Raw genomic sequence first — 242,088 nt, 5'->3', positions numbered from 1 at the left:
AAAATACGGCTGGTGCTTGTATCTCTCATCTGGAGAAGTATTCACCATTATGTCACTTTGCCTTTTGCTATACATAACACAGCAGTCAGGGTTTGCTTCTCCCATCAAGCAAGAAGCTTCAGAGGGAAGTGTGAATTTTTCAAGCAGCTTCGCTAGTCTTTGTGTTTGAAAAAATGATTAAATGCGACATTGGAGACGAGGGCGTTGACACCCACAGCTTTAATATCTGTGTTTGTAACCTGCACAGCTAGGTATCAAAATAATATACCTCGTGTCCCAGTCACACTCGTCTCTGGTATTCAAATCTCAGAAAAGAAATCTGACATAAGCCGTCCTTTTCAGTTATTCCGACCTGTGAGGGTTTTGTTCCTTGCGTCAAGCAATCAAAAGACAGGAATGGCGGACGGCCAGAAGTACGAAAAGGTAATCTGCTGTCTGGGGTAGCAGTGACACCTGTGCTATAGATCGCAGGCGGTAAAGACATGTTCAACCAGGAAGTAGAAATAATTCTAACGGTTCTCTTGATTCAAGACATAAACATGTCTGAAGAGTTGCGAAGGGAGATAACAAAAAAAAAAAAAAAAAAAAAAACTTGACAAATTCTATTTTGAATGAAGTCGTTTAGAGAGAAAAATATATTTCAGACAAGAAAAGCCCTATAGTCATCTGTACGCCTCTTTGTCTTTAGCAACAATGGCAATATCTAACAGTTGGATACGATTTGAAACAGCTCATCAGTTGCTCAAGTATTTGTAGTTGTGTGAAAGCCGATCAAAAACTACAGAAAGATGAAGCTGATAAAATGTCTTGTAAGAGTGTTTCTCCAGAAATATTTTCTGCACATAAAAGTTGTTTCTATCGCTTAAACAGTTTTTTTTCGTCAGATCTGACTCCCTCCATCCTCAAAAGATACCAGACTACTTTAATTCTTCGATAATGAGTTAGATACCTATTTTGGTGTGTGTGCTCGTGTACGTCTGTGTGTGTGTGAGTGAGTGTCTTTGTGTGTTTATTTGTGTGTTGCGTGCGTGTGTGTGATGAGAGATAAAATGTGTACGATTATATGCCCTGTAATGCTATTTCTAACCAAATGCAGTAACTTATTTTTAAGTTCCTGGATAAAATGATACAGCGACTTGCAAGGCAAAGGGAAGCAATCTAGTTAACAAACGCGCTATGAGATAAAAGTAGTTTCCCTTTGACCACAGCGCCTAAATATTTTTGCCCTCTTGTTTCCTAACACGATGTATAAATATTATAAAATTTACCTCATCAAGAAATAACGGTAACTTCAAACTCTGCATGCTCCACTTTGTAGCACAAACAAACAGTCAATTTTATTTTTCACTTTAAATTGTAGGGAAAAAACACACACGGACTGACACAGCTCGGTGATTGATGACAGTGTGGTACTGAAGACTTGCCTCGTCAGCGGGTCCACCTTTGTGACTAGCAGGTGAGAATCATCATGTTCAAACGTTTGTCGGTTGTGCAGATCTTGAGTAACGGTATCTCTCAATGGATGACCTGAAGCCCCTAATATCCCTTGGCAAGGTTTTTCAGACCAGCAGCCAGTCACTGAGGGAAGAGAGGCATTTACGGAAAGAAAAATGCACATAAATCTATATTTATTCAACTGTAATTTATGCCAATACAAAATATTGCGTTTGGCTAGAATTTGCACCTTTGTTTGCTCAGAACTGTGTTTAGAGGCTTACAGCAAACTTAACGCGTGTGTTGTTAATAGACATCTCCCAGTTTACAGTGCCCGGTACCCACTTTGATCGAATCTTATTTAATAGTTTGAATGATCAATGGCTTTAATATTTCAGAAGGCCTCACTTCTAAAGTGATTGAAGTTCTTTTTCACCTTTGACAAGGGATCTTTTGAAGTATTTATATCCATAGCTTGAAATATGCCGACAGTGAGGCAAAAAAAAAAAAAAGAAAAACTTTTACAAGTTACTCGTCCATCTGGTCATTAACGGACTGACTCTTCTGTGTGTGGATGTGTGCGTGAAGAACATCGGAACCACATGGAGCCAACTGAGGGGAGAGGAGGGGTTGCTGCCCAAAATCGGGTCCGCTGACGGTGTTGTCAGAGCGGGTAGATACAGAGAGGCTGCACTCCGGTAGCATCACGTTTCGAAGGGACGCAACTGCGTCACTACTTCTCTTCACAAGTAAGGACAAAGAAGGAGTGCAGACTTTCTATATCTACCCTCTCTTATGTAGTTATCCTGCATGATTATGAAAGCGATGATTTTATTCATTTATTTCACTGTGTCCTTGAAATAGGGTTTGCAAATAGGCAAACTTCTCTGGTAGCATCACGTTTCGAAGGGACGGAACTGCGTCACGACTTCTCTTCACAAGTAAGAAAACAAAGGAGGAGTGCAGCCTCTCTATATCTATCCTCTCTGGTGTTGTTTCGGCCCTGTGCTCCTCGAGGAGTAATAAGGACTAAACTAAAATCCTCCACTGATCGTCACTCGAAGCCTATTTTCTATTCGTGGGGAACATTTGTTGTGCTTTTACTTTCGTTTTCTGTTTCACACACACAATCAGCCGGGTGCACGGAAAGGCCGCTGACTGCTAACTTTAGGGCTAACCCCTAGCTGTTAACACTTTCAAAACATTTTAAGCTTCCACGCGTTAGCTCCGCATTGTACACCCCAGTCCCAGGTTTCAAATATATTCAATCGGTTGTACTAATATTTTTCCAAAAGAAAACACCCACCCTAACAATAAACAGAAATATTTAATTCTTGAATGTATATATTTGTGATGAGGATTGTTCATGCGCTCGACTCTATTGATGACCTGAGTGTGTAGTGGGGAGGGGACATATAATGAGTTCACTTTTCTGTGAGTCAGTCTCTCTGGATCCTGTTATTTCACACAGTTCAAACACTTAGTCTGTGCTGCCACCTGTCTCTGCTCCGCTCTCACCCCTCACCCTCCCCGAACTATTTTTAACCATGATCTGTTTGAGGTACCCAGTGACGGAAATACCTGTGACCTCCGTGTACCCCAAACTTTGTGACCCTAATACCACCTGGAAATATCGTCAACAGGTTTTCATGCCGCACTCCGATATCTAGGTTAGTAGGCCACAGGATTACTTAGCCCTGTTAACAATATTTCACAGCCTAAAAAGTAATTATTAATGTAGTAAGGTTAAATACTAATTATAAATATTAACCAATGTGACGTATTCATCTCCTTACTTTCATATAAATAAATCGAGAAGGCTTGCCTTTGGAAGTCTATATTTCTGGACAAATTTATTGTTAATTAATAATTAATTGTTTACTCATCACATGACTTTGAACAGAAAAGGAACTAGGAGGAGAAGGAACAGTCAGAGAAGAGGTACAAAATGATGATGATGATGATGATGACGACGACGACGATGACGATGATGATGACGACGATGATGATAATGTCCTAACGGTGAATCATTTGAAAGAACTTTTAACGTACTTTTTCCGATAATTAAGCCTGGCTTGAAAATAAACTGACCTGTTTTGGCATGAATTTACTTTTAAAGAAATTTTGTGAGCGCAGTGAAAAGGAAACCTTTGTCTTGGATATGCAAATTAGCCACTTCAAAATTTTCCTCAGCTGCACATGTTTTCCGCTTAAAGCATCTCTCTGTCTATCTTTGTGACAGTTTATAAATCATTCTTTTAAGACTTTATCTCCGATAAAGTATGAAAATTATCTCTTCATACCTTTCAGACTTTTAGATGTAATTTTCTAGACATAGATGCTCGCTAATTGTGCAAAGGTCAACTTTTTTTTTGGAGGGGGGGGTTTTTATTTTCGGGACTGTGCCATTACCTGGAAATTGTACCGACCACCCAAAGAACGACGCACAGACAGTTCTAGTCATGCAATAAACTTCCTCGTTTCCACGTCGGGTGGATATATAATTGAAGGGACGGCTTCCCACCCTGTACAAAACTCTTGCACAAGATGGTGGCTACAAGGGCTGTGTCGTTTCTTTTTGCCTGCCTTTCTTTTACTCTAGTGCAATCGTGGTCTGGGTAAGTTGTTTTTCTTTCACACTTTCTTCTTTTTATTCTCCCTTGAGATGATAATAGAAGCTTTATTAATTTTTATTTATGTTTTAACTGTCTGCCATTCATTCATTTCTTCTTTCTGTCTTCTTAGTTTTCTCACTCAAACTCATACTCATCGTCTGTCTTCTTAATTATGTATAATACCCTGTTTCCTGTCTTTTCTGAAAATACATGATGACCTGCTTAGAATGGTTTTTCTGACTTTTATAAGTAATATTTTACAATGGTATGGGATAGTCAAAGTATGGCTTTGATTCTGCCTTGGTGACTTGTTTTTTTTTTCATTGCGTTTTGAATGGTTAAGTCCTAGCTGACTGATATCAGCTGACAACGAGTGTGTTGTATAGATGTGGTTAAAACAAAGTGGGTAGACACAACGGGTGGCAAGACCATCTACCTGTCAAGGCCTGTCTTGAGCAGTGTTAATGAGGTCCTGTACGGTATGTAGAGTCAGTCTTTTATGTTCACCGACAGGTGTTTTGGCTCTCATCTCTTGTCCTTCTCAGTTCCTCTATGCTACGGCATTGTTTCTCCATCTTATTCTCCACTGCTGCTGTCACGATTTGTTTTTTTCTCTTTCGGAGCTGGTTGTACTCTCTTCTTTCAAGGCTCTACTTTGGTCACAGAGATTTAGAATGTAGTTCAGTCCACTGGATGTTTCTTATTTCTTATTTCTCCCTAACACTGTTGCAGCTGCTAAAAAAATTATCTGATATTTTCAACAAGGGTGTTTATATTGCAGTTTACCATAATTATGGCGGCACATTTATTGTCGACCAGGGCTTTGTAGCTGTCTACTCTATTAGAATCTCTCAGCGTCTCCAGGCAAAAGTAAATTCGGTTTCTAGAGACAAGATTATGGCCGTTGCCTACGTCTGCGCCTTGATAAGACTTTTTTTGGACTTGTTAATGCTGAATTTTATATTCCTTATCATGCTTTTTCCCTGTACCAAAGCTTGTGATCTTTGTGTCTGTTGGCGTTTCCTCCAATTCTGGCCAGTACTACGATGTCCCACTGGTATCATTCTCTATCATGTGTAAGTTATCTTGCCAAACTGTTTAACAAGTAAATGTTCTACGGTCCATTGGATGTTCTTTCTGGAGTGGATGGTTGGTTTGGCTCCGGTAGTAGACTTTCTATTGTATTCACACCCCCATCATGGAGCTGACCGCCGGTATTTTTGGTCACGTGATAAATAAGGATAAATCACTCTCCTTTCCTTTTTCTTGTCCTCTCTCACCAGTGTACGTCTTATTTCAAAATAAAGTACGTTGACTTCAATTTAGACAGTGTTTCATTGGAAGTTTCTTGTCGAGAGAATTTGTGGCAACATTATAAATCAGAAAAAACATCAAAAAGTATTCTATTCTCTATACAAAATATATATTTTTTGTGCTAAGACATAACATAAAATGAACATGAACACCTCCAGCTGACATTCCTATTTCTTACAGCTTATTTGTGTTAAAAATTATATTAAGTTGGCTTCTTTTCTTTAGATACAAATGACTGATTTTGAACCATGAAGAGAGTGGAAGCAAGGACAAACTTTATATCAAAGAGATGACAAGTGACTGAATGTGTGAGCCAAGAGCAGAAATCGTAAACTTGTCAAGAGTCTCATGTGAAACAAGCTTTCAAGAGGCTGTACTCTCTGCCTTGGGGAAGTCTGTATTGTTCCCATGAAACAGTTCCTTCTTTACATTTCCTGTCATTCTCTCCTTGTAAAAATATTCAGTACATGCTATTCGCGAACTTGTTGAGCTTGATGTCTTTCTGTGAATGTCCTTGTGAATTTTTATTCTTTCCTCTGCGCCTTGGGTCACAGGTTTTTTTAAAAAATTATGTTCATTACTTTATGGACTTTTATTGTTGACGTTGACGATGTTCTTGGTGTTGGTTTTTCAGCCAACTGGATTTTATCGTCCATTTTTTAAATGTCTAACTTCTTATTTTTTTTACACTAGCAGCAAACAGATACACCAATCCTTCAAACTGTTTCCTTCTCTAGCACGGAAATTTCCTCACATTTAATCCTAATTAGCATCCTCTGTGGTTAACAAGACACCACCTATTTTATTCCGCTTTTATAATGATATTGTAATAACGAATGCTCCACCTCCTCCACACAAAAAAGTGTGAAAGAAGTGATCAGCTATCAGGAACAAAATTATACTCCCCACAAAGCTACATTTGTCAACAATTATTTTCCTAAAGAAAGCGCCTTCTAACGGTTGTTCACCCGCCTTAATCATCGTGATTTAAACTTCCTCTTCTCAAGTGTTAAGAGGAAAAAAAACAAGAAAGTTCTCCAGCTGTGTGCGGAAAAAAATCTTGAGAAACCCGTTTGCGAGAACCCATACTCCTACTTTTCTTTTCTACTCAGTCCTTTACTCGGGTTTTCCCATAGGCGCGTGTAAAGCTATTTAGGTGATATATAAATTCATATTATTTAGTTTATTTATTTCGACGAGATACACATTTAAAAAGTAAACACTTTGCATTGCTAACTGGAAACAAGATGAGTTTCATGGTGTTAAATGCAGCAGGACAAAATAACTAAATGCTATAAGGCAAACTTTCATAAAAATTCAAAGCTTAATGCATTCGAGATATACAAAGTAGATGTTTTCTCGTCCTCCTAAATAAATCATGGATTGTTAGTTTTTAGTTTTCTAGAATGTACAAGGAAATAAAACACGTGTCACAAAATTCATTTCTTTCTAAATTCACAAGTTTTAGGTTTTTTTTAAATTCTCATGTCATGAATTAAAACAATTTTGTTGTTGCTGGTTTGTGTTCTCAACAGGCACGTTTGCAACACCGTGAAAGTTCGTTATGAGACCAGAAGTACCTGTCGGTCGTTTTTCTTATGGTATTCCGATTTTATCCATCTATATATATATATATTTATTTTTTGCGCATGTCTATGTAAGTACGAATATATGCATGTATGTGTGTTTGTATATGAATTAATATGTGTCTATATATCTACAGGTGTGTATGTGTGTATATGTACATTTGCATTGATTTCTGTGAATGTATGAGTACACAGATATACATGTGTGTATAGGCGTGTGTGTGTGTGTAAACATGTAAACATATCTGCCCCCTACTTCACCACTAAATGACTCAATCTATTTTGATAAGGTGCTGGAGCAGAGCAACGGTTACCTACCCCGTGTACTACTCAGAAAATATCTGCTGTCTCGGGTGGCGGGACAACTCAGGAGACCAGAACTGTAACATCCGTAAGTACTCTAGATACATTGTATTCCATCCCATAATCCCTCATCAATTACTCACCGCGGAGAACTACTCACGTGACTCAAATGTGTGCATATTACCATGCTTACCTGTACGCATACTCACACGTGTAAACAGACAAACACAGAGATTCAGCGTACAAACGGGAATAAAACCACTTGCTGGTGGGGACCATGAAATGCAGGATGGTGTGATCGTACCCCAAGCTGTCAGTCGTACCATGGACGTGTATAGGTGGACTGCTGTCTGTCATACTACGGACGTGTATAGGTGGACTGCTGTCTGTCTGCCGAGACCAATGCTTAGCCTCTTGCGAAGTTCTCCGCTGTTAGTCTCGGCGAGCCATAGCAAAGAATGTGAATAAACCGGAAGCCTTGTCGTCTCATGCCTCGTTTTAGCAGTTAACTGGAAAAGATTTCTGCCAGCAGTCCAATAATACAAGTTCGTGCTCATATTTCATCGACTACGGTTCATAACTTTGCCTGGGTTTCATGTCAGTGTTCACGACGACAACTTTTGTCCTGAGTACCGCCATGGATCTTTACCATCATCCGGGCCCATACAACCTCTCATGTCCACGATGGGCGCACGTTTTACGGTACAGAGGACACAGTTAAGTTTCTACTTAAGAAGACTCTCAATGTACCCTGTCTTGTGCTGTGTTCCAGCAATTTGCACCCCATCATGCCAGAACGGCGGCACCTGCATCGCTCCTAATACGTGCCAGTGTACAACACAGAACTTGGTCAGTTCTGCGACCGCAGTAAGTTTGACCCTCAGAAGTCAGGTGTATTTTATTAATGTGGTTGGCTGCTCGAGCTGCTAACGTATCCTGTCTGTCAATAAAAATAGATTGATACATTTCAAGAGTGAGTTTTGGCTCTCTTATCCTGCTGCGATGTTTGTTTCTCTTTATCACTGTATACACCGTTGTTTGTATGTCCGCATTTTCTCTGGCTTCTCAATAGAACTTTAAATCTTCAATCTTTTCTCTAGCATGAACTAGCTCTTTGACCCAGCCCATGTGTACATCCGGGGTACTATCACTAACACGTAGGTGTTCGTTGTGATACAGGTACCTGCTCACATCAAACTCCTTGTTACCCTGGAACATGTAGGTGGGGTCCTCGGACTGTGACTGCACCAGCGGCTTCACGTCCACTTCAACTGCCTCTGAAAACTGCCTGACAAGTAAGCGACGACGACGACGATGATGACGACCATGATGATGATGATGACGATTTTTTAAAATTGATTTTGATGGTGTTATTTGATTGTGATATTGATTTCCTTGGTCATTCAGATTAACCCTAACCCTTTCAAATAATTTTAAACGTCTGTTTAAAGGAAATGACAAAACGCATCGAACTCTCTGTTCTATCTCTCTTATTCTCTCCTTTTTTCTTTTTCTTTCTTCTCTTTTTCTCTCTTCTTGCTCTCTTTCTCCTCTGTAGTAACAAAAGACAACAGTTATGGTGCAACGTGTATCTGCCTATGTATGGCATTTCTGTAAAACTATAGGACACATTTTAGGGGATGTTTTAGTCTTTTTCTTTAGATGCTGTCTACATTTTTTCTGGAAACTGCCAAGTGACTAACAATTTTTAACCTATAAAGTAAATGTTAAAAAAATTATAAGCTTCCTTCTCCATGTATTGTAACGGTTATGTGAATTAACCCTTTCTGTCAATGTCTATTTGACATCGTTTATGTAGTTGAGGACAACAGGAACACGGACATCAAGATCTACCAGATGCAAGTGCGCATGTCCAATTGGCCGCGCGGCACGACGTCCCCCAATGAGTCCTACTACATCATGGCCGACTCAACCCAGAAGACCGACATGGATTTCTTCTGGTCCAATAAGAAGTAAGATTATCTTCCCAAGTCACCCATTTCATTTCTCCCTCTTTCCATTGCCTTCCTGTAGGAATTTCCACCATGCTCATTCGTCCTTGTAATTCTTCTGGATTATTTTTTTCATACGAGAAATTTTCGTTAAAAGTGTGTCTTGCGAGTATTTCTGACATTTTAATGGCAGAAATGTGTGCATTTTATTGTATTCGTTGAAAATATCAAACGAATAGGACGAATTCCTTCCAGGGACTTTAACCGTCTGGAGACGAGCTGCAGCAGTCAGTTCTTGATGCCAGACCTGCCTCTAAAGCCCAACTACATCGGTAACGCAGGCTTCGGGGTGGTCAGCGGCCGGGTGGAGGTCTGGCTGTCCAAGTTACCCGTTAGTCGTGAGTTGTTCACTTCAGCCGCTTTTATAAAGCCTTATAATTTTTTTTTTTTTTGGCAATACGGTGAGAGTACATATAGACATCAACAGAAGTAGAAATTAGTAGTCACAATGTGGTGTAGAAGTTTTCAATTTGTTGAGAGTATTGTAATACAATTATAAAATAATAATGAGAAATATCACTACGCACAGAAAGAGGTCAAAATCGTGACGTCACGTTTGTACACAGATAATTAACACATGGTCCAAGTTTCCCTTCTGGCTGAAGCCCTCTCAGCATCAGCGCATACAAGTGCACTCTTCACGTCATTGTTGTTATTTACCCAGTATTAAAAAAATGTTTTTAGTGGATTTTTAGAAATGATCTGCAGTCATCTAGTCGTTCCAGACCTGTATATAATCAAATAAACATACATCTATGTGCATGTGAAGGCGGATGCTGTTGGTGACTGAATGTTTATCAGCGTGGCGCTAGTTGTCTCCCTCAGGAACTCTTACACCTCTTGCCATCGTGAGCATAATTCAGCAAAGCTCCCTTCCACTTTGTCTAATGTATTTCAGCATGGGAGCAGAGGTTCTCGTCTTTGAACAACACGTTTCCATGCCAACAACAGGCCTCTAACACACAGCCTGTGAGCGGCTTGTATGAGTGCAACCTGAATATCAAAAACTTTGATAGGCTGCTGGAGCATGGAGACTTGTGAGTAATGTTTGGAGTAGCTAGATGGTTCACTACTGTGAACTTCTCCACCACCACCACCACAACTATATCAGCCATCAGTTAAAATTTTAAAAATTGTTTGTATTGTTTGATAATTTTCTATCAACATTTATAATTTTCTTATGATGGTATTTAGAACTAAATTTTTCGTTTTTCCAGCGAAGATTTATTTGTAATTCAAACCAACCTTTTTTTCTCGTGCAGTCTCAGGCTCACATTTCGCACAGAAGGAGGAGGATACCGAGAACTGTTGGACAGGAACTACGACCCCCCGAGGAGCTACGCCATTCAGACTTACCGCCCCATCAACAACAGTCTGTCTGTGGAATTTCGTTTTGACTTCAGGCCGCCACACCACTGTGACGAAACTAACAGATGCCAGTCAGGGGAAAAAATTCTTGAAGTGCCAGACATTACAAGAGTATGAATAATCTCCTCATACATCATTTTCTTTTTAACTTTTTTCTCTTTCTCTCACCTTCCTTTTTTTTTTTTTTTTTTTTTTTTTTTGTTTGTTTGTTTTTTGTGCGTTTGTTTACCCTTTGCTTTTATTCTTTCTTTCTAACCTTTTCTTCCTGATAATAAGACTGTAGCAGGTTTGGTTTAGTAGCATAAACAATACATCAACAACAAATATGAAAATGCTATGTATAAAATTTGAAAATATATATTTTCACTGAGTTTAATAAGCTATTAATTTATGGTTTGACCTGTACATAAACACACTGTTGAATATTTATTTAATAGTTTTAAAGTGTTTGAAATTATTTGACTAAAGAGTATTTCATCTTTATGAATGAATGTGACATTGGAACGTGCAGGTGGCGCCACTCACGATATCCTGGTTAGGGTGGGTGGATGATGACTCCAAGACGTACCGGTATTCCATGGAGGTCTTCAAGATGACCCGCACAACCGACGACAAGCTGGAAATCCGGGTGGACAGAGCGCTGAGACCTCTCATCAACCGTGAGGTGCTGCTGACAGTCGGCGTTCAAACAAATATTGACTGACTCACTCGCTCATAGACTGACTGATTCGCTGACCACCATTGGACAAGCATGACAGACTAGCAACGAATTTCCATGAGGCTTAAATTCTCAAATCATTGTATAGCTACGCATTACTTCACAACATCTTTGCTTTATTATAGTTAAGCTTAATTTTTCCTTTAATGGTTATGGTTACAGGTAAAAGGCACCTGTTTGCGAAAGTTTGCAAAGCATTGAGACAGGTAGATAATCGTCGAACTGCATTAAATAAATCTCTTTGCATGATGTGCACTAGGTCTTATTTGTCAGTGAAGCAACCAGTGTTATTATGGCAGGTGTTCGAAGCCAACTACACCACCCAGGAATACACTCCGCCCGAGCCGGGTATGTACTCCATTATCCTGGAAGTAGGCGACAGGGCCAACAACACCAAGTACGTCCGACGGCTTTGTCTGTACGACCCCAGCTCGCAAATAACCTCTGACCCCAGGTATCGCCTCTACGTGACCTCTGCCAGTGATGCGGCTAACTACAGTTACCAGAGTGACCTCAGTACGCCTGTCAGCATCAACTGGACCAACTACTTCCGGAATGCTCTTCACGAAGACAATGCGCTGCTAGGTAAGCACGTTCTCCTCTATCGTTTCTCGTCAGCAGCATCTGTTAGTATCTGTTTTGTGTTGGCACTAAAGGCTAGAAAAAATTTAAGTTGTTATCAAATGTCCCTCAGAAAAAAAATTATTTCGTAAAAGTTTTCATTTGGAATTCACAGTCATCTGTTTGGTCAACAGAAGGACATCCTACCCGTATCTTATGAATCGTATCATACACTATTATATCGGAGCAGTATGGGAAATATGCATTATCAGTTTTTTGAAAGTGACTTATTTATATTTGGCACAAAACACAAATACTTCTTCAATAGGGGCATTGTAGTGACTAGCGTACTCGGAGGTCAGTGGTTCGAGGCTTGCTCGAACCTGTTGCTAATAAGCTCCCTTTACCCATCTAAAGAAGTCGACAAAAGGAGAATATTGTATCCACCTTCCTTATGGGACGCGTTAGACACAGTGAAGCACTCACTTTCACTGCCTGCACGAACTCATAGGCAATGGTAATCTTGATTTCTAGATTATAGAAACTTAGATAACAGCAGCATTTTAGGCTGAAAAGACATACAGACGAGACGTAGGTTGACGAGTACATAGAAGTACAGCGTTTATTACTGTGGGATTAATGTGCACTAACAACACCATGTCGACAATAATGACACCGTGTACACACAGGTGAAGTTCTCGTGTACCCCACGCAACTGGAAAACGGAAAGAAAAACATTCCTCGTGACGGACCTTTAGATGATCACCAAGGGAGTCGAACAGTGGACGCCATTCCGAACGAAAGAGGAATAAGTACGTTTTTTTAAATGCTGCCTATTATCAGTCCTAAGTCACTGAAGTGATAATTGATAATCCAAAAATACTTTACTGACATGTTAAAAATGTTTTTATAAATTTTAAAAATGTTATTATAAATGATAAAAATGTTATTATAAATGTACATGTTATTTTTATTTGGAGGTTTGGGGTAGTCCTGTTTCACAAAAACATTTGTCTCTTCGATTTCCCATTGTGCTCGCACATCGTGACGTTCTGAATTATTATTTATTATTTCACTCCACTATTTTGTTTTCCGTTTTATGTGCTTTGTCGTGACCATTAAGAGGCCATCAGCTCAAAGTTGGGTATCATCAACAGTTTGATTGTACTTATGGCCACGGAAAAGGTTGATCATATTGATATGATAATAGAAACCCGATGAAACTGAAGATTAAATTAAGACAACAACTCAACAGCTCACCAAAATAACATATGCTAAAACTTGTTTGTTTGTTTTCTTGTTTTAGTCAATTTTCAAGTAGCATTTGCGAAAGATCATAATGGTGGACGATTCCAACCGTTGGCACCAGCCTTTCCTCTCTCTGGTTGGGCCAACCTTGGCCTTAATACATCTTACACACTACCTCTGGATCTCAGTCCTAGTGAGGCCGACACGGTGACCTTGTGGGTCAAGGCCACAGACGCCATGAACAACGTGAAGATCGAACGTACTCAAGTGACCTTTGACTCCACGCCCCCTTCTGTACAAAATTTAAAATTTTACATGAACGTGCCTGTACCAGGGGTGGACTTCAGCTCTGTGTAAGTCACGGAATGACTTTTACAAAGTATTTGTTGTCAGTAGCATTAACCACTTCTATAAATCTTAAGTCTATAAATTTTCAGTAAGTTTGGATGTTTTAAAGAGAGGCGAGCTAGTGAACTTGTTTAATTCTTTTTTCAGTTTTGACCTGACGGTGCGAGACCCAGAATCTGGCGTCGCCTACGTGCTGTGGACGTTTAGACGTAGTAATGGAGTCATTCTGTACCAGGAGAAAGTACCCGGGAAACGTGCAGAAACACAGGTACTGAACTGTCAAGATAAGGTGGACCAAAGGACGGATTGTGGTGACAATGAATTTTTGAAATGCTATGAGCATACAAAGGACATTTGGACTTGTTCTAAAAACCTCGAAATTCCTTCAAGTCCTATTTTTACTCTATGAGAAACCTGTACATCTTTATGTATCAATACATTTTATATATTATATGCCCACATTTTCTTTTAGTAGGAGTGTTACCCTTTTTACCATTCCCTTTTGATAAAATGCATGTTAAACGGGGTTGTCAGCTATTAGTAACGTTTAGACCCCACTTCTCAGTCTGGTTTTGTCCCTTTGCATGTGTGTATTTTTTTTTTACTTGCATGCCTTCTTTGTGTCCTAATTAACTGATCATCAGACTTCTGCTAACTACCTGTGCTATTTTAAGACTCTTGGAAGTGAATGTCGGAATTTATTTTTATTTCTGTCGTCATTAGACTTGTTCTCAGGATTTCACCAAGTGCGAATGCACCACAGCAGGACATTGCTTCTACTTTAACCAATCGTACGCCGTCAGCAACTGTCACATGATGGTGGAGAAGGAGAGCCTTCAGCACGAGACCATCACCGTCACAGCTAACGTGACAAACATGGCGGGACTTGTTAATGTACTTACCTGGATGGTATGTAGATAAATGTTTCTCTCTACAGATAAGGATGTGTAAAACTGAGCAAATTAAATCATAGATCCCTGAGATCATGACGACACTATTATAAATAACTTGCTCATCGTTGTCATGATCATCACTGTCTTCTCATCATTCTAATCATCAACATCGTCATCGTAGTCGATTCGTCATTATTATCGTCACTGTCTCGCTATCATCGTCCTCCTCAACCTCATCCTCATCATCAACAACAGCAACAATAATAATCATTTTTTTCTTTTCTCGCTCACAGCAAAGGGATATTACAGAGCTGAATGGAACAAAAGCATGTAAGATTTCCTGTTTTCTATTTTTGCAACTGGTTGAGGTTATTTACTTCTATAGTTACTTACTCGACGATGCTGGCTAATGTTTCAAAACTGATAAAGAAAGTGCGTGGACTTATAGAACAACTGGATTTTTCTCTAATTTTTTCCTCCTTTTTCCATAGTCTATCGAAGCTGATGGACTGTTTTTCTGTTTATTTTTCTCTGCCTGTCTGTGTCTTTTTTTTTTTTTTTTTTTTTTTTGCTCTTCCCTCTTTTTAGCCAGCCTAATATCTTCTTTTTTTTCTTCTCTGCTTAGTATATTTATTAAAATCGCATTTGTATATCTCTCGTTTGTCTTTTTATTATATTTCTCTTGAATAATATATACACTTTTTATACTTGATGTAGATGAAACAAAATTGCTACAGATATTCCAAATAAAAACAGACTAATTACTTTTAACTAATTTTTAAACTAATTTTTAGATTTATTTTCTTTCCAACATCCGATGTAGATTTTCCACCTCAGAATGTGAACGTTTCCCTCATTACGAGCGACAGCGTGATGGTAACTTGGACCTTTCCGCCATCTTGTTTCAACCGCACTGCATTGTGGGTAATTGCTAACGACAAAAAGGTCCAGTGCACAGGGATGCGACTGAGTTCTCCCTGACCGGTCTTGACTCAGATACAGTCTACACCATCCACATGGTTACAGTGTATGAGGGCGACCAGCTGAGCGACAGTGAATCCGTGACTTTTAAGACAGGTAACTCTATCGACTTTGTCAGGTTACTCAGATGAAGATAAACATACAATAGAGTCCACAATAAGCGATACATCTTTACATCAATGTGTTTAACCATCTCAGTGACTAACATTGGTATATCTTCAGCTGGTAGCTACCCTGCACTTAACAACGTATCAGCAATTCTTTCAGGGTACACACCGACCACTAGGTTTTACTTACTTTCATTTTAATTTTACCTGGGCTGCTAGATGACCATCCCATCCACTCATCCTTTTGTGTACCCACCAAACTCCCGCTACCTTTCTTCTTGTCTGTCTAGCTAGCTATAAAGTCCAGCCAGCCCCAAAAGTCGAATGAAAGCTTAAGAAAATCAAGCAACAATGATGTCAGCTGGAAAACAAAGAAGAGAGAAAATTTTATTCCTAAAGCGTTCAATTATGTTATTGACTGGACAATTATAAGCAATATAGATAAGAGGAATTAATGTATTGCTATATTTGTTTCATGTTTGAATGCAATACCTCGTCACATGTTGGCTACGTTTGTCTGACTTCCGGTCGTGTCATGGACGTTATATTGACTTCCTGGCATATCCTAAACACATCAAAAAGAAGAAAGCAATGGTGTGTATTCTTCTTTCCATAGTTTACTTATAATAAATCGATTTAGAATGATTTCAAGATACATTTATGGCACGCACTAACTCTATTATAGTCATACAGACCATGAGATTAAATTTCCAATGTTTTCCAATGTGTGTTTTAATGTCCGACTAAAAATCTGCATTAATATTTTAAATACATCTCTTTTTTCTTCAAAAATCATGAATTCCAGCAAAGCAAGATCCTTTTAGTAAATAGTAAATGACATTATTTATTAATTGCAACCTGTATCGCGACAGCACAAAAATAAAACATTTATCAGAAAAAATTGAGATAGAAAACTGTTACAAAACAAACTCAAAATTTCAATGTCTGCAGGATTTACGACTGCGTCCATTATTGGAATCGTCATTGGTAAGTAGGAGGGATCTCTTATAAACAGATGGACATGAATTTGCTTTAAAGAGGAGGGCTATTTTCCAAAATGCGTAGTTTATGTTCCTGAGGAATGAAGTAGAAAACCTACATAAGGCTAATATGTCGCTGATTGACCCTCGTGCATCGAAGAGTATTGCAGATAATTATACATGGGTGACAACCAACTCATGCTAGTGTCGTTTCTGTTCTAGGGCTGCTGATCCTGGCGACCTTGGTGACCTTCATCGTACTGTTTGTACTGTGGCGAAAGGGGAAGGTGCTGCAGCAAGGGGTGGCCAACGAGAGAATGCGGCAAGTGTCAAACGCCTTCGACAACGTGCGCCGAATGACCGTGAGCGCTGTTCGCCGCAGCGCGTTCTTCGTAAGTGTGTGCGTGCTGCTTACGTATAGGGCTGGGCGGGGGTGTGTGATTAGCTTACAAGTGGTCAGCTGACTGTTCACCTTTGTTTGTCAATCGGTCTAGAACGCCGTGCTTTATTGCCTATCAAGCAACTTGTCATGTAAGGAAACTTTTATTAAAGGTAGATAATGCAAGTAAAATTGTTCAAAGGTGACTGTACATGCAGTTGCTTCCCTTTGACCATAAATTTAACATGCTTGTCAGGAGGGAGTGTGAGTTTTATTTTAATTTTTTTTTTTAAAAAGCAGGAATGACTTTTTTTTTAAGTATACTGCTTCGACAATGGAGAGATGGTACTAGCGTATTAAAAAAAAGTAAAATAATGTTAGTTTTTGGTGTGGTGTGTAATTTCAGAACAACGCCTACACCACCGACGGTGACGAGATCTATCAATATGCGGGCATGGCCTTCAACTCAAGACAGAAGTGGCAGTACGACAAAAGCACCTTGACACTCATAGACCAGCTAACCGAGGGCAAGTTTGCCAGCATCTACGAAGCCAGCATCAGCGGTCTTAAGGGCACCGCCGTCGTCAAGATGCTTAGGTGTAAGTCGGAGTTATCTGCCCTTGCTCGAGATGCACTTAATTGCACGGTTTCTGTGACAAGCTTATCAAAGGAGTTGTGTGCGAGATTTATACTTAAGATGACAGTTTATTATATTATTGAAATATATAATATATATTGAAATACATGTATTATAGCATCGGTTTAAAAAAGAAGCACTTTACCTTCAGCGGAATCAGGTATCCATTCCACAAGGCTCACACTGGTCGGTTGGACCAGAATGGACTCAGCTACTTAACCTTTTAGTCCATTTTCTTCCCAAAGTAGATCGGTTACACGTGGCCTGTTTCTTTTTAAATAACAAGCTCCCCCTTTATTGCGTTTACATCTTAGAATTCTTGTAGGAGGTCCCTCAAAAATAGTCAGGTGGGTGCTCCTGCCATATTACATGTTTTTGAAAATCATCCTTTTCACAAGAAATGTATGTGCGTGTGTGTGTACTGAATATGGTGACAGGCGGCTTCACTGAAGACGACGCTCGCAAGATGATGGGGAAAATTAACTTCTTCGCCACGCGCCTGGAAGATCACGAGCACGTCCTCAAGTTTCTCGGAGCCGTCATCGATCATCCCGCATGTACGTGAACACGCACGTGCCAAGGCACAAGTCTTTTTTCTCTTTTAGCCGCATCGACAGAAGAGCAATCTTACACTAAAGCCTGTATTCACTCTGGAACCGCTTGAGGTCCCTGTCTCAGCTTCTTCTTATTCTATCCTCCTATCTTATATAAAGCTTGCACATACGGTGCATTGTATGTGGTTTTTCCGAAGTCTAACAAGTCAAAAACTTTGAATAAAGGAAACTTCGTTAACTATACTTTAGAAGACGTTTTTTAAATCCCTAAACTCATCTAAGAACTTGATGATTTTGTTTTTGGTTTATTTTCATTTTCATTAAGTCAAGTGAATTGAAAAGCATTCCATTATCTCCCATCATCTCACAGGGGGGCCCGTGATGGTCCTAGAGTACTGCCAAGGTGGTCAGCTGGACCAGTGGCTCACTTGCAACAGACAGAACGTCAACGACGACGTCATGGAGAACCTCTTCCGGTTCTCGCGAGACATCGCGAGCGGCATGCGACACTTGGCATCCAAACAGGTACGGGGACAGCTTTAACGCAAAAATGTAATACAAGAAGTATAAATATATCAAATCACATGCCTTAATTAGCATGCAAACAGGTACAGTCTTCAAAAGATTGAGACATGAATTCGCCTTTCTTGCCGACCACTGACTCAGGTCACGTGACCCAGCAAAAACCCGATAGTATCGCATTAACAAGTGAGAAGGGAGGGGAATGCTATGATGCCCGAGGTTCATTTGTGTTTTGGGGTCAGTTTTTTGTTCTGCAAACTCATGTTAATTTTTGTATTATTCAATCCTCACCTGTTACGACTGTGACAACGACTAACCCACCACGGTGGTCTCGTTCTCAGATCGTGCACAAGCGACTGGCGGCCAGGAACGTCCTGCTGACCGCTACCTGCGAGGTCAAGGTCGCTGGCTTTGGGCCTCAGTGCTGCGAAGGAGATGGCGATGCAGAAGCGGAGGTAGGTGATATCGGATACCTTTGCTCTACCCCCAACTTTGTGTTGAAGCCTCGAGTTCTCTAATCATGCTTCTAATCTATTTCTCCAACCTTTTCTCGTTCGTCGCGAGAACACAATTGGCTGACACGGGTTCGTGCATGCGTGTTTTAATGAGAGAATTTACAGCCTTTGTTATTTATTCTCAGAATAATAGCTTTATTCTAATCACATATCTTTATTTCTTTATAAAATAAACTAGCAGCAATAGGGACTTCCCTTGACAAAAAGGTCGTAACTCAAGACCACATTTCACCTTTTGTTTTTGGAAGAACACAAGAATTCCAATCAAATGGTCAGCACCGGAAGTACTAATGAAAAAACCGGGCACAGAGAAGAGTGACGTCTGGTCGTACGGAATTGTTCTCTGGGAAATCTTCAGCATGGGTACGTCAAACTAGTTTCTGTATGGATGACGTCATATTTACAGGACAGACGACGTCATGATGTATGGATGACGCCATAATTACAGGACAGATGACGTCATTATGTTTCTGCTTTCTAAGTCAGCACTGAAAAAAAAAGCGAAATAGTAGACAAGAAAGTGTCCATCCATTTCCTACTTCTAATATCACTGGCTAATTTGGAAGGCTGAACCACTTCTTGATCCTTCCCATTTTTTTTTTTTTTTTTTTTTACATTTTCTTAAAAACAACCAAAATTTCTGTTGTAAGAATTCTTCATTTGTTGTTAATCTTTCAGGCCAAGTGCCTTACCCAAGTCTACATTCGAGTGACCTCGGGCGAAGGCTCCAGGGAGGCTACCGCATGGACAAGCCAGAGTTGGCTGACGACATGTGAGTAGCCTGTACCTTTCCCCCATTTGTTGAAGTAACTGATACATGCAATGAAACAAAATAATTTTTTTCTATAATTACTCAGGAGCACATTGTAAAACAGTTTATGGGCAAGCTTTACCGTGAACTTCTTTCTTTATTTTCTGTTCCTCTTCTTGATATCGTTGTCATAATTATGATTGTCTTTAATAGTCGTCTTTCTTCTAATGATTGATTGATTGATTGATTGATTGATTGATTGATTGATTGATTGATTGATTGATTGATTGATCCAGTCACCACGAGGTGATGAGGGACTGCTGGCAGTATAAACCGAACAGACGGCCAACTTTCAACACGATCCACTCCACGTTGTCCAAGCAGTTCACGAACAGAACCAGCGTCGGCTTCTACTACGACACCAACGAGATCAGCAGCGGGTTGTCTACGTATTGATGAATTTCATCAAGCCGAAATTTGTCAGTATGCCTGGCGGAGATCTCACAATGAATGTCAGAAAACGCTGACTAGCATGCAAGTTCAAAGAGGATCGGGTGCTTTCATCATCATTAACTGGATTTACCATTGACTGTACATAAGCTGCACTGCTAAAAGTCTACCAAAGTGAACTCTCAGCCGCGAGAAGCTGTAAACGCTCAGGAATCGGCAAGCCCTTTACAAAACCAACATCCGGAACGAACTGAGGACTGGCAGCATCATATTTTAAATGTTAGCTTTGTTTGTCAAATTTAATTTGAAAACTATTGCTTATATCTAATGATGCATATTTTAGTTGGTTTGATATAGCATAGTTTATTCTTACTTTGATTTCCATTTTATTGTCTGCAGAATGCAAATAATTATATCTGCTTTTTTGAGAGCATTGCAGTGTTTCTGATATGTAATCGAATTGTCATTTTATTAAGAAAGATGTCCTGCACTCTACAAACTTCTCTATCTACCCGTTCGCGTGCAAGTACGAGAGTGAAAGAGATTAGTTCTTTGGTTTTGTTGTTGTTGTTTTTTTTTTTCTTGGCGTGAAGTTGTGATATGTGCTGTGTAAATCCACAAATTTTACTACGTATTATGATTATGATTATGATTATGGGGGCATTTTACGATATCAATTGTAAATTTTGATAATCCTACAGATTTAATTCTATGGTGCAATGTCGAGAAAAATAAAATGCCTAATAAAGAATCACAACTCTCTTGCGTCTCTGGTTCATTATGAGGTCAGCGGAATCAATGAAGAGTTCGTCAATCGTCGTCCTTTTTTTTCTTTGTTTTTCTTTTCTTTTCCCGAGCGTAAGAGTTCGCCTGTGTTTGAAGAATGTCACCTGTTTTTGAAGACGGTTATATGTGTTTGTAATTCATGAATCGTCGTCTTGTGTAAATGAAGGGCAAGAGTCTAGTTATGAGGCGGTGTCCAGACTTCGCGGATGTTAAATTACTCCTGGGACCGTAGTTCTCAAGCAGTGACAAACATTCTCTAGGGTAAAATAACATAAAGTAATATCCGCGGGGACTAGACAACCCGTCATTGCTACGGCGACGAGGTTGTTCCCCAATTTGCCCTTTGGAAACGATCCACTCACCTTTTGCTTCGTGAATACGGCATCAGATTAAGTTTTGCAAAGGGCGATGTTTCTGTCTGACATCTCAATGTCAACTGGAGATAAGCGTTTTTCGCATGAGGTAAGGTGAATTTAATTTAGAATTTATTACAGTGGGATATATGTCAAGCTAAGCCGTCAATCAAAAACAAAAAAGAGTGCACCTTGTCTCAGTCCCACCTGAGAAAAATTGCCGTCCTTTCCATCTTAAGCAATCAGTGATTACTGTATCAGTAACCCTATGCTTCCTCCACCTTGAAAATTACCTTTCTTTGAGAAAGAAAGTTTACTATTGGCAGTCATCTTTATTCAGTGATAATTTGTTACAAGCCTTTGCTTGACAAGGCGCCAGTGATGCTAGAATGCATGAAGTATACACCCTGTCTATGACAGTTTCTGGTGCGGGTCTGGATGGACAAATGATCTGTAAGTTGTCTTGCTAAATAAGGACACACCCCTCCTCAATGAAGTTTCCTAGGTGTTGCTGTGAGGCTTTGGAAACCCTTTTTCATGAAGAAACCTTGATGATCAGCGCAGATTTTAAACATGGTGCAGTTTCTTGGCAATAAAAATACTCTTGCGTGTTTTAAGCAGACATCTATTTTATTTTTGACTCACTTTGGCTTTTGACATGCCAGCAAATTCCATAATAATAAAACATAATAAAATAGAGATTAACATCATAATTACAATTTCACTATGCAAAAACAGCACGTAAAATTTTTTTTTAACTATTGTCCAAACTATTTAGCGAATAGCCCAAGCGTGGCCATAGGTTTCACAACAAATAACTTTGCTAACTAATTAAGAATCTCTTGTCAACTAAGCACAAATTTACGGCTCCGAAATCATTCTGTTTTAATTAATTTAACAGTACTGGAGTCATTTTTCAACTTAGGGCAAATAATGGATGGAAGATAAGCACTAAATAATTTCGAACATGCGAAAACTTCTGAAGGAACATTAAAGCTAAGGCTGTACAATACAATGTGTGATTGATTGATTGATTGATTGATTGATTGATTGATTGATTGATTGATCGATTCATTGATTCATTGATTCCACACTATTCTGCCTTTTGTGGCAATGTGGCCAAGTGAGGCATGGTACAAGCAAGTTTTATATAGCAGCATGAGAAGCAGAGACGCGTTCGGTTCCCAGCTCGTTGATCAGGTTCGTTATTGCCTTTTAAGACCTACGAAAACAAATTTGATAAATATCAAATATCTATGCAGCAAAATATAACAAGTAAAACTGCGGAGACATCGTTGATAAAACCACGTGGTTATTCAAATCTATTAACTATGCAGAACTGAGCTGGACTGATCATGTGACTAGAACACGTGGAATAAAAAGTTTCAACAGTGCAACGTCTCAACAAACTTAAACGTTCTGTGCTCAGCATCATGTAGATATTGAACCATGACAGAGAAGAGAGATCTCCTAATCAACAAATCACCAAATCAAAATGGTTGTAACAGCTAAATCAAATACATAAACAAACCAAGCAGCTAAAAAAAAAAATAAAACAAAAAAAAAACCAACAAAAAACGAAAAATCAGATTTGCAACCAAATCGTTGTTATCACTGTCAGTAATCATCCTAGCAATAAATGGTTCACACTGCAGATGTAGCAAGAGAGACTGCATGACTAGATGACTGGTCACATGATCCAGTAAGTCACAATCGTTATAAACAAAGAACTTACTGTCACTGACAGGTGTTAGGAGCAGTGCACTTAAAGCCTTGCTGACAAAGTGGGGAGCAGATTGCTGGAATCGGTCCAAAAAAAAAAATAAATAAAAAAGAGACTGCAGTCATGACTCTAAGTGATACCTAAAGTTAATTTATACTGAGTTCGCTTTTTTGAGAATTCTGTCATCGCCAAACATAGTTAAATTCAACAAAATATCCTTTACATGTCATAGATTATTCTCTGTGATAAGATCCTCAATTCTCTCAAATTTATTTTTAAGTTTCAAGCTGAAAATGTTTGTTCCAGATAGTGGAGTGTACTCACGAATGTTACAGTTCTGGTCGCCTCCATTGTCTCGCCATCCGGCACAGCAAATGTTATCCGTGTAGTACACCGGGTACGTAATTGTTGTGGAGGACGAACACCACCTATACAAGTTTGAGTTAGTGAGTAAGTGGCAGGCATTTAATAAAACAACAGCAAATGAGCTGTAGTCACTTAAGCAAATATTTGTTTTGTGGAGGGTTTTGTGAAAGGCAACTTTGTTTACTAACCTTATCGTTTGTGTGTACATTTTTACGTTCTTTCCTGCACATATGCATAAATACAAACTTCATATGATAAATGCACACTTTTATTCATACATTAGATATATGTGCAAGATTCGTGCACTTACCACAAGAATTTTGATTGGCATGTTGTTCGGGTCTCATAATGGACTTTTACAATGCTGCAAACGTGTCTGCCGAATAAACAAACCAGCTAAGGATAAACACAAATAAACACTTGTATTTATATATGCGTATGTCTGGTTAGGTGTTTCCCTTGTACATTATTTACATTATTTAGAAAAATAAGCTAACTTTCCCGTGACTTTTGAATATTCCAAATGTTTTGTTTGACAAAAAAAAAAACCCAAAACAAAACAAAAAAACAACAAAAAACCAAAAACAAACCACAATAACTGCAAATCATAAGAAGAGTTGTTTTGCTGAAACATCATGACGCTTGTTTAGAAATTTCACCGATTTCAGACCATTCTATGAGGTAGCAACCTTTTCACTTACAAGGAAGTTGAAATGTGTGACAGGTGCACATCTACTCTTAGTTTGTAATTATGAAATTCTGCTTTAGTGTTTATAATAAATTATATGCGCTGCGATGAAGCTGATGTTCCCGAGGACTGCGTGTTTCCACCAGGGAACAATGCCTTTTCATGGCTTCGGAGAAGACGGTTGCTGATACGAAGGCTCGTACTCATTGCCATTATTTATGATCCCCTGGGTATCTTGTCTTGTTTGGATAGGGAAGCAGCGGTTGATCTCCAGAACTAGACCAACCTTTGATTTATAAGCCACATAGAGATGACATGCAATGACTCACCAGGAAGTAGATATGTTTCCAATAAGAGCTAGGTAAATACATTTTTTACTAAGCTTATTCGACGGTTAGATGCATTGCTTCTAGCAAGTTTTGACCCATGAATGATCAAAGCACATAATCTCGTTGCTTCTAGTTAAAAAAAAAAAAATCCGCTTCATCCAGTGTACATTCGCTGAGAATAGTCCCCTAGCATCATTTAGCATTTTTATTATAAAATGTTGCTACCTCAAGATTAAGGTCAGTTTTTCTATAGAGACGAAAGAGTACAGAAACATACCCACAGATACGGTCACTAACAGGCATCCATGAACACACTCTGAATGAACTAATGAATAAATGAAACAAGAACGGAGAAATTAAGACAGAAATACAGAAATGAATGAACAAGGAAAGAAAAAAAAAAGGAATGAGAACAGAAAATTAATTTTAAAACAAAAAGAAGCAAAGTTGGAAGCAAAGTTTTCAAAAAGCAAATATGGTTTTCTTACAAACTTAATGCGTGAATGAATCTTTAAGGGATAGAAACACCCTCCAAAGCAAAATAAACTTACCCACTCCACAACTGCACCACGCTAACTGAAACGCAGACGAGGAGCAAAGCTAAATAAACCTTTGGAGCAGCCATTATGTTGTTCCAATGCCTTCTGTCCAACAACTTGTGCAGTCACATTATATACGGGTGTAAAGGAGGAAGTGCAGTTACCTTATATATAATTATGACAAGAGGACCTTTGGCGACATCCAATCAAAACAGTAGCAATCATTTGCAATCAAAATCGGGGGTTTTTTGTGTTTTTTTTTTTTTTTTTTTTTTTTTTTTTTGTGTGCGAAGTAAGGTATATTCGAAAGTCGTTTGCTGAATATGTTGATATGACGTAATGCGAAGTATTTTGTGTTTTGATTTATGCATGGCTTGCAGTCATTTCTGAAAGAATCTCTACACCATGATTATATGACCCAACGAGCAGGTCATGACAGCGAAGTTGTTGACGCTCAAATAGTATTTTGTGATACACTTCCATGTACAGTTCACAAATTAAATGGTATAAGTTGAGACATCGTGCAAGAGGATCCGTTGCCATGTAGGACACAATTTAAGGCTATATAAGCTTAAGTCTCACTGGACTCTGTGAATAGTTCTTTGTGTACTCACAGTAAAGTGTTTGATTTCTTAGGGAAGGTAAGTAAAGGGCTTCTTGATATCAGTAGATGTTTGTTTTATTTACCAAAAATTAGACAAGGTAAGGCGTTTAGTTTTAACGACTTAAACATGTTTACAAATAAATTAACAGATCTTTTTGATTACATCTCGTCCCCCCAAAGCATAACAGTCCATAACTGAATGTACAAAATGTTATCTAAACTCTGTGAAACATATTTCCCCAAAACAATTTATTAAAAACATGTCACGGTATATTTTTGTAAACAGCTCGTGACAGAACCAGACTGCATTTATTTTATATGCATAGTCAGCTTTTATATCAAGTCAGTAAAGGGCTTCTCATGGGAGATAAAAGCTAGCAATTGCAACAGAATAATTCTTTTTGGAGAGAGTCTTATCCTGGGGGCTATAATGCCTTGACTGTGTCGCAAAAGCACATGTGTGGGCGGTGTGGAAAGGAATCTTACTTGCTCTATACCTATACCTATAGCAGCTGCTAACAAACATGAAGCACTTGACTGGTCATTCCGTTCAGGATCAGTTCACAATCATGACGGACCCGATCAGTAGCTATCCGTGATTTCCCCGGCGACACCTACAGGCGAACCAACATAATGGAACCCACCCTAAGATAAATGAATGAAGTAGATTACATGAGGAAAGTGAAGGACAGCGGATCGAAGTTTAGGGGTGGAATCCGCTTTCAACATGCTGTATACTATCTACTTTTTTTTCCCAAATATGGACTAATATATATATAATAGCTCGATCGTGACATCACGATACGTCTGCCCACAGAAACGCTTACGTTAACATGTGGCCCAAGCTCTCCGATAAGTTCTATCTCTCACAACGTAAATGAATCCTTGTGCAGTCATCATATTGTTCTGTTTCAGTGTACAAGTGTAGCAAATGTGTGGGTATATGTCGAATTAAAGTGGGTTGGGGTAAACCGACTTATAATTCTTTGATGCCCCAGTGTTATAAAAACCCAACAAACGTAACCATTAGGATCGCAACGGTAGCACCGAAGTGCACATTCAATAAATAACAACTGATAAATTTTTATTTACGAGGGTAACAGATCGCGAATAAGCATAAATTATGCTTTTTTACAAACGTAAACATAAAAAGAAGGCAATAAAAACATAGAGAGACATTATAAGTAGTAACGGCGATCGAGCGATCGGAGACTGTCATCCACGCATGGTTTGATGACATCCCATGCAGCTCAATATTTCAGTCAGAAGGCTGCAGTAATGTACTCGATGTACGGCCATGATGGCACGTAACTCTGCCTGTCATTGCACGCATTCCTTGTCGCTTACTTCCCTTGTGGCGCCATTTCCGCAGTGACGGCGAACAGCAGGAATTACGTTCGACGTCCGCAATGTGTGGTAGAACAGCTTGGTAGAGAACAACATCTGTTGTTTCTTGACATAAAATAATCCTTCCTCTTGGATATTGTTTGTCGCTTAGTCACCCATCGGTTTTTCAATGCCCTAATAACACACAACTCATTATTAATAAAATCGCCAAAGTCCATTAAAATATTTCGTCCTTCAATTAATCATAATTAAATGGAACAGTTTTTGTGTGTCATGAAGGTGTGCGGTCATTTGATTCTGCTTAATTTTGTTCTACTGTAAACATGGAAAGTAGAATTATTAAAATAAACTGTATAATGTTAGCTAATGTTTTGCTCTGCGTTCAGTACTCTTAATCAAGACGACGTAGTCAAGGCCTGTCGGTTCAGGAGGAGGCAAGGCGACAGGCAGCAGCCAGTTTGGAGAGATGCACCAGGCGGTCAGAAATACTACCCATCATATAATGTGGCCCCTGGCGCACATACGTAAGACAACCTGTATTAGGAAAATTATAAAATGCGTTAATGATAAACATATTCTAAAGCATTGTAGAATTTATCACAATCATTTCGCTTTGCTTTCTATGATTGGTGCTCAGCTATCTTGCACCCTAGGTGAAAGGCACAGTATACACATACCCATTCCCTCATCTTTTCCCAACCAGCCATAATAACATAGTCAACAATTGCTCTTTTGTTTGGGTCATCAGATTTAAGCATAAAATCTTTTGGTTAAGCATTAGCACAAACCCATGTAATGAAAAACTGCATCCCCCTTTTTCAGTACCCATCCTAACAGTTGTCTTGAGATAGACCTTGCTGTGATAGTACCATAGACCTAAATAGGGAAAATTTAAAGTCCTTAGGTGTTTCTAGGATAATTTATGTCATACAGAAGAGGGTTGTACTACAAAGTTGCTGTCACTTGGACAGAATGTATGAACTGTGAAATCAGTCTGTATTTGAGGCTGTGTTTACAGGTTTGTATTCATATATATGTATGTGAATGTGTGTATACATTTGTTACAAAGTGTGGAAAAGAAAGTTATTCAAATCCTTTTTACCATTGGCATTCCACAAGTATTTTTAGTCACTCTCTTTTTTTGTAATGTTCTTTAAAGGCCGGTGCTGCTATCCAGTCACCATTACAGTGGAGAATTTGAAGGAATATGTGAGCGAATAGTGCAGCCTATGAAGTGGGGCCTCGTTCCATCCTGGCACAAAGGAGACCCATACAAGCTGGCATATGAGACCAACAACTGCCGAGCAGATGGGATGTTGATGAGAAAAACCTACAAAGTTCCTTTGGAAAAGGGACAAAGATGTGTCATACTAGCTGATGGGTAATCTAAATATAAAAATTTCATTTTTATTTCCACCAGTTTGTGCTGAGTAATACATTACCTTTTTTATGTGGGTGTGGAAGAGTATGCATGTATGGGTGTGGGATAGTGGGTATGCATGTGTATGAGGGAGCATTGGAAAGAGGGAGAAAGTGTAATTATTCTGAAGATCGGTTAGAAACAGGACTCACTGAACAAATATGTCAATAGGGCAACTAAAAAAGAAAAGATCTTATTTTTAAAAAAAAATTGACTATAATTTTGGACAAATAGTTTTGTTTGCTAATTGCTTTGGCATATGAAGATGATTTCAGCTTTACGGAAAATCTTAAGTCTTAAATCTCTTTTTATGCAGTTTTTATGAATGGAAACGAAACAAAGAGGGAAAGCAGCCATATTTTATATACTTCCCACAAAGATCTGAAATCTCTGACAGTTGTAGAGATGTCAAACCGTCTATCATAAAAGAAACTGAAGATTTAGGGCCTGATGATTTTCTTGAAAATGAGACAGAGAAAGAATGCAAATTGCTACAGACATCAGTGAAAGAAAGAGGTTGAGGTCAATTTGCCTGACACACTGATCAAATCAGAACCTTTAAATGATAGTAACAGCAGTAGCTGTCCACTGGCTACAAACCATTTGGTGAAGAAGGAAGAATCTCTCAGTACCAAAAATGCCTCTAGCATGCATCTTGAAACAGATTTACTGGCAAAAGGGAACCCTGCAATTGATGCAAACAGGGATGGTGACAATGCTGGTAAGAGTATTTACAATACGTTGTCTTCTTATTCTTTTTTACCCCCAGTGGGCTGCAGCTAAATAACCCTATCAGATCTGGTTCTATGTGTCCCTTTCCAGTTGGGACCATGTCATGCCAGCTTCCTTCACCTCGCTGTGGACCGATCTCCATGTCTGTCTGGATCTTCCAACCTTGTGCCTCCTCTGGGATCACTAATAATTTCAGTGTTTTTATTTGATTCATTCCATTTACTGTCCATGGTACCAGCTGGCTGTACTGCCAGCAAAAGAGGGTGGAGAAAGTATATTGGTTGTTTCATGTTTGATCATGAGTCTTTGACATAGAGAAAATGGTAAAAGTAGTCCTGCAGCTGTTTGGTTGTTGGGGAGGGAGATGTTAGATATGTAACTTTTCTCAGGCCTTTCTTGTGAGGCTATTGCCAGTATCCTTCTCTCTCGCCACTTTTCCTTCCTCATCCATTTATTTGTAAGTGACCATTGAACAGCTGTGTCAAAGAGGGCATGTGTGCTGCACCACACAATATCACACTGGCTATAGTTATCACCTCAGGCTTTGAATGCCAGTGCACTAAACACTTAGTTATCCATTTTTGATGAATGATTGATCTTAATAGATGACAGGAGCCTAACTTTTTTTGTATTTTTAAGCCTGTCACTCAATGCATGCATAGACAGAAAGAGAGACTTAGCTGCACTTTGCCTTTAAAACCCAAGATTAGCAATGCTATGTGAATTAGCTTACTACAGTTGAACTGGAAAGTTTTATTATACAATTTACATTTTATTTCTGTGAAATCAAATGTGTTTTATTGGTCTTAAATACATCTTTTCTGCAATTTGCTTAGCAAGTTTATGGTGTCATTCCACAGACTAGAATAGACCTTACCAGAATAGATCTGTTCATGTTTGATGTACCACCTTTGTTCTTATCTTCAACTTGTTACTTGGTTAAATCTATTAACTATTTAAGAAATACAATAATTTAAATTTTTTTAAAGTATTGAATATCATTTCAGAGTGGCAAGGAAAGCGTCTTCTCACCATGGCTGGAGTATTTGAGATCTGTAATTCACCAGTATGTATATTACAGTTGTAATAGAGCCTAGCAAACAAGCAGGTGCAAAATTATTACAGATCTGATGTAGAAATGCATGAAATAAAATAAATATCACATGGAATAGAATCTTAACTGACAGTTATGCTATAAACTTTAAATTTTTGCAAAGTTTTAATTCATGTTGTGCATTAATCTCTCCTGACACTTGTATTGCTCACTGTTTTCTCCCCCCATCAGGGTTCTCCTCCCCTGTATTCATACAGCGTTATCACTGTGGATGCCTCACCAGGAATTTCCAGCATTCATGATAGAATGCCTGTAAGGATTCTTTGTTGGCCTTTTCCATTATATTTCTTAGCCATTTTTTTCTGGAATTTATGTCTGCTTGGAATGAGTAATAGAACTAAGTAATAGAAGTGCTGCCTATCAATATTGTGCTTTTTTTGAGATGCCTGTACAGAATTTAAAACATGAAAATTAAAACTGGCTTGTCAACTATAGTCACCATGTGATATGTGGTCACTTGTCTGTTTATATGATAGCATTTGGTAAATAACCTGGGTGTATACTAGAAAATAGATTTTTTAGGATATAGTATGTTTGGAAGAATAGATTTTTTATCTATAGCATGTTAATGGAAGAAGAAATTCTTTTTATTTACAATGGGCTTAGTTTACCTACATGAGACCTTTAAATACTTGTTTTTTTCGGTATTTTGTTCTCATCACATATCCTTTACTTACCTAAATCTTTTAGGTAATGGAAACAAATAAAATACAAAATTAAATTATTAACATCCACCAAAAAAATTGATGTCAAGAGTACAGGCCACTTTTTAAGGTACCTGTCTTTTTATAATCTGCTTATCACAAACTGCTTTGCCAAAAGTCACCAAGAACACTTGTAAGATCATTTTGAGGTATCAGCTCATCTTTAGCATAGAGCACAGACCATTCTAAATACTAGTTATTTATGTTTTCAAAATAAATTGCTCATTAAGGTCTTTAATTCACAGGCAATCTTGACCAGCGATGAAGAGATTGATGACTGGCTGAATTCTGCTGAAGTGCCACTTAACAAGGTTGGTGTCTTCTCCACAAACTCAGGTCATCCATTAGAGTCAATGGTGCATTGGGGGGGGTCACTAACCTTGTTTTGCTGTTTATTCTTGAAAGTGTTTTCATTGCTGATCCAAGTTACTGTAAGAGATATCTGTATCTGTATCTGTAAGAGATCCAAGCTGTTTTTTTTTTTTTTTAAACATATCTTTTAGTATATTTTCAATGAGTCATTTCTTCTTTAACGTCCCTATTTTTCCACTCTTTGTGTGTGCCAATTCTTAATTTTCTAACTGTATAACCCTATGCGCACGTAAAAATTGTGTTCTGGTCAAAATTGCTCTGCTATATAGCTGTATTAATCTTCTTAAAATTCAAAAATATGTTTATTGCTGTGCTGTGCAGGCTGTGAAGGTGATAAGATCAGTAGAGTGCCTGCAGATGCATATGGTGTCATCAGAAGTAAACAATTCACGGAACAATTCTTCAAAATGTATGGAGCCCTATGAACCCAAGTAAGTGTTTCCAGGTTTGCATTAAAAAAATGTGCATTTGTAATAGTACTCCTACTTTATATCTTGGTTTTATATCTTGGAACAAAAATATTTTTCATGCCCAGATATTAATTTGTCTTCATTAATATTTTAGTTATAGCACAAGCAAGCTTGGGTATGTGCTAAAAGCACTTAGTGGTTTCATGCTGTAGATGGGTGGAGATTTAAATCGGCCTGCTTGGGAAATACAAAAAAAACCTCCGCTCTCCTGGAAAAAAGGAAGAAATAGAAATGTGATGAGTACGTTTATTTCTTTCTGCTTGTTTTATATTTTTTCAGACCAGAGAAAAGGTCTGGAAGCAGTGTCTTCATGAAGAACTGGTTGAACAAAGGTCATTCTGAAGCGAAAAAACCAAAGCAAAACTGAACATTTGAGCCTGCGGGTGATCTATTAGCATACTTTAATGGAATGAATTTAGCCATCTACACCTATACGAGGGAGATAAAAGTGAGCCATGAACACCCAACAATGTGATTCCGATCAGCTGATGAACGGCCTTGTTTTTCAGGTTTCTTTTATAGATTACTTTCCCACTGTATGTGGATCAGGAAATATGTTTCTGAGCATGATCTATTGTTGCATCAAGTATGGTTCATTCACACATGACATTTTTATAACAAAGAACACAGAGTTGTAGAGTTAGCTGCATTTATTCTGTGATGACCAAAATAGAATGTTTAATTCACTACATTGAAAATGGCGCTAAAGATGTTGGAGCCCCAGAACTAAAGGAATGTGCACTTTAGCATGGGATTTCAGATGGTTTCTTAGGTGTAACAATGACTGCCTGCTTGCCATTCTGAGAAATTTAGCCACAAAGTGGTAGGGATGGGGTAAAAAAGATCACTGGGGAAATTTTCAAGGGTAAAACATAGAAAATCGTTTCATTATTGCCAGAACTGCATTACCTAATATTGTTAACCACATCCAGTCATATGCTTCTATAACTATTTGTTCCACATTTCATTAAAATTAATTTCTGTGTTTTAACAGTGTTCTATGAAAATGCAATACCCTTGCATTGAAACCATGTAACTGTGCGTCCATGTAAAAGTATTCACACCTGTTCATGCATTTCTCGACCTGGTTACCATGGTAACCAGGCAAGAGTATTTTTAGTTCAAACTGTGTATTCCTTTGTCAAGTATCAGTGACAAAAATCTGTTATTCCCCATCACATTCCCAAGACTAAATCTAAATGACTGCTTGCAAGACTCAAATGGAGAACCCTGAATTCAAAAATATTTTTTGAGGGTAACTTTCTCGCTTTATAAGCATGCTGGCCACTTTAAAACTACAGAAAATATGCCAGAACTGTAAGGGTAACAAGTCTAATAGCATTACCATATAAATTCTTAGATTTCTGCCATCCATGCTTGCACCTTTCAAAATAAAGTCTAAATACCCTGGCACCATCCGTTCCTGGCTAACGGGTAACATCTGTAAGCTCATATCCTTTAGTTCCTTTAAGGCTTAAAACAATGAACACAAAGGAATAAACATAAAATTTAAATGCAGCAAAATGTACATGCAGATAGTAGAGGGCAAACACTGAAAGAAAAACATGCGTCGGTCGAAGTATACGCAAACAAACACAGCTGGTCAAAAAAAACTAAAATGTTAGTCATGATGTGTGATCGAGCCAAAAAAACCAATACTGTTTTGACAACCAATTCTAAATCAGTTCAAAAGAAAATAAAGACCCTGTTTATAATTTAAAGATTATCGACTAGAATGAACATGATCACAAGGGAGGCAACTTAAAAATTATGCCAAAGGACCAACAGGAACAAGCTGTACCTAGCTCTTACAGGTGCATATTTTGACAATATTCCATGAGTGGATGAATTTAACATGTTAGTACTAGCTACTAGTGAGTGACCTTTGGTCACCAATTTCTCATTACTAGTAGTCAGTCTATGAAGTAAATACCCTGGGTAGATGGGTGGAGTATCAATTAGAGCGGCTAAAAATTCATCTTGACTATTAAAAGTACAGCACATGAAGTGGCCACTTGAATCTTTGTGCCTTGTCAGCTACAATATTGACATCATGCTTAGTAGAAGCCATGTATGTTTCATGATTTCTGTTCAGGTTGTGAATTATGGGTGAAAATGTTGATAATGCTGTTCTATTTTCAAAACATAACATTACTATTTATATCTTGCCCTTGTGCTGTTAACACTAAAAAGAAATCTGGAATGTAACTTGAACTTTACAGCATGCCAACAGATGCATGAAAAAGTATGGGAAAACAATTTAAATGGTAATAGTTTGTGTTGTCAACCCTTGACTCTCCACGGAATATTACTACTGCAAAATCAGTTAAAGACAAAAGGACCTCTAGGTGAGTAGGAATGACCTTGGATCAAAGGGACTCAGCTTTGGAAATGGTCTTAGCAAATGATACAATAACCTGGCCTGCACACCAACTTGCAGAACATGCATGGAATGTGTTAGTACAATAAATAATGTATTAGTACAATAAACTATAAAATAAAACAAGGGTACATAGATACATGCAATGTGAGTGCATAAGTGCCATTCCAAGATATAAAACAAAACAAAAAAATATAACATTTTCAGACACCTTGGCACCAGTCTTCTGGCACCAAAGGGTCATCTTGAGACCAAATTGAAGGCTGGTAATCTAATGACTGTAAGTTTATCAGAATTAATAGCTTTATACCCTGCATCCCTAATCTCATAATGACATGTATATGTATAAGACCAAAACAATAAACCATTGTAAGCTTACAACTCATCTGTTAAAATACACCTTCAAATGAGCCCTATAACTTAAAAGCATAACCAAAGATTTGTAAGTAAAATTCTAAAACAAACCGCAGCATTTCAAATGCATTAAAACCATAGATTTAGTCTTGAGGAATCGAGTAAAAGCTGAGACCAAAAGTTAACATACAATATAAGCACTGGCACAATATAACTTTATTATTATGCTACTGTCAATATGTGTGACAGAAATATGGTCACACAAGCCATCTAATCAGAAATACCTAACCCTGAAAATCTCAGATGACAAATTTTGAGACATTTTTTTAGAGACAGGGTATTGACTGTGCAAAGCCAAACTGAGATTGCATGATTTCCATACCCTGTCCCCAACCCCACCATTTTGTCATACAACTATACTAAGTCAGCTGACACCATTGCCAAGCAGGGACTTGACTGGAATCCTCAGGGAAAGAAGAGAGTTGGGAGACTAAAGCAGACAGTAAAGAACAATAGAAAGCGAGGCAAAGGACCTCAGAACCACATGGGTCCAACTGAAGGGGGCTGCCCAAAACTGGGTCCGCTTTCGAGGCATTGTTGTGGACCTATGCTCCTCGAGGAGTAACAAGGACTAAACTACACTCTATGCTAAAATTGTCCTGAAATATTTATGAAAACAAAACTTTCTTTCATGCATAGCATGTAGCATTCCAGAATTTTTTTTAACATTTTTGAAAGATGAAAAATATTCCTCTGTCACAAGGGAAAAGGTCATCAACAGCTGACATACCTATTTAGAATGAACGCATACTAAAATTTTCCTCATTGTAATAAATATCTGAGTAAAAACTAAAATAGATTTCAAAATAGATTTGTTGTTGCTGTTGCCATGAAACTAAGTAAGCTGGATTAAAATGTCATAACTGTAAATCTACAAGCCTAATCACCAACACTGTCAAAAACATTGCTAGACATAAAATCACTTGCTTATAAAGCCATATAGATGTTAAGGAAAAGTTAACAGTGAAAATATTACAGTGTTACAATTTTACACTGCTGGGTAAATCATCCCCCAACCTTTCCTGGAGTGCAGCCACCTGTGAATTGTGAACAATAATGATGCACGATTCCTTGTGTGCAAATTGATTTTTTTCTTTTTTTTTGCTTGCAAGCCAAATATAAAAATAGCCCTTGATTTATGCTAGTGGTGTGTGAAAGAGTGAGGGACAGGAAAAGAAGGAACAGAGAGTACAATGTAATAAGTAGACAAGAAGCTGGATGACATCTTGCGACAAAAGCTCACATGAAGCAGAATCTTATTATGGCGGTCTGAGCTCTCTGGCATGATCAGTGAAGACTACAGATTCAAAGGCACAACAAGTTGACAAATTTTCCAACCAGAAAATGTATGTGATGAAAAAAATTCACATTCTGCTGACAAAAACCAGTATCTAAACACAACATATAATCCACATTAACACAGTCTAAAATGTGGTGCCTATTAGGAATTGTGTGTGATAAGCCTAACTTTATCATATCAACAGAACAGGCAGCACAAGAGATTCATAAATTGTCATCATTTTAAACTGCACCTATCATGTAAATGTCATTTGCGCAGTTTATAAGAAAAAAAAAAGCATTCCATTTCCTCTCTTCTGAAAATGTTTGGAATTTTAAAAAAATATAATTTTCACTGCTCATTGCCTTTAATTTTATTTTCAGTAAGTTGTTAATTAAAGATGTGAGAATGTATATGAGAACAGACAAAATATACCAAATAAAACATCAATGGAGCTTTATTAAAAATGTTATTATGACTCATCCTCTACATCTCCATTTTCACCATTGTGTTATCCTCAACATCTATAATGAATTGAGGCATGAGAAACATCTTTGCCTTTACATTATAGCATACACCCATACATTCACAACAAAGCTGACACTCATGCTTAAATACTGTTACCAGAGCATGAACTTAAAAATAAACTGCTTAGCATTCATCACCATTGAAGAAAGTCCATCACTCTTTGCATGCCATATTTCCCAGAACACATTCTAACCTGTATGCTTTCATCCGTGAATGCACACACAAGGAGAGAGAGAGAGGATATTTAAGCCTCTGACATGCTTTGGCCAGAATTTGTAAATGCTCGCAGCCAGCAAGCTGGCCACATCTTCCAAGTCTTGGCAGTTGCTGATGTCCAAAGTTAAAGTGATTGCTGAGAAAGTGACCGATTTTCAAACCAGGATCATACCCTTGACCACAGCAGGATCAAATCTATATTCAAGTTGACAGAGCTTAAGAAAGGAAAGGTTGTAGTGAAGTCTTGTGAGGACAGCCTACTTGTATGCATCACAAAACAAATCTGGTTAACACAACTCAGATTTATCCTCTTTTCAAGGCTTGGATTTTACACTCCAATCAACACATTCCCACTCAAAAATATAAAAAAAACCCAAAAACATGAAGAAAACAAGGACTTCATCATAAAGGTAAATCTCATTAGTTATCCTTTTCTAAGCCAAAAATGTCAAAGACTGATTCTATAAACACTGCCAATGTCTGCATGTAAGGCTGTCTTAAGCCATAAATATTATGCAAACTTTTGTGAAGTCTGGCAGGAAAGAGAGAGCAAAAAGAAAAAATGCTTTTCTTTTACTTCTCCCTTCTGAGTTAAAGCTACAACATAAAGTAAATAAGTAAAAGGATGTTGAGGTTGTCAGAACCAAATGGTGTGTGACAGAGGACCTAGAGCCAGTTATCGAGAAGCTGCAGCCATTTTGTAAGAAGGCAGCAAGCTCTACAGTTCATTTAGAGACCACACAGGAAATTTGAACCAGAGGACTATCAGCTAGCAAGTTACAAGATTTACTGAGACAATTCTACAATCAGCAAACAGATGTGAAATCCAGCTCCTAGTAAAAGATATGCACAGACTTAGAAAGAGTCTGCATCTAGGAACCACCAAAAGCCAGGTACTGGCAGAACCAACAATAAGATTAAAAAAAGAAGTGAAATGACTTGGGTCCTTAAACACCTGATAGAACTGCAAATAAGTTAATTGCCTAGACTAACAGCTGATGACAGCAGTGTGTAAAAATACTGCATTCTTAAAATAAGACTTCTGGGTCACAATACACCTACTAGATGGAAACATGGTACCTACTGTACCTGGAAACTGGAAGATATCGCTCACACATGCATCTTTTAAACATAGACACCAACACAGGCCATATATACAAATTTAAAAAACCAAAGATGGGATCAGTTTTTCTACTAAACATCTACCCACTTTGGCTCTGAATAAATATGGGAGTCAGTCCCTATTGCAGAATCTAATTTCCAAAAGTGTATTGAATGCCTTGACATGATCACCACATTAGTCTGGAATATCCCAAAATTCCTGAGATTTACAGATCCAAAATGTGAAAAATTAGTGCCTTCAAATGTATCTTTTTTGCTTTTTTTCCCCAGTGTTGCATTCACCTAGATCTGCTTAATGTTGCATTCCCTCTAACATTCTGGCAACTTCATTTTCGTTGCTTAGAAGCACACACTATTTTTAACACCACATCCAAACATATGTGCATACTTCAAATAGAGTTCAGTCAAATAGCTGATACTCCACACACACCCCATATTTCAGTCAAATAACTAATACCCTGTGTACACAACATATTCAAGTCACCCAACACTCCATGTACACACTGTATTCCAGTCAAATAACACTCCATGTACATACAAATGTAAGAATAATTCAAAAATTTATGAACTCAAACTATCAGATGTACAACTCGCTTGCAAAGAGTCTTGCAATTAATTTTTGTGTCAATGCCGTCACAAACCTGTTAGCCTTTTAAGACCCAGTTTACTATGACCGCTGATGTAAACAAAAACAAAAACAAAAAACAAAAAAAAAAAAAAAGGACAAAAAAAAAAAAAACCGAACCAGAAGTGAAAACAAGCAAACCCCACTGACATGCTTCCTATGACAAAAGAGCACAACCACACGTTGACATTGCTGTCCGGCAGCTCACTTATCCGTCATCGGTCTGGGGAATAGTCTCTGAATGCAGGTGGCTTCTTTTCTCGACAAAACCGTTTGTGCATGGGCCAGTCTCTCTCCTGACAAAATGTGCCACAATACCTGCACAAAATAATTAAATCTTCAAAAGCCTTGATGAACAGGAAGAAGGAAACAAAAACAGCAAAAATAGAGAAGAAAAGAAGGCAAAAAAAAAAAATGAAAGAATAAAATCATGTAGAACTGACTGAGTACAGCTCATTAAAAAAACAAATCTACTTCCCCTGGGACCTACCTGACCTGCTGGCACCGGCCACATATACTAAACTCTCGAAGCTCCTTCTCCATCTTGGTACAGGGTGGGTAATGGCACTCGTAGTAGATACAGCTGTCTTCTGTCACAGACACACCTAGGCTATAGACCTTAACTTAGATGTTTCATACACATCGACAAGTTTTTTATTTTATGTAAGTACTCGTATGTATGCAATGATGAAAGCTGACATGAAAAAGGTGCCATGTTAGTAATAATAATGAAATTTTTTTAGCGTTTTTCCAATGATTTGCTTAGAGGGCTTTACGGAAGTGATAGACCAATAAACAGAAACGGAATCACTAACAGCATGCACCCATATTTAAATGTAACAGACACACAGACCAATCTACTCATACACAAGTTAAATAGAGACATGTTATGCATGCTTAGCATTAGGACAGTGAAGTCTGTTCAGAAAAGAAGTGTCTTTTTGGACTTAAAGGGGTAAGAGAATCAGAGTGACAAAAGCTGACGGGTAATCTGTTACAAGATGATGGGGCCTGTTAGAAAAAAGACTTCTGACCATATGTCTTGGTTTTAGTGGGACTTGAAAAAGCTTGGTGTCAAAAGATAAGTGAAGAAGTTGTGTGGGCATACAGATGGGAGTTCAGAGAGGTACTGAGGACCAGTGCCAGAAACAGTGGAATAAGTCAGAGTGGAAAGTTTATTTAATCCACCACTGCCAGTCTGCCAGTCAGTGAGGGGGGGGGGAATTGGTGTTTTACGCCGTGTCAGCAGCTAAGGCTATATTACGGCAAGCAGCCAGCCATGTAAACAGATGCCACGTGCAGAGAAAGATCAGCGTGCCCGAGACGAGAAATGAACTCAGGGCAGCCAACCTCCAGTCAGTGAAGAGAGCGAATGAGGGATGATATATGTTCACAATGAGATGGTCTGCTGATGAGGTGAACAGCATTATTCTGATCCTTTGAAGTCTGTCATGTTACAGGTAAATAAAGTTTCTACACCACCCCTAACTGAAGCAGCGTTTCACACTATTTATTGGAGGTTAGAGAGTTATGACATGCATAAATGTGCCATATTATCGGCATATAAACACATGCTTCATTCCATACCTCCAGATCCATGCTCCACCACTTCCCCATTGGAGTTGTAGTATCGCACACAGAGTGGTTCAGGAAAATGCTGAAACATCAAAATACAATACTGTGACAATGACAAAATAATACTTTTAAACATAACCTGCCAGTCTGCATGTCTGTTTTCACTTTATATAGTATGCGATAAAATGTTATCTTTGCAATAACTCCTTTTAGCTATTCTATAGAATGTGATGATATCTTACTGAAATACTTGTTACGTATTATGTATAAATTCACAAAAGTTTATTTACAATTAACTAACTCAGATAAGTGCACCCGCCCATACAGCCTCTATACTTCATTAACTCACTGAACACTGGCAATTTACTGTGTAATTCTGACCACTGCTGCAATAACCAAAAGTCTCATGATGACAATTGTCATCCCAGTGTGTCAGAAGAAAACCAGAAGACTAGACATCTCTTCAATCTTCAAACATTTTCTTTTATCTTGATCCAAATGCGATTTTCTAGCTCCCAATGCTGTAGTCACTCTGTGAGATTGCTTGCATGCCTAATTGTGCAACAGATGTATGGAAGATGGTAGGGTGTAATTTAGCATACAGGTGCACACATAAGTGCAAGCTAGGTTTCATCTTCTATTTACATGTAGATCAGCTGCCCACCCTTTGTGAGCACCCCTGCACCTCCTACCAAGGTGTGCACACCAGATTCCAGCATACACCCATGCACCATAGCACCTACCCTCCACCTGCTGCTCACCTGTTCCATGGGGTCCCCCAACAGCTGCTGCACAGTGATCCAGTAAAGGCTGGCCTCCATGTTCTTGCCAGTGGCTTCCGTTCGGTGTGGTGCAGGCCGGTGCTCACCTACCCGTGCTAGGCACAGGTTGTCAAGGCGATTGTCTACAGTCACCTGGTTTTTATGTACCACATGCCAGCCTGGTGCAACACCCCCTCTGTGCTTTTCCCTTAAGGAGTGGAAAAGTGACAATGAACTGCTCAGCAAACAGATGGCATTCATTTGTGTACAATGTCAAACACATTAATAAGCCACAGTGATTCTGCTGCATTTCATTTTAAAAGTTATCATACATGTTTAAAATTAGATTTATGAGTTAACATTGTAAATTTTGAAAAAAAATTAGACAGTAGAATCAGGGTCACTTAGATATCCTTTTAGACTAGGCTGGACTTCAGAAAGTTTGCAAATATTCATTAATGTTTCAATCTGTTTCACGTGGGTTTATTTTCCAACTTGTGAGCTGTGGATTGCAAACTACTCCATACACTTACCACAGCATGTTGTGAAGGTACTGTCCATGCTGCCTGCCGCGGTTGATGTCGTAAGCATAGGCGTAGATGGTGGCGCCGTTTCCGTCCTTATCCACCTCCACCCGTGCCTGTAGATATGCTGCACTTCTTATCACATGCCTCATGACTGTACGTACTAGTCTCCATTGCTATCACACCTTGGAGTTAACTTCCAGCTTAGCCACATACGAAACTTTACATATTACATGATATATTACATATTATACATATATATATAAGAAAGTATATCCTCTAAGTTTGAGTTTAGACGATGGGTTCCACAAGCTCCTACTGGCCGTAACCCCAACGACCTGTTAGTAGTTCATCCTGTCTATGGGAAGGCACATGGAAGTCCCCAACCCTCTTCTTCTGCCCATTTCAACTTCTCCAATCAACATTTGAAGTCGTTGTTACATCACATTGTGCACATTGATCGGGTGTTTTAATCTATTGATTTACACTATTAACCTGAAGCCTAATGACTGAACTGGTACAATGGCCAAAGTCTGGGAGTAAGTGTTGCTTCAGTCATGAAAAATCGTAAAACATAAACTGTATGGCACGGGTAAGTGGTTCACTGTGAGTAAGGCAGAGTTGGAGGAGAGACAGAACTGTCCTAAGTCAATTCACTTACTTTTCTGAATTTTATTTTAGGTTCTGTTAGTAACTGGGTATCAGTTCTGTGGTAAACAGCAGACTCCCGTTTAAATTTTGCACATCATTTATTAGGTTATTTGTGAAACATAAATTATTACTAGGCTCTAGCAGACAATCACGTGAGCCAGCGCACTAACCAGGAAACCAAGAAATTACCGAGCCGCTGGGCGTGAAAAATGAACATCTAAAGAAACAGCATGAGGAAGCTGAAAATGAAATCGGTAGACTGGAGGCAGTGTTGCGTTGTAATAACCTGAAACTATTTGGCATTATAGTCAGGAGGACTATGTCACTGTGTCCAAAAAATAGTGACCAGACGTTTGAATGAAATTTTGTGTAGATAATGAGTTGCCAACCGTCTCGGGACATGGAAATCAGATGACTCATGCCCAAGACCAATGGCTGTAAAGTTTCAAAGACAATCTAGAAAAATGCGCCTAATCGACTGCAAACTTCTAAAAAGAAGCTGGAAGCAGTGAGAATCAGATTATACAGATGGCAGGCAGCTGACACACATAAAAATTCGTAACGAGGGCAAGTTCGCTGTTGACGACAATAGCAAACTGCATGTAGAGATTGGCCTCTTTATGCAACTGCCCCACAATGTCAGCGAGGTCGGCGATGAGAAAGATGACGCAGTCTTCGCGGCCAAACGACGTCTCACCCGCTGTCCTCTACACCTGAAGGGAGCAGGACAGGAGGGTCTCGCCGTCTGCAGGCTGCCAGCTGTTGTAAACCGATGGTGTCAGCAGGTCAAGAACTAGTCGCAAGCAACACACCGGGGAGCAGCATCCAGGTACATCTGTCGCAAGCAGAAACAGTCAAAGCACCACTGACAGTACCTCACCTACAAGCAGTCCATGCATGTCGCCAATCATCATGCGTGAACTAGGCACACCGGGCAATAGCTCTTGTGAACAAAGCGAGAGCAGGTAGACACAACACCAAAGCGGCCAGGTACTCTTAGTGTCAGAGGTCACACTGCACGAAGTCATCTAAGGGAAAGCAGGGACAGCTGGCAGCCACCTGGGTTGGAAGGGCGGTGCCACAGACTTAGAAGTCTGAGGGCGGTGCAGCGAGCAGCAGGTGGTCATAATGGTGGAGCGGAAGGGAAGACGGGATCCAGCGAGCAAGGTGTCGGCTAAAACCCGTGTCACTTTTTGGTGAGTGGTTTAAAAAGAATGTAAAGTTAAGAAAAAAGACAGAAGTTTAGAGGAAGCAAACAAAGGAAGATCGAAAATCGCCTACAGTAGACAACTATATAAAAGCGTATAAACGTTTACTGTGAGTAAAGGAACAATTAAAAGTTAAGTTTCGTCCAAATAACGATTGAGGTAAAAAACATAATTAAAGTGTTTAGGGATGGGATTGAGATGCAGAAGGCAGCTTCAAGTTGGAAAATGAGTGAACAAGATTGTATAAATCATTTAAAACTAATATTAAATGAAGGGGTGTTGGACATTGATGGTGAAGGCATTACTTTTGATATCATAGGTAGTGTACCAGTCGATTCGCCCACAGCACTAAGTCGATTCGATCACTGTTTATAATCGATTTGACCAAATTATTATCTATGCGATAATTCGGTCACGAAATAAGTGAATTTTTATGTACTGTCTTTTTTTTTTTTTTCGTTATGTCTTTTTTTCCATGTCAATATAAATAAGTTTTCCTAATATTCTGACATCTTGAATTGCACTTGTGGATAGATAAAGTTGTTTTATATTGAATATTTCAACGCTTTATGCCTTTATTTAAAAAAAAAAAACATGGTCATGAGCCGTACGACTGCGTTCTGCTGTTGCGTAAATTACTCAGCAGCGAATTTTTTTTTCTTTCCTCGCTCATTCATAGATGTATTCATGCGCCACATTACTTCGAAAAGCATCTAATTTTCATTTGCTAAAATTTACGACTGGCCCACGTATATCACGTGACTAAATTGTATAGAGAAAAATTCGTTTTATTTCCTTCACATACAACGAGCAAGGAGTGTGTCATCACTTTGAATACTGTAGTAACTTCTATACTCGTTGATCCCATCAAATGAGGCCAGTGGTCGAATGGACTATGGCTTTGGCCGAATGGACGCGGGGCTACGGTCGATTCACGGACGTATATAGGATATTAGTTCGTGGTCGATTCGACTTCAGGATGTGGACGAATCGACTTGTTCGTGGTCGAATCGGTAAATGGTTGAATCGACCGGTGGCCATGTTTCCGGTCTGTACAGCTTACCCTCAAGCAGCCTTACATCTACCTCGTAAATATACAGCCTCTGAAGCCTAAAGAAAACAAAGCTGGAAAAAAATGATAGAAAGTGTAAGCATACTTAAAGCTAGAAGAGTAAGCAGTAGACTAGCAAAAGCACTCAAATGTAGAGTTTCTTTCAAGGTTATTTCAAGGGGTTGTTGGGGGGAGGTTGTTGTTTATCAGTTGTTTATTCAGGAAGGGCATGAGCCTTGGTCACAGCCACAGAAGACTGGTAACCAAAATGGCTAAGGTACAAGGAGGAGGGGGAGGCAACGGTGTCTTTCCAGATGCTTGTATTGAAAGAAACTAGGACAGAAAAGTTAGCCTCCAATTAAGCACTAAAACGTGTCAAAACACAACGAGTGCCAGCCTGTGTGCAAACAATCAGGCCCCGTTCGGCACCATACGAGGCTTGTAATCAAACTTGTGTGCCGCTGTGGCGGTCGACAAGGGGCTAACGGAGGGCCACGCTTACCGCGGCTCAAGAGTTACAACTCGAGGAGCCCAGACAAACACGCGCTGCTGCTCCAACCCAGTGTTCAGGGGGTGGGGGACGGGGAAAGGTCACCAGCGCAATAGTGAGGTTAGTCATTAACAGTCCTCACCTCCCTTTCTCCTTCCATCCATCTCTCCCTCCAACCCTACCTCTCGTAGACAGTGTGCTTCTGTACTGGCACAGCTGGGAATGTACACAGATATATGTCGGTACGTAGGTCAGGATGTTGGTCTTTTTCATCCCGAAAAAGATCGATAACCTATACTACGTTTTACCTTGAATTATGTTTTATATCGAATTACTTGATATTCATGGTGAAAGGATGAACAACTGGTTTGTTGTCTCTTGTCGTTTTGAGTGAATATGTGATTCACATGATTTTGCTTTTTTTTTTTTTTTTTTTGCTGACGAACTCTGGTGGCGTACAACTTATGCAAGGATCATTTTAGTGTTATCAATATAATTAATGCTTGTTGCTGTGATAACCTACGTCCAACACAAAAGAGAGAGAGAAAAGCGATAAAACTGCAATGCTATTAAAAAGATGAACAGGTGAAGACATACGTACGCGCGCACTGTTTATGTGTGAATTATTGTCGGAAAAGGACAGATGGACAGACAGAGAGAAAAAGAAAAAAAAAAGATTTCACTGCACTCACTTCTACTGCATGCTGCTCAACGATCCCAATGTCTGCTTCATCTATGAGGGCGTACTTTGTCTGCAACGATAAAGAAACAAGTAACATAACCACATGTACACCAAAGAACGTACATCCGCGATGTTTATTTACCGTATCAACACATGCAAATCCCCACAGAGTGAAACTATCCGACAGTCTGTCAGCTAGTGCAGTTTGTCCGTCAGTCCTGCCGTCAGGCAGTAATGTCGCCAGGACAAAGCTGCTACGTCTTGGCGAGGACCACCTGCAGTGGACGTCAATACGGAGTGGAACTTGAACCGCAATCTGATGACAGCCACCACCCTGCATGTGCAGTGGATGACGTTAGCACTGCGCGTGATTCTGTTTGGCATTGTCTCACCTGATACATGGTCAACGTCACTTCTCAAGATCATGATTGAACACTTATTATTCGCAAGATTATTGGTTAAAAAAAAAAAGAAGAGGAGGAGGACACTGGATGTTATGATGGAGGAGTGTGTCGAGTAGCCGGCAGGTGCAGAGATTGAACAGCTTGCAACCGACGAGACCAGAACCCAAGACTCCCAGTCCTGATTGGACTGGTGACAAGTGCTCGACATACATAACCTGGACCTGAGTATATCAAGAAGATGCTAGCTATTATATTTGATTTAAATTATTTACTTCAGATCCCCAATGAAGAGTGTTTTTATCACTATATTTATGATATAAAACTCTCTGCACGTCGCCAGCTGAACCATAAAATTTCGCCAGTGCGTGCAACTAAGGATTTCGTCTTTCTATTAGATCACTGTTTTTAACAAGATTCTGGTGATTTACTGTTCTAATATACAGAAGCATCCCACTGAATAAAGTATGATCAAATATGATTCTAGAATTGAAGGTGAAATGACTAAATGCACAAGGCCTTGAAAGCAATGGAAAAAAAGACAAAGCAGTGTATCTAGGTCTGAAGAAGGCTGACATTGAGAAGTGAGGGTGTTTGCAGCTGTCTCTAAACGCTAAACATTGACCACAAACTCGTCTCATTTGTATGTCCCTTTTTTAAAGTACGAATAGGCGATATGAAAGCTTCTGCAATTATGCAAGCAAGCCCTAAAGCAGATGATCTGAATGTAGTCCGGTGCCATTCTCAATGAACCAATAGCTGTTAATAGATGCTCTACCTGTGATTCCGCCACGTCCACTGACAAGAACCAAGCTATGAGAGCCTTGCTAATAGTGCAATGGGGGTTTGGGGTGGATATGGTGTGTGTGAAAGAAAGAGACACACATAGAGACAGAAACCGGGAAAGGGATAATTGTATTGACATTTAGCATCGAGAGAAAGAAAGAGGTGAATACTAATTGCATACACGGGACTATCGTGCACGCCAATCTTACGTTATCTCAGATCCCCCGACGCTCTGTGTGTGTGTGTGCGCCGCTCCTCTAGGTGTTTAACGGAAATTCCACATTTTCAAGAAGCCACCATTCTTTGGTCGCAAGAAACATTTCCCCACCTGAGGTTTGTGGTCGAAGTAAATGACAATTTGCAGCTACAGTCGTGCAAAAGTCTGCAAGCGCACTGCGTACACCAACAAACCTCAACTTCGAAACAACTCGACCAGCTTGACCCCTGAATCTGAGACGCTGGTGTAGCGACCAGGACAAACCAAGCTTCATTAACGTGATTAACATATAATGTAAGTCAAGCTAATTACGGCCGGGATTGCATGTCGTTTAACTTTAGTATGCTATAGTCCTATTTTCGTATCCTGTCGACCAGGCTTTGAGACAGTCTGACGGACCACCGCCAACAGATAACTCGACCACCAACAACGAACACAAGGAAACAAACAACAAAATCTGTTTTTAACGAAAATTCAATACCTCCACAGAGAGATTGACAGCGAAAGAGAAAAAGAGTGAGCATGATTATCTTTTGATGATTTTTCTGTTAGGCTTATCACACGCCAGGTTCCCCTAAAGTAGCCTTGCACTCCCCTGCATTTCAACCTGCGTCAATGTTCGTCTGATAAGATGGCGCCCGACCTAAGTGTATCACTTACAACTGACAAATCTCTCTTGCTTAGGCTACCCGACTCGAACAAAGCATAGCTGCACTGGTACAAACCGATCTAACCAGCGAAATCTTTCGTCAGTTTGGCGAGTCGGCCTTTCTGGAGTCGCCCTTGGTGGAATCAGTCTGTCTAGAGTCGGCCATTCTACCACCACTACTTTCCTCATCTACTTGGTCCCCATCGTCGCACCTTCTGTTGACGCACTCCCCGTAAAGGAGAACTGAGGACGATCTTACCGTCGGTGGCCCCGTGTTGGCGACAACACAAACAATTTAAGCACGTGGGGTTGTCTACCCATTCCCTACACCCTTTCCTCCCGACTCCGACAAACCACATAAACACACCTTCCTCACAAACACAGCTGTTGCTCGGTGGCGGGGAAGCACGCGCGTGTTGAGGTGAAGTGTAGGGCCCTTTCCCTGCTGTTTTGCTGCCTTCTGTCGCCATGGCAACCCATCTTCACGCCATGCGACAACCACCACCGACGGACGACGTTGACAAGCTAGGCGTTGTAGCTCGCGCGTGCTCCGCATAGCTCTGTTTCTATGGTAACACTTATTTATAAATTTTTCATTCTATTCCATTACTATTAGTATCCTTACTCGTCTCCCTTTTCTTTTCTTTTTCATTGTTGTACCGAATTAAAAACTATTTTAAAGCGTAGTGAAAAGTACCGTTAATAGGGATAAAACTAAGACGGCCAAGTTCGGAGGATGACGAAACAAAACTGCGACCCACATTGATAATCTCTGGTCGTCATCAATTCCCCATGCACGACTCGTGCTCGGGTGCTCGAGGAAACGGCAACTGAGAGTCTCTGCGTCGGGAGGTATAGTAAAGGCTTTGACGGCGGTGATAAGACTGTGGCGTGCTGTTGGACGTCGGCGAGGGAGAGGAAGTTTCGGTTATTGTTAGGATTTGAACTCAAGTGATCGGCGGTGTGTCGTTAGTTGGATTAGTGATATATATATATTTAGTGATAACAATCAAGATAGCTATGAGCAATGTCCAACCATATATCATTGCATAAGCTCACCCTGGGATGGAGGTGACATCATCGGAGGACGAGACTTTGGTGAAGCAAACGAAAGAATCCCGGGTAATTTCCCTCATTAAACACAGCATCCTATAAAACATTCAACTTTTCCAACATGAACAGACACGAGATTTAAGCATTTTTAGTTTGCCTTTACAATCCCTTTATACTGATATGTGCACATGCGTATATCAGTAGCTATTCTATTCTACGTATCTGCTCTCACATGCTCTCTGTTGCGTTGTATTCCTGCTTGGTATTAATGGATTAATGCTTAGACCATGACCCGCAGTGTTGTGACTGAGCCCTACATAATTATGCACTATAAATGTACTCCATTATGGTTATTATTGCTTTTAAGCTTGTTTCCGAGTGCAGGGTAATTTTCTGGCACACTGACATCCGTGGTTTACAGAAAGCGTTTCCTTGGCCACTCATCGCATTCCACGTCGGGGACACAAGAAAACTGGTGTGACCACGCCTCATCTGGGAGGATGTTTTCGCTGCAAGGGATGGAAGAAGGTGGAAGGGAGAGGGGTGGGTGTAAGTGAGCTGAGTAACAACTTTGCCGCGCGGATGACGCGCGTCGCACCGCGCTCGCTAGTATAAACCATGGCGGAGCCGTGCCATATACACGTGCGCACGTGTGTGTGTACAAGAGACTGGTCTCTCTTTTAGCTGCCGCTGCCAAAGCGTTCGTTTCAGAAGGGTTAGTGCCGGGTGTAGGAGAGGTAATCAGATCCTGCTCGGATCTCCTGCTCGGATCTTGCACTTTCCGAGACGGAACGCTTGTCCGAAGGACAGGGTCGAGGTCAAACGTAACACGCAAGACACAGATAACAAGGATGTGTGCAGACTGGCGAGGGTTTTACACGGAGACGATCCACATCCTGACCACAAAGGATTTACTTCCTTCCATCTCTCTCTCACACTCACACACAACCACCACCACTACAGCCGCTGCCGCCGCAAACGATAACATCGTCTCTTTCTTTTCGTCTGACCGGGCAAAAATCGATTTGGAACAAATTTGATATATGAGATGGAGGGAGGGGACAGCAGCCCCATCTCCATTCAACAACCACCGTGCCTCGTCTAAACTGGCATAGTTTTAAATTTAGTAACGGGACTTTACAAAGTCCGGCCCTAATTAGAACTGATGTTAAATATATATATATCCTTATCACACGGATTATTCCAGGCTGTTCATTAATAGTACAACTCGATCATGCCTCTGTTCAGTCTGCTTAGCCGAGTTCAGTCTACTCCGCTCAGCTGGATCATACCGTGTACCTCTGTTCAAGCACCTGATTTCTATGGTCAACTTTCTGGCAGTTATCTCTATACCACACAAATCACACGAAAACGGAGCTAGAAAAATAGATCAGAATGTTCGATAACGGCCAGAACAAATGATCTCGTCGCATTTTTCATTAAGAAAAAAAAATATTTCAGTAGGTAACACTACTTAACGAATTCGCTTTGCTTTTTCCTTGAGATATACAACAGTTTCATCTTCAAGAGCAGATGACTTTGCATTATATGCACACAAACAAAAAAAGTTAAGAAATAAACCACCACCATTGGACAGGGACTTAACCTGCGCAAGACAAACACCACCACACTAATTTCTTTAGCTCAGCCAAGCATTGATAGTACGGTGTAGGCCGGCCTTCCATTGCTGGCACTCCTCAATCAAATTTCAGCCATCAATTATTTAAATCTTTAGTCCAATTCTACAAACAGCACCGCTTTTCTGACCATCCCAGTCAACATGCACGCAGACCCGCACGCGCGCGCGCACACACACATATATTACTGTAAGCGTAGTAAAAGTATCAACGCTACAACCACAGATAATTCTCTGAGGCTGTAGCTGTGAACATCTGTACCACCGAAGGTTACCTCGGGTCAATAAACAGCCCTAGAAGGCCAGAGCTGTGGACCTCTAGATTGTCAGCAGAGGGTCGAATCGACTCCGCAAAGATCTCCATCAGTTTCCAATCACCTAGCCCCGCAGTACCTACAGTCCATCACAATCCAGTGTCGCCGATGTGCAGCACAGGAAGGTTACTGTGACCTCGCAAACCCTGGGGTTAGCGTCAATCTACTTTATAACCGCGATGTGAATGATGAGAGTGCTGCTCTCGCTCCCACCTCATCCTCCATTAGTACTACCTCTACTGTTTGCCCTTTACTACGATCCTTACCCTTACAAAAGTATCCCGCAATTACTACGATACTACTGAAATACTTCGCAATACCAGCAATGATCTGCCAGTCATGGTTCGACCTTTCGTGCTTGCCGTTTACAGCGGCCAATCAAACTTTCATTAATGAACCTGTCTTGTATCTCTCTGTGGTCCAAGCGGAGACCTCCGTCTAGCGTGCTGGGTGCAGGTGGGTTCTAGTGACCTCCCTCTCCCCTTGTCATTTGCACTCACTGTTTGTGGTCGGACATCCGAAGAGATCACCTCACGCCTGTACCACGGTTCGCCCTTTTGGATGTTTCGCTCGCTCGTCTAACTCCAGATGCGCTGCACGCAAGGTGCTAACGACTTTCTGTGTACAGTTAGGTTGTTGGGGGGAGAGGAAGGGGGACGGATCTCTCCACTCCCTTCTAAACGTAGTTGTAATCTCAAAGATTAGAAGGTTGTCAGTAGAACTGCATCTACATCTAGGTAAATATTCCGTCCCTTTAAATCCTCCGAGATCATCTAAAGCTCCTTGAAACAGGGAAAGGGGATGTGCGCCAGGGGTGGAGAAAAGACAGAAGAATAATCTCTCCAGGTAATGCCAGGTAACATTCAATAGATTCAGATCCACAGGGACGAACTGATACTCGTTGGGGCCTACATATCCTACTACCTCCTCTGCAAGAAAGTTTTTGTCGCAAGACAGACATGACTTCCTTTTCACGTTCATCTTCTCTCTCACTCACTCCTTTATGTGCGCACACGCAAGCAGCCATTCCATGAGAAAATGTTAGGCGGAAGCAGATGCCTCCGTAAGTGGTTCCATGACCTTCACATCTTTGTGTAAAGGAATGATGCGGCAACACTAAAAACACGGAGCGTTCCCGCTGTTCCTCTTGTTTATAAGCAGACAGAGATAACATGTATAACACGCGATCGTGCACGCGCGCGCATACCCACACAGACGCACGCGAGCGCATATGCTATCTCTCACTCAAAAAATGGCATGCTTCTGTCTGATGCCACATAGAAACCCTAGCATTTTATTGCGGGTGAGAGTGGAAATACGGTTCTCTCTCTCTCGTTCTTTGAAATATGACGGCAGTATAACCTGCACTGAAGGCAGACGTTTCACGGATACCGTTGTCCAGTGCTGTAAACCAACACCACCCGACACAGACCAGCCTACCCTGTCTCTGAGTGGAGCAATTGACTTCAACCGTTAAACCCAGATCGCTTTGAGAGCATTTGGCTTGTTTTCTGGTTCAAAGACTAACCTGCCTCGACCTGACTAGGCCAGGTGTGCATGTTAGGTATGTAAGCATCTCTAGCTACGCCAACACGAGCCCGTTGCGGTCTCAGGTATTACGGGTCGTACCTCAGTATATTCATCGGATTTGAGAAAGCGGTGGACGAAGCAATCTTGTGAACGTATTGTGTGGACTAAGAACGGGGCTAGACGCCAAATGCAAGTAGCAATGGAGCAGTCTTGCTAATATACAATGCGGAATTAAGACGGGGGCTTGGCAAACTACATGATTATAACCGAAGCATGCTTATAAACGGAGATGCTTGTAGGCGATATACAAACCATTCTTATGAGCGAGGTGTTTTATGCGAAGTAACCAGGTTTTGTTATCTCTCTTTAGACCAAAATGGCTGTCTTAAACAAACACATTTTTGTCTAATATGTGTCTATGACCAAAAAAAAAAAAATGTTATGTGACGCACACACATAAGCTCAATTTATTTTTTGAAGGAGTTGGAAGGGGTTGTCTCGGACGGAAAAGGGAGATGCGAGAGTGAGTATATGTGACACTGTGAAACTGGAGTACGTAATATCGTGGCTATACGTGTCCACAATTTTTCGCAGGGTAATACATGGGAAAGATGATCTGAGCTTCAGCCAGAAGTCCCGGTGTGATTTCTCCCCAGTCTTTCCCTTCTGCCAAGATTCGCAGGCGAGTAAAACCCATAGGCTAGGAGGCAAAAGTGCACGACACAATGAAACCCCCATTAGTTAACTTCGCAAAATGTGCATCAACAGAACGATTGTGATGGATTGGATACCACGCAGCAAGCGCTGTCGGAAGAGAAAGAGAACTTTACTAATTAAACCGTTGGCCGATTTCCCCATGAGGCAGTTTTGCAACCATGTCCAACACAAAGTCTTCGTAATAAGCTAAGCCAGTCAGAGGCGGTCTGCTGACGCCATGATCAAGAGCTGGTCGTCAACCAGTATGAGGTTCGAATGTCTAGGTTTCAGATCTCGTGTCGGACATACTGCAGTTTCTTCGTACGTGGCACCTGTTTATAGAGCCGATTGCTTGGTTTGCTATGAAATTATCTCTGTCGCGGACAGCGTGAAACTCCAATCTCTAACATGCACACAACACGTCAGCAGGAGACAAAATGTATTCTCTATCATTGCTGGTACAAGATGTCGGCCGGACAACGGAGACCATTAACAGCATCAAGCCTGTTATTTACTATGTCGCGAATTCTGCAAGAAGTGCCATCTGCGGAGATAATGTGCAGTTAAGATGGAAATGTACTTGTTGGCGGTGGGGACGCGAAAAGCGAGAGAAGCGAGACAAAGTAGAAAAGATTTCGATTGCGCTATCGATTTCTGTCCAGGGTGAGAACGGGTGGGGTGGGGTAGCGTAAAAGAGATCGAGAGAATGAGAGGAAAAAATGAGTGAAAGAGGAAGATGTGATCGAGAGTGTTTGTGCGCGTGTGTGCACGAGAGAGTGAGCTACAACTAAACCATGTGCATGCAGGTGGGTATGATTTTCGTCCAGACCCATTATAGGAAAGTAAAAAAACACACACAAAAAAAACAACCGAGCGTGCTCCACCCAAAAGGCTCTTATCAGTGGCATGCTGCTGAAAGCCCCGGGTACACGCACACGTGTTGATGAGGGTGGTGACCCGCACGACGCTCTAATGCCGCCTCCCTTTGATATTACTCCCTCCACCCCCTCACTGCAGATCTTCAGTCCGCCACATGGCACCTCTTTCTCCTTATGCCGTTCAGAGGTCTGGGGTGGGGAAGGATTAGCGGTCTAGAATTTTCTTCACACGATTTTGCCTGATTACCTATGCTTAGTTAAGCGCAAACACTAACGTTATGTGAAATGTCTACGGATGCCACTCCGTAGCTACCCTGTGACAACACTGACACAGCCAGGCACATTCTATTCACGCTTATGTACCGACTTCACCCATCTCGTGGTCGCAATATGTCGGCTTCATAGACTCACAGAAAACGAGGGCCGTTCCTCCCGCGATGTGACAGCAGGCGTCTGTCGCCCCCTGGCCGCCGCCATAATCGTGTAGCCAACTGCCACAATTGAAACGGTCGCAGCCTGGCCCGTGCCAGCGAAATTACTTCAGGATATATCTCGTCTCAGATCCCCCTCCCACTATCCTCCCACACACAACACACGTGCAGCAAAAGGAGACAGCTTTCCCAGCCTCCTCCCGGTGGGGGTATTTCGCACCAGGGATGGAAAGGGTTCGATCCCGGGCCGATGGCGACAGTAGCTCCCCTTCTACCCCACCATCCCCTGATGTACCCCAAAATCGATTCCAGTTCATAGCGTCGTAGTATTCGGGGATTCTGCCCACCACGATCACACGCGCTGGTAATACCTGTGTCCGTGCGTACGGGCGTGCATGGGGTCCATCTAGTGATGTACGTACTAGGACGCCCTACTCGATCACTATAGAAGTATTAGCAATGAAAGTAGATTAGACGTTGACCCGTCTCCGGAATCAGCACTTGCGATTTCCTGTAGCTAAAGCTGCTCGGGACTGCGACAGCCGCAAGCTCTGTATGTGTGGGTGTGTGTGCTGCCGAGGTCAAACCTCTAGACGTGTTATCCCTGGCACCGGTGTCCGGGGATCAAACCTTATCAGTCGGCCCCAACGCCGTCCGTCATGCGACGCAGGAACGCGGTGGCCACGACGTTCAGGAACCAACAACTCTCGCGAAAAAAAAAGGCGCGATAACGACATGTTCAGGTCAGAGCATCTGTGCGGGTTTTGTACAAGTCGGGTGAGTGCACCCAGCATGCACTCTCGGACCTGTCACCCATTCCACCCGATTCTGCCCCAATGTTCAAGGAATGGGTTGAGGTTCGCGTGTGTCTAGATGAGCTGATCACGAATGAAAGAGTGGTCAGTTGTGGAGAGCGAGTTGAGAGCGATGTTAATAAATTTGAGAAAAATGTTATTATCCTGGTTAATTTTAATTATGCTAAAGATTTCTATCATATTTTATTATACCCGAAAAACATTGTGTTCATTTCTTCATCAGAAGGCAACAGAGAAAAAAATTAAAGGTTGAAAGGTTGCCCATCTGTCGGGATCAACACCCCAACACTGTTAAACAAAATTAGGTTACTTCTTTGCTCTTATTGCATGAGGTCAGGGAAAATAACTAATCTTAGTAAAGCTGCTTCGTCTTTGTTGAAAGAAAAGAGTTGCCAAGCTTATCAAACTATGCCTTCCCACTTAGAAACATCAGTGTAGATAATGATTAAACAAACTCTGCTGACATTTTAAAAAACCTCTAACAGTATGCAAAGATAACCATACCTTGTAAAATAAATGTTATGGATAAGAAGACTTTATCCTTCAGAATAGTGATACTTTGAAGCAGGTATTATTGAACACATTTATTTTCCCTAACCCTGTATGCAGAGCACCAAAAGCATCTGGCACCCTGGTCAATACGATATCCAAGCACACACACAAGTTCAAAGCTCAAATGTGCTTGGATAACACCATCTCTATTCTTGATCTGACATACCTTCTGACCATCATCTCATATTTATGCTTCCTTTTTGTAAACTTTGTAAAGGATTGTGCTTTTAAAGTGCATCAAGTCCATGATACTGCACACCCACACAACCAAGAATGAAGGGATCATACTGATCCACCATGGCACTGCAAAGTAGCTGGAAGGCTGCTTATCTTAAGTGCACATGTTCACAAACGTCTGTGCTATGCAGCAGTTACTACTCTCTAGAGCACACTTTTCAAAATTTCAACTTCAAACATAATATAAAAATCAATAAAGCTTTCCACAACTTTTACTCAACCATTTGTCTTCCTTTCTCCAATCTATCCCCCCACACCAGTTAAAATGATTTATGAAGCAGTTTATCTTACACATTTTCTGGATCATGTTCAACTTTTATCACAAATATGGCATACACAATATATATGACATAAATGACTATGGCCTCTAGTTTGATGAGGGCAGAATTATCTATACTCACTGTAGCTATATGCTATACTTCTTGTTGGAAAAGTTATTTATGTGAGATATTGTCACCAGCTCTTTGAGCATTTCCATGTCTGAAATGTCTAATTTTTTTACTACAAAACATTCTTGAGGAGCATACTTCAACCATTTGCTACACTGTCACTTGTGACAGTATGATCAACAAGAATAAATGCTATTCTACAACCAATTACAAAAGATTACTTTATTATATAATCTTTAAAAATTGATTTGGAAAGAACCTCAAATGGATATATTTTATCTTATTTTAGGACCAGCAGTAAACCTGGTTTGAATGTATCATTTCTGCACCTGAACTAGCCTATCTGTGTCATTGATCAGCCCTGGGAAAATGCCTCATGAACAAAGCAATCTATCTATGTCTTTGTCTTTCTTTCTGAGCATGGTCTTTCAGAACAAAGGAATTCCTCTTCTGCCTAACATACCTCTAATTAGCCTCTCTTCAGAGAGGATGAGACTGAATTGTGACTTAAAGAGAGTACATGACTATTACAATTAAGCATTTCATGAAATCACAGTGAACAGATGCAAACAATTCCTTTAATCTGACATTTGAGTTTTATTGGTATAGATAGATATGCCTCTTTTTTTTTTTTTTAGTGAAAATATAATCTGAAACATCATGGACTTGCATAACTAAGTCACCTGATTTTAAGCTTTCATTAATAGAGCAGGAAATTATTTTTTCCTCTATAATGAAAAGAAATGCTTATCACAAAAATATTTTTTAAAGAGAAATTTTTTTTTAAAATATACTCTGAAAATGTCCAGATCAAAGTGAGAGATGATGTGTGAGAATAAGAGTCTTGCTCTGTTTGGAGAGAAGATGGGGTAGTGCACATGTAGGTATGCCTGTTTCTGACTGTAATTTATCAACCCAAATAATTATTTAAAATAGCAGCACCTACATATAATTTTGACAATTTTCATCTAGAATAATTACTTTTGATGTGCTTCTCATGTTTCCAGCAACAAGTACCAGTTATCCTCAGTTATTATGTTACAATGATAGGTAAGTTGGTTGGTTAGATAGTTTGGTGGGAAAGTGCTTTCACTAAGAGATAATTTCATACTATGAGGGGAGTGAGGGGAGAGGGATGGGAGAAGACTAGAGAAAACCAAAGATGACCAGCCCTGTAAACAGATGTCAAGTATCCGGAGACAAGATCTAATCCCCAGTCCTCTAGCTACAGTGGTGATAAGCGAGTGTTTTTTGAACCACAATACCAGTGCCCCACAATAAAGCTAGACACTTGTCTAATAGTATATAGTACACAATAGCCACTAAATTGGAAAGTAAACCAAGATAGTTTCCAAAATAACACAATAACTTTGTTTTGATTTATTTATGTCAATGCCATTCAAATCATACACATTACAAAGTGGATGGATTATTAATTGCTGATTGCAACAATATTCTCTAACACTTGTATGAACTAAACACATGATAGACTGCAAATGTATTTCTTCATTCTGCAGAATGTTGCCTGTTTGAAAATTATTATATAAAATTAAGAGACTAAGATACTATTCTAAGGGCATAACCTTACTAACAAGCAGGATATGCTAGGCGTCCCCCACCCCACCCTGTTAAAATTTTTTATTCACTTTCAAGAATAAATTGTAGTTTGAGAATTTTCTTTAGATAAGTCATACTCCTGCTTATTATTATTGTCAAGAAAATTATGGAGATGATTAAGGAAATTAAGATCATGGAGAGGTCTGAATGAAGGCAATCAACAAAATTGTGTTCTTGCTCTGGCACTAGGTCAGTAATGCATCCTTACACTACAGTCCATATCAACTGACCTTTCAAAGAAGCAACAATGCAAACCTTCTCTTTAACTACAAACAAGGACTGTACTGGGAATGAACAACGGGAAGTACTAAGTTTTACTAAACTGTGAGATACCCCGGCAACAATCAATTAAGTACATTATTATTATTTATAGCTACTGAAACCGAAACTCAGCGAAAGCAAAACCTCTCACATTGTGCAAAATCTCAATACTCTGAAACAAATATGCTTGCTACAAAACAAGCAAATGGGTAGTGCCTCTTTCGAATCGATCAACATGCTTGCAGAACTACCCAGAAATAGACAGAAACAAAGGAAACAATAGTTTTCTGCTGTTATAAGCTCCATTCTAAACACGCATCGATCTCTTTTATTATTATTATACAATAAAATCCAACGGTTGATCTATTACCAGCAGCATCTATATTTGATCAGTTGGAATCCAAATCTACATGCAACAAATCATAACATTTTAATTGTTTAGGGATATAACTGTAAAACCTTTTCAAGTGCACGTATTTCGCTGTTTGTAACGGTCTGCTTTGTATGCGGTAAATGATAATGGACATGGACTGGATTTGTTATTTCTTCCTATCATTTACTGGATATCTTAATCAATCATATGGACCACCGACTAAGATTATTGTGAAATACATGGTAAAGAAAGCAGCTATTATCAAATGTGTGCAGGCTCTGGTACAGGAAGGTGGCACAAGCCACAACTGCTTCTTGAGCGTCGACAGTGGTCATATCGATCGCTTCCCTCTATTCCTTCCAACATAATTTGATCAAAAACAAAATTCGTTACCTTTCCTGCGACTCTCCCGAGCCGTAATATGCCCACTTTGAATCCCGACATGAATATGTGGACGAAATTATCCTTCCACTCGCCGGCGAAGGCACAAATCTCGAACTCAAACCGGCGTCTGCTCTCCTCTGCTTTGTTATCAAATGTTCGCCGCACGTGGGAAATGAGGCAAAGCATCAGCCAATCGTTAATGCCGACACAAAGAATTCCACGAAAGGTCAAAGGTTATATTTACATCGCTTTCATTTTTGTCGCCGGGCAAGCCAGTTCGTTGTGTAGTTGCAGTTGTGTCTGTGCTGCACGTATAAGCGAAAATATGGACAGATTTCGTGCAAACGCAGCTTGTTGTGTTCGCTGAAAGATTCAGAAAAGTGAAAGTAATCCGAGATCGAAAACGAGATGTAAATGACATAAGCCGATCGAGCGAGTAACTGCAGATCGAAGACTAAATAAAATAGTTTCAACATAGCTACACCAGGTTAACCATCCACTCATCAATGATAGAATCATTTATTATAATCTATGGATGTAAATGTGCGCAGTCTGCTAATACTAGGTGGCAGTTACAGTAATTGCAATCGCTGGGACAAAAGCGTAATATAATATGACCATTGCATTGTATTGGACTGTATACGTGCCATGCGAGGTCTGTGTTACGAGTTTTATCGTCTGAATGTTTATATATATCTGTCCTGTGCTATATTTTTTATTTGTAATAATGTATTCAACCTCATATATTTTACAAGGATCAATTACATTCAATGTGAGTCTTTGTCACATTCTGCATAAATCTCATTTACAGTTTTATGGTGTTTGATAATTGAAATGCTGATTAAATAAAGAACCCTTTAATTTGTCCCACTTAAAAATAAGCGGATAAGCCTGAGGTTTATGATTTTGGGCTCACATGTTGCATTGCCTATATGTAAATTAATTTGTGTTTACTTAACTTACAAGGTCTTTTAAGCCTATAGAGCAAATGTTAGCCTTTCCAATCAAAAACAGTAGTTAATGGCTTTATTGACAAAGGAGGTTCCATAGTCTTGCTTCTCAGCCAACATTATCTTTAATGCTAGGCTCTTGGTTATCTGTACTATTCTCTTCCATCACCCTACCTCCACAAAAAATAAACTCAATTAAGCATGCAAAGGCAAAGCTGAGAGAAACTTCTCATACTTCCTTTTTTTCCTTCTTCTATAGGTTTTATAAATAATGCAATCACTGTCATGTTGAGGAAATCGAACAGTTTCAGTTGATCATTGTCTGTTGCTTTAATTATTAAAGGTTCAACATGCTTAACAAAAAATAAAAACACACAGACATAATAATGGACGCTGGTTTAAAAAACAAAGAGATTATTGCGTACCATGTATAGTGTAGCACTCATGAAACAGCAGCATAGATGTGATCTTCACATTTCATATTAGAGCGACAGATGTAGGCCAAGTTTGATAGTAATACATTAACACTTTCAAATCCATCGGAAGTATGAGGAGTGACCATGTTTGAATCAACTGGGTTTTGAGAAAAACTGGTAGATACCATCCTACAACAAAATGTTCTGCAGTATCTAGATATTAATCACATCTCAAAATGTTGTATTCATGCATGAAAGTGGCTGGCAAAACACTAAGGAATATGATGACCATATTGTGAAGCACTTGCTCATACCTGCTCAAAACAGGTTTCTTTGGCAGGTCTTGTCTATCCTATCTAACCGTACCCCCTCTCCTCCAAACAACGAGCACTAGGCGACCAGCATAGGCCAGCTAGTCCTGGTTAAGGGAAAGAATCAACAAAAGTAATTATAGTATGCTTTGAATTTATTACCTGCCTGAGTCGAAGAACAATGCATCCAAGATCAGTACAATTTGTTGACATTAAAAAACTGAATCCCTTCTGACTTAATATATAATTCATGTAGAAAAATGATATTTATCAATATGAATATCGTTTGCTGTAGAAGTCATGGTGATGTGACCTTAGAGCTATGGCACTCGATGTTTTTCACTACCAGGTGCATGCTACCATCAAAACTATCAGCAGTGATATTTTGTCTAAATCAACATACTTTTGATTGCCAGATATACAATGTGTAAACAAATTTTATTTACAAGTGAGAAGTCTTTATTTAAGCTGTTGAAACAAAATCAAAAAATATCTGTATCATATTTCACCAGATCTCGTGTGTCTTTGTCTTTGCGTGATGGGCCTTTCTGCGAGTTATTTGCAGCTGGAATAAAAGTACCAAAAAATAAATAAATGACCTGATGCAGTGAACAGAAAAAAGCCAACATAATATAAATACACGAAATAAATCCTAAAAATTTGTGTCGATCTTCAAATTTCTGTTACAAAATAAGGAACAATTTTTTTTTTAAACCAGTGACAGAAATTTCCTACTCTTAACATTACAAATAAGATTTGCTTTCTCTACCAAGGTAAAGAAGAGTCAATTGTCTTCCTCAGACAGTGGGAAGGTAACAGATGCAGATGCCACTGTATACCAGTGACAAGCCATGGAGTTTGATTTCTGGTTGATTACTAGAAATGAGTAAGTTTTCCTCCCTTCTGAGGCTTGATTAATGTCCCTTGGCAAACTATGTAATATGATGCAGAAAGAAAAAGACAAAAGTGCCAACAAGGACTCTGCCTCCAAAATCAGACATGACTGCATCATGATGCAATAGGAAACAGCATGACTGTCTTTTTTAAAACCATGGTTTTACAGTGAATATAAGTGAAGATAAAGATAAAGCAAAGTTTGTCAGCTCACCCATGGAAGCCCATGAAGCAGCTGAGTCATCCTGCAAATTTTCAAATGTTGGCTTGCCTTATCGCCATGGATACTCTTAGCAGTATGTCTGACATCATGGATCCATTTGCCTGCAACCAGTTCATAGGATATACAAAGACCACTGTAATCTTTCATGTAAGTTGTAGCTTGTGCTGAAAAGGTTTGTCTCGCTCTTTGGCATTGACAGAGTGCCATTCATTCACATTCACTGGCTCAAATAGCAGTGTTTATACACTTCTATGCATGCATTCATGACTGCACATACACCTATAGATGAATGCATCCACCACACCACCTTCTACCTCCTCTGAACTCAAGTAGACTTTTACACTTACGTTTGCTATTGCTTGGTCAGCAGACTCCATTTTTTCAAATGTTACAAAGGCATTGCTGCAAATGAATTTTTAAATATTGAAAGATTTAGGCAAAATAAAATGTGGTTTTAAATATAAAACTGTTCATAATTATACAGAGTTAAAGTTACCTCAAAACTAGCATAGACTGCTCACCACAACTTCCATCTCTACACGCAAACCACTCCTGATTCAGAATAAGGTTAGTGTATGTTCATCTATTACAGTAAAAGTACTGCAGAATGGTAAGTGTGGTTTTCCAACCTCCTATAAGAATTTAGGTATGACAACTAGTTAACAGATACAAATCCATCACTGTAAACTGGGTTTATTCGCGACTTATAGTATTTAGGGTGTACAAGTGAACCTAAAACAAGTGTCAGAATGAGCTTTAATTATTTCGCTGACTTTTTGGTTAAACAGGAGAATATTCATTATATTGTGTATTATAATAATAATAAAGCAAAATTTATAAAGCAAAATTTGTAAAGCGCATACTCATGCTCCTAAAAAGCATGCTCTTAGCGGCTAAGAACAAGAACGAGACATGGACAGCAAACAAGGGACAGGAAAACAAACGAATAACATAAGAACTATGAAAGAATAAACAACAGTACTTATGATACATAAAAACAAGTACAGAAAATGCACATAGGAACTGAATGTTAGTATTATAACCAGTGGTAAAAAGGTCAGCTTTGAAAGAAGAAACAAAGCAGCATGGGCATTAATAGTAAAGAAATGAGAAGCCCATTGACAGATCGCTGTCTCTTGTTGTTGAAAGAATGAGTGTGGACATGGGGTGTGTATTAATACTGTGACAAAACATCAGTTACAGTAGAAAACAAATAAACTGTCTTGAAAAATTGTAGCAAAACCACTTACTTTTTTTCCCGCTCAATGCTCACATTGACTATATTTCCAAAGTTTGAGAAATGTTTCCTGATAATATCCTCTGTCACACCATGTCCATGTACAAAAACTGTATGACCCTTTGCTGGTGGCTCACGATCCCGCCTACTGGGGCCACTACGTCGGCTCTCTCCATCATAATCTGCAAAATTTATTTAAAGAAGTTAACAAAATTTGTTGCCTATTTAATAAATAATTTATTGAAAAAAAAAATTAGCATTCTATGGCTACAAGAAGATTCAAACCACATGGGCCAAAGTCATTCTTCATAGTTAGGGGTAAACCCTAGACGTTGTAAAAGTTGGAAATACAGCAGGAAGTCATATACATTTGCAGGAATACAAAGAAAGACATTAAGGCTACCAAAAACAGGACTTTTCTCTTGACTGCTATTAGAATGCCACTTCTTTCTTACCTGAACTTCCTGCAGGTGTAAAACTTTCATACAGCCCTTTCATCTTTGGTTTGATTGACTAGGAAGAATAGAAAGGGAGTAGAAACATGTCACATCACCATCAGAACAAATGTTCACAAGCTAGAAAAATGCTTCTTTATACATTCACTAACCTCTGGCAAACAAAAAAATATCTGTGTACTTTTTTATTCATCATGTCTACTAGAAATGTCTTATTTTTATCATATTCTAGCAAAAACTCAATAATGAAAAAAGAAGATAAAAAAATGAAAGAAAATAAGACAACAATGTGAATGATGCATAAAAATAAGTAAATTGGTTCCATTAAGACTCAAGAAAGATGATTCAAACCAAGCTACAAATTTGCATACATGACAGCACAGGCAAAATATGGGTAACACAAGAGTGAGCGGAAAAGTAAACTACATAAGGTATTTCTGAAAGAGACAGTTTCGTATCTAGTAGGTGGCAGAGAGAGAAGACTACTAAAGTAAAGAGACTCAAGTGATAAAACATTTAAAAAAAGGCTGTGATAATTCGTGACACAATAATTCTATGTTTCAATAAGCTAAATCAAGATCTTTCATTTTTCATTCTCCATTTATTACTTCTGTTTTCTCATCCTCTTCCCCACTGTGAGATGAGTCAAATGGTAAAAATCCTACACTCTTGTCTGTTTCCTGCATTTAAAAAAAAAAAAGCATTTTAATGTTGAAGAAAAACAAAATCAGTTATTTTATTTTAAATTTGTGCATCAGACAAATATCTTAAATGCATGTATTTTTTTTTTTTAACTTAAGCGAGTTTAATCTTCAAATACAAAGCCAAAGCAAGTAAAATAATTTGGAAAAAAATAGACATAACAGCTTTGAAAAATATGAAACATTAAAGGACATTAGGGAAAAATTATGTTTTCCACACAGAGAAAACCAAAGTCTCCAGATTTCCATTAAATTTAGACTATTAATTCTGGGATAGATCTGCTGTTTAAAGTACTTCAGTTTACCTCAAGAAATGAAAATATTTGTTCTTATTATTGTTAACATTTTTCATTATGACTGTCCTCCAAAACCATGATTTTTGCAACTGTGGCACTTACCCTTAATTTTTTTTCCAGATTCTTTGATCGTTTAAATCCTTTCTTTTCTCTGGAACCTGATCCAACCTTAATGGCCTTGAGATAAAAGAAATTTTATTAAGGTACATAAAAAAATTCCATCTTACTCTCACAAAATAACTTTATTGTATAACTCGATTGCCATATAAACTAAACACTAGAATGTAAGAATCAAAACCATGCAATACCCCAGACTGGACCAGTTTTTTGGCCTGTTCTGTTGCCTCTTCTGCTGACTCTGCAGCTGTAAATAGAAATACCATTGCAGGTTGGACTTTTATTTTATGACCATTAAACATCTCCACTACACTATAGTGTTTCTTTAATATAATAGAAACCAATTTAATTTTCTCATATTCTCATTTCTGTAACTAATTTAAGAGTATTTATTTATCCATAACAAAAATAAAAACTGAAATGCAGATAAGAGAAACTAACAAGTACATTTGAATATCTATAATGTGGAGAGAGATTGAGGGTAAGGTACGAGGAAAATAAAAAGGCAGAATACATCTTTTTGCACTCTGCTCTGCATTCTTTTGCAGTGATTCTGGTTTTGCAGTCTTCAGTGCTTGTAAAGCTTTTCGCTGAAACACAAGCAAATACGTATTTCCGTTTTGATAAACTACAACAAAAAGATGAATGTTACAAATTTATGAAATGTTCTCCTTTCTCAACAAAACAAGCATCATAATTTTCTTTTAAATAACGCATTTTTTTTTAATTAAAAAAATACATTATTCATTTTCTTTCAACTTGAGATTCGTGCACAATTTATAGATTCCTGTTGTCCATACTTTTATTTCCTTTTGCATCTTTTGACAATATACTAAACACGACCTTAACAGTTACAGTAAACAAGTTATTGAATGCACACAAGCCTGTGTCAGCGGATGGACATTTCAGATTGAAAGATCTTGAGAAAAGAGATATTACCTTTTTGCGGAGTTTAGCATATTTCTGTTTTAGTGTTTCTTCTTCTTCTGTAAGAGTACTCGGAAAAGTAATGTACACCATTGTGTGAAATATATCTCTCTGTCTTCTCACGTACAAGTTCATTCAGCAAGCAAAAATATTGTCACAGAAAGGATCTGTTTGTAACTGAAACACATATCAACGCTATTACTGATCATTAGTCAGCAGAAAGTAATCTATGAATAAGCCACGCATTATCAAACTTTCTAAAAACTATTTATTTACGATAAATGCACAAGAAAAGTAATAAAAATACAAAAAATGCATTCGCGAAAATTTAAAATGCACATGCCTCCCTCTCACGAAGGGAAATCACTCATCTCTACTATTGAAACCACGGTGTGTTTGTTGCGACAGTACTGTATAGTCATATAATATAGTAAAATAAATCAAACTGATTTACGCTAAACCTATAACACGGTTACCAGAGATCTATACACATATCATCACATTTTTATGATGAAATTTTCGGTGGAGAAACTCGTTCATGGCAGTTGCAGACTGGGTCTTATCCGTGAAGCTGGGAAAAATAAGTCAGTCACCATTGAAACTCCTTTCTGCTTGTTATACACGAGAGCAGGTAATGAATAGGAAATGATTTAAGTTTTGTGGACAAGTTGTGAGATATTCCCCATACATTGTTTGTTATCTCCTGTCGATGTTTATTTACCTTGTGGTTATAAAAATAAAGCCGTGCATTATTCTTAATTATCTTTCCATTTATGATGCAGTAATGAACACATGTGATCATGTTTATGTCAAATATTCTTTTACAGGCAGTGTACCCAACCTGAGTATTGATACTCTATCCTATGTTCAGGGACTACCTCCGATAGCAATGATGCCACTCAACCTATTGTAAGATACATTTTATTATGTACCTATTTATTGTTGTTCTGTATACTATGAGCTCCTGAAGATCAGCTCTATTCGCCATACTCTGTCCATATTAACCACCAATTCTCATATGCTCATTTGTTCTGTTTAAACTGGAAAGTCCAGAACTCAGCTGCTTGTCTCATTTTACAGACTATCAAATCCGAACACGTCACACACTTCTTCACTCTCTTCATTGGCTACCAATTAAAGCTAGAATAGACAACAAGCTCTCAACTCTTTGCTATAGATTCTTTGCAGGTTACTCCCCCTCCCCACTACTTTACTGAAATCTTGTCTGTCCACACTCTTGCCCAAAACCTTCCCTCCTCATCAGATTCATGCTTTCTATCCATCCTCCCTCCCACAAAGACAGTCACATACAGACAACGGGCATTCTCCCTCTGTGCTGCTATCAGTGGAACTCTCTTCAGCATCACATCTGCCACTCTGACTCAAAGACTACATTCAAATGCTCTCTGAAAAATATATCTTTTCACAAAGTACTATCCCTGAATTATTCTTCTAACTCTCTGGCAATACTGTCTGTCATGCTAACAATCATGTAACAACTCCATCTTAAACTTTTTATAGCCCTTCATACCTTCATCCATTGCTTTACATTCTACTCTTGTACCTCATCTTTATGTTGTTCAGTGTGCCTATATGTAACTCACTGTCCACTCTTGGTTGTGATGCTTCGCGGTATAAGTTCACATTATTATTATTATTTTTCACATTACAATTAATTAACAACACCTACACAGACCACCACCAACACTGTATTGTGTTCATAGTAGAATAGATAAAAGTAGTCAGCATCCACTTTTGGAGGGTTTTTTTGGTTACACAGAGCAGAACATCATGAATCTGTAGAGGAATACCAGAAAGGACTTGCAGGCTTCACAGCAATGAAAGTAAGAATATGATGTGATTGAGATCTTTGTTTTCTTCTGGACTACTTAGTAAACATTTTGAATGAATAGTTAGTCCTATATAGATCCTCTTATGTAGAAAAGTGAGTTCTTTATGGTTTTAAGTAGAAAATGAAAGATGAGAAGCTTCAGTTGAGGACAAGACTTAAGAAACATCAGTAAAGAGATAAAGAAACTCTAGAAAATGTGTATATTTTGTTAATATTCTGTATGTCTACAAAAATCGTACTTTTGCAATTAATTCTAAAATATTTTTTGTGCTAAGGAATGGATGCTACTATTTATATAAAATCATTGGGTAGGAGAGCGTGGGAAATTAAAAACAAATGAAATTGTTTTCTTGCTTCTGGGAAATGCCAGGATTTTCTTGTCTACTGCTCACTTCAAGACCCAAGCACACCTGTGCCCAGTGGCTATAATGAAAAGTCAAATATAGCTCTGTGGACAAGGGGAGGAAAAACAAAGGTAAGCATGCTTATACAGGTTTTAAGTTGTAAGTAAAATTTTAATTAAATTTGCACAGTGGTGGATAATTACTCAAATGTCATGGCTCTTGAAGGTGGAGATAGACCTTTCCTCAGACTAACAAGAAAGGACAAAAAGAAAGCTCATCTCTTTTTTTAAAGAAAATCTTGATACAAATGTGGAAGCTAATTCATATCATTCTTTTTATTGGTTCATGCATTAAATAATAATAATAATTCCTTGGTTTTCCAGTCTTACTAAAACCTTTAGATCCCTCCCATTTCCCCATCATTTGGTTTTGTCTTGGTGTTTTTTTTTGGGTGGAGGGGTGGAGGGAGAGCTGGGTTAATTTTGGTTTTGCACTTTATTTGTACAGTCACAACTATTAATCTAAAATGCTTAGACTCGAGTTGTAATGAAACTCATAGTGTGGTTACAAACTTTGCATCTGCAGTGTGCGGTTCCAGGTTGATCCTGAATTGTTCATCAAAGTCCAGGAAGCATTTAAGGCAGACTGGATTCAGTGCATGGGGGATGCAGACACAAGCAAACAGTCATCTAAAAAGAGGAGTAGGAAGGCTGTGGACAGTTCTCTAATTTTTCTTGATGAGCTTCTTCAGAAACGGAAGACATCTAAGGTAAAGGGCAGTAGCAAGCCTTGATTGAAGAGTTCAGAACATCTCCTAACCATTATCCTTTCTCTATCTGTTTAAGTACAGGTGTGATTGTGTGTGTGTGTGTGTGAGAGAACATATATTTATTGTCAATTAAGTATACATTATAGTACTATAAATGGTCCCATCAAGAGGGAAGTAACTGTCAGACACAGTGTTGTAGCATCAAAAAAAGAAATATGAAGAATATGCCTCCTATAAATTTATGGTGTCAGATGTTACAAAAGCTGTTTGAAGGACTGTTTTGTCAAATTTGTCCACAGATTTTACAGAATGCTGCAATATTTGGCTCTGTTGAAGGTGGATTCAGTGTGTTTGACAGAAACCGTTCAGCAAGGGAAACGGCAGCACGAGGAGTAGATGGTCTGTTATTTGAGATAATAATAATAATGAAGATTTATATACCACCTTTCCAAAGATTTGCTCATAACACTTAACATAAATCATACAGAGACTAAATCATCAACAACCATGCACCCATTCGCATATAACAAACTCTCACTTCTACAACACACACTCCTACACAAAGTAAATTATAGACACACATTGTGCACCCTTATGGTCAGGACATGGTCACAGGAAAGTCATCGTTCTGAAAAGTGTTTTGTAAAGATTGGCATTATTGTCTGCATAAGAGATATTAAGATTGCAACCACTTTTGTCCCTTTATTTGAAACTTGACTATTTGTAGTTTCATTGTTAATGTACATGTTTGAACTTAAATTTTCTAAATCAGCATACAAACTTCTGATTGTTACTTCTGCCTTAAATCACCATTTTAGCAAACTTTTCACCTGTGAGTACAGCCAGAAACTCGTCACTAAATATGTTACAGGGTTTGTTATAGAAGGCTTTCAAAACGATGGCAAAGATTTCTGTCAATTTGAGGATGAAAGTTTTACAGATGTCCTCAGTTCTACCTTGGTAAGTCACTTTGTGATAGACATGCAAAGTAAAGGATTCATTTGAAATGTTTTTGTTGTGACATGTCTGGAAATGGCTTGCTTTCCACAGCATCAAGTTGTGGTGTAGGAACTATTTGTTATGCTTAGAACTAATATCATGAATATTTGTCGTGAAAATAATGAAAGTGAGTTTTTGATTTTTTATTTGTGAGCTGAGTAGAGGAGTGTGTTATACGTGTGTGTATAGGGGTATGGAGAGGGAGGAGGGTATCTGAAAGGTAGGTTGTTGGAAAATGCAGAAACTTACAGCTTAACCTCCATATTTTAGTTAAGCAAGAGCTGGAGCTCAGGACAAGCAAGCGTTGATCATGATGAGAAAAACATCAAGTATCAGGCACAAACTATTCTTAAAATTTTACATTGCATTTATTATTGTAATTATTTTTTCTGCCAGTTTATGTTATTACCAGTGCTGCTGGTGCATTCAGAACCCACCAAACCCCATCTCAGATTCCTCCTTTCCAGTTATATATGCTGTCATTTTTGCATTTGTTTTCTTTATTTCTCCTTGACCTGTTCCTGTTCCATTGTTGTTTCCCATTGTACTGTACTTGAATCTTCCAGGACATATATGCTATTATTATAATTTATAAGACAGAAGACAGAGAATATCCAGTGGAAATAAGATTTGAATGGAGATACCCTGTGTACATGTGACTGAATGCTTTTTTTTTGTAGAAACATCTTCCAGAAGACAAGCCAAGGCTGATGAATGCAGTTTGGAGACCAGATGCAATCATGCAAGCAATCAGAGCTGGCATTGACATCTTTGACACTTCGTATCTTTGCTGGAATTAAGTTTAGTTTTTGTGTAGTCCTTGTTACTCCTCGAAGAGCATAGGGCCACAACATTGCTGGAATTAAACTGTGAACTATTCCTCTGTCCTAATCATTTTATTCAACTTCTGCCATGCTTTTTTTTTAAGTCATCTGTGAACTCTGATATTTAATGGTTAGGTTGCAAGAGAGTCCTTAACTAATTAATTTTAGTAATTAAGTATACCATGCATACTGAAGGAAAGGCTGGCTAGGGTATCAACCTCAGCATGACAAGAACTAACCAGCTTTTGAAATCATTAATTTTTAAACTGAAGTGTCTAGCAGAAGCATTACCCACAGCTTGTTGATAGTCACCCCAGAGGCAAGATTATAGTCCTGTTTAATATGTATAACAAAGCCACAGGCATTATTCTTATTTCAAATGGATGCTATCTATTTTGCAAATGTTTGTAAATTCAAAATTATTTTACAATGTGCTGGTTAACAGTTAATATATTAAACCCCAAATCTCCAAATAGTAATAGGTGTTACCTTCAGCAAAAGCTTGCTAGCAGTCAAACGTTCAAGAGTGCCTGGCTGTTTAAAATCTGGACATTACATGCTTTCCTTAACAGCTTCCAGCTATGCATTTGTGACAACTGGAAAAGGCAATGCTCTTGTATTCAGCTATGACTATGAAAAACTGAGTGTGAAGCCATCTGATGATGGGGATCTCTGTTTACAAGCTTCATCTCTAACCTCAGAATGTGGCTACAGCATCAACTTGAATGATTCCAGGTCAGCCTCATAAAAATCTTTTTTTTTTAAGATAGATCATTTGCATCAGAGTAAACAGCCCAATTCTGGCCAAGAGTTGAGGTAAATTCATGCAGTACAGTAAGGCAGATAAGTGTCAATGAATTGTACTAAACTGAGGAATAGACAGATATTTTCAGTTACCCTAACAGAGGAAGAGAGATATTGATCAGGAATTTCAATGATTAGGGAAATATTCTGTTATCATTGGACACTGACTACAATTTTTTTTTACCTAAAGGTTTCGAGAAGACTTTAGTCCAATTCTTGAAGGCTGTTTATGCTACACTTGCAAGACTTACAGTCGGGCATATGTCAACCACTTGTTAAACACCACAGAGCTTCAGGCTGGAGTTCTTCTCATGATGTGAGTTCATTCTTAACATGGCATATCTAGTAAAACCTGTGTTTGCCTTGAGCGGGCTAATTAAAGGGCAACATTAATGACAAACGGGGACAAGTAATGTTTTAAAAAACTGTTGGGAGGTAGCAGGGGAGACAGAATAAAATTGCAGGTAAAAGCGATTAGGCAGTTATGGAAAACTGGATCAAAGTTCAGTGCCAGACCAGAGATGAGAATGGTTTGAGGGGACAACAAAAAAGAAAACAAAATAAAAAAAAAAACCTTTTGGGTACCTTGGTGATCAGGAAGGGCTGGCTTGCAGAGTCTTTAAAGGTTGTCTTCATTTTGATTTTGTTTCAGCCACAACCTTCAGCACTACCTGGGTTTTTTTTCAGCTGTGAGGCAAGCACTTCGAGAGGAGAAGTTTCATCTTTTAGAGTCACTCATAAACAGACAAAGGGCTGTATCCCTAGAGAGGTGAAAATAGTTTTCCATTAGTCTGGCTCTGTTTTTAATCGTTGGATCTTATTTTCTTTTGTCTACAATTTGGAAAAATTTGTTGCAGAAACTGAGTTGGACTTGGATGGTAAAGTTTAAAAGTTGTGGTCACTGCCACAAAGGACATGTCAGAAAGGAATGCTAATAAAGTCTATGTTTAAAATATTTTATCAATATTTTATCATTTTTTAAAGGGATGTCATTGTACAAAATACTCATTTGTTCATCTATACTTTTTTTAAAATCACAATAGCTCTCTTGCATGCATTGTGGAAGCAAAAAATCTCCATAGCAAGCAAAAAGCAATTAACAAGCAATTAAGTCACAACAGGTTTCCATGGCGACTGAAAGGATAACAGATAAGCTTCTAGCAACTCGAACAACTTTCACACCGCAGAGAAACCCTAGCTGAGAGGTCTTTGAAGTATCCATATTAAATATATTTACTTATGTGCATTATGTGTGTGCAGCTCCAAAGGATAGCTGTATTGATATGAAAGAGAAATGTTTGGTGAATTATGTGAATGTTGGTTTTCGTGTTCACAAGTGTGGATTTGTGAAATAAATGATGAAAATGTCAACTAGATCCCCATCAAGCAGTTAATATTGGCAACAGAATTAAAATGATATGAACTCACCTTTTATTTCACCAAACTTTTCTACAGCTGCATGATATTTCATCAATGGTCAGAAAAAGACAAAACCATGAATGCCAGAGAAAAATTCACACATTACCAGCGTGAAATGACAAAAGTACCAAGTGAATATGTGCAGTAATATATACTATGAAATGCATGGTAACGAAAATTATGCATGCACATGCTATATCCAGCACCCACTTTGGAAGCCAAGCATTTAATCCACACATCTGATTTTTCATTGTAATTCAACATATAGGACTGGTAACAGTGCTCTCAGATAACATTCTTCCTGCAGAATAAGTGTTAAATGTGTTTAAAAGAACATTTATTTTAACTAAAAAATTATGGCTGTTTTTCATGGTTTTATATTTTATACCCAATGATATTTCTAACTAGTGTGGATATGAACGAATGAAAGTTTTATACAGATACACATTAACATAAATATTTGCTCTTCCTATGCTCATATTCTGTAAGCTGACTTGGGAAAAGATTGTTTTAAATTTGTAGCAGAACTTGGTATCACTTGTGGGCTAGAACAATTCTTGTACAAAATCTGCCTAGTGGCCAAATAGACCTGCCTAACAATGTAGTCTTAAGCTCTGCTGCCTGCAGCATCCAATGTGGGTTATATGATACTTAAGAATAAAATAAATTTGGGAAATTGTAAACAGAATCCCTCAAGGCCACTTTAATGTCAGGCGGTCATGCCTATAGAGATCAAAGAGAATAGATTATCAAATTAATCAAGGTGCACTTTAAGACATTCATTACAACCACGCATTCTCAAGAACATTTGTTTTTCCTCCTTTTTCTTTGCCATTCCACACTGCCATTCTTACAAACTGTCCTCAGTTTTGTGATTTGTAAGACAGAGCAGTGTTGACAATTGCCAAATAGATTGTATGATCTTTGATGCTGTTTATCTACAGACACCCCAGCTGACATAACAATGCTTCTAAATAAGCACATCTATGTGAACCATTTCTCATTAAATGCTTTAAGTATATTACAGTTCAAACATACCACCTTTCCTTTTATACTGGCAAGTACCATCTTCCATTTGTGTATTCTCTTCCCTTCCCCTTTTGGTTCCTTTTCCCAGCAACTTTTTTCACAACCTTATTTAACCTAAAAAAAATTAAGTCTTGCTGAACTAGTAACTATTTAACTTTACGACGATTTTTTAATAAGTTTCTTTTTTTTATTTTGGTATGTGCCATTGTGTCAATTATTGGTGTTGATAATTCTGTGGTTTGATCTCATGTTAAGGACTACATTCATAGCTCATGCAGGAAGGAGTGTGACATCAGCATAGATGCCTGAAGTAGTAAACCTAAACACAATTTCATCATCAGCTTTGTATATCTGGACACAAATCAAAAGACTGTTGTGAAAGCAACAGCCATCCTTCATTTTCTCCTAAAGAGAATGGCTAAGACTATGGCACCATGAGATTTGCAGTTCCTCCCTTCCGTTCACAATGTTTATATAACCATATTGTTTTCTACTGACCCCTTACGATCGCTGTTTGCACAACCATCCATCTAGCAGCAGAATGCCTTTCTATATTTTATTTGTTGCATTCTCAAAATCTTATCCTCTTCAAGACTTTTACCCTTTACCTCTCCCTTTCCACAACTGAAGAACCTTTCTGCTATTCCTTCTCACTCTTCTCTTTTTTTTTTTTTTTATCTTTCCTGATCAGTCATCATTAAAAAATACATTCTGCAATGCATATCTGTTTCGATTTCTATATGAAAAGTTGTTCTCAAAATAGTTTTCAAGAAAACAGCAATTCATGTCCCAACGAAAATGAAGATCAATGAAATGTTCAATAAAGAACATATGAAAATGGTTAAAGAAATATTCTGCAAGCATGACTTTGGTGCTGTTGTTGGGCTGATAGTTTAATCATACCATTTATTAGAAAACATTTGAAATCTTTTCTGCATGATGAAAGTATATATGTACAAGAGTTACAGTCATTAAGACTTTGGATTTCTGAAAATGAGATATGACAAATAACATTCACTTTACATGAGAATCACACAGATGTCATGCTTCTAATGGGACAAAAACCAACATAAATGAGATTTGAGCACATAAATAATGCTGTAATAATGACATTTCTGGAACCGATGCTAGAATATCCTTTGCAATGCCAGGTGAATGCTCTCAAGTGATTAACATTATTAAACAAATTGATGGAAATATGCAGGTTTCTAAAAAGAAAATTACTGAGTTCTCAGATATATATAATGGAAAAAAATGGATATGGGTACTAATATCAAACATTTTTGACAGCATTTTAGGATTGTTTATACAACAAAGTTTAGTGTTTTATTTAAACAGAAACTGAATGGGCCTTCACATTTTAAAACTAGCATGGTCTGCACATAAGCACACATACACACTTGTATGCTCTCACACACAGATTCACATTCCATAAACAACAGCAATATCACAAAATCTCCATGATAAGGATAGCTTTTGCTCATCTTGTAACAGTAAGGAGCAATACCTGTAATAAAAGGCAATCTGTGAAATCTATATAGGTGTCAGTTATTTTTTAAACTTAACCATGGCTTTTCTGTTTTTGCTGATAGAACTTTGTAACCATCATCAAGTTTCATTTTCCAGCTTTTTCTGCACAGGCATAAGAACTTTGTGATATCCTTCGTACAAAACTATTCCAAAGATACAATGCTCATGTTGTTGCTGCCATTACAAAATGTTTTCATAAAACTTGTTTTTCAAAATTCGTGAGAATTAAACTATCCTTCAGACGTCCTGCAGATAAGATCATGTTTTTAAAGGCTTTTCCTTACCAAACATAATTTCTCTTAAACGAACAAAAAGGAATGTGTGGCACATCGCCTGACTCCATCTTGAAGGATGCCTTGATTGCTGCTTACCTGACTCAAATCAAAGGCAACTTAGGTATCTTGCAATATACACTATTATTGTATCTGTTTCTTATAATAGTCTACATATGTAAAAATTTTTTAAAAAAAAATTTAGAGCGCATAATGGCAATGCATGATAAAAGACACAACCAATTTTTGTGGTGGTGGAGGTGGGGGGAACATTTCATTTAAAATCTTGATCTTCACGCAATGAGTACATGGTATAAGTCACTTCCCGAAGCGAACACACCATGACCCTTAATGTTTTCAATTTAGGGTCCATTCCCTGCATCCCCAAAAATATTCCAGATGGACAAACCACAGTTGTGATTTGACTAACCCCCTGAAAAAAGTGCTGCCACACAATTCTTAAAACTTGATCAAGTTTGCTTGCAGCCAGATGAATGCATCAGTGGCTGGATTGAACAGGCTGTGTAGTCAGAAAACTAAATCCATGCTTTTTCTCAGAAAATTCTTCACTACACCACAGAATATCCAGAAATCATCTCTCATTTACTCCATGACCACACACCATTTCCACACACAAAAATAAACTTACATGGTGTCGCTATAATCCATCCTTTATCACATTGAAAATGGAAGATTTACAACCATCATAATAATCATCTCTATTTGATGGACGTTTCAAAGACACTATGCTTTTAGTAGTAGAGATTGACAGTTTTGACACAACATTACTTTTTCACGTCTGATTTTAAACTGATATCACAGAAAAAAAAGTATATGAAAAATGGATGCAAAAAAGCTTTCATCCCACCTGTAAAATATTTTACAGAAAGAAGCACAGCCATAGCAAATCTATATAAAAACATACTATTATATGCACAAACATACATGCTGTATCCCCCCAACACCACAGCAGGAATTAACTGACCCACAACTAAACTACAGAGGGGCTACCCAGGAAAATCTGTGGGTAACCTCACTCCCAAGCACATACCGTACATCCAACACTTTATGTGTACATATAAGTTCAATCAACTGTTAGCAATGCCTAGATCCCCAGGCACATCTGTTTCTCCAGTCCAGCTCAGCTATAGATGGTTTAGCAGAGCTATTGCACTGCCATCAAAGTTTGTTGGCAACCAATACAAATGCAAAATAGTTTACATGATTGTTCATGAATGCAGGTAAGCTACACATAGCATGAATGCAGGCTTAACTGAAATTTTACATTGAGAAGTGATTCTGAAGAATAAAAATCACACAACCACAGGCCAGTTTGGGTCTACTCCCAAATGCATTCTGAAAGAGGGTAGCATAGATCACACTCCACTTTGGGGGTTTATTCCGTACAATGTTTCTGCACTCTCAAATGGTTCTGCAATGGTGCTCCTTTCACAAGGGCATCAGAGTAAGGCGTGTCTGGAAGAAAAACAAATGTAAAGAAATTCTTACTTTTCTTGCAGATGAACAGTAAAACATAGATGCAAAAATGTGAACTGTCCTGCTATAAATTCCCATCAACATTAACACTCTATTACTAGTTATCCACAGAAGTGGACCTGATGTGATTATACCTGCTTCCACCATGCTGTTTACCCAGGTTCTGAGCATTAACCTAGCAGTAAACAAGAAGTCTGCAATTTACACTTTTAACAATTCCAATGTTCCAATGACAAGCATCTCTACATCCTGCTCACAGGGCTGTTCATAGCCTCAGACTGCTTCATCAGTAGACTGCTCAGCATTTCCCAAGGACTAAACCCAATAGATGGATGCACATAAATGTGCATCAACACTTGCATCAGTGCCTGCCACCCCAACGTGTATGCACACATGTACACACACACACGTGCACAGACTGAAAAAATTTGGATAGAAATAAAAACTTTTTAAAATAAGCACTGACCCCATCTGACTGGTCAAACTGGAGCATCAAGTCATCATCATCGTCACTCAGCTCGAGACCATCTGAGATCCGATTTGAGCCCAGCAAGGGCTGCACATCCTCGGTCCCAGCACTGTCATCAAAAATTGGCTGGCACCGTGCTCGAGAGCGACCCAGCAGCCATGGTCTCCGAACCTGCTGTATGGGCTCCTCTTCATCCCGAACAATTTCAACTTGTTTCTTGACAAAGTTGATAAACACCTGACCATAGACATGAACACACAGAGTTAAGCTTCATCATAAAATATCACTTCAAATACTTCTTTGAGCATAATTTTCTGGTATTTTAATCCTGTACCTGTTCTGTCCACTTATTACTTTCTTCTTTTCATCAATTTTCCATGACAAATATTTCATGATTGTCAGCTTTTGTATTGAGCCCCTGGTAATTTGGAAGCTTTGGTGGGTTTTTAAGACTTGCTAATTTTATTGCAGGTAGTGTTCCTTTCTCCCTTCACCCCTTTTCATCTTCCCCTTTTAGTTCACAGCTTAGTTTAAATGGGAGCATGTGAATTAAGCAGTTACCTCCAATATGGCATCAGGAAGATATTTTCAATGTACCGAATAAGTTGCAACTTTCACTGCTTCACACACACAGAACTGAAATAGGAGTAACTCACATTATCCAGTGTGTTCTGGCTAACAGAGTAGTCCTCTACATGCAAGTCTTGCTGAGCTTGCTCTAGTTTCTCAAACAAGTCTCCAAGAGAGACAGGTCTTGCCTTCAGCTCATACTGCACAAGGTTGTAGTGCTGCTCCTGAAAAAAAAAATAGAAGAAAATAGGAAAGATGAATCAGCATGGTACGGTAACAATAATCCAGGTATTAACACACTCCAATGTGATTTAAATTGAAATTGTAATTTGTGACACAAGAACCACAGAAAACTGCCACCAGCACATGAAGAATAATTAATTCTGTAATTGATAAAACTTTCTTGTTTTTAATAGGTGGCTAATTACTTTTATAAATCTGAAGACTTTTGTATATATTTCAAACACACCTACTTTCTTTTCACAGAATACAGAAAAAATCTAAGCAAACAATGAAAGGATCTGTTACTAAAAAACTCATACCATTTACTGGACGATACGATACACAGGGAAGTAGAACACCTGCAATCCTGCATATATATATATATTTCACATGCATTATTAAATTGCTCTTTCATGCTTAACTGTCTATAGAAACAAGAACTCACTTTCAGCGATGCTGATGGAATGTTTCTCTCAATAAAGCGGATGATCTCACGCTGGTTGTGTTCATAGTCAGGGCCAGCCACCCTAATACTAAACGTGTAACCTTCACCAAATTTATTTTTTAGGTGCTGGGTGCTGCCCAGGCACTGGAAGCGTCCATTTACCATGATGGCCAGCCTTGTGCACAGAATCTCACACTCCTCCATGCTGAAACAGTTTGCAGTTTGCTTTTAAAAAGAAAAAGATAAATCAACTGATCAACTGAACATTTTTAGTGGGAATTTTACTGAATATAGGTAATGCAGTAATGAATTTAAAATAGGGTAAAACTTTTAGCTTTGGGGGGAAAAAAGTGGAAGTCTACATCAGTTGCTAAAATTTTAAAAATAGCATTTTTGATGGTAAAATTCCTTTATTTGAGTACTTATCAGATGACATAATTCCATTATTCCAATCCCGACTAGCTGAAATTGAGGTAGCTAATCGAGATATACTCCATATGGTCATGTCATCTGGTACAGCATGAAGAAAAAATGTTATGACATGAATATGCCTTAAACCAGTGGTTCTTAAAGTATTTCAGACCACTTTACTAAATTAAGTACACATACAAATTAAAAATAAGTGCACTCCATTACTGAGAGTAATGGATGACATGGTTAAATGACACAATGCTTCTGCTGTGACATAAAGACTTAGTTGGTAAATGAGCAATTTATGCAAACAAGCAATTAAAACTTGTGTGAAATTAATACTGGACAAATTAGAGTATCTGTCGATTTAAACATCACTTTGCTGACAAACGATGACTATCAGCCGAGGACCACTTGACTTAATTATGCCTGCGGCCCAAAGTGGACCGCAGACCACTCTTTGAGAACCATTGCCTTAAACCACCTGGATGTAGCATTTTGATGTACAACCTTATAAATACTTTTTGCATAAAATAAAATATAAATCAGGTCCACAAAATTAAAAATTGAAACAAAATAATTTCAGACAACAAAATGCTGTAAATTACCAATCCTTATTAATATGCACTGTTTTCAAAAGTTTCTGAAATGAATTACACCTCTGTCCCTCACCTGTGTGAAGTCAGAATGACAGACCGGCCATCTTGGATGAGGCTTAGTATGAGGTTCCAGAGGAAGCGGCGTGAGTGTGGATCCATTCCTGTTGTCGGTTCATCCTGTAATACACCAAAGAAGTTACTACATTGTATTCTGAGATCTCAAAGGCTTAGAATATAGCAGCAGTAGCTATGACTTAACTCTTCTTAGACAGTTCGCACCTGCAAATGCAAGCAGCTTCATAGGTTGGCAGATATTCTAAAAATACGTTTATATTATGTTTTTGCACTGAAATGGCTGTCCTGTTTTTTGCCTGGAATTTATATTCTTGGTTATGGTGGGAATGACACAATGACCTTGCCACATTCTACCGGGAATTTCCTGAACACTTTAAAGCCTATATAACCAATATTTCATCTTAAATCTCTGCAAACACATGTGTAAAATCAACACTGCAGCACAAAACAAGTTTCACTTGCCATGAAGATGACCGGAGGATGGCCAATGAGTGCAATAGCAGTGGACAGCTTGCGCTTGCAGCCACCACTGTAGGTGCCACTGAGCTTGTCCGCATACTTTGCCAGCCCTAGTTTGTTCAGTGCCCATTCCACCACCTGTACAAAGCCACATAAAGTAACCATGTCTGTACATCAAGCTTAAACAGACAAGTGCTCTGTTGGGTGAGAGAAAAGTAAAAGCAGCCGTCAGTTTCTGTCAGGAGATTACCTCATTATTTTCAATTTTATATTACTTCATGCTCACGAATGTGTGCACACACACACACATGGGTGCATAGGAGACAGGTGTGTGCGTACATGTACTCATGTATATACATAGATAACACAGAATACACATAGTCACACACATATATATATATGTAGCAGGGTAAGATGCATGTGATCTCCCAATCTTTCCACAAGAACCAAACACAACACTTTCGTGGGTTCTGAATCGTTTTACTCCAATGCCAGTCGATAGTGCTGGCTATGGCAAAACTCCTACACTACACACTCGCGCTCTCGGTGAAACGTGCTCCCACTTCTGAGCTGTCTCTTCACATTCTGACCACTGGCCTCTTCACCCGACCTTCACGCTCCACTTCCCTCCAAACACACCCGTGCACCTACATCCTGTCGCTAGTCGACGCCCTCCCACTCTCCTTTGGTCACGGGGTTGTCACCTGGCCAGTAATTACCGCCAATCGCCAGCCTGTACCTGCCCTGTGTGCGTGTGTGTATGCTTTGTTCCATACAACTACACATGCACACATACATCCCTCCTTCCACCCCAACACACACATCCTGGGGTATTTGGCTTTGCAGGGATTGATTTCTGCACTTAACTCTTCAGCTCTGAGTTTAATGTCAACTACAATGTCACTTATTCTGTAGGATTTAGATATATCTTAATTTCTTCCACACAGTACTTTTCCAGTTTGGACTCAGTCACCAGAAGCATCTTAAAATGGAGAAAATACACATGCTCCAGAGCAAGATACACTAACCAAACATAGCCTGTGACTGAGTCATGATAGGAATATTCCTGCCAAACGAAGAGAATTGGATGGACTGTATGGATTTGATCAGTAACTGCCACCATAAACACACACCTACCCACACAAGCACACACACTTACACACATGTGTGCCATCCATGACCTTCTTACCTGTTTCTCATCTTTAGGAGGTACACCTCTCAGCCTACAGTACAGCTGCAGGTGTTCACGAGCTGTCAGCTCATCATACAGGCAGTCAAACTGTGGGCAGTAGCCTATATTGTGTTGAACTTTCTTGATGTCCTTGACAATACTGTCATCATAAAATTTCACAACATTTATGAATCAGCACAAGGAGATGTGATATATAGCAACTAAGATGTCTCAATATCTTCTAGACTAATGATATTGAGTGTCTCACCAAATGTTCACCTTGTTCAGCCTATAATTAATTTCTTTTCTGGTATGTAGTCATACCTTAGCACTCATTCTTGATCAAAATAACCTTTTTTCTTAAATGGCATTTAGAGATGACCAATATTCTGATACCCCTGTCTCAATGAGGACACAAATTGGTTAACACCAGCTGCAAAAACTAAAGCAATGGAAAATGGATGTAAATCAACAAAGACTGCTGGAATCTTAGTAAATACTTGCGTATCGAAAAATAAATGGCAGGAGCACAGAGATTCAAATAGCATTCTCAATGGCCTTCAACCACATTTAAACCACACATTCACTCTTTTTCTTATCAGCCCTAATCACCACCATTTTAAAATCTTTTGAGTTCACCAAGATTTTAAAAAATGTTCAAGGAATGAAAGATTCAGAAGAACGCCAGTCTCTGAGTATGTTACCTGTGACCATTAAGATAAGCGCCGCCAGCTGTAGGTGGTATGTCTCCAGTCAACATTTTGAATGTTGTTGTCTTCCCAGCACCATTTACACCCAGAAGACCAAAGCACTGGGAAAAGTAAGAATCCGACAAACATCTAGTTCAAGCTTTTAATTACTGATACTACCAGATTCATATCAAGCCAAAGTTGTATTGGCCACAAACAAAATGCTGGCTCGCTTTTGTGATAATGAACTAAATAATAGTAGGTGTACCACAGGAAATCATGGTGCACCACACCAAAACATAGCATACATAACTACAGCATCAGTTTCACTAGTATCTGAGAAATCATAAAAAAAACATGCATGAATCAACTGAAACTACTCAAATCAGTCATAAGTGATGCAAACACAGGAAAATGATCACAGATAGGTAAGAATACAAAAAAGTAGAAAATATGTCAAAATACTTGGCAAGAGTAATCTACTTAAGTTTACCTCGCCAGGTGGCACTCCCAGGCAAAGTTTATTCACTGCCAGATGTCTGCCAAGCTTGCGTGTTTTATAGACCTGTTAAGATGGAGATGTATATCTAGAAAACATAATTATAATACATCATAATTACTGTTGCTTTTTACACTGCACGGGTCCTTGTACAGACTAAAATAAAATGTATTCAAACAACCAGAACTGGCCAAGGCAGAACACTTACCTTAGTGAGATTTTCGAGGCGAAGTACATCGTACTTTCCACTGCCTCTCAACACACGTTTCCGCTCCATGGCTACATCATAGTCTTCGTTTTCCACAGTGGCCTGCTGGGATGTTGTTCGCCTGCAAAATGTTCCACATATATTCCTTTCAATAAAGTTTTAGGCAAGGAGCATTCTCCACCACCACCATGTTCTCTACAATCGGTGTGCTTCTCAGTACAAGGGATGTTTAGAAAGTTTTGCATTCTTTAGTCTTTATTCAGCTTTTCTGGTATTTACAGACTCCTCACTACTCTCCTGATTTGGCCTCATAAATTTTGAAGCAGAATTAAAGAACCTTTAACTAGAAAAGTTTGTGGTGATCCAAAGAGTTCATTTCCTTCTCTATGGGTTGGCTCATCTGTTTGGATGAGACGCTTGCCAGAATGGAATTATTTCTATATCTGTCAATAATGGTACAACACTTCAGATGCCTGCCTCCGGAAACTGGAGAGCTTCGACCATTGCAGGGCCTAATGAGATTTTTCTATTCTCCTGAACATTTCAAGGTTCAAGATGTGCCTAGGATTGTTTCACAAAAGGAACATCTGAATAATAACAGTAGTGGAGCTGATGTTACCATCTCAGAGGGCACCAAAACACATCCACAGCGACTCTACAACAGTTTTTTTCATTCTTATTATGTTTGTGTGTTTTTCTTTTCTTTTTCGTTTTAGTATGCGCTTTGAGCCTGCCTATAATGGTGTGGAAAAAAGCGCTATAAAAATTCAACATATTATTATTATTATTAATTTCTGGAGAACAGCTAACACTGTGAATCACCTTGAAATGTCGACTGCTGATGTCTGCTTTGAGAAAAGGATTGTGTCTCAAGAAATGTACTGAGCTTGAGGGTAACTATGGCAAAAAGGATCAAGTAAATGCAGTCAGACAATCCAAACGATTTTTCATTTTCAAAACTATTTTAATTTTTTTCTGAACATCCCTCATATGACCTATAACTTTTAATGAGGACTCCAAAACTTTCATGACTCCAAAACTTTTCACCCAGACCACAACTTACTGACGACCTGGGAGGAAGAACCGGTATTCACACAAAAGAGTGATGAAAAAGAATGCCAAGCCAATGGAAGCCATGGCAACCAGAAGTCTGGGGATGAGCTCCCACTGCATGGGTGATGTCATCAAGTCATTCTGACCTGTAACAGGGACAGCTGGAAATGATTGCTCTCAGATTTTCTCTTAATAAAATAATTATTATAGTACTGATTCATATGCATGTATATGCATACATGTGCACTTATTTGAACATTGATTACTAGAATGTGTCTGATTCAATGCTTTACTCCCCGTTTTTGGTAGGTTGCTTGTATCCTCAAACCTCAAAAAAAATCATTTTACAAAATTATAACTGTCATCTTTTAAATATTATAAAACCACTGCTGGTACAAAAAAATTTGAGGAAACAAATTAAAGGAGATGATACTTAAAAACTCCCCCCCCCAACCACCACCACCACCCAAAAAAAAGGCAGACCTGTTTTGAAGTAATACTCATTCTTGTACTCGTTGAAAGCCAGATCTATCAGGCCACGACCCAAACAGTAGTTAGGGAAGAGCATGAAGACAATCTTCAGCACATTGTGCACTCGCTCCAGATCCTGAAAAACAAGATATTTTGTGTAGAACATCATCATCAAAGCCTTCGTCAGCACCTTAAGATTTCTGATTTTCCAGTTCTGCCAAAATTGCTTAAGTTTGTGTCTCAGGGTAGGAAAGAGCGGTCCAGAATAGACATAAATTCAAAAAAATATACCCTTTAAATAAAATTACATTCATCAAGTTGTTCCCAAACCTTGTCATATGAGAAAATCTCCAGAAGAAAGCTGGACACAATACAAGTGATGCCAGTAAAGAGATTGATAACGATGAGGCAGATGTAGGCTGTGCTGGGCTCGTTAAACCAAAAGGAGGCTGGATACATGACTGGTGTGATTGACCAGCTGCACAAAAAGGAAGCCAAACATGACTGACATGACTGACTGCAACTACAGGAGATTGGATACAGGACTGTGACCATTGAACAACTGCAGGAAAGTGTTTAGAAAGTAGAATTAAAATATGGCCTCCCATTAGATGGGTTACCTGTCTCTTGGGCACTATCAATTAATTCAGATTTCTTATGACAGTGAACTACTAGTGCAATAATTCTCTAAAATTCATAATACAGATATGATTGAATAAAAGAAGGTTAAAGTTTTTTTACATTCCCTTACCCATACATGAGGAAGAGGGCAATAACTGCTGGCAAATTGTCTGTGGAGACATATGCTGGGATTTGGAATATGAGTAGAATCATGACACACATGAACGCTGGAATTACATAGTTGGCCTGCACACATCAACAGCATACAAGCATATATCTATGTACAGGAAAACAAAATGTCCACTAAACAACTTATTCAGAGTATAACCTCTATTTGAGGTACGACCCATTTTATTTTTGGTAGGTCTTGCTGTAGCCATTAAAAGAAATTAACAAGCCATGCTATTTTGCAATGTTAATTCTAAATACATGACATATATAATGCAGCAGCGCTGACTGACAAAGTAAAATGTAAAATTGTTATCTACATAAATGCATCATAAGTAGATGAACATGTTCAAAGTTTAGTTTCTAGTCAACTCTGAGCGGTATATTTCCTAGAATTTAAGGTAAACGTCTCTGCAAAAAAAGATAAACTGACCATGTCCCAGGTGTAGTTGCCAATCCAGTACATGACAGGATTAATGCCTGTGACAAACTGCAGGTGCTTGGCTTTGGTTGATCGTTCATATACAAGGAAAACAACAAAGCTGGCTGGTACAAATGACATGGCCACAATGATGAAGATGGAGATAAGCACATCAGATCCCTCCAGCCTGCAAAACAATAAATATTACTATACTTCTGTGGGTAAGAAGATATTAGGTACAAGAATTACTGCTCTTACTGCTGAGATAATCAAGGTATATATGAGTTAAAACCTAACACTTTACACAAAACATTCCATTAAAGGATTGCAAGAAAATATGATAATTAGAAGTAGATTTATAACCCAAAGAACATTTTTTGCATATCTTATGTAACATGTAGCTTTCTCACTAAAGTGGAACAAAATAAAATAAAATTGCATCTGCCACATAGTGATGAGAGGACTGACGCCCTCACTGCCGACTTGAAGGAAAGAAAGACTGTGTTCAACAGTCCAGAAATGGTGGTGCTTTTCTGACTGACTGTAGTTCTAAAAACTATGGTTTGATTACATTTTGAAAAGGGTGGAAGCAGAAAAAGAACCAGTGTGCAGAAAAGAGACTCACAATACCTGCACCTCATTTACATCTGCTTAGAGAAAAGCACACAATATTTCTTTTTATGTTCTTAACACAAGTTTACAAATTCTTATGAAATCCTGGATATAAATTCAAGCTACATCTAAAAATTAAAAAAAAAAAACAACACTGTTAGTGAAGCACTGCATAATCTGAACTTTCTGGTACCACAGTATCACAAAAGTAACACACAAAACACTGAGAATGGTCACAAGTGTAGAAATGCCTGAGGTGTTTAGTATGTGATCATTGATTGCCATGCTCTCATCCTGAAAACTTGCAAATGCATCACTCCCACTTTTCAAAGCCTTGTTTAGGGCTCTTAAGTTGCTTAAGTGGCTGTCACTACATCTGATGTAGATGTGGGAGATGCCGTTTTCTTCTCAACTTTGGGAAGGGGGGAACTGGTGATTTATGTCAAATCAATAACTAAGGCTACATAATGGCAAAGCAACCATCCCATAAACAGATGTCACATGCAAAGAACAGCATGCCCGAAGTGAGATCTGAACCCAGGACATCTAGTCCTTACTTCTGCATTGGTAACAAAGCGTTATCCACTGCACATATCGTTTGACTTTACTTAATTAAAGTACTTAATTACTTGATTAATTCTAGGCATATGACATCCTTAAATCTCATGCAAAGGAGATGGGCATCTAGCAGAAGGCAAAAGGTAAACAAATAAGAAGATTGTGTTCCTTTATATGTCATGCTCTAGACACAGGAACTACTTAATTGGGATCACTATAGGCTTTAGGGCGCTTATTATTTTATGATTAGCACCAGAAGAAATCATGGTTGAATGAATTTTGGAGTGAACTTTTTCTTCTTCCATTTGCATTTCCTTCATCCAATGTTACCAGTCCATGTACAAGCAGAGTAAAAGACGTGCCACACAACTCTTAAACATTCCATGGTGTTTATAAAGATCCAAAAACTTGAACACACAGGCTTTATGCAACACAGGCTTTATGCTTGTGTCATAACTTGTTCACACTGCCACAAGATCAAACATTTTCAAACAGCAGATCTGTAATATCAGAGTAAAAAAGCACAAGATTTTGCAAACACATTTGAATACAGAGTTAAACACTCTACCGCTTTTGCTGTGCTCTGAAAAGAAAACGAGTAAAATTTATTTTAGAATAAATTTAAAAATGGATGCTAGCAAGAAATGTATGTCATCACATTAATAAACCTGGCATCTAGCCATAATATTTTTGTGTCCTCAATAAAAGACTGATTACAGATGGAATGGAATTCTCCTAACTTCACAAACCAATACAGCTTAAAATACAGCTTCTTTGTCCTGCATTTTTAAAAGTTCTATGGATAAAAATTATGTCCTCACACTACTGTTTCAGTGCACATTTCCTTTTGAAAAAAAAAAATTTTTACAACTGGCTATCATTATTAGTTTTATTAGCTTTTTATCCAAATTCAGGAAGAATTTCGATTTTTTTTCCTTTTTTATGAACCATCAGACCTGTTAAGCAAAACGAGTATTCTATTAGATAACCCAAATAACTTGCTACAAAACGAAGTAAATAAACACAAAAAAACAAAATAACTAGACACAACATGGATTGAACTAGAAGTGAAGCTGACAGAGGTGACAAATTCAACTTATTGAGTGCATGTTGAGTCCACCCTAAAAAAAAAATAAAATAAAATAATTATTTCAGGAACAGCGCACTACATGCATTCACATGCCTCAATGGAAAAAGTGCAGGGATGTGGGTCGCACAAAAAACCCTGCATGGAACGTGAAAGCAACATTTCTGATGACAATATGAGAAGCAGATTATTACTCACACGAAGTTCATTGTGTTGAGAACATTGTTGGTATCATTCCATGGATGGTTTACAGCAGTGATCCCTATAAATGGCAAAGAGGATTGACACTGTACCATTTTAATCATATAATGGCAGGGGAGGAGAACCTTATGTTATGCATTGTTTGCACAGTACACACCACTAATTGCTATAAAGGACAGAAAATATTCAAACTGCTCTAAAACATGGTACCTTGCCTATCACCTCATGTCTTAGCTTTGCAGGTCAAGGGACTAAGCAAGCTAAACCTTATCAGGACAAACACAAGACCCATACAATTAACACTGCCCAGGAAGTCTTCATTGTTAAATATGAACTTATTGCACAGCTAATTAATCTACTAAAATGAGACTTAAGTACAACAGGGGCTGGGTACACTACTAACACTACTAGATATTTAAGACCTAGCTCTTTCGTTTAGCCACTGATATTTAACAGTTTAGATGATTGTTATGTGTTAACTAAGTAGATCAGTATAATCTGCACACAACACCCATTTCCTAAAATTACAACCTCTGGTGACACACTTTCATGTAAGTATGCATCATCTGTTTCAATCACAATAATAGTCATTAGTCAATACTGCCACAGTTATGTTTTAGCGTAATCACCAATCAACCTTGCATCGGCATTAGAAGGGGAAACTAGAAGGGAATCAATCAGTGAAACACACCATAAGCTGCAGGATTGCCTTTCTTGCTGGGTAAGTTTGCCCGCAAAATAGCATTGTTGATGGCATTGAGAAAGACTGGCATGGAGTGGTATCCTTTGTGGTTAAACCAGACCTAGTAACATAAAAAATGCAGGAGTACAGAAATAAAAAATGTTTTCTATTCATTGCATTCATTGATGGTGGGTTTTATTTTCAATATCAAATTCCCCTCCCTATTCACACAGACTAAACATCCAAATAGAAATACCTTTGCAACATTCCGTACAGCAAGCTTCTTGTACAACGTAGGAGCAGATTCACCAAAGTTTTCTGGTATGTCTTTCCGCAAAAGACCAAAGGAAACTGCTCCATACCTATGATAAAGGATATCAGCATCAATGCAGGGTACATGCATATGCAACTGTGGGTATATATATGGACATGCATGATGTTGTGTTATATGTACATAAATGCATGTGTATACATAACACAGAAAGGAACTAAATATTGTTAGAAGGGATGCATGTTGTCCTGTCCAAAGTCTTTCCTCAAGGCATATTTTTGTTGTTGAAATAATGTGCTTGTGTCTGAAGCAAGTGGGATTTTGCAACACTCATTCATGACATTTTTTTATGATGCAAGCACATCTTTTTATTTCTGCATGGTATTTTCTAGAGAAAAAATAAATACATAATTCAATATAAGGCCTGATTATAGGCTCTACAAACCTGTGAAGGCGCTTATCATAGGTTGTGTACAAAAGATAATCTTCTGCCTTCTGGCCAGTTATGTTGACAAGCCAATCTTGTGTTATCACACGAAAGCTAGGTGGTTTTTCGTGATTGTTGTTGACACACTCATATTGAGAACCATCACTGGCACAATGGCATGATGGGTAATAATGCTTTTGCGAAAAACTTGGCTCTGGTGGAAATAATTGTGATAAAGGAAAGTAAGTTAAATTTTAAATCTCAATAATACATGTATTTCAAGAGGTGATAAACATTTGGTTCAAAATCTGTACAGGTATAACGAACACACAAGAATCAAAAGCAACAAAATTACTTAGATTTTCAAGTATCTGAAAAGTCAAATGTCAAGCTGAAAATATCTGCTTGTGTACAATGACACTGCATTCCACCTACATTAGACCCTATTATCTGATGATATATATACATGTACATGAATTTTTCATCATTTGCCAATTGCATTTGATATCAAAACAAGTTCAGAGTTTAGTGATAGCCAATAGCAAATGAAGAAACATAAGGTCTACAGCTGCTTTCAAGACAGCATTAGCCCCAGTTCATAGCCATGCCCCAATCTTAGCAAAGTGAACTCCAGACTCCACCATCCCTTTCAACAGATTTCCAGAAGGCGAACAGTTTTAAGCCCTGCACATTGAAAGTAACATGCTGTCCACTCACCTAGGGGAGTGAAGTCTGTCTGATTGCTCTCTTCTGTCAGTATTGGGATGGTCTCCACCTTTTGCTGCAAGTCAATCAGCCACTGGCAAGATGGGTCATAGGCAGGGTCTTGCCAGCTGTTGAGGTCCGTAAGCAAGCCAGGAGTGGACTGAGGCAACTGAAGAACACAGCTGGCACCAATCCCAGAGGCCAGTTTAAAAGTCTCCATCAGACGAGAAGCTACAGCATCATCAGGGTTTACCTATAGACAGAGGAAACTCCTTTTTTTTTTGTTTGCTTTTAGGGATTTTATCCTTATCTAGTCATGTCATATAGATTAAGTTAAGAAAGATATTTCACAGCACTGCCAACAAACTGCTTTCTCAGCCAACAGCCAGGCTGAGAACTTTGCATAAAGTTTGCTTAAAGTGTACCTTACAAGATAGTGGAAGTAAAGTTGCTGCAGCAGCCACCAATGCCTTAATAACGATACAACCAAACCTATAGTTACACACTAAACATTCTCTTCGTAAAGTGTGTGCAAGTGTGGGCTATGTCGTACATGTCCCAGTTACATATTCCTGATTGCATAAAGAGACAGGTTTTGAGGCCCAATTTTAAGGTTTTGGATGTGGACATAGCTTGATATAAAGGAGAATTCCAAACAGTGGGGCCTGTGAAAGAAAAGGTGCACCTGCAAAATTTCACCATCTGATGCATGGTATAGAGAGGTAAAGACAATACAAGTAGCACTATTTTGGGCCCTTCAAAGTTTTCCAGAAAGCAGTTAGGTAAATTGATGAATAGAGAGTTGCAGCAAGGACAATCCAGCAAGGACAACAAAACTGCAGGCATGAATTCTGCGGCAGAAACTGACAGGGAGGATCGAATGCGACTGATCCTGTGAAGTTCAAATTATGAGCAGCATTGATGTGAGATTCAAGAGATAATGTTGTATCTATGTTAATACCATGAATTAAGACTTAATTAAGAAAGAGAAATACATCCCATACATGGCAGATACCCAACATTGGCATGCCTTTCAAAGATGGACAGAAATGGAGACCAAGACAAAATCAGGGAAAACTTAAAACATCGAAAATTTACAAAGCTACATCAGGGTGGATGGGTAAAGATTAAAATAGCCACCTCACTCTGTTGAGAATGAGACAGTAACTGAACCATAGGGAGACTTAAAAACGTCTGCCATGACATTTCTCACTAAACCATCAACCATGACATTTCTCTCGGTCAGCCATTCGCTATGACATTTGTCTCAGTAAAACATCTGCTGACCTTGGAACGTGAACTCATTCTCTCGTTGGTGATGGGAACAAAATTCCCCCCAAGATGCGTTACATTGTAGTACTGCAGGGTGCTGAGTTCAATGGGAGGCAAGTCATCAACAGAGGGGGCAGCCAGGGCGACAGTCATTGCGATGGCAACAAAGATGGCTGGCAGGATGATCTGGGAGAAGAGAGAGCGCCAGTTGCGGGTGATGTAGTGGAAGCGCTTGATAATGACAGCCTTGAAGTGGCTAAGCAGCAGGAGGTGTGGCTTCAGCATGTGACTGCCGCGTCCCTCCAACAGGATGCGTGGACTGTTTGCTGAATCTATGGATAACAGAAGCATCACATTAAATAAATATATGAAAGGTTTTCAAGTCATAAAGAAGTGTAGCTTTATTAGATACTTTTCATAGATGGTAAAAAATATATCATTAAACTACGATTGATTTTAGTGGCTCAGAAAATTGCATCCATACACAACAATTCGATCACTTGCAAACAATGAGGATCATATGAATGGCTATATGCAATGATGCAAATACAAAATGCCTTTCTAAACTAGACAAAATACTATACTCACCATGGATATAGTTGAAGGAGGTCACAACAGGCCTCTGCTGAGAAAAAGAGGGCAGTTGGGACTGAGTTCTTTGGGACAAATGTTGATTACTTGAAATGGCCTCCTGAAAGGAAGAGTTTGACTGTGCTCCTTGTTCATTCAGTCTCTCATTTCCAAGTACAGGAGATGCCTTAGCATTCAAGTCAGCAATCCTTCTTTCTCCACTTTGATGGCCTACAGGCCCACCAGTCACAGAACCTCCTGAACTTGACTGCAGATCACCCATGAACCCTCCCTCCATTAGTAAACCTTGTTCTTCCACAGTGGCTGGCTCAATGAGGCTGTTCAGAGGGTCATCATATGAATCAGGGGAACTTGAGTCAGAAACTGAGGATGCTGGTGTGACCTGAGTGGAGTTGTTTGTGAGAGCATCAGCAGCTTTGCTTCCCTCATCTTGTGCTGCAAATATTTCCATAGACAAAAAAAAACCCCAGAAGATGTGATGCCTCCAAAATTCCCTAAGAAAAGCAAGAAGTTATTAAAGAAAAATATTACAAGAAGATAAAGAATCAGAAAGAAGGGGTAGAGAAGAGGAACATCTAATAGATCACCAGTTATGAGAAAAACTGGTAGAGAAAAAAAATGCATCATGAGCCAGTTTCAGTAAATCGTCTTCAAGCTGCATCTCTAAGCAGTAACACAAGCATTCCCACATTTCAAGTGACATTTCTACCTTCCTCTTCTTGACAGGCAGCCTCTGTGATCTTCAGGAAAATCTCTTCCAAAGTGGTGTCCATAATGCCATAGCTGTTGACATGCAGATCTACCAAAGATGAATCCAGTGCCTCAAAAAGCTTTCTGAAGTTTCCTTTCTTAGCTTCTTCAAATGGCAGGATGTAGTGGAGTTCTCTCGGACTCTCAGACATCAAGTAGGCTGATGGCATATATTTCTGTATAAAACTCCCCACACTGTCTGAATTACAGGGTGAGATGTGCTGAGACCGCACATGATCCTCATCAAGTAGTTTGTCATCTGGAACACAATGTTTAGACATCGATAGGATGATTTCGTTTGTAAATTACAACAGTTATTTTTTATAGAATACTTAGGATCAATCATGGTCAAAACACAGTTTTCCATCTTTTTATTTCATTTATACAATGTGTTTTTAAGGACATAAACATGTTTCCATGTCAACTCAAATATGTTCCACTTTAATAATTGTTATAATCAGGTCGACACTGCTAGTTAAGAAGAGAAAACTGATCAGATCAAGACTAATCTAACTTGCCATCATCTTCTGCTTCCTCAAGGTGAATCTCTCCTCCCTCTGCTTTGACAAGGATGAGGTGGTATCCATCACCAATATTATTTTTCAAGAACATGGAGGAGCCACAGCACTTAAGTTGACCATTTGAGATGATGGCTATACGATCACCAAGGATATCTGCTTCATCCATGTAGTGTGTGGAAAGGAGGATGGTTCTGCCTTTAGGGAGAACACACATTTATCTTAATATAAGGCTAGACCCATAGTAAACTGTATAACAAAACTGTCAACTGCTTACTCTCGTTCAGAGCACACATTGCTTCAAGGTAAGCATGGTATTTTAGTGTTACAGTCTCCAGAGATAAAAAGAGAATTTTGAAGATTTCCTTAAAAGTCAAATAAGTTAAATATATGCAACCAAAATAAATAATAAAAATAACATGTAAAACAAATCTTGCAGAAAAGTATAATCAATAACATTAATCACCTTGTTTATATTTTACCAGCAGATCCCAAATCGCTCGCCTGGCATAGGGATCCACGCCAGCTGTGGGCTCATCAAGAATGACAGTTTGTGAGCCACCTATAAACGCTATGGCTACAGACAGCTTACGCTGCATACCTCCAGACAAGCAGTCTACACGACTATGTTTTCGGTCTGGCAGCCCTAAGTCTTCAATTATCCTGCAAAATATTTCACATTTTCTTTATAACAGTTTTGGAAAAAAAAAATCAAATCTACTTCAAGAAATGATCAAATGAACATCTCATAACTGCTGAATCTTTAAATGAAGCCCATCCAATGTTACCCAAAGTAAAGAACTAGGGACATATTTGTAGACCAGGGGTGGGAAAAGTACAGCCTGTTGGATGCATCCAACCCGTGGACATCTTTGGATTGGCCTGTCTTCCAAAATGTGAAGTGCACTTGTTTTCATTTTTTCAGTCAGCCTAGTTAATTTGATTGAAATTTATCAAGTACAACAGCTTTAGAAATTGGTTGTCTATAACATTCTAACACAAAGTACAAAGATAACAAATAACCTGTCAGTTAATCGGGGGAGGCTGCCTAATGCTAATCCTATCCTTACCCTGCCTTTAAAGGAAAGGTTGGCTTAAAAGTTTTACTATGTACAAATTGAAACAGCTTTACTTTACACAATTCAGTGAATGAATGCCCTTATGTACTCATTAGCTGTCCATTCCATTACCAATGTGTTGTGCAGTCACATGGCATGGGTTTTTGGCATTTTACTAGCCTGCCGCATAGCTTAGAATTTTGAGACAAGCCCACAAAAAGAAAACTTTGTCCACTCTTGTTGTAAATGATGAAGATCTTAAATTACCTGAACAAATTGTGAGACTTTTTGTTGTACAACAGAAAGTCAAGCAGGGAAAGGACACCAAAAACTACCTTTTGCCTACCTGTCTGTCTCTTGCTGAATATCTTTGTTGTTCATTCCTTTCAAGTGAGCATAGAACCACAAGTGTTCCTCCACAGTAAACCTGGCCACAAACACAGGGATTCTTTCATTTCATGGGCAATAGGCAATACCCATTGGGATACATAAATTTGGTCATTTGTCATCATACCAATTCACAACAAAGGACATAACTTGTGGTGTAATTTTTCTGTCCCATTAGTAGGCAAATGACTTATAAAGATATTACAATCTTGCCAGATCTTAGCAAAGTTTCTCTCACTCTCTTTCACTAACACCATAAGCATTAACAGTATCCAAATTTTTAACAGGGATGATATCAAATAAGTACAACAATATTTACAATGTAAATGCATGTTACAGCTTCCTGATAAGCCCAATGCAAAACTCTAATACTGACTTGTCAAAGAGGACATTGTGCTGGGGACACATGCCCAGGCTCTGCCGAATGACGTCCATATCTGTGCGGATGTCCATGCCATAGATTGTTGCATAACCTTGAGTTGGTGGGATAAGACCTGACAACATGGACCTGTAACAGAATAAGACTAGTACTTTTCAGATGCTTTTGATGCCAGTTCAAAATTTCAGAAACTTTAGCAAATCTCAAAAACTACATCATAAATATTTGTGTAAGTACCAGCAAGGAGATATTTTCTTCATATATCTCTAATATTTTGTCCAGTAGTGTAGGTGATTGGCAACTTTGTTTCACAGAATACAAAGGAACATAGAAACAGCTCTGGCACTGTCTTTATTCACAGAAAAAAAATACACACATGGTAGTAGTTTTGCCAGCACCATTATGGCCCAGAAAGGATGTAATGTGTCCCTCATACAGGTTAAGACTGAGCTGCTTGACTGCCACCTTACGGCCCAGCTTGTACACCTTAGTTAGGTTGTCAATGCAAACACCCAAAGGCAAATGCACAGGCTCTGGCTCAAATCTTCTGGCATGTTCTGCACAGCAACAAAAAAATAATAATAATCTGTAAGTCAGTGCTTTCAAAGGTTCCTAGAATCCCCCTTTCATCTACTTTTTAATCAATCAAACCTGCAAAAGGGATTGTCTCTATCTTGTCTATCAAGCTCGTCAACAAAATTAATTTTCCGTAACTGGTCAACTAAGCCTGCCAATGGGATTGGCTCTCTCTCCCTCCTTCGTGCTTTTCATTTATAACATAACCTGTTCTCTTTCTAGCTCACCTGGGTCTTGTTGTGCCATTGCACATGCCTGGTCTTCTTCCATGACAGAAAGGTACCCCCTGTTTCTCCTATGACAGAGAGAGAAGGGGTTGGAACACTCCTCTACTATACGCATAGTGCCTCCACACCAGTATGACTTCGTGAAAGGAAAATACCAAGGCTTTGGGAGACCATATGACCCTGTTGAATAGATAACATTTACATGTCTCTGATGCAAAGTTTCACGGACATTAAATAACCGTCATGCTCACTCAAACACTTGCGCTACACACACTGTCCCCATAGTTAAAGAGACATTTCACATTCGGTCCTAACTCATGCTCCAGCGGAGCTCAGCAAGGTTACTGCTTTTGCATAAAACTTTCTTAGGCAGGATGTTCTGGCCTGGACATGTCTGTATCTGATCTCAATAAAGCAGGAGGCAAAATAAGCTATAGGCTGGGTGTGACTCACTAGCCACAACTGTGTGCACCCTGCACAAAATGTGCCTAAAAAGGGTAGGTCAAAGCCAAGTGATTTCATGTTTCTGGGTCATGTTGCTGTACCAGACCAGACGGTGACTGAGAATGCCAGCAAACTCTTGATCCCCACCCAGTTAAACATACTAGAATGTCTATAAGGCCAAATTTTTTCAGCTGGCACAAAAAGTAAAGTTGTTGCTGGGTCTTGTTGATGATAGACATAAAAGAAACTCACAAACATTATATGCCTGAAGTCATTGTAGGATGGATCTTATGTTTATGCTGAACACTTCTGCTTTACGAGATGAAAATGTATATATCAATCTTCTATCTTTCTAAGAAAGATTAGTTGTGATGAATAGTGCCTTGCAGATTGAAAATTGAGCTCACCTGGATGAACATGTTCTATGTACCATACAAGTACGGCATAGATAAGCGAGTCAAGGACCATCATCAAGGTCACCATCAGGAGGTTGTACTGGTCATCTTCTACAGGTGAGATCCCTATGTTGTCCCATCGTACTCCCACACCCATCTCCTCATAGAAGGCAAAATACTTGGCACCAACTCCAAAGGCAGTAGTGGAGAACAGTGACTGAAATGGAAATATACTTCTATAATGATTTCTACTTGCTCCCCACAAAAAAGACAGGTTTGCTATGCAAAGCAATTGTTCAGTTCCAACACCAGCTTATATGGCTGCTCCTATTTCTTAAATACCTATCTCCAAGCATGTCACCCTATTCAAAAACAAGGTTGCTTTGTTCTCCAGTGATTTCTGTTTTCTTATGCAACATTTCTGTTTCAGGGTATCAACAGGTTTCTTTTAGTTGCATGTTGCATTCTTGTTTCTCTTAAGCTTTTTTTGTTTGATTTGCTATTCATAATTGTCTATTTTCTGTCTGCTGCCGATTTTAATTTAATGGTTGCCATTTTTTTCCATTAGATAAAATTCATATCTAATTCTTGCTGTGGAGAAATGTGCTATACTATCCTAGTATTATTATTTATGACGATGTCCAGACAAGAAGATACTTTGTATCTTATTTTTTAAGATAACAAATAACATGCAAATCCATGCAAGATAACTAAAACTTGTACCAGACATAGAAAAGGGTTGCTTACAGCAACAGTTTTGTACACAGCTGGGATCTTATCACCAGCGTGTCCTCTTTTATGGCCAGGTACATGTAGGGGACATATGACAGGAAGTAAATGATGCCAGCACACGCGGCTGCCACTTTAGCCTTCGAATATAGGACACTGATTAAAAACCTGAAAGCACAACATAGCATTCAGAAATGCAGCACAGACATAAAGGATGCTGGCAGGGAAGAAAAAAGATACAATCAGAAATGATAAATATATAGATAAGTTTTATCTCAATAAATATCTCTTCCATTAATGTTACAATTCCTGATGGCTTATTGAAACGTCACACAAATCCCTGCAAGAACTCACGAGAAGGAGATGATGGCAATAGCATACACCTCCAGCACAATGAAGATTATGGCAACCTCGCTGTGAGGCAGAACCTTGCCAAGCTTCAACATGGCTGTCAGGATGGCAACAGTAGCAGTCATCTGTATCCATGTGGTCAGGAACCATGCACACCAGTGGACAGCATTGCTGAGACCCATCATCTTCATCACCTAAAGATAAAAGATAGGAAAATGGTTATAATGACAATCACAACGATGTGATTTATACAGTGCATTTTCTATCGTGGAAATGAGCTTAATGCATTGAACATGTGTGTGGGGAAGGGGTGTGAAAAACAAGGCATATACATACACACTTATATGCACCCCCCACACACACAGAAACCGCTGAAAGATTCTTCCATCACACAAGGTATTTTCAAGAGCTCTTTTCAATGCTGATTGGAATGCCTGCAGTGTCACTGCTATACAGAAAGACAGGGTTCGGGCCATTTGTTAGGACCAGAAAAAAAAAAGAGTAATTTAAATTGCAGGTTGAACTAAGTAGAATGATACTAATGAGCTATGCATAATTTCTTTAAAACAAACCCCTCCCACCACTGTCATTATTTGCCAGTGAACACACACTACACCACAGTAAACACATACCCACACCCCAGATACCTCTCACTCTACCCACCTCTTTAAGACGGTGCTCTTTCTCATATACAATGCTCTGCACCAGCATGGCGACAGAGTAGACCCATGAAATGGTCAGACAGAGAGGCATCACATGTTCTATCATGAAGACAAACCTGTCCACAAAAGCCAGGTCAAAATGACTTGCAAGCCTAAGGTAAGCTCCTTAGCAACTTCTCTGAAAGTGACTGTGTGGCAGAGACATTATTTAGAGCAACCACCCTTTTAGAATTGCCACAGAACACCAAAAATCTGTTGACACCCTGAGAACACACAGCCCTCTATGACATGCAGCCCTGATCATGAACACCCAAGTTAAACTTTGAACAGAATAAACATCTCTGTGATGTGTTGTAGCATGCACTTATGCTACAATATGAAAATCTCATACATTAAACAACTTGAGTAATAATTTCTGTATGTGCTTTTGGAGAGTCAAAGTACAAAATTATGAGTCTCTAGATCTTCAAACTTAGCACACTACTCACTGGTCATACACATAGCAAGGATATGGAAACTGCTGTGTGTAGGTTCCTGGTTCTATTACTTCTCGTCCCACTTGCAGATCCACAATTGCTCGCTCTATCAGGTCCTGTCAGCAAAAGCAAGGCAATAAGTTTCTTAGTAAAAGGAAAAAAAAAAACTTCAAAGTTTGATTTTACCATAGTTACTTTTTTAAATAATCTGGTTATTTGTCCGAAACTAAACAGAACAATTTTGGCTACTCTCCATGTGATTATTTTTCCATTGATTACGCAGAAAGGCAGAAAAGTTTACCTGAACCCAAACAAAGCCAAACTGGTAGTAAGGGTATGTCCCAGGGCCAGGTCCCGGGTACCAGGTCTGTTTACGGACGTATTTGGTGGTCGGTGTGAAGGTCGCATTCTGTCGTATCTTATAACGTACATGTGGCGGCAGGCTAGTGCCAGGCAACATGTTTTCAAACACCACACCTAGGAAGAACATCCAACACCTTTCAAGCACAAAACAAGAAGTGTTTCATGTTCATTCAGTTAAAAAAGAAAAATAAGCTAAGACTGAAAGAATCAAAGCCCACTCGTTGCAACCTTAACATTCACTATACCACTTATCATACTAAACTGCTGATTTTATCATTGTGTATACATACTGTCCTAATATTGCTAGCAATCTACTCTGTTGGAAAAGCTAAGGGGTAGAGACAATGGATTGGTGTTAATGTAGAGCCAGCAGCTAAGGCAAAGCATATGGCCCTGTAAACAAGTGCTTCATCAGAGAAAAAAGAAACAAGATGTCCTTGACAAGATCTGAACCCAGGACAACCAATCCTCATTGTATTGGTCACAGGCACTAACTGTTGAGCCCCTGGACAACCCTGCTGGGGAGGAGGATAGCCGAGTGGTTAGACATATATCCTCTAACCACTCCAAGGTTGGAGGCATGTACCAATCACAGTGGACCTGGCTTTAAAATATAAAACTTCATACCTCACAGTAATACTTAAGAAGGGAAGGTTAGGATACAAGATAGAGGAAATGGGCATCCCCTCACAAGAAAATATGGTTTCTAGGAAAGTGCAATCTCTAACACTTCACTCCAAAAACTGAAAGGTTAGTGGTTCTAGAATAAATACTCCATAAAGCGATTTCTAATTGCTGGTGGCAGTCATATTTTATCATCCAGTGACAATTTAAAATATCCTTTATAATTTAAAAAAAAAAAAAAACACTCCCAATAGACTCACCTGCAATCACACTGACATTTTCAGCATATGCTTGAGTGAGGAAATAGTTGACCATATCTTCTTCAGACTCGAAGCCTTCAAAGACATTGAGAGAGATGCCCTCAATAAGGTTCAGCCAGCCCTGAGCTGCTTTGTCGATCATGTCCACCATGTGTATATACTGGCTAGAATTATGAACTGGTTCTGACAAGAAAGGTGACAACTGTGGAAGTTTGAAGAGCCACCAGATGACTCCATTATGTTTTCGAAGGTCGTCTTGCATCTACAGGAAAAAAAATCAGACTTAGAGACAAAACCTGATGGTGTCCAGGATTCACTTTCTTCAAACAAACCAAAAACGATTAGTATTAACAACCATAAATGAAGATGGATCATACTTCTTTGATGGCTTGAAGGTTATGCTCTGTCTTAGGCATGTGCAGAAATTCACGAAGCTCTTGGGAGATATTTAACCATTCTCTGGCGTAGTCCCCAATTGCACCAACAAACTGGAATGTGGCATTTGCCTACAAAAGAAACAGTGAACCCCATCAATCAAAAAAAGTCTGCTTTTAGCTGTTATTTTTTCATGCACCAAAAACATCCCCTTCTTATCCTATACTATCCCATGTATCTATCACAAAGATTTTAATCTCATTAAAAAAATAACCTTTAATGTTTACTTAGTAAGGGTATACATTTCGAGAAATGTTCAGAAATTGTTATTGGTGCTGTTAAAAACAGTTGTTTAATGAACTGGCAGTAACAAAAAAGTAAGATATCACTCTAGTAAGCCAGTATGTTAGGGGCTCACTAAATCAAGGGGCTAAACAGTGGTGCATAGCCAAACATGGTGAAATGCATCAAGTAGTGTGGGTCATGGTAGCAGGGTGATAAGACATTGGTTAGAAACTCACCTTGCTTATAATGCTGTCAGCTGCAGTGTTATTGGGAGCATATATGATTTTTGGATTGCTGTACAGGTAATGGATGATTATGCCTAGCATATCTTTCTGTCGTGATGACAGAGCCAAGGCATCTGTGCATGAAAGGAAAAATATTTTGCAGGAATAAAATTATCTAAAAACAGAGAAAACTCAAAGGAAAGACAATTAGTGCCAATAAAAATATCAAACATATGTTCATGTTCATGGCCTGTTTCTGTTATACTTCAAAATCTATTCAAAGATAACCACTGTTAACAAAATCAGTGGAGATGCATCGACTGCAAAAGAATACAATGAAAATACCTACAGATCAATACTCTGAGCAAAAATAAATTGTGTGATATATCTCATATTTTAAATCAAAATTTTACTGTAAATTGAGGAAAAAGTTTCTTTGGTCTGCATAAACTAACCTATGTCCTCGTCATCTGTATTAGAGCCCTGGGACTGAGCAGGTGCAAGAGCTTTGGGTTTTTTGCCACAGACTGCTATCTGCATGAAGTTCCATATCCTCATTAAGCTTGGTTTCCAATTCTTTTTTGAGGGATGACCATTTTCAGAATCCTGTTATTGAAAATTGGTGGTGAAAAGTTGTAAAGCAACACAAAACATTTAAAAGCTCCTCAGCAGCCAACCTGATAACCATTGAAAAGGTTGTGTCTGGAATGTGCATCCCTCCAACCCCCACCATACATTTTTCATTTATAATACACTTGATAAAAAAAAATAATTTATCAACAGCACCTCATAATGAATTATCTGGAACAATCCACAATCAAAGAAGTTCATGCCAAAATAAGCTGTCACAGGACAGCAGCAAATTTCTGAAACATAGACGTAGGTTAATCTACAGAATTATCCAGATCAAGTTTATCCCAAGCAAAAACACACCATAGCAGGACAATTTAGAAACAGACCTAGCCAGACACATACTGGAGATGATACCTTGGAATCTGTTGGTGTAACATTGTTGGTAATGTTGAAAGACTGGTCTGTAGCTGTCTGATTGCCTGTGAGCGAATCTGTCAAGTTATCACCAAAAGGAAGCATCTCCACAAATGTGCCAAGTTCTTCCAGCTCACGTTGGAATAGTATGAATTTCTCCACCTGAAATTTTAACAGAGGGAATTCATATAGAAACTCAACCACCATACATTTATCTGCATTAGTTGTAAGTTCAAACAGGTTCAAACCTGATTCAAGGCAAACTTCATATTTTCTTTAAACTTTTTTTTTTCACTTTCTACTTTTTCCTTTTTTTTGCAGGTGAATTCAGCCATACCTTATCCAAAAATCGGTGAACTTTTAAAGCAGTTGCTGACAGATTGACAGCATGAAGATTCAGCTGAAGCAAAAATAAAAGATTAAAAATTTACTAGGATTTTTTCCAATCACGGTAGCATGGAATCACATTTCAGAATCTGAGAAAATTATCTTAGCCACTAGAAAGGCAAACAAAGTAATTAGATACTTTTACAGATGCAAACATATATATTTAGTACATTTCATACATCTAAAGCACTGCCCAAATGAATGCAGGTTAAGATAAATAGAAACTTATAAGTGTGTGTATGTGAAAGCATGTTTGAATGCAGGAGTAAGTGTATTTTAAGTGCACATCTAACTGATTGTATCAATAACATATATATATATGTTCTGAAAACTTACTATCTGCACAATCTTTTCATCTGTGATCTCTGAACTGAACACATTAGACATTTGCAGCAGCTGAGAGGCATTCAGTGAGCAAAGAAGATGTTGAATATTGGCCTGTAAACCAGTCATACAGAAGTTAGTACTTTCCACTAGATATCACATCAATTGGTCTAACAACAAACCACTTACTTGATACTAGCCATAAATGGGGAAGATGTAAACAGAAATAAAAGATGGAGAGGATGAGGCTGAAATGAAGTATGCTATGCTACATTTATGAAATCTGGAATGGGCAGATAATAAACTTATGAATGGAATAAACAAGATGGATATATAGATAGACATACCATAATAAATATAATTTATAGGATAACCTGCTAAATAGAAGAAACAGAAAGAAAGATGAAACATACAAGGCAGAGGATAAAACGGATGGACAAATTAATCATTTTTATTAAATAAGATGATGTAGAACACAGTATCTGGCGATCAAACAATGCAAGTAAAACTCTGTTGTGTGTCTGCCAAACAGTTGGTATCACCTGCTCACCTGTTCAGCCACAGTAATATTGTATGATACAGATGGCTGCAGGAGTTGTGTGAAGACAGCATCATTACAGGCAATGGAATGAAGAACAAATGGAGAGAGGATAAACATCTGCAGAAAATAAGCCACAAAATCATGTCATCTGAGGCCACAGGTACAATTAAAGCAGAGATAATTTTACCTCAGCTACAGACTGTGGGGTCATGTAATTAAAAACATGGCACAGCTCTAGAAGGGTAGCTGATAACCTAGTGGGTTCCTGTCCCACCTTTACTGAAAGATGAAAGAGGGATTTTTAGTGCTGTGGATGCTGAGTGGAAATTAAGCAAACCCTGGATGTACTTCTGGTTCACAACTAAGGTCTAGAGCAGTATTTTAAACAGCTCATAATGAAACAGTTTAAAACATTCTGCAAATAATCAGGGCAAAGTTCAGATCGCTGTATGTCAAGCATAAGTCAGGTCAACATGCACAGATATAATCCACAGCTGCTCTGGCAAACCAAAAGATATTCTAGTCTGGCAAAAGTAAGAGAACTATCTTCTAAGACATCTTTTTTTTCTTCTACTTTAGAAAACACAACATGAAAACATTTACTGTCTCATTTTAATATAAGCACAACAATTCTCCTCTTGACAGTTAAAGACCATTGGAGTTCTCATTCATTCTCTCTTGATCTCACCTTGAGAAGCCTTGCTATGTGGTCTGGCTGCAGCACCAGAGAGAGTCCCTGAGATTCCACTGTTTTCAGCAGCAGCTCCAGCACCGTTAGCATGTTTCCCCGGCTCAGGAGTTCCTGATGCTCTAGCAATGTTTTCACCAGGGACTCCATCAGCACAGATGACTGCAACTGTGCCAGAGCTTGAGCCTGCAGTACCTTCAGGATGCCGGCAAACTCTGCTGCTGTTATTGCACCAAATCCACTTCCAGAATTATTCAACAAGCTGGACACGATGGACGGAGGCAAGAGAGCACTGGCTCCCTTCTGAAGATCGTCTAGGCTGACTGGGCTTCGACGCATCCGTATGAGAGGAATGATGGATGAGTTGAGATCACCTCCAAATAAATATTTATAAATCTGAAAACCACAGCAAGACCATTTTGATTAGAGACTTAAAGTATGTCTCATCGGCATAATAGTAAAGGCTGCAAAGAAACTATAGTTCCCTTGAAAATCCAGGTCAGCAAAACTTGCTGATCACAATACTTGACCTGGTGCAAAAATGCTATTACTGCTTCTGAAAATTTCTTTCCTTGCAGAGAAATCACAGTCATCTTAGATCCTTGGCACATATGTTTTAAGAAGCAACACAGTGCACATAATGTCCTTCACACTCTTGAAAGCAAAGTTTTCTTTGTCTTTTTTGCATAATATCCTTTATAATCCCCATTCATTATCTTTCTGCCATCAAACATAAATACCAGGCATGAGCTAAGTGTGGTGACAAAGAGGGTATATGATCCATAATTCTGTCATAAAGTGTGGCAAGAGGTATAGTTTTCAAGAAAATGGGTAAGCAAGAAAAGGAGCCATGACAGTACAAAAGACTCCATGGCTGTCAATATGTTTGACTGCATGAAGCAAGGTTTGAAATGCGTAATGTGGTCCACAGAAACACCACATATTAAAAAAGAAATAACAACCCCATGCAACATGCAAGTAAACTTGTTATTTTCAACCACCTAAGGCTCATCTTTTTTTCCTCTTCAGGTGCTCCACCTAAATAAGTACTTGTCGATTGAAAACTTACCATTTGGACATTGACAGTGGAGTGTACAAGTGCTTCTACTTCCTTAGAGGGCAAGGAAAGGTCAAGCGTCATGAATTTTGCTACGGTGGATGCATTACTAAGAACATCATCCAGTCCTATATCTGCAGTAGAAAACAATGTTTGCATGAATTGCTTTCATGGTAATGGTGATAATGGTGGTAAAAGATAGACAGGAAGATAAAGATAATGAAGGTCATCATGATTAAAATGTTTGTGGTTTGATGAACTGACCATGATAAAGGTCATTTTTAATTAGGCAAAGTGGCAAAGCATCCAACTTCCAAAGAGCCCAACTGTCCTATTGTATAAATAAATGAACTGGTTAACAAATTTAGTTTAAACTGGTTAACATGCTGACTGAAATTTCTATATCTCAAGTTTTTGCCTCAAAATTGCTGGCTTCCTGCATCATTCACACAGAACTCTGCCAAATCTGGTCAGATGTTTAATACTATTTTTCTGGTTGAGAATGACCTTTACAAAAACTCCTGTTGCAGTCTCATTCAAATGAACCATTACAAAGTACTCTGAATGTTTTCTGACTAGACGTGTTTCTTTAAATGTTCAATTTCTGACAATCAAATTATTTATAAATCAATCCCATTTCCCAGTTTTTCTTCAGCAATAGGAAAATGGCCTGAATTGCATTGACTAGGCAGGGCTAAATCAAATGATTTCGCATGCATTATATGGCCCACAGGCTGGACAACCCTGACCCCTGCCTTGTAGTAACTTGATCCAGCAATAAGTAAATGGCAGCTACAATGACAACATCTCACAGGGGAAAAACTGACACATTTGGCAAAACAGACTTACTTTTGGCACTGATGAATTGATCATGTAGAAATGCAGGGTCATTGATAACAGATCGGTACAGATCTGGGAGCTCATCCATTTCTTGAGCAGTGAAGCCAGGAATGAAGAAGTTGTGATGCAAAGCTACTGCTTGAAGCTGGTTCAAGAATTTCTCAGTTGATCTGCAAAAAGTAACAAGTATTAAAACCAGCTAAAATAATCTTGTGTTTTGGCTGTGAATGACACAGAGCAGACCTCATCATGAAAATGAACCCCATTCATAGAAAAATGTTTCCAGTCTGTATTAGGTAAGGGCACAGAACTCTGTTAAAACACTGAAGAATACAAAATGTTCTGTCTGGTTCCCCATTTTTATATAACAGATATGTCTCCCATTTGCTGACCATACAAAACTTCCAGTCAAATAGTAGCCTTCAACCATCATTCTCTTTTCTGTGGGTTTGCAACATCAGCAGACAGCTTGATAATGTGCTATTTTCATAGTACATAAGTTTCAGAACTATTGATGAACCAGTCTTTAGTCATGTAAATTCATAATCTGTTCTCATACAGAGCATCTATATAACTTTCACACTTATAAGTGGAATGCACTGGATGCAAAGACAAAAATTCTGCAAAAACAAAGAAAATCAACACACTTGGAATTTGAGAAGTTCATGAAGCCATGCTCATCTCGCTGCCCTCCCTCACAAAACATCTGTAACAATGACACCAGGCCTGCTGATGGAAGAGGTTTCGCAGTGTAGCGACCTGCCAGAGAAAAAAAAACCATAACACACTGAACCCATGCTGAAAACTGAAACAGCGAAGAAGAAACAAAACTAAAAAAATAATAATAAAAATCTTGCAGTTCTCAGCAAACCACTCTCAGACCACACTCAAATGTATAATAACCTTTCAAAATAACTTTCAATTGCAGTTTCCAAACTTTATGAACTGATAACAGATTATAAACAAGCTATCAGTTAATACTATGCTGGCAATATATTTGCCAATAGACAACAAATTCAACTTAGATGAGTTTAAATTTACATGGTATTTTTTTTTATGTTTGTTCCTAGGATGACAGAACATTATTAAGCAAACTTTCAAAACACCTGCAGCTAAGAAAGAGCATCGACAAGCTGCATTTTAAGTCAGCATACATAAACAGCACATCATTTAATGTTTGACCTGCACTCATGAGAGAGATGGCGCCTATTGTTAGCCATGTCTCAGAGTAAGGTCATAGTTGAACCAAAGTGCTAGAACTGCTTTTACATGCAGTCTGATGTAAAGAGCAAGAAATTAGAAGTACCATTATAAGTACAGAATATAATAGATGGTACCACAGATTTTCTCCATTTATATTGTGTGCTCAGTTGAAATACAGTGGAAAGTGTGGCACAAATTCCTCAAATGAGGTGTGTGTGTGTGGGGAGATTGGTGTTTTACCTCGAGCCAGCAACTAAGGCTATATCACGGCAAGGCAGCCAGCCCTGTAAACAGATGCAATGAGCAGAGAAAGAACAACACCGGACCCCCCAATCCCTTAAATGACCTGGTGCATGAACCAAAGATCATGTAAAGACAAGAATGACAATAAAAAGCAAGATAATGATGGTGTCAGTGATAATACAATGATGACGTCAGTGACAACAATCATGTTAACAAAGACAAGATAAGATGATGATAATGGCAAGTGCATGCTGAAATAATTTATGAGGGTTTTTTGTGGTTTTCATAATTTGTGGAGGTTGGAAGAAGAAGAAGTCAAGCACTTTATAGTTCTTAGGTCTAAAAAAGGGAGACTAAACCTTGCTCCTCCCTTAACGCTCCCAACCCTTATTGGCTGCCTTCCAAAGGCGAGGGGACAAAAATGAGGCACCCTTCCTGGGGCAGAGAGTGCTACAGCTGCGGTCTTGTAACTTAATTTGAAGAGGTCGAAGGTTGGAGGTAGTATGGTGGGCGGGGGTGTTTGTGTCCTTATAGAGAGAGGCCACAGCCCTCTTTCTCCTTTCGTGGCCGCTGATCGCGGTGGGGGGAAAAGGAAGCAAGAACAAAATTTAAAAAAAAAAGAAAGACGTAAACAAATTAAAAATACAAACGAAGAGGTCGAGACGCCCGCTACTTAGGCGACGCCGGGAAAATCAATGAGACCTTTGGTTTCAACAGCCATACCCGCCAGCGCTGGACGTGCGCTGCACAAGCAAGCGGCGCGAACCCCAGGGGCAGGTAGCCACGTCGTCAAGGTGCCTAATGAGCGGTTACGCAAGTGACGGCGGTGCTTGTATCCCCCGCGGCTGCATTATAGCAGGTCAAACACTTTACAGGCTTGAGAAGCCGGTGTTTGCATTGGTATTTGCAAGTTGTGTAAATCAGGATGGCAGGTGTCTGCACCTTGCGCTAAGGTATTAGACGAGCAACCCAGCGAAGACAAGTTGGAAAACAAGATTTTTTTTTTAAATGGAAAGATAAATACAGTTGTCGGTTAAGATGGACGAACCACATTCCCTAAACTATTCCCCCCTCCTTTCACCAACCTCAACACACCCTCTCATATTTTAATATATCGTACAGTTTATGCATCACTATACTCCCCCCACCACCCAGGTTTTCTGGCTTGCTGTAGGCATTACAAAGGTAATTTGGGGGGCAAACGTCAACTCACCATCGTCTTGTATAGCATCGTGGACAACCTGCAACTGCGGATTCGATTTTTAACACTCGAGGCACAGTAGCAATAAGTTAAAATGTGTCAACCGTTGTCCGGCTCTTCTACCCCCTCCGACATAACCCATTCACTCACTTTCTACAATATTTTGCCCGCAAACAGCACGTGGTCTGTAACCCTGCGCTTGATCCACTACTGTTGTCTTCAGTCAGGACACACACAAGAATCCAGAAAAAAGACCTCCGTTCAGCGTGGTGGGGTGGGGATAAAAATAAATCTGAATACGGACCGTCTATTTACTACATATTAAAAAAAAAAGCCAAGATCGAAACCTGCGTGGCTTCTTCACTTCGTTCCAATTTTTTTAAAGCATGCACCCAAGAAAAGAGTAAAAACGGGCGAGGGGACAGTTCGGAGGGTTCTTGTGTCATGCTCCATAACGTGCAAGCTCGGACCTGCGCCTGAACACCCAACCTACTCTGCTTTTTCGCCTGCTTTCATTTCTCTGTTCACACGTTGGCAATCTCGATACCCTCCTGTACCCAGCTTGCCCCCCAGTCACAGGCTTCCTGTCTCGCCCCCCCCTACCCTTTCACTCCCACCCCACCCCGCGAGACGGTGCCGAAAGCCACGTGGCCTATGCTGTCATCGATCTGTGGACTGCGGGTTGCCCAGGGGCTGGCACCATGCAGGCCAGCAGGCTCCCTCGTCCGTTGGAGCAAAGACTGGTGTGGGACTACAGACAGCTGCTGCTGTACGCCTGCCTCATACTACGGTCACGACGCCCACCAACTGCCATCTCAACGACCGTGTTAACGTTGTCACGCAAGGACAGTCCCTCTGCTTTGTTAGGAGATCGCTTCCGTCGATCTTTCTAGATCAATCTACCTTAATGGTTTGGGACACACAAGAAATGCTGAAGCTAAAGCCTGCAATTTTTTTTTTTTTTTTTTTTTTAATTTGTTTGTATTCTGAATATCCTGCCTGCACGAGGAGAACTGGATTTTGTGTGCCTCTGCCTTAGAAAACATTGCACAGCAACATCAGGCCGACCGAGATTAACAGCACCCGGTGATACTCGCCATTTTGGCTTTCGCCTAATCTTATTTCTCCAGTTTCCACTGTAAGAGAAAAGAAGATGCCTTACCGCGACCAAGCTGACAGCCCTGTCAACAAAAATAACTGCTATAGCGTATTCGAATCGAGATACAAACCTTGGACAAGTGAATCTTTCTGTTATAAGTGTTTCATAACCCCTCAGTGAAGGAGTGGGGAACGTGTCTGGTCCGTGAAATCATTTGGTCTTGCCCTGCCAAGGCAGCTGCAGGCTGGACTCCAATTTTAGTAAATCTAGGAACTTTTTTTTCATAGCAACATAAATTTATATTAAATGATCGTAATAATAACTTAAATTTTGAGTGAAGGAAGAAATTTGTGTTTTACGTTGAGCCTTGTAAACAAATGTCACATGCAGAGAAATAACAGTATGCCCGAGACGAGATTTGAACACCACACACCTAATCCTCACTTAGTTGGCGACAGGCGCTAACCGTTGCGCCACCGGGCCGCCATATAAATTTTGAGGAAGGAACTTCCACTACGGGATAGACAGAACACATACAAGTAGGTGACCGGTCAGACACGTGTGCTTCTCGTCAACTGTCAACGGACTGGTATCCTGGTGACCCAGAAGACAGTGCCAGGTATGCTGGGATTGTGCACGATGCAAAACTGTTCACCCAGTGTGGCGAAACTACGGCTTGACCAGGCTAATTTTTATGATTATAATTTTGTATAGTTCGCAAATGATAAATATCCAAATGGTTCTGGGTAGAAAAGGGGAAATGTTCCCACCCCCACCTTAGAGCAAAAGACGAAAAATACACAAAAGCATTTCATTACTAGTTTACACACATCAAAGGCTGATCATCGTTGGATGCAAATAAACCGACCAAACTATGGAAAGTATTTTGCTCTGTTCAATCTGACTCAGGAACACCAGTGTCTGCTCCCTGCTGGCATCAATTACAACAAAGCTTGTTAAGCCAAAATTAGTTTTTAAAAACCCGTTGGCGAATGACGTCATTTCCGCGAAACTCAGTAAGCTGATGTCGATCACAGAGAGACTAAAACATTTTTGGCTGCATCACCTGAGCCTTTTTTTAAAAATGTGCAAACTCTTTCAGCAGGCCAAACCTGTTTAAACTGCTAGTGGACGTGTAGAAACTCGTCGTGTTTGGTCTCGCAACCACGGGCGACGAGCTAGTTTCACGTGTTTCTGAAACCGAAAACTGTTCTAAAGAAGCACACTTAGAGACATTTTTCAAAAGATCCTCCTAAGCCATTTCCATGTTTTAAGAAGCGCATACGAAAAATATGCTGGAGGCAACGAAAGTCTGGTCAAACAGTTTTATCTTATTTAAAACCATTTTAGTATTTTTTTTTAAGTTCTAAAACTGTGTTGTGCACTGTGTCTAAAAGTCTAAACGTGTCTAGAACTTAAAATGTGCAACTGGGTCCAGGTTTACAAAATGTCCCTAAGCATCACACTTTATAATTTTAGCTGACTGCTTCGCGTAAAATATTCAGTTAGCGCTTAGCAATGTACACCTGGCATCAGAAGTATGATGAAGTGAGGAAGGTTAAGTGAGAAAGTTCTCTTTAGTCGAGCAGAAAACTTTACTGTTTGCTCTTCAAAAAGATTAATAAACAGCTGTTTAATGTCCATACGAAGCACCATAAGCTATGCAAGCTCCCCCAGCCGCCACGTTCTACTATTTGCACAGGCCATCCTGACCTCACGTGTGCTCTGATGTCATCCGCACGGTCACTTTGCTTTGTACCCGCCACACCGCTCTCAAAGCTCGACAACTCTTGAACCCGAGCTCACTTGCAGGTGAGAAAAGGACGAATGCATTTATCATATCACTAAATTATTGCCCCAACCTTCTCTGCAAAACAGAGAGAGGAGTCGGGGTTGGGTAGAAGGTGTGAGAACGAGGACATGACCTAGGCGTTGTACTCAAGTAGAACACTGTTCTGTGGGCGAGTCATTGCCTGACTTTTCTTCCTCGATACCACAGCTCTGTCTCTCTCCCCTTGTAAATAAAGAACCACAATGTCATTCTTTGTGTATGAGTGTGTGTGCGCGCGCGCGTGTATTGCGGGTACATTGACAAGAACAAGTAATTTCGAAGCTGATCTCCATGACCCAGCTTTTGAAGGGATTAGCACTGCGCACAGCATACAGCTACTGCGCTCCAAACTGAAGCTGATAGCCGCCAGCTACCCGAGCTTGTACATAGTTTACTACAAAGAGAAAAAGGGCGAGAACATGACAGGTGCTTTATTCCCATACCAGCACACGGCCCATCTTCCACTTAGCAGATTAATTTCCAGGTACCATCGCCCAGCCCCGTGCACAGCCAACTCCTGTAGCTGTTAATGTTGATGAGGTTGCTGTTGCTCTATTTACGTATCTGATCGCAAATAACCAGCTCCCTCGTAGCACCCCATAAAAAATGTAAAACATGGCTGAAAGAGCGCGTGTGCGGATGGAGAATTCATAGTTAATGCATGTAGCACGTTCAAATGTGACGTGTAATGCAGTTTCGATCCAACTATTCATCAAGTTTTTACTATTATTATTGTTGCTGAACCCTTGCCATCAATTTGCACTTCCCACCTGCAACATCCATACGTTTCGCTGATTTAACTGGAATAAAATGAGATGTGACAGAGAGGAAATGTGAACAAAAGTGACTTTTTTCTTGTTCCGACGAAAGCGAGCGCTTCTGAGTAGTGAACGCTCTGAAGCAGAAGTGGTTCAGTGTGTCTAAGGTACGGGATGAAGAAGATGAAATATAAACCTCTCCTTTCGCAATCACCTCATAAATCAGGCACTCGTTCTAACCAGACTACTGCTGGATGAAGAGGGTGAAGATTTTTCTATCCACAAGCTTCAAGCAGCTTCACTAACCACTAAGAAGCGCCAACCACTAGGATGTGGTACCTACCCACAGGTAACACACACACACTGCAGTCTGTAACTTATGATACATGGATCGAAGTCATCGATCATCTTAATGTGGTTTTGATTTACGAATTTGGAATCGGCCGTATGACTTAGCATCGGCTGTGTTTCGTAAGGCGCAGTGTTATTGGTCTTCCGGACAACAAAGCGGATGCACTCAGTCATGGCAATAAGTAGACTGAACCGTCGATATCACAGAAGTACAACTTTATGTAAATTTGGGACCTAAGTCCTGACGCCAGGAGCCGGGGTAAACATGACCTCACTGGGCGTTAGTGGGTAAGTGGGCGATAGCAGTCAGCTATCTCGCATGATTCTCTGCAGATGTTGAACAGGACTAGAGGAAGACCGCCAAGCAGCCTTCACTTTGCTCATGAATTCGATGGATGGACATCAGCGCGGGCAAGATCGAAAGGCTGGTCAACACTTTCGGACAAAGAAAAGAAGAATCCATTGGGAGCGACACACTCAAAGAATGCCAGTCGTGTGGCGAACATTCGTCAAAGCATCACAGCAGTCACGCCAGCAATGGTGAAGATGAACAGGCTATGGAACAGTAGGACGATAAGCTTCGAGATCAAATTCAAGCTATGCAGGTCCCTGGTTGCTTTCTTCTTACTGTACGGCTGCGAAACGTGGGCCGATAAAGATAGAAGGATTCAGACACTGGAGATGAAATGCTTCCAGAGACTGCTCCGAATCCCCAGCAGGAAACAGAAGACAATCGAATTTGTTCGCAACGCGGTCACCACCCAGGTCGGTTCCCAGGAATCTTAGCTCACCATCGTCAAGCAGCGACAACTGATTTGGTTTACGTCGCTCGATATGACCCACTGCTCAAGAGATTCCTCCAAGGGTTGTGTGTGGAGGATAACGACAGGGGAAACAGGAGATGTGGTTGAAACAGATCACGTGCAGGAAAGAACAGCGTGCCCAAGATGAACTCAGGGCACAACCTTCACTGTATTGGTCCGGACCGCTCCGGGGAAACAGGAGACAGTTGGAGATTGAGATCTACTAAATTGGCGCAGAATAGGTCTGACTGGCAAGCCTTCAGTTTTTTCTGCGTCTCATCATGTCACCCCCCTCCCAACCTTTGATTGGTCACAGTTGAGAGACAGAAATAAAACATAATATTTTATTAGCCTTGTAACTGACAACGTTTTATTAGGCTTATATGTCAGCTCGTATCTAGCAACCTGCCGTGCGCTTGGGCCAAGAACGTTGAAAAAGTTACAACTTAAAATTCATTACACTGCCTCACCTAACATTGTTTCCCCACCCTTGACTGCTGCTCCCCCTACCCCCCGCTCGCCTTGAGCTCTGTGGTTTGCGAGACTAGCAGAAAACGAAATACCAGAAAGGTATCTTAACTCGGTAATTGTTTCGAAGCAAACAAATGTTAAAAAAATCTAATACAGTTTCTGATGGCTTTTTTTAAAGCCTTTTGTTTCATTTTGTGAAGTGTTTGCCCACCAACATACAAGAGTATGCTGTAGCAAGACCTTATAACCCTTTTAAACCACAACCTCAAGGTAAATGAGCGTTTTTTTACACGCAACTGTGCAGTCAATATGCTTCCTACAATAATTTTACCATGAAGTCTGAAAGTGGCTGACGGATAAGGGAAACGCACTGGTCTAAGGGCTTCAAGCTTTACATTGTGTTGATTCAGACCCACAGTTGCGCGCTTGACGCATGTGTCACCCTGGTGGCTCTACAGCGATATTGCCATGAGCATGGAAAGCAGACTTCTAGAGAGGTGCGAGGGCTACTGTTGTCTAATTACGCACATCGGAATTGTTTTCTCACAGAAGTGTTAAAGGTTGGAAGGGATGCGGTACCAGATGTGGTCTTGTGGTGTAATCACTATTTCTAGCCACGTGAGGAAGGGTTCTCCGGGTACTCCAGAATCTTCCCCCTACCTTTCCCCTCAAAATGAGACATCATCTCTAGGTGGAACCATTCTCTTACCAAAACAGTCAACCAACGTTTGGCAAAGTTATCTGTGAAAATCACAGGAAAACCAATGGTCTTATGTACTTCATGTGCACTCAGCCAACGGCGGTCTTGAGTGAGTTGAGCTAAAAAAAACTGGAGTCAACTGTAACTTAAGGCCTCACAGGCAGCGCAGCCAACCATACGCTGACGCCGAAGAGTCCAGTTGTTTCACTTCTTGCCTGATCGAAAAATCAATCGAATGTATCAACAGCAGAAGTGCCATCCCTCTTCTTGTTTAAAGCAGTGTAACCAACATCAAAGACGAACATACTTTCAGTATTCTTCTGTTTACCTCAATTCTTTATACTTTAACTTTGCCGTTGTCAGAGTAATGGCAGTAAAAGTCCTCGAAATACAGACCAGAAAGTACATGTATGATAAATAAATAGCAGTTTTACTATCAAAGCATGGGAGAACAATTCTTTACCGATGCCAGTCTGTGTTAGTGGCTTCGCTAGTCTGGCTGTTTAAGAAAAATGACAATTTTGCCGTTTCAGTGTGAGAGTTAATGTTATTTTGGGAGATCAACTGTAAACAAAAATATTTCGGTATGGAAAGGCATCTAGGTATGTACAGGAGAAGGGTTCTCCGGGTACTCCGGTTTCTGCATTCAATGACTTCGTGTATTCCTAGTTTTGACTGCTCTTGGGAAGCACGGGCTCTGATGGATTCAAACTCAAATGCAAGCAGGTATTGTGCGATGTCCTTGAAGCAATGAAAAGGCTCTTTGGGCTATGATCAAAACACTTTCCCTCCCTCCCTCCCAAACCCCCAACCCCTGCACATTTAACAGGTAATTCTGGCAGTGGTTAAGGGGTGTGGTACGCCAGCAGTTGCTGCCGGGGCCGTAAGCGAAGCGGAGCGTCAACAGCGAGACTGTTTATCACTGCTGCGCTGTTGGCGTGAGATAAGCAAGCAACCTGCGGCTCTTATAACTCCATGTGTGCTTGGGGGTTCTTATCCAATAGTAGGTCACCAGACTGTTTTCCTTCATCTACAGACTTGCGCCAAAACTGAATGCTACTCCTTGTGTGTGTGTGCATGTATGTGTTGTCGGGGTGGGCGAGGAAGGAATGTAGGTACTAGTGATTTTCGCCCTCAGCAGCTAAGATAATATCCCATAAAAGTAACCAGGTGCCACACACACACACTAAAGAAGATATGCATGCCTAGGCCGAGATCTGAACCCAGCACACTCGATGCTCGCTGACCGAACCGCCCTTGTTTCACGTGTAGTCTAGTCATTAGGTCCCGTTAAATGTTAGCACCTTGTGTTTCCTAGTTTATTTCGCACCATCTACCCATCTACTACCTTTAAAAAAACTGCATCGGCTTGAGTTTCTGAACTCTCTCATTAGTACCGTTGATAAAAGATTTTATTTCTGTTTTGCACTGTTTCGAATGTGTATACCTTGCGGAAAGCTGAGGATTCTTGCTCACTATGTTACAAAATCGGCATCATCGTCATCATCATTATCATCAGCTCGAAGCGGAGGTCCCTAACGGTGTCTCCATCTCAGCTGTTCTCTTTGCCTCGTCCTACATCATTCAGAAAGTCTTCCGCCCCCTTACACAGCGAGGTTGATTGCATGAGTCACCATTAACGCTGACACCAGATTTTTTTTTCTCGTCCTTAATGCAGCTATTGCAAACAAAAGAATTTTACTGTGGCAGTTAGTAAAGGTCGTAAAAGTCGTGGTTAATTTATATCCCACGTGCGCCGACTGCTATTGCGCTCTCGCGTCCCACTTCTCGAGAGAATGACCTTTCCACTCCTAGCGTCAGCTGCAAGTGTTAGATGCGCTTCACTGCAGCGTTTACATTTCTTTTTCATACGCAATGTCCATTTTTTAATGTGCGATCGTTTTCCTGAAGCCCGAGGGCAGACGAGAAGCAAGTGACAGTGGAGTTTCAGCGTGAAGCCCTACATCTCTGACTGGCAAGCGGAATCCTTACACGTTGAGGCGACTGCCTTCCTAACGGGAATTAGTGCGAAGAAACGCAACCCACACAGCCGTCTGCCTACACCCTACAGCTAAACATTGAGTCAAAAACACACAGAGTTTGATGCAACTGCAATTAAGATGCAGCCGTAATTAATTCCCTGCTTTCTTCTGGTTGTCTCGAGAGATTCCCTTAGGTTCAAAAGGGAGAAACTGATTATTTTCAATAAATCCCATGAGAATCTCTCTCTCTCACACACACACACAAAGTTGAAGTCTGTACTTAAAACGCATGTTTCCTAGTATTCGATTCCATAGCAGTTAACATCTAATATTTCTTTGCCTCTGTATATTTTGCTGTTTAATTGTCTGATCTTTGTTTTTTAACATCCATTTCCCCAGCTACCTGTATTTCGATCTTGCGATCAGGTAACATTGCAAGTTCGTCTTGTGTATGGTCCGCAGAAATGGCTGTAGATGACTGTAAGTAAGCAAACCATGCCGTACACACATACCTCTTTTCCATAACTACGGCCTCAGAGGTGTTGCTCTGTACCAACGATCGCCTACAGTCAACATGAAAGTTCCCATAGGCTATGATTGTTTTTCACTAATGTTCTGACACTTTCTGCGTATGTAAATAAGAAAGCTGCATGCAAATCAGCATAGGTCCAGCTTCAGCCTAAGTGCATAATAATTGAGAAATCGCTTTAAGCGAACTGTCATACCATTACTCACACCCACGTTTACAATGCACACGCAGCAGGGATGGGTAGGGTGATCACGTGAGCGTGAAAACATGAGGAAGCTTCGAACCCCTTTCACTACAGCATCTGACAATCTGTAGATATCTGCAAATACTACAGTTTAGGAATATATACACTACAGTTAGGGATGTAGGAGGGAGATAGTGGAGAGTAAAGTTTTCCCCCATTTACGACCCTTAAGACGATCAGGACTTTAAAAGCACAAGGCCAACAAGACGCCGACATTGTAAAATCGAACCTTCTTTTTTTTTTCTCCTTGTCCCCGCCCATAAACTACAAAAGGACTACCACCCGCTGATATTCGTATAGTAAGAGTGAACGTTCTTTAAAATTTGTTTTCAAGGCAAATGGCACTCAATCACTCTTTCGGGAATTCGGAAACATCTAGTGCTTCTAGTCGTGCCCGAGCAATCAAATTAACTGGAGCACAGAAGGCAGGGCGCAGGAGGCATCCATCATTTTACATGCTCTTCTCAGCTACATCAAAATCACATCGGGCTGCCCTGGGTGAAGGTGCCGGTTGGGGTGAGGAAAAACATTGAAGAAAACAACTAATGGTTTCATCACTACTTGTCGGTAGATGCAAAAACAGATGCTAGTTGTGGTTTCTGGCTGTTATGATAAGCCTTGGGGCGTTTCGACAATCTCGCAGTGGATCGAAGTAAGGGAAGAGGTTTTGCAATCTGCAAAGGTAAGTAGCAATAAGAAGAAAAGTTAGATAAAAGACCAGCATTTAAACTGAGGCGCTGAACTGTACACAGAGGACAATGGTCTGATCGTCTGAACACAGCAAAATGACTCTGAACCCGGACCTTCAGTCTTGTGAGGCATAAGACCCTACGACGCACTACCACATTTTTAAAAAATTTGTACTTTAATGTCTATAGTCTTAACTACCTGAAAATGTGTCACAAGTGAAGAGCTACAATAACGGATGACTAATGAGTCAATCCCCTGTATGTTCAGGCTGCCTTTTTGCAGATATGAGTGTTGTCACATAGCCTGTCTATGCGACTCTTTCAGCAGTCATGGCTGTAGGTGAAAAATTAGGATCAGGTGAGCCGGTGCACGACCACCACGACGACTCCAATCACTCAGCCATCAATACGTTCACAGCGTTGGAGCCGAGGCGTCATCACACAGTCATGTAGTACGGAATGGTATCTCGTGGTCGTCAGCTCGTCAGATCGGAAGGCTCCAAGCTCAAGGACACGAATTTTAATGTGAGCGATGAACGAGCATGTAAATCTATATCGAGCTGTGTCCACAAAGGAAATCGCCGCAAGCCAAAAGGGAAACCGAAACCCCGCCTCAAAGGGGCCATCATGTCATCGCAGATAGTAATCCCTTACAACAAGGGCTGGGGAACATCCGGCCCGCCAAGGCAACCGCAGATTTCAGTAAACCTATCATTTTTTAATAACACCACAAATGTCTATCACGTGAATAATGATAGTAACGTAATTTTTTAGAACACACAAGAACCGTCCATTATGGGATAGAGAGGACCCATATGAGTACATGATGGGACAGACACGTATGCTTCTCTTTGGCTGCCCGTGGTCTGTGTGGACGATTTTAGACTCCTCCATCAGGAGGTATACGTGTACTAAATAGTCATGATTTATTATTATTATTATTAATGTACTTTCATTGCACAATAACAAACAGAAAATTGTGCAGTTGGTTAAAAAAGGTTTTGTCTCTCTGTTACCTGGGGGAATTAGAAACACTTATTTACAGACCCAAACCAATTGTTTCGTTATGCTTTTTATAGGAGTTGAGCCTATTTTTCGCGCAAACTAATCACGAAAAATGTGGATTATGGTGAATCACTGGGATTGTACACGTTGCAAAAGTGTTTCACACTGTGACGAAACTACAGCTTGACCAAGATAAAGCAAGACAATTTTAAATAGACAATTTTGTATGTCCCGTGAACGATGTTACAAATATCAAAGAGGCCCTTGGAGACAAAAAGTTCCTCACCCCTGCCTTCCAACAACAATTTAGTCTCATAGATACTATGCTCACCGCGAGATAGTATCACCGTATTCATGATCATCATGGACACTAGATCCTCTTTACGACAGGACGCAATCTTTAACTTCGCTTCCTCCCACCCGCAGGTTTAACTGATGATTAATCAGAAGACGTTTAGTTTCTTGGACTTGCCGTTAATCCTTCGCTTCTCACGTATCGCACGTACAGTAGAGGTCAGAAAAGTAAAGATCCTTAATCTTGCGTAGAAAATGAGGGGTTCCAGAATGTTCATGGGGGGAAAGCTTTCTAGCGCTCCCCACCTTTTGTCTGGTTGGCTTAACAGGGGTAGGGAAGCTTTTGTCTGCCAAGGGCCATTTGGATATTTATAACATCACTCTCGAGTCATATAAAACTGTCAAAACTTTTCCTCTTCTGCGTTCGACTGCTAGCGCTTTGTTTCCTCTGTCTTTTATGATCCACTTAATATAAATGTTGCTAAGAAAAAAAGCTCATAGATTTAACGTCGATCCCATGCATGCAGTTGCCTTGAAAGGACCAGAAGGAAAGATTTCGCGGACCTTTAAGGTACGATTTCGCACTATGGGGGAGTGGGTGAGAGAGAAGCCGTAGTACCCGGAAATAAAATTCCGACGGTCACCCTTGAGAACGTGTCACATATACTGAGTGTCCCAAGACAAGATCTGAACTGCAGTGGTGACAAGCGAGTGTTGTAACCACTGCACTATTGGTGTCTCTAAGTATAAGGCACTGGCACGTTTCTTTTTGCCTAAATGTACAGTAGCTAATCTGCAAAACACACCCCAAATCTTTGGAGTTTAATACACATTTAATTTCAGCAAAAATCTAGAGAAAAGCTGGAATTACGTCAACGTTGGGCCGATTAGCAACACTGTACGACCCGTCACGAGCACCATCGACAGAACTTCAAAACCTTCCCAGTCAAGGTTCGTAAACTAAGCAGAATGACATTCACACCCCGACCTCCACCTGCCTTTCTTCCAGTTTGTGCCCCCGAGCATACTTTTTAAATCAAATCTGGTTGCAACCGACGCCAACTGGCAAGGTAGGGTAGAAAAAGGTTATGTGCATCCGACCGAAGAAATGTACACCAAAGGTTCAGATTTGCATCGTGGTGGGACAGACGGCGACTTTAGTAAACACATAGCACAGACAGATATATACGTCACGTATACTGGTCGTGGTCGTGAGAAAAAAGAGCGGCAACTTCGGATAGAAGAGAAAGAGATCAGTCGGGTGACGTATACTGGTCGTGGTGGTGAGGGAAAGAGAGAGGCAATTAACTACAAAGGCAAGTGGAGGAGAAAATAAATATCCTCGGTCTATACAAGTAATATGTAAACACCACCACCCACTGACAATCACAAAATAAGGATTACGCCAGCGCATGCGCGCGAGTGTGTTTGGACACGCGTGCGCGCAGGTTCACACTCCCTTGCTGTTTATACAATGGGTTCAAGATATTTAGTCCTAGTGGCCCTGCCATAATGCACATTTATATCGTTTGACAGTGAACGCCATCCATACACCGCCTGTAGTGTCATACGTCACATCGCACACAAAACACGCGCACTCACAGCACGAGACAGTGACGCTCACAACACGTACGACACTGGGGACAAGCCGTGTGCACGTGCACCACCAACAATGGTGTCTACTCACTGGTGGAGATGGGCGAGGCTGGAAGTTTCTTCCGGATCAACAGCAAGATGACGAAGAGCACTAACGGGATGAAGACCTCGAACAAAAGCACGAACTGCAACAGTCACGCGTTTGCCTGTACTTTACTGCATGTATATTGGTTAGAAAATTTTTTCAATCATAATAAATGCTAGCATACTTACAAACATGGTTACATACACTCCTTTCCTATCCGCCCTTCCTTCTTACCAAACCACATAGACTAGCAGGCTTGATGTTATCTGATGATTATTTATTATTGCTAATTCTAGCAGTTTTCCTTCCTATAAGTTATCCACACACAAACATTAAATGACAAGTACAATATTAACAGATGTGAGATGAAAGATCAGTTTGACTTACACGCGTAGGTCTAACGGTGAACAGAATCGCTTATAATAAATTTTGATCGTTTAACATTTGAAACCGAAAGATTTTCTGCATTTGATTATCGTATCTTTACTTATCTGCTAATAAAGTAAATTTTAACGTTCTTAAAAAATGCGAATTTTTGTAATTGAAGCTAAAATTCTTTGACATAATGACTATTTTTTTTTATCATTCACATGTACCCCACGAGGTGTGATAAGAATAGTCCTTTGTGAAAGTTATATACATATACAAAATGGGAACATAGTTTTAAGTTTTCAATATATGCAAAATATACTTTCATATTCTGATACTCTGATAGTGAAAAGTGCACTAACAAAGACACAGAGGAAAGTGCACCTACGTGTAATATAATTATTCAAGTGTCTTACACACACACACACAGAGGTCAGAGGTAATTATGGTCATAGGAAATGTCACACACTAAATGCTACCGCGTTCTTTCAGCAGACACATATAACAATAGTGCTTTGTCATATGGTATTTTGCTGTGACCTTTTACTTAGTTCTTACTGCGATATCTTTTTATCATGACTGACTTTGCGTGCTAGGGTTCCAAGCCTGGAATCAAAACCATTTTGAAACTAATAATGATACAGTGAACTTATATAGCGCCATATCCCAGTCCTACAGGCAGGCTCATGGCGCTTTACGGAAAAAACACACACAGACAGACATACACGGAAGCACGTAACATAACATAAAATGCCATATAAGGTGAAAGATATGTAGCCAGAAGCTGCTCACAGCGTACACAGATCATCAGAAAAACTTCAATTCTGGCAGCAAATGCTCCTTTCCACAACATAGGTCCAGCCACAGACCGGATCTAATAGGTAGAAGCATTTGTTGCTATTACTGCTACTACTCATTGCAACTAGTGCCAGAGTGTGATGGAACGGGGGATGGCGCGTCTTGTGGAGGATGAGGCCTCACTCGCCCTTAGGGGAAAGGGTCTCTGGCTGGCTCGCTTCGCCGCTTTCAACCTTACACTCAAACGTCCGTTCCACACGTCCGCACGCTCACTGACTGACAGTCGTCTCCTGCGTGCGCAAAACACACAACTGATAAGACAGTTGCACACAACACAATGTATAATTACAAAGAAATTAAAGCAAATTAGGTTGACACGTGACGCAATATGAATCTATGAATACGTGGACTACCATCGAGTCACAAAATGCAAAGAGTACAAAATGAAACAAACACACTTTCCTTCTAATCTCTGGATCTCGTATGACGAACACTCCCCCTGCAGAATACATTCGTCAGTCTCAGACAGTTCTTGTACGGCAGCGTCGTTCACGACAGACTGCCTCTAGACAACCAGTAGTGGACAGTCCACAGACCTGCCTTGGCACTACTGTCACTACGGCTGAGTTGACAAGTCACAGCACACGATGCCCCTGGCAATGACGATGGCGACGACGTTGGAAGTGAGTTTCCTGACGCACTGTCCCTAGCTCACTGGCATTACTTGCTCCTCTGGTTGCCCAGGCAACGGATGCAGATGCGGGCGACGATTTCAGGCGACAGTGGTCGCACCGGCTCCAGACGTCCAAGACCCCAGAGGTACACAGGAAAACAATCACTACTCCAGACGGTTACCAGACAACGGGTGGCAAGAGTTGCTGTAGCCGGTCTGACGGTGTACCTCCTTCTTGACGTCTGCGAGGACGGAGACCCTTTCTCACTCTCACGATTCAGACTGTAAGTGCAGCAAGTAGCGCGATACGTTCGGTAGAACGGGCTCCTCAGACTTGCTGCTACGCTGATACGACGCTCAGAGACGGTAGTCTCTGCTGGTATTTTGGGAAAAAAGCCCCGACTAACCATCTACCCTAACTATATACTAATCGAACACGTGACTACTCGTCACCTAATCTACCTGTACCTAAGCTATCGCTCTAGGTACTAATGCCACTACTGACTACCGCGCTATTCCCGTACCTACTACATCTGCACCCCAGCTCTAGTTCTCGCTCCCCTCCTAAGTCACGGCGCCCTGTCAGGTCGTAAAAAGTGGACAGAAAGGTTTCCCCCACTGTCCGCTGTTACTGATCCCGCCTACTATAATTACTTCCACCGTTCGGCTGTTGTTCTGGCCTTGAACCAGGCTGGTTCATGACACCCCCTACTCAAGAGTAAAACCTGGGTTTTGCTCAAAATCAGGCCAGAACAACAGTGAGCTAAAACTATCAAAACTTTCATACATTACGGAGACACGCTTCCAGTAACACATTCTTCCGGTTTAATGAAACAACAAACTACTGGGTACTCTGCCTACTGTAGAGAGATACACAAACGCAAATTCTCAAATCATATACATGAATGACTATTTACACGACCTACAGAACCTAGAGAGTGCTTACCCACGCACACGCGACTCGCCTAGTTCCTCTTGCGGTCGTTCCCTTCAAAAGATTCATCGGCCCAGTAGGAATGTATCTTTGCGCATCATCCAATCGTCAAGCCATACGCTAACTCCGCACATGCGACATGACTAACGCCGTCACTCGTCCCATGTATGTCCAGCACCCTACTTGACCGGACATTACTAGACTTGACCCTGCCCTGTGTAAGGTTTACGTCATCTTCTCACTGAACAGTTTCTTTACTGATCCGTCTGTGATCGGATCAGGTGGCCGGCAGCGCTTGCCGCTCTCCTTCGTGGGTTAATCACCTACGATGCTGTTCGGTGACAGCCAATCAACCGTACCGTGACCGTTGACCGCTTTGTTTTGGTTACGCGCGTCTTACTGTTTCTCGCCGACACCGCAATCGGCCGATTTCCATCTACCTGCGACATACGGTCGGCTTCCCGTCCGTGTCCCTGTCGCACCTTCTCTGGAATTCCTGTTTTTACCAAACTCCATTCTGTTTCTGCGCTATTTGTTTCTACACCTTGAACTTCGCGCGACTGTGTGTAAAGTGGCGTCGTGCTTCTTTTGGTGAGCAGCGACCCCATCACTAGCCGGTTATTAGTGTGCAGTTCTTCCTTTTCCAACTCCAGGTCACTTGAGATCTACCGACTTCTGCGGCTAAAATCCATACTAGCCAGTTTACTTCTTCCTGGCGGTGCAACGGCTTCTGATAACGCAGGTACTTACTACCTGCGCGTTACATGAGCAAACGCGTTGACGGTCCCACAGCCGACTCAGCCGCGGTGTCTCGTCAAGGCGCCGCCCACCCCCTTCCGGGCACGCTGCACCTTTCGCGATGGCTACCTGAGGTGGAAAGCGCTTTACTATCCCTTCCGATGTAACCCAACCTTCTTGTTGACATCACGTGATGTCTATCCGACCCCAGCCGTGAGGACGCGTGCCTTCGCCGGTCAGCTTTCTTGACCTCTTACCCCCGCTGGGTTCGCTGGCTTGCTGACCCGGCTGTAGTCTTGTGGAAGCCGCAGTCTGATGCACCTGTTGGCGATTTTACCTCGCTTTCAATTGATAGTGCATTTTCACACCTACTCGGACTCTCTCAGAGCCACTCGTTTCCTCTGCAAGTTGTGTCTGTAAGCTCTCCAGCTCATTCTGCTCCATCTTCTGCATCGCATCGGTGAGCTTCAACTCAGAACTGCTGTTGTTAAAGGAGCTGGTAACATGCTGCACCACTCGTGGCTTGGCTGCCACTTCTGCCTCTGCCTGTCGTAGAACAGGGTTTAGCTCCTCCTGCCGCTTCTCTTGATTTTCTTGTAGCAGCAGTTTTCTCGGCCCATCAGTTGCTGAGTGTCAGTCACGTGTTTTCGTACCAGGCTTGCTCTTCCTTTAAGAGTTTCCTGACCCTGAACTAAGCCTTTGTGGAGCTCTGTGCTCCCTCTAATAACGCTGATGCAGCTTGGCCATTTCATTCTTCTTGTTGCGTTCCCCAATCTTCTTCTCTTGTCTTTGAATGGGGTTCTGCATGTACTAAACTTCTCATTTGCATGCATTCCGCTGGCCTCCTTTCGGCGCTGTAGACGTGACTGACTTGTTCTGTCCAGCTCTTGCTTCCTGTCCGGATTCTGACCGGTCGACCCAGGTTTGTGTTTGTATTAGACACTAACTGTTGAGTTTGTTTTTCTTCTTCTAATTTTCTTCGCACACGATTCAGAGCCTTTCGGGCGTCTTTATGTTCCGCTCTCTGTCTGCAATCGCTCGCAGCAAATCTTGCAACTCTTTTCTGCTTTGCTTGCTCCAGTCCTCTTCGCGCTTCATATGTTGTATTGCTGCGACGAATGGCTTCCTCCAGCTGCTGCACCTCAGTTGCATCTCGTCGTGCCTCTTCATCTGTACGGCTCCGACCGTGCGGTCACTTCTGAAAGTTTCCACACATTCTGTGAGTGTGGGCCTACTTTGACAACCACTGTCTGTATAGTCCACCACACCTCCCCGTCCCTCTTCGCTGGCGATACCGCCGGCTCACACCCAGGCCCGACTCGCCGTCTGCGATCACTGGGACGCAACGGACAGCTAGCACCCCCCACTCGGGATCGCTAGTGTCTCCTGTCTGCACTGGCACTCAAAGACCTTTGGATCCTGGCCTCCAGGATCATCGCCGTCTTGGTTTGTACCAGTCGGTGCCAGTCTGTACCTCTCGACAGTGGCACCAGCCTCTGACTGTCACTGTCACCTGGCTGCAACAGTACTCCCTGACAGCTGGCACTTGTTCCTCAAGATTGCCAGTGTCTCCTGCCTGCAACTGCGCTTCACTGACAGCTGGCACTTGTTCCTCAAGTTTGCCAGTGTCACCGCCTGCAGCGACTCTCTGACGACAAACGGCGCTCGCATCTCACGATGGGCGCTGTCAACCGCCTGCAGCAGATCCGCACTACCAACCGGCACTCGCCTCTCGCGATCGCCACTTCCTGCTGCTGCAATGCCCTAGTACCAGCTAACCAGCTCTCCGTGCTTCCAAAGACCCTGGTCCTGTACCTGCAGTTGCCTAACAGCGTGACTGTGCCCGGCTTGGCTCACGAGGAGATTAGGAAAACTCTACACCTCCTAACCTCTCTCGCATGGGTAGTCCTCCACACCTTGGAAACCCCTCCTTCCCGCTGGCTGCTCGCCAGTTTCTACTCTTCTAGCCTCTTCCTTGCTAGGATCACTTCGTTAACCTTAAATCAGCAGCCTTTCTATCACTAGTATACGCGCCGCTGGTCACTGCATCGCCAGGCCCTACGTTGCTAACCTGTACCTCGGTAGCACTCCTGTCACTAGCGTATGCGTTGCTAGCATCTACCTCGCTAGCTGGCTTCTCCCCCTCGGGTTACAGCCTTAACGCAACTCATAACCACGGGGACAACTGCGCGAATAGTGCCTACCACCCGCAGCTGTAACACTTCACACCTACAGATCTCCTCAGCTGTCGGACTGTTGGGGACAAGACCTCGGGTCATGCCCTGTACCATACCTAGAACAGCCAACAGCGGGCACCACCCCGCGCTCTGACCTGTAAGTACCTGCCTCGGCCGGATCACTGTCATCTAAGCTGACTCGCCTAACCGGCACACCTCTCTCAGAAATTCTCGCTCTTTCTCGCGCTTTGTTCGCTCTTTCTTTTCCTTTTCAGCCTTCTGGCTTTTGACCCGTTCGCGCGCGCGTTCGCGCACAACTCTATCTTCCTCCTCTACTCTAGCCTTTTCCTCTCTCTCTTCGGCTATTGTTCCCAGTGACAGCCTTTAAATTGTACTCTATAAACTTCGTGATCTTCCTCAGTTTTAACCTTTTCTTCGCAGATTTCTTCTAACATCTCTATAAACTCGCGCATTACTAGCTCTTTCTCGCGTTCTACTAGCTGTCTCTCGCGCTCAGCTCTCCTCTCTCGCGTTCTTTCTCGCGTTCAACGTACTCTCTTCGCGTTCAGCGTACTCTCTTTCTCGCTCGGCTCGGCTCGATCTTTCTCCTCTTTTTTTTTCCTCCCACCATTTGTCAACTCTCTGTCTACATACTGCAATAAATCTTTTCCTACTAGCCACGCTCTACTCCGGCTTTTCAACTCCTTAAACTTTTCACGGCGCGTTAGACGAATTTCTTATCCATCGTAACTAACTCTAGAGACCCTACAGCTACATGATCACTTATCTGCTTCAGCTACTTGCTGGCCACTTGCAACCTGTTTACAATCGATGAGCATTGATGTCAAATCAGCAATTAATTAAGCAATTCCGATAGTCACACAAGTTAGCTAGCATAGTAAAATACATAATACACACAGAATCCTAGGTTCAACAACAGTCATTGTATAAAAGAGTGCTACGACATAGGACGAAAGACAACACTCGCACTTTCGACCTCTTCTTTGGACCTGAAAACAAATGGTCATTTCAGATCCCGGCTCGAGCCCCATTTGTGATGGAACGGGGATGGCGCGTCTGTGGAGGGATGGGCCTCACTCGCCTTAGGGAAAGGGGTCCTCTGGCTGCTCGCTTCGCCCGCTTCACCCTTACACTCAGACACCCGTCCGTTCCACACGTCCGCACGCTCACTGACTGACAGTCGCTCTCCTCGCGTGCGCAAAACACACAATGATAAGACAGTTGCACAACAACAAATTTAAAATTACAAGAAATTAAAGCAAATTAGGTTGACACGTGACGCAATATGAATCTATGAATACGTGGACTACCATCGAGTCACAACAATGCAAAGAGTACAAAATGAAACAAACACACTTTCCTTCTAATCTCTGGATCTTCGTATGACGAACACTCCCTGCAGAATACAGTTCGTCAGTCTCAGACAGTTCTTGTACGGCAGCGTCGTTCCGACAGACTGCCTCTAGACAACCAGTAGTGGACAGTCACAGACCTGCCTTGGCACACTACTGTCACTACTGGCTGAGTTGACAAGTCACACACCGATTGCCCTGGCAATGACGATGGGACGACGTTGGAAGTGAGTTTCCTGACGCACTGTCCCTAGCTCACTGGCATTACTGCTCCTCTGTTGCCCCAGGCAACGGAGCAGATGCGGCGACGATTTCAGGCGACAGTGGTCCGGCACCGGCTCCAGACGTCCAAGACCCCAGAGGTACACAGGAACAACAATCACTACTCAGACGGTTACCCCAGACAACGGGTGGCAGAGTTGCTGTAGCCGGTTCTGACGGTGTACTCCTTCTTGACGTCTGCGAGGACGGAGACCCCTTTCTCACTCTCACGATTCCAGACTGTAAGTGCCAGCAAGTAGCGCGATACGTTCGGTAGAACGGGCCTCCCTCAGACTTGCTGCCTACAGCTGATACGACGCTCAGAGACGGTAGTCTCTGCTGGTATTTTGGGAAAAAAGCCCGACTAACCATCTACCCCTAACTATATACTAATCGAACACGTGACTACTCGTCACCTAATCTACCTGTACCTAACGCTATCGCTCTAGTACTAATGCCACTACTGACTACCGCGCTATTCCCGTACCTACTACATCTGCCACCCCCAGCTCTAGTTCTCGCTCCCCTCCTAAGTCACGGCGCCCTGTCAGGTCGTAAAAGTGGACAGAAAGGTTTCCCCCACTGTCCGCTGTTACTGATCCCCGCCTACCTATAATTACTTCCACCCCGCTTCGGCTGTTGTTCTGGCCTTGAACCAGGCTGGTTCATGACACAGAGAGACCAGTAAACAAAGGGACTGGAGAAGGATGTCCTGCTCGATTGTATCAAACACAGTCGACAGATTCAGCAGCGACAGAAAGAAGATGCGATTCATATCACAAGCCGATAGTCAATCATTGACTACTCGCAGCAACGAGTGATTCTCACCCAAGGTTGACTGAGATGGTTCCAGTGAGTCTGGTGAAATGATTCGGAAGCTACACTACTTTTTCGAGTACAAAGGAGTGAAAAGGTAGATTGGAAACAGGGCGATAAGGGCTACAATTTTTTAATGTTATTAGGGTCGAGGCTGGGTTTTTTTACGGCTGCGATAACAATGGCACGTTTAAAAACAACAGAGGTACAACACTAGTCGACAAGGAGCGACTGATAAATAAAATTACCAAGTCTATACCCTCCTGCAGAAGGTGAATGGGGATCTGGTCGATAGAACATTACTTCGGAGAGTTTATAAACTTGACCTAGGACTCAGAAAAAGGCCGAACTCACAAAAAACTTCAAATATCAGATTGTGAGACTGTTGGTCCAGTTGGTCTTTTTCTCTCCAGAAAGTATTTTTCAGACCATATCAGCCATCTGTTCTAAAAGGAATGGTAGAAGACAAAGCAATTTGTGCTTGCCTAACATACGGCCCACAACCCGAAACAAGCCCCTGCCTGAATAAATACTGTTAGAAACCTTATCATTGGTGTGTCTAATCTTTGTAATAATAAGCGCCTTATGATCTCCATGTGACGCGGAGGAGTGTCTCTGAGAACTATGTCAAGACTTTTTCTACCGGTGTTGACCGCCACGATTTATTGTTGTTGATGATTTTAGGAGAAAAGAGTGCTTTCATCTAGTCGATTTCGCGCCACGGCATGCTCTCTTTGCTATTTGTACCTCAGGGATGAGCAGAGGGCGGTCGCCGACACAGTGGGTGGACTGAGGAGTCTGTCAATAGTCCCAGGCTGTTGTAGGACTGGGTCAAATTGAAATAGCCGAGAAGTGTAAAAGTAGCATTCGAAGTTTAGTAGCAAATTAAATTAGCAGGCGGACGATAGAGACAGGAATGTCAAGGACTTGTCCAGGTAAGTCAGCCTCGCCTAGCAGAGTTCCAAGGTGTGCAAGTAGTCATGGAGATCATTAACCCTTTAAAGAGGACGGCAGTTCGTGCGACAGCATGGGACAGGAATGAAGAATAAAACCTAGAGGTGGGTTCTTGCATCTTCACCTTAACACCACCAGATCTCAACCAGGTCTCAGGGATAAACATCCGCATGAGATTTAAGAATAAATTCAAACAGCATAGTAGTTTTGCTTCTGCACGACTGGAGTTGAAACACATGATTTGTAATTGTCTAGTCACTCTAGAGCAACACTTGACAAAGACATGTAATTACCTTCATCATCTGTCAATAGTACAAAACACTACAATAGTATTTGTCTACACACTCATAGTTCACAAAAATGTTCCTAACCCTAACCTTTAGTGTAGGATTGTAAATTAAGGAAAAATAAACATTCATGCTGAAAATGCTGAAATATATAATCAGCTGCTCTAATAAATGCACACTTTCACAAGCACACACACAAACACTTGACGCAACATATGAAGAAGACAGATTACAGGAACACACCAAACACAAAGCCAAAAAGATAGCAGTACTCATGCACTCCTACTTGCCACTACAAGTTTCCTCCAGGAACTTTGAAAAAGAAGGCTTTAACCTTTATACAGTTCAGCATGACTCATGCATTTTACTACAACTCAGGCCTGTAACTGTTGCTTACAGATGCCAGCTGTTTATGGGTGAATGCATTAACCTGTAAACCTACAAACCTATTTGTTAGGCTAATATATCTTAGATACCTTTTTTCTTGCTTTTGGTGATGAGCCAGGGATGGCTCATACGCATAGAGTGTAAAAAGGTTCTTTGTTTGAGGGGCTTGTTTAGATGAGAATTAAAACAAGTTAGTTTTCAGTAAAATGACAAATTCTGTACACAAAACACATGCACTGTTTGAATATACCATGTGCTGGAACTATTAAGCATCCTCTCTGGAACCACAGTTTAACAGTAATGTGATGGTATCATTACATTTTATTCTAACATGACTCCAAGGAAATCTTGAGTGCATTCAGTGACAGGTTCTGACTGACCTAAGTAATGAACAAGCTTAGAAACTTAAAGTGAGACAAAATGTATATTTATGCTTATTGTAAGAAAAGACAAAAATGTCTCTTTGTTTTCTCTGCAGGATGCAAAAGAAATGGTATTTTATATAATGGTGATTGTATGTTTACAACGGAACATCTTTGTGATGACTGTTTTCTTTGTTCCAAGCTGTGACATCTCCAACTGATTAACACAAAGCTATTTTCAGCTCTGCTCAATGATTCAGGGATTACGGAAAACAATGTTATCACTAACGAGGTCTCTAACTTTATCAAGGACTTTTCTATATTACACTTATGTGTTGAAACTGTTTTTCAAACTTCTAAAGTTCTTCAATTTTTAGAAGTTATAATTGTTTTTTTAATGTAAGGTTCTATATCGGCTCACTTTATAACTTGTACATTAAGCATCACTGTGCACTCTGACACATGTCTATATATTTTATATGCATTTTTTCACATACACATTTTTGGCCACATATTCTATTCGTTTACTACATGTTCATGGTAACCGATATTCTTGAGCAAATTTATAAGCCTTGATTTTATTAAAATTCCCTATGAAAAAGTTATCATTGAAAATATAGTAAAAATACAGCAGTATTTAGACTATCCATTACATTTCTTGTGATATTTTTCATTAAAAACCTCTAATAAACAGAAAGCTTGCTGGCAGAAAGACTCTTTGTCTTTCTAATCATGGATAAGTTTAAGGTTTACTTAGTTCTTAGAAAGTTGTACTTACAATCATTAATGATGGATTAGTTTTATGATTGTTTCATGATTATTAATTAATAATTCATGTTTAATGATTCTACAATCTTAATATCGCTTCATATAGCAAAATGTCAAGAATCAAATCAATAGGCACTGGGTACATATATATTTATACACTACAAATTGCATCACTTTATATGAAGAAAACATATTGTAGGTTCACAGCACAAACATCTGAATGCCTATATAAATATGCTCAGCATGTTTTATATTAAAATCTCATAGCAACTTGTAAAATCTAATTTGTTTTATCAGCTTTATAACACATCTCAAAGTAAAATCCTAGTTACAAAAATATGTCATTAACTTTCTGTCAAATATATTTAAATATAAATTACCTTACCAGCTAATATATTTAGTACATAATATTAATATTGTTGAATATTTGTCCACTTCTCATCTGATTAACTTACTTTTTAAAGCTTATACAAAATTCTCTGTTTTATGCAGAGGAAATGATAATTCTGATCTCTCCCAACAATGTAAACATGAGAACTGCAGCTATAGTGTTAATCAAACTGCCTAAATCTGTTTCTACTTTGACATGTATAATACAAATCCAATCACTTATAAACGGAAATCTGTGCCAGAAAATCCAACCATATCAAGCAATAAATCATGGGGAAAAAACTGTGTTTACAGCTTTGATCGATTTTTCGATCTTCTTGATTTCAAACATGAAACGTGAATTTATCGTCTGCTGCGATTCTACTACTGCCACTGCCACGCAGATATTTCTTTGTCAATGTGTTCTCAAAAAGACTGAAAGATCAACACTTACCGGCCTTCTCTTTTTTAAAGTAAAATTTTTCCAAAGCAAAAGACGCAGCTGGTGAAAGAAACCCATTTTCGAGTCGTTTCAGTTTGAACGATGCAGCATGTAGATCGGTGTCCTATATCCTGCAATTCAATATGGCAAAACAACCGAACCGACCTACAGAAGACTCAGCGTACGAACGCCGCTCCTCTGAGGGACCGAACTCAACACAATTCAAACATGAAAATGTTTTGTCGACTGAACTGTTTTGTTTGTTTCAGTCCCGCAGAGACAGCTCCATGCTTATCAAATAACACGACGTCGAGATGTGAAGTCCTGCTTTTGTCTCCCAGCTGATCTCTGATGTCACTCTTGCAAAGGTCACATGCAAGCGATGCAGAGTTTCTATTGGTCAAGACAAAAAGCTAAAAATAAAAGCTGACACGTGAATGTGTTTACTTTCACATCTGTTGCACCACGAACTTGTATCTCTAATATACGTCCGTGGTTACACCACATGGTGAGCATCGAAGTGCTTATTCCGTAATAAATAAGCACTAAAATAAAGAATTAATTTTTTCTCGATTGTAAACAGCACCACGGACAACCTATAAGATCGAGATATGGAGTTTTGCTTTGATACACTAAGCTATATCAAAGCCTTGGCTTGATTGGGTCATTTAGCTGGAAAGTGTGTGCGTGTGTGTGTTGATAAACATATATGCATAAGCAATTTTTTTTTTCAAATCAGCAATGGGGATTGCTATCATTTATTTACATTATTATTTACCAACAAGATCATTCTATAAAATTAACTAAAATAAAGGTTTTAAAAAATAAATTTTTGTCCTACCACTACGCGTGAATTATTCATATCATCGTTTATCATTCAAATCTTACCAACAAAAAAAAATTCATTGCAAAATTCATATATACAGCTATTTAACAGTATAGATCGAAGATTAACATGCTTCGATCGAAGGTGCATGCATATAAAATTTCTAAAGAACTTTACGACCTTTGTTTTGGTTTTGCTTGTTGCTGTTGGGGTTTTTGTTTGTTTGCTTGTTTTTGTGTGTGTCTGTGTGTCTGTGTGTCTGTGTGTTTTTGGTTTTTTTATTTTGTTTTGGTCAGTATTCAGGCCAGAGCACTGCAAAATGAGGTCACAAAGAACGACTACTGCGACGACAGGAACTCAGTTAAAATGTAGTTGCTTCCCTTACACGGACGTGCGCTTTGATCCCTCCACCCACACCCGTACCTTCCCTCTCCTTTATCCTGCTGCGTGAGTGAGACAAGTGACCTGGAGCGGGTGACGAAGCACCCAAGTTTTTGTCTCTTAATAGCGGGCAACATGCAGTGACTGAACCCAGGGGTGCCCGGTAGTGTAGTGGTTAAAACACTCTCTTGTATTTATTTCGAGTATTCTACTACTGCAGCTGGTCCTTTCAATTAAGTGGCTCATGTAGCTCTAAATCTCCCATTAGTTATCAGTAAGAAGAATTAGTCATTAATAGAAGTATAGATGTTGGGTATAAGCGATGTAAGAGTTAGGTATATGTAGAGTCGTATGGATTGGTTTGAATGTAAATTTACTTACTTATTCGTGATTGTGTGTGTGTGTGACTCAGCACGTGCTGCATGTTTGTCCTCTTCGTATTAACGAAACTTACTTGGGTAAATAAAACTTGTCGTCTAATGCATGATAAAATAGCGAACGAAAGCAGTTGTCAAACATGGAGCACACACGCGATCAGAGTGAGAACAAAGAGGTTCCTTCGCTCTCGTCAGGTATTCATGTGATTATATTCACATAAACCCCATGGTGTTAAACCCCTCTACTCTCATCTGTTTATGTTCGTGTTTGTTTGTCTTCTTACTACAATTTTTTGTTTGGGTTGACCGTAGAAAATATAAACATGCACCCATACAGCGTAGTAAGGCCAAATGTGAGTTGAGGTCATGCTTCTCTTGCCTGCTACAATGATTCTTTGTGGGTCAATGACTTTGTGTGCTTTATGCTAAAGCTTTCTGCCTTAAAAAAAAAGCCGTTCTGGATACAAATACTTAACCACACTTGAATACTGACGACCAACTTTTCAATTTGTACTGAGTCAAAAAAGCTTTTGAGTAACAGTCTCATAACTTATTGACATGCTCCTCCAGGCAAGGGAGCGGCTCAGGGTTCAGATCTCGTCTAGGGACATTCTCTGTATGTGACATATGCTCGCAGGCCTGGCGTCGGGGGTTTTCGCGGGGTACTCCTGTTTCCTAAAAACTCCATCTCCCTTCCCTCCCCCCCCCCCTCATAGTCCGAAATTGCCGCAAGGTGGAAGCACTTTCCTACTAAACAACCAACAAAAACCAGGCAAGGGATATGAGTGTTTATTATCTTCGCCATTGGTTTTAAAATGGCCCACAGACTTCAAACATGATTCCACATACCTATTTTCGACTGCTGTGCGCTTGTTCTCCGGTAAGCAAAAATAAGCATTGTAGAGTACTAGCGCTGTTATTATTTATGATTATTATGAATTATGAATCATCACCACTACCAAGGTGTTAACGGTATTACTGTTTTTTCACTAGCTGTGAATAAGTGAGAATGGAAGAAAAACAAAAACAAGCAAGCAAAACAAGAGGAAATTTGATTAGTCATTCGAGCCATCTAGCAGCTGAAAGACCTTTTTAGCTGCCAACCATCCTAACAGAGCGGAATTTCCACAGCGAGCTCTTTGAAGTAAAAGAGTGATCACGATTCACCTTCAACGGCTTCTCAGGTTCGGCAACTGGGGCTGCGGGTCCTATGACACTGGTTTCCGGGCAGAGTCGGTAGGAATGGGCATCGAACTAAGGTTCCGGAAATCAGCTGCAAGTCTGTTCTTTCCCTCAACTTTATCTGTGCGTCTGGTCCAGTCATCACTGCATGAGCCGCGTGCTCATGCGACATACCAGCTATGGAACAAGAAAGGTGGGGCACTGAGAAAGACAAATTTAAATAAAAACTACCACCACCATTACAATTACCATCGTCATCACAACGATTTTTGTTCTGTTCCGTTTCCATCTCATGGGATGAAGTTGAAATTCGGCACAACCGTGCTTTCACTGTATCAACAGTCACTGGGACTAATGTCCCATATATATATATATCTTCCACACTCACAACTTATCTTGAAAAGTAAAAAATAATCACGCAAACAAAATACAACTGACGTCTCCACTTGGGGACAGACGTTATACACTGAATGTCACTGTCTCTGGGAACGAGCGACCTCACCTTCTGATTGGTCAAACGCTGACTCTTGGGGTCAGACGTTGTCCTTCTGGGCCACATACCCCAGATTACCAGTCAAAAAAAATTCTTCAGATATTTCATGGCATCTTCAAGGTCCATTAGTCCGTGGCATTAGCCAGGCCCAAACACGGCCCATCTTCCGGCCTTTCACTCCATGGTCCATCTCCCGGCCCGGCAGACTGCGCCTATTAACAGCTACAACAAATAGAAACATTATTTATCCATATCTTTTAAAAATGACATGAAAAAAGTCAGCGTACAAAGAGTCCGAAATACAAAGGCCTCAGATGAGCAAAATACGAATACCGCACCTTTCTAGGCAGACGCAGCCTCCTCTCCCCTACACTTAGTGTCTCGGCACTCGCCATGTCTCCCTGGGAAGTGAAGTGCTGGCCAGCGACAATCAATTTAAATCGTCTTCCCCTTTCTTGTTCCACTAGCTAAAAAAGGAATCCCGATTAGGATTCAGCAGGTGGGCTCAGCCACCATTACTGTGCCGGCTGTTAGCCTCATCTCCCCCTCTGTGACAATATTACAATTCACTTCTCCAACTCGGTGAAAGAACATTGTTCTGTTCAGATGACACAGTTCTTTGAACAGTGCAGCTCTAATCTGAGTTTTAATGTCAAGACCTGAGTTCCCGCTAGGTCACAGAATAGGTTCACTATTGATGCAATGTCTCACTGGCATGTGATCGAGGCTCTGATATAAGATGTTGGCTTCAGTCTAAGTTTACAGTTTAGTCCCCCCAAAATAAACAACTCAAATCTTTATGACAAACTAATGATAAGGTCATGTTTTATTAACCTCTCAGCAACTTTGAACTTAACTTTAATTGTGTAGCATGTGCACAAAGCTGAGCACACCTCCAGCCCATCTATCCCTAACCTCAAACACTGTTTCGACCAGATAGAGATTTATTTCTTTTGTTTGCATAAATATTGTCATTTTGACACCAGTCTCTTCACACCAATGGTTGAGTCCGTTTTACACCAGAAGTACAGAGATAAATACAGAGCCACAACAACGGGAATACAGAGACTTCACTTACTTATCTCATTTCATGGAAACAGAAAATGCCTCGTTACAGATTTATTAGAGCCCTAGAGAGAAAGAAAACCAAAACTAAAAAAAAAAAAATAGGCTAGCTTGTTGATCTTACTATCAGGCTTGTCTGTGTGACACGATCCACGCCAGTAGGCAATGTTTTTTCTACATTAAAATTAATTTACTGAAAAAGCACCCCGATGAGAAATAACAGGCAAGCTTCTGTTGACCAGCCATCAGCGAGGGCCCCACACATCCGCCCATAGAAGGGATGAGGGAGAAGGGGGAGTTGAACACTAGCTGAAAGATAAATAAAGGGAGGAAAGCTCTATCATCCTGCTCTTTCCTCCCTGTCCCCTACATCCCAAAATGTTTAAAAAAAAAACTTACTCTGTTTTAGAGGTCCGGTGGTGCAGTCACTTGGTGACCTATGATCGTCCAAGCTCATCATGGCCAGTTGACGAATCCTATGAATACGTGTTTTACCATGCAAGGCATCAAACTCGGAGGAAGAAAAAAGTGTTGTGCTTCATCTTCCACATGTTGTGCCTTACACTTGGTGGTCTTCTGTAAAAGACACCAACACAATGTGAGACTGCCTTCACCTCTTTCTCAACTCCTCTCAAAGACACTGCATGGGTTGAAACACGTCTGCAGAGGTTTGATTGTAATTTTTCATTTAAAAATAACAATAAAATATATAATAAATACCATTGTTTACGTATTTAAAATTACGTTTAATACTTAATGTTATATTTAGTATTAAAGTTTCTCATTATCTTACCTGAAAACCCGGTGAATATTCTATACCAGAAGGATTATACTTTCCAAAAATGTCTAATATTCGTTTCCAATCGAATTTCTCTGCCGCCCGATGAAACATAGAATGAACTGTAGCCAAAGTTTGTTCAGCAGTCTTTGCAATTAAACCATCACTGAGGGCATTGGGGTGCAGTCTTGTCTCCCAGCACTGAAAGCCCTCCATCTTCCTTAATTGCTGGCTTCAAAGTTCATGACTCCATGAAGCATCGGTAATGAGAAAACCTGTTGTATATATATAGACTGGATGAGCTGTTGTTGACGATTACATATGAACAGTAATGAAGGTGTTACAGAGAACAGTGATAAGTTTCACAAGAGATTGCACACATTTATGTGCACGAGATGACTTACGCACAAGAACAAACAAAGGAGCTGAAACACAACAACGCCCTTATAAATACTGTCAACCACTGCTACGCAAGGGCTTCATAAGTAAGGAAGGAAGATTTTCTGATTAATCAAGATGGAATTACTCTAGTCGTCTGTCACTCGTTTACAGTGTAATTAACTTTTCCACCCAGATCCCCTTCTCCACACGAAAATCCGATCTTAATAAAAAAAAAAAAATGCATCGTTAAATTTTAATTTAGGGTTTCATTGCTGCTTACGTTACTGTTGTCATACACTGAGACCTCAGACGAACTTTGTAATTGCAAGACAGAACAGAAAAAGTGAAAGCTGATCAGAAAGAAACATAAACAAAAGAGTTTTCTGTACCAGCTTGTTTAGTTTGTATTATTTTTTTTTAAGTTTCTGTAGTCGGCATCAACAAGGATCTCTCGCCCACTGAAACAGAATTGTAAAGCTTCTATTTTAAAATGAAAATATCAGTGGATGGGGTAGGGATGAAAAGTACGTCTCTGTCGACGGATTTGCATTATCTCTGTTCACTACCGACCGACAGTGTTGTTTATCTCTATATAGACATCGTCTGAGGACTGTAGGTCAGATATGGATCTCTGGCTTATTTGCTGACCTTATAGTCTGCGCCTGTTTTCAGTAATAAGACCCCGAAGGCTTCCTGTCCACGTATAGCTAATCCTGAGGTAGTCTTACCTCTGCTTCCTGGCTACGGCTCCAGATGGCGACCCACTGACAACTGCTCCTTTGACCTACTACCCTCACCTCTTTCTTTTGAACATTTGTATTTTACAAAGTTTATGTCTCGATACTACCCACCAGAACAACTTTTAAAAGCTGTCCAACCCCAACTCCCTTCCCATCCCTGATAAATATATATATATTTTGAAAGGGAAAAGTGCTTTACCTACAGCAATTTCGCACTGTGGGGGAATGGAGATGAGGGGGAATATGGAGGGGGTGGTTACCAGTTGGTCCCCTCCTTCAGTTGTAGTTTCTTGCTCTTGGGGTCCAGGTCTTCCAAGTCCGCAGTAGTGGTATACTGAATTGATTATCAGATCCCTTATGTTGCCATGTTCCTATATTCTAGCTTTCTATTTAGTTTTGAATAATATATTTATTTATGCTGCCCGTTACATAGTTCGCTTTTCTTTTTTTTAAACATGTACACAAAAAAAATCAAACCCAAACAAAAGAAAACAAAAATAAAATTAAAAACTAAAGAAAAAACACAGCTCCCGCTCGGATACCGCCTGTCACAACCTCTGAAGTGGAAAGATAATGGTGAAGAAGAAAGATGAAAGCATGAGATGCACGCGGGACAGAAACACGCGCAGGGAGCCGCGCGCATCGGTGGCACTGCCGCGAAGCATGGCGTGTAAAAGTCGGATGTCGGTCAGCCGCGCGTCACGAGTCGAGCAGCCGGTGACGTCATGCCCGCAGAAACCCGAAGACGAACCGGCCAAATGTTTGGCGCGTGTTTTCTCGCATGTGTGCGAGTTCTCCAACAGGATAAGTCTGTGGTAGAGTGCGTGCGTGTGTGTGCGTACTGGTGAAGGAGGGGTCGACATAGATTGTGATTGTCAGGGTGGGGTCAGAGGTCGAATGTCTACCCTGCAGCAATCAGCGCGAGCAGCACACTCCTTTATTGTCATTTTCACACATTTTCTGTTAACTTTTCTTGTTAAACCCTCCACAACACATTCATGCGTTAGAAGAGGCCAAGTACTTACGATCTCGTAGTGCAAACTGGGAAATAAGGGGGTAGAGGTTGGGATGGATGGGGATGCAGTGAGTCTGGAGAGGATGGGGAAGTCGGGGAAGATCGGGGACAAGAGAAAAGCGCGTTTTTCGTCTGGTCTGTAACGGGTTCCGCGCTACATTTCGGGGATAACCGGCGCCTTGATCCGGACATGGCAGCCCTTCACAACGTTCCCTCAGTTCGTCTGTCATGAACAGCGCCTTGTACTTGCACACCATCGCCGACGCGCGTGGATTTTTTTTTCTTCCTCACTCCTTCTCCTCCAAACCTCCATCTCCAACCGCCCCACAACCGCGCGTGCGGCCAGAAAGATCCCTGGCGCGTTGCAGGAAGGTTAGGGGGGAAGAGAGGGAGGGTGGAGCATGAAGAGGTAAAGTGGATCTGGGGGGAAGGAGGAGGTCGGTGAATGAGGGAAGGGCCTCTTGTAGTTTCCTGCAAACTTGGCAGGCCTGTAGCTCGGTGACCACAACAGAGGCAGATCGTCTCTCTCACTCTCTCTGTGCGTATCTCATCCACCTCATCACAGGAGAGAGAAACTTCGGGAGTTCTTCGCACCCTATAAAGGAAGAGTGTTCACGTTCGAGACCAACATTTTGTGTTTTAAAAAAATTTAAAGTAAAAAAAGTGTTTCTGGGAGTTGGAAAGTTGTGAAGGTGCTTCTTCAAGAGCGGCGGCTGGTCCGTCGTTGGTGTTCACAGTGGTGTAGGTGTACTGGGGCGCGCTTGAACTGTGAAAGGAAAGTTTGTTTCCTCAAAAAAAGGGATACTTTTGAAGGAAGGAAAAAAAGGGCGAGGAAAGTTGCGGTGTGAAGGGAAGCCAATGATGCGAGTGGTGTGTTTATGGCACGATGGGGAAACGAAACAGCAAGTTAAAGCCTGAGGAAATAGACGGTTTGAAGAAGACCACTTACTGTAAGTATACTTACAACGTGGCGTAGAGTCAGCCACAAGTGGTTTTGATTATGTGTGTGTGTCTGTGTGTGTGTGTACGAGTATATATATGTTTGGGCATGTTTGTACACGTATCCGTGAATGTATCTCATATATGTGTGTCTTATATACGTGTGTGTGTGTTTTATATGTCTCTGTGTGCATGCTCTCTCACAAGAGTAAATGTGCGTTTGTACACGTATGTGCATCTGTGCATGTATGTCATGTACATGTGTATATGTCTATATATATATATGTAATTTGATCGAGATACTGAGCTCGTAAGCGTCCCCGCCAATGGCAACCTCTATTTGTCCACTGAAGCGATGCTCGTGCTCGGCTTTCGACATCAGTCATCTAAATAACTTCCCCACCTACAGGCAAAGAAAAAAAAAACATCTTGTAGATCAGTCATGAAATAAAATTTTCCAACGAGAAATTTACAGGAAACTAGATGATAATTTAGATAGTTATATGACTCTGCAAATCAGATTTTGTGAAGCGAGCAACTGCGAGAAAAAAAAAAATGTAACGCAATGATTTCAGATTGAGAATTTAAATTTCTTATGTCAAGATTTTTACAGCAAGAAATTGCATTGACCACTCTACCGCCCTCCACCCTCCAGCCAAAAAAAAAAAAAAAAGAAAAAAAGAAAAGTGAAATACTTTTTTAATATCTGATTTATCACACTTTCCAATGCTAGAATGGCTTTGGAGAAAGGGAAGATACGAATTTCTGTATACAAAAATATTTAATTTCAGACATGGCTGCCAAGAAAACAGTTCATTTTGTCTAAACACCAATAACCGTTAATTGTATACAATTGTTACCTCACTTCTTGCGTGGGTGAGCAACGGTTCAAAGCACATGCGAAGATCTGGGTCAGGAGTGGATGTTGAGTAGGTGGGGTACCTTACCTGGTAACGTCTGTTTCACCCATCCTGTTTCTATCTCCTTCTCTCTCTCTCACGGGGAGTGTTACTAGACCAGAAAAGTTTACGTTGGGAGGGAGGGGAAGCAGAGGTGGCGCGAGCTGATCACGAGGTTTGGAGGGGAAGGGTGAGGAGGCTGACCTTGGTGTACTCTTTTTCTTTCCTTTTCGATTCCAAAATGTTGCGGCTGGTCTCATACCGGGAAGAATGGAAAAAAATAGAGGGCTTTGTTTGTTTAACGGCAACCCATTCACTCCTTTATTCATTACTTCTCTCGGTTTTTGTCTCTTTCTATCCTTTCGGCCTGGTTGTGGTTGGCAGTTTGGGAAGTTTTGCAAGAGCGTACAAGGTTGGCTTTTCTTGTAACACGAACACAGGCTGCTCTTTCTTCTTCTACCTCCGGCTGTCCTGATTTTTCTCACGTGGGTGAGTGTGTGTGGGAGGGCTACATTTTGGGAAAACATTTTACTTTTAAGCCTGCAAGTTTTTTTTTAAATATATATGTATATGTGTATGCGCCTACGGGCCCATATGTGTGTCTTTTATTTGTTTCTTTATTTAAATATTTTGGTATTTTATTTTATCGCTTCTCGTCAAACAGTAAGCAGTGTATAAGTTTGGCCTTTTAGTTTACTATCATTGAATTTGACTAGGAGCAACAGATTTTTCTTTCGGCATGATCAGCTCTAAGAGTTTCCCTGAGACTCGACCCTCCCATCTTTGGCCTTGGCGCCTCTTCGACCTCGCAGTAGAAAGAGTTTATAAACGGGATTCTTTCAAGTGCACATGAGGAGTCTGCTAAACTTCTGCCGTCCTGGTCCCGTTTCCTGAGCAATGTTATCAGTTCCTAAGTCGAGCAGTTTTCGCGGCTGCTAACACCCTTGCTGCCACCCCACCCCACCATCATTCCCCTTCCAACCCACCCACACACCGTCTCTCTTTCTCAAGTCTTTTGCTATTGCTTTTTTTTTTGCACCTGTCTTTTTCGCAGCGGTGTGCTGAACGAATCACCCGTATCGACAAGTTTAGAAGGTGAGGAAGGCGGAGAGTCAGAAAAGTCGGGGTGGACGGGTGGTGGAAGGGACGTTTCACTCCAGCGGATGTGTTGGCTTTGTACAGGAGAAGTATACCTGCTAATGAATATAAAATACCCATTTTCGTGCCAGGATTGCTCTTAAAAGCATCAAGCAATACAACACCTTGTCAGGAGAGTTTTGTGTGTGTAGACAGACAGGAAAAAACTAAAGTTGGGTTACAGTTAGAAAGAGAATTGCGTGCGTGTGTGGCGGTGTGTCTGTAGTTGTCATTGATGATTAATTACACTGTATTGTAACCCGAATATATATGTGTGTGTGTAGACAACAAAAGGTACAGGAAATAATCAAGATGAGTTACAGTTAAAGAAAGAGATGATTTGTGTGTCTGTAATTGCCTTTGATGATTAATTAATTTGATATTGTAACCTAAATGTGTGTGTGAGAATCAGTACTTAATTAAAAAGCTGTATTGTTATCCAAATGTGTGTGTGAGCGCCCCCGTGTATGCTTGCGGGTGTGTTTTTCAAGAAAGTGTGTATGAGAAAATCAGTTCTTGTGTAATCCATTGTCTTCGGGCCTTGGGAGAAGGAGCAAGAGAAAGAGTGTGAGAGAGAGAGAATATAGAGTGTTTAACAACGAATCAACACAAGTTTCATCCACGACAACCTGCCTCATCAGTTCTTGATCTACTAGTAATAACTATAATGTAACAATATTATGGGGACAGCGGGTACTTGGAAGCACAATGTGTATGACTTACTCAAAAGGAACAAATCGTCGACAACAAAAGTGACATCGCGACTGCTTCTAGCAATTACGAGGCACGTGACTGCTTCTCTCTCTCTCTGTGCCACTGATAACAGACTGGCTTCCTGACGTCTGGTTGATGACCATCAATAACATCGTCGTCGCTATGGCAACAGGTCAGCTGTTTCAAAACTAGTGCATCCAGTTAGCGGTACAAGCTTGTTCTTCCGGCGAGTATGTAAAAGTTGTCTGTGGCGAGGGTAAGTGAGCTTCACGTCGTCGTCAGACGATGAACGTCGCTGCACGCAGTGTGATGGTGTTATTGATGGTGTTATTGATGGCGTTATTGATGGTGTTATTGATGGTGTTATTTTACAGCCTTGGACGTGCAGTTAGTAGCTGCGCAACAAGGTAATTTCCAGAGAGAGGGAGAGATTAGCTCTCATGTTCTTCGCTGACCCACCCCAGTCCAGAAAACGGATATATTGAAAATTCTCTTCATACATAATAGTAAGAAAGAAGTAAAAAAAAAAAAACCTGAAAGAGCAAATGAATGAAAGAAAGTGTAACATGGATAGGCAGGTAATGGAGAAGGTAGGAGGAAGCGCTGGTTACAAGGTATGAGGACTGGGGACAGGCAAGCTGCTAGATAAGACTGATGACGCCATGCCGAGCGGAAGTGGCCAGGGAGATGGCGTGCGTGCGGGGAGTCAGAAATAGGCATGCGCATGACGCGTTTCCCATGGCAACAGGAAGAGGGCGGGTAGAGATAGGGTTTTGTGTCCGCGCCGCGGCCGGGTATTGATGCCTGGAGTAATGCACTGCGGCGACATGTTGTCCCGGTGAACACACACACTATCTCTCTCTCGTAAGTCGTGCGGACACGCACCAAAAATACAGTTTGATGATCTTCATGGCCATTGTACTTTTTTTTTCAGACGGATTCCACTCGGCAGTTGTATGTGTCTATCTCGGAAATTCCTCATCAGCAACATACCCAAATGTTTATTTACCGCAACACTCTGCCCGTTATCAGAAGCAAAACTGTCAGTGTCGCTAGTTTTCAACCTGTTGTCTGAATCTCGTCCTGTTGTCAACAGCGTGCGTCAGTAAACATCCACATCCCCGCTCAGCTGATAAAACTTCAAAGAGTTACTAAGAGTGTGATATCCTGTTCGTGTTGACAGGAATGGTGACAGGGGACAAGTGCGAATGATTAACTTAAATCTCAGGCCAACTCTTTCAAAACTGTTTATCTTCCGGTAATTGTTAAGTTTTTATTGTTAATAGTTTGATTCTTTGTGTTTTCGTTTGTTTTATTATTATTTTTTAGTTACTACAATCTTCCTTTTGTTTTGTTTTGTTTGTTTGTTTGTTTGTTTGTTTGTTTTGTTTGTTTTTGTCTACCTCAGTAGCTACTACGTAAAATAGCAATGGATAGTACTGGGTAAGAATGTTAACTGATCGACGTGAGATGCCGAGGGTTTACAACACGCGTAATGACACCTGTAATGAGTAATGAGATAATGAGACTGTACTATCGTACATCAAATCTGTGCTGTCTCTTCACAGACTACTCACGTGACCAAACTTGCAATGTGCGTTGACCAAACGTTTGCATTACTCGTAATGAATTCTCCGATGGTGGACTTTACGCACAATTGCGCGCGCAGTTGATGCACGCTCTGTGCGCAATCTAATTCACGTTCTGTGACGGCAGCTGCATCACGCGCAATGGAGGCGTTAGTCTGTCGGCTCAAAGGCCTCGAAGCATGAAACAAAGTAATCGAGCGAAAGGAATCTTAGCATAAAGAATTTTAGAAATCCTCGAGTTGCAGTTAAGACTCTACTAGCTAAGGAAGGCATGATATTTTAGTTATTTGCTCACTTTATTGTTTTCATTTTATTTCTTTTGCTCTTTTGTTTTTCTTGTTCTTGTTCTTGTTATTGTTCTTGTTCTTGTTCTTGTTGTTGTTGTTGTTGTTGTTGTTGTTGTTCTTCTTCTTCTTCTTCTTCTTCTTCTTCTTCTTCTTACATTCCCTTTTTTTCTTCCTTATTTATTCCTTGTGAGTTTTTTAAATTGAGACGCAATGAGACCATCATAATCAAGCCTTTTAGTACTATGCTTCATGAAATTTGCAGTTCAAATTTTAAGACTTGACAGCTCTAATCGAATATCTTCGCTATGTAAGAAATAATTCATAATTCCCATTGTCACCGACTAAATCAACGGTCATCGTAAAAATCGTCTTAAACTTCGCAAATTTTGCCTTCATTTCCATATTAATCATCGATCACTGTAACTGTCTCATCCAATGTCGTGAACATTGTCACTATTGTCTTATTCATTGTTCCCTAGTCTCTCATTGTTATCTTATTAATTGTTGTATTAATCTCTCACTATTGCCTTTTTTTCCGTTGTTGTATTGTTCTCTCTACTGCCTTCTTTATTGTTAATTAAGTTTTCATTGCTGTGAATATATCGTTGTATTAATCTACACTGCTGTATTCATTGTCGTATTAATTATCCATGTCGTTTGTATCAGTGGCAGCGCCCCCCACGTACCCACTCCCTAACAAAAATAATAATAAACGAAAAGAAGAAATTAAACTACTATTAAGAGCAGCTGCCCCTGGTTGGATTGAGGGTTACTGCAGCTGCAGCCCCTGCCTGACATCAGCTCTGTGGCACATTAATCAGTCACATAGACAGTGACTGCCAGACGAGAAAAAGATGAGAACAGTCGCTCGATCCCGGGCAAACAGCTCCCCACCCCTAGGGGTCGAGCCAAACTTTTATCCAGAAGGAGTGGTGACAGAAGTAATCGTTAAACGTGTCAGTGAGTGTCAGAAAGTCACTAACAACTGATAATTCTGACGGGAGGAAAAAGGGGGAAAAAACCTGCAGTCAGCTCTCTAGAGAACTATTCGCTTGAACAAATGAATTTTTGATACCTTCCAGAAGGAGGGTCTTAAGGCGGAGATACTGTTGACTGGGCCAAGAAGGAAACAAAACTACCTACACGGGGAGGCGGGTGGTAGACTATTTGCATCAGTCATGTGATTCACAAGGGAGTTGACGGTTTTTTTCCTGTTAGAGATTTTTGTCTCGATTTATCATTGTTGTTGGCTTGAGATTTTAGAGGAAGAAACGGATGGGACATAATGAAACTATCGGATAAATAATATCATTGCTCTGTGTGTGTGAGAGAGAGAGAGTAACTAAAGGTATATCATGGAAAATCAACCGGCCTTGTAAACATTGTAAACAGGTGCACACGCAAAAAAAAAAAAAAAAAAAAAAAAACAGCATTTCGGAGACGAGATCTGAACCCATGAAATAAATCTGTATTGATGACAGGCACTAGCCGTTGCTCAACAGGACCACCCGTGTGAGAGTGAGAGAGAGAGTGAAGAGGGTATATATGACGTGAAGGTATATATATATATGCCGTCTTTTTTATTGTTTAGAGCTAACATTTCTGGTATTTTTCCCCACGGGGCCTACAATTTATTCAAGATTAGAGTGTCCCTCTGCGCCCTGGTGTTTGTTTTTTTCCCATGAAGTCTTCAGGGACTTTCAGGGAATCCGTTTTGAAGAATATTTTTTTATTTTTATCTTTCAATTTATTTTTAAATATAGGTCTCCTTTTATTTATTTTATTTGAGGTCTCACGTTATTTTTGAGCGGTTGGCAGGAAAGAAGTTGACAAGCTTGCATGCCTGAAGTTTTACTTTAATGTCGTGAGTTCTAGATGAAGTCTAGTGGGAACTGAAGGTTTGTCTCAACGGAAGTGATAACAGAATCTGAGACACCTGTTATTGAGGATGGGAGTGGGATGGGTTCTCTGGGTACTCCGATTTCTTACTTTCTTCCCTCATCCCCTACTTTCTCAATCAATCCTGATGTCATTTTCCGTTCATAGTGCCAACTGTGGAGATGCCAGCTCCACCAACCACCTGACAACCCTGGTGTCGCCCAGCATCTGTAGGCCTGGTAGGGTGGGGTCACACCCGATCAAGTCCCACCTCACTTTGTCGACTTTCGAAATTTGCTCAAAGCCTGCGCCAAGTGTCATATAAAAACCTCAAGAAGCAAAATAAACAAGACGAGCGATGCTACTTAAAACAACCACTTTGCCAAGAAAAGTGTGTTGAGACAGGCGCCGTGCTTCTAAGTGTCTAGTGATGTCGTTCACAGCCTGTGTTTTTGGGGTAGTCAGGGTGAGGTGCCAAGATACAGGGTAAAAGTTTACCTGTAAATGTGCCTGTTGAGAAGAATGCGCAGACGAGGCGTCACAATGGTTAGCATTTGTCTTCTCTTCTCCTCTATACCCCATGCCCAACTTTTTCTTACTCCTTTCCATTTCCTCAAAGGTTAGAGGTCATAGTGATGACATGCAGAACTTACTGACACTTATTTCGTTAACGAAATATGTATTTTCCAACCTAAGGAGCTGGTGGTCAGATAAACATTGATGCAGCGTACTTTCCACAGTTGTCCTACCTGTGGGGAATAGGTACCTGACTTCATAGAGGGCAAAGGGAAGGTAAAGCAGAAAGGAGGTGGGGGAATCAGTGTTTACATCACGGCAAAAGCAGCCAGTTTTGTAAACAGATGTCACATACAGAGAAAGAACAGAGTGCCTGAGACGAGATCTGAACTCAGGATGATCAATCTTCGCTGTATTGATGACAGGCTGACTGTTGCGCTACCAGACCGCCCAGTCAAAGAGAAGAGAGACATGGGCACAACCTTCTCGGAAAGATAACCTCCAGAAAAGTGAGGTTACTAATACCTCATTCTCAAACGACCCTAAGGTTAGAGGGGTATCTTTTGTATTATCTTTTATATGCAGTCATGAGTTTGGTTGTCCAAGAATCAGTCTTATTATTCAACGTATGTTCGTTTGAATCTTTCTTTCTTACTTTCAATCTTTCTTTCTTACTTTCTATCCTTTTTCTATATATATATGTGTTTCTGGAAAGTACAAGCACTCGTTAATGCACACGCATTCATGTAATTATCAGAAAAGGTAATGAGTACGTGTTGAGCATTATGTCTGATTGAGAGAACATGACCCTTAAGAAAAAAAGAAGCGGTCAGAGAAGAAGAAATATTGACCACAGAGGAGTGGTAAAGAAATGAAAAATCGTTTTCCCCGGCACATAAGACATTAGTCTAACCCCCACAGCGAATCTGAAATAAATGATTTCTGGGCAATCTCTCGAGGTTTATGTGTGTGTGTGAGAAAGGAGTGAGAGAAAGTCATCATTAATGGCTTGGGAAAGAGAGAGGGAGAAATACTTGGCCACAATTTTTTTCCCAGTTTTGTGCGTCCGATGCTGGCTTGAGTCTTCCACAGGCCTGGTGATGTCTGTGGCGAGTGTCACACTTTATATTTTATTGCTGTCTCGGGAATATGGACACCTCTGGTTTACTTCTGACAGTTGGTGCCGGGTCCCATACCTCCTAGTCCCACCTTCTTGGACGAATGTAGGGCTGACTCATTTTTTACTATCTTCTATTTCTGACGATTTCGGAAATCCAGACTGAGCTGATCAAATATCCTATTTCTGTCTATGGAATGTAATATTTTCACATAATGATGCCCATTAGATATGCAGTTTGTTGAAGGTTGTATATATACATATTTGTGGGTTGATTTTGGTTTTGAAGCATATGATAGACCGATGGCCTAAATAATAAAAGTTAGTTCTTTGAACTGATTTATTCTCTTTCATTCACTCACTCTATAGTATACAAACGATTTGACTGCACTGAAATGAAATACTTTGTTTTTTGCAGTTTCTGAAGGCGAAATCAAACAGTGGTGAGTAGTACTCATGTTTCAATTTGTTATAACCAGTGAACATCATATGTGATACGTTTGCAAGAGTTTGTTTATCAAAATAAAGATGTAAACTGACATAAACAGGGACTGATGTCATATTTATGGTTTCTTCTCGAAATTTTGATCTCAATAAACATGGATAACTTTTTTACAAGAGCTGTAGCTAGTAACATAAAGACAATGTAGTATTATTATCATTATGGGGAGGACTTCAGAAAATAAACAAACAGTGATGTGAGATATTGGCAGAAGACAAGATCAGTTATACTTTATGATCAGGCGAGATGGTCGACTTTGATGTCCAGAAAATTATTTGTCCCGTGAAAGCAATTTAAAAAAATAAAACCTTGTTAGCGAAGGTGGTTTACTGACGGAGGCGAGTCCCGATCAGCGTCCATCTCGGCAAAGAATATATAAAAATTGTTAATAGAAATGAAACTCAGACAGGCAAACATCAGACTTGTTATTAAAGAATAGTGTTTGATGACGACATTGAATGATGGTTCCAACTTCAGAAAATATACTGCGGCAGTCCACATCGATTGCGATGATGTTTATTGATAAATGAAGACATAAAGCACAGTCCGTGAACGGCGCATGTAGACGAAAAAAAAAACATTCCCATCTTAATGGAATGGAGATAGATATGAATATATTACATAATTATATGATATCAATAACATGCTATTCTGTCCTTTCTTTTGTCTGCAGCTGAGAATGAAATGAATTTCACGAGAAAATAATCCCAAAATGTCAAAAGACAGAAGATTCAAATAACATATAATTATGAAATTTCTGCGTTCATCTCAATTTTTCTGTTAATACTTTGTGTGATGCTCAATTTTTTTTCTCACCAGGTACAAGGGCTTCATGAAGGATTGTCCAGATGGGAAGCTGACACTTGAGGCAAGTAGTTTATCTTTCTTTTGTTATCGATAATCTGTCACGAACACGAATCAATCCCCCCTCTTCACGAAAAGCCTTGTCCCAACCGCCGACCTCTTGTCATTTGTCTTCGGCTTCCGTGCAACGGAATGACAACTGTATGCAGCCATGGATTGCCTGGTGAAGGTCCTTTACCCCGGGTGTTACTGTCGCATTGTTTGTGTGTTACACTCACTATAGTACAGGTTTAAAGTTAGCTTTTGCTACATTACACGAGTTTTTCATAAGAACACTTAGATATAAAATTATTGTAATTCAAAGAATTGGTATTTAATATATTGTTGTCTGAGACGACTTCCTCACTCCTCCCTGTCAAGTGTTTGTGTGTGTGAGAGACAGAGCGCCTGCGTGTGAGGTCAAAACTAGAACGGGGAAACCCATGAATATGTTTAATCACAAATTTAGTGAAAAGAGTGAAATTGTGGTCGCTTGATGATGTTAGATCATCATAAATCTTTTTGAATTATAATAAACCCTCCATAACGCCCTCATCTTAATTGTTGGTTTTTATTTATGGAGGCAATTTTTGTTTGAAAAATCTCGATGCAGAACAAAATTTGTTGGACATTGAAGTCGATTTGTATCGTTTTACGGGGGATCACCCATCATGTTTGTTTTTTCCTGTTCACATCTTTTGGGAATTTCAGTCAGTTTCTGTTATTGGTGTTCAACCTTTGGCATTTCAATCTGGCAACTGGTGTATTTTCGCAGAACTCTCCATAGGGAGAATACAAAATAGAGAAGCATTAACAAAACCAGTAGGGTTTAGAACTGTCCTCATCCCCTCCCTAAAACCGTTAACTTTTTTAGCAGCGGTGCTTGCATTGTTATAGATTACCTAGTCATACCTTGTTAAACTGCACACCGCCAGGAGGAATAAAATGAAGGGAAAAGGGAAATAACAAAGATGGTTGAGATATGGAGAGTTCACATGGGTTACTACCTCACAGCTGGGTGAAGATGTTGTCTGTGAAATGGTTCGTTAATTGGAATAATCATTGACTACAATCACATAACATCGAAAGAGTATCTCACTCTTAATTTGTCGTCGCGTCCTTTCTCGTTCCACCCGCGAGACTTCGCGAGAAAAATGTCAAACCGCACAAAATTTGTACTGATGCCAGCAGTCAGATAGATGGTATTTCGGAGCCAGGCATCTCTGCGAGACGATCTAACCACGACCGAATCCGCCTCTGTTGTCAGTTATTAGACCTAACAGAATTGGGCTCTGTGGCTGGGAAGTGGTGAAGGTGGGTGGAATTTGTTGTAATTGAGTTTTCATCCTTGTGAGCACGATGTGTGGAGGAATATAAACCCGGTGCCAGCCCTTTCAAGGTTGTGGGGAAGGGGAATGAAGCGCATCCTCGGAGGCTGTTGTTGTTCCGGGCATTCCTTTGATCATTGCGTCTCGCGTTCCTGGCCTGACACACTCGGGTGATTTGTCGAGTTTTTATTCTCTTTCAAATGTCTGTTGTTATCATTCGCGCATACTTGTTTTCTTTTATCCAAAACTGTAGAAAAATGTACAAATATACTTCCATTTTTCTCGTCCTTTACAACTATAGCGCGGGATTCTGCCATGGCATCCGGATTTAGTTTCCATGGTATCCACCGCCCAAAATATTGGTGACCGCTTGAACTGTTGCACCAAGAGAACGTACCTCAGCTACAGAATAAAAAGGAAAGAAAGACAGAATAAGAAAAGAGTGTAACTGGGCATCTCGCATTCCCTTAATGCAATGGCTGAAACTACCAACTACATATCTTCCTGATATCCTCCATGTTGCTCATCTCTCAGCTCGCCTCAAAGCTCGTGGCTGTCATCGCTTCATCTTTGTCTCTCCGAAGTGTGTGAGTAAAAGAGAGCAAGCCAAGTGTTTCCTGTCTTCTACACGCTCCGGTTATCGCTTATGGGATATGTGCTTTTCCTTCCCTGATAATCGACGCGTGGTCACGTGGTCTGCCATATAAGGCTGAAATCCTACCGCGTGATGCAACTGAAACCGGAAAACTACCACCACCCATTCACCTGCCTGCCGGCAGATTCGGGTACGTGATGTGTCAGGAAAGGTAAAAGTGACGAAAGGAAAGGTTGGGCTTCGCCTCCCACCTGTCGTGGCCTAGAAACGGCGAACCCTTTACATTCACGGCCGCGAGGCTGTGGGATTCCTTCACAGATTTTCTCTGATTCCTGTGACATATGCGAGTCCCTGTTTGGTCGGAAAGATATCGAGTCAACCTTTGTCCTTCCATAATCAAGTTGCATTTTAGTTTTGTTTTTCTCCACCCTGCGGGGTTGCATCTGAAAGCAAAATGTGTATTTAAATATTATGTTAATTCTTTTTAAATGAGAAGATAAGGCTCAGTGGACAAGTTTGAAATGTAAAGGCCTCAGCCAGTGGGAGAGTCAAGACCATTTGTTAATTAGACGTATTTCTGTACAAACGTGACGTCACGATTTAACATTTTTTGTGGCATGGTGAGGTTTCAGAAGTGCATCTCCAAAGCGGAAGGGGACGGATCACCTAGATTCTGGAAATAATATCTTGCTGTGAATTTTACCTGTCCTTTAATTCTTAAATTCTAGGCGTATTAGACAGGTCTGCTACTGCGCATGACAAACGGAAGTACCTTGAATCTCGCACCAAGTGTCAAACCTCGAACAGGGTGTAACGACAATCAGCTATCCCACCTACTCACCCACGAGTATCTGATTTCAGGACTCGTTGCACTCCACCAAGTGTGATGGCAACGGGTCTTGCTGATCGCGCTGACCGGAAGCGGTTCGCCCCGCCTTGAGTAGGTCATAAGAGTGTTGGGAGGTTATATGGCTGGACTTTATCTTCCCCAGAAATTGCTTCTTCCTCCTCTCTCGTCTGGTGCAACTGTCAGCACTCTTCTAGGATGCGTGTGCTTTTACGGCATTGTGTGACATGTGCAGTGAGGCCGGGTATAATGGACGTCAGGGCTGTAAAGTGTTTGGTGACGCACCCGGATCGAACAACTGAGACTGTGATGCTCAGGGATTGCGGTAAACCTCTCAGCAATGCTACAATAGCACCAATGATAAGCTTGGAATGTGTATCACTCACCATGAAGATGTATGTGGCAGATTTATTTCTTGCCAGCAGCAGAGCAGAAGGATGAAACGACTGCTGGAAGTTTTAAAAAGTGATTTTGTTCGTCGGCGTCTGACGATACCTGTCATCTATTAACTTTACCGAAGGTATGTGAGGCTGTTGCGTGTGGGTTCTCCCTTATTCAGATTGAATAAGATTTCCAGGTTGCATCATTCAGCTTTGTTGGTCTGTGTGAGGCCAACCTTAGAATACGATGGCGTTGGAGGGTGTGGAAAGGAACTCTGGAGCTTCACTGTGAGGTCCACCCCGTCCTCGCCAAACAGTCGCGTACCAGCACTTCTACTTGTCTGACTGGAATTTCAATGGTTTTAGTGCCCAGTCTTTACTGCTGTCAAGACAGATCAGGGTTTGATTGATTGGCTTGTGAACTGCCATTTCGACCTGGCAATGACCTGGGATGAACAGCTTTTTATTGGTTCTTGCAATTTGCGTGCCAACAATGGACACGGGAGAACGTTTAGGATTACCGATGATCGATAGGAAGAAGTATCTAAGAAAAAAAAAACAGGAACAAACACAAAAACAAAAGGCAAATTACTACCAAAAAATCTAACAAAACAACTGTTGAAAGAATGATAGGTTAAATTAGACTGGACAGTTGGAGATAGAAACGGGCAGATCGAACTGATGAAAGGTCTTACGCTTTCGTCTTGCTAATCAGTGAACAGGTAAAAAAAAATCCACTGCTTTGAAATACCTACTTAGTGCTTGTCTATATTCAGCAGAGTATATAATCCCTAAAGAAACACTGAAATTTATGTATAGCTATAAAAGATTTTGCATTCGGCCCCAGTCGAGATAAAAACTGTGGACTGGGACCAAGGGGCGATCTGAGGGAATCTGTGGTGGCCCAGTGTCTAGAGAAGGCAGCTCCTCCATCGATTCCCCAATTTCGCTTGCCATGATCCTCCCTGTGGTCCGTGCATCGACTACTGTGCCCGTCTCCAGCCCTTATTCTAGTTTTATGGTCCTTTTGCACAAATAATTTGTCGCATTCGTAGTCTCGAGTGTCCGTGACCCGAGTTTCTGACCTTATGTGCACAAACGCAGAAACAAATTATTGTAAACTAATTACATATTACCAAAGACAACAAAAGCTACAAATACCAGCAACCCTGTCTGTATTTCTTTACACACTTTATGTATGTGTGTATCTATGTATAGAGAGAAGTGAGATATAATTTGTTTATGTATGAGAGAGATAGGAAGAATCTGTATTCATACATGGCATTGACCCTCGTTATCAAGGTGAGGAAGGATAACAACAAAAAACCGCACCTATGCAATCGAAATGAAATGTATTAATCGTTATTTGTGTTATGATAACGAAATCTCAAATAATTAAAAGAAAACAACGTGTTTACGTAGACGTTTTTGTTTTCACTTTACACCTGTAAAAGCGAGTCAAAGTTTGAAAAGGCCCAAAATAGAAACTTTGATAAATCTTGAATATTGCCCACATTTTACAAGATCAAAAGATAGATAAGTGTGCGTGGGTGGGAGAGGTTGGTTTTTGTGTGTGTCTTTGCAAGTGTAAAGAAAAATAGGAAATATATTATGTTTTGAACGATTGCTAGATCAGATAATGTAACGGCCCCACATCGCGACGAAAATCAGCTCCTAACGATAGTAAAATAACAAGATAAAAAATGCACAAAACCAAGTTATAGCTAGCGAAACTTCTTATCCACATCGTAAAAAAGTTTTTAAATGCTGGTGTGATGAAATTGTAATAAGTGAAGGCTAAGGTTAACTCAGAAAGTAGAGGAAGTGGTTAAATCGTAAAATCTTCAACAAAAACCGATTTGTGTGTGTGTGTGCGCAATTTTCTTTGTCTTTGAGTCCCTTGGAAATAATAAATGAGTCACAGAGATTATTTCTTTTTGAAACCTAATTCTATATTTTACACAAAAGTCAAAGTACCATGGATGTTGTGGATAGTGTGTCCCCCACCCCATCACCAATACACAAATATCAATCTTAAATAGTCACAGAAACCTGTCAGAACCAGCAACATTTTCTATGAGTGTTTACGATTCTTGGTTCATAAATCTGAGAGTGTTATCTTTACTTTTTCAAAGTTCCAGTAAGCGATTTATCAGTCACAGAAATAAAACTGTTTGTCCGCCAATTCTTTTGAAACTTTTCGTCAAAGATTACACCAAAAAACGAACGGTTTCTGTAGTTTTCTCTTCGCTGGCTAAAGCGACTGATAACACGAGGAGCTGAGCGATAACAGCGCCGATAGTCTACATAGAGATGGGACAGTGCAGGGGGAGGCAACGATAAGACTGGAAGAGCTGCCTGCATCTGCAGCTACACAGGAGGCAGACATCCCCGCCATTGCTCCCAGCACACAGCTGAAGAATGTGACAGAAGTTGTACTGTCTGGCATTCCGGCTGAGGTTAGGAGGAGAAACAAATGACCAGCTTTATTAATTCCAGGGGCAATATACACGAGTGAATGCTGCTCTTATGCAAAATAACTCCAGGACCAACATCCCCAACAGCAGCAACAAGAAAATGTGGATGATGCTTTCAACTGTGAAGCAGAAGCTTGCTGGTTCAAGAACCTGCTGAGGCATGTGGGTAGACAACTCGTCCCCTTTCCCATTACCTCTGACTAAGGAGCTGATGGTAACGAATAACTAATCCTTTAACCCTGATTTATGAAGGAAAGTACACGGGGACGAATGGAAGAAGAGCGGATAGGAGATGCTGGCCCCAAGATCAGCCCGACAAAGGTCTGCCCAAAGTCCCTCACCCAAGTGGAAGTGTCATCTCGGTTAGAGGTTTGACTAGTAAAACCGGAATGTAACCTCGGGGGCTGACTCAGCGTCAATGACTTCACCAGCCATTTATTTCTTCTTTCCTTCCTTTCTTGTAAACACGCCAGACGTGCTCTTCATTCTCCTGCAGGGTTTTTTTTTTTTTTTGTCTTCCACTCTACCTTCTTCTCGTCTTCCTCCTCCTCCCCCATCCCATGTACCCCACACAACCACAACGACAACCTTCTAGGCGCTCGCTGCACAGCTCCGACGTTGACGGCGCATACCTGACAACATCAAGCACGCTGACTCCCGTCCTTGACACCTGCAACTCGTTATCTACATATCGGCGCTTACCTGGGCACTCTATCTATCCTTGTTCCATCCTGAGGGAGCCAGGCAAGGCCAGGGGCTTTCGTTTCGCTTCGATTCCCTTTCTTGGTCTGGTCTTTTGATAGAGCAGCTTCAGTTCGAATGGCGTCTGATTACCGAGACCATAAAGTATACTGTAGTTTCAACAGCTAACCGTTATCCTGCCTTCGGATGCTAATTGAAGCATCTTACCATTCCAGTCCCTAAGTCGACCTGCTGACTGTAGCAGAAGCGGGGGAATAGGCGGGGGATTGGAGCTGAAGGACAAACATAAACAATTTGATTGATATGTTAATCATACATTTCAGACAGCTGATCTATCGAACTGACGTCTGACGACTCTTAAAATTCCTCATTCTCAAAATTCTCAACAAAGTGCATATGGCGATGTGAATGAAAGAGTGGAGGGTGGAAGGTAGGAAAGGAGAAGAAAGATATCTAAGTTTTTTGGTTTTGTTTTTGTTGGCCTGTATATTGAACAGAAGGATGTGAAGTCATAGCAAATAACCTTTATTTTGGGAAGTACGACCTTATATAGAGTTCGCCACAATCGCCAAAATTTCCTCCCTAGTAGTCCTTTAAACTCATCACGCAGTTACTATGAGATTCTGGCGAGGACAAGAGCGTATGCGTGCCGTGCCATAGGAAATGCATTTGTGCCGCCAAGTTGCAAGCTCACGACAGACCCTCGACAGAGATAAGATAGCTCAGGGTTTCGGGGGGATGGGTTCAGGGGGCTGAGGCAGACTATGGGGAGGCAGCTGACAGGGGTGGGGTGAGGAAATTGGGTAGGAGGGGCAGGCATGGAGCGCCCGCGGAGAAACACCCCCTTTTGATTTCGCATTCTGCGAAACTGTCGACATACTCTGCCTATTCACCTGCCACTTGGCTTCAAAGAAAGGATTCCGCGACAAGGAGAGATAAATTTGTTAGGCCACGCAAACAGCTGAAGTGGAGGTGAAACAAAATATTTTCACTACCCTATCCACCCTGCACTTGTATCATCCGAAAGAAAAAAATCTGTTGTATTTTCTCATATCCTGACATCATTACTGGTCCGCGAGGTGTTCAAGCTGTTACACGTTATCGTCATCGATAACGTTGCATAATATTGCATGTGATGTGTCAAAACATATTAACGCAGTTGACACATTACAGAGCTCGTGCAGCTGACGTCATATGACCTGCGATAGGTCATAATAGTTTAGCCGCAGCTGGCGTCTCGACAATTATTACGTTGTGTGATATATATATATAACACACACACATCTATATGTCACAACAGTTTCCTTCACTGAAGAGGAGCTACTCAAGGATGTCAAGCTTCTCAAAAAGCAGGAATCTGTGTCTAAAAAATATAAAGTTCACTCTGTGTGCAGTGGAAAGAGTATCGGAGAGTAGAAAAAATGGCGCCGTCATTATGTGGTGATGATGACGTAGCGATTGGACTTAACTAACAAACGAATTTTTATGATCGGTGTTTCATGCATCCAGCAAAACCCTGTAAAAAGATGCCACATGCAGATAAAGAGCAGCATGCCCGATACGAGATCTGAACTCTGGACTTCCAATTCTCGCTGTTGCTGTAGCAAGCCCGCTCTGTGTTTAGCGAGGTCCATCTCACCAAGAGCTGTTTTCTGGAAGTTTCTATCGTCACGACACTTAAATGCTGTTCTGGTCTGGAAAGTGGCTTCAGACCTAATGACAGCAAAGTGAGAGACAGTGTGACTCCAGTCCTGATGGCACACCTGTCGGTGGTCTGTTCGGAAGGCAAACACCATCAACGAACGGCGGGATAGATGGACGGACTCTACACTTGCGTGACCAATCATCTTCGTGGGTGGGGATGGGGAGAAAGCCTCGGGCTTCCGTGTTACAGGAGACTGTTGTGTTTACAGATAAGTGGAGAGTTAAAGCATGACTAGGTGCATTAGTTAAACATTGTTGTTTCACCTGTTCTTTCAACACTAACAGCAAAAAAAAAAAAAAAAAAAAATTATTAATGCGATAGAAAGGATTATTAGGACGACCTAGATAACTAGCCAGACCAAATTCATTTAAGTTAATGATTTATCTGTAAATATATTAAGCTCTCGAATATGATTAATAATTAACGTATATTACATTTAATTGCATTGTGATGTTTATTGTGGACCTCGCTAGGGACTTACAACAAACTGTAGGATCATTGCTCAACAATGTTATTCTAAGTGTATCGGGTAAGTACCCGCTGGCGTTGATTAGAGAATGGCAGAGAGTGTAATTAGCCAGAAGTGGTGAGTTCAGCCACGACACCTCACGTGACTATTCCCCAAGGTTCGCGACAACCCGCTCTAGTTTCTTTTGGTCCGATTCCCCTAGTTACCGTTCCTTGGGTTGTCATGGGAACGAGTCAGGATTTTATCCAGCGAGTGCACGTGCTGGCAGGGAGGAGGATGACGTCAGATAAAGTTTCCGCGTGTTCCAGATTAGGGTCAGAGCCCGATCAACGTGCTCCAGGTGGCGGCCATCCGAAAAACGCAGACGAACATAATATCCGCGGTATGTGCCTCCTTTGGCGGAAATAACATTCAGGAGCATGCGTGCAGGGACTTTTTGATTGGCGGTTTCAAATAAACCAATCAGGCGTAATCCTTGTTTATGATGAAGGAAAGTTTTCGTCATTGTTTTACGGGTTCTAAAAATAAACCAATAAAGATCATGCAATATTTTGCTGTAAAGTGCAGACTGATTCTAGAGCAGGGAGGATCGTGGGGAATTGTGGGAAACGCGAGGTCAAGGCAAGTGTGCGGGGGTTAGCGGCTGTAGGCAAACTTAAAGTCGCTATGAAAGTTTGTGACCCTGGTTTTCTTTCTGAGAGAGCCAGAGAAGTTCTACAACACCTCCAGCGGTGTAAATGACCGAGGAGCTTTCACCTCCTGTGCAGTGGGTGGTGAGGTGGGTCATGGAGTAGGGGAAAAGGGGAATTAGGGGAGTGTGACGCGGGGGAGAGAATAACATCACGTACGTGGCGCTTCCACGCTCGGGAGAAATCTCGAGACTTTTCTTCTTTGTTGAGGAATTTTCCTTGGCATTCTCAACAGAGACACAGAGAGGGGTGAGGATGGAGGTTTATATTTCCGTCTTTTTCTGATTTTTTTTCTTATTTGTTTTCTTCCTCTCTCTCTCTGTGTTCTTGTCATTGATCTTACTCTTCCAAAATCGGCGTGAGTTTTCTTTCTTGATTCAAGATAGTGACCGGGTATCTGATTCGCCAAAGAGAATGCGTGTCTTCTCACCTACTTACGAATTCACCAGTCATTTCTTAACGATCGACTCTCGAACACTTCACTCACTTCATACCCTCACCACATTCAGTCTGTGGTCTCTAGCTCCAGCAGAACTAGTGTGAGGTCAGCAGGAAGACTTCTCCATCTTTAGGTCCTTGATCTCCCTCCTCTTGTCCCCCATTCCCCACTCCCCTGCGCTCGATCGCTCAGGTGTTGAGCCTCGCTCATCCCAAGATCCTTTCCCCACCACCCCACTACCACCACCACCCGTTATACCATCCGGGATCCCATGACTGACGTCATCTGCAGTATCCTGGGCCCAGCATCATGACACCTTCTCAAGCTGTGTGCGTACGAACGACGTAACGCGAACTTACGTGGACACGTCACAGGCGTGACTTTTTCCTGCTTCCTCGTCTGCTATGTAAAGAGGACTTGAGAACCGATGTGTTCTTTAACTCGATTCGCCCATGCTTTTGTCCGTCATTCCGCATTTCTTTCCGTCTTTTTATATGTGTCTGTTCGTGTTAACCTAATGGAAGAAACTTTTTTTTGCTTAGCTTAGCTTTCTCTGCTTAGCTTTCTGCCTACCTGTCTTTTTACTTTTAACGTACCTGTCTATCCGTTGACTTGTCTATCTCCTACTTACAGTCTATATGCTTGCCTACCTGTTTACTTTTCTGCATACCTTTAGGTTTACTCCACCTACCTCCTGGGTTCAGCTCTCGGAAACCCTGTTCTTTCTCTGCATGTGGCATCTGTTTACAGGGCTGGCTGCCTTGCCATGATATAGTCTTAGTTGCTACTTCGGTGTAAAATGCCATTTACCCCTCCTCCTACTTGTATGCTTATGTGTCTGTCTACCTGTCTGCTTGCCGACCTGTTACCCTTCCTACCACTTATATGCCTGCCTACCAGTCTACCTTTCTGCCTTCCTGCCCACCTGTCTACTTTCTGACTACCTCTCTGTACATGCTGTCTGTCTCCCTCCTGTCTACATACTTGCTTACCGTACTGCCCACATGTCTTTCTGTTTTCTGTCTTCCTGCCTATTTGTCTATTTTCTCGTCTTCCTACCCCTCTGTCTACCTGTACAGCCTAACTTTCTATCTGTATGCTAGTCAGCCGGAAGTCTCTTTCCTCCCTGCCTGCCTGTCTAGGCGTATAAGAATGCTGATGTACCGAGAAATACCGTGAAGGGAAGTTTGGATACGAAGGAAAAAAAGAAAACAGCATTCATCTCAATACATCGGCCTCATGGATGCACACCCCTCTCCTGTACCCTCGTCGACAGACGCCCCAAACAACGTAATTTGTTTTTATTTTGGGCAGAGGATACTTCGCTTCTATATCTAGTTCTTCTGGCGAGCGTTCAAGATGATAAATTCGATGTTGATCGTTCTCAGAAATGATGGGGTATGTTAAGCATCGTCTGCGAATAATGAGATATTTTTTCCTGTTCGTGCCGCGCGTTCCCTGTTGTTGTCCGCATTTCCGATACGTGACGAAAGAAACAAAGAAAATTGTTAAAAAAAGGAAGTAAAAGGGGGAACAACTCGGTCGTGCTGAACAGTGTGCAAATATTTTAATGGAATCAGTATTGAGATCTTTGGACTAAATTGTTTGCACTACACGCCCACTTGGATTCGGTAACCGAATCATCTTCGTAGCCAGTGGGGTTGCAGTTTGAATATTACGCCGCGATGGCCAGCATGGCCCTGCTCTGAAGCCACCCACTCCACGAACTTGTATTACTGGACTGCTGATAGACGATTTTCTTCCAGTTAACTACTAAAACGAGGCACGAGACTACAAAGCTTCCGGTTTAGTCACATCCTTTGTTACGGCTCGCCGAGACTAACAGCGGAGAACCTCGCAAGAGGCTAAGCATTGGTCTCGGCAGACAGACCGCAGTCCACCTATACACGTCCATAGTATGACAGACAGCAGTCCACCTATACACGTCCGTAGTATGACAGACAGCAGTCCACCTATACACGTCCATAGTATGACAGACAGCAGTCCACCTATACCCATGAAGACATGGATGACACAATGTAACCAGTCATCTTCGAACAACTTTCCTCTCGGCGGTTGCCTGCAGTCTTCTGCTATTTCCGACCAGATAATAACGTTCGTAACTAGAAGCTCTTCACTTTTATTTCCCTTTGCAGGGTGAGGAGGAGATCAGGGCATGAGGTGGAATTACATTTCTCAAGATGAATAGGAGACTAAAAGAAAATAAGCATCAATCAAGATGCGTTTGTAACATGTAGGAGAATGAATAGCGGATAGTGAATAGAAATGAATCGTGCAACTTTTCTGCCGCTTCGTCAAAGCTAGTGAAATTCAGGGATAATCAAGGATTTTTGTTCAAGGAAGTGGGTTTTGCTTCTAAAATATTTTTCTTATTCCTTTTCGCAGAGGAATTTTAATGTTGTATCTTTCATTTTGTTTGTTGTTTGTTTGTTTGTTTGTTTGTTTGTTTGTTTGTTTGTTTTCTGAAGATATTTTTTTATTTGCTTCGGGAGTTTAGTTAGGATCTGTGTTATGGTTTGGTTTAAGATTAGGATTGAAAGTGAGGGCTCCATGGGCTGTGGTGTGGACTGCTCCGTGCGCGACATCATCGTGTATTTTCATTGGCTGAAATTCCCGTCCGTTATTCATCTTTCGAGAAAAAACATCATCGCGGAAGAAATCGTGGTTTTTGATTTCACGACACAGTTTTGTTTTTCGGAGCTGGCATTATTAGTTTTAGAAGCCAGTAATCGCAGACATTCTGTCGCTGGCATTTTCATTGTGTCATCGTTTCCGGACATGCGCGCCGCAAGTTAATTGGAACTTCTAGGATGCCAGACCTAACCTTCACTCCCTCGACGCGTCTGACGCCATCGAACAATTCGTTGGAAATGGAGAGCTTCCGATTGGTTCGTTACGACCAGTTCTGGTAATCAGGAAGCAAATTACAAATAGAACTACAAAACATTTTCATCAGGATCGACGACGAAAGGATAGTTGGTACAGATCATGGATGCGCGCGCACCTCTTCTTGAGGATGAAACACAGCTTACCGCAATTGTTTATTTATTTATCACTTGAGCAAGCAGAAGAGATTCATCACTAGAAGCTGCTTATTTAAAAAGCAATGAACAAAGTTGCGCTCATGATGCTTTGGGTTGGTAAACATACAATGTTTTGCGCCTTTTCTGTTTTCTTCCTCTACCCAACAACTCTTCCCGCCGTCTTTCCCCGCCATCAAAGCGGGATGTAATTGCTTTCAGAAAACAAGAAAAAATAACAATAATAACAACAACAACAGCTGCTGCTGGGGAAACAAGAGCGTTCGATCGTTCTCGAACCCAGGAAGTACGAGTTATCACAAGAAAAATCGAGAAAACCATGGAGCAGGAGTGCAGCCAACATCCTGTAAACGCACAGAAGAAAAATCTACACTTGTAGAGTTTAGTGGAAAATGTAGCCACAAAGCACAAGGCCCATAGATGAGATAATGTGAAGAATGTATGGTCCTTACATAGAAAATAATTGCACCAAGCAGCGGTGCAACAAACTAGTTTCTCGCTTGATTAATTTTCTTTACTCTTATCTCTGTAAGCTGAGGTATTTACGGGGACTAACTCCTGACATTGTGTTATTTGTAGAAAAGAAAAGAAAAAAAGTGTTGCTGGCAGATGTTTATTTGTTATCGAAATGATCAAAGAGAGAGCGTTCCACCGATGTCGCATCGAAAGCGAGGTGCGCGCCGGTAGGTCACGTGGACACTTAAGGTGATGGATTGCTTCCCTTTGTTTCTAACAAATACATTTTGCGAGAACCAGGAAGTGACGTGACGGGCGGCTTAAGCGCTCATGGCTTCTTGCCATCTGCAAGCTTAAAGGGGACAACCATCAGAAGTTTCGTGGCGCAAAACTCGACAAAAGCTGATGTCTTCTTAATTTTACACCCGAGTAATGGCGGTCTGAATGAAACTGGATTTTTCCCCCATCACCTCGATGAGCTAGAACGACGCGAAGGAAATGAAAAAAGAATAAACAAAATAAAAAAAAAGTTCAATCTTCTAAGTCCACAAGGCGAAATAATTCAAAAATGGATATTAACCTGACCCGGGAGTTGTAGTTGTCATGGCAGCATGACTTAAAGAGTTATGTCATGATCAGGTTGAGGGGAGAGGTCTAACCTCTGTTAAGATTTATGAATGTAAAGAGACCCACCAGGTTAAAGTTGTTGCTTTTGCCTTTTCCAAAGTGAAAACAGTTTTTGAAAAAAAGAATTGCTTGTGGGCGAATAATATTTCTCTCGAAAAACCACAGTTAACACGGGCATTGCTCCAGAGACGATTAAGCGAGTGGATCAAAGTTTTCGCATTTATTATTAGTTTTATAGGCTGTTTTTTGAAAAATGCATCGTGCATTAAAAACACATTAATTAGAGAACTGAGGGAACCAGTGTGTGAGAGAGAGAGACCGTAAATGTGTGTCTGTGTATGCGAATTATTTTGTCTTTCTTCCCTTTTTTTTTTTTTTTTTTTTTTTTGAGTGGGGGAGATGAGGGAGTGGAATTTGCCGTGCTCTTTCCAGCAGTCGGATAAAGGGTCTAAAAAAATGACATCCAACCTCAGAAGACACCGAAATCATTCATCCACAAACCTGTTTTCGAGTAGCCACAGCGACATTTTACCTCCCTTGTGTCACCCAGACCTGCACTAGAGTGCTCTGCCCTTTGCTGAGAGGACTGTTCACTGCCTGGATGAGAACGCGCATTATTTCAACTGAAAAGATAATAATAGTAATAATCTAGTGGGTAATTAAGGTAGAGACCGCCATTGAACAGGAAGAATAATGACCGCCCTCCCCGCCCTGGAAAAAGTGACATCACGGCTTTACGATCCCGCAGGCAGGAATAGAGAAGCTCAGGATGCTGGCTTCCCGGCATCCAAGCGTGATATTAACTCGACCAAGGCTGCAGAATAAAAGGCTAGAGGGACCTGGCGGCTGTGGTTTTGATTATTCGGGATGACTAGCGAAATGATGTGGAAATTTTTTTTTTGAACTCAGAAACATTATATGTGGGCAACTCTTTCACAAGCCTTCTGCGCTACTCTCCGATGTTGAAAACAAACTCCTCGTCGTTTACTGTTGGTGGAGACTTTGGCGAGGACGTGACCTCTCTGCTGTGGTGGACTCCACAGTTTTGTTGCAGGGTTCACCGTGTTGCAGGAGATTCGAGACCTCCAGGGGGCTTTACAGCTCTTTTGAAGACTTAACAATTCTAATGTGGACCCCCTTGTTGAAGATATGTCGGTATTGTTGGAAGCTTGACGACTTTTGTTGGAAGCTGGCCAGTGGACAGGTGCAGACCTTGTAGACTTGCTGCTTTTGTTGTACACGTGACAGCTCCGTTGAAGAGTCAAAAGTTTGTTTTTTTGTTTTGGTGGTGTTGTTTTTACATACCTTTTACTCTCCCGACTTAAAAGGGAAACATTATGCCAACAGGGCATGGGATGAAAACATAAATATTTCTCTTTTAGGTGTACAAACGACCAAAAACACGTGGTATGACTTGACTTCAGCCAATCAGACCATGTATGTCTGTCTGCCAAGACCAACGCTTAGCCTATTGCGAAGTGATCCGCTGTTAGTCTCGGTGAGCCTAAACAAAGAATGTGACTAAACCGGAAGCTTTGTAGTATCACGCCTCGTTTTAGTAGTTACTTGGAAAAAATCGTCTGCCATTAGTCCAGTAATACAAGTTCGTGATCAAACTGATATGCAGATTGAGCAGAGCGACAAACAGACAAGTTTCTGTCGACGTAGTCACGTCACCCATTGAGCGACGTGACGTCACAGCGACGTGACACGGCCCGTAGTAACGCTGTTCCGGGAAGGACAGGTCACTCTTGTGCATAATTTTGTCTTTCTTCTGGCGTCCGTTTGACAGAGACAACAGTCGTCCTGACGCCTTTTCCCCACCTACCTTCCCTCTTTCCCCTCCTCCCCACCCGAAAGACGAGACAAACTGGAAGGAGAAATAAATTAAAAAAAAAACCTCCACTGATCTCCTGCGGAGAATTATAAGCAATCTGGCCCGGCGGCTACCCCTCATGCCCGTCTGTAAATTTCAATACCACGCCAGACCCGCTGAGGCATTGAGGGAGGCGGATGTAAATTTACGGTGATGAAATCGTCACTGATGCCTTGAAGCTGGAATGGCTGATGCTTGATGTGGAACCTAGACTCCTTCTTTCTTCCCTTCTCTGAGACATAAAAATAGACTAGTGCATCGTAGATGATGATGATGATGATGATGATGATGATGATGATGCATATTTTGGGGTTTTTTGTATTCCCAATATTTCTTTCCTTATTCACTCATTCCTTTCTTTCTTCCTCAGTCTTTCCTTCTTTTATGCACTTTTCTTGTGTTTCTTTCTCTTTTTTAATACCTTTTTTCAGAATTGCAAGGATTATAATAGATCTTTATAGAACTTTTCTCTCAATATAAGTTGGGGTAACAGCATCCTTTCATTCTGTTGTTCTTTCAATCTCCCTTCCTTCTCCTTTCAGTTTTCTTCGTTTCTCTGTCAGTCTTTATTTTTTTTATTTTCTTTCAATATTCTGTTCAAATATCAAAGTTCCTATCAACTTTTTTTTGCCTTTGTACATTTTTGTTCTCCAAGCGTGCTATGATGCCAGGTCCTTCTCTTTCATTTATCTCTTTCCCTGCCACACACACGAACGCACACAACTTCTTTAATGACAGTTTACTTCTTTTCTCCTGTTATTTGTTTCTTTAATTATGCATAGTGAAACTCATTTCTACCTAGTGCTCTGCACACAAATATCTTCTCGGATAATCTCGTATTTTGCGATAAAGATTTCATTCTTATGGTATTATATGGAATTTTTCCTGTCTCAGTATTTTAGGTCCATGTATGTGGTTTGCGTTTCAAAGAATTTTTTTTTTTTTTGAACACCGGACTGTTTTGCAAAGAGACACAGGGCATGTTCTCCACAGAGTATCCCTCGTGGGTTATAACCGTGCGGAGGTCAAGAGACGTAGGTCATTTCCGGTGCCTTCAACGCAGGGCTGAGAGAGCTCAAGCGTTTGTTCGTCTTCCGGTGATGACGTCACTGCTTGTGTTGAACGTAAGCGACAGTCTTGAGATCGTGCCGGATGCATTTCCCGGGTTGCCAGGCAACGCGTGATGAATTATCTAAAGAATTCTCAGCTTTCAGTGATGAGTCAAGGGAAGGAGATGACAGTCAAGAGATGTGGAGGTTAGTGATAACACGACAGACCACAGATGATTTGCATACACAGACATAGAAACATATAGCACTCGCAAATATCATACATAAACTTAAACACATGCACACGCACGCACACGCGCGCGCACACACAACAAGTAGATTGGAGGAGTATTCCAACCCTTCTGGTCAAAGAGGCGCCGTCACCAAGCCAAACCAATAACATATTAATAATAAAAAGGAAAAATCAATGAGGCTTTGGGTGGATAATGCATCGCTCGACACAGCAAATCGTTCAAGACCTCAAGAATCATACTGCTTTCCAGATCGGGGAAACCATGGAGGACTTTTATGGTTTGCAAGTCCGTGAATGTGTGTGTATGTGGTGAGATATATGTGTCGGTAATTTAGGTAAGTAGGTAGCTGTGTATGTAGGTAGATAGATTAATAGGTAGAGAGGTATCTACAAAAATGCAGGTATAAAACTAGAATAAAAGATATGCATGTATGCAGCTATCTACATAGATAGGTAGGAGGCGACAATGCCTACAACTGAGCTCTGTTCACCATCGCCCCTGTTACTTGCCTCAATATGACGTACTCCCAACCGCCACCTCGTCAAAAAACTCTACTGACGTCACAAGCTGTTCCCCATGACATCATGCTGATGTAGGAGGTGAATGAGTTCACGCTGGCATGCCCGCTCCCTGACTTGCATGTTTTGCCAGCAGCCTTGCTCATCCCACGTTCGCCTCCAGACATATTTTGCCCCTCACCTCTCATACTCAACCCCTTCCATCCCCTTTTGCCTGATTAGCGTATTCCGCCCTCGGCAATGAACTGTATACGTATTGTATATTGAAGAGTGGTTGTTGTAGCTAGGGTAGGGGATTGGTTAGTGGTGGTGCGAACTGGGAAATAAGTACCTGTTGGTTGTCACGCACGGTAGAGCTTTGCTTGCCATGTCTGTTGTGTAACATTCGTGTAGAGATAAATATCTGTAAGCATCCGCCTTCGGATCGTTGCGTCCCTCCCTCGCTTCGCCCACGTAATGCTCATACCCGTTTCCCAACTGCCTGCTACGCCTACTCACAGTAGGGAGGAGAAGAGAGCATTCATCGCCAGTCACACACATCGACACCAACAACAACAGGATAGATGAAAGTGGAGAGTTCAAGGTGAGGCGTGAGATTGCCGTTGCCGTAAGATGTCAACCGTCTTAACGTTCAACGCCTGACGTCATTGATTACTTTCTTTTTTCACACGACTGTCGACAGGTCGTTGTACAGGACATCCGGGTGCCGAGTACATGGCACCCGGCTGTGCAGACGCCGGATGGGTAAAACGCATCATGAGATAAAAATAAAATCACAGTCGGCGGTGTTCTCCACCTCCCTCTGACCTTTGATCTGGTCAGCGAGTTCACCTAGTGCTGACAGCCTGTCTGGCGAAAGGTCATTACCAGAGCAGTTCCGGGTACTAGTTAAATCTGACTACCCCGTGTAAGCCATTTAACTAAAGTAACTCGTCCATGATCACGGCCACAGATCACCTCGCAGGTTTATCTTGAAGAGAGGCTTGGGATTCATAGACTTGTGTAAGGCTTGTGACGGAAGCCAGGTTGTGAACTCGTATGAAGGATAAAATATTTTATAGGACTCTTGACTTCAGGCATCGACTATAATCGTCCAGCGACCTTTGGACGAGGCAATAGTATTGCGTATTACATACCCGGAGTGCTTATACTAAATCAGTTTATTCAGTCTTCGGCTCTCCTTCTCCCCTCTCTTGCTCTTTTATCTCATTCACTGTCTGTGTTCTTACTGCACCCCAACATTTTCGGTCTTGTTTATTTTCTTCGGACCTTATTCAAGGCAGTTCCGCCATTTCTGGCAGAAAGATGCAGAAACACACCCCAGGATAGCTGCGGGAAGCTTGGCGCCAGCCCCTCCTCCCAAAACTCCGCAATGGATCCCAAATTTAGTCTGTTTGAAGGCAAAGCACACAGGCACAAAAAGCATGTTGTTGAAGAACTTTCTATCCTGTCCGTGGCTCTGCATGCGTGCATGCATGTTTGTGCTTGCACGTGATCAAAGTAATAGAAACACGTCACGGTTTGATAAACATCCTATATCCAGCTTCATTTTGCTGTTTTGCTCTTGAGACTAATTATAGCAGGCTTTTTTTTAAAAAAAAGAGTCAGATAGCGTTTCTTTCAACAAAACAGACATATGCATTTGCACGTGAAGTGCGTGCGCACTTTGATGAACCAGGCCGTAACGACGTGACGTGCATGTATTTTGGACAACCCTGTGCATCCTTTCCTTGCCTCCACTCGCATCTTCGATGAGACCTCGTCCCCCTCTTCTCGTATCACATGCTGGTTTCAGTTCAGTGCCAGCAGTAGTAGTAGCTTCCAAAGAATATTTTATTATTTTTTTCAATATGAAATCATATGAAATCTTCATGCACGATCACGCAGATCTTTTTCTTAGTCCATGTCCAGTGTACGATTTCATAGACTTCCAATTTTCTCAGTCCAATATGTATTACCATACATGTGGACCTTTCAAAAAATTTTGAAATCAGCCTCAGGGACACCTCGTTAACCAGGCAGGAGAGAAGAAAAAAAAGTTTGTAACCTTGACTTCTGACAAGATAATTGCAATATCTGCTCGACATTGTAAGACGACATGGCATGCAGACAACGACCAGACCTGTTCTTAGTCCTCCTCGGGCCCCAGGGCATAATGTTTAATTTGGAGCCTAGTTACCATATTAATCAAAAGGGCGGGGCCCCTAACGACTATCAAAAGCGCGGAGCCCGTGGCAGATGCCTCGTCTGCCTGCCTCTAAGCACGGCCATGGCGACTGTCCTCGGAATTGGAATAAAAATCGAGACTTTTCAAATCTAGGAACCTCCCTGTACCCGTTATCACGCACGAATTCTTCTGGCAGTATTTATGCGAAGGAAAGAAAACCCACGAAAAGACTTTTAGCAGGCTAACTCCAAGATTCATTTGCAAAAGTGTCAGGATGCTGAAAATCTTCATGGCTGCGTTAGAAGCTGAACAGAAAACGGAAGTTAGTGCGCAATAATGGATTAAAGGCGTTTCAGACGAGCATTATTCGCCGGAAATGACGTAAGAAAAACTGCTCCTTCGGGATGTCAGAGTCAGTGCTCTGTTGAAGCTATGGCGACTAATTAGAAAACTAGACAGATGGAACAAACTAAATAGGAAAAAAAATAAAGAAATGAAAGTGTTAGTGGATAATTATGATTGTAAAAGAAAAGAAAGAAAAACTTAATAAAGAAGGAAGAAGGAAAGTATGAAAGAAAGGGACAAGGAAATTAATAAAGAATGAAGGATTGAATTAAAAATGCTTAAGGGGGAAAAGAAACGAGAGAAGAAAGAAAGCTTTAAAGGAAAAATGAAGACAGAGTAAAGGAAAGAAAAAAAAGCAAGAGACAGATGGAACAGACGAAACAAACGAAGAAAAGAAGGATGAAGAAGGAATGACTAAGAAAGAATGAAGGAATAAGCAAAAGGAGAAAGAATGGAAGAAAATGGAAGAAAGAAATAAAGAAAATAAAGAATGAATGGTTGAATTAAGGATTTAAAAAAGAAGTGAGGAAGAATGGACAAAGCAAACAAGCAGATGGAGACAGAAAAAAAAGAATAAAAGAAAGGGAAAGAAAGTAGATTTTCTCTTCTCAATTTTTTTAAGCTTTACCGTGTCCTGGTAAACAATCTACTTACTTTCCCCAATGAGGTCTCTCGCTCTCTCACTCCGTGGGGTGTGGAGAGGAAAGCGGGAAGGCTGTCAGTGGAGTAGCCGAAATAAAGTGTCGCCAACTGAACGAGGGTTCGGAACCGGGCCAGGACAAAATGGCGGCAGGCTCTGGCGAGGAATGACGTCACTGTGGCGCGATGCTCATCTCGAAGCACGTGTTGCATGCAGCCTCGCTGGCGGTGTGCGTCCAGGGCAGCGCCGTGAGACTCGAGGTCCTTCATGACATCGCAGTTAGGGGGTTGGGGGTTGGGGGGGGCGGAATAACTGTCGAGTCTGTGTCCCGATGGAGGAATCTGGAACTGCATTCCATGTCAGTGGGGTGGGATGTCTGTTATGATTGCGAGGAAAGAAGATTACTTCCATCCTGGAAGATCTCAGTTTTGTGATGGTGATACTTTGCTATGATGAGATTAGTAGGACTAACGTTGAAGGATTGCTTGACTGTTGTTTATCTGTCGTAACAGTGGTTCTGTTGTCAAAATTAGAAAATGTTATTCCCTTGAGATGTAGGATAGTCCCGAGTACACTGCAGTGGTTGATATCAGGATCTCAAAGATAAAATGGTAGAGATTTCTGCCATAGTTCATGGCATTTTATAGATTGTTGTTGTTGTTGTTGTTGTTGTTGTTGTTGTTGTTGTTGTTGTTCATCCGTGCACTATTATCCAACTATTCAGAAATATCATTTCACTAATCCCACCTTTGCGGGACTACCAGGTAGAGCAATATCCAAAGATAAATTCATTCGCTTCCTGCTTGTACTGTTAAAAACGTCAGGGTTCGGATCTCATCTCGGTATACAATTTCTCCAACACCTTTAGAATTTCTTTCTTTCTTCATGCACTCCAATTTTCTAACGCATACCCCACCTTAATTTCATTAACATCCTCCCCAGTTTTTTTTAAATAATCTCTTCCAACGCCTCCATTCAGATGTTCGAAACAACAAGCATCGAGCAAAAGCCAATCAAAACAACTCACCAACCCACCGCAGCGAGGCGTGAGGCGAGCACATTCAGAAACCCAAGTTTTGTTGTTGTTGCGATGTGTCCGGGTTTGCAGTTCGGTCAGAGGTGTGTATTTTCTGACACTGCAATAAATCTGCAGCAGGAACGACACTCCTCCCATCACCTCCTCTAAGGCTGAGCTTTAATGAGAAGTAAATTACGGGGGAGAAGGCGTGAACCTGTCATACCCCCAGTGATAAGCAATCTCCACCTTGCGTTAACTTTATAAAAATACGGGCAAAACAGCACAGGTACGCCTCGTCACCTGAGAGAAGAAACAACCCATTTCAGTGCCATTTCTGAGCTAAATTTAGTCGCCTGATATTTTAGTCCGTTTCACAGCCAAATTCCTTTTTTTTTTCTTTATTTATTTTTGCAGCTGTGAAGTGTTGCAAGCTCCATTTCTTTTGAGCGCATGAACTAGCTAAGATGCATTTCGGAATGAAGAAGCTAGGATGTATTTCAACACCAAAGAATATATGAAATAGCAAAGACATACTTAAGAATGAAATATCAGAGATACCTCCGAATGAAATAGCTAACAGAATGAAGTAGAGAAGGTATACTTCAGCTTGAAGTAGCTACTACTGCACGTGTAAAGAGACGAAGAGGGAGAAGGGTTGTTGTAGTCTGAGGTGCAGTTGCAATGTCACTACCGAATATTTTCTTCCTAAATTTCCAGATAATTCTAATTGGTGTGGATAAGATGTTCGTGAGATGCTGGAGGCTGAAGGCTGTGCTCATAAAATGCAGGGTTGAGCTGATTGCCGATGACGCATTTCAGACTAGAATCACAGACCAGACTTGACCTTTGACACGAGAGAAAGCTGGTCGTCACGTTCGCCTCCTTGGTCCTTGTTTCTGACATCCTGTGTTATCTCAGGCTTCCACTTTTCTCTCTCTTCCCTTTCTCCATCTCTGTTTTATTCTCTTTTTCTCTCACCAATCATTACAGGGTACGCGTCCATCTTGTGCAAAACGTAAAATAGTCGAAAAGGGAACTAACTCAAGTCTCTTTATGTTCCAAAGAGAAATTGGATGTAGAGAGACAGAGACGATGATAGAGGTCTTTAAAGCGACCCGAGGGAGGGTCAGGTGTATTTTAGGTGGGTATTGACTGTACGGATGCCCGTAAGTGGACAGCCTCATTATGAAGACACCAGACCCATGGGAGGTAATCTCCTACAGTCGTTGTAGTTTGGAGGGACAGTGCGCGAGAATGGTTTTCCTTGCCTTCCCTAAAAAAAACAAACAGAGAAAAGGCAAAGGACAACGAAATTGTTGAGTGTCTGAATATGCACACACGCATACACAAACACTCTTGTGGGAAAGTCCTTCGTAGGCTCTAAAATTGTTTCACACACACACACTCTCTCTCTCTCTTTCTTTACTTCCTGACTGGTGATCGATGATACTATATGAGTTCTTTCTTTCTTCATACACTCCAGTTTCCTGACGCTTTGCAACAGTAACATAAACTTTCAAACTCTCGTAGTCATCCGACAGGACATCAGAACGGTGTTATACGTTATGTTCATATAAAATCCATGATGATACATCAGTCCCAGGGCGAGTAGAAAGGAGGGCTTTCAGGCTGAATGAGGTTTTGAAATCGATAGCGTCCTCAATCAGGCCACCCTGAATCATTGCGTTACCCTGATTGATCGGCTAGGGTGTAGTCAGCGAGTAAACACAAAAATAAGAACCACTAATCCCGTGGACCCCTACCTCAAACGAGAAAGTGGATCGCATCTTGAAGAGATTTATTTATTTATTCATCTGTTAGTAATGTATATCCAATCTCCATCGTCCATCTTCATTTAATTTCACAGCGTTGCTTGGATTTCTTCAGTTGTTTGATTGTTGCCTTATTTTATTGGGTGAGTGTTTAAGTTTGTGGTTTTAGCTCATATAATTTTACTTCGCTGTACACTAGGTTCAGTCTCCCCATGAAGGAGGTCAAAGCCAAGATGTCTCTGTAGTACATCAAGGGTCTGCCTCAGCCAATCAGAGAGCTGTTACAGCTTCTTTGCCTGCATGTGTCGGCCGTCAAGCTTCTGAAACTCATAGTTGGCCATCTGGCGTGGTTCTCCATCACCCATCTGTCTACATGGTTTTTACAGCAAACAGCTGTTATTATCGTGCCCAAAGAAAACAGTTGTCTCTATCGTTCCAACAGTAAACAGCTGTGTGTAGCGTTCCTACAGCAAACAGTTTGGAGTACTTTGCCCACAGCAAACAGCCGTAGCCATGTATCGTTCTCGCAGCAAGCAGCTGTCTGTATCTAAAAGTTATCTATGGCTCGACTAGAAAGACAGTTGTCTGAGGTTCCCTTGTAATGTGCATTTGTCTGTGGATTCACGATGAGCTTGTCTACTTGCCGCCATTGATATGCAGCTGGATGTGATTTGACAATTCTATGCAGCAGTTTCAGTGTTCCATGTAGTGTATGGCTTTGTCTGTGTGAACTTGCTGGTCCTTTAATGCTTGCTTTAAGCTGAACCTAACACATACCTACATCTCTTGGAGTGGCTTAGCGGAAGTGCTTTGCTATCAAGCCAACCAGCCAATCAACTCCATGAAAACAGCAATCATTATGCAAATACTGAGTCAGCGAAAACTGCACTGTGCCCGAGCTGCATCACTACCAGTCATGGGTTTCTATTATTAGGCACACACGAGATTTCGACGAGATTACGACGAGATCTCGACAAGACTGGACGACAGCGTCATAACCACACCAGTCACAACCGCCAGGACGAGGCAAACCTCCCAGCAATATGCACCTTACCCCTATCCCCCAAATGAGATGCCAAATTGTAGGAGTAAACGTGTAGCAGCACCAATGGTTGTTGCCGATTAAGGCTTGAAAGGGTCTGGCCGCCTTTCATCTGCATTGTGTTTCTGGCCAATCAGATCAGGAAAGACCTCGGGCCAACCAACGTCATCCAATGCGCATCTAGTGTTGATGGATGCGCACGCACTTGCCCCGACTCTGAGCCCCGGATGGCTCTGGCCCGACGGTAGATAACGGTACCTAAACTGTAGGCTATTTATGTAACTAATTCAAAGACTTAGACTTAGACTGCTATGGATCGGATTTTTGTGGACCAAGCCAGCAAGTGATGCTATGGAGATAAAACCTGATCACAGTCACGAACCTGAGAGCGAGCAAAGTCTTGAGTGAACATGCATACAGAACAAACAGGAAGACGCGAATGGGAAGGAATGGAGAGAAAGAATTTTTTTTTAAAGAACGGGATGATGTATTTATTTGGAAAGATATTTCTGTCTAACAGGACACATTTGTGTTGCAGGGTTTCACCAAGATCTATCAGCAGTTCTTTCCCTTCGGCGATCCTAGCAAATTTGCATCCTTCGTCTTCAACGTGTTTGACGAAAACAAGGTGAGTGTGTCAGCAGAGTGAGTGATGAAGAGAGAAGGCGGAGGAAGGAATCACATGAAGAGAGTGAGGGAAAGGGAGGAAGAATGGAGGTGTGTTTCAATTAGGAGAGAGTTTTTGAGAAGGTAAATGGCAAAGGCCGTTTCTTTTTTATTTGGGTGTTAGGGTAAGTGAGGTGTCAAAGACCTCATCTTTCTAAGGGTCAGGGTGAGGGTGGTGATAGCCTATTCAACCTTCCCAAACTCCATATAGTCATGTACTTGTTCGCGACAGCTAGGTCGACTGGGGAAAGTTCGGTATGACACACGGGTATGGAACCGGCCCGGCTCCGAGTTGGAACTTCAGTGTTTCTAACTACTCTCCTAAGGAAAGAAAGAAGTGAGAGGAGGGTGTAAGAGAGTGTGTGAGAGAGAGAAAGAAAGGACTGAGAGTCCGTGAAGGAGCGAGGGTATCGTGAGAGACTACAGTTGCTACTAGACTGCAACACTTGTACCGTACTTTGTTGCAATCGTGAGCCTTCACCATTTTGGAGAAGGGCAATGCTATCGCTTGTTAACAGTTTGGTTGTTTGTTTGTTTTTGTTTTTTGTTTGCTTTTTTTTTTTTGCCGTTAACGCGATGTTTAAAATTCTCCAGATGTTTCTTTTATCTGCTTATTTGTTAAACCTTTCCTTTGAGAAAAGTGAGCCCTCTCCCCTCCGCCAGGCGCAAGATTTCTCATCTTCTAATTTTTGTCTCTAATTTTTCAAATTATTTTTTTTAAAGGCGAAAAGTAATAACAGGATATAACAATTTTTTTTTACTTTTATATTTTTAGGTAGAAGAGGCACTCAACCGCTGTAGAAGCTTTCCATTTATCATTGATAAGAATCTAGAAGATGCGAGTAACAAACTGTGTATCCCGTTTTCTGGCTGTGTGTGTGTGTGTGCCTTTTACTCGCGTTTCAGAGCCTGAGAACCTGGTTTATGTTGCTCCCTTCCGAATGGGCTTATGAATCCTTTAAACTATAGATCATCACACATATTTTTCTGCCTTTGCCTTAGTTTTTCTCCGTTTTTTATTTTGTTAAAGTCACTTAAAACTCGTTAACTTTCATTAGATAGGTCTTTCAAAGGAGGCCAAAAACAAATAATTATTGTCGTGGATTTCCGTCTTCCTCCCCGAAATCATTGCGACGGGATGCTCTCGTCAGTGTTGTATTTTCCACCAGCATTTTTTTTTTCTTTCTTTAAATTGGGCACAGCCGCAAGGTGTGCCAGACTGGATTATGTGTGCCGGCGACAGCGAGATATTTTCAGTGACTCAGTGACGTCACCCAAGAAATAGATTACTTCCCCTTGTCCGCCGACATCTTGCTCCAGGCTCTGTCCTTGATAGACGCGACTTCACTTGGCTGGTCACGAAGGCGAGGAGATGTCGGTAAAAGAACAATCCAGACGAATTAAGATCCTCCCTTCCGAGCCTAAAACTAAATTTTCTCCTTCGAAACGGCTCAAAAAGAACATGGCGATCGCTGACGTCACCGCAATGGACGCCAAGCTTGGCGATTCTGTGTTTGCTTGGTACGGACACGTATGGAGAAAAATCTGCCTTTGTTTCCTGACGTCTAAGCACGTGAGTGAGGCAGACAGTTAAACGAACCAAAAACATTCAAGGGTTAGTGCTATGCAATGACGTCATACAATGACGTCAGAGACACCAGGGGGTAAAATTGATGAGTGAGCAAAACCCTGTGGTTTCTGTAGGATGCTGGTGTAAGGACTGAGGTTAGACATCCCCTCCCTACACCTACGTTCCCTTGCAAAGATCCCTACCCTCACAGCGCGAAATCAGCGCGAGGTTGAAGCACTTTCCCTCTAAAATCAACAACAAATGTCAACCCTGTGGTGTAAATATTCTATAGGCTGCTGGTGAAAATTGAGGAGTGAGGCTGGACATAAACCCTGTGGTGCCAATATTCCATAAGCTGTAGGCTCATTTCAGTTTCCAGACGACTTTTAGAGACCCATTTAGTGGAAATTTAGTGGCGTGCGAGCGAGTTAGATGAAACTGGACGAACTAGAGATCGCATAAATTTAGCGGCAGTGTAAACTTGGGACTATAAAGTAACACAACCTAAAGCTGAGTGACTGATTTATAATTGTATAAATCGAATAGAGCGGGTGTGTGTGTGAGTGCGTGTTCTTGATATTTTTGCAAATGAGAAACAAATAAAGAGAGAGACAGAGCAATGCCGCCTTACTTCGCTAGTGAAATTAAAGAGGATCCTCTTTGGTTTAATATATTTGTAAATCAGGGGATATAATTTTTAGCCAGCTGTGAATAGAAATTTTAATAAACTTGTTCGTGTAGGATAAGACCGTATGGTGTTGACGGTTAATAAGCCCCATCCAAGACGGCAGCTAAAACCTGGACCCCGTGATATAAAAGGGTTCGTTGTTGCTTTGCTTTAGAGGGAGTAGGGTTCAAATAAAGTAGCCTTTTGAAATAAAAATCTTGGAGTGGGGAAGATGGTGGACAAGTGCATGCATCAATAAAGACCTGACGAGATGACTGTAGATTCCTGTACCAAAGACAGATACCCGATGGCTACATCACCAGCTTTTCTTTCCTAATGGGAGTCTCTGACAAGCTTGCAGCATCTCATGATGTTCTAAGTTCGTTCTTTTGGGTGAAAAAAAGCAGGGTGTAATTCCTCGCTGGTCACTTCACACCCGCAGTTTGTCCTAGTGGTGGAACACGAGCTGATGGGCATGGAAAGGGACAGCTCCTGTTGGGGCGGCGGGAACCGGCGTCATGACGAGAGAGGGCCTGTGCAATAAACCGTTCAGACGCCGCGCCAAAGTAGCTGGAGTCTTGCATTACTTCTTGATTGATCGAATTAGCTCCTCCTTTCCGTATATCATTTAGACGATGGAGAATGTGAAGGGGAGAGAACGAGAATAAAAAGAGAAAGCCGGGAGAGGATCAGACAGTTTGAAAGTCCAGACAGTGGCAGGGGGATAATGGCAGGGAAGAACTAATTAGGTTCTCCAATAGACGTACGTGTAAGTGTAGCTCATAAATAGGGATTACTAATCATTTTCTGCAATGCCTGTCCATATATAAAGGCGAGTCGCTTATATTCTTTTGTCTGTTCATGTCGCGCGTGTTCATGAGTGAAAATATGCATGGATGCGTCTATCCGTGTGTGTGTTTGTATGTTCGCGTGTGTGTGTGTGTCTTCTTGTGTGTCTTAGAGAGAGTGGAGAGAATGGGAGGAAGGAAAAATGAAAAAAAGTAAACGATTATTTGACAGGTAACTTGGTTCTTAAACTGCTATTTATATCACATTTCATTCCTCTGAAACCGCTCGGGCTCACATAAGTGTAAATCTGACTCAAACTTTTGGTCTCTCAAGACTGTGCCAAATCCACGTCAGCAGATATCGACTAACTGAAATTTTCTTTTCCTACACTCGCTTCTCAACCCTTGAACTCTTGCCTTAAAATGACCCTGACAAAGGTTAGGTCGCCTTCAACCTTTAACCTTTTCCGCATGAATAGTGCTAATAAAAATTAAAATGTTGAAGCTGTCGTGGGATTCTGGACAGTTTCATTTTATAGGAAAGTCCTTTTTTCACAAATACAAAATATTGACAGAAATACCTCGTGAACTTGTCAAAATGCGTCCGAGCACATGACCAGTGACGACAGTTTCGGCTAGCCCTGTCAGGTGTTCTTGTAAAGCTGCGAGCTTTAGTCGAGCACTCGTATCACTTTCGTAGCCTCTGCAAGAACAGTACTGCCTCTCGTGGTTCAGATCAGTGTACGGTAGTCAGTTTAATTAAACAAATTCTAGCCGAGACACTGAGTGTTCTTTTCCCTAGAGGGACGGGAGAAAAAATATCCCAGCGCAACTTTACTGTCATGGCGTCTCTCGAGAGCTGCAGACGACATTTACTTTCGTTTGAATAAACTCATGTGACAGCATGGAAGTAAACCGTGGGTCGAAGTGAAGATCAGTGATGCAAATATAATTTTAGAAAAAATTACTTCTGCTGTCTGCAAGATCTAGAGTGCCTTACGCAAAATGTTTTATGGAAATTTCTTCAAATACACTTGCTAATGAAAACTCTCGAGGGATGAAATGTGAACGATCCTTCTCACAAGGGAAAAGAGGAACCGTCTATCTTTATTTGCTGGTCTGTGACCTTTTTTGTTTGTTTGTTTGTTTTTTGTTTGTTTTTTGCGGCTATTCTTGTTAAGTTTCAAATTTTTATTGCTTTTGTGTTTGGTTGGTTGACTAATTTGTTAATTGTGTACACAAGATATTGTATTTTATTTATGAACTCCTAGAGCGTACTTGTCAAAGTCTTGAGAGATGGATTCTTAAATATTACATGCCCTAGCTCGTGCGACTTCGAGACGTGAGTACATTTTAGAGTTTTGGAGCTTTGTAGCGTGCATGTGGAACTCTGGTTCCTTTTTTATGCCCCGGTTGTGTGGATAGAAATCTAATAACTTAATTATTTGTTTAAACGATTATCTTCAAGCTAATACCCTCGGAAATTAAGGTCAACGCTGAAGCTCTGTAACATCCGTCGAATAAATTTTTTTTAAATGTTAGGGTTAATGTATGGCTGATACCGATCCATACTAAATGTACAAAAAATATTTTATTCATTCAGATTTACTGGGAGAGAAACTCGGCCAGAAACTGGCCCAGTGAAACAAAAAATTCCGTTATACTGTAGTTCCCTCGTGGCCGAGATATTGCGCTCACAGGGAGAAAAATCACTTGTGACGTGTTCGGACTGTGCAAAGGGGAATTATTGACAGATAGATTATGGCCCTTGCCACCTTCTTGCAGAAAAGACGGATGTGGTTAGCAGTTGGATAGGAGAGGGAGGATGAGGAGTGGGAGGCTAGAGGGGGAGAGAATTGCCCATAAGATGATTTTCCCGTCAGTTAGCAGCTGTGGTTGAGGCACCCGGCAATTATCCTTCCTTCTATCGCCATGCTGTGGCCTGTCAGGATGGTGAACGGCATGCCAACGTTCCTCATGTCCAGACCATATCGTTCTAGACATTGCAAAAGTTGTGTACAGATGCTATAAATGACAGGCCACCGTTGGCTGTATGTCTACATCCTATTGTGCGCTGCAGGCCAACGTTCGCCGAGTGTGAGTGATATCTACCAGTATCAGAGCCACATCCCAAGTTTGCTTTTTGAAACAAGTTTTTAGAGCGAATTACCAGAGCTCACTCTGAAGACACTGTGTTGTGATCCACATGGCAAAGTTCGATCCAAGCGCAAACTGAAGAGCATGCCACAATATCCGTTGTTCATAGACAATATGGTGAAGGAACATGCCAAAGTCTGTTGCCCACAGACCCTGCCAAAAGTCCGATTTATCCATTTCCCGTGACTGAAAACCGTCCTGAGTCGCGAAGGTCCATACCTGGCAGATTTTTTTAACTGCTTTCTTTCCTCGGCCAATCGCATCGTAGTTAACAAAATATCATATCTATAAAGTTGTGATGCTCAAGAAGATGCTCCTCCATCAAAATGCGATACAGTTGAAGATCTGCTACACTGCGCTGCTATCTGAAGCCAGTCTGAACTGTTAACATTCCATCAGTTGAGTACAGCAGTTCTTCCTGGGCTTTGCTTTCCTCAAGGCCACCATTGATCCCAGAGACCTAGGATGTCGTTTGTAACCCAACTTTGTTTCTTCTTTTGATGCCCGATCACTTCCTGAGCTGTTAACAGTAGCACCTCTTTGATGCTATCGGCGAGGGTGTCTACATCACAGTCTACCAGGTTAAGTGCGGCAAATTTACCTCCATTTTGTACTTCAAAAGATATCCGCAACATGTGTGTCTTGCAGCTGCTACAAGTCAAGGGGATTTCAGGGGATGTTTGAGCGGAGCCTTATCCTCAGCTTCAGGCTCGTACAGACAAGGCCATGGTCGCTTCCTATGTGAGCTCCTGACTAGGTTCTCGTCCTGGCCTTGATGATGTTGGATTTGAAGCATCTCTATAGCTTGATGAAGTCGATTTGGTTACGGACCAATTCATCTGGCGAGTGCCAAGTGGCCGTCTTGGATTGTGGGGATGTAAGGTATTGGCTAAGGTGAGTCGATGGCTCATTCTAGGAGTCTGGGGCCCCTGTTGGGGGTTTCCCCAAGGCCAAATTTACCCACTGTTCCTGACAATTGCTGTCACCTACAACGAGGATGTCTGTTTTTGGTGCTTCTTTTATAACCTTGTCTAGCAGTTGATAAACTTCTCCACTGCATTGTAATCGTGCGTTGAAATAGGAGCATTCACTTGGACAATGGTGACAATAGTAAAAAAGATTTCGCACAGTGGTGGAGAGGGACGAAACCGAAGTACCCAATGTAAAACCCCTATGGCAAGCCCTTGCGAAAGGTGTCACATTCCCGAGACGAGGTCGGAACCCAGGTTCTCTCAATGCAGTGGTGACAAGAGTTTAACCACTCACTGCACTACAGGGATCCCCTTCGACGGACTAGCCATGACCTTCGACGTTTTATACTGGGGCAGCGATCCCATAATCCTCAGTGCCATTATTCAGTTGTGCTATTTTTTAAAACTCCTGCAAAGGTTTTGGCACAAGAGAGGCTTACAGGATTCTCAGCTGCTGAGCAGCATGCACAACACAGGACCCCATCTTTTTGTTTCCGATCGATGATCTATGACCTGACCCACCACTGATTGATTCAGCTGCGCGAGCGACGGCTTAACTCCCAACTCCTCCTCCTCCAGTTCTCTTTCTTTCATCTTCTTGTGAGCGCCTGATGGCTGCTTGTAAACAAGAGGTGACAAGGACCGTGGAGCTGTTTTGCACAGGCAGCAGCATTTGACTTTCTTTGCTTCTTCATCATCCAATGGTTACCTCTGGTCAGCGTGCCAGTCTCTTTGTCACACGATGAGGCTTATATTGATGGGGAGGCAACTGACTGAAATCTCAGTCAGATATAAGTGGTATGCATAAACAAAACAGCTGTGTTTATTTCCTATTTCTTCTTCTTTCTTTCAATCATCTTTCATTCTTTCCTTTTTTTTTTTCTTTCTTTCCTTTTTCTTTCTTTTGCTATGTCAACGATTTTGTGCATGGCTACGTTTTTGCTAAGGTACTTGGTCATTGTCAGGTCCAGGATCATGTTTCTTTCTCTTTCTTCTGTCTCTCACAAAAAAGCACACACACATACACGTGTGCATGCATTCTCTCTCTCTCTTTCTTGCCCTCTCAAGAGACATCTACAAGTAAAAAATGACATCAAAATAAGAAAATTGGCCACAATGACACAGGGGAAATCACTCGAAAGGGCAGATGCCAAGTCTGCCTTTCACTTACTTCTGTTTTATTGTGAAATTTCGAACTGACTCAAGAACAAAAAGAAGAGGGGGGGTTAATTTGTTTCTTCTTCCGTCCTCCCAAAAACCCAACCTCTTTCTGTCAGATCCCTCGTATCAAAAGGTCATCATGGAGGCGATGATCAAAGGCTGGAATGTTACAAGTCTGCGACAAACTGTCTTTGACATGTGATCGATAAGCGGTCTTTAGCCGATCCTCTTTGATTGGACCATGCTGTCAATTTCCTCTTATCGTGTTGTAGAATAGCTCCCCCCATAAACCCTGTCCCTCTCTCGGTGTAATCCCGATAATCAGAAATGAAGGGAGGGGAAGAGGAGCTGGAAAAATTTCGCAAAGTTTTAATAAGTTGTAAGTTTGCTTATTAGTGAGACATTCAGATAAATTCTTTTTTCTCGCCGAGCACACTTAAAAGAATGAAACATTAAACAAGCGACCCCTTCCGCTCCAAGAGTTTCATCTGATGCAAGAGGTCGCGTCTAAACATTTCGGTTTGTTATTTTGGAAGCTCAACCTCTGGAGTATTTCGGGGTCTGTCACCTTTTTTGCTCTCTTTCAGAGTTTAAGATGTTGCTTTTTTGTTTCTTCGGGAAATAGATATTTGGTTAACATTCTGAATAGCCGTGTATTTTCTGAGATTTCTTGTGGTGTAACTGTTTAACCTTTTGTTATTTGGATGAAAGCAAGAAAACACTATATCCCCTGGTATTCAACGCCTTGGGTCCTTCTCTAATCGCCAATGGTCTTTGCTTTTCACTTCGTCGAGATTCACCTAAAATTTAGTTTTATTTGTCCTGTAGCACAGTCATACATCACTGGCTTCGCACATTGACAAGGTTTGTACAGGATTCGTATCAGCCCACAGCTGACAGGGCTCCGGTTGTCATCCCCCTTTTTCACTCCCATTAGTGCGAAATCATCACCAGAGAAAATCACTGTATTTAACAACCACAAAGAGTTACTTTGCTTTTCTTTTCTAATAGATACCATTTAGTATCATGTCCCTCCTCAATTGGATTCTTTTGTACTTGTCTGAGTGGGCGAATGATTAAAAAAAAATCTGCGGGCGGTCCACGCTGATAAAATGCTGTAACATTCAATCATTCATTCGTTCTTCCTTCATTTAGACATTTGCATCGAAACTTCCCAGTGGAAGATGTAAACTGTTGAGGGTGCTACCCCTGTAGCAGGCCTGTGTCTCCGATGCACGCAATGTGCAAGACTTGATGTAAGTGCACAGTGCTGGTTGAGCGAGTGTTGTCTAACACTGCTGTCGACAGCATCACACTCCACAGACCTCTCGACTTTTATTTGCCGCCATCTTGTCTCCTGGTTACCTCGAAGCAATCGTCTTAATACATATATTTTGCAAATATAAAACAGAATTCATTAATTGTGAAGTGTAGGCTTCTCCTGATATTTTTGAGACAGAGAGACGGTATCTAAAGGTGTTATGTCAAAGCTTTTCTGATTTCCTTATCACAGAAAAAAAAGAGTAAACTTTAATCAGGACAAGAGAAAAACAGTTTATTTTTGTGCTCAAATACGTGAAAACAAAAATTTAACAAATAGGTTTGCCCCTTTCCCAGCCGCAGACATCGCTCAATGGGCGGTGTCGAGTCTGTATTCGCTCATTTCACAAACCAGATGCAGCGCCGTCTGGCAGCAGCGGTCTCCTGCTGACACCGATTATTCTCTCCTGTGGACGTCTTGTGACGTCATACGGCGCCGAGGTCAAGGGGTGGGTGGAAGATGCAGGAGAGAGGGGAGGGTGATGTAACAGTTGCTCGTCTGAGAATTCCCTCCCTTCATCGCCTGTGAGATTATAGAAGACGACGCCATCAAGTCGGCGGTTTACCAAACGTGATGGTGATGATGATGAGAAACTGCGCATCCTCACAACCGATATACTATGGAAGAGGGGTCACCACTTGTATAGAAATAGGGCCCCTCATCTACCTTTCTTCTTCTCAACAGACAGACAACATCGATAATCATTTCTCTACCGTTTATGTAACATTCCTAAATATCTTGGAAGCAGAGATTACACGGTGTCAAAAGAAGATCTATCTAATAAACTGAGCGTTGCACGGAGAGCTCTTTTTCTGCTTGCCTTTACAGAACAAAAAAGAGAGATAGAGAGAAGAAAGAATGAGAGAGGGAGAAAAAGAAACAATATCGCGAAAATGAGCGCAGCAGGTAGTGTCTAAGAGACAACGAACCAAGCGCAGTTACCTGCAACACTGGAAAACACGATTAAGCCCCAAGGCCGCAAACACTTTGCACCGAATTCTCGTGCCTGTGTGGCAAGTCCGCCAGGTCTGTGATTTCCTTGGATGTGAGAGAGAGAGAGAATGAGTGAATGAGAGGGAGAGAGAGAACGGTTTGGCTGCATCTCCAGTTACCGATTTAACTCCAACACCTTATCTGTTGGCCTGTCAGCCCTGGCGCTAACTTCTCTTTCCATGGATGTATATAGATGGATTGGTCTGTCTGCCAAGACCAACGCTTAGCCTCTTGCGAAGTTATCCGCTGTTAGTCTCGGCGAGCCTAAACAAAGAATGTGACTAAACCGGAAGTTTCATGCTCGTTTTAGTAGTTAATCTTAAATGTGAATAAACCGGAAGCTTTGTAGTCTCATGCTTCGTTTTAGTAGTTTACTGGAAAAAATATCGTCTGCCAGCAGTCCAGTAATTCAAGTTCGTTCTCTTTCTGTTGTCGTGTGCAGGATGGCTTTATCGAATTCCACGAGTTTCTGCAGGCGTTGTCTGTGACGTCACGAGGGAAACGTGGAAGAGAAGTTAAAATGTGAGTCTGTGGAAATTCCTCTTGTTTATTTATCTGCTTGGCTTAGCCAAACTTCGCAGGTGTGTCTAAGTTCATTTGCTACTGATCTTTCTTTGTGGCTGCATTCACACAAGGATGATCTGTGTGTGTGTGTATGTGTGTGTGAATGATTATGAGTGTAAAGACTGTCGGGGTTTACAAAAAATTAAAAAAGAGGAATTAGCGGGATAAAAGTAAAGGATAAAAATATGTTGTCACAATGGTTCAGCTTTCTACTGCTATTTGTACAAGTTCAGCGGAAATAGAGAGACAAAGTACTTTGCACTGACCAATATGTGTTGTGTGTGCGCGCGCGTGCATACCTCTTTGTGTGTGTGTGTCCATGTTTTTATTTACAGGGGCGTTTAAGCTGTACGACCTCGACAATGACGGGTTCATCACAAAGCAAGAACTGCTGGACATTGTGGAGGCCATCTATCGCATGGTGGTGAGTTCCAAGCACCTAAACAATTTTCTCTTTAAATGCATTAAATTACTTTTATAGAACCAGCATAAACTGTCAGCACCTCCCCATGCTGTTTTTGTGTGCGCGAGCATATGTGTGTGTGGGAACGGGTGTGACATACTGACATACAGTCGATTACTTCTGGTAACATCTACTGCATTATTCGATGTATTCAAGACTCGATGGTAGAAGCCAGGTATTCTGTACATTTGTTTGAGAAGTCTGTATCGATAATTCACATCCAGTGGACTTTGCGTTATCAGATAATTTGTATAATTTTGTATACTACTATAATTTGTATACTACTTGGTTTCTAGTGACCTATGAATACATGCGAAGGGGAATAAGCATCGTGCGGGATTTACGTGACGTGGAATATTCGCGAGGAATGTGTATGTGACGTAGACTTCAGCTTCCTTCTCATTTCGTGAGATCTCAACGTGGATGATTTGGGGAACGGGTCTGTCGTCGGGAACATGACCGTTTGATCATGACATGCAAGTCACGCGTTGTCCACCACCTCCTCCTCCACCCCCACCACCACCACCACCACCACCAACAACAACAGCAACAACAACCATTTATTCTACCCCATCCACACACACCCACGCGCGTGCGTGTCCTCGCGGTCAAAAGACGCAGACGATAAGAGCGATGTCCTCTTAATTGATCGTCTGCAACAGCACCACGCTGCCAGATGGCGATATAATGTAACGGACTGGGGCCAGTGGCGCCCCGTGGCGGCTAACTAGCCGATGATATAATTGTCGGCCCGTCGCATCAGCCTCAGACGATCAAGGCTTCGTGACGGTAATGCGCGTATCGGAAAGTGGTCACCCCTCATTCGTCGCGGAGATGCGGGTACTTTGCCCGAAAGATGATCTTGCGAGATGCGTCGGCAGCCAGCTGAGCTGGCCAGTAATTATTATGAAATTATTTGCGGAGCTAAGTGAGGTTCTGAGGGGGGGGGGGGCGGAGGCTGTTAATTGCTTGCCCTTCCCTGAGTCAGCACCAACGGACTCGTGGCCTTTGACCCCTGGTAGTCCGTAGGGCAGACGTTGCTACAGCTTAAAGTTTCAGGATAATTTAGCGTGCTGTGACTGGTTTTGTTGTGATACCCTACTTCTGATTCATTTTCGGACACTTTACAGTAGCAGGTCGATTAAGAGTTTCCAGGCAATGATATCATCAGCATTTACCACATCTGGTACTTCTCGGAAGTACTGTAAACTAAATCAACCGGCAAAAATTCGAAGAAATAATATTTTAAATATAAAAATTAAATTTAGAATTGTAATTTAAACTAATGATCATAATAATTATGACTTATAGCATGTACACCTACTGTGTACTTGTGGAAATGTGTGCTTGTTGTGTGTTCTAGTTACTACAAGTGAAAAGCATTACTGAAGTCTCCTTTGTTGAAAAAATGCTGACTGCCATTTATTTTGAACACTTTCACAAAGAAATCTTTTTATTATAAAAATGTGTTACATTAAGTTTGTCTTTATGTTTTGACTTGGCTTAATTCCTTGTTTTAAGATATAAGTCAAGTCAGTACAAGGTTAAAAAATTATGGTATGAGGTATGGTCTTAGCCTATTTTGAATACTAACTCTCAAGAAACTACTTATGTTTAAAGAACCAAAAAAAAATGTGATCTTTTTATTATTTTTTTTCCTATCTGCGCTTCTCATCTTTGATTGTTGTATATCATCTCTCTCTCTCTCGTTTCTACATCAGATTGACGGGGAGAGAGAACTAGGTAATCACATTTAAAGGGTAACTGATCTACCAAATTTAAAAGATTTGTTTTCTGATTTAAAGTTACTTTTGCTCAGGGCGAAACTGTGAACCTGCCAGAGGAAGAAAACACACCTGAAAAACGAGTCAACAGGATATTCTCTGTGATGGACAAGGTGAGGCATTGCTGTTGCGACCCAAAGAGGTCTCGCCAGTATGACAGGTGTATTTAATGAGCTGAGTGCAAACATCTTGAATTATTCTTTAAATAATTTAAAAAACAAAGCAAAAGTAGATTTCCCCGTGTCGGTAACCCACATGAATTTGTAAAATAACCTAAGCGGCATTTGCATTTCCTATAGCAAGATTTAGACTTGGTATAATATTTTTTGCTGTTCGGATAAAATACCCATTAACATTTAGTTTAATCAATTTTTCAAAAGCAAAACTCGTTTTAGTGAAATGCTTTTTGACTACGAGTCAACAAAAACACAATAAAGATGCTTCGTCTAGTTCAAAAATAAATTTATTATACCATGTAGTGTAAACAAATGACAAGTTTAAACTGTAATTATCATTATTTCTGGTTTGCTTCAGCATTTTTCTTTGCTTACCTTCCTCTCGTTTAATTCCTGCTCCGAATTTTTTATAAGCAAATAGGTTTCCATGACAACATATAGCTAGCAGGAGGTACACTATTATGTAATTCATCAGAAAACTTCATCTTCGGGTGATTTAAATGTTCAAAGCTAGCATGAGGTGTACTGTTGCGTAACACACCCTAACAGCTCATGCTTTTTCTGTGTCACGTGCAGAATCGCGATGACAAGCTGACATTCGAGGAGTTTCTGGAAGGTTCCAAAGAGGACCCCACCATTATCCAGGCCTTGACCCTGTGCGACGCCAGCCGCTGAAAACTGTCACGTGACTGGAAGTGAGCCTCAAGCTCGCGTGACTTTGGTCCTGGCACGACAAGAACTTTCCTCTTTTGCATAATCATTACAATCTCTCTATTCGTTTGTCTGTTTGTCTCTGTCTTGCCCTTATCCCTCTCTCTCTCTTTCTCTAGACTCTCTTTTTTTCTTTGTGTGTAAAAACTTATAACAGCTGACAAAAAATGTCAGTATTGTCTTTCTTAATTTTAAATACCTCCATACTTTACTCATCTAAAGTGTCATGTAAATATGTTCTTGTTTGTGAGGAATGTTTTGCTTCAAACTGCCTCGAACCATGATTTTTGTTTTTAAAAAAACCTGACGGATCATAAGTAATATACCATCATCTTTTTGTTTTGTTTTGTTACTCATCACATAGTCTCTGACATTTTCCTCCACGGATGTCAAAGCAAGCATGTACGATGAACTTCTATGAACTGACCGACTGATGGCTTGACTAAGACAGTGTGTAGTGACATGCGCAAGCGAAAAAGGTTTGATGAAAAAGTTCTTGATGACAAAAGCCTGCAGTCCTTTCTGATCTTCTTCTGCATCGTTCGTAGCTTGTAGCATCCCTCTGTTCGGTGCGAACCGACACCGGTGAACACGTGTCTTGTTACATCACAGCACCGCGCACAAACACATTTTGGAACGTCACCGCGTTACGCACAACCACTAGTCTCAGAGCTGGCGAGGTTAGCGGCTTTTCTGGGTAGATGTGTGCTTGAAGCCTTTAATTTTATTTAATTTGATGGGGTTTAAAGGCAATGCTGTTGGAAAACTGGGCACTGCCGCTTGTAGTAAGCTTCCAACTATTTATTGCTGCTTTCAAAAGAAGCACATAGACACCGAACCAAAGAATTGATCCTACAGAATGTGATTCGACATCTTTTTTACCTGGGTGTGCCCCTAGACAAACATTTTCCTTTTACGGGAACTGAATAAAACCTTTCAGTGAACATGGAACCACGAGCAAGTTAGAGAAAGGAGATTAAAATATAAAACAGGTTTACCTCCTTGCTTTTTTTTTAAATGACTGAATGGGACTAGTAACAGAAATCCCCATTTTCGTACTTTCCAATTATCATTATATTATGCGCGGCGTTGGTTTTGAATGCTGGGATTATTCCTTCCTCTGACAGCTGATAGAAGATTTACGGGATTAATAGCAGAGCACATGATTTCATCTCGCGTAGATATTAATAAACAGATTTACGGTATTGTTAATTTGGTTCAGCATTGGCTCGTTGATGAAAGCAGTGCACCAGTAAAATCAGGGTTCTACCAATACTTAAAGAAAAAATGACATTCAACTTTTTGAAACCTTTTATAGTCTTCAATAATACGACAGAAATCAAGTTTACTTTACCGTACAAGAAAATTAATTTCTGTTCTCGATGTAGTGCGTTTTTTCCAGGTTTGGGTTGCATGTGAGCTCCTGCATATAAGTCAGTCAAGCGCAGGGTTGACTTAAGTTTGCTCTGAACATCGACTTGCTACTTCATCTCGGTGAGTTGAGACTCATTTTCAAGACCACTCGTGCACACCAAGTAACAATGATGTTTGAAAGTCCGGCTTAAGACCTCACATGCAGCCAATCATGGGGTTGGAGAACTTTTGCAACCCTTTGTCAATCTTTAAAGCTAGAAAACTTGATTAATTTTGGGTTCATCTTAGCTTCACTTCTTCATCCCCAAAGCTTTGTAAAGGCTGACTTTTCAGTTCCTAAACATTGTGGACTAGACTATAAACTACATTATTCTCTAACCCCACCTAACTCACCACCAGCATTAGTTTAGCAGGCTGTTTCCTGGTTGTCTACGCTTGTCACTTGATGGAATTGGCTTGCAGAGACTTTTGACAAATATATCTTGCAGATAAAAATCCATCAACTTTTTCACAATATGAACAGTAGCTTCCTCTTCATTCCCTTGAAAGACTGATGTCGGTTTTGGTTCAATCAACAAGGGTGGTTTGCATGAGCCTTCGTACCTCAGCCCCATTCATAAAAATATAATTTATACTGCTTAATCACGAATTTCCATACAATGTGGGTCCGTTAGGCGTGTGGGTTAAAAAGCTTTTACAAGATACCCTTAGTTACAGCACAAAGACTTTCCTCTGACACACCTCAACATTGATGTTTTTATTTATACTTAAAGGCTTACTCGAGTGCAAATTATATTCCAATGACTGAGTGTAGTTTATATAAAGACATTAATTCCCGAAATCTGAGCAAAATTTTATTTTTTGCCCACAAGCGTTTGAGCATCACAGTTTTCACTTGGGTTTTGGAAAGAGTTTAAGACCTCGTTTCCGTGACGTCACAAATGTGTCGATCCCCTGATTGGACGACGCATTTTCTTAAAGCAAATGCTCAAAGCTGTCGCTGTTAGTTGCATCCGGACGCACCCAGGATGGGTTACGTAGCTGAACACAGCAATCATCATATTGTTCGTCGTGTTGCCGGAATGTTCTACTGCGGTTATCTCTACAGATGTTGATAAGCAAGTCATTTTTACTGGATACTAAGGTATGTGTGCAAGTTGCCCACAAATAATTTAAAATTTAAATTATTGAAATTAAAACTAAAAAGCCGTCACTACATCCGCTGTATGTTTAAGTTATTTTGTTCTATTATTGGATCCGATCCCCTTCTCTTCCTTATGTAGGTCGTTCTTGAAAACCAGATTGTGCTATGAAATAAGAAACTTGTTCATTTCCGTTACAGAGTAAACATATTTACTTTTAGTGGGGGTCAAAGCTGTCTGCTTCATTTCCTTTAATTTTTCACCAAAAGACCGATAAGAGCAAGATGAACACTATTCACCAGCTTACTTTCATTGCTCAGTTTGGTTGCTCTTCTTCCTTTGGTGTATCATATACATGACTATACTGCTCAAAGACTGTACACTTGTATTACATCACCTGTTCGTACTGGGGAAAAAACATTTAGTCCTGGTGTGATTGAGTGTTCATAAAAATTGTCCAGTAATGAAAGCGCCGGGACAGCCCCTTCACTCTTGAGAAAGCCACACTTGTATATGAAAAAAGATGCGAATTCGTAGTGTAATCCTTCGACCAGGACTGTCAATTCTTTTCCAACATGATGTATCATGCATGCTTGCTTAACAATATATCTCTGTGGAGGATGATTACCTGTCAGCATTGATGATGAAGCTCAGCGAACTCGAGCATCTATTGGGAAACTTGAGTCAACCGATAGAAGTTCGCACAGTGTACAAACATAATTTTTTTAAAGAACTTACTCAACATTTGTGTGTGTGTCAAAAATAAGTTCTGCCTTTGATTGTTAATCGTGAACCCATGGAAGTAAAATTTCAAAGTCCTTAGATATTTATCTATTTCATTCCCCAGTACTTGAGTAAAATATTTTCGAAATAGCTGAAATCTTGGTAGAAGGAAAACTAAATCTCTACACTCAAGATGAGAAATGAACTCACTGGAGCTTTTCACGTGTATCAACACGACTTCTTCAGCAACTAGAAGCTAAGTCAGTGGTGTTCAGTGTGCACGACCCTGAAATGACTGCAAGTCCAGCTGTTGGTCATCAGCAAACAATCAGGTTCTACTGAAATCGGCATTTCTGTGAGTCAGAATTCACTTTAAATGTTTCATGAAATTTATCATTCAAAATGCCAAGACTTTAGGCGGTGGTGGGGTTGGGTGGGAAATTTGCTTGGCTGCTTCGGCGATTCGAAGTTAAGAGACTTTTTTTCCCTCGAGTCGCTCTTGATTTGCAGGCATGTCGACAAAGAAATAAAAATATCTGCTCAGTTGATTTATTTTCCAGGCCGTCCACAGGTGTTTTTTGTTTGTGTTCCACGTGTCCATCTCGTCATCCATGTGTGCGATTTGCATCCTTGTCGATCACAAGAACGTTACCATATGGCATATCTGTATGTAAGTGTGATATGTTCCCAATTTTTCGCTTCATTTATTCAGCTGCCAATAAACATTTACGGTGACCAAAGGTTCGTTTGTCGGCATGTATGTGAGAGTGTGATGCGCATGAAGACACGATAGGAAGCTATTTTTCACCAATTCATAACAGTAAGTCCGTGTTCTCCGCATTTTTGTCGGAAGCTATGGAGGTAGGAGATGACGTCATCGCATAACGCCCCGGACGTTAACAGATAACAGAACCAAGCAAATCGCAAACGCGAATGAGATAGATCGAGGCTTAATCAAAAATACACTAAACCCAAAACAGTAAAACACTTTTGGTATTTTTTAAACGGGACTGTTTTTATTATTCACAATAATGGAACACACACGTAATGTAAGATGGGAGAAAGGGCTTTTTGAATGGGTCACCTGATGTGAAACATAAAATGATCTTCCTTCGGCATTTTTGTACAAAGCAAGGACTTCACACATAAATAAAAGATAATGAAAAACAATACGTACAAATGGCTCAAACATTTAACTAAACAGGGACAGCCCTCCTGCCCTCACTGCCGAGGAAGACAGGTTTGAGTCGTCTGGAAGGTGGGTGTGAAGGGGAGTGGATGCGTTGCTGTCTGCCGACAGCAGCCCATGTCACGCTCCAATGGCATCTTCATCCAAACGGGAAATAATCCCAGTGAGGAATGCATGACGTGAAGAGCGACACAGGGAGCCAAGGCGTGTAGTTATCTACCTTACACGAGGCTCTTCAAGGAGTGAAGTCTGAAGAAAATGCCGGTACAGGCAGCAGATGAATAACTGACTAAGACTTACTAGATGAATGCTTACTTCAGCTAGACCTGAGCACTATGCACGATAGTACATTCTGCACAGGTAATACATCTCGCCTCACCTGCTTCCACTTCTCTTTTCCAATCAAAGAAGAAAGCTAGCAAGTTAACATGACAGAAAAACAATAAAGAAGACAACCTCCACAAAATTTAAATAGTATTGAAAACACATACCGATTCCAGCGTCTCTGACATGTCTCTTTAGCTTCAAGGCAACCTATAAGTTTAAAATCAGAAATCACATCCATAGTTGGGGCCTGCAAGCACTTTCTCTTTCTTTCCATCTTACTTCTTCTTGAAACAGACTAATTGGTCAGGGGAAAGATGAAAAACAAAACAAAAGAACACAGGAGCAGAAGCAGTCTTTCAGACATCACTTAGATCTTTGACAGTTGACAATGTTAGTCCACTAGTAAAGAGGAGATAAGTTGCTGTTCACAGCATTCAAAGTCATGACTGCTCTCCCTTTCTTTGACCTAGTCGTTGGCATCCACGGTCTTCTGGTTTACTTTGACAACGGTATCTGTGGCGCCAGTGTTAGTCAGCCTGTTGACAGAAGGAAGCGCAGTAAAAATTTTCCACTCAGCATCACAAAAGATGCAAACAAATGAAAGATTTTAGCCCTATTTCACTGCAGTCGCGAGCGATTTAATGAGACAAACATTTAAATAGACAAATAATGTATCATTTAGTTGAGGAGTATAGGGCTGCAACACATTGCCAGCGGACCTGGTTTTGGGTAACCCCCTCAGTTGAGTCCATGTGGTTCCGACACATTTACTGTGATCAAAGATTGTTTGTCGGCATATGCGTGTGCGCGCGCCAGGAAACAATTTTTTTGCTAATTCACAACAGTAAGTCCAAGTGGTTCGCATTTTTGTAGGAAGCTATGGCGGTAAGAGAAGATGTCGTTCCATAGCGCCCCGAATGTTGACAGAACCAAGCAGATCACTCCTACGATGTCAGACATCACATGTCACTGTTATTTTCTGAAAGGATCTGAATCAAACATACACAGAAATACCCAAACAATAAAACACTTTTGATGTTTGAAAAAAAGTGGACGTGCTTTATTATTCACAATAATGGAACACAATCGCAATGCCAGATGGGAGAAAGGCCCTTTTGAAAGGACCTGCAGTGAAACACAATCTTCCTTCGGAACTTTTGTGCAACAGTACTGGAGCAAGATGTTATCATTTTGTACAGAACTTCACACATTTACGATCCCACGGTGTACTGCACTGTTTAGTCACTGACTACTTCTCCACTCAATCTGCCTTGTCACCCACCCCTCCACCCAGAATATCTTATACGCACAAAAAGTCAATTAAAATTGTCAACAAAATAGCACACTCTCTTTACAAGCCTGCATGCACATCATTAATACACACATTGAGTTCTTTCCACCGACATGTTTCTTTTGTGATAACTAGTCATCAAAAGCCGCAGAAATGGCAAAGACTTCATTAAATTAAGTACAATGTACAGAAATGGCTGTCCTACTGAACCTAGATGATGCTAAAGACACTCTGCAAGTCTGCCATGTTCTAATGTGCGCACATCAATTCCCAGACGTCACCTGGCTTCACGTGATGCGGTCTTGCATTAGCAATCGCTTCTTGCTTTTCCATTCATAATACCTCCATTTCAGGCGTTTCGGCAATGTGTACTTTTACCAGTAGCTTTATGAACAGAAAAAAAGGTAAGAATTATTATGAAAAACCACTTCCGGGCTGTAACAGGCGAGCGACTATGGCCACCGGAAGAAGAGCTTGCTAACCTGAATGAACTCGCTCTCATTACCTGTGGAGTGTCAAGCTCAAGATCGGGGCTGTATGCCTACAGATAGTTCTTAACTGGAGGGGAAGTGGGGAATTAGTCTTTTACGCCAAGTCAGCAACTAAGGCTGAATCAGAGCAAGGCAGCAAGCGCTGTAAACAGATGCCACATGCAGAGAAAGAACAGCGTTCCCGAGACGAGAGCTCAATCCAGGACAACAACCCTCACTGTGTTGGTTACTGGAGCTAACCGTCGAGCCAATTCTCAACCGGACAAAAAGAAGCGTTTGGTGAAGTTCGGTGATATTTGTACGCGACGGTTACATACCAATTCTGCCAAACGTCTGTCCATATTTGTACGATGAAGAACAGCCTGTATTGTCTTTGACTGACCATAACCTCTGTAACGACAAATGTCTCAAGAGCAACTACCTACAGTCAACGTTTTCTGCAGAACTGAACATCAAAGCGAGCACACACGCTGCCAGCCTGCAGGTTGTAATTGTTTACCGGGCGACTAACCGGCGTGTAATGTAGACTCACACTCCATTTTCTTGTTATTATACTTAATGGATAGGCAAGGTATTTCAAACCAAAACAGAAGAACAGCTTTTCAACACATGTGCGTGCACACGCCCACACTCTCACATACACTGTCTCTCAATCTCTTGCACACAAGATTAATGTACACGACAGATTTTTAAGCACTGCCACATGCGAATGATAGTAAAGAATGTCAACCCCTCAATCCAAGATATAAAGGATATGTACAAATGGCTCAAACAGTTAACTAAACACGGATACCCTAGTCCTCATTGAAAAAGAACAGGTTTCAACCGTCGAGAAGGGGAAGGGGAAGCGTTGCTGTGAGTCGACACCAGGTTCTCAGCCCATGTCACACCCTAAGGGCATCTTCATTCGAACGGGAAATAATCCCTGTGAGGAACGCATTACATGAAGAAGTTATCTACCTTACATGAGGCTCTGCGAGGGGTAAAGTCTGACGAAAAAACGACGGCACATGAAAGACACTGAATAGGGAATGCCGAGACTGGCAGCAGATGAATAACTAGATGAGTGCTGACCAGCTAGACCTTTGCACTACACACAATATCATACTCTGCAGTAAAATACTTGTTGACGATTTGATTAGCACCTCAAAAAGTAAACGTGTAGACTCGATCCCTACCCACTGTGGTGCAGAACAGCCCGGTAACACGGGGTTTGCCACCACAACAGTGACGATCACAAGGTCTTGAGCTTAACTCATCTTGGGTCAAACTCTCCCTCTCTTTCCCTGCATGTGACACGTGTTTGTGAATGCATTCTTTGAGAAATCTATAGTTTCCTCCCAGGTTGAGACCTTTACCATGCATGGAGTGCAAAATTAACACAAGATGAAACCACTTTCCTTTCAATCTAAAAATGCTCTAGCAAATGTACAAATAATGAAGAAATAGTTTAAAATAAAACAAAGAATACAAGGTTTTAAAGAATATGATAAACATAAAACATGACACATTTAAGGAAACACGTTCCCTATGTTTTTCAATTTCACATTCAAACACACTAGCAGTGATTAGGTCATTTGAGTATCCCAGTGGAAATGCAATATGTACAGTGAAAACTACATCTGGTCCTGTCACAAGAAAATACTATATAAATAAAGTATTCCTACAAAGAAACAAAAATTATGATAGATAGCTCAAACACTATTGAAAAACATCTTTGTTAAGTCAGAAAAAAAGAAACATGCATGTAAATGTATAGCTTTTATTACATTATACTGCTGGCTGTACTTTAATAGTAATAATAAATAATAATAAATCATAATACTAATGAGTGATTTAGTAAAAATAATACTAAGTAGCCTCTTCATTCAAAATTGATTATATATTTTGTCAGTAACATGAAAGTCACAATATATATTTCAGACACAGAAAAGTAACATTAGGCAATAAGCACATATCCTTTCAGTTGTATGCTAATTCATCACACAACTGTAATTTCCCTCTTCTGTATCAGCAACCCTATGCATATACACAAATCCCATTACATAAAATTTCAGTTTACAGCTCTGATTTGCTCTGCATTTTTGTCTTAGTCCAACTTCACCATTTATGCCAGTAACTACACCCACTTGCTCACCTGCACTCTTCCCCTGTCAATCACACAGCTAAGCCACCCAGCAAACATTTTACAACACCACCGGCAGGAACCAATTTTGATCTAGAATGCACATCAACAGCAGAAGTAACATCGTTGGAGAGTAAAGTTCCAAAAACAAGAAAGCAGCAGTCATCAAGATGGCAAGTGAGGGAGAATCACACCACAGCAGTGTTTAGTGGCAGACAAGAGCTGACAGGGCACAGAGGGTACTCAAGTGATTGTTCTTGAGTGCAGAAACTGTTTATACCCTTCTAGTGATTACAAGATCCCAAATCCTGGCAAAGCTACCATAATTTTCATATTTTCATAGATATTTGGGATGGGATGGTTGAGGGTGGGGGACAACACAGTGCATTCACGAAGAATTGAAAAGACATATTAAAGAAGAGCAAGAGTAGAAATAGGAAGACATGATATGGATGTTGCATGGATGAAGGAAAGGAAAAAGTGAACAACATTTGAGTAAAGACAAATTTACATGCATGAAAAATAGGTAGCATGGCGACCAGAGACAGAACAAAGTTATATTACAAACCACTTTATATCAGATATACATGTCCCCTCTAAGCAGCAAGAACTTTTTTGTTTGAAATTGGATTTCAACTTTTTCTAATACAAAAGCAATCTGACACAAGGGAGACATGACAGTTGCTAACAGCTCTCAGTTCACTTTGTTCAGCTCATTTAATATAGCATAAAAATTCATCAAACAAAAAAAAAAAAGAAGAAGAAGAGGTAGCAGGCTGTGGCATTTGCACGCGGAAGCAATTCTCCCACTAAAGCCCAAAATGCACGCAAGAGGTTGAGACTTACTGATTTCTAAGATCCTCACTTGTGAGCACAATGACTATTTGTTGCAGCTAGATTTTGACTTACACACTTAGTTGGGGTTTATGTTCAAAACAAAAATGAAGATATAATTTACAAATAGCACTACAATGATAAACTTGAACCTTAACCTGACATATACAGGCAATACATCTCCCCTCACCTGCTTCCACTTCTCTTTTCCAATCAAAGAAAAAAGGAAAGAAGTTAACACAACAGAATAACAATAAGGAGAAAACCTCCACAAAAATTAAATATTATTGAAAACACATACAGACAAATTTCAACGTCTCTGACATTTCTCTTTAGCTTCAAGGCAACATATAGATTTAAAATCAGCAATTATAGCCCTAAATGGGGCCTGTGAGCACCCTCTCTTTCCATCTTACTTCATTTCACTTCCCTCACTCATTTATCTTGGGGCACAGGGCTAAGGGGACCGAAAAAGAAAAGAAAATTAAAAAAAAAAAGCAAAGCTGGAGGACATGGACACAACTGGAGTCTTTCAAACATCATTCAGATCTAAGGTGAATACTAAAGAGGATTCACTGCTGTTTACACTTTACACTATTCAATCAAACTCATGACTGCTCTCCCTTTGTTTGACCTGGTTATTGGAACCTTGGGTCTTCTGGTTCACTTTGACAACAGAGTCTGTGGCTCCAGTTTTGGTCAGCCTGTTGACAGAAGAAAGCAAAGTGAAAAGTTTCAACTCTGTCAGCATCACAAATGATGGATGTAAGCAAATGAAAGATCTTATCCCTATTTCAGCACAGTCATGATCAATTTAACTCTTCCTATACGGATTGCACCATGAATGCAAATGTCTTTATAGCTACAGCTCAATTGCATTGATACACCCGTATTAAATAAGTAATATATAAGATATTCAAGTTGACCAGAAAATTGACAGACTTGATCCAAACAAATTCATTTGACCCGTGACAATCATCAATTTAGTGAAATCTGTATTATCTGAAATGCTAAATTATGTAATTCTAACCAAAATAGATAATGCACTTACACTTCTTCCATTTCAATTTCCTCATCATCACTCTCTACAGGGACCTGAAGATATGGATTGTCAGAAGCAGGCCGGAATTTCATGGCTGTCACGACGAAGAAGATAAGCATAGCCAGCTCTGAGAACAGGTCTGTCAGCCACTCAAACTTGAAAGGCAGTGTGATCTAAATATCAAAATCATTCCTTCTCAGAAAAAAGTGATGCATCATGCATGTAGCCTACATAACAAAACTAGTCTAACACCTCAGAACAAAGGCTAGTGAAATATGTGCAGGACACAAATAACTAATAAATAAACAACAATCAAAATGAATGTTGAAAATTCACAAAATACAAGTTAAATGGAAAGATAAAAGTTAAATAACATGATCCTTTTCTTTGACTATGAAGTATGAACTACGTATATAGAATATTAACAAACTTATATATACGTAACATGGCGTTGTAGCTCAAAACTAAAACTGTAAATAATACAAACCTTAAGCAAATACACTATTATCCTGGTGAAGTAAATATAACACACCACCTGCAAAAAAAATGGAAGTTAAAAAAAAATTTTTTAAAATATAAACTAAGCTAAACATTATACACAATGCAAAGCTTTATTTAACAGAGCATTAAAGTTTTTCAATAGAACAAAAATATAAATACAATAAAAATATCATAATAAATGAAATATGAAGCAAATAACAAAGCCTGCAAAGGAAAAAATAAAGTTATGAATTTTATGGTAACATTAGAGTTAATGCAAAGAAACAATTACTTTCATGGTGTAATGTTTTGTGACTTTAATGTATCTTACGAAGTAACGCCATCAATAGAATTCATTATCAAATTAACAGCTCTGCAGCAAGTCATCAAAATCTTGTCACTGTTACAGATGCTGAAGGTATTTGGCCTCAAGGCTGTGCAACTGGACTGCCCTTGCTGCCTGCCTGAGTGTCTGAACTTGTACAATTAGTTGTGACTTGGCTGAAATGGACCTAGCTGTTGACCTATAGTCAAGTAGTAGTCAAATACTTCCTCACTTCAGTCTTTGCTAATTTTCTCCCCTTGTGGGTTTACACATAAAGGAGAGATTCTGTCTAGCCTTTTTCTTGTCTCTTCCTTTCTTGTGGATAGAAATCATTATCGCAGCACTTACGATGGAACTCTCCGTCGCATAAGAAATTACCTCCCCCTTGTTTTGCTACCTACCCACCAGCTAGTTCAGGATACAGGATGGCCTAGCTTATATCGCAGCTAGCCTCTATATCTAAAGGTTATTCACTGTCCACCACCTGTGATCCACTGGGTTGGGGACAGTCACCCTGTAGTCTAGTACCCTGGTCCCAGAGAATTTATTCTAAACAGAACCACGAATTCAAGCATCAGAAACAATATTATTACCATAATATAAAAATGCCGGAAAAGCTTGAGCTTCTGCAGATTAATTGCAGCCTTTCCATCTGTATTTGAAGCTTCCTGCAAATGGCGGATTGACCTGAGACATAAATGAAATATTATGAAACCTATAAAGCCAACTAAATGCAGGCAGGTGTAAATAAGAGAGAAATACTAAGAAAACATCACTCTCATACACGATTCTTCCAATACTACTCTTAGAAAGATCACAACGTTAAAATGTGTAAGATCAAGAAACACACTAAGAACACTCAGACTCAAAGACAGGATGCTTACCATACAACAGGAAAGAGGATGGCACCACAGCAGAGCAAATCCACGAGGATGAAGATCTCCTTCCAGGTGGTGTAGGACTGGTTTCCCTCCTCACTCTCCTCCACTATAACCCAGGCAACACTGTCCAAGATCTGTTCATAACATTCAAGAACTTCTGCAATGAATATCAAACACTTTCCCCATGATAAATATTTCTGTAGAAAAAAAAATAAATGTTTTCAAAACTCCCAACACCACAAGCCTGGTAGCAGATAAACTTTCAATGGTTTCAGGTTTTGACATGTCCGTAAATCAAGACAGAAGCTGATTAGCATTTTGTCTATATAGTCTATCCTCCCACATGGCTAGTTGACATATGCAAAACACAGATCCTACAGTCCATCAGTACATCAATCAATCATTATCATTACATTGAGTTATGTTTTTTAATTTATTAAAAGTTGCATTTTTAATCCATTAAAGATAGTAAAAAAGATATAGCATCATTTTCAAATATATGTCAATGTACTGTAAGGGTTTTTAATACATTCAGAAGACCTATGCTTAGAACACTTATAACAGACTGAGAAGACTATATAAGCAAGAAAAGGTTAAATGACGAAAGGAATACAATTAGGGCTGAAAAACCAAAGTAAATTCCTTCTTGACATTTGCAAGACAAGCTTCCCTTTAGGCTAAGCTGACAGATGAGCTCCAACAACCCTCAAGTGGTCTGTCCCTTAGCCCATCTAGGCCTACAAAGCCTTACCTGCAGAGGTATAAAGATGATGAACAGCTTCTTTTCATGGTCTGTCAGCACATGCTTGATAAATGCCCATCCTGCTCCAATTAGCAGTACAGTCACAAACATTAGAACTCCACGAGTCCTGCAAAGAAAAATGTAAAAAAATTATTCCCATTAACACCATCCTTGTTCTCTGACAACTAATTTTAGATGGTCTGACAAAATGCATCATAACAGTAAAAAGCCAAGTGATTCGTGCTAAATTGTGACCTTTACATTTTGACATGTACTCCATAGTCAAAGGAAAAGATTGTTATTTAACTTTTATCTTTGGGAACAGACCCATTCCATTCCTTCATTTTTACATAAAGCTACTTCAGTCTAGATCAAAACATTTGTTTCTGATGCATAGATAACATAAACAACTCAGCTATAATCTTATCAAGTAGTAAACAGTTGAAGTAAAAGATCATATCTTGACAGGCTAAGACTAGCTGAAAAGTCACTTTTTTAATTTAAGCCAGTGAAAATGGAAATGGGTAAAAAAATGTGCTCAATAGATCAAAAGACAGAAACGCCAACAATTTGTACTGAAATGGCTAGGATGAATGCTTTCAAGTTAAGAAACCACTGATCTAACCACTAGGCTATTTGCTTTCTATAAATAACATGCAGATCACTAGTACATAACTACAGCCAACATGCTAAAGCAAAGCCACTATGCTTCTTAATCAAATTTATGAAAGAAGAGGGTTAAAACTCTTATATGTGAATTTATAAATATCGAATGCAGGCAGAAAACCTTTGTAGACACTCACAAGTAGACAATATACCAAAGAATAGCCCATGCATCTTCATGAATACCTGTCTTCTGAATGAAATACATATTCACCTGCACAGAAATCAAGGATTTCAGGAACATCCCCCAACATTTAGCTTATGAATACAGCCATTTAGCAATATAATCTGTACAAAGTCAAAAATAATATATAGCTGTTTGTATGCTGGCAATTAGCTGCTGACAAAAGTATTTTCACAAATTATGTGTGAAATTTTTTTAGAATTCTAAAAGGGTCAAAACTAGTGCTTTTTATAAACTATTGTTCCTAGCATATTTGCACCATATAGATTTAACTAATCCCATGGCTACACTATGGTATTTGCTAAGGTTTAACCCACCAATAAAATTTCGTAGACATAAGAGTTTCCTCATGAATAAAAATGAACACAAGAACTAGACCTACCCCATGGAACAGGTTTGCCTGGCTCTTGACAGCCACAACAACCAGCATGAGATAATGGATCTTGTACACACCTTCCCTGAAAAGCAAACGTGCACACTACTTGAACTCTGTGATTTTACAACACTCCCTATAGTACCACCCAATTCCCCCCCAAAATCATTTTCTGAAGAATACTGGAGATCTTCAACAACTAGATATTGTTATCACCTGCATAGAAAAAGACTTGAGTTTTCATTATAACTGGTGGCAGATTTCAATTGAACTGTTAACAGGATGGGCTTGGAGTAGCTTTCGTAGCAAACCATCATATGCACTAAGCAATGTACTCACTTTGACCGGCGAAGCACCGAGAACCATGCTACCCCCATAATAAAGAAAACCACGCTGAACGTGAAGTACAATGCAGGCACAGGCATTTCACCTGCAGTCAAGAAGTTTCCATTGTTTTCCTCTATAATCTCCACCTGCAGGCACAAGACAATGCTGCTATTGTTTTCATGGAATCATCATTTGAAACCTAGTATACAACTCACAACAGCCTCAGACTTAATGCTTTAAGTCACCACTGCTTTGTTTCATTAGTTAAGAACCAAGGCACAGTTCATTTTTTTCACAATTCTCAATTACAGTCAAATCTCGCTACTATGCCACCTACCGGGACCGAGCAAAAGTGGCATAGTAGTGAGAGTGGCATAATACCGAGGGTTCGTAAAAACGGCTTTATTTGCTCAAATTACCCGTCAGTCCAAAGCTCTCAAGAATCGTCTGCTGGCGCTAGCTGTCTCCTCTCATTCTCCCCCTCACCTCTTCATCCTCCACCCCTCCCAACCACATCCGTGCACCTGCATCCTGTCGCTAGTCGACTCCCTCCCGCTCTCCATCTGTCACGTGGCTGTCACCCGGCAGGCGACCACCTCCCATCGCCAGCCTCCACCCTCCCTGTGTGCATGCTATGTTCCATCCCACCTAACTGCCATGTCCCACACTACCATATACATGTAATAATTGAGCACTGCACGGAATTTCACAACTCGTGCCTTATAACAACCACTTAATAGTGGCATAGTAGCGAGATTTGACTGTATCAAAAAATTAATAAGAAATGCCAAAGAAAGAAAGAACAGTCATGCAACAGGCATTAGATTCTACAAGACCTGGAAGAAATAATGGTTAAAGTCATCCCGTGACCTTTTTCAGGTCATTAGGGAGTTAGACGTTAGAAACATCGACTGGGGGAAGTGAACTGCGCCCAATGGATATCAAACCAGTGCACCTCTTAGTTTGGAAGCCAGTGCTCTAACCTCCTAGCTGTCCACTATCCCAATAGCTATCTTATGAAAAACATAATCTCACCAAAACAAAATTCTATCCTTCACCTAACACCATTCTAAATAAATCAACCCTTCCTACCTACATTTTTAACAGCCTCTGTGCCCAATAAGAGCATCAATAATGTCAAGCTAAACTAGGGAAAATCTATGAAAACCTTATGTATCCAAGTATATCTAACAGATCTGAGGGGGTAAAGAGTCATGGCAATTGCCAATTATTACTGCCATGACTTCCTGACAAGTCCACAATAGTATTACAGCTGACAATTATCAATGGCATCAATGTTAACAAAAGTTTGACAGCTGATAGTCATCATAGACATTACTCACTGACAAGTTCACAAAAGCATGATTGCCATCTTTATAATTCAGACAGTTGTGAAAATACAGATTGTAGAGGCCTTCTTCATTAGGATTCTGAATCCATACAAGGAACTGGAAAAAAAAAGAAAACATCAAATACCAGGAGCCATTCAGCTCATTCATTACATGAGAAAAAAAACAGACACTTTAACTTTAGATCACTAGTGGTGATGTGAAAGTACATTTATAAACCACAATAAAGGCAACCATAACTAATACAACAATTGAAAGATAATTTCTTACAAATTTAAATGATGTAATTTGCAAGAAATAGTAACAGAGGACAGGCCTCTTTTCAAGCTGATTAGGGGCAATGTTTGCTATTTAAACATTCTGTTTCATATTTTCTGTTATTGCTTTTGTGTTCTCTTATCATTTCTATTAGATCTAACATTTCTCTTAACCTTGAAAACACAAGTTACCCCCAAGAAATCATAAACAGTGCACCAAAAAGGCATCCTTTCAAAGCATCCATGAGATGACCTGACAAACTCACATAAACTGAGAAGACTTGTACATTGTCCACGTTTTCCACCATGATGTCCAGTTCATTGATCAGTGCCTCTGATTGGTCAGAACTTGTGCCACTGCTCTGCTTCTTAGATGCATCTGCATTTTCATCAGCTGTGTCCAGGCTGCTGCCAGACTGGTTTAATGCCTGCGTCTCAGCCATAGTGGTTCCTGGTACTGTGGTCAGGCTTGGTGCAAGTGTGGGAGCTGCATCCCGCTGGACTCTCTTCTTGTTTGTTTGGGGTTTTATTAGCACATGGAGAAGAATTCACTTAATGATGATTGTAAACTCACTTTAAAACAAGTCAATATTTTTTTAATAGGGTGTGCTGACAGATTTGTATTCCTATCTGTTCTTTCACTCCTCTTTCACATATGGCATGTTTTACTTGTTTTCTTTCATATTTACTAATATATCAATGAGCGCATTCTTGTTTAACACTGTCAAATAAACCAGCTTGCAGAAAACAAACTGGTGATGATGCTAGTTGTCTGCACTTATGCTGAAGGGGAAAGATATATCATGATACACAAAAAGGTATAATAAAAATAAGGAAAACTGCATGAAAAAGTATAGAAGGGTACATGACATAAAAAGAGATGGATGATCAACTACAAAATGCATGCAACTGTGACAAAATGTATGACGAAATAGTTGTACCAACACAAAACATTTGGTCTTTTAACACACAAGCAAAGAAAGTTAATCCCTGGGACTTAATTTCACATGCTAATGGTTTTCAGATACTCTCATTAAACTTTTACCAAACAGCAAATTCACTATGACTTTATTTCAGCTTCCATGAAGAAAATCACCATCGATGAATGAAGGATGAGAGTGACAATTAAGACAAATAATTAAAAAATTACAAATCCGTGAGTAAGAGTGTCTCAACACTTACCACATGATGGATCTTGAATAAAAAATCATCACTAAGCTCAGACAAATGCGGCTCAGCACCCACTGCTCGTCTGTTCAGCGAGTGCTTTTCATGGAATGTTTTAGGTGCAAGAGGAGAAATGACCAAATTGTTCATCTCCTTGCCCTTCCTTATTATAAACAGCCTGAAATTCATAAACACAAGGCTACTTGAACTTCACAGAACTGTTGCAAAGCAGACAAAGTGGACCTTTTCTTCAGTTCTTAATGCATAAACTAGGCAGGCAAAGTATATCGTAAGTATATTGTTTTATTTTTAAATTATTTATTTAAGGGTTGCACACAAGTATTAATTTTTTTTTTTGCCTATGAAGTTGATATAAATGAGCATGTCCAGAATGTTACATTTACAAATAATAATTATCATCATCATCATAATATCATCATAATATCATCATCATCATCACATTTATATAGTGCCTTTTTCGAGCATCAGCCAGACTCAAAGCACCTTACATGCACACAAGTGCAAGTGTAGGGCAGGTACATGAATATACGGAGACATGCCTACACAATGCACAGGAAAAAAAAATATATATAAATAAAGTTGATTGATATAACACTTTACCCACTATCAAAGACAGCCTCAATACGCCCCACAAAAAATAACTTACTTCTTTTGATTCAGATTGAGCTGAAACATAACAGTCTGAACATCATTGGTTTGTTCCTTTTCCTTTGCAAGCTCATCCACAGGACAGGACCCCTGCATTTTTTCCTAAGAAAGATTCAATGCTTTGCATATACAAATCAACAGTAATCTCAAAATACCTTTTTTATTGCTTTTTAAATAAAGTTTTTTTTCTTGTTTTATATTCATCCAATATCTTTGAAACCCTTTCCCCCCTCTTTCTCTCAAGCACACATACTCTAGTAGAATTTCTACAGTTAAAATAATAAGAATAGTATGAACAATAACTTAATGCAGTATCCCAGCTAAAGCCAGGCTAACTGCACTCGACCTAACCTAACATTCCCTTTTTATAAGATTAAACAATTATCCATACACCAAATCTCTCTCTCACCACACACAGTCTCTCTCTCTCTGTAGTGTAAAGTATATGAGAAAGAGAAAGTATGCACATGTATGTAGAAGGAGTAATTTCTTGGGTATACATAAAAATCGCAAAGTGAATGATTGTAAATAATATTTATCAAATGGCAGCCATTGTGCAATGTCATTTGAAAAATAAATGAATTTGTCTTTTTTTTTTTAACCCCCTTATGTTAGACAAACACACAAGAATACACACACTAGAAAGATAGTATTTACACCACTAGCAGAAAAAGAAAGAGCAAATGTCATAAGCAAAGAGCAATAAACAGATATATATATATATAAAATAAAGCACATACAATAAATAATCCACATACACCCTAAAGCCCACCTGTAGCAACAAGTATTTGCTTACCATAAATGATGACAGCTCCTTGCTTTTGCTCTTGTCAAGTGTAAACCCAAACATCTGAGGAGCAAAATCCATTCAAAAATATTTAGTAAGACAAAAATCCCATTAAGTTTTGAGCTACTGAAGAAAACACCCATGACAGCTTTTATATTATTATTAAAGAGTTAAAAAAAATTAACAGATAAATATATATGCATAACAGGCTGAATGATAATTGTGCTTAAGGATAGAAGACAAATAAAAAGAAATTTTTATAGATTTACGGTCTCATTAGGTGCCTTGTTAGCAAGGGGTCCTCTAGGCTTGAAGGTGAAGTGGGTAAGGTTAACTGCAAGGGTTCCTCCAGTCAGGAAGCCGAAAGTACTGACAATAATCTGCTTTCGATCATCATCCTGCCATGAAACAATATACATCAAAATATACAAATATACTTGATATAATATAGACATTATACACTTTCATATTATTTATTCGACCTCCTGTGCTGTGCCTGATCTCTTTAGATAATTGCATATCAGTTATATATAGGCTACAACTGTTAAGTATATATCTAGATCCAACTCGATTTACTTGTAAACCTTATTATTAATATTATTATTCACAATATTAGTATTATGATTATGAAAGCCAGGCACAATTCATATATGTTTCCATTTATACACCACAGAGATGTAATCTTTTTTCATTTCAGTTTCTTTAAACTGTGTAAGCATACACGATAAAAAGAACATTTTTAATTCGAATCTATTAAAAAATCTCCACTGTTTTTTATTGTATGGTTATTAATATATAGAATGAACAATATATAACATATTATTGTACACAAAGTACTACACATCATCAGAAAACAAAGAAAAAGTCTATGATGCCCTACGGGCTTCGAATTAATTTATCCAGTGTGACACCGTCGGAATATTTTCTGGCAATTTTATCGAGATGGCTAAATGAGCAGTGGAACACATTTGGTCAAAACTCGAAATTGCTGCCACTAACATCTAAAGGGTCAATGGTTTTCTGATTGATTTAGTGTACAAAACTTGGTCTGCTGCCTAGAAAATATTACAAATACTGCTATAAGTGCAATACGGTTAACGCCTTCGAAAAATGTTTGATGCGATTTGATGTGGTCGATCTCATTCCGTCACTTAAATTTTATCAGTCTTACCTCAAGTTTTAGTTTATGACTCCGTGCACGTATGCCAGCCAACAATACGGAAAGCAATAGAATTTGAAATAACTTCTTGTTTCGTTTAGTCCCCATTGCTGGAGGCTCCATATCTGACCTAAATGACGTTGAAGTGAAGGTGCTATGTTAAAGAGATTACGATTGGTTGACACATATCCGATCCGCGAATAGACTGCGGCGTCTGATGACATCGCATGCAAGGGACACAATCGAAATGATAATGATGCAATTGCCTATCAGGTTATCTTTCCTGATCTCTCTTTACATCCACCACACGGCCACCTGTTGTTTTGCCCAAGACCACATCGACCCCACCGCCTGAGTCAAATCGTCCCAACCTTGACCATATCGTCCTAAGTAAGATCACATCGTCCCAAAACTGAAAACCGAATCGTCCCAGGCCCAAAAGGATAAGTTTATTACCGATCACCGATGACACAAGAAGCTCGATGGCTACCCAGCGATTCGACCACGACCTTTAGCCGATTAATTAGTCCACAACCCTGAGTTGATTCAGCTTTAACCATAGTCAATTCGACCAGAGCCTGCAGTCGATTCGTCCACAAAGGGTACTGTTCAGTGCAATCAAGGACGTGTATATAGATGCTTCCAATCAAGCATCAACAAGGCCAAGAAGAGGACCTACCACAGAACTGCATCAGCCCTGCGGCGGATGAACTGCTGACAGAACAGACTGGCTTCAGATCAGTAGAAGCACTGTTGAAGAGATCTTTAATTGTTGCATTCTAATTGAGAAGCATCTTAGGCATCGGCGGGACCTCAATCATAACTTCGTAGACTTGGGAAGTTAGTTGTCTGTTTAATAATAATTTATATAGTGCATTAACCCATCCTCAAAGGTTAGCTTTCAAAGCGCTTGACAAAAAATAGAAACACAGACACGATGATGATGATGATGATGATGATGGGCGGTGAGCAGACATACAGATGCATTATATAGCAATGTTGTGTTAGCATTTTATTTTGTTGGGTTTTTAAAAACAAATTCACATGCCTCGACAATTTTTAAGAACGTTATCATCACTTAGTCATTGACAGGCGTGTTTGCTGCTGTATGTCTTCACAGCGCACGTGCGCTACTCTGTCGTCCTTTGACTAGCCAACAGCTGTTGAAGTCACATGACTTGACCCCTCCCACTACACACAATATTTTTCTCTCATCTCTGCCCCATCTGGGCTCACTGACTATGGATTTCCTTGAGCTACGATAAAAGAGAGTCGCACACATACTTCTCTCACACAAAACATGTCGCTGCTACCTACCTTTGTGTTACATACGTTTGTGTCACAGCGGTGAGACGTCACTCATGATCCAATATGGCGTTCCAGTGAGGTGGGTCTGTGTAATATTGTCTTCAGAGAGCCGTGACGTTCTACTGAGGTGGTAATACTATCCTCAGACAGCCGTGACGTTCCAGTGAGGTGGTGACACTATCTTCAGAGAGCAGCATTGACGTTCCAGCAGGTGGGTGTGTGTAATATTATCTTCATATAGCCATGGCAATCTCGATAATACGTCTGTCAAGACACGACTATCGCCTTGAAGATTCCAACCTTACCAGTTGTATCATGTGTAGAGCGCGAAACAAGGAAACAGAAAAATACAGAAAATCATATTTTATGTATCGTCTACATTTAACTACTATACAGCCTATGTCGTTGCGGGATATGTGTGTAGGTGCCACCCATTGCCAAAGCAATAGAAGGTAAAAAAAAAAAACTCAAGAAAAGCGTTCCCTAAAGTACTGTAACGCTTTTCTTGCCTATTTTATGGTCTACATATGACAGTGAATGAATGAAATTACTGAACCACCGTTTTTAGCGGACTGCTACTAATTAACGAATACAGGTCGAAGCACCATTGAAGCAGAAGCTCTACTAATTCTTTATTTCATTCTTGACTGAAAATCCAATAGTTTCATCAACGCCTGATCGAGAAACTAAAGGAAAACAAAAGTTCATTGCATATTTTTAAAGATTGCCTATTAATAAACCCACTTTTTTGTTCACCTGGAGTTTTACAATTGCAGACTTGTCAATAGACAGTCAGATACCTACAACAGAGATCAGTAACACATGAGGAACCTGTAAAAGATTAATCAGCGGAAGATCTCATTCTCGTGTACTTTTTCCCTGACTGGGCAGAAAGGAACCTCAATTATTCACACCTGAGATCGAAAAGTCTTTTTCAGCCAGGTAGGAAGCTTTGAAGCCTGGCTGGAGGTAGAGTTTTAGGTTTAGTGGTGTGGGATGCACGGAGTCTGAAGGCTGTACTCTACAGACATGAGACACAGAAAAAGGTTTTGACCTGACAAAGATGACATAAGCATTTTAAATATCAGTAAGTCATGTCTAATATTTTTGAAAAGGATGATTTTATTGATGAGGTAATTGCATTTCTTGTGGTATCTTATGAGAATTTATTTGCGCCTGACGATTATTTAGAGGTTTATTTAATGTGTTTTATTTATGAAATAATTCTCTTGTTGCTCAATGAAGTAACATAAGCAGCACGGCTATTTTTATATCTTTCGGTGACAATGTCCGATTATCTTTTTATTTCCTATCCCATTTCACAATTCATCAAATCTTTATCTCAGTATACTGTCTGTTGCTTCTATGCCAACTCCATTTGTCGTGTTTATTTTGATAAATTTTAAATATAACTCATAAACTTGAGCTCTTTTCCCAGGAGAGCAACTTCATAATATTATTTATATTGTTTCCTTAGCTTCAGGTTTAAACACGTTTAAACAAACCACAGGAGTTCAGCAAAATAAATGCACAGTTTCAGAAATTCCACAAATTCTGATACCATTGCTTATAAGAAAAGTCTTTTTTTTTTCTTAAAATTTAAAATGTTGCGTGGAATGAATATGATAATATCGATGCTTTACCTATAGAAAAAGGTAAAAAAAAAAAAGAGGAATTTTTTAAACATGAAACAATCCTTGTTTTCAGAATGTCTCCTGTTCATGGATCTTCAAGTGTAGACATAATTAGTGAGGCTGTAATGAGGAGCAGGAGTATCAAACACAAGTTGGGAAGGAAGTGCTGAAGTTAACAACAAAAGTGCAGAAAGCCAAGTGCGAAATCTAAGTGGTAAAAACAAGTGCAAACTACATAATTTCAACCTAATACAAACACTGGTCGCAAGTGATGACCAAAGTGCAAAGTGCTGAACCCAAGTGTAGAGACTACTGAGTGCACGTGCACAATACAAGTGCTGAACACAAGTGCTTCATAAAGTAATGCGGTGTCTGCCACTGGTGAGGACAGATTTTCCTGAACCCACCACAACTGTTGCCGATGTCTGGCCAGCTGCACAGCTGTGATTGCTTTATTCCTCCATCCCTGGCCATCGAGCATCCCCCACCCCGTGTTTTGTTTGCTTTCCGCGCTACAGGGAATGTTTGTTATAGGGAATCGTTATGTTTCCAGGAGGAAGTTGTAACATTCTGATGGAAAATTATGTTATTGAGGAAGAAGTAGGCTATTTAATAAGTGGGATTGTTACATTGTTGCTTAGTAGTCAAATGCTCCATTATTTCCACTGTAGTCTCTTGACATTTGCTATGTTTCCATGGTAATCATATTTTTAAGTAATTTTTTATCTCTAATGAAAAGATCTCTATTTTGCCCTTTGAAATGAATTATTTCAACAAATGTTTATCATATTTTTTGAACAACAGCTTGTAAAAGATCCACATATTTCCACCTAAGCCATTGGAATATCTGATATCCACAAAGAAATTCCGGACATCCTATCGGTGAAGTGTCATTGTTTGTCACTAGGAATGTGTCCCTGCTAAAGACAAGAGAAGTTTGTAGTGAAGTCAAATCTGTAACTACTTTTATTGGAAGAAAGTGCAAAGCGCTCCTCCGAGGAAGTATATTTGTCCAGGCTGAACCACTCTGAAGTTCCAGCCTGCGTCACGTGACATCTCAGTCTTTCCACGCCGATCATTCCTGTGGATATTTGCAACAAAAGACAAAGTGCGGTGTAACCAAACCCTCATCATGTGAGGATGTTCGCTCCAAGTTTCGAAGTTTCTGGATTACGGAGCGAAGACGCAACCATGGCGACCATGGGATCGCGAGCAGCGACAATGGAGCTCTCTCGTCATCATCGGGCAACGACCAACACGAGGCGGCTACAGGAGGCGTTGTACACGCACCTCGACGAGCACGAGCGGGCGGCTTTCATCGACGTCCTCAACAATTACGGCGCGCGCCGCGACATCTTCGAGCTCGTCAACAGCCTCCGCAAGATCCTCAACACGCCCGTCAAGCGCCACCTCTTCCCCCTCGTCCGCAGCGTCCTTCGCACGTCCGACGTGGCGGCCTTCGACCTCTTGACCCGGGGTGGGCGGGCCTATGGCACGCTGCCCCGCCCTTTCCTTTACCGCCCTCACGTGGCTGACCTTTCCGTCCTGCGCAAACACCGCGCCGCAGTAGCCGCCAGCACTTCCGGTCGTCTGCACGAGGCCGCCGCCATCGGCCACAAGCGCAAGTGTCAGAGTTTGGCCTCGGATCCTTCCACCCGAGACGATCTGCCACGTGACAAGTCAACTGTGAAGGTGGTGATCCAAGGGTGGGACGAGGATTACGATGGGTTTGGGTTTAACATTCGTGGCGGGGCGGAGTATGGGCTGGACGTGTACGTGTCCAGTGTGGATGCCGGTGGACCGGCTGATGTTCAAGGTCTGCAGGTGGGGGACCAGATCACGGCGGTCAACGGCATCTCCTTCCAGAGAATCCAACACGCAGAAGCTGCCAGGGTATGTCGTAGTAGGGCACGTCTCGCTGTTCTCTATCTTCTGCTTCTGTTTGTTGTAGTTTTTATTTTAAAGACAGATTTTTCTCAGATTTTTTAAAATATTTTGTATCCTTTCTATTTTTTGTTATTTCGTTTGGTTCTTTCTTTCATTCGTACATATCTTTTACTGGATTGCATGCCCCCCTCCTCAACACACACATTCTCATTCCTGTCACTGAAAGAATGCAATGGTACATTTTCTCTTCTAGGATAAGTTAGTTCCAACCTGAGTTTCGTGGAGGTCTAGTATGTACATAATATATGACATATTTCTTTCTGATTAAGACTCTTGGTATGCACAGCACAATCTGGTAAAATCGAATTAAGCTCATCTGACTAAACAGTAGAGTTCGATATTATTGTTGAAGATATAAAGGGAAATTCTTAAAGAAAATTATTTGGTTTTATTACAGTTTTATCCAGCTTTGCTGTTGCATAACTTCGTTTAAAAATGTGTAATGCGTCATGACTGGTTCTTATTATCAGGAAAGCAGGTCACACCTTTAATTGTTTGCAAAAAACACAGCATAGTAGGCCTGGTGCAAGATGTACAAATGTACATACATATGCACGGTTAACACAAAGTCTAGATACAGCAGACTTGCAGCAGCATTTTGTTGTCGGGGAGAAGTTTTGCAGCAGCAGCTGCGGGATGCAGTGACTGTATCTCCGACGAACAGCTGACGCTGCTGTATCCAACAACGACAGACCTCTGCTGCTGCTGCTGCTATGATGATGATGATGATGTCTTTAGCTGTGCGACTGGTGGCAGTCGACCATGTGAAGACTGCTGATGTAGGGAGCAAACCGTGTTTGGGGGTCATCCTACAACACGCCAGTGGTGTAAAAGAAAAGATGTAGGCTGAAAGGTCCGAGATAAATTGAGGGCTATGCAGATGAGCCTGTCTTATAAATAGTAATACATTCAGATGTGTGAGCGGGAGGTTGAGGAGGAGTCAACAGATGGCACCACATGTCTACAAGGGACCTCACACCGTAACGGACAATGAATACTTGATTGATCTTAGGACTAACGGGTTGTGTGTAGATGTGAGCGCTATTGTGTAGATGTAGGGCGTGTGTGTAGATGTTGTTCATTGCATCTTTATCCCGAAAGTTTTAGTCTGCGGTCTTGGGGAGAGACGGTTGAAATAATCTGTGACTAATACGATGATAGACTGTCCTGGGTTCAAATCTTGCGCTGTTCTTTCTCTCTGTGTACACCTTGTACTGTTAGATTAATGTATACACTTTGTGAGGCACGAGTCATCATCTTACCTCAACATCTCTCTTCTCAACTTACCCACTCTTCCCCCGCCACCCTTTCTCCACACGCACGCACATTAAAGGCTGCTCACCATTTCTCTTTAGATCATTCGCTCGGCCACCCGCTTGGAGCTGCTGGTGCACCGGGTGGGGCGAGTTCCGGCGTCTCAGACAGTGCACGAAGCCTACAAGTGGGTGGACGCCAGGGGGCGCCCCGTCTCGCCCCCACCCGACCTCACGAGCGCCGGCGACCTCCTGGATGACGTGGACATCCGCAGCCGCAGCAGCCTGAACCTTCTGAAGGGGAGACGACGAGCGGAAGGTAGTTTCAATCCTTTTAGTTGCCATGGCGTCAGGTTCCGGTCGTGGCTCAAGTTTAATTTTCCCAAATATGGATTGTCTGTAGTCATCTATGTGTCTTGTCTTGGAAAAGGAGTTGAATGCTGAGTTGGTAATAATCCCAAGCGTTTCATTCCTTCATTTATTCGCGCACGCATACAGTTCTTTCTTTCTCACAAACACACACATGTTCTCTCTCTCTCACACACACACCAGCTGTCATGCAGTGACAGAACCTCTCTTGCTAGTTCGTCAAAAACCACTAAATTCATCTTCCCTATCCCTCGCCCTACATATCATCTACTCAGACTTGCACCTCTATCGTACCACTCTATCCGTCGCTCGTTCATTTCCCGCCCTCTGACGTCACAGACTCGCGCAGGTATTTGCATCCGCAGATCAATGAGTGCACTGACAGGTAGGTACCCGTCTCCTTCTGGCGCGCCTGCCCTTTCAATTAGATTTTAATTATGCATGTCCCGAGGGGCACAAGCTACCCATATAGGGTGATCCACCCCCATCCACGAGATGTATACTAGCAGCAATATGGAGGATGCAGGTGAGACACACGTCAGATGTCTTGTCTAGCAGAATAACAAATCGTCTCAAAAATAATTTGAAACTCTGGTGCATGACGGGAAGTAAACCTGCGCATGCACGCGCATGTACACACAGAAAAAGTTATGTGCACACACACACACTGACACACATACGAACACATACACACATAAACATGCATATTTTGCATATGCTTGTTTCGTCATGCAGGTCAACATCGTGGTGAGCAAAGGTCACACGCTGGGCCTGACGGTCAGAGGTGGCAAGGAGTTCAGCCTCGGCATCTACATCTCGGGGGTCGACCCATTCTCGGTGGCAGAAAGTGCGGGTCTCAAGGTAACCAACGGGGCAGTTGCTGATGTCAGCAGCAGAATTAATCAACTAATTATGCAGGCGACTGAATTTTTAAATTAATCCTGATCTCATATAAACAACAAATCTCAGGCGATACAGCTAGACAGAGAAAAGATTTTTTTTTTTCAATCTATCCTTTAATTTCTTAAAACTGTCAATAGTTCTCGAGTAGAACATTTTCAGAATGAATTAAATCAGCAGCAGACGGTCTGGCACTACTAAAAGTGACATTTCAATAGGTCACGGTAGATGTCGCTGTGTCCTCAGGTCGGGGACCAGATCCTGGACGTCAATGGCCAGACACTGGTGGGAGTCACCCACGTGGAAGCGGTTCGAATCCTGACCCGCTCACGTCACATGATGTTGACAGTCAAAGACGTTGGGCGAGTGCCGTACGCCAAGTCCACCACAGACCACTCGCGACTTGGGGGCAAAGATGGCCATTCCACCCGGGGTGATCAGGCTACGGCAGGTGATGGAACGACTAAAACTAATTTGTTATTAAATCGCCAATAGCTTAGTTTGGTCACCCACGTGATTCAATTTTGAAAAAAAAAATAAACCTTTTCTATTCTTCAACTTCATAAAGTTCTTATCAATTACTGATACCTAATCAACTTGGCGTGGTTTAGAAAATGTCTGCTGTAAAGAATTTTTCTAGTTTCCGTCAGATCACTAATGTAGTTCATCCTTAAGGTCAAAGGTCATACTATTATTTTTATGTTCCAGAGCAGTTTTAATATCATGAAACCCCTTTTTCTGTATACAAACAGTAGCAAAATTACTCAGCTGTACATTCGTTGGTTTTCTGATACTTACATTGAGTCTAGAGATTGACACTGAGCTACAAATCGAAGTGTCTATCAACAGGTATGAAGGGCGAAGGACTGTGAGCGAACCCGATTTAACAGCAGTAAGTAACACAAACAAAGCTAATCAAAACAACCTTATAATAATTGATGAGTTTTATGAGTCACTTCCACTGTTTCTTTATGGTTTACGTCAGACCATTCGGTTATCCTTCTCTTATGAGGAGCTCTCGTGGGCTGAAACTCAAAGATGGACAGAAGTCTTTCTTGCTTCCTTAATACTAATGAAATTCCTTCATTGAAAAATAACTTTGCACTCGAGTCTGCCTCTAGAGTTCACCCAGACGACTACTTCAGCCTGCACAGGTGGGGTTCTCCCGGGGGGCTGGCTCCCAACTGATGCTGTCGGCGATGACGTCACGGCCGCACTGGGAGGCTGTGGAGGACCAGGCGCGCCTCCTGCTCAACGCTAAGGAGCAGGCTACTCTACGATATTACCTGTCTGAATACGGGAGGAACTCCGTGCAAGTGAAGGGTCTGGTGGTGGCCTTGACCGAGCTCCTTAACACGGGGGCAAAGGTGAAAAGTCGAGTTTGTGAAATGTCTGAATGTGTAGCAAATGTAGGAAAGTAAAAATATCTGGATTATGATGAAGATGATGATGAGGAGGAGGAGGAGGAAGAGGGGGATAATAAGGATGATGATGAGGAGGAGAAGATGGATGGATGAGGATGGATGGATGATTGATGTTTCATGATGGTAAGTAACAAATGTCCGGCTATGTGGCCAATGTGGACATGGTGATTTGAAAATCTATCTGATACTTAACGCTTAGGGTGTCAGAAGATGTGTGTGAAATCTGGGTGGACGTTCCTATGTGTGGATACATATCAGTATTAGGACAGTTATCTGATGTACGGGTGCATCGTTGTATGGCTACTTCATCTTGTACTGGTATGTCAGATGAGGACACGTCTCAGGTCCGATTAGCTAGCTGGTATCATTACACCAATCTTAACACAGGTACCCGTTGTGTATCTGGACATCCTGTCCTATTACGGGTATAAGACTAAACCAGTGGGTACAGGTGTAAACATCATATTACTAGTTCTGACTTTTATCTAATGTGGAGGGTACATGTTTTAATGTCAGTACACATCTCTAATGTCAGGGTGCAGAAACATCGCTAATGTCAGGGTACATGTTTAATGTAAAGACACATCGCTAATATCAGAGCTACATATTTACTGTAAGGATACACTCTATATTTGAATGTAAAGATACATCTCTAATGTCGGGATGCACATCTAATATTAAGATGCATTCATAAAATGTCTGATGTCCGGGTGTATATGTGGGTATTTGGGTTTCCTTCAGATGACCCTGATTTCGGGGATCCGAACCCTCGTGCAGCCCAGGGACCTAGACGATTTCGACAGCCTGCTTCAGAACCACCAGAAACAGACGGGAGTGGTAAGCAAAACTAATACCTTGAATTATAAACCACTTTTCTGTCAACCGTTGTATCCCAGACTGAGGTCAAAGAGTTCGGTTGGGATTTTTTTTCAGTTTGAAGACAAAAACAAAATGTTTCATTTGCTATTGTTGCATGAATCAGTAAGATCACATTCCTCAATTCTCTATCAACCGACGAAAGGTGAATAAAGCCCAACGTTCATTGTCAAGATAGATAACTTAATGGACCATAGCCGCTCAATTTTTTTTCACCGGTCTGTTTCACACGAAATATATATTTTATCAACGTTGGCAATTTCTTTTTTACTTAACTATTTCTTACTTTTTTCCACAATTTTTCATACTCTGAATGTTCCATTTTAAAAAGATTACAAAATTGGAGGTGTATAGAACATGGCTTTTGAAAGTTATCGGGTTTGATTGTGCTTTTGTTAGTTTTATTTTACATGCTGATTGATTGACTTATTGGTTTGTCTTGGCTTTGTGGTAGGTAATATTTTAGTTTGTTTTTCAAGCTTTAAATGTTGCTGCTTTCTCCCACAGAGACATACAAACCAAACACTTGATTTTGATGCCGTTTCCCTAATGTCAGAGGACAGCGGCGATGCTTTTCTTGATGAGATGAATATGAGAACTCTCTTTCCACGACGGTAAGCATGTGTCTGTCTCCCTTGTTCCCCCAATTAGTCCAAGTTTATAATTGATGCTAAAATCACAAGGTTTCTCACCATAAGCAATCTCAGTCTTACATCCGACACTGTTTGGTACGAAACTAAACCCGGTCCTTAACCAAAAATGATATTAAATTTTTGAATGTCAAATAATAGAGACGGAAATAAGCTTTACATTGTATAATACATATTTACTGTGCTTTAGTGTCCAGTAAACTGTCATTCTTACAGCTTTCTCTTGATTTCACTGTTCTGATCCAATCAGCAGACAAAGCCAGCGATCAAACCAACGATGATGGAACCGTTGGGCACGAAATCGTCTTCAGCTTCATCCAGACAGGAGGTCTGTACCAGTCATGGATGCTATAAATAGAAGAGCTTCACAAACGGATTTAATTTTTTGCAGAAAAATTTATTTTTTAAAATAGTTCTCAAGCTAAAGGTCTTCATGTCGCGCGCATCCACATTTCGCTTGCAGTTTGTCTTTTGTCTTTTTCCTCGACTGTGTGAAATGAATGGTGAAAGCAAGGTGATTGATTCCTTGAAATACTGAAGAAAGGGTTAATATCTTCTTATCTGTTCAGCTTGGTGGAGTTCGGGCGGTGAACACATTCCTTATTCACATAAGGTTGATGTTGGGATTTCTGCTTCGCCTAGTCCGGAAGTTCGTCACGTGAGTGTCGTATCTATGTAGAGATGTTGCTGGATGATGATGATGATGGATGATTGATGATGGAGGAGGAGGAGGGATAGGTGGATGATTGATGATAATTGATGATGATCGTCATCTTTTCAGAATGGCACTGCCACTAGAGCCAGTCCTTTGATCACCAGACCGGTGCCCTTTACGAGAGGTCAAGCTAGAAGAGTCAAAGGTCAGGGGCGGTCCCGATCACGTTCTCCTGGCACACATGGGTCATCGTCGGGTGGACCTGCCCCTGCTCAACCTGCAGCTCGTGTTTCGATCGTCAAGGCTGAGGTTCATCCCAGGGTCAAGGTGAGAGGCGAGACTGGGTGTGAGGTTAGTGATGCTGAGGTCATGGTTCACAGGTCAAGTCCTGACTGCAAAACACAGACAACTGACTCCTGATCCTGACTTGCTTTCCTTTCTACAGACCGACGACCCAAGCGATGACAGTGGTGTCGATGTGAACAGCCATCAGCCCCAGCATCCTCCTCACACCTTTGGTCTAGACGGGTGAGTATAACATGTAAACATGTAAACATGCAATGCTAACCTTCGCCTAAGTTTGTTTATTGATGGGCAAGGTGGGAGGGGAGAGGGGTCATTGTTGTCGTTCTCAGGCGGGGAGGATAGAGAGGAGGTCATTGTCGCTAAGGAAAACAGGACTCAGACTGTTATTATCACCAGCTGTACACCCACGTGTGTTGATCAATAAGAATTGTCAGTGTTGACGCCGCCACGAACCCTGTGGTCGATACAAAGACAAACAAGCGTATGATCTACAACAACGGTAATTTTTCTTGTCTGCCCTTTTGAAGAGTTCGATCGGCTGACAGTTTCTATAAATACCAAGCAAAAAAAAATTGAGTTAAATCATTCAACTATTTGTAATTAACAATAGGATTTTTTGTGTGCTAACTGATCTACTGCTAAAGATATCAGTGAGTTCTGTAATTAAAAGTTTCAATAAAAACTATAAAGTGCATTTATTTGTTTGTATGTTTTATGCACTGCGTACAAGAAGGCCCAGATATAACCCCAATCGACAAAGCAAAAGGTTAGTGGATATTGTTGTTGTGATAAATGTTTGTAGCTATTGCTTTAGACCAAGTGTGGGATTGGTTATTTATTCTGTGTAATTATTGCTTCTTGGATTGGCTATCTGTTGTGTGTAATTATTACATTTAGACAGAGTATGGAGTTGATTACTTATTCTGTGTAATTATTTACCATTATATCGATGTCACACACACACATAGACACACACATCGTGCATCCATACATACCGCCTCCTCCCCCAACTCTGTCCCTCTTTCCGATGACCGCTATTTCTGGAGTAACAAATATTTTTCAAACTTGGCGTGTGAAGGGTGACCATCTCACAAGACAGTCCTGTGGATATCGAAACAGGCGTTGCTGCTCACCTTCTGTCTGACAGGACGGGTGCCCTGGGTGGGTCAGTTAGCGGAGAGGCTGGCAAAGCCGCCGGGACTGGGACCAGCGCTGGACACCTCAGTCAGGTGAGTTATTCTACTTGCCCACTAGTCTCTCTCTCACACTCACACACTCACTCACTCACTCACTCACTCACTCACTCACTCACTCACTCACTCAAGAGAGACAACTCTCCAAAGCAAACAAAATTAAAAACATTAAAAAAATAAAGATATATTAAAAATCGTAACCTACAACGTTCGCACTGACAACTAGTTTGTTTTGTGTAAAGGCCACAATCAGTTAAACGACAGAGTTGCTAAGTACTGCACTGGACGCCCTCAAAGGACGCATTAAAATCGGTCTGCCATGCTTGGATTGAATGAGTAGAAACAGTCGCAGACTTAGGTCAGTTACCTTCTCCAATCAACATGAGCTCTCTGAGGCAGAAGCAGAAGTACAAAGATGGCAGACTAGCTTTCTCATGCGCAGAGCACTTAAATGGTTTTCCACGCCCTCGTGTTCTGAGCTGCATTTTTCTGGAATTGACGCAACTGCCATGGTGTGTTAATGATCTACCTGTCTGTTCTCTACGCAGCAGTCGGATCTGTCTCACTTGCTGTCGATTTGTTTACCACTTGTAGATTTGTTTACCATCCCAAAATGGACCTACTGTTTCGGTGCTGGACTCGTGTCCAGTCCGTTTGTTTACCTGTTCGTCCGTTGGCCATATCCTTGATCTTGCTGACCTTTACCTGTATGACCTGTCGGGTTCTGCCGTGCCAGTCAGCTGTGATGACAACGGGATGGTAACGTGATTCTTACGCGGTTTCGACGTGATAATAACGTGATTCGTACGTGATGGTAACGTGGCCTCGCAATTAACTACTGCAGAGCTGACTGATGTAAAGTTAACAAGGCGTGGTTTCCATGGTAATGTCGCTTGGTATGTTGATGAATCCGAGAGTCGAGTGCGATGGTCGAGTGCGTTGAGAAGTGTTACTGAACGCTTTAAAATTTAAAGATCCACTAACACGACGAGTCATTTTTATTGATCACTTTCGAGACAGTACTTTTCTCTCGACACTGTATCTGCATCGTTTCTACGGAAACAGAATCTCCGACGCCATAGAAGTTTTGTTTTATTTCTCACTTTGGGATCCAATCTGACGTGTCAAAAAATTCACAGCTGGCTGTCCTTCAAACCACATCAATAAACAAACCAAAATCAAACCCTGCCTGGCTGTGATGCAGAGCTTGAAAATGTTTCGACCACCCGTGAACTGGTAACGTAAAGAGCCGGGTACACCGTCACACCACACTCCATGGGTCGACTGCACCAGGTGCAAAGTCTTGACAGGAATATTTGTGTTTTGTGTACGTGCTTGCCTATCACGTGCTCTTTGCTTTGATATTGATCTCCCCGCTCCACCGCTCGTGCGGAAGTCATGACAGAGAAGATCTGGAACATCACCACGCATGCGCGGAACCACACCCAGGTCTGGTGACGTCACGTGGAACCGATCGTCCTAGGCAGCTGCTGACAAATCAGAAATGTGAATATTCTGTCTGGAGAATCAGGACAGCAGCTGCTGATACTTGGATGCAAGCGTCAGGCAAGTGCACTGTTCTCAGTCTTGTCTTTGTGCCTCGCACTCGCACACACAGCTGTGTCAAGCTGTGAAGAACACTTGTTGTGCAGAAGAACAGCTGGGAAGAACAGCTGTTACATACAAACAAGCCTGACGATTAAAAGAAAAGGTGGAGACAAAAAGTTGTTGTGCCAAGAAAATCTAATTAAAAAAGCATTTTTTTTACTCGAAAGAGCAATCCGAGGAACAGGTGCACGAAGAAAATGTGATCTCAACAGCATGGATGGGTGCCTGGAGCTCTCCACGTTCCACATTCCTCGACCGGAAGTGTACACGCCGCTGGAGCTTGCCATGATGGAGGAAGAGAGGAAGGTACACTGTTCAGATGGTAGGACAGAGGTCGTCTTTGTACCTGTGATCGCTAGACTTTCCAGTTCTCGGCCCTAGACACGGTGGGCCACTTACATTCATTGTCCCTTACGGCCAGTAAGCTATCGGGTGCTCACCTGTGAGTACCGTTTACCTGTCTCTGTTGCAGGAGGAGGAGCTGAAGCATCGAGGGCGTGAAAAATACGGAGATGTTCCCCTGCAGGTGGTCTACATCTACCGCTGCAAGCCTACCCTTGGGGTGGCCATTGAGGGCGGCGCCAACACCCGACAACCTCTTCCTAGAGTCATCAGCGTGCAGGTTAGAGCTGATAACAAGGAGCTAGTAACTGGTATATGCTTGCCTCAACTTTTGTTCTGCGCTCTCTCTCTCATACACATATTCCTCGTTCACTCTCTAGTTTCTCTCTCGCTCTGTCAGTCTGTTCTTCTCTCTCTTTCACTCTGTTAGTCTGAAAGATGAATCGGTAGGTAGTACAGTCATTGACGCTCGTTGTTTGACCTAATAAACCTAACGATTAAAATATTCATGCTTAAAAGTACTGTAATTAAACATAGTATGATTGATCTTTTGCAATCATTTGTTTACAATTATATATTAACGCGTGTTGATTTACATCGTGTATTCTTTAACCTGTGGCTGAATTTTTTTTCTATTACAACATATTATTGTTAGCCAGTGTTTTTATTATCGATAATCATTGCTATTATTAATAATATGTTTATACGTAACTACTTTCTGTGTTATTATTTATTTAAATTAATCTTACCAATTTATTTATCGGGCTATTGGCTTCCAGCCCGGCGGGTCAGCGTTTGAGTCCGGAGGGCTGAAGGTGGGTCACGTGATCTTAGAGGTCAACGGCGTGGCCTTGGCGGGCAAAGGTCACACTGAGGTCGCCAAGCTGATCGCAGAGACCTTCAAGGACAAGGAGCAGGGTCGCATGGAGCTGCTGGTCACCGAGTCCTCGGACGAGGTCATGGAGCGCCTTCTGGAAAAACTGGGCGGACTCGTGATCGCAGGGTGATCTCCTCCCTCCCTGCCCACCAACCGTTAGTCATCACTCAGCCTCGCCTCTCCGCCATCATCAGATCCTCTAATCACGTGGCTACTCAACACTTACGACATGCGGGTCAACTGTACAGAGAGATAGAAAGATGAATCCCAAGGACCAGGCTGACATTTTCACAAACACTAATCTTCCCCGACATATGTTTGTTGTTGATTTTGCTGGAATTTTGTTGGCTGGTCAAAACGATAGCTGGCCTTGGTAACAGAACTGTTGGTTGTGGTAATTGTTATTAGAGGAACCTGTCACAGCTCGGACACGCGCACGGACTGGCGGAAAAAGATTGCTGCTTTAACATCTTCCTTCATGGTTTATTTTATTCATCTAAGATAGTATTCGATAATTATAATGAACAAAATGAACAAAGTGCAGTATTTTTAATGCAAAGTAGTCACTTTGCTTGTTTTCTTTGTTGGGAGCATTCTATTCATCAAGAAAAGAAACTTCAATATAATAAATATCACTGTTTTAATTAACAGTTTTCTGGAGCTATTTTTTCTGAAGAAATGAGACTGAACAAAACGGTGTTGTTGTTGTTGTTGTTGGTGGTGGTGGTGGTGGTGGTGCTGCTACTGCTGCTGCTGCTGCTGCTGCTGCTGCTGCTGATGCTGTTGTTGTTCTATTTGTTTTGCAATCCAAACGTTGGACATGATTCAGAAAGTTGGTATCTGGCATTTAAACTCAATTTACTTACTTTTTTAAAGTATTTAAAACACTGAAAACTGGCTAACCTACTAAACTACCGAGCGCCCAGCTTTACAGTCCCTTTCAAAGTCGGCTGGGGCAATTGTTTTTTTTTCTACACGTGAAACCTGTTTATGTGGTCGGCTGATCGGTCGTGATCTAGACTTAGTTACTTACTCGGCTTAAAACATCAGTTAACTCCTACCCCTCTCCTCCAACACCCATCCCCGTCTTTATACCCATCGTAACTTTTCCTGATATTCCTTATATGAGCCGAGAGTCTAAACAAATCCTCGCCGAGCTGCCGGCCTCACACCTCAACACACAAGTGCATGAGGACAAGGTGTGTTGACGGCTGCATGGCGCAATATCTGTCGGTCCTAATCTTCAGTGAGTTGAACAACACAGACTTTGTCCTCGTCGCGTGATGACTGGCCTGAAACAAAACTGATGATCCTTGTCAGTGTGTTGGTACAGTTAACAGCAACTGTCCCTCGCACGATCGCTGCCATTCGATCTGCAGCGAAATGGAGTTCATCATCTCTCTCCTCCCGTTCATGCTCTGTGCGTCACTTCCGGTCCAGGCTGTCTCCTCCGTACCAGGTAAGCTTCTGTTTGTCGTAACCCATCCGTGCGCCTGTCGGTTAATATATATATAAACATGAATCAGGAATCAAACAGCGGGGCTGAACTCTGGGAAAAACTGAGTGGAGGCAGACAAACTTTCGCAGTTTTCTTTCATAAAGTGCAGACAACTGCCTTAACGCTGTCCAGACACCTATATTTTACAGGGTCTAAGACAGAATTATATGAAGTAGACAGTTAGTGGATTCACTGCCACACTAAGGTGCTTAGCAATGAGTTTATTTCAGAGATGGTTAGCGAATTCTAAGCTTAGGCTTTAAAAAACAACATACGGATGTGAAACGCTGACTCTGACGATTCGGAAAGGAAATCCAGGCATTGGAAATCAGTGCAGCGCATACGGGATGGAGATCAGGATGGACAAGAGCAAAGTCGTGGTAACACACCGGATCTTGCATCGGATGAACGGGATACAGCTGGAGGACTTTATATCCACGGCGATGGCTAAGCTGACTAAACTTTGAGACAGCAGACATTTTAGCTTCAGCACCGAAATTCAGGTTTTACAATTAATGCTGGAAGACGGTCGGAAAGATAAATATGGTGAGGTCCATGCTTTATCTTAAACAGCTTTTACAACTAGGTAGTAATAATAATAATAAACCAAATGTGTGTGCGTGTAGTGCGTACGTCTACATTTACTACAAATGGTCAGAGCTGTTTCTTGCCCTCTCACCCACCTACCCCCACCTCCTTCGCCTATTTTCTTTAAACTGAACCACTCTAAACGTTCCGTGCACTGATAGTCTATCAGTAGATGGGACCTTACTCGGGTGACCCCGGGTATTTAAGATTAATGCAGCTAACATGATTTGTGAAGAGAGTAAATTGTCGAGGATAGGGAGTTTTGGGGGGAGGGGATGTTTCCGTATGTAAGTATGTATGTCTCTGTGTGACCTTTTTTACTCTCCGCCGCAGAATTCAACGTTACGCTGACCTACGATGGGTCGTTCGGGATCCGAGTTCGCAACAAGCCGTGGTTTACCAGCACCACCCCATTCCTGGTGGCGGACGGCGTACGGTATGGGGTGCAGGCCCCTGTGGTCATCCCGGGTATGCTCCCCATCATGGATGCGCCGTTGGTGTTGACCGACGCCGAGTGGGCTGATGGGAAGGACGCCCTGGGCTCCTACACGGGAGTGAGCTACACTTACTACGCTAACATCACTCGGTTGCTCCTGACTATCCGCGCCTACGACTCCATTGTTGTTTTCACTCAGTGAGCCACGCACCTGCAGTTTTGATTTTACGTCCGTACAGTGGTCAATGCACTTGTGCGTGTATGCGTATTACACATGCATCATACATGCAAATATATATATATGAATGCATCATGTACATGTGTACCTACACACGAACGTATGTATGATATACAGGCATTTCCGGATGGGTTAAACAACACAGGAGTTCCCGACAAAAGAAAAGTTCTCAGCGGCTACCCCGGTTTCCAATGGGATTTTGTCTTTCAAGGTTATATTCCATCCGGGTATCTGACTTACAGTGGGCCACTGGACGGGATCAGATCTGTCAGGAAAGGAAGGTTGGTGTCTGCCATCTGCTTCCTGATTTGCTTATTGTATGTGCTAGCAATGATAACTTTCTAGTACTGGTAAGATAGGCAGCATCCTTTTGAAAATGTAGCGCAATGAAAGCAGAAATAAATGATGAAAAGGAACCCAGTTGGCCAGCTAGTACATTCACCGAGGTGGTTGCTGATAGGTGGCAGAAAAAAAACCCAACTAGGTTTAAAGTTTTTCACATTAGGTGAGAAATAATAGTGATGTAGTCTTGGTCTTAGCAGTAGCATCAAAGAATGCTACTGGAGTTGCAATACAGTAGTGGTGGCAGCATGCAGCAGCAGTATTAGCAGCATTTCAACTGTTGAGGCGAGTGACCGATGAAGACTATGTAAAGGGGCACTACTGCGTCAAACTCTTTCAAAAGTCGATGTCAGAGTTACTCACCCTGAACTAGTTTGTGGCAGAGGCCAAAGGTAAGATGGGGTTCGAGAGCAGACTAAATGTTAGTCATTAGAGAAGATATATAGGAATTTCACAGCATATGATGGACCGACACAAAGAAAGGCAAGAAGAACAAATATTCTTGAAAGGGAAAAAAACATTATTTTATCCATAACACATGATAGATGTACCGACTGACCGCAGACAAAACAAAACAAAACAACAACAAAACAAAACAAATAATATAAAATCACAGATGGAGAAGACTCATGTCCATTAATGTCGCATTGATTCCACTGATTCTGATACAATTGATTCCATGGCTTCCGTCTTATCCGGTTTTGTGACACGTGTCCCATGCCCCCCTGTGCTACTAGGTGGGAGCCATGGCAACAAACTGTAGCAGACGGCCGAGAGGCGTCAGGTCCCTTGTGCCTGTTCAACGCTAGCGGCTCTGAAGCTGTCATCATCTCACCTTTGACCAAGGTCATGACCCTGTCACCATGGCACCGTCACTGGCCTAGTACTGGCACAGGCACTGATGGCCAGTCTTACTGGGGAATCGACCGCGACATCGAGACCCTTCCCCCGGGTTACAAGGCTGAGGTCATTCTGGTTTATTCTCCGTACGGCGTGGGCCAGGTAAACAAACCTTAGAAACAAAGTGTGAGGAGTGAGTGAATAAGTGAGAATTCACGCTTTCAAAAGATTAAAGCAGTCAACGAATGTGGGGAAATAAGCTGTCTGATGTCGGATAATTGAAAGAGGATTTGTAACATGCATCAGGGTTTGTGAAGTCTCATAAACGTAAAATTATTTTATAGTTAGGCAGGGTGCGCGGAGTTGCCCGGGTGGCTTTCTTCATCTTACTCCTCTACCTGTGATTTTATTGTCAACTTTCGATTTTTCTTTGAAATTTGAGTCAAGCAGTAACACGTGCATGTGTTTAATCAGGTGTTTGAAGACTGGGGCGATGCCATGCGTCGATACTCAGGACAAGGGGCTCCGGCGAGCCACTGGTCAAGCGGTCTGGACAAAGTAGGATACTGGACAGGGCCAGGTGAGGTCACGCGAGGTCACGTCGGGTCGCGGTGCTCAGTCTGTAGCTTAATTTCTTATGTGGACACCTATTGTTGAATGTCAAGATTATGTGGTTAATATACACTAATATGTGACATCATCATCATTCAACAGTGAGTAAATAAATATTATAACAAAATCCTAATGAAAGTTACAAACAGAAACTTTATTTTATTGGAAACGTGTTATTACAGGCTCTTTCTACTATGACAATACTGGGCAGAATACTACTTATGAAGATGTTATCCTGGAAGTGGAGAAAAAGGCTAAAATCCAACGTGTTCCTTTCGGGTCAGTGCGCACTTGTATGTGTGTGTGTGTGAGTGCGACCGTGAATAGATTTATGAGTGATGTTGGTGCATGTGTGCACACATACACACACAAAGACAGACTTTGCACACATTCTCACTGCGCACACACACACATAATAGAATCCACGGCCTATTTGGAAACTGTCATCTGTTCTGGTTCAAGCCAATATCTCAAAGCAATGGAATCAAATATCAAGAGAATTTGTATTTTAAATGCGTTTTCAAATTTTCTGTAGGATTTCGGATGAAATGTCCTTTCTTCAAAGTTTATTTACTGGCTTATGTTAGGGTTAGCGTTTATTAATTTCAACTGGTTAAAGCCAGAAAAGAAAGAAACATCAGATGAGCTATCAGCTGTTAAAGTACGTAAGTTTATTATATATATTATATATACTGTTTCGTAAAGGTTTTTGGAGTTAGACAACTGGTGGTACGAGTCTGAGGCTAACAGAACGGAAGCCATCGTCACGTGGGCAGCAAACAACAACTCTCTGCCTGACGGTCTTGGGTAAATTCTTGTTTATTTTTCCCAAGTTAGCGTTGGTGAAAAAAATTTTCGTTGAGAACTCTGGGTGTTTTCTTTGTAACTTCAACAACACTAACATTCAAGGAGAACACATATTTTCGTCTTACCGTTCGTTTTTTTTGTTAGTTTTATTACAAGAGCTCGCACTCAGAGACTGATGTATACAAAAGTTTCTGCACTTGACAAAGCCAGGTGCTGTTAAATTAAGACTGATGCGTTTTCCGATGATGTAAATATTTGTTTTCTCACTTTCCTATCTGCAGGAACTTTGAACAGCCTCTCGTGGTCGTCTGCTCCGCATGGTAAGCTGCTTAAGTTCGTTATGCTAGCATTAGTTCTCAAACCTTCTTCGTCGCTTTTATTCTATCTTCTTTTTTTTTTTTTTTTTTTTTTGTTGTATTTGAAATCTTTCTCATATATTTTTCTTTCTTCCACGTTTGTTTCTGACAGGTCATCGAACACGACTTATGCCGAACAAAACAACGGATCCTACAGTTTCCTCGTCGATGGTGACTACTCGTTGCCGACTGAACAGGTTTGCCTCCTCTTTAAAATCGTGCTGCTCACTTTAACTATCTGACTAAAATCTGAACTTAATACGGGCGTTATGTTATAAATATTTAATACATCACATTGTATACTTCTTTGATAAGGTACATTTTAAAATTATGAACCTTGCTTCTGTGTATTATTCGACAGTTCAAACGTATTTTATGAGAAGAAAATCAAGTGTGAATTATCCAGAGACTTCTTATTTCTTCTATTTGTCATTCACAGAAATTTTGGGCTGACCTTTTTAACAACGCAAGTCTGAACAATGTGACGCACGTGTACTATGTAAGTCGCACTCAGTTTTTGGGCTGTATGTAGTTGGGACAAGCATCTGTTTGTGTGTCCTATATCTCTCTCTCCTCCTCCCACTCACATGCTCTCTCTCCCTCTCTCTCTCTATCTCTCGCACACACACAGCCTCTCTCCCTCTTTCTCTCTCTCACACACACATCATGTAGGCATACCTAAACGTAGAACATTTTCACAGGATTTCATGTCGGACCAGTATGGCGGGGTGTCGGACTTTCAGAAGCAGGCAGAACTCGCCAGTGAGTGGCTCACAAACGTCTCTCAGGCCGCTGTTCAGGCCGGAGTCACTTTGACCTTAAGTCAGGCACTTCCCAGCATGCTGCTGGCGGCTGCGCAACTTCCGGCTGTGACGCAGGTATGGTGCATTGTTGTGACTGAAAAAAAAAATCATTGCTTATTAGGTAAAAAAAATTATACACCTTCACAATCAATCGAAAATTTCGGAGAGGTTATTGGTAGAGCATTCAGTGACCTTAATTTACACAGTCGTTGGGTTTCTTGACACCCACCTCTTCCCCTTCCCACTCCCCCACCCCTTCCAGGCTCGATCTCCTGATATCATAGTTCACAGAATCATCGTCAATCTTGTCTCACTCCCCACGGCAGGTGCGCGTCAGTGAGCGGTACAGCACCATCGACAGTCATCAGCAGTGGGACATCGGCCTCGCCTCCCTCCTGCCAGCGGCCCTGAGGATAGCGCCTTTTAAGGACACCTTCTGGAGCCAAAGCAAGGAGCCTGGCTATCCTCATCCTGGTATAATGTGGAAAAACATATTATTTTCTACCACCGCTCATTTACTCTAAACAGTTCAGGCCCCTGGATGTGGTCACCTGTCAATGTAAACGTATTCTAAACGCTGTTAACCTCCTCCATTAAGTTGCACCATCTGTATTTTTCAAGCACTTATATGTGTGTATATGTATACAAACACAGGCAACCATTGCCTTGCAGTGCAGCTGTCTTTCTCTCTCTTATATATAATTATCCTAATTGACCTTTGGGAAAAATACAATTGTCTTTATGTTTGTAAAAATATATGACTTAAAATATATTTTATACAGTATATTTACTCTTAAATATTTCTGTGTCTTTTAAAATGTGTTTGTATATTTGTCTATATATGTATTTAAAAGTGTGTCTCGTACAGGCAGCGAAGAGCGAAACCCCATTTTACAAGCTCTTGTGGCCACACTCAGCACGGGGCTGGTGGCTGTGGGAGACAGTGCTGACGCCATCAAATCTTCACTTCTTGCCTGGTGAGCCACTTACTGACCCACCTCAGAGCATAAGGGAGAGCAAGTCAGTTGATTGATTGATTGATTGATTGATTGATTGATTGATTGATTGATTGATTGATTGATTGAAGGTGTTGTCGAAGTGATGGAGTGGTGCTGAGGCCATCGACTCCCGCTGTTGCTATTGACGACCACATCGTGAAATCAGCGCTAGATGCTTCGTCGGGTAGTGCCGCCACCCGGCATGTCTGGAAGTCCCTGTCCACCATTAGCGTGGCTGGCAACCAGACAGGAGTTTACCACCAGGGTATCATTGTTGCTGTCAACACCAGCGGTGGCTACAAGGTCACCCCGGAAATGATTTTTCCGCGACTCTTTAAAGTAAGTTATTGTATTCATCGTAAGAACTCGTAAGAAATAGCTATGTTACCTAACATTCTTTGTCGGTTACACCACTGAGACAGCGCTGAGGTGCGTTACTTAACTATTTAGCATTCAGACTTCCACTCACTTCACTGGAATGCGTTTAGTTCCCCTTTTTTTATTTTTCGCCATTCAGAATTTAACCTCACAACACTAAAAAGCACCGCCAAAACAAGATCCCGCAGTCACATGACAGTGGTAACTTTAGTAAAGTCAGAAACGAATTTTACATAAATTGATCAATCTGTTTCATGGACTAAATTTGTCTGCTCTTCTGCTGCTGACTGATTAACAGCGAAAATGTGACAAACCCATTCCTCTTCTTTCACACTCGAGCTGTTCATTGTCACACAATTGCCTTGAACAATTCGGGGGAAGAAATGCCACAGAGCAGGGTTTCGCTGAACAGACAGGGGTCTCTCTCCCTGACAAGTAGCATCCACACAGCGACACACCGACAAACAAATATAAATATTCACTTCATGGCCGTTTCCTAGGAAACGGGTGATCTGCAGTCCATCTTGCTTGACACCACATGTTCTCTGTTCGTTCTCAAGATTCCTCCCTGCACCACCGCCTCGTTACCACCTCCACCTCAACTTCATTGTCTCTCCTTCCCCTTCTTACTGCCACCCTCCCACTCGTCAAAAATAGAAGTGTACTGACGCAAGTCGCATTCAATCCCAGCATTCCATTCTCCCAGCACCGACTCTCTCACCTGCAAACATCTCGCACACAGCCGCCATCCAGCATCTTGTTCCCATTTTTCGGATGTCTCCATCTGCAGGCAATTTTGTAATTACCTCAAATGAGTTCACACATGGCCGTCTCCTTCTCTCTGTAGTCTGTTGTGTAGTCTTGTCACAATAGATAAATATTTTGATTCCAGTAGGTTTGTTAGACCTTGATATTTATTTGTGCCTGAAGTACCATAAGTAAAATACCAGAGTCGACTAACCCTCAGCATGAGGAACCACACACCCCACTTATCCCCCAGGTCTGCTGTTCATAGGCAGTCTAACCTTCACATACTGTTCACTGGCTATGAACACTTATTTTAATGCTCGAAGACTTTTCGCAACTCGAGGTTCTTGAAGCAAGCAGCGCTCCCCAGAGATATTATTTTATTATTATTGTAGGTTTCAGACTGATGTCAGCGATTTTCTCTCCAACACAGAACCAGAAGAATCTGAGGCTGTGGAGTGTGGACAGTGACAATAGCTCCATCTTCTGGCAAGACTTCTCGCAGGGACATCCCTTGTCATTTCCCAAGGAATGCTGGGAGGTGCGAGGAGCCACCCTTCCTTGTCTTTTCCACGTGTCGACGGCACTCACAGTCCATGGCGGTATGTGCAAAACATTTATATATAAACAGGCAGGTAGACAGAAAACGGATAACAAACTTAAGTATGTATAAGATACCATCTATTGGGAGTCATCGACGGTATCTTATTTTTCTCAGTCTGGAGGATCGAATAGAAATATTTCAATTCTCTCGATGTATATTTAAGTCAGCTAAATAATAATAGTCTTAGGTTAGTAATCTGTTCAAGAAAACTGTCAGTAATAATAAACTAGCTCATCGCCTATTGAAAGTATATATATATATATAAGTCAGGGGAAGATTATGCAAAGTAGCAGTGATAAGAAACTGTAGTACACTTGAACGTTTTAAGGCCTGGTATTACTTACATGTGTACTGACCTATCGTGCCTTTTATAATCTTTTTAGTCGAGGAAATCAAAGATAGAAAAATTGATACGGACAAAATTCAAGAGAGAGAGAGAGAAAAAAAAAGAAATAAAAGGAAAAACACGCAGAACAGTGAGAGCAAGGGATGCTAAGCCAGTTACGAAGGCTACGTCACGGCAAGAGAGCAAGGAGAAGGAATTAAAAACCTGTCAGACACAGTATGGCAGATTTGGAACACATGGAACAGACGAAAAGTAGTTCATCGCAGATTACTTAGAGAATAGTAATAATAGGTTGCATTGTTTTACTTGACATGTAAGTTTTTCTCCTATTGTGGACCACGTGCAGTAGATAATATAAAACATGTTTATACAGTCAAATCTCCCTACTATTTGGCATAATACGGAAGGGTAAAAACGGCTTTATTTGCTCAAGTTACAGTCCAAAGCTCTCGAGAATCGTCTGCGGCACTAGCTGTCTCCTGTCATTCGGGTCGCTAGTCGACCCCTCCCGCTCTCCCTCTGTCACGTGACTGTCACCCGCCAGCGACCACCCCCCCCCCATCCAAGGTTCTCCACCTAACTGCCATGTCCCACTACCCTAGAGTATAATAATCAAGCACTGCGTGGAATTTCACAACTTGTGCCTTTTAACAATCACAAAAAAGTGCATAGTAGGAGAGTAGGGGTGCCATCGGGGACCGAGCAAGTGGCATAAACGAGATGGCATAGTAAGCCTGTATCCATATTTCACTACAAGTCTACATCGGGCGCACATGTAACAACTGGGTGGTTTCTCGTATTTATCCATTTTTAAAACTTTGTTTAAGCCTGACTGATGTCCATCTGTGTGGCGAGGTCAACAAGTTCGTCCCACTCTCGCCACAGCGCGTGCTGCTCGTCAACGTCACCACTGGCGTGACCTTGACCCTGGCCGGGGAACCCGGCGAGACCCTGACCTTCGATTACTACGTCAACGACCAGCGACGTCAGAATGACGTCACCATCGCGCCCAACGGCCTGGCGACGCTGGCCCTCAACCTGACGTGGGTCACAACCACAACAACGACGACGACGACTACGAAGAATCAACTGCTGTTCACACCACAACGTCACAGCCATCCTGCGCTTCCGGTCTGAACTGGGCGTGGCTTCGCGCCATTTTCCCCTCGTCGTGTTTGCAATGTCCTTGTCCTTGTCCTGTCTTGTGTCCGTCAGCTAACTGTTTGTATGACGAGCGTGCGAAATACAGATACACTGGCCTCCTTGCTGTGTAAGTGTTTTTATTTATGCATGTCTGTTGTTGTGGTGGTGGTGGTGGATGGCTAGCATTTGGCCGTTCCCTGTCTCCTAATTCCAGACAAAAAGCTCGAGGACGACAATCGTCGATGACATCGTCGACTAGTCAAGTCGTGTTTGTTGTGCTTTCATTCTACTGCTGGTGCACCTGCATGTTACACAGTCACGCACTGCATAGTTGTACCCGCACGTATCGTTGTCCTATTATTTTCTTGTCAAACTTCTTTCTGTGGCACTCTCATCCCTCCCAACACACACACTTGCTTCCATGGCATTAAACACAAAACAAACACAACACACACGCACCTCAGTTCTATTCCAAGGTTCGCTGTAAAATCCTAGGAATGTAAGTCTGTTCTTACAAGGGCGATACGAATCGCTGGTGGACCACCTACAGACGTGGTTTAACCGCTGACAACCCTGGTTGACCCCAGTATTTTAGATGTCAAGGTCGGGAGGAGGGGGTGTCGAATGTCGTCTGCCTGCCTGCATGGCAACAAAGTTTAGGATGCTGGACACAACCACCGCTATTGTGCTCGGAATTGCGCGCATGCTATTAGTCCGGAAGTGGTTTCCTAGGCGACAGGAAAAACGTCCCGACAAATAACGAACATTGACACAAATTCTTGGACTCCCTGAGCTCACCGCAAGCAGGAAATTCCTAATTTGTACAGAGTCGTCTTTCGTTGGCTTTCTCTCTCTCTCCTTCCCTGAGTGGTTCACGCCTGCGTGTCAAAAGTTAGATCGACAAAGGAAAGAAGGAAAAGCAGACGACAGCCGAGCGAGGTGGAAGCATGAACTACCAGAACAAAATGTAAACCTAAAAATCAGAGGAAGGATTAATCACTCTTCTTGATCTCAGCCTTTTTTTTATTATTTTATTTCTCCTTGCTTATCTGGTGCATACCTCATCATACATAACTCTTTATTCAATTATTTGTGAATGTGCTAGGAGTTACCTTTCTTTAGTCGCCATTTGCGTAGCTCTTCACATCCACTAACTTGTATTACTGGACGGCTAACAGACGATTTTTTTCCAATTTACTACTAAAACGAGGCAGGTGTATGCAAAGCTTCCGGTTTAGTCACATTCACTGTTAAGGCTCACCGAGACTAACATCAGAGAGGCTAAGCGTTGGTCTCGGCAGACAGACAGCAGTCCACCTATACACACGTCCATTCTGCATCCGTCCATTCAGTCTACTCCAGTTCCAGACCAGCTCAGACCAAAAGTCAACTAGCAGATTTATTTTCCTTCATTGTAGTCATGCTCAAAGTACCGTTCGGAGTAATTTCAAAATATTTAAGATTCAAAATATTTTATAGTTATAGAGGTAATTCTGTGTCCTCGCGCGCGCTCTCCAAGCACATCATTATGTTAGCCAAACGTCAGCGTCCACGAAGGTGAACATATTATTTATTCATTCTTTGTAGTTGCATTAACGCACATTGATCTTTGCCGAGAATGAGCGAACCAATAAACAACTGTTCGTGCTGGAAATCAATAATAATAAAAAAAATAATAATCTCGATTTGTTTATTGCTTTTCGCCACCGTACACAGAAGCAGCGGAGTTCTCATCAAAAGGATCGATGAAGACCACAATCAGGAAAACCCTGGCGATGCCTGACGAAATGAAAATTTGATGAAGACTTGAATATTGGGTGCGGCAGCTGACGCAAGTTCTCCCTGACTGAAGTAACCGGGTGGCTGGTTGAGCCAGCTGCATGACGGCAAAGGCGCTTTCTTACCTCACGATCGGTGCGGCTTCAAGCTGACATAACCTCAATCCCAGTACCGTTACACAATAAGGATATGTAACAAGATATATAAATAAAGGCAGTAGGTGGTTTTGAATATACAACGACACAGGTTACGTTCTCAGTATTTAGAAAACATGGACTTTAGAACATGGAGACCTTATATAATTTGGGAAAAAATATAAAACAAAAACAAAAATAAAATTTACAGACAAAAAAAAACAAACAAACAAACAAAAAACAACAAACGAACAACAAAAACAAAACAAAGCAAAACAAAACAATATTCTTAGATCCTAGACTACGGAAGGAAGTTAACCAGCGAGCACCCGTGGCATGGGGGGAAGGAGAATTATGACTCCCATAGAATGTAATGGCAGTTGTCGACCTTTTGTTGTTGTGATTTCAGGCTCCACGTGTCGGTGACGTCCCCTGCACAGTGGGTAGCTCGGGGTTTGAACCCCCCCGCGATCAGCAGGAAGCTGAGTCAGCAAGGGTCCAGCGTGAAGTGAGATGGTGAGGGATGGGGGAGGATTACCTGTCGGATGTTAATCACAGATAAAAAGCTCCAGACCTTTTGCAGGGACACAACCATGGTGTTAATAATCGCAGAGTTCTTGTGATCTGATGAGGGCTGCACCTTTGGCTAAAGACAAACACTGCGCCCTCTTCTCTCTCCAAAAACGAACCATTTATAAACAAAAATATTGCACGTTAAGCTCAGTTCTCTTTTTTAACTGAAAATTTAAAACATAAACTTAGGCAGGCTTACATATTACCAATAAATGTTTGTCGTGCTCTGCCTCGGGACGGACATTCCCCAGCACACATGCAGCCCAAACATTTAGCAGTCATACGGAAAGTCAGGCGACAATGCCACTCGATTTGTAAAGAAACTTTTTAATGACAAATCAACACGTATAACGTGTGAAATTCCTTACTTTCACACTAAAGCAGTGGCAAACTTATCCACCCGTATTTTTTACCCGTTGCCCTACCTACAGACTACACCTAGCGTCTCTGTCACGTGATAAAGACTAGTGGACTGTAACCATTCACTTTGCGTAATGGAATGTTTGGCGGAAGGTCTTGTTTTTGATAGAACTTTTAACATCTGGACCACCTGATTGCTGTGCTGAGCTTTCCAGTGCCACCTCTCCATCTCCCCACCTCCGCGAGGTCTGCCTGACAGGTGGGCGAGCCTGTACGACGAAGATTCTTCTTCGTGACGATAACAACACACACACGAGTTGTACAGGTGTAAATCACTGTAGTCCAGGTGCTGCGGGCCGCACGAGACAGTGTGGATAAAAACTATTAAACTGTGCAATACATTGTAGTTTCATTATACAATACTTGATAGCATCCCTGCAAAACAAAAAGAGTTTAAAGTATGTTGCCATTGAATATACAGGCTGTCTGCGGTTTATGGTCATGGCGGCTCTAGGATTCGGTAGTTACGTTAATTGCAATCGTTTCCATTCCGTTTCCATTCTATTAAAAGAAGAAGTTACGTTTACACTACATAAAATGATGCACCACCAGGGCTGGAGGGCCTGAAACTATTCGTCAACAACAACAACAACAACAACAACAACAACAACAACAACAACAACAACAACAACAGCAAAATAACACAAAAACCACTTGCAAGTTTGTAGCTTGTGTTGTCTGGTGCTTTATTCCTTTCTTTTTCTCTTTTTCTGTTATTCTTTGTCTTTTTGTACGTTATTATTTAAACGTACTAATCAGAATTTTTACTCCATTTGCTGTTACAATTACAAAACATCAGTTACAGTTTTCTTAATAAATATGTGGCCAAGTTAACTAGACTATGGAGGAAAACAAACGCAAGAGAATTTACTTGGATTTGAAGATGTTCCATCAAAACTTTTCATTCAAATATCATAACTCAGCGGCGACACTGGGGACAATCCACGACAAAGACAACAAAGGGCTGTGTTTTCTTTTGTATATCTTTTTAATTCCTTGACATTTGCAATAATTCTAATTATTACATATTATTATCTAAAAGCTCGTATACTCTTTTCTATTTTGTCAAACTTCTTTTACGTTAGATTCTCCTCAAGTCTTTATTGTCTATTTTTGTGTTTGTCTAACTATATATTTTCCAAATCTCTCTGAATTTTATAACTGTTCTTAATTTTTCCGAAACTCACTTCACAGACAGTTTAGCTATATGGCTCAAACTTTGTCTACACGACATTCTAGCATTGGTGAATCTGCAGGCTACACTTAAACTTCTTCATATTTAGCCGACAGTTTGAGAAAACGTTCCCTTTCCTATGATTTTGTAAATGGGAACACCCCACTGACACAACCCTGGCGCCCCATGGCTCCCCCATGACCAAGATGGAGTGCGCACCATACACCAATGGCCCAGCCCTGTCAACGCGGCGAGAAGGGGGCTGGAAGGCGGGGTGGGGAGTTGGCCTAGCTTCACCACTGGGCAAGAGCACCACCCTCTGATGATCGACAAACCTAGGTTCTTAATTGTAATATATAACAACACACACGCACACGCACACACATACACTCACACACACAAACAAGCACGCACGTACGCACAGAATAAAAACAGAAACGGGAGACAAACTAAAGAGTTAAATAGACATGAAATGATTTTGTTTCGCTAAAACACTTATGAGGATACGACACCATAACAATTTTCTTTCAATGGAAAACAAAAGCAAATTAGGATTTGTTTACAAGTCCTTTATTTTACAAGAATATAAGATGTAATAATAAATCCAATATATATGATTTCAGTAAAAGACATAAATTACCTGCTGTTACATGCTGCCAAAGGCTTCAGCGGACATGTAAAAAAATTATCTTCAGCTTACACAAAGTTCGTGTATTTCCGCCTCAACTTGAAAATCCCTGATGCCAAGGTGTTTCTCTTTCAAGGCATCCTCTGGCACTATGGATCAGCAATGTCTAGGGAGGCGTGCTCCCGGCTGAAAGCTGAAGACAGGGCTGGGGATTCTGGCATGGCACCTCCCCCATCGCCAGGTCCAGAGCACCAACCTGGCTGAAAGACAGGGCTGGGATTCGGGGAGTGGTCTGGCATGGCACCTCCCCCATCGCCAGGTCCAGAGCACCAACCTGCTGAAAAGACAGGGCTGGGAGATTCTGGCATGGCACCTCCCCCATTCGCCAGGTCCAGAGCACCAACCTGGCTGAAAGACAGGGCTGGGGATTCTGGCAATGGCACCTCCCCCATCGCCCAGGTTCCAGAGCACCAACCTGGTGAAAGACAGGGCTGGGATTCTGGCATGGCACCTCCCCCCATCGCCAGCACCAACCTGGAAAACGGGCTCCAAGAAGCGCACCCAACCTGGGCTGAAAACAGGCGACATCGCCAGCAGAGCACCACTGAAAGACAGGCTGTGGATATCTGGCATGGCACCTCCCCCATCGCCACGGTCCAGAGCACCAACCTGCTGAAAGACAGGGCTGGGGATTCTGGCATGCACCTCCCCATCGCCAGGTCCAGAGCACCAACTGGCTGAAAGACAGGCTGGGAATTCTGGCATGGCACCTCCCCCATCGCCAGGTCCAGAGCACCAACCTGGCTGAAAGACAGGGCTGGGGATTCTGGCATGGCATCCTCCCCATGGGCGCCAGGTCCAGAGCACCAACCTGGGATTCTGCAGCACTCCCCATCCATCCAGTGACAGGGCTGGGGCTGATTCTGGCAGGCTGGCACCTCCCCCATCGCCAGTCCAGAGCACCAACCTGAAATCTGCACAGCCTCCCCCATACGCCAGGTCCAGTGCAAAGACAGGGCTGGGGAGCTTCTGCTGCATGGCACCTCCCCCATCGCCAGGTCCAGAGCACCAAAACCTGGCTGAAAGACAGGGCTGGGGATTCTGGCATGGCACCTCCCCCATCGCCAGTCCAGAGCCCTCACGCACCTGGCTGAAAGACAGGGCTGGGGATTCTGGCATGGCACCCGGTCCCCCCATCGGCCAGGTCCAGAGCACCAACCTGGCTGAAAGACAGGCTGGGGATTCTGCATGGCACCTCCCCCATCGCCAGTCCAGAGCACCAACCTGGCTGAAAAGACAGGGCTGGGGATTCTGCATGCACCCCCCCCCCCCCCATCGCCAGGTCCAGAGCCGAAACAGGCATCGCCAGGTCCAGAGAACCGAACTGGCTGAAAGACAGGGCTGGGGATCTGGCATGGCACCTCCCCATCGCCAGTCCAGAGCCAAACCAACTGCTGAAAGACAGGGCTGGGGATTCTGGCATGGCACCTCCCCTCGGCCACGGCCGGTCCAGAGCACCAACCTGGCTGAAAGAACAGGGCCTGGGCGCCATGGCATGGCACTCTCATGCCCCCATCGCCAGGTCCAGAGCACCAACACTGGCCAGAGCACCAACTGAAAGACAGGGCTGGGATTCTGGCATGGCACTCCCCCATCGCCAGGTCCAGAGCACCAACCTGGCTGAAAGACAGGGCTGGGGATTCCTGTGATCAGTGGCACTCCCCCATCGCCAGTCCAGAGCACCAACCTGGCTGAAAGACAGGGCTGGGGATTCTGGCATGGCACTCCCCATCGCCCAGGTCCAGAGCACCAACCTGGCTGAAAGACAGGGCTGGGGATTCTGCATGGCACCTCCCCCATCGCCAGGTCCAGAGCACCAACCTGGCTGAAAGACAGGGCTGGGGATTCTGGCATGGCACCTCCCCCATCGCCAGGTCCAGAGCACCAACCTGGCTGAAAGACAGGGCTGGGGATTCTGGCATGGCACCTCCCCCATCGCCAGGTCCAGAGCACCACCTGGCGAAAGACAGGGGCTGGGGATTCTGGCATGCACCTCACATCGCCAGGTCCAGAGCACCAACCTGGCTGAAAGACAGGGCTGGGATTCTGGCATGGCACCTCCCCCATCGCCAGGTCCAGAGCACCAACCTGGCTGAAAGACAGGGCTGGGATTCTGGCATGGCACCTCCCCCATCGCCAGGTCCAGAGCACCAACCTGGCTGAAAGACAGGGCTGGGGATCTGGCATGGCACCTCCCCATCGCCAGGTCCAGAGCACCAACCTGGCTGAAAGACAGGGCTGGGATTCTGGCATGGCACCTCCCCATCGCCAGTCCAGAGCACCAACCTGGCTGAAAGACAGGGCTGGGGATTTGGCATGATCCCCCATCGCCAGGTCCAGAGCACCAGGGCTGGGAACCTGGCTGAAAGACAGGGGCTGGGATTCTGGCATGGCAGCCTCCCCCATCGCCAGGTCCAGAGCACCAACCTGGCTGAAAGACAGGGCTGGGGGGCAAAGACAAGGGCTGGGCACCTCCCCCATCGCCAGGGCTCCAGAGCACCAACCTGGCTGAAAGACAGGGCTGGGATTCGGCATGGCACTCCCCCCATCGCCAGTCCAGAGCACCAACCTGGCTGAAAGACAGGGCTGGGGATTCTGGCATGGCACCTCCCCCATCGCCAGGTCCAGAGCACCAACCTGGCTGGGATTCTGATTGCACCCCCATCGCCAGGTCCAGAGCACAACCTGGCTGAAAGACAGGGCTGGCTCTGGGGATTCATGGGCACCTCCCCATCGCCAGAGAGGTCCAGAGCAACTGGCAACCTGGACTGAAACTCCCCAGACAGGGCACCACCTGGGATTCTGGCATGGAGCACCATCCCATCGCCAGGTCCAGAGCACCAACCTGCTGAAAAGACAGGGCTGGGGATTCTGAGCATGGCACCTCCCCTCATCGCCAGGTCCAGAGCACCAACCTGCTGAAAGACAGGGCTGGGATTCTGCCATGGCACCTCCCCCCATCGCCAGTCCAGAGCACCAACCCTGGCTGAAAGACAGGGCTGCTGGGATTCTGCATGGCACCTCCCCCATCGCCAGGTCCAGAGCACCAACCTGCTGAAAGACAGGGCTGGGGATTCTGGCATGCACCTCCCCATCGCCAGGTCCAGAGCACCACCTGGCTGAAAGACAGGGCTGGGATCTGGCATGGCACCTCCCCCCATCG

General features: G+C 41.2%; 12 protein-coding genes and 1 long non-coding RNA gene across 18 annotated transcripts; 7 read left to right on the top strand and 6 right to left on the bottom strand.

Moving 5' to 3' along the window:
• The first annotated feature begins 3,830 nt into the window (after window positions 1–3,830).
• Window positions 3,831–20,829, top strand: LOC112575670. Its single transcript, XM_025257646.1, has 27 exons — window positions 3,831–4,052; window positions 6,899–6,964; window positions 7,240–7,340; window positions 8,025–8,119; window positions 8,432–8,547; window positions 9,072–9,225; window positions 9,460–9,602; window positions 10,163–10,301; window positions 10,527–10,743; window positions 11,144–11,296; window positions 11,650–11,935; window positions 12,601–12,723; window positions 13,218–13,512; window positions 13,655–13,775; window positions 14,231–14,416; window positions 14,694–14,730; window positions 15,224–15,370; window positions 16,065–16,082; window positions 16,440–16,475; window positions 16,691–16,860; window positions 17,254–17,446; window positions 17,922–18,041; window positions 18,409–18,563; window positions 18,902–19,015; window positions 19,324–19,438; window positions 19,754–19,847; window positions 20,123–20,829. The coding sequence occupies exons 6-27, from the start codon at window positions 9,110–9,112 to the stop codon at window positions 20,280–20,282; spliced, it is 3,138 nt and encodes a 1,045-aa protein (XP_025113431.1). The 5' UTR covers window positions 3,831–4,052; window positions 6,899–6,964; window positions 7,240–7,340; window positions 8,025–8,119; window positions 8,432–8,547; window positions 9,072–9,109; the 3' UTR covers window positions 20,283–20,829.
• Window positions 20,830–22,447: 1,618 nt separating this feature from the next.
• LOC112576183 lies at window positions 22,448–25,188 on the bottom strand. 2 transcript variants are annotated; one of them, XR_003101779.1, is made up of 5 exons: window positions 25,073–25,188; window positions 23,815–23,880; window positions 23,463–23,566; window positions 23,151–23,214; window positions 22,448–22,637 (listed from the first exon to the last, which is right to left on the bottom strand). XR_003101779.1 is itself a non-coding variant. In XM_025258460.1 (4 exons), the coding sequence occupies exons 1-4, from the start codon at window positions 25,144–25,146 to the stop codon at window positions 23,153–23,155; spliced, it is 306 nt and encodes a 101-aa protein (XP_025114245.1). In that variant the 5' UTR covers window positions 25,147–25,182; the 3' UTR covers window positions 22,994–23,152. The 2 variants fall into 2 exon arrangements, 1 of the variants encoding a protein (XP_025114245.1); XM_025258460.1 differs by lacking the exon at window positions 22,448–22,637 and having other exon boundaries at window positions 22,994–23,214; window positions 25,073–25,182.
• Window positions 25,189–26,983: 1,795 nt separating this feature from the next.
• On the top strand, window positions 26,984–33,442 carry LOC112576184 (embryonic stem cell-specific 5-hydroxymethylcytosine-binding protein-like). Its single transcript, XM_025258461.1, is given in 10 exon segments — window positions 26,984–27,093; window positions 27,398–27,535; window positions 28,171–28,392; window positions 28,748–28,948; window positions 28,950–29,152; window positions 30,171–30,229; window positions 30,449–30,529; window positions 31,227–31,292; window positions 31,675–31,784; window positions 32,103–33,442. Coding segments are annotated over 10 exon segments (1,188 nt in total). The 5' UTR covers window positions 26,984–27,073; the 3' UTR covers window positions 32,191–33,442.
• Window positions 32,459–59,117, bottom strand: LOC112576181 (zinc finger MYND domain-containing protein 19-like). 2 transcript variants are annotated; one of them, XM_025258457.1, is made up of 7 exons: window positions 58,558–59,117; window positions 45,340–45,399; window positions 41,257–41,363; window positions 40,724–40,931; window positions 39,975–40,044; window positions 38,878–38,977; window positions 32,459–38,705 (listed from the first exon to the last, which is right to left on the bottom strand). In XM_025258457.1, the coding sequence occupies exons 1-7, from the start codon at window positions 58,732–58,734 to the stop codon at window positions 38,603–38,605; spliced, it is 825 nt and encodes a 274-aa protein (XP_025114242.1). In that variant the 5' UTR covers window positions 58,735–59,117; the 3' UTR covers window positions 32,459–38,602. The 2 variants fall into 2 exon arrangements, with proteins under 2 accessions (XP_025114242.1, XP_025114243.1); XM_025258458.1 differs by having other exon boundaries at window positions 38,878–38,974; window positions 58,558–59,116.
• A 692-nt stretch (window positions 59,118–59,809) lies between these two features.
• LOC112576182 (negative elongation factor E-like) lies at window positions 59,810–65,312 on the bottom strand. Of its 2 annotated transcripts, XM_025258459.1 has the most exons (10): window positions 65,088–65,282; window positions 64,663–64,738; window positions 64,340–64,395; window positions 64,134–64,208; window positions 63,643–63,714; window positions 63,035–63,092; window positions 62,593–62,761; window positions 61,690–61,744; window positions 61,334–61,443; window positions 59,810–60,790 (listed from the first exon to the last, which is right to left on the bottom strand). In XM_025258459.1, exons 1-9 carry the CDS (start codon window positions 65,208–65,210, stop codon window positions 61,375–61,377), a joined length of 753 nt encoding a protein of 250 aa, XP_025114244.1. In that variant the 5' UTR covers window positions 65,211–65,282; the 3' UTR covers window positions 59,810–60,790; window positions 61,334–61,374. The 2 variants fall into 2 exon arrangements, 1 of the variants encoding a protein (XP_025114244.1); XR_003101778.1 differs by lacking the exon at window positions 59,810–60,790 and having other exon boundaries at window positions 61,378–61,443; window positions 62,589–62,761; window positions 65,088–65,312.
• A 106-nt stretch (window positions 65,313–65,418) lies between these two features.
• LOC112576180 (queuine tRNA-ribosyltransferase accessory subunit 2-like) lies at window positions 65,419–75,105 on the top strand. The gene is made up of 11 exons (XM_025258456.1): window positions 65,419–65,706; window positions 65,903–65,984; window positions 66,856–66,919; window positions 67,298–67,402; window positions 67,870–68,040; window positions 68,340–68,439; window positions 68,912–69,000; window positions 69,720–69,820; window positions 70,443–70,598; window positions 70,858–70,983; window positions 71,320–75,105. Exons 1-11 carry the CDS (start codon window positions 65,583–65,585, stop codon window positions 71,438–71,440), a joined length of 1,239 nt encoding a protein of 412 aa, XP_025114241.1. The 5' UTR covers window positions 65,419–65,582; the 3' UTR covers window positions 71,441–75,105.
• On the bottom strand, window positions 72,087–132,442 carry LOC112576179 (ATP-binding cassette sub-family A member 2-like). Its single transcript, XM_025258455.1, is given in 51 exon segments — window positions 72,087–76,393; window positions 76,881–77,120; window positions 77,540–77,677; window positions 78,121–78,325; window positions 79,204–79,307; window positions 79,668–79,802; window positions 80,854–80,995; window positions 81,540–81,646; window positions 82,018–82,089; window positions 82,232–82,352; window positions 83,295–83,430; window positions 83,768–83,891; window positions 84,086–84,233; window positions 84,507–84,622; window positions 84,978–85,152; window positions 86,704–86,718; window positions 87,421–87,484; window positions 88,115–88,226; window positions 88,362–88,467; window positions 88,822–89,017; window positions 89,521–89,761; window positions 90,796–91,112; window positions 91,369–91,806; window positions 92,081–92,380; window positions 92,640–92,837; window positions 93,106–93,302; window positions 94,044–94,124; window positions 94,461–94,592; window positions 94,840–95,020; window positions 95,267–95,446; window positions 96,118–96,322; window positions 96,853–96,893; window positions 96,896–97,002; window positions 97,189–97,379; window positions 97,849–97,963; window positions 98,336–98,439; window positions 98,625–98,800; window positions 99,571–99,832; window positions 99,948–100,076; window positions 100,467–100,588; window positions 100,910–101,060; window positions 101,442–101,603; window positions 101,779–101,841; window positions 102,165–102,266; window positions 102,703–102,810; window positions 103,382–103,777; window positions 104,451–104,572; window positions 105,288–105,448; window positions 105,926–106,037; window positions 120,369–120,462; window positions 132,083–132,442. Coding segments are annotated over 51 exon segments (7,737 nt in total). The 5' UTR covers window positions 132,149–132,442; the 3' UTR covers window positions 72,087–76,366.
• Window positions 132,443–134,436: 1,994 nt separating this feature from the next.
• Window positions 134,437–137,744, bottom strand: LOC112575530. Its single transcript, XR_003101661.1, has 4 exons — window positions 137,188–137,744; window positions 135,668–136,970; window positions 135,339–135,551; window positions 134,437–135,013 (listed from the first exon to the last, which is right to left on the bottom strand). It is a non-coding gene; the product is annotated as an uncharacterized LOC112575530 (long non-coding RNA).
• Window positions 137,745–139,389: 1,645 nt separating this feature from the next.
• Window positions 139,390–192,157, top strand: LOC112575253 (neuronal calcium sensor 1-like). The gene is given in 9 exon segments (XM_025256971.1): window positions 139,390–140,258; window positions 148,803–148,827; window positions 149,706–149,754; window positions 174,725–174,814; window positions 184,923–184,976; window positions 184,978–185,002; window positions 185,380–185,468; window positions 187,327–187,404; window positions 188,044–192,157. Coding segments are annotated over 9 exon segments (573 nt in total). The 5' UTR covers window positions 139,390–140,194; the 3' UTR covers window positions 188,143–192,157.
• Window positions 192,158–193,963: 1,806 nt separating this feature from the next.
• On the bottom strand, window positions 193,964–208,246 carry LOC112575355 (protein GPR107-like). 2 transcript variants are annotated; one of them, XM_025257135.1, is made up of 17 exons: window positions 208,092–208,246; window positions 207,190–207,318; window positions 206,930–206,983; window positions 206,132–206,235; window positions 205,480–205,642; window positions 204,564–204,806; window positions 204,035–204,139; window positions 202,704–202,837; window positions 202,374–202,449; window positions 201,948–202,021; window positions 201,154–201,271; window positions 200,406–200,536; window positions 200,115–200,208; window positions 199,204–199,251; window positions 198,726–198,889; window positions 198,309–198,378; window positions 193,964–194,608 (listed from the first exon to the last, which is right to left on the bottom strand). In XM_025257135.1, exons 1-17 carry the CDS (start codon window positions 208,200–208,202, stop codon window positions 194,558–194,560), a joined length of 1,869 nt encoding a protein of 622 aa, XP_025112920.1. In that variant the 5' UTR covers window positions 208,203–208,246; the 3' UTR covers window positions 193,964–194,557. The 2 variants fall into 2 exon arrangements, with proteins under 2 accessions (XP_025112920.1, XP_025112921.1); XM_025257136.1 differs by having other exon boundaries at window positions 204,564–204,803.
• Window positions 208,247–211,784: 3,538 nt separating this feature from the next.
• Window positions 211,785–224,065, top strand: LOC112575669 (whirlin-like). Its single transcript, XM_025257644.1, has 14 exons — window positions 211,785–212,914; window positions 214,324–214,569; window positions 215,326–215,451; window positions 215,737–215,941; window positions 216,300–216,358; window positions 216,612–216,857; window positions 217,656–217,751; window positions 218,298–218,404; window positions 218,691–218,718; window positions 219,222–219,422; window positions 220,521–220,630; window positions 222,091–222,508; window positions 222,675–222,824; window positions 223,324–224,065. The coding sequence occupies exons 1-14, from the start codon at window positions 212,162–212,164 to the stop codon at window positions 223,549–223,551; spliced, it is 2,973 nt and encodes a 990-aa protein (XP_025113429.1). The 5' UTR covers window positions 211,785–212,161; the 3' UTR covers window positions 223,552–224,065.
• A 381-nt stretch (window positions 224,066–224,446) lies between these two features.
• LOC112576311 lies at window positions 224,447–229,155 on the top strand. 2 transcript variants are annotated; one of them, XM_025258667.1, is made up of 8 exons: window positions 224,447–224,880; window positions 225,841–226,139; window positions 226,296–226,462; window positions 227,261–227,525; window positions 227,838–227,943; window positions 228,158–228,254; window positions 228,681–228,782; window positions 229,064–229,155. In XM_025258667.1, exons 1-8 carry the CDS (start codon window positions 224,805–224,807, stop codon window positions 229,104–229,106), a joined length of 1,155 nt encoding a protein of 384 aa, XP_025114452.1. In that variant the 5' UTR covers window positions 224,447–224,804; the 3' UTR covers window positions 229,107–229,155. The 2 variants fall into 2 exon arrangements, with proteins under 2 accessions (XP_025114452.1, XP_025114451.1); XM_025258666.1 differs by having other exon boundaries at window positions 224,448–224,880; window positions 225,841–226,142; window positions 226,299–226,462.
• Window positions 229,156–229,218: 63 nt separating this feature from the next.
• LOC112576251 lies at window positions 229,219–234,276 on the top strand. Its single transcript, XM_025258556.1, has 8 exons — window positions 229,219–229,335; window positions 229,578–229,637; window positions 229,840–230,016; window positions 230,268–230,415; window positions 230,810–230,918; window positions 231,029–231,278; window positions 232,498–232,666; window positions 233,841–234,276. Exons 3-8 carry the CDS (start codon window positions 229,846–229,848, stop codon window positions 234,149–234,151), a joined length of 1,158 nt encoding a protein of 385 aa, XP_025114341.1. The 5' UTR covers window positions 229,219–229,335; window positions 229,578–229,637; window positions 229,840–229,845; the 3' UTR covers window positions 234,152–234,276.
• The last annotated feature ends 7,812 nt before the right edge of the window (window positions 234,277–242,088 follow it).

The sequence above is a fragment of the Pomacea canaliculata genome, linkage group LG11 (assembly GCF_003073045.1).
Source record: "Pomacea canaliculata isolate SZHN2017 linkage group LG11, ASM307304v1, whole genome shotgun sequence".
Classification (NCBI taxonomy): domain Eukaryota; kingdom Metazoa; phylum Mollusca; class Gastropoda; order Architaenioglossa; family Ampullariidae; genus Pomacea; species Pomacea canaliculata.
The sequence above is the reverse complement of the archived record's forward strand: the minus strand, read 5'-3'. Positions and strand labels throughout refer to the sequence as shown.

Coding starts and splice junctions, on each gene's coding strand:
- LOC112575355 (XM_025257135.1), bottom strand. CDS start 208,202: ATGGAGCCTCCAGCAATGGGGACTAAACGAAACAAGAAGTTATTTCAA. Junction 200,537..201,153: donor TCATCTTTATACCTCTGCAG/GTAAGGCTTTGT, acceptor TGTTATGAACAG/ATCTTGGACAGTGTTGCCTG. Junction 199,252..200,114: donor TCCGGCATTTTTATATTATG/GTAATAATATTG, acceptor TTTTTTTTGCAG/GTGGTGTGTTATATTTACTT.
- LOC112576311 (XM_025258667.1), top strand. CDS start 224,805: ATGGAGTTCATCATCTCTCTCCTCCCGTTCATGCTCTGTGCGTCACTT. Junction 224,881..225,840: donor GGCTGTCTCCTCCGTACCAG/GTAAGCTTCTGT, acceptor TCTCCGCCGCAG/AATTCAACGTTACGCTGACC. Junction 226,463..227,260: donor AGATCTGTCAGGAAAGGAAG/GTTGGTGTCTGC, acceptor CTGTGCTACTAG/GTGGGAGCCATGGCAACAAA.
- LOC112576251 (XM_025258556.1), top strand. CDS start 229,846: ATGTCGGACCAGTATGGCGGGGTGTCGGACTTTCAGAAGCAGGCAGAA. Junction 231,279..232,497: donor TTTTTCCGCGACTCTTTAAA/GTAAGTTATTGT, acceptor TCTCCAACACAG/AACCAGAAGAATCTGAGGCT. Junction 232,667..233,840: donor GGCACTCACAGTCCATGGCG/GTATGTGCAAAA, acceptor AACTTTGTTTAA/GCCTGACTGATGTCCATCTG.
- LOC112576181 (XM_025258457.1), bottom strand. CDS start 58,734: ATGCTTTGCCTCATTTCCCACGTGCGGCGAACATTTGATAACAAAGCA. Junction 40,932..41,256: donor TACCTTCACAACATGCTGTG/GTAAGTGTATGG, acceptor CCACTCCTTAAG/GGAAAAGCACAGAGGGGGTG. Junction 40,045..40,723: donor TGGGGGACCCCATGGAACAG/GTGAGCAGCAGG, acceptor TTGATGTTTCAG/CATTTTCCTGAACCACTCTG.
- LOC112576183 (XM_025258460.1), bottom strand. CDS start 25,146: ATGGCTGCTCCAAAGGTTTATTTAGCTTTGCTCCTCGTCTGCGTTTCA. Junction 23,567..23,814: donor TGCCAATCAAAATTCTTGTG/GTAAGTGCACGA, acceptor AAACTTGTATAG/GTGGTGTTCGTCCTCCACAA. Junction 23,215..23,462: donor CGACCAGAACTGTAACATTC/GTGAGTACACTC, acceptor GACCGATTCCAG/CAATCTGCTCCCCACTTTGT.
- LOC112575669 (XM_025257644.1), top strand. CDS start 212,162: ATGTTCGCTCCAAGTTTCGAAGTTTCTGGATTACGGAGCGAAGACGCA. Junction 215,942..216,299: donor GGGTGATCAGGCTACGGCAG/GTGATGGAACGA, acceptor CATTGAGTCTAG/AGATTGACACTGAGCTACAA. Junction 218,719..219,221: donor GCCAGCGATCAAACCAACGA/TGATGGAACCGT, acceptor TCATCTTTTCAG/AATGGCACTGCCACTAGAGC.
- LOC112575670 (XM_025257646.1), top strand. CDS start 9,110: ATGCAAGTGCGCATGTCCAATTGGCCGCGCGGCACGACGTCCCCCAAT. Junction 10,744..11,143: donor AAGTGCCAGACATTACAAGA/GTATGAATAATC, acceptor TGGAACGTGCAG/GTGGCGCCACTCACGATATC. Junction 14,417..14,693: donor TTAATGTACTTACCTGGATG/GTATGTAGATAA, acceptor TCTCGCTCACAG/CAAAGGGATATTACAGAGCT.
- LOC112576180 (XM_025258456.1), top strand. CDS start 65,583: ATGATGAAATTTTCGGTGGAGAAACTCGTTCATGGCAGTTGCAGACTG. Junction 65,707..65,902: donor CTTGTTATACACGAGAGCAG/GTAATGAATAGG, acceptor ATTCTTTTACAG/GCAGTGTACCCAACCTGAGT. Junction 70,984..71,319: donor GCTGGAGTTCTTCTCATGAT/GTGAGTTCATTC, acceptor ATTTTGTTTCAG/CCACAACCTTCAGCACTACC.
- LOC112576182 (XM_025258459.1), bottom strand. CDS start 65,210: ATGAACTTGTACGTGAGAAGACAGAGAGATATATTTCACACAATGGTG. Junction 62,762..63,034: donor TACACCTGCAGGAAGTTCAG/GTAAGAAAGAAG, acceptor TAAATTTTGCAG/ATTATGATGGAGAGAGCCGA. Junction 61,444..61,689: donor CTGACCAAGCAATAGCAAAC/GTAAGTGTAAAA, acceptor AACTGGTTGCAG/GCAAATGGATCCATGATGTC.